Source organism: Mchenga conophoros, linkage group LG8, assembly GCF_057382185.1.
Source record: "Mchenga conophoros isolate Kocher_MC1m ecotype Shallow Benthic linkage group LG8, M_conophoros_male_GT1.1, whole genome shotgun sequence".
NCBI classification, from domain to species: Eukaryota; Metazoa; Chordata; class Actinopteri; order Cichliformes; family Cichlidae; genus Mchenga; species Mchenga conophoros.
Genome location: NC_140533.1, coordinates 21,422,360 through 21,701,423, shown reverse-complemented (window position 1 = coordinate 21,701,423; position 279,064 = coordinate 21,422,360). Strand labels below are relative to the sequence as shown.

Genomic DNA, 279,064 nt, shown 5'->3' with positions numbered 1-279,064 from the left:
CACGTTATTGTTAATGGGAGACAGACACATCTGTAGAATGAAGACAGCTGTCGTTTCCTATGAGTAAAAAACAAGCAGAGCTTTCAGTGACAATAGCTAACTGTGGCCACAAGATGACAGTAATACAAAGGATGACTCTTTATGAGATGAAAGAAGCTTTACTTTGTTATGGTTCATCTATTTTTAGACTTGCCAAGGAAAGCACTACCTTTCTTGCTTCATGTTAGTGTTTTAGAAAACCAGAAGTATTAGTAAGTATCTATTAACACCTAAAAGCTTTACACTTTATTCTTTGAAAGTAAAAACACAGATAATTGTTTTAATCAATGTGTTGGCAAGGTTTTGAAAGCACAGCTGCACTTATATGCTTAAAAAGCAAACCATAAATACATTTAATTAGCATGCTCCATTTTAATGAGTGAAAAGGGAAATCTGCAATTTCATTGTAGTCTGGAGCAGCATAAAGGAAATCATTCCCCTCTTATAATTATACCAAACAAGCTGCAGCACTATAAAAATGCAAAGCAAAATGTGAGGCTAAAAGAAAAACCAAGAGCAATTTGAGAAATATGAATAATGAGGAAAAACTCTTCAGGGCACTGTGTAGGAGTACGCCGATTACTTGATGCATTTAAAAAAAAAAAAAAAAAAAAAAAAAATTAATGAGCTCACTATGTACAGAATTTCCTACTGTTGACATTGTAGCTTAAGAAGGCACACACAAAATTAAATCATTCCAGTTTGGATAATACTAGAGTGAAGAAAAACTTGCGCCACTGTGAAAGCGATCTTTGCTCAAGTAGTCAATGCCCAGAGAAGTTTTTGCTTGCTGCACTAAAACAGATTAAACTATAAAAAGAACCCGTGTGAAGATAAATGCAAAAAGGGCAGTAGATCATCCACAAGGAAATTGAATCTTTTAATGTGAGAGCAGTCTTCTGTCTGTACGATAGAGTTTAAAGTCTAGTTATCAAAATCCAAATTTCAGGCAATAAATAAAATTGAAACACTACAAATGAGTAAAAGTCTTTTATTTTGTTGCAGTCTCAACAATAGTCAGAGTAATATATTATGGTCAATTTGTTGCATTTGTTTGTCTCATTCTATAAATCCGCAGCCTGCACGTGTAATGGCTAGTAACATTTGAGCATATTGCCTCAAGCAAAGAATACATTTTAAGATCAAGACATTACATGGACCCACTCCATTGTCAGACCCCAGCCTTGGTCTGACTGTTGGCTGGCAGTGGCTTGCCCATGTGGATCCCCACTGTGAGGCCAGACTCTTTGCTGGCATATTTCTCTTTGACCTCAGGCTTCAGCAGGAAACCCTTCTCCTTGTCAAAGTAGTCCATGGGAGCAAAGTACACACTGGCTTCCCCACAGAGGTTTTGCAGTCGTGTGCGCCAGCCCTCCAGCATGGAGCTGCGAGATTCAGGAGAACCAGTAGCAGGATCCCAGAAGATCTGAGGGGCAAAAACCTGGAAGCCACAGTAGTTCAGGATCCCGTTCTGCACACAGGGAGGAGCAGCTGTTACCACATGACAGATCATTTCATGCTTGGCTCTGTTTATAGTGAGACCTCACCTGCAGTGGCCACAGTGTGACATTGATGTCACCATTGATGCCAGTGTCACTGTACACAGATTCAGGACAGTCAGTGGTGAAGGACAGCATGGCTTTCTTGTCCTGTACAGAGGAAGGAGTGAGCAAAGAGGGAGAGGACACAGCCTGAACACAGACACGTTGGTGGAGCTCTCACCTTGAAGATCCCCTCACTGTACCGCTTCTCCTGTGCGTAGGCACAGCCCAACACACGATCCATCCACCCCTTCATGATGGCAGGAACAGATGACCAGTACATGGGGAACTGGGAACACAGGTTTAATGGTCATTTTGATGTGGACACCTAGCTGACCACAAAGACACTTCCAGTCAGACACTACCTGAAAGATGACAAGGTCTGCCTCCTTGAGCTTCTCCTGCTCTTTTTTTGATGTCATCTGCAAGTCTGCCCTCCTCTGATGCCAATTTGATCTCCTTTGCGTAGCAGAAGTTCTCAGCATCCTTCAATCCACCTGTGACAAAAATCCAGTGTTTGTATCTGAAAAGCAATCAGAGCTAAAGCATTGCTATACCTGCAGAATATTTGTATACCAGTGATGTCCTCAGTAGTAGCAGCAGCTTTGAACTTCATGGCGTACAGGTCAGACACCTCTACAGTGCAGCCTTGAGCAGTCAGAGCTGCCACAGCAGCATCTTTGGCAGCAGCATTGAAGGACTCTCAGGGCTCTCATGGGCATACACAATCAGCACTTTCTTGGCTGCAAAACCAAAGAATAAAAAAACAATACATAAAGTTCCATTCAACACACAAAGCTTTCCAGAAGCTTTACCAGGAAGAAAAAGTCTTACCCATTCTCAAAACACACCTGCTGCTTTTATACACACTTCAAGCACTACTTCACACAGGTGCTGTCAATCAGCAATAAACCTCAAGAGTCAGCCAGCTGGTACTGCGGCATTTTCTCTCGGACCAGTTGGTGGCGGTAATGCTCTATTTTGCTGTTTGCCAACTGCCAATAAACCGTATAAAGAAGTAGAAGAAGAATTTCTCTCAGGTTTCCCATTTTGTATGGAAACTGGTGGAAGTAACCCTGAGATTAACTTAAACCTTCAGCCCAGTTTAAACACAAGATGAATATATACTTCATATAATCATAATCATCTTAGTTTCACACACATCATTTTCTCATGGTGATTGTTGCCCAACTTGGCGAACCAATGATTTGCCTTACGCCCTGCGGTCTGAGGACAAAAAAGGTACACACACACACACACACACACACACACACACATACAGCCAGAAATCTGACTTTGAAGGAAAAGCTATATCTCGATGGTTAATAGCTTGCATTGGTCGACAAAAAAGAAGCAGAACAAACACAGAGAGGTATAATTCTGGGTTTGTTAATCTCTATTTTGAATGCTGCTCGTTTTTAAAGATGCGATGAAGTCTGTTGGCATTTTCAGCGTGCTCAGCATTTATCCCTGACATTAGCTCAAAGTTTGTGCTCCAGGTGAGGCTTGAACTCATAACCTTGGCATAGCTGAGCCTAATACTGCCATATAAGTACCGCGCGCTAACTGATTGCACCACTGGAGCACATGCGCAAAGGTTTTATTCCTTTCTCCCTTCATTCAACTGGTCTAAGGGAAAAAGCAGGGGGACAGAAACAGCTTAGTCAGTAACTCATAGGACAAACGCTTTACACTACACTATATTGCCACAAATTTCACGCTCGTAGTCTATGTACTATATATAAGATTAATCGATAGATGCATTGTAACAGCAGTCTGGCGAGGGAGGAGCGGCTAGCAGGTCCAGCGGGCATGTGGTGTGGAGGTTAGCCGGATAACTCAGAGCCAGTTAGTTAAACAGACCTTTATTTGATGTTAGCAACATAAGACCATACAAGCCAGGTCCCACGGCTCTACCCTGTCCGTACATACATGTGCGGGGATCGGTAGTCGCCGGCGCCAGCCAAGTTACAGCGATAAGGTTTCTCTGAACAGCGACGCGATCAGCATGTAACGGCCACCACTATACTCCCACACCCACTAGGGGACTCCCCCAACTACAATAATAGTAGAGCAGTGGTGCTATAATACAATAAGGGTTGTCACAGCATGCATTAATATATGTGGGGAATCAGGTTTGTTTTTTCTATACATCTATGTTACAAATGTTTTTTTTTTCAGTCTGTGCACATTTGTTTCAGATCATTTCTGTTTCACTTTTTTCATATTTCACTTTTATTCTTTAATTTTCGTAGGTTTTAGTGTAGTTTACTAAGAGATATTGAACTAATTGATAAAGAATTCAAGCATGTGGCAACCAAGTCTTTGTATCCCTGTATTCTACCACTATACCATAAACTTCCATTTAGCAAAACTAAAATGAACGAAAGTGTAAGTCTGTGTCGATTTCTTTTCATATAAATGAGCTTTGCCTCAAATAAAATTTGCCTCTCTGTTATACTATTTCCCAGTAATGTTTTAGAAGCAGTTAACTGTACTATTTGATTGACTTTCACGCATTTAAATAAGCTATTCTGACATCCTTGGCTCTTACTTTTTAAAAAGCAGCTAAGTGAACTACATATAAATGTTGATTAGTCTTCAGTACAGTTTGCTTGCTGCCACTGCAGCAAGAGGTGATTGGCTTCTACAGTTCTTGGTAGTGGAGGAGCACATGACTGGCTAAATCTTGGTTGAATTTGGTACAAAAAAAACTATAGCCGCTCACATGGATTTGCTTGACCAACCGGTGGCAGGTGAATAGAAATGCTTAAAAGCCTTCAGTACAAATATTAGGAAAAGGATTTAACACAATCTTTAAATATTAAACATGCTTTACTCTTCCTGTGCACTCACACCACAGTCAGCGGATTTCAGTTCATGTGTGGGAGGAGCAAAATTGTGGAAAAGCCCACAGTGGCAATAGACATTTTTACCTCACAAAAATGTCAAGAGTGCAATGGTAAAGTGTAAAGTGCATCTAGGACAGCAAGAACACATACTGCTGAAAGTGGGATATTAAAGCTGCTTTCATGCCAAGTCCAGCCAAAGCCTGTAGTATAGATATTGAGGCGCAATAGGGCTTGCAGTCACCTGATCTAAAGCAGCGATCAGGTGTCATTCTTGCTTTCAACCTTGGTGTACGGTCACCCCCCCCCCCACCTGTGTGTTCTTATTAGAACAGGGATTTGCATGAGCATGTGGAACCATAGCCAGCCCCCCCAAACTCAGTTCCCCATCACATTTAAAGCCATACATGACTGGATCCTATACGGACTTAGAACAATCATTACATTGTGGTAGTATACATCATGTTCTAGAGGGATAACATGTATGAAACCCAAGTGGTGCATTTATAACTCATTGCTCAAAGTTTGAATAAAGCAGGCTTTATTTTAAGATCAAGACATTACATGGACCCACTCCATCATCAGACCCTGGCCTTGGTCTGGCTGTTGGCTGGCAGTGGCTTGCCCATGTGGATCCCCACTGCGAGGCCACATTCTTTGCTGGCATATTTCTCTTTGACCTCAGGCTTCAGCAGGAAACCCTTCTCCTTGTCAAAGTAGTCCAAGGGAGCAAAGTACACACTGGCTTCCCCACAGAGGTTTTGCAGTCGTGTGCGCCAGCCCTCCAGCATGGAGCTGCGAGATTCAGGAGAACCAGTAGCAGGATCCCAGAAGATCTGAGGGGCAAAAACCTGGAAGCCACAGTAGTTCAGGATCCCGTTCTGCACACAGGGAGGAGCAGCTGTTACCACATGACAGATCATTTCATGCTTGGCTCTGTTTATAGTGAGACCTCACCTGCAGTGGCCACAGTGTGACATTGATGTCTCCATTGATGCCAGTGTCACTGTACACAGATTCAGGACAGTCAGTGGTAAAGGACAGCATGGCTTTCTTGTCCTGTACAGAGAGCAAGGAGTGAGCAGAGAGGGAGAGGACACAGCCTGAACACAGACATGTTGGTGGAGTTCTCACCTTGAAGATCCCCTCACTGTACCGCTTCTCCTGTGCGTAGGCACAGCCCAACACACGATCCATCCACCCCTTCATGATTGCAGGAACAGATGACCAGTACATGGGGAACTGGGAACACAGGTTTAATGGTCATTTTGATGTCAACACCTGTTAGCTGACCACAAAGACACTCCCAGTCAGACGCTACCTGAAAGATGACAAGGTCTGCCTCCTTGAGCTTCTCCTGCTCTTTTTTGATGTCTTCTGCAAGTCTGCCCTCCTCTGATGCCAATTTGATCTCCTTTGCGTAGCAGAAGTTCTCAGCATCCTTCACTCCACCTGCAAATAAAGCTAATATTTACAACTGAAGCACAAAGCATTGCTATACCTGCAGAATATTTGTATACCAGTGATGTCCTCAGTAGTAGCAGCAGCTTTGAACTTCATGGCGTACAGGTCAGACACCTCTACAGTGCAGCCTTGAGCAGTCAAAGATGCCACAGCAGCATCTTTGGCAGCAGCATTGAAAGAGGTAGGGCTTTCATGGGCATACACAATCAGCACTTTCTTTGCTACACCCCCCAAAAAAAGAAGTTGTGATAAAATTCCAGTCAGATCACAAACCTTTCACTGTTCTTGTCAAAGATTATCAGCTTTGGCCAAACAGATTTCAGCAATTACCAGGAAGAACAAGGCTTACCCATTCTCAAAACTGGCACACAACCGTAAGCGATGAGTTTTCTGACTAGCTGCTGTCGTAACAGAAAAACCACTCATATTGAAGCAACACACACCTGCTGCTTTTATACACACTTTGAGCACTACTTCACACAGGTGCTGTCAATCAGCATTCAGCCTCATGAGTCAGCCAGCTGCTACTGCTGGATTTTTTCTCAGGTTTCCCATTTTGTCTGGCAACTGGTGGGAGTAACTCTGAGATTAACTTAAACCTTCAGCCCAGTTTAAACACAACATGAATATTTACATCACATAATCGTAATCATCTTAGTTTCACACACATCATTTTCTCATGGTGATTGTTGCCCAACTTGGCGAACCAATGATTTGCCTTACGCCCTGCGGTTTGAGAGCCTTTGGTATAAACTATACATAAGAACATAAAAGGCACACACACACACACAGCCAAAATTCTTTAACTTTGGAAGAACGTCTATATCTCGATGTTTAATAGCTCGCATTGAAAATAAACGGAAACAAAAATAACAGAACAAACATACAGAGAGTTTCTTAATCTTTATTTTCAATGTTGTTCATTTTAAAAGATGATATAAAGTCTGTTGGCATTTTCAGTGTGCTCAGCATTTATCTGTTCTCATCAGATAAGTATTAGCTCAAAGTTGATGCTCCAGGTGAGGCTTGAACTCACAACCTCGGCATAGCTCAGCCCAATACTGTCATATAAGTACCGCGCGCTAACCGATTGCACCACTGGAGCACATGCACAATGACTTTATTCCTTTCTCCCTTCATTCAACTGGTCTAATGGAAAAAAGGGACAGTAACCGCTCGCTCAGTCATTCATAGAAAGAATACTTTACACTATACTATATTGCCACAAATCTCACGCTTGTAGTCTATGTACTATATATAGGATTCATGGATAGATCCATGCATTAATATATGTGGGAAATCAGTCTTTTTTTCTATACATCTTACAAATGTTTTTTCAGTATGTACACGTTTGTTTCAGATCATTTGTTTCCTTTTTTCATATTTCCCTTTTATTCTTTAATTTTTGTAGTTTTTAGTGTATTTTACCTAATAGATATGGAACTAATGGATAAAGAATTTAACCATGTGACAATAAAGGCTTTGTATCCCTGTATTTTACCACTGTATCCTGAACTCTTATTTTACAAAACAAATAGATTAAAGAAAACTGAAGTCTGTGTGTACTTCTTTTCATGTAAATGAAATGTGCTTCTCTGTTATACTGTTTTCTAATAACGTGGTAGCAGCAATTAACTATACTAATGGACCTAACTGTACGCATGTCATTGCTATTCTCACTTCCTTGGCTCTAACTTTTTAAACAGTAGCTAAGTGAACGACACAAATGTTGATTAGCTCGCTACCACGGCAAGAAAAGACCATCATATCAATACTTGTTTTCAACACTAACCTTTGACAGATTTAATTGCAGTATTGATGCAAGTCAAGCAGAACCTTGGTAGCCATAACAATGAATGATCAAATCCTGGTAGGCTTCTGTAGTTCTTGGTAGTGGAAAAGCGTATGATTACCCATTTACCAAGAATTAGCCAAAGATACTGATATAATTCATTTCCCACCACAATTCCAGCAGTGGTGCTGCTGGAATAGAGAGACAGTACAGGAAAGCAGCAGTCAAGTGTTCCCAAGTAAACCATTAAGCGGAGAACACAATCACGTTATAGATGGTGTAGTGAGCTGGATGGATCAAGCTGTTACTCAGCAGGATAATGTAGAGAAGCTAACCAAATGCACCATGCATTGCATCAGTTTGTGTGCAGTTCCAAGTTACCATTGCCAGCTCACATTTCTAGCGGGCAACAAAGCCCCAAGCAGCAATTTGGTCAGTGTTGGATAATGACACCAGTCTTGAAAGCCTACAGAGACAGCTTTGTGTATCCTGTTATGTATATGTACCATTTTCTAGATGGCTGAACTGTATGAAACCAAGTGGTGCATTTGAAACTCATTGCTCAAACTGAAGATCCAATAAAGCAGCCTTTTTTATTGCAGCACACATTTTAAGACACTACATGGACCCACTCCATTGTCAGACCCCGGCCTTGGTCTGGCTGTTGGCTGGCAGTGGCTTGCCCATGTGGATCCCCACTGTGAGGCCAGACTCGTTGCTGGCATATTTCTCTTTGACCTCAGGCTTCAGCAGGAAACCCTTCTCCTTGTCAAAGTAGTCCAAGGGAGCAAAGTACACACTGGCTTCCCCACAGAGGTTTTGCAGTCGTATGCGCCAGCCCTCCAGCATGGAGCTGCGAGATTCAGGAGAACCAGTAGCAGGATCCCAGAAGATCTGAGGGGCAAAAACCTGGAAGCCACAGTAGTTCAGGATCCCGTTCTGCACACAGGGAGGAGCAGCTGTTACCACATGACAGATCATTTCATGCTTGGCTCTGTTTATAGTGAGACCTCACCTGCAGTGGCCACAGTGTGACATTGATGTCACCATTGATGCCAGTGTCACTGTACACAGATTCAGGACAGTCAGTGGTGAAGGACAGCATGGCTTTCTTGTCCTGTACAAAGAGCAAGGAGTGAGCAAAGAGGGAGAGGACACAGCCTGAACACAGACACGTTGGTGGAGCTCTCACCTTGAAGATCCCCTCACTGTACCGCTTCTCCTGTGCGTAGGCACAGCCCAACACACGATCCATCCACCCCTTCATGATTGCAGGAACATATGACCAGTACATGGGGAACTGGGAACACAGGTTTAATGGTCATTTTGATGTGGATACCTGTCAGCCGACCATACACATTTCCAGTCAGGCACTACCTGAAAGATGACAAGGTCTGCCTCCTTGAGCTTCTCCTGCTCTTTTTTGATGTCTTCTGCAAGTCTGCCCTCCTCTGATGCCAATTTGATCTCCTTTGCGTAGCAGAAGTTCTCAGCATCCTTCACTCCATCTGTGACAAAAATCCAGTGTTTGCATCTGAAGAGCAATCAAAGCATTGCTATACCTGCAGAATATTTGTATACCAGTGATGTCCTCAGTAGTAGCAGCAGCTTTGAACTTCATGGCGTACAGGTCAGACACCTCTACAGTGCAGCCTTGAGCAGTCAAGGCTGCCACAGCAGCATCTTTGGCAGCAGCATTGAAGGAGGCAGGGCTCTCATGGGCATACACAATCAGCACTTTCTTGGCTACAAAGCCAAAGAATAAAACAAAACAAAACAAAGCTCCATTCAGCACAGAAACCTTACACTCCTTTGACCAAACAAGTTGCAGCAATTACCAGGAAGAAAAAGTCTTACCCATTCTCGAAACTGGTGCACAACCGTAAATGATGAGTTTTCTGTCTAACTGGTATAACAACAGAAAATGTGTCCATACTGGAGCAAAATACACCTGCTGCTTTTATACACACTTCGAGCACTACTTCACACAGGTGCTGTCAATCAGCAATAAACCTCAAGAGTCAGCCAGCTGGTACTGCAGCATTTTCTCTCAGACCAGTTGGTGGCGGTAATGCTCTATTTTGCTGTTTGCCAACTGCCAATAAACCGTATAAAGAAGTAGAAGAAGAATTTCTCTCAGGTTTCCCATTTTGTATGGAAACTGGTGGAAGTAACTCTGAGATTAACCTAAACCTTCAGCCCAGTTTAAACACAACATGAATATATACTTCATATAATCATAATCATCTTAGTTTCACACACATTTTCTCATGGTGATTGGTGCCCAACTTGGCGAACCAATGATATGCCTTACGCCCTGCGGTCTGAGGACAAAAAAGGTACACACACACACACATACAGCCAAAAATCTGACTTTGAAGGAAAAACTATATCTTGATGGTTAATAGCTCACATTGGTCAACAAAAAAGAAGCAGAACAAACAAAGGTACAATTCTGGGTTTCTTAATCTCTATTTTGAATGTTGCTTGTTTTTAAAGATGCGATGAAGTCTGTTGGCATTTTCAGTGTGCTCAGCATTTATCTGTTCTCATCAGATAAGTATTAGCTCAAAGTTTATGCTCCAGGTGAGGCTTGAACTCACAACCTCAGCATAGCTTAGCCCAATACTTTCATATAAGTACCGCTTGCTAACCGATTGCGCCACTGGAACACATACATAAAGATTTTATTCCTTTCTCCCTTCATTCAACTGGTCTAATGGAAAAAACGAGGGGACAGTAACCACTTGCTCAGTCATTCATAGAAAGAATACTTTACACTATACTATATTGCCACAAATCTCACGCTTGTAGTCTATGTACTATATATAGGATTAATCGATAGATTCATTGTAATAGCAGTCTGGAGCGGAAGGAGCAGCTAGCAGGTCCAGCGGGCATGTGGTGTGGAGGTTAGCCGGTGTTCTGACAAACCATCCTACTTTGGCAAAACATCCTACCGTAAGTAGTTTATGCACATTTCTGCTGTCACAGAGTAATTCCAGCACAAAATTAAGTAGGTATGACAGTTTGCCACTTATGTTTGCCCATCACAGTATGCTTTTAGCTCATATTGATAAAGCCAGGATGGTTTGTCACTTCATTTTACCAGTTAAAGTATGCTTGTAGGTAACATTCACAAAGGTAGCATGGTTTGGCACTTTATTTTACCCGTCAGAGTATGTTTCTAGCTCTTATTAACAAAGGTAGAATGGTTCGCCACTGAATTTTAGCTATTAAAGTATGCTTCTAACTCAGATTAACAAAGATAGGACGATTTGTATGGGCTCAAATTGTGGTCATAAATATTTTGTACTTGTAAATCAGTTTTGTATTTGTAAACTGGGATTTGTATGTGTAAAAAGAATTTGTGTGTGCGTAAAAAAGATTTGTGTTTGGACTTAGCCAAAAAATGCCTGTGAAACTCTCGCACTCAAGTTTCAACTTACAAGTACGAATTTTGACCCTATTTTTCTTCCTTTCATCTGATTGGTCAATGTCATGTCAATCACAAATTTAACTATCCAATCAGAGAACACATGGGTTTGGCTGTCAGAGGGGCGCTTTTTTCAACTGCAGGTCCTTAAAGGGTAATACAGTTTGAAGCTGAAGGATCTCTATATAAATATCCGATAGAAGCTAGGTCCCGTAACGTTCAGCAGTGGTTGAAAGGATAAATCTGTGGTATATCAGTGGTTAGAAATACCATTATTACTTTAGGATTAGTTTAACACAAAGTAAGGGCTGACCCGGGACCATTGCTGTGAGTCACAGTGCTCAGCATAAAGGTCCTTTCACATCGGACGCAGGATGTGCTGTTAATGCTAACTAAAAGCCAAGGATCCAGAATTTGTTGGACTGGCTGCTGAGCTCTGTGGGTTTTTGCAGCAGCTCTACCTGTACTAGAGGCACCTGCTCCTTGTCGTTTCTATCTCAGACTTTATGTGCTCTGCAAGAGTTTCAGATTTTTTTTTTGCTAGCTCTTCAAATGTTCAATAAAAACATGCATGCTAATTCGTAACGAAGAAAGCTTTGTAACTATCCCCACCAGTGAAGACTGTCATTTCCAGAACTGTCATTCCCCCCCATGGTCCGCAGCGCTGTTGAAAAGGTTGTGGAAGTCCCTGTATTAAGCACGTAAACCTGTGACACAAAAATCACCAAACTCGGACCACCACAGACTGTTTTCCTTCATGGTGATGAAGGAAAAAGGGCATGTAAAAGGGCATTTATTCCCTTCAAGGACCTGAAGCTCCATAAAGCACCCCTCCAATAGCCAAACCCATCTGTTCTCTGATTGGATAGTTAAATTTGTGATTGACATGACGTTGGCCAATCAGATGAAAGGAAGAAAAGTAGGGTCAAAATTCATACTTGTAACTTGCAGAGTTTCACACGTATTTTTTGGCTAAGTTCAAACGATTGCGCCACTGGAGCACATGCTCAAAGGTTTTATTCCTTTCTCCCTTCATTCAACTGGTCGATTGGAAAAAACAGGGACAGAAGCAGCTTAGTCAGTCACTCAAAGGACAAACGCTTTACACTACACTATATTGCCACAAATCTCACGCTCGTAGTCTATGTACTATATATAAGATTAATCGATAGATGCATTGTAACAGCAGTCTGGCAAGGGAGGAGCGGTTAGCAGGTTCAGCGGGCACCTGTGGTGTGGAGGTTAGCCGGATAACTCAGAGCCAGTCAGTTAAACAGACCTTTATTTGACGTTAGCAACATAAGACCATACAAGCCAGGTCCCACGGCTCTACCCTGTCCATACATACATGTGCGGGGATCGGTAGTCGCCGGCGCCAGCCAAGCTACAACGGTAAGGTTTCTTTGAACAGCGACACGATCAGCATGTAACGGCCACCACTATACTCCCACACCCACTAGGGGACTCCCCCAACTACAATAATAGTAGGGCAACACCCCCCCCTCCCCCCAGTGGTGCTATAATACAATAAGGGTTGTCACAGCATGCATTAATATATGTGGGGAATCAATTTTTTTTCCTATACATCTATGTTACAAATGCTTTTTTTTTCCAGTCTGTGCACATTTGTTTCAGATCATTTCTGTACCCTTTTTTCATATTTCACTTTTATTCTTTAATTTTCGTAGGTTTTAGTGTAGTTTACTAAGAGATATTGAACTAATTGATAAAGAATTCAAGCATGTGGCAACCAGTGTTGGTCAAGTTACTTGAAAAAAGTAATCAGTAACTAATTACTGATTACTTCCCCAAAAAAGTAATCCCGTTACTTTACTGATTACTTATTTTCAAAAGTAATTAATTACTTAGTTACTTAGTTACTTTTTAAAAACACGATTTACAACCTGAATAGGTGATAAAGAAATAGATCTTTCAGCCCAATTCTACTTTTTCTGCATAATCCATCATACAAAATGTAATCAAATGGAAAAGTCCCTTTTTAAAACTTGTTTTATTAGTTTTAATCTTTTAACTTTATGCATCAAGGAAAAATTTAATTATATGCAACATTCTCTGACTGGAAGAATTTTGTTTAATATTTAAACCTATTTTCTGCATATTCCAGCTCATAAAATATATATTTTTTTGTGTGTTTACACTCAGTCTTTCAAATAGATGCAAGTAAAACACAGCAGAAAATAAATAAAGTCAAAGACAGGCAGTCCTTTTGCTCTATTTTTACCTGTAAAGCAGGAGTAGGGTAGGCGGAGGTTTACCCTGGTGCAGGTGTGCCGCAGCGGTCAGTGGAAGAATCCGAGAGTTTCTCTATGAATTTCCCATTACATCGTAGCGCACTCGGTGCTTGCTTGGAAGTTTAGGGGTTTTTTTCGCTGTAAAAAGAAGTTTTCTTCCCACGCACGATGGACACTAATGTTTTTGTCACTTTTTATGGAATCAAACTCAAAGTAAGGTCAGTACGTCCACGCTTTAAACGCTGCACGCTCATACTCTCTCCCGTACTCGATATATGATGCACTGTTGATCTGCACACAGCTGTTGTCACGAACGTTGCACTCGCTTACGTCACTGTCATGAGACACTCTCGCAAGAAAATCACGGTTTTAGTAACGCAGCGTTCCTACGGGAAAGTAACAGTAATCTAATTACCATTTTTGCAATAGTAATCCCTTACTTTGCTCGTTACTTGAATCAAGTAATCGGATTACAGTAACGTGTTACAAGTAACGCGTTACTGCCCATCTCTGGTGGCAACAAAGTCTTTGTATCCCTGTATTCTACCACTATACCATGAACTTCCATTTAGCAAAACTAAATTAAATGAAAGGAAGTTGAAGTCTGTGTCTACTTTTCATATGAGCTTTGCCTCAAATAAAATTTCCCTCTCTGTTATACTATTTCCCAGTAATGTTTTAGAAGCAGTTAACTGTACTATTTGATTGACTTTCACGCATTTAAATGAGCTATTCTGACATCCTTGGCTCTTACTTTTTAAAAAGCAGCTAAGTGAACTACATATAAATGTTATTTAGCCTTCAGTACAGTTAGTGTGCTTCCACTGCAGCAAGAGGTGATTGGCTTCTACAGTTCTTGGTAGTGGAGGAGCACATGACTGGCTAAATCTTGGTTGAATTTGGTACAAAAAAACTATAGCCGCTCACATGGATTTGCTTGACCAACCGGTGGCAGGGGAATAGAAATGCTTAAAAGCCACCAGTACAAATATTAGAAAAAGGACAAACACAATCTTTAAATATTAAACATGCTTTACTCTTCCTGTGCACTGGCATCACAGTCAGCTGATTTCAGTATATGTGTGGGAGGAGGGAAATGGTGGAAGATCCCACAGTGGCAATAGACATTTTTACCTCACAGAAATTGCAAGAGTGCAACTGCATGTAGGACAGAAGGAACACATACTGCTGAAAGTGTGATCCATGAAGCACCTTTAGATGACTTTTGTGATTTGGCGCTATATAAATAAAATTGAATTAAAGCTGCGTTCATGCTAAACCCAGCCAAAGCCTGTAGTATAGGCAGTGAGGCGCAATAGGGCTTGCAGTCACCTGATCTACAGCAGCGGTCAGGTGTCAGTCTTGCTTTCAACCTTGGTGTACGGTCACCCCCCAAAAAAAGAAAAACCCTAAACACCTGTGTTCCTATTAGAACAGGGATTTTCATTAGCATGTGGAACGATAACCAGCCCCCCCCATCACATTTAAAGCCATACATGACTTGATCCTATATGGACTAAGAACCATCATTACATTGTGGTAGTATACATCATGTTCTAGAGGGATAACATGTATGAAACCCAAGTGGTGCATTTATAACTCATTGCTCAAAGTTTGAATAAAGCAGGCTTTATTTTAAGATCAAGACATTACATGGACCCACTCCATTGTCAGACCCCGGCCTTGGTCTGGCTGTTGGCTGGCAGTGGCTTGCCCATGTGGATCCCCACTGTGAGGCCAGACTCTTTGCTGGCATATTTCTCTTTGACCTCAGGCTTCAGCAGGAAACCCTTCTCCTTGTCAAAGTATTCCAAGGGAGCAAAGTACACAGTGGCTTCCCCACAGAGGTTTTGCAGCCGTGTGCGCCAGCCCTCCAGCATGGAGCTGCGAGATTCAGGAGAACCAGTAGCAGGATCCCAGAAGATCTGAGGGGCAAAAACCTGGAAGCCACAGTAGTTCAGGATCCCGTTCTGCACACAGGGAGGAGCAGCTGTTACCACATGACAGATCATTTCATGCTTGGCTCTGTTTATAGTGAGACCTCACCTGCAGTGGCCACAGTGTGACATTGATGTCACCATTGATGCCAGTGTCACTGCACACAGATTCAGGACAGTCAGTGGTGAAGGACAGCATGGCTTTCTTGTCCTGTACAGAGAGCAAGGAGTGAGCAAAGAGGGAGAGGACACAGCCTGAACACAGACACGTTGGTGGAGTTCTCACCTTGAAGAGGCCCTCACTGTACCGCTTCTCCTGTGCGTAGGCACAGCCCAACACGCGATCCATCCACCCCTTCATGATGGCAGGAACAGATGACCAGTACATGGGGAACTGGGAACACAGGTTTAATGGTCATTTTGATGTGGACACCTGTTAGTTGACCACAAAGACACTTCCAGTCAGACACTACCTGAAAGATGACAAGGTCTGCCTCCTTGAGCTTCTCCTGCTCTTTTTTTATGTTATCTGCAATTCTGCCCTCCTCCCATGCCAATTTAATCTGATCTGCATAGCGGTCTGCTGCATTCTTCACACCACCTGCAACAAAAATTTAGTGTTTGCATCTGAAGAGCAATCAAAGCATTGCTATACCTGCAGAATATTTGTATACCAGTGATGTCCTCAGTAGTAGCAGCAGCTTTGAACTTCATGGCGTACAGGTCAGACACGTCTACAGTGCAGCCTTGAGCAGTCAAAGCTGCCACAGCAGCATCTTTGGCAGCAGCATTGAAAGAGGCAGGGCTCTCATGGGCATACACAATCAGCACTTTCTTGGCTGCAAAGCCAAAAAAATAAAAAGAGAGTTCCAGTCAGATCACAAACATACAAATATTTCACATTGTTCAAAATAAGAGACCAAACAAGTTTCAGCAGTTACCAGGAAGAAAAAGTCTTACCCATTCTCAAAACAACAGTAAATGATGAGTGTTCTCTCTAGCTGGTATAATAAGAGGAAAAAGGTGCCCATACTGAAGAAAAACACACCTGTTGCTTTTATACACACTTCGAGCACTACTTCACACAGATGCTGTCAATCAGCAATCAGCCTCATGGGTCAGCCAGCTGCTACTGCGGGATTTTCTCTCAGGTTTCCCATTTTGTACAGAAACTTGGGCATAACTCTGAGATTAACCTAAACCTTCAGCCCAGTTCACACAAGATTCATTTATAAGTCATAGTCATCTTAGCTTCACTCGTTCTACAGTGCCGTCATGTGGTCAAAGTGTCCTTTCAGTGTAGGAGCTATGGTACATGGTTTAAGTCACCATAACGTACCTTCTTCTAGAAAGTTGGTTCTGTTCATCTGGATGGTTTGTTTATAGTGGAAGGAACCTTTTGTCAGTCGTCCATGTGAGCTTATTGGTCAGAATCGGCTGATTTGAGGTTTTTCCAACATTAGAAACGCACCTTTGCACAATGTCTGAACGTTCCATCACTTACTTGCAATGGCCATGAGGTCAGTCAGTACGTATGAATATGCAAATTGTCATGACCATAGACCAAGAGCATATTCGCAGCGAGATAGTATCTGCAACCACAGCACCATTACTCGGTTCCCATTTCAGATCAGTTCAATTCAATTCAATTCAATTCAATTCAATTCAATTCAATTCAATTCAATTTTATTTATACAGTGCAGTTTTAAATATTCTGGGAGACACAAGTCAGCCTGCAGTCTCAGAGAAAATAGCTCTAATAGGGTGATATGGTACTAGAAAGTCACTGAGTTAAGATGGGGCCTGATTATTGAAGACCTTGTATATAAGGAGCCAGATTTTGAATTTGGTTCTGGATTTAACAGGTAGCCAGTTAAGGGAAGCCAATATAGGAGAAATATGCTCTCTCTGTCTACTCCCTGTCAGTGCTCTTGCTGCAGCATTTTGGATCAGCTGAAGGCTTTTCAGGGCGTTTTTAGGACAACTTTTCAAACTCTTCAAACTCTTCTTTTATCTCAAGAATTCTTGAGATAAAAGAAAGGTTGGAGATTGACCTGTAACTAGCTAAGTAAGAGAGTAAGAGATTACTTTTTAGGTAATAGTTTAACTACCGCTAGCTTGAAGGCCTGCGGTATAGAGCCGATTATGAGAGATGGGTTGATCATATTTAAGATTGAAGCATAAATTAATGGCAGGATTCTTGGAGCAGTCTTGTAGGAATGGGGTCTAAAAGACACATTGATGGTTTGGAGGAATTAATTACTGAAGTTAACTCAGAAAGATTAATTGGAGAAAAAGACTAAATGAATACAAATTGCACTGAAATTCGATGGATATAATATTACGTCTGTGAGATGATTAAAGTTTTGTTTGTAAAGAAATTCATGAAATCATTTCTAGTTATCATTAAAGGAATGGTTGGCTTAACAGAGCTCTGAATTTTTGTCAGTCTGGCTACAGTGCTGAAGAGAAACCTTGACTCCGTGCTCAAACCAGCGTTCCTCCCTGTCCAGGATGTGTACATCCTCATCACTGAAAGAGTGTCCACTGGCCTGTAGGTGTAAATAGACTGCAGAGTCCTGGCTTGACGAGGTAGCCTTCTGTGTTGTGCCATCTGCTTCGTCGGAGGTTGTTTGGTTTCTCTGATGTATAAATCCTGGCAATCCTCCTTGCACTTAACAGCGTACAGTATATTACTCTGTTTGTGTCGAGGGACCCGATCCTTGGGGTGGACCAATTTTTGGTGCAGCGTGTTTTGGGGATAAAAAGTAACCGAGACGCGGCGTTTAAGAGGAAATGTGTCTCAACTGTTCTGATACTCCTGACACATACGAGATCACTAAGGGTTTTTGCTTAGGCAACAGTTGTCCTTCTCTCCTGGATTGGTTGGAGCTTTCTTTAGCCCCCTGGTTTGAGCGGGGAGTCAAGGAGGCCATTTACGTGAAAAGGGAAAGACCATCTCTGAATCGAGGAGGGGGCCTAAGGGTACATCTTTTGCCATCTTACAATGCTGTGATTGCAGCCATTCCCCAACTGTCTGTGAATGATACTCATGGCCATTGATCAGTGGGCTTTGATCAGTAAGCTTTTATCAGTGGTTACTGATCAATCGTCATGACAATTTGCATATTAATGATCAAGGAACTGACCTCTGTGCAAATGTACTGTTTATAAGCTGGGGAAACCTGCAGTCAGCTGAGACTGAAGAAGTCACTTGGAAGAGTGACGAAATGTTTCTCCCATTGAAAACACTACGTTCAGATGAACAGAATCAACCTTTTGGGATTTACTTACCTGGATCATTGAGCGTGCATCAAGAGATTTCTAGTTTGTTGTTTAGGAGCTGACACAGTCTCTAAGGGGATGGGGTTTGGAGGATAACAGGAAAAGAGAAGCTGCAGAGAGGCATGTAAGACTGCAACTCTGCTTCCTGGTCCCAGTGCTGGATAGTCACATTTTGGGGGTTTAATCAACTTGGCCAGATTTCTAGAAATGAGAGCTGCTCCATCCAAAGTGGGATGGATGCTGTCTTTCCAAACAAGACCAGGTTTCCTCCAGAAAGTTTCCCAGTTATCTATAAAGCCCACATCATTTTTTGGACACCACTCAGACAGCCAGCAATTTAAGGAGAACATGTGGCTAAACATGTCACTGCTGGTTGGGGAGGGGAATAGAGAAAACTACATAATCCAACATCGTTTTGGCAAAGTTACACACCGATTCAGTATTGATTTTAGTGACTTCCTATTGATGTAACCGAGTATATCATTATGGGATATGGCATATATCTATAAGTTTTTAATTAAATTTTCTGACAAGCTACACAAAAACTCCACCGTATGTTGCAACAAGAACAGGAAGCTCTGCCACAAAGAGAGCACCACCCTTTCAACCTGGCACCAGCTTTTCCCTTCAATGGCCCCTCAACTCCTCTTGAAGCTGAGTCAAGCGGTTCTCTTTTTGAAGAAAGCAGACAGTAGTGCTGTCAGTAGCATTTGCCTACATGAGATTTGTTATTTTCTCAAGAAACAAGGACACATTTTTTTTCCTTGAGCATTTATCTATTGGCATTGGGTAAAAAAATTAGCTTGAACACTCTGCTCCAGGTGAGGCTTGAACTCACAACCTCGGCATTGCTCTGCCCAATACTGTCATATAAGTACCGCGCGCTAACCAATTGCGCCACTGGAGCGCTGAAAAAAAAAAAGCCATTCATGGACCTATAATAAATCAAAGAAAAATTAATGAACAAATGAGTACTAGGCTTGAGATAGGCTGGCAGCCTGTCTAGGGTGTGTACCGCCTCTTCTTCTTTGTTGTGTATTTTTGTCATTCAAGGACCATGGACATAGAGCCACAACATTGGCTCTGATACTATCATACATGCACTGATTGGAGCACCACAAGAAAGGGTGTACCCCGCCTCATCTTAACGCTTAAAGTACAAGATACTTGGTTATAACTCAGCATACAAATAGGCTGAATTATTCAACAGTCTGTTCATTTGGTATATATTGCATATTTTCCTATTTCATATATGGGTGTTAGCCAACACAACCTTTGTAGCAGTAACCTACAAGAGTTTTTCTATCATAAATGTGGAGAAGCATGAAGCCACTGCTCCAGGTGAGGCTTCAACTCAGCATTGCTCAGCCAAATACTGTCATATAAGTACCGCGCGCTAACCGATTGTGCCACTGGAGCTGCATTCAAATCTGGAGCATTCATGTACCTCTTTACAAAATTAAGGAGAAATAAGAAATTTCACACTATAGGATATAAAATGGACTGTACAACAGGCCAGTTTCGTATTTAGGATGTACCCTACCTCTTGCCCAATGGGAGTTGGGATAGGTTCCAGCCCTGAATCGGTATCAGTTGGTGGATGGAACAAAACCAGAAAATGTATTGCAGAAAAATGAAATTTTGGATGTAATTGGACCCAGTGTTTTTAGGCTGCCAGCTTCAGGACAACTATTTCTAATTCTCTCAAAGAAATCTTATGTTGGAATTTTGTACATACGAAAGTTAAAATGTTTTTAGATGTGTCATTTTTGGCCTTCTTTCGACCACTACTGAAAGGTAATGGTGGTACTGGCTGACCACACCTTCATATTTTAAAGTGCCACATTTCCCCTCTGCTCACATGCTGAAAATTACTTGGTAATCTGAGCTCCTCCCTCCCCTTGATGAAAAGCACCAACATTCCCCACAATTCCAGCAGTGGTGCTACTGGTAGAGAGACAGTACCTGTACAGGAAAGTAGTGCCAAGTGAACCATGAAGGTGACGACACCATCACATTCTAGATGGTGTAGTGAGCTGGATGGATCAAGCCATCACTCAGCATGCTAATGCCACACATTGCATCAGTTCTTTGTGTACCATTGCCAGCTCACATTTCTGGTATACAGGCCCAAGTGTCAATTTGGTCAGTGTTGGAAAATGACACCAGTCTTGAAAGCCTACAGAGACAGCTTTGTGTATCCTGTTATGTATATGTACCATTTTCTAGATGGCTGAACTGTATGAAACCAAGTGGTGCATTTGAAACTCATTGCTCAAACTGAAGTTCCAATAAAGCAGCCTTTTTATTGCAGCACACATTTTAAGACCAAGACATTACATGGACCCACTCCATTGTCAGACCCCGGCCTTGGTCTGGCTGTTGGCTGGCAGTGGCTTGCCCATGTGGATCCCCACTGTGAGGCCAGACTCGTTGCTGGCATATTTCTCTTTGACCTCAGGCTTCAGCAGGAAACCCTTCTCCTTGTCAAAGTAGTCCAGGGGAGCAAAGTACACAGTGGCTTCCCCACAGAGGTTTTGCAGTCGTGTGCGCCAGCCCTCCAGCATGGAGCTGCGAGATTCAGGAGAACCAGTAGCAGGATCCCAGAAGATCTGAGGGGCAAAAACCTGGAAGCCACAGTAGTTCAGGATCCCGTTCTGCACACAGGGAGGAGCAGCTGTTACCACATGACAGATCATTTCATGCTTGGCTCTGTTTATAGTGAGACCTCACCTGCAGTGGCCACAGTGTGACATTGATGTCTCCATTGATGCCAGTGTCACTGTACACAGATTCAGGACAGTCAGTGGTGAAGGACAGCATGGCTTTCTTGTCCTGTACAGAGAGTAAGGAGTGAGCAAAGAGGGAGAGGACACAGCCTGAACACAGACATGTTGGTGGAGCTCTCACCTTGAAGATCCCCTCACTGTACCGCTTCTCCTGTGCGTAGGCACAGCCCAACACCCGATCCATCCACCCCTTCATGATGGCAGGAACAGATGACCAGTACATGGGGAACTGGGAACACAGGTTTAATGGTCATTTTGATGTGGATACCTGTCAGCCGACCATACACATTTCCAGTCAGGCACTACCTGAAAGATGACAAGGTCTGCCTCCTTGAGCTTCTCCTGCTCTTTTTTTATGTCTTCTGCAAGTCTGCCCTCCTCCCATGCCAATTTAATCTGACCTACATAGCAGTCCTCTGCAGTCTTCACACCACCTGCAACAAAAATTTAGTGTTTGCATCTGAAGAGCAATCAAAGCATTGCTATACCTGCAGAATATTTGTATACCAGTGATGTCCTCAGTAGTAGCAGCAGCTTTGAACTTCATGGCGTACAGGTCAGACACGTCTACAGTGCAGCCTTGAGCAGTCAAAGCTGCCACAGCAGCATCTTTGGCAGCAGCATTGAAAGAGGCAGGGCTTTCATGGGCATACACAATCAGCACTTTCTTGGCTGCAAAGCCAAAAAAATAAAAAGAGAGTTCCAGTCAGATCACAAACATACAAATATTTCACATTGTTCAAAATAAGAGACCAAACAAGTTTCAGCAGTTACCAGGAAGAAAAAGTCTTACCCATTCTCAAAACAACAGTAAATGATGAGCGTTCTCGCTAGCTGGTATAATAAGAGGAAAAAGGTGCCCATACTGAAGAAAAACACACCTGCTGCTTTTATACACACTTCGAGCACTACTTCACACAGATGCTGTCAATCAGCAATCAGCCTCATGGGTCAGCCAGCTGCTACTGCGGGATTTTCTCTCAGGTTTCCCATTTTGTACAGAAACTTGGGCATAACTCTGAGATTAACCTAAACCTTCAGCCCAGTTCAAACACAAGATTCATTTATAAGTCATAGTCATCTTAGCTTCACTCATTCTACAGTGCCGTCATGTGGTCAAAGTGTCCTTTCAGTGTAGGAGCTATGGTACATGGTTTAAGTCACCATAACGTACCTTCTTCTAGAAAGTTGGTTCTGTTCATCTGGATGGTTTGTTTATAGTGGAAGGAACCTTTTGTCAGTCGTCCATGTGAGCTTATTGGTGAGAATCGGCTGATTTGAGGTTTTTCCAACATTAGAAACGCACCTTTGCACAATGTCTGAACGTTCCATCACTTACTTGCAACTGGCCATGAGGTCAGTCAGTACGTATGAATATGCAAATTGTCATGACCATAGACCAAGAGCATATTCGCAGCGAGATAGTATCTGCAACCACAACACCATTCCTCGGTTCCCATTTCAGATCAGTTCAATTCAATTCAATTCAATTCAATTCAATTCAATTCAATTCAATTCAATTCAATTCAATTCAATTTTATTTATACAGTGCAGTTTTAAATATTCTGGGAGACACAAGTCAGCCTGCAGTCTCAGAGAAAATAGCTCTAATAGGGTGATATGGTACTAGAAAGTCACTGAGTTAAGATGGGGCCTGATTATTGAAGACCTTGTATATAAGGAGCCAGATTTTGAATTTGGTTCTGGATTTAACAGGTAGCCAGTTAAGGGAAGCCAATATAGGAGAAATATGCTCTCTCTGTCTACTCCCTGTCAGTGCTCTTGCTGCAGCATTTTGGATCAGCTGAAGGCTTTTCAGGGCGTTTTTAGGACAACTTTTCAAACTCTTCAAACTCTTCTTTTATCTCAAGAATTCTTGAGATAAAAGAAAGGTTGGAGATTGACCTGTAACTAGCTAAGTAAGAGAGTAAGAGATTACTTTTTAGGTAATAGTTTAACTACCGCTAGCTTGAAGGCCTGCGGTATAGAGCCGATTATGAGAGATGGGTTGATCATATTTAAGATTGAAGCATAAATTAATGGCAGGATTCTTGGAGCAGTCTTGTAGGAATGGGGTCAAAAAGACACATTGATGGTTTGGAGGAATTAATTACTGAAGTTAACTCAGAAAGATTAATTGGAGAAAAAGACTAAATGAATACAAATTGCACTGAAATTCGATGGATATAATATTACGTCTGTGAGATGATTAAAGTTTTGTTTGTAAAGAAATTCATGAAATCATTTCTAGTTATCATTAAAGGAATGGTTGGCTTAACAGAGCTCTGAATTTTTGTCAGTCTGGCTACAGTGCTGAAGAGAAACCTTGACTCCGTGCTCAAACCAGCGTTCCTCCCTGTCCAGGATGTGTACATCCTCATCACTGAAAGAGTGTCCACTGGCCTGTAGGTGTAAATAGACTGCAGAGTCCTGGCTTGACGAGGTAGCCTTCTGTGTTGTGCCATCTGCTTCGTCGGAGGTTGTTTGGTTTCTCTGATGTATAAATCCTGGCAATCCTCCTTGCACTTAACAGCGTACAGTATATTACTCTGTTTGTGTCGAGGGACCCGATCCTTGGGGTGGACCAATTTTTGGTGCAGCGTGTTTTGGGGATAAAAAGTAACCGAGACGCGGCGTTTAAGAGGAAATGTGTCTCAACTGTTCTGATACTCCTGACACATACGAGATCACTAAGGGTTTTTGCTTAGGCAACAGTTGTCCTTCTCTCCTGGATTGGTTGGAGCTTTCTTTAGGCCCCTGGTTTGAGCGGGGAGTCAAGGAGGCCATTTACGTGAAAAGGGAAAGACCATCTCTGAATCGAGGAGGGGGCCTAAGGGTACATCTTTTGCCATCTTACAATGCTGTGATTGCAGCCATTCCCCAACTCGCTGTGAATGGTACTCATGGCCACTGATCAGTGGGCTTTGATCAATAGGCTTTAATCAATAAGCTTTGATCAGTGGTTGCTGATCAATTGCTGATCAATCGTCATGACAATTTGCATATTTCTGCCAGAAACTGCTCAGGATTTTCTATGAGTCTGTTGTGGCCAGTGCGATCCTCTATGCTGTTGCATGCTGGGGGAGCAGGCTGAGGGTAGCAGATGCCAACAGACTCAATAAACTAATCCGTAAGGCCAGTAATGTTGTGGGGATGGAGCTGGACTCCCTCAAGGTGGTGTCGGAGAGGCGGATGCTGTCCAAGATAAAGACAATGTTGGATAACACCTCCCACCCACTCCATGACATGCTGGTCAGTCACAGGAGCACGTTCAGTGAGAGACTGAGATTACCGAAAAGCACCACTGAACGACACAGGAAATCTTTCCTGCCTGTCGCCATCTCCCTGTACAACGCATCCACTTAACACACTGGTTACTGCTACAACTACACATGTTTCTTTTCCAGCTATTTATTAATGAGTGACTTATGTATATATATATATATAAACACCCAGCACGCCCCTGCGGGCGGTTTATCCTTCAAGCTCGGGTCCTCTACCAGAGGCCTGGGAGCTTGAGGGTCCTGCGCAGTATCTTAGCTGTTCCCAGGACTGCGCTCTTCTGGACAGAGATCTCCGATGTTGTTCCCGGGATCTGCTGGAGCCACTCGCCTAGCTTGGGAGTCACCGCACCTAGTGCTCCGATTACCACGGGGACCACCATTACCTTCACCCTCCACATCCTCTCGAGCTCTTCTCTGAGCCCTTGGTATTTCTCCAGCTTCTCGTGTTCCTTCTTCCTGATATTGCTGTCATTCGGAACCGCTACATCGATCACTACGGCCGTCTTCTTCTGTTTGTCTACCACCACTATGTCCGGTTGGTTAGCCACCACCATTTTGTCCGTCTGTATCTGGAAGTCCCACAGGATCTTAGCTCGGTCATTCTCCACCACCCTTGGGGGCATCTCCCATTTTGACCTCGGGACTTCCAGGTTATACTCGGCACAGATGTTCCTGTACACTATGCCGGCCACTTGGTTATGGCGTTCCATGTATGCCTTGCCTGCTAGCATCTTGCACCCTGCTGTTATGTGCTGGATTGTCTCTGGGGCATCTTTACACAGCCTGCACCTGGGGTCTTGCCTGGTGTGATAGACCCCAGCCTCTATGGATCTTGTACTCAGAGCTTGTTCTTGTGCTGCCATGATTAGTGCCTCTGTGCTGTCTTTCAGTCCAGCTTTGTCCAGCCACTGGTAGGATTTCTGGATATCAGCCACCTCCTCTATCTGCCGGTGGTACATACTGTGCAGGGGCCTGTCCTTCCATGATGGTTCCTCGTCTCCCTCCTCTTTCTTGGGTTTCTGCTGCCTGAGGTATATATATATATATATATATATATATATATATATATATATATATATATATATATATATATATATATATATATATATATATATATATATATATATATATATATATATATATATATATAAATATATACATTGTACTATTCTTAGTTAGTGAATTGTCTGTCTTGTTAATGTTGGTTTATGTTGGTTTATAATGGAGCACTGTAACAAAAAACTAATTTCCCCCAGGGATCAATAAAGTATTCTGATTCTGATTAATGATCAAGGAACTGACCTCTGTGCAAATGTACTGTTTATAAGCTGGGGAAACCTGCAGTCAGCTGAGAGTGAAGAAGTCACTTGGAAGCGTGACGAAACGTTTCTCCCTTTGAAAACACTACATTCAGATGAACAGAATCAACCTTTTGGGATTTACTTACCTGGATCATTGAGCGTGCATCAAGAGATTTTTAGTTTGTTGTTTAGGAGCTGACACAGTCTCTAAGGGGATGGGGTTTGGAGGATAACCGGAAAAGAGAAGCTGCAGAGAGGCATGTAAGACTGCAACTCTGCTTCCTGGTCCCAGTTCTGGATAGTCACATTTTGGGGGTTTAATCAACTTGGCCAGATTTCTAGAAATGAGAGCTGCTCCATCCAAAGTGGGATGGATGCTGTCTTTCTAAACAAGACCAGGTTTCCTTCAGAAAGTTTCCCAGTTATCTATAAAGCCCACATCATTTTTTGGACACCACTCAGACAGCCAGCAATTTAAGGAGAACATGTGGCTAAACATGTCACTGCTGGTTGGGGAGGGGAACAGAGAAAACTACACAATCCAACGTTGTTTTGGCAAAGTTACACACCGATTCAGTATTGATTTTAGTGACTTCCTATTGATGTAACCGAGTATATCATTATGGGATATGGCATATATCTATAAGTTTTTAATTACATTTTTTGACAAGTTACACAAAAACACCACCGTATGTTGCAACAAGAACAGGAAGCTCTGCCACAAAGAGAGCACCACCCTTTCAACCTGGCCAATGGCCCCCTCAACTCCTCTTCAAGGTGAGTAAAGCAGTTCTCTTTTTAGTTAGTTAGTTTTACTGGATCTCAGTGCTGCATTTGACACAGTTGACCACAACATATTACTCAAACGACTGGAGAACTGGGCAGGTCTTTCAGGAACTGTACTAAACTGGTTCAAAACATACTTAGAAAACAGGAAATACTTTGTATCAATAGGTAACTTCACATCTGAGCAGACAAGTATCACATGTGGAGTTCCCCAAGGTTCCATCTTGGAACCCCCTCTGTTTAACATTTACATGCTCCCACTGGCACAGATTATAAAGAACAACAAAATAAACTACCACAGCTATGCAGATGACACACAAATATATATCACAATGTCACCAGGAGCCCGAGGCCCTGTACAGGCTCTTGGTAAATGCATTGAGGAAATTAATGACTGGTTGTGCCACAATTTTCTCCAGCTAAACAAAAACAAAACTGAAGTAATAGTCTTTGGTGCCAAAGAAAAACGATTACAGGTCACCAGAGAACTTCAATCTATACACCTAAAAACCACAAACCAGGCGAGAAATTTGGGTGTAGTGATGGATGCAGACCTAAACTTAGAAAAACATATTAAGACAATAACAAAGTCAGCTTACTATCACCTCAAGAATATTTCAAGGATAAAAGATCTGATGTCTCAACAGGACCTGGAAAAACTAGTCTATGCATTCATCTTTAGTAGGCTTGATTACTGTAACAGCATCTTTACAGGTCTACCTAAAAAATCAGTCAGACAACTACAGCTCATTCAGAACTCTGCTGCTCGAGTCCTCACTAAGACCAAAAAAGTGGACCACATCAGTCCAGCTCTGAGGTCTTTAAACTGGCTGCCTGTCCGTCAGAGGATAGACTTTAAAGTTCTGATGCTGGTCTATAAAGCTCTGAATGGTTTAGGACCAAAATACATCAGTGACCTCCTGACCCAGTATGAACCTTCCAGATCCCTCAGGTCATCTGGATCCGGTCTTTTATCAGTTCCCAGAGTCAGAACCAGACACGGAGAAGCTGCATTCAGCTTTTATGCTCCTTATATCTGGAACAAACTCCCAGAAAGCCTCAGATCAGCTGAAACACTCAGTTTATTTAAATCCAGGTTGAAGACTCACCTGTTCTCAGCTGCATTTGAATAAAGCACCAAATCCACACTTTAAGCTTAAATTTCAAAACTAACATTTTAACTACTGATTTTATCTACTGTTCTGATTTTATCTGTTTTGATTTTATATACTGTTTTGTTTGTTTGTTTGTTTGTTAATTAGTTTGTTTGTTTGTTTGTTTTAATCAATTTTAAATCATGCTTTTTTTATTTGTTTTTGTTTCTAATGTCTCTGTAAAGCACTTTGAATCACCTTGTTGTTGAATTGTGCTATACAAATAAACTTGCCTTGCCTTGCCTTGAAGAAAGCAGACAGTAGTGCTGTCAGTAGCATTTGCCTACATGAGATTTGTTATTTTCTCAAGAAACAAGGACACGTTTTTTTTTTTCCTTGAGCATTTATCTATTGGCATTAGGTAAAACAATAGCCTGAACACTCTGCTCCAGGTGAGGCTTGAACTCACAACCTCAGCATTGCTCTGCCCAATACTGTCATATAAGTACCGCGCGCTAACCAATTGCGCCACTGGAGCTCTGAAATAAAACACAATTCATGGACCTATAATAAATCAAAGAAAAATTAATGAACAAATGAGTACTAGGCTTGAGATAGGCTGGCAGCCTGTCTAGGGTGTGTACCGCCTCTTTTTGTTTGTTGTGTATTTTTGTCATTCAAGGACCATGGACATAGAGCCACAACATTGGCTCTGATACTATCATACATGCACTGATTGGAGCACCACAAGAAAGGGTGTACCCCGCCTCATCTTAACGCTTAAAGTACAAGATACTTGTTTATAACTCAGCATACAAATAGGCTGAATTATTCAACAGTCTGTTCATTTGGTATATATTGCATATTTTCCTATTTCATATATGGGTGTTAGCCAACACAACCTTTGTAGCAGTAGCCTACAAGAGGTTTTCTATCATAAATGTGGAGAAGCATGAAGCCACTGCTCCAGGTGAGGCTTCAACTCTCACCCTCAGCATTGCTCAGCCAAATACTGTCATATAAGTACCGCGCGCTAACCGATTGTGCCACTGGAGCCTCATTCAAATCTGGAGCATTCATGTACCTATTTACAAAATTAAGGAGAAATGAGAAATTTCACACTACTGGATATAAAATGGACTGTACAACAGGCCAGTTTCGTATTTAGGATGTACCCTACCTCTTGCCCAATGGGAGTTGGGATAGGTTCCAGCCCTGAATCTGTATCAGTTGGTGAATGGACCAAAACCAGAAAATGTATTGCAGAAAAATGAAATTTTGGATGTAATTAGACCCAGTGTTTTTAGGCTGCCAGCTTCAGGACAACTATTTCTAATTCTCTCAAAGACATCTTATGTTGGAATTTTGTACATACGAAATTCTAAATAGCTAATGAGTTAAAATATATTTAGGTGTGTCATTTTTGGCCTTTGAGTCACCACTACTGAAAGGTAATGGCTGACCACACCTTCATATTTTAAAATGCCACATTTCCCCTCTGCTCACATGCTGAAAATTACTTGGTAATCTGAGCTCCTCCCTCCCCTTGATGAAAAGCACCAACATTCCCCACAATTCCAGCAGTGGTGCTACTGGTAGAGAGACAGTACCTGTACAGGAAAGAGGCGATGAAGTAGTGCCAAGTGAACCATGAAGGTGATGACACCATCATGTTCTAGATGGTGTAGTGAGCTGGATGGATCAAGCCGTCACTCGGCATGCTAATGCCACACGTTGCATCAGTTCTTTGTGTACCATTGCCAGCTCACATTTCTGGTATACAACAAAGCCCCAAGTGTCAATTTGGTCAGTGTTGGATAATGACACCAGTCTTGAAAGCCTACAGAGACAGCTTTGTGTATCCTGTTATGTATATGTACCATTTTCTAGATGGCTGAACTGTATGAAACCAAGTGGTGCATTTGAAACTCATTGCTCAAACTGAAGTTCCAATAAAGCAGCCTTTTTTATTGCAGCACACAGTTTAAGACCAAGACATTACATGGACCCACTCCATCATCAGACCCCGGCCTTGGTCTGGCTGTTGGCTGGCAGTGGCTTGCCCATGTGGATCCCCACTGTGAGGCCAGACTCTTTGCTGGCATATTTCTCTTTGACCTCAGGCTTCAGCAGGAAACCCTTCTCCTTGTCAAAGTAGTCCAAAGGAGCAAAGTACACAGTGGCTTCCCCACAGAGGTTTTGCAGTCGTGTGCGCCAGCCCTCCAGCATGGAGCTGCGAGATTCAGGAGAACCAGTAGCAGGATCCCAGAAGATCTGAGGGGCAAAAACCTGGAAGCCACAGTAGTTCAGGATCCCGTTCTGCACACAGGGAGGAGCAGCTGTTACCACATGACAGATCATTTCATGCTTGGCTCTGTTTATAGTGAGACCTCACCTGCAGTGGCCACAGTGTGACATTGATGTCACCATTGATGCCAGTGTCACTGTACACAGATTCAGGACAGTCAGTGGTGAAGGACAGCATGGCTTTCTTGTCCTGTACAGAGGAAGGAGTGAGCAAAGAGGGAGAGGACACAGCCTGAACACAGACATGTTGGTGGAGCTCTCACCTTGAAGATCCCCTCACTGTACCGCTTCTCCTGTGCGTAGGCAAAGCCCAACACACGATCCATCCACCCCTTCATGATTGCAGGAACAGATGACCAGTACATGGGGAACTGGGAACACAGGTTTAATGGTCATTTTGATGAGGACACCTGACCGCAACGACATTCCCAGTCAAACACTACCTGAAAGATGACAAGGTCTGCCTCCTTTAGCTTCTCCTGCTCTTTTTTGATGTCTTCTGCAAGTCTGCCCTCCTCTGATGCCAATTTGATCTCCTTTGCGTAGCAGAAGCTCTCAGCATCCTTCACACCACCTGCAAATAAAGCTAATATTTACAACTGAAGAACAATCAAAGCATTGCTATACCCGCAGAATATTTGTATACCAGTGATGTCCTCAGTAGTAGCAGCAGCTTTGAACTTCATGGCGTACAGGTCAGACACCTCTACAGTGCAGCCTTGAGCAGTCAGAGCTGCCACAGCAGCATCTTTGGCAGCAGCATTGAAAGAGGTAGGGCTCTCATGGGCATACACAATCAGCACTTTCTTGGCTGCAAAGACAAGGAGAATAGATTAATTTCCTACTCTGTCAAGAATATTTTAATCACACACTATGAAAAAAAAAAAAAAATTTACAACCTCCAATGTTTAATTTAAGTAACAATAACAGCAATCATGACCACAGAGAAGAATGGGGAGGGATAAAAGAGATACTTACCCATTTCACAGCAAGCACCTGACTATGCCTGATCAGCCTTGCAAGTGGCAAGTAGGTTGTTGAGAAAGCTGCTACTAGTGGAAGGCTTGGCATGGTAGTTTTATATACCTTCTAGCTCTCGTTACTTCAGGTGCTGTCCATCAGCAATCAGGGTCATCAATCAGACAGTTGGCTGATTGATGTCTGGCTCTGAGTATCACTGAATTGGCTCGATAACAGCTAATAGTATTATTAGTATAGTATTAGTATTAGTATTTCAAGAGGTGTCTTACCTTGAGAAATGCAAATATATAAATTAAAATACTATTTCGGTATCTAAGGCAGATAACCTAAGCAAGAAGTATGCTTACATGATGTACATACTGTGAATGCCTGCTTTTGAAACCTTAATAAAAATAAATAAATAAATTAAAAATAAAAAAAAAGAGAAATGCAAATATACAATTACCTAGCAGAACACAGGAACTGGACTGTACTTCATAGTTGGCAAAAGGTGCAATTAAAAAAAAAATCATGTTAAATGCAAAGTAAAATGATCAAAGTCAGAAGTGAAAAGTATTGTATAGAAACAGATAAAAACACAGTGACAACTTAATTGGGAAAACAGTACAAGGGGAAGGCATTTGTATTCATTACTAAATAAAACTGGCACCCTACTCTATCAAAGGACCAGTAGAAGGAAGCATAGTCTTAAACAGAAGCCCCAGTTACACCACCAACCTGTTCATGTGTCTAACCGTTTTTCCCCACTCGGCGACACACCCGCCGGGGGTCAAACTCTGGTAATTGGTGATTCTGTTCTCAGACATGTGAAGCTAGAGACAACCATAGTCTATTGTCTTCCAGAGGCAAGAGCAGGCGACATTGAAGGAAATTTAAAACTGCTGGCTAAGGGTAAACGTAAATTCAGTAAAATCATAATTCACGTCGGCAGTAATGACACCCGGTTACGCCAATCGGAGGTCACTAAAATCAATATTGAATCGGTGTGTAACTTTGGCAAAACAATGTGGGACTCTGTAGTTTTCTCTGGTCCCCTCCCCAATCAGACCAGGAGTGACATGTTTAGCCACATGTTCTCCTTAAATTGCTGGCTGTCTGAGTGGTGTCCCAGAAACAATGTGGGCTTCATAGATAATTGGCAAACCTTCTGGAGGAAACCTGGTCTTGTTAGGAGAGACGGCATCCATCCCACTTTGGATGGAGCAGCTCTCACTTCTAGAAATATGGACAAATTTATTAAACCCCCCAAAATATGACTATCCAGAGTTGGGACCAGGAAGCAGAGTTGCAGTCTTACACGCATCTCTGCAGCTTCTCTCCTCCTGCTACCCCCCCCCCCCCCCCCCCCAAAAAAGCCCATCTCCATAGAGACTGTGTCAGCTTCTAAAAAGACAAAAAAACAAACTAAAAACCAGCAACAAACCACTTAAACATAAACAATCATAAAGAAAGAACAATACAGTATCCACATCTGAACCAAAAAGTAAAACAGTAAAATGTGGATTATTATATATTAGGTCTCTCTCCTCCAAGTCTCTGTTAGTACATGACTTAATAATTGAGCGAAATCGATTTACTTTGCCTTACAGAAACCTGGTTGCAGCAGGATGATTATGTTAGTTTAAATGAATCAACACCCCCGAGTCATTCTAACTACCAGAAATCTCGAAGCACAGGCCGAGGGGGCGGTGTGGCAGCAATTTTTCCCACCAGCCTATTAATTAATGAAAGACAAAGACAGACTTTTAATTCATTTGAAAGCCTGATGCTTAGCTTTGTCCACCCCAGCTGTAAAACTCAGAAACCAGTCTTACTTGTTATCATCTGTCGTCCACCTGGGCCTTACACAGAGTTTCTCTCTGATTTCTCAGACTTTTTATCTGATTTAGTGCTCAGCTCAGATAAAATAATTATTGTGGGTGATTTTAACATCCATGTAGATGTTAAAATGACAGCCTCAACACAGCATTTAATCTGTTATTAGACTCAATTTGGCTTCTCTCAAACTTTAAAAGAACCCACCCACCACTTTAATCACACTCTAGATCTTGTTTTAACATATGGCATAGAAACTGAATATTTAACAGTGTTTCCTGAAAACCCTCTCCTGTCTGATCATTTCCTGATAACATTTACATTTACAATAATTGATTACACAGCGGTGGAGAGTAGACTTTATCACAGTAGATGTCTTTCTGAAAGCCTTGTAACTAAGTTTAAGAATATAATCCACCCACTGTTATCATCTTCAATGCCCTGTACCAACACAGAGCAGAGCAGCTATCTGAACGCTACTCCAACAGAGGTCGGTTATCTTGTTAATAATTTTACCTCCTCACTGCGTACGACTCTGGATATAGCGCCGATGAAAACTAAGGCCTCAAATCAGAAGTACCTGACTCCGTGGTATAATTCTCAAACACGTACCCTAAAGCAGATGACTCGTAATCTGGAGAGGAAATGGCGTGTCACAAATTTAAAAGATCATCATTTAGCCTGGAGAAATAGTTTGCTGCTTTATAAGAAAGCCCTCCGCAAAGCCAGAACATCTTACTATTCATCACTGATTGAAGAAAATAAGAACAACCCCAGGTTTCTCCTCAGCACTGTAGCCAGGCTGACAAAAAGTCAGAGCTCTTTTGAGCCAACCATCCCTTTAAAGTTAACTAGTAATGACTTCATGAACTTCTTCACAAATAAAATTTTTATCATTAGAGAAAAAATTACCAATAATTATCCCACAGATGTAATATTATCTACAGCTAATTTTAGTACCATTGATATTCATTTAGACTCTTTTTCTCCAATTAATCTTTCTGAGTTAACTTCAATAATTAATTCCTCCAAACCATCAACGTGTCTTTTAGACCCCATTCCTACAAAACTGCTCAAAGAAGTCCTGACATTAATTTATGCTTCAATCTTAAATATGATCAACCTATCTCTAATAATCGGCTATGTACCACAGGCCTTCAAGCTAGCGGTAGTTAAACTATTACCTAAAAAGTAATCTCTTGGCCCAGCTGTCTTAGCTAGTTACAGGTCAATCTCCAACCTTTCTTTTATCTCAAGAATTCTTGAAAGTTGTCAAACAGCTAACAGATCATCTGCAGAGGAAAGGCTTATTTGAAGAGTTTCAGTCAGGTTCCAGAGCTCAGCACAGCACAGAAACAGCTTTAGTGAAGGTTACAAATGATCTTCTTATGGCCTCTGACAGTGGACTCATCTCTGTGCTTGTCCTGCTAGACCTTAGTGCAGCGTTCGATACTGTCAGTAGAACATGCTGTAGGTATTACATGTACTGCGCTGCAGTGGTTTGTATCATATCTATCTACTAGACTCCAATTTGTACAAGTAAATGGAGAGTCCTCTTCACCCACTTAGGTCAATTATGGAGTTCCACAGGGTTCAGTGCTAGGACCAATTCTGTTTACATTATACATGCTTCCTCTCTGCAGCATCATTAGAAGACATAGCATACATTTTCACTGCTATGCAGATGACACCCAGCTCTATCTATCCATGAAGCCAGGTAACACACACCAATTAGTTAAACTGCAGGAATGTCTTAAAGACATAAAGACCTGGATGGCTGCTAACTTTCTGCTTCTTAATTCAGATAAAACTGAGGTTATTGTACTCGGCCCTGAAAAGCTTAGAAATATGGTATCTAACCAGATTCTTACTCTGGATGGCATTACCTTGGCCTCCAGTAATGCTGTGAGGAACCTTGGAGTCATTTTTGACCAGGACATGTCCTTCAACGCACACATTAAACAAATATGTAAGACTGCTTTCTTCCATTTGCGCAACATCTCTAAAGTTAGAAATATCCTGTCTCAGAGTGACGCTGAAAAACTAGTTCATGCATTCATTACTTCCAGGCTGGACTACTGCAATATTATCAGGATGTCCAAAAAACTCTCTGAAAAGTCTACAGTTAATCCAAAATGCTGCAACAAGAGTACTGACAGGGACTAGAAAGAGAGAGTAGATTTCTCCTGTTTTGGCTTCCCTTCATTGGCTTCTTGTTAAATCCAGAATTGAATTCAAAATCCTGCTCCTCACATACAAGGTCTTAAATAATCAGGCCCCATCTTATCTTAATGACCTTGTAGTACCATATCACCCTATTAGAGCACTTCGCTCTCACACTGCAGGCCTACTTGTTGTTCCTAGAGGCCTAAACGCCATACACGTCGACCAAGCCGGTTTGAGGACTTTGATGTTAACTATACAGGCCACCTCTTTAGGGAAATGCTGCAGTAGGGTACCCCACAGCCTCACACAAGAAGCGACAGAGTTCAGCCTCGGTATAGTCATACGCCACCCCTCTACAGCGACAGGGATGGGGCCTATTACAATACACCCCCTCCACTGGGAAGAAGTGAACAAGATGTGGACCTTAATAGGAGCCTCTCACCTGAATTTGCACCTTCTAATTTGCTAGGGTCTTCAATACACACATTTCAAACAGAATTCAGAGCCTTGCAGGCCGAAAGAGAGCAGCTACTCCAATCACAGCAAGTTTTACAGGAGGGCCTCAAAGAACTGAAGGAAGCAAAGAGTGACCTCAGAGAGCTGATTGAAGTGGCTCACCTGCTGAGGAAGGATATGGCTCACCTGACTGCCTCACAGCCTAGCACCAATCATCCCCCCAAACGCGGTTCAGGAGAGGTATACACCACCCCTGAGACAATGCCACAGGAGGAGGATGAGGACGTGTGGCCCGACCCACCGCCATGGCCTGAACCGATGGAAGAGTTGCACATGGGATTCTCCCAAATGAAGGTTGACGAGCAATACTCCGATGATGGTGTACAGTACCACCCTCTACCCCGCACACCATATTTCGCTGGTGAGCCTTCGCTGCCTAGTCATCGCTGCACCCTATATCAGGACCCTGTGGTTAAGGATGGAAACACGTTTCATGCCCCTCCACAACACTCTGTGCCACCCCCCTGCTGGGCACCAAGTAAGACAGGTTTGCTCCCAACCAAGCCTGTTCCAGCCAGTTCCCCCTCTCTTGTCACTGGAGTAACCAGTGGGCACGGCAGCAACCCATCTGCTCCTCTTTCGGCTGAGCTAGTGTACAGGGGGCCCAAACCAACCATTCCAAGGTTCATTCATTCTGATCCCTCTGAGTTTGCTAGGCTCCGCATGGCTTTAGAGAACCTACTCCCTCCTAATGCTACTGAGCTCTTCAAGTATCAGATACTTGTGGACCACCTCAAACTAGATGAAGCTCGACTTATTGCCGATGCTTACCTGAACTCACCCAAGCCTTATACTGACACCATGGCAGCCCTCCACGACAAATTTGGACAACCTCATCAGCTCGCCTTGAGAAAGATAGCAAGTGTCCTGGATGGTCCTGAAATAAGGCGAGGTGACACAGTAGCCTTCCAAAGGTTCTCCCTTCAGGTGCAGTCACTAGTTGGGCTGTTACAAACATTAGGACTGGAAGGAGAAGCGGAGTTGAACTGTGGGTCCCACGTTGCCCGACTAATAAGTAAGCTTCCTGCCGAACAGAGAGCTGATTTTCGTCAACACCAGTTTAAACAGCCCGGGAGCACCTACACTCTGTACGACCTATCTGCATGGCTTCGTCAGGAGTCCTGGTGTCAAGGATTTGACGGCCAAGCAGGTGTAAGAAGCAGTAGAGAAAGGACCAGTGTAAAGGCTGAGGCCCGTCCAGGCCGACAAACCGTGACAGTCCTACATAACCTAAAGGGGCCATCAGAACACACTTTTTCACCAGTGAAGGAGAGTCGAGCTAGAGGGAAGGTTAAGAACAAAGCCTACTGTGCCTACTGTGAGAGCACAGAACACTATTTCAGCCAATGTGATGATGTAGCCAAGCTCTCCAAAGAGGAAATAAAGGACTGGATACAGGTCAACAAACGATGCTGGCGCTGTGCCCGAACTCATTTAGCTGCTCAGTGCACACTAAAGAAACCCTGCAGCCGCTGCCAGGGTAAACATCTGCTGGCTCTTCACGAGGTAAATGCCAGGACAGAAGGAAACAACGCTGGCATGGCTGCAAAGGAGGAAAGCTGCCTAACCAGTTCGGCTTCGGGCTCACTCTACCTTGATCGCAATGGGGCTGGCAATCGTGTCATGCTGAAGATTGTACCTGTGCTTTTGAGCCATGGAGAGCGGACTCTAGACACCTATGCTATACTTGATGACGGTTCAGAGAGGACCATGCTGCTCCCTGCTGCTGCAAAGACTCTTGGTCTGGCAGGCATCCCGGAGGACCTGCCATTACGAACCGTCCGCCAAGATATTCAGATGCTTCATGGACATACCGTATCCTTCAGCGTCTCTGCTGCTACCAACCCCGGATCCTACTACAAGGTTGATGGAGCGTTTACAGCTGATCGTCTCAACTTAGCTCACCATACTTATCCTATCGACCAGCTGAGAAGGAAGTACAAATACCTGCATGGGATCCCGGTCCCTGCCCTGAAGGAAGCCAAGCCTCTGCTTTTCATTGGTTCAGACCAGCCACACCTGATCACCCCCATAGAACCAGTCCGCCTCGGCCCACCTGGAGGCCCAGCAGCAGTCCACACCCGGCTTGGCTGGACCCTTCAAGGGCCAAGTCTTTTCATGGGGCGGCAGACCCAGCCTGTCCTATCCCTGTATACATCCGCCCAATCAGACGAGTTGCTCAAACATGTGGAGCGGCTCTGGCAGGTGGACGTGGTGCCTTACCGATCCGAGAAAGAGGTCACTCGGTCGAAACAGGATCAGCAGGCTGTGGCCCTGCTCGAGGCAAGAAGAACTCGCAGGATGGTCGATGGAGTCTTCAGGTATGCTACACCTCTACTCCGTCACCCACAGATGCCGCCACTGAATGCACCAAAGGAATCAGTCATGCCCATGCTTCGAAGCACAGAAAGGCGCCTGTTAAAGGATCCCAGTCAGGCTGATGCCTACAGGGCAGAAATGCAGAAGCTGATCCAATCAGGAGCCGTGAAGGAAGTTACGCATGAGACTTCGCCCAAGGAGAACTGGTACATACCGCATCATCTTGTCAATCATAACGGGAAGAATCGCCTGGTGTTTAACTGTTCCCATAAATACCTTGGACAGTCCCTGAACCAGTTCCTGTTGCCTGGCCCTACTCTTGGAGCTTCCCTGCTGGGGGTGCTGGTCAGGTTTCGTGAACACCCCATAGCTGTGAGTGGAGACATCAAGGGGATGTTCCATCAGGTACTGCTCCTCCCTGAAGACCGGCCCCTGTTGAAGTTCCTTTGGCGGGACTTAAAGGTGAATGAACCCCCTAAAATCTTCGAGTGGCAGGTCCTGCCATTTGGGACAACTTCAAGCCCCTGCTGCGCCACCTTCGCCCTGCAGCATCACGTGATGGAGCACACACAGCCTGACGACAGCCTGAGATTCTCCATCGAGAGGTGTTTCTACGTAGACAACTGCCTACAGAGTGTTGGCTCACCGGAAGAAGCGAGAGATCTGGTGGATCGGCTAAGAGAGTTGCTGAAATCAGCTGGCTTCGAGCTACGTCAGTGGGCTTGTAATGATCCAAGTGTCCTGAGCCATTTGCCTCCAGAAGCTAGATCACAGAGTCTGGATCTGTGGCTAGCCGAGGACAAATCCAACCCGCTAGAGACCACGCTCGGGCTCAGCTGGGACTGGAATACCGACTCCTTGGGTTATAAGCACAGGCCCGTGTCCTATGAGGTGCCAACCCTCAGAAACATCTATAGAGTCCTAGCCTCACAGTACGACCCTTTGGGCTATCTGTTACCCTTCACCACTCGGGCCAAGCTCCTTCTCAGGCAGTTATGGGATAAGAAGCATGGTTGGGACGACTCGAATCTTCCCTCCACCCTCCTGCAAGCTTGGTCTGACTGGGAGGTGGAGCTTCAGTTTTTACCTCACCTTACCTTCCCACGTGCCTATGTTCCTGCCAGTGCTAACTTAAAGGGGGCCATTCGTGAGGTGCACATTTTTGGGAATGCTTCTGAGAAAGCTTATGGAGCGGTGTCCTATATGAGGACTGTAGAACAGGATGGGCAAGTTCACCTCACCTTCATCCTAGCTCACTCCCGGGTAGCCCCCAAACGAGCTCTCTCTATTCCCCGCCTCGAGCTCTGTGGAGCTTTGCTGGCAGCGCAGCTGGCCAGTACCCTGAATAAGGAACTCACCTCAGCGATTGAAAGAACAGTCCTGTGGTCTGATTCGACCACTGTTCTTACCTGGTTGAGCTCACAGTCCTGCCGCTACAAGGTTTTTGTAGGAGCCAGGGTAGCTGAGATACAGGAGTTGACGGAACACTGTACCTGGCGCTACATAGACTCAGAGAGTAATCCAGCGGATGACCTGACGAGAGGGAAGGCTCTGGCCGAGCTCAAAGTGCCTAATCAGTGGTTGAATGGACCCCCCTTTCTGCTCAACAGTCCTGACACATGGCCAGAGAACCCGAGCTCCGAGCCCAGTAATGACGAACTTGAGCTCCGGAAAACAGTCTTCTGTGGAACCTCTATCACCTCCACACCTACCTGTCAGGATGGAATGGCATGCAAGACTTGGCAGGAGCTCTTGGATGTTACTGTTAAAGAGCTTTGTGGTCAGGGACTCTCGACTGCGCCATTTAGTGCCGAGGACTATCAGAATGCTGAACAGGCCATCCTCTGGCAGGCTCAACAGGAGTCATTTCCTGAGGAGTGCAGATTGCTTTCAGAAAGGAAACCTGTCTCATCCAGAAGCCGCTTGCTTACCCTGGCACCTGAACTGGATACCTCAGTGGGCCTCATCAGAGTAGGGGGTCGGTTGCGACGCCTAGAAGGTCTTGACGGACCTATATTGCATCCGATTGTCTTGGATCCTTCACACCCTTTCACACGCCTGCTTATCCAGAAATATGATGTTGATCTGCATCATCCAGGCCCCGAACGGGTCTTCGCAGAGCTGCGGAGGTCTTACTGGATACTGCATGGAAGAGAGGCAATTCGCAAGCACCAGCGAACCTGTCCTGAGTGTCAGCGTTGGAGGGCACAACCCTCTGTTCCCAAGATGGCTGACCTTCCAGCTGCTCGGCTTAGACTGTACAAACCAGCCTTTTACTCAACCGGTGTTGACTGTTTCGGGCCTATGTTTGTGAAGGTAGGAAGACGTCATGAGAAACGCTGGGGAATCATTTTCAAGTGTATGACGACGAGGGCGGTACATCTTGATCTCCTAAGTAGCTTAGACGCGGATGCGTTCCTCATGGCCCTGAGGCGATTCATAGCCAGAAGAGGGACACCGGCAGAGTTATGGTCTGACTGTGGGACCAATTTCAAAGGGGGAGAACGAGAACTCAGAGAAGCCTTTGCCAACATGTCAGAGACATTGCAAAGGAGGCTCGCCCGTCAGAAGATCAGATTCCAGTTCAACCCCCCGGCAGCCCCACATTTCGGAGGTGTATGGGAGAGGGAAATCCGTTCAGTGAAGACAGCTCTGCGCACCTGTGTGGGTTCCCAACCTCTTCACGAGGAGGTACTCCGTACAGTTCTGCTGGAGGTTGAATTGATCCTTAACGCAAAGCCCTTAGGCTACGTTTCCACCGACGTAGCCGATGTGGACCCTGTGACACCCAATAGTCTCCTCATGGGGCAGCCTGATGGATCACTACCCCAGGTGGTCTACTCTGAGACAGAGAACCTCAGTCGGCGACGTTGGAGGCACTCACAGATGCTTGCTGATCAGTTCTGGGCAAGATTCATCAGGGAATACTTGCCTGGCTTACAGGCAAGGCAGAAGTGGCAGTCAACTCCTCCTGAACTTCTGGAAAAGGCAGTTATTATGGTTGCAGATCCACAGCTGCCTCGAGCCTTGTGGCCAATAGGCCATGTGATTAAGGTTCATCGTAGTGATGATGGACTTGTCCGATCTGCTGATGTGAACGTTAATGGACGTGTTTACACCAGACCAGTTGCTCGGTTGGTAGTTTTACCTGCCGTGCCATCGGAAGACAGCGATACTAAGCAGAATAGCAAGTCGCCTCCCTCAACTGATTAGGGAGCCTTTTTTCGGGGAGCAAATGTGTAACCACATTTGGGGGCGGCTGTATAAAAGGCTCTGGGATTTTATGTCTATGTTCTGCAATATTGTGTGGGGTGGAGTCGTAGGAAATGACGTAGGCAGAAGTTGGGGGTATCGCGATGCTACTCGAGAAGAGGAGATTTTTCTGTGTTAGTTCTGTTACCTCGTAAGCTGTGTTCCTGGTTGCCATCCTTCACGTGATGCTCCGAGTGTTAAGTTCATGACTGGAAACTGCTGGCAACACTGAGCATCTAGGTGGCAATAGAATTCTATTCTATTCTAATAAAACAGCTGGCGGTGACAATCCAGCAAAGTGGAAGCCTGTTGTCCTCCTTCCTGTATCCTGACCGATACACCATCTTGTTAGCTGCTGAACCTAAAAGAACTAGCCCTCACCAAGTACTCCTCAACATTGTGTCTACACATAATGGACAACTTGGCAAAGAAACAACATTAAATTGTATATTTAGGCACTTTGTTACTAGCAGCCAGTTGCCCAAACACATAATTGGTTCCATTTTCTTCATCTGCATCTATTAAAAATGCCAAAGATAACAGAGTTTGACAGCTAAAAATTTTACTTTTTACCAAAAAGGTGATTCTCAAATAGCTTCTAGCCAAGAACGTATCTTAGTCATATCTTAGTAAGTGTCCTTAAAAATGAGGGAAACTGGAAAAGTGGAGAACAAAAGAAGAAGTGGAGGAAGTAGTGAAAAGCAGATGGAAAGTATCTGAAATCCCTAAGAAATAGGGGGGAAAGCAAAGACCTGATACAGAACCTGAGAGATGCATCAGGCCCTTTAGCTGAACCATCTACTGTTCACTGAAGGCTCATCAGAAATGTTCTCAGTGGATGGTTGGCTGTCAAGAAGCCATTCTTACGGAAGGGAAATGGGGAGAAAAGGCTGAGGTATGCCAAATTACACAGAAACTGAAGTGAAACATCAGTGGTATTGGGTCTCATGGAGTGATGAATCCAAATGTGAACATTTTATTCACGTTATTGTCAATATAAGGTCAGGAGAATGATGAACAGTGAGTATCCATGGCCACCTGTAAAACGTGGTGGATGCCACATCAGCGTCATGGTCTGGGGCTGCTTTTCTGACAGTGATGTTTGGATCCACAATGATATAACATCTGGAAACTTCAGACTGGCAACATTTTTCACCATAACAATCATGCCAAACACATTGCCAATGAAGCAACGCAGACCTGGATAGAAAAACACACACTGGGACACTATCAGTCACTGATTGGCATCCCCAGAGCCCAAAACTCAATATTACTGAAGCAGTGTGGGATCATCATCAAAGAGAAAAGAAAAAAAGGCAGAAAACATGAAAAGAAAAGCTTTGGTGTGACCTCCAAGAGACCTGGAGAATTATTCCCAAAACTATTATGGAAATCACAAGAAAGCTTTCCAAAGAGAGTTCAGAATAAAGGTGTCATACAAATATTGCCAAGTTTGTTAAAATTGTACATGTACTGTATTTCCATGTAAGTTTGCACACATTTCAGTAAGTAGCTCCACCGATTTCCTATTTTCCTAACCACCCCTTATATAAATAAAAAAGGGTGGTTCAATATGTTCCAAACTCTTTCAAATATCTGCTCTAGCTACCATAAATAAAGCCATTTACAAAAGTATTCCTGCATAAAATTGCACACTTTGAATGTTATCAGCCCCAACCACCACTCGGTTGTTTTAGTCACTAAATTAGGTTGAGAGTCAGTGGAGTCAATGCTCTGAAAAGAAAGAAGAAGAAAAAACCCCACTTTGGAGGATTATGTATAAGACATAAGAGAAAATATACTGTATGCCAATGTTTAAGGTCTGGTTTCCTAGACATGTAATTAAAACTTTAAACTTTACTGTTGATGCTGGGAGTGACTCAGCTAAGGAGAATATTAGCATGGCCATGTTAGCTGCTAGCAGTGACAGAGCTAGAAATATCTCAACGTTGGTTTTAGTTGAAAAGAAAAGTCATGTGCTAAATTACTGGCACAGGTGGCAGGACTTAAGAGTCCTGTGAGGCCGCTGGCAGCTCTCATTTCTTGACCTCAGCATGGTGATTAGCTCGCCAACTATAACCCGGTATTCAGATTGTGCTGCAAATAGCATATTGTAGAAAATTAATGAAGTCCGTTTGACAAAGCCAGAAAAAGTCACTTGACTGCACTTTTAAACACTTGGGTGGTTGCACTGTACAATTGCACCAACCTGCTCAGTTGCGTAGATTGGTCAGCACAATTACACGCGTTTGGTGGTAACTTGTGTCAAGTGATTACTATAAATCAATGACGCATCAGACTAATCAGGCCAGCCTGAATAAGAACAGGCATCTCCATATAGAAGTAGTCGCTATACAAACTTGCTATGCAGGGTTGTCAGTGAGTACTTGTAGGTGGCAAGTTTCTTTAAGTCATTGTGCAGTAGTAGTGTCCAAATTACTGAACTCACAACCACTTTACACACATTATCCAGTTACAACTTGAGAGCTTTGATTCATTAATAGACTCGATGCTCAAAAATCAGAATAAAGCAGCCTTTTTATTGCAGCACATATTTTAAGACATTACATGGACCCACTCCATCATCAGACCCCGGCCTTGGTCTGGCTGTTGGCTGGCAGTGGCTTGCCCATGTGGATCCCCACTGTGAGGCCACATTCTTTGCCGGCATATTTCTCTTTGACCTCGGGCTTCAGCAGGAAACCCTTCTCCTTGTCAAAGTAGTCCAAGGGAGCAAAGTACACAGTGGCTTCCCCACAGAGGTTTTGCAGTCGTGTGCGCCAGCCCTCCAGCATGGAGCTGCGAGATTCAGGAGAACCAGTAGCAGGATCCCAGAAGATCTGAGGGGCAAAAACCTGGAAGCCACAGTAGTTCAGGATCCCGTTCTGCACACAGGGGGGAGCAGCTGTTACCACATGACAGATCATTTCATGCTTGGCTCGGTTTATAGTGAGACCTCACCTGCAGTGGCCACAGTGTGACATTGATGTCTCCATTGATGCCAGTGTCACTGTACACAGATTCAGGACAGTCAGTGGTGAAGGACAGCATGGCTTTCTTGTCCTGTACAGAGGAAGGAGTGAGCAAAGAGGGAGAGGACACAGCCTGAACACAGACACGTTGGTGGAGCTCTCACCTTGAAGATCCCCTCACTGTACCGCTTCTCCTGTGCGTAGGCAAAGCCCAACACCCGATCCATCCACCCCTTCATGATTGCAGGAACAGATGACCAGTACATGGGGAACTGGGAACACAGGTTTAATGGTCATTTTGATGAGGACACCTGATCACAGAGACATTCCCAGTCAAACACTACCTGAAAGATGACAAGGTCTGCCTCCTTGAGCTTCTCCTGCTCTTTTTTGAGGTCTTCTGCAAGTCTGCCCTCCTCTGATGCCAGTTTGATCTCCTTTGCGTAGCAGAAGTTCTCAGCATCCTTCACTCCACCTGCAACAAAAATCTAGTGTTTGTATCTGATGAACAGAGCAAAGATGTTTTAATACCTGTAGGATACTGGTATACCAGTGATGTCCTCAGTTGTAGCAGCAGCTTTGAACTTCATGGCGTACAGGTCAGACACCTCTACAGTGCAGCCTTGAGCAGTCAGAGCTGCCACAGCAGCATCTTTGGCAGCAGCATTGAAAGAGGTAGGGCTCTCATGGGCATACACAATCAGCACTTTCTTGACTGCAAAGTCAAAGAGAATAGATAAAACAAAGTGCCCATTAGAGCAGAACCAGTTCATTAAAGCACTGAAAATAAAAACAACCATCAAAAATACTTACACATTCTGACACAAGTGCTCCGTGGTGACTGCTGATGCTCACAAGTCACTAGTACTCCAATGGGGGGAAAACTGCTACTGGTGTAAAGCTCAGTATCCAGGATTTATACACCCAATGGGCTCTGCTTCAACCAGGTGCAGTCAATCAGCAATCAGAGTCATCACTCTGCCAGCTGGAAGTGGGGGATTTTCTCTAAGGCCTCTCATCTTCAGATCTTTTTGTCTTTTAACTGCATGGACACCAAGCATGCGTCACTCCTACAAGATGATTAAAATTAGTTTTTCAATGTCTGTCATTTAAAAGACATGAAAATGAATCATCTTTCAGAGAAACTGATGTCGTCACCATGACATGAATGTTATCTAAGGGTTAATTAATTCTATTAGATGTTGAAACGAGGAGCTAAGCAATTAAACAGGGGAATGATCTTCATTAATCTATATACTTATGCAAAATTAGCGCCAAGATAAAAGTTTGTAGCTATTACAGATATTATGAAAGCAGCCGTGAAATATTATTACTAAATCCTTCATGCCTGTAGCTGGAAAAGCAAATTATAACATGTCAAGTTCAATCTGCTACAGATCGCATAGAAACCATCGGTTGAGAAAGCATCAAAACAATCGCAACAGTTAACTGTGGTCATTCTTCTCTAGCTGCAGGCTGTGGGGGGGAGCATAAGCTGCAGGTTAAAAACCTTTTTAAACAGAACAACGGGGGTGCAACAAAGCGTGCACATGTACACACAGTGAAGTCACTCAAAGAAAGCTGCGTGCTCCCACTAACATGATTTATATTCTGAAAACACTCCTCATTCTTCACCTCTGTGTCAAATTGCCATATTTTGTGGGGGTATATTATGGCAACCTCACGCAGGCCACAGTGCGTATGAGGCCCCATCTATCATATACAACCCACCCTCTCGAGAACAACACAAACAGACACACAGAGGCAGAGAGATGGAGTAGGCGGCTGGTAGATAAGGCAGAATGTGAGTGTATAACACCACCAAATGACTCTCTCTGACAATGGACACCATTATCTAGCACTGCGTTGTTTTTCTCTTTTATTGGTCTCAGCATATTCATAATTCAACACATGACATACAGGAAACACTAACATAAACATTCTGACTGAAAGAAGAAATCAAGTGACCCATCGGTCAGCTGAGGCTCTCACCTCAAAGACATGCGGCGGCAATGCCAGTTCTAAAACTCAGAATAAACACACCCGGATGCGCTGGCAGGCAGCTTTTTGAGGCAATTTGGCGGTACAGCAGGGGGAGAGAGGTTTGAAATCAGTAAAAATGCAAGCGTCAGCTTTAAAGAACAAAAAGCAGAGGATGTTAGCTCATAGCAAACAGCTGCTGGCAAAGCCGCATGTATTTTTATGCCTCAAAAAGTTGCCGGGACATCACAGCCTTGAGGGAAATGTGACGGATCCATGCCCTTTTCTGCTGCAAAGGAAGTGCTTTAGTACCCATGTTTGGGATAGGTAGGTAGAACTGGCCATAGAAAGAAGATGAGTTCAATTTACAGTGATGTAATGACATATACAATATATTATACAGCGGTTTATGTGGGGGGTTTATGTTGTTTGATGTAAGCTGGCTCTTAATTTCTCTGCCTCGTTATACTTCAAGCAGATTCATCATGAGTAACATAGTTTCTTAGGTAGAATTATACACGTTTTGTTGTTTTTGTTGTTGTTTTTAAGAGGGCCTGTTATGCATTTTCTTATGTTATGACATATATATTTATATATAGAGAGAGAGAGAGAGAGAAATTACAAGTTTCATGTCCATATTAAAGAGGATCTGTTCTATTCATTTATAGTCCATATTTCTATTCCTGGGCACTACTAAAGTACCTTTTAATAAAAGCAGCTCAAAATAATCCTTATTTATATTTATTTGATCCTTTTTGCAGCCCTTGCTCCGTCCTCTGAGTGAAACAAGTTGTTCAACTGTGTCGCCGCTCCATGTAAGCTATCTTATTCTAATTGGATATCCCTCGTAAACAAAAGGTTTGAACAACAGGTGGGCGGGACTTCTGTTGTCACAGTAAGAGAAGGAAAAACTGTGTGAAACTGAGCATTTGGCTCACAGGCGTTACTTATTAAACTTTTAATATCAGCAACACTGATAATACAACCCCTTTAAACATGCCAAAAGTGTGTGTGTATGAAACAAAAGCTTATGCTTGAGACAGTTTTTTCCATTCTTAACTCTGAATTCCTTTTAGGATGTTCTGTTTGCAAGAAGCTGCCAATCAGTTAACAGTTGGCTTGAACAGGAGAGGAGATAAAAATGCTTTACTTTGCTTGTGAGAATCTGCACCAAAGCCCAGCATAAGATATACAAGGCTCATTTTGAGCCTGAGTGAATGATGCAAAACCACTTCAGTATAGTCCAAGAATAGAAATATGGAGCCAGAAACAGACCCCACTTAAATATCTCATCTCTCTTCAACACTGATTCCAGCTCATTTATTTAGATTTCAAGAGGTGTGTGAATGACTGAAACTAAAACACAGTTTATAGCATTCGTGTCTTAAATGGCCAATCTCAGTATAGTGCATTTTCTTTTTTAATGTTAGCAGTGGACTCGTGTCTTGATACCCATATTAAAAGAACCCCATTCCCCCTTAAATGCAGCGCTACCCCTTCCCCACACTAATTCAAGCCCCCATGCCCCCACCCAATATAACTTTATACAAACTGATAAAACTTCACGAAAATTCACCATCAACACAAAGGTCACACAAAGTCCTGTGGTTACATCCATCCTGTAAAAACTAAAAACAGCGGACATCAACATCCGCTCGGACCGCTCCCTCATGTGTTGGTTGATAGGGTCACATATATATAAGCACGCTCTCTACGTGCACCCAGATACAGTATATACATATACAAATGTAATCCCCAGGGGAGTAAAGACAGGCAGCACTTGCAGTCAGGTCAGGCTTATGTTTCTATTGCATTGCAGCTCATTGCATCCTTCTGTTGCCAAACAGTTAGACAGGTTGTTTAAGTGTTGTCAGGGGATACAATGGTATTTTTAGGACTAAAAGTAAAGGGGGAGTTTGAGGATTTAATGGCAGAACAGGTGGTGAGAATTCATTAGTGTGTACGCAGAAGTGCAGGTGGAGTGGAGGTCGGAGAGTCCATATCCGATCAATCGTGGATAACAATGGGGCCTCGCATTCTCAGGCTGGGGTGAGGGTGTGGAGGGGCGAGGACAAGCCCCTGCGGTGGACCCTGGGAGACCCTGCGCAGGGTGATTTGCTCACAAGGTTGCCGGCAAGCGTGCCTCAGCTGGGAGCGAGACAACATCCGTCGAGCCCGCCTAGATGGATGGAGACAACATGGGACAAGATGAGTGAAGAAAAAAAACAGGGATGCAGAGATAAACAGCATTAATAAAACTAAAAGGATGTTCCTGATCTTAGGCGTTTGGTACTTGTTTTATGCTTCCTCTCTGCCATATTTCAGGGGCTTATATTATGTTTTTCATTCAACTCCAGGTCTGAAGCAAACTTCTAAGTGCCTCAGTTCTACAAAAGACTACCAGAGACTGGCTTCATAGTTGGTTAGTCTGGTTGCCATAAACTCATGTGTTAAAATGCACAACTTTGCAGCTGAAATTAACATGTTTACACCTGGGCAGTAGTTCAACTACCGGTATGCTTGTAAGATTTTGAAATTTTTTTAATGCAGTAATCTGAAAAAATGGCATACTGTGTGGTGCAGTTTGTGCATCAGACTGGCTATGTCCATACTATATATTCATCTTTTATTTTTCCAACCTTTTCTAACAATCGACACTACTGACTTTGCAAATTCAGATTAATAATACAAAGATTTGGTAAATTTTATAGGTAAGACTTTATCGATCCCCTAGGAAATTCCCTAGCAAGCCAAGCTGCAATGTCAGCAGTTATAACCCATTAGACTACATTTTACAGAAATGGTATTATAAGTAAATTTACCTTTGGTACTTTAACTGTATTTCACTGCTTAAAAATGCAAATATCAGCAGCTAATCCAACTATTGCCTCGAGGGTCAGGGAAACAATAATCACTCAACATGAGTCGAAAATCCTTAAATAAATAAAACAAAACAACAACAAAAAATGTTTTTACTAATACTTTAGCACTGAATTGCTGTCATGTGACTGACTGATTGTACAGTAACAAGCAGATGAGTAGGTGTACTTAATAAAGTGGCTTCTGAATGTATTTCTTAGCCTGCAAATAATGCTTGTCTGAGACGATTACTCATGTTGACTGCATCAACACATAGAGCCCAAATATACAAATTATGAAACTGACTTCATGAGACAGGTGATTTATCACCGTGGGCTTGCCATACTGCGCTACTGGTTGTTAATCATCTGGTTGTTTGGTTGGAAAAAATGTAATCATCAGTCAACATCTGATTCTGGTTTTAGAATCAGTGTCTCTTAAATATGAGCAAGAAAATGGCTTCTGATTTCTCTGATCAGTGCAATTTAAGCAGAAAAGTGCAAACAGCCAGAGAACGGCGAGTTCAAGACACGAAGATGAAAAATCTCATAAAGAGAGAAAGCTGTGAAGTTTAGGGTAGTTTGAATGATTTAATATGAGCACAGTTCAGCTGGAGGGCAATACATTGCGGATCCAGGCTGTTGAGAAGGTAATTAGATACAACTAGATTCTTCTCATCTCGAGAGATTTACTATAGGAGAGTGCAGCGCGTTCCGAGCACCAGAACAAATACACGTGTCTGTTATGAAGTAATAGAGGAGAACATTTTTGCAGGATTTTCTGGCTCGTTGAGGGTTTTGTAGGTAATTTCCAGACTGCAGTGGGCTTTGCGGCGTGACAGGAAAGCACTTTTTACAACCCACAGGCACTAAAGAATCCCAGATTCTTGGGACACACTCACAAGTCTTGGACAGAGCGCTAATTGAATCCAAATGGAGACAAATGCAAGGTGCATAACCACAATGTATAGGTGATTATTCATGGTTCCCTTAGAGCAGTCTGAGACTTAATGCACAGCAAAGCTCTTTGTGCAATCTCATTTTCTTCCCCTTTCCTATTGCTGTAAATGTTGTCTCGTATTGTGAATGCAAAACACACCGGCTGCCTCCAAATCCCCGCTGCACTGCACAACTATAATGTGCCGAACCACGGGGATCTCCTACCGAGCAGATTACAGTACATTATGTGCCAGTACATCCAACACCACCACATGTGTCTGAATGTGCATGTAAGAGTCTCCACACAAATCTCTCAAGTACAGTATACCCTGACACTGAGCACCGCATGCGTGTGCTATGGCTCAAAGTTAGAGGACACGCAGTTATAACACGGAGGGAAAACAGAACGGATTTATCTCTGCTGGTTGTCTGTTCATCTGGTTGTTGGGAGGAAGAAAGCAAACATGTAAATCTATCCTCAAACATATCAGCCTGTCTCATTTATATTCTGCTTTGCTCTGCTTCTGTATCCTAATGTTCCCCATTTCTGACGCTTTGCTATAGACAATCATTCGATATATGATATTATAACACTGTTAATACTGAGGCATTGTTAAGCACTTTAAGCACCATTTCGCTGTTTTAGCTGTGAAGCTTGTGTATCCATTTTATTTGCAGTTTGATTGCTTAGTTCAGAAGTTCGGAGCCTCTCCAAATGCAAATCCATAAAATCTGAAGGATAATGTGACAAATTTGGGGAAGAAATGAGACGTGCTCATTTTCCAGCTCCATATTTAGCGCTTTGAGTGCTCCGGAAGAGTAGAAAAGCGCAATATAAGAATCAGTCCATTTACCATTTGCCATTTATTTTTAATCGTGGATTCTACTATAGTAGCTTATCATGATTCATAGTTTAAAGTAAGCTCCTTAGTTTTAGCTTTTCTATCCTTAATCTAGTTTTCTTCTGACTGGCTGCAAAAGATTTAATCACCAGCTGGGTGGAGCTTCCTTGCCTCGGATGACCAATCTAGGGATAACCAATTTGTCTAAGACATCATGAAGACCAAAGCCCTAGCCTTTGGTTCACAAGGATTACCTTTACATACACTTATTATTTAAAACATTAGCCGTGTTAATGTAGAGCTCATTTTAGTATAACTTGGTTGTTGAGTGTTTATCCAAGTTACATTCTATGTAAATCCTAGATATGGTTGTGTGTGAAAATCTCTGTGAAACTGAAGTTTTGGAAAAATCCAGATCAGCCAATCTGGCACAAGAGCCCGACCACATTCAAAGTCACTTGAATCCCATTTCTTCCTAATTCTCATGCTCGATTTGAACTTCAGAAAGTTGTGCTGCGAGTTACTGTCATGCGACTGGCTGATTAGAGATTTACAAGCGATTAAACAGGTGTATCTACAAAAGTATTTGGTAAGGATATATGAGAGAAAATAAGGAAAACATGTCAGGTCCAATTTATAGCAATTTCTCTTTGCAAACATCTGATTTTTGTGATATCTTGGGAGTATTCGATTTCAGGAATTAAACAAGCTGCCATTCATTTACTCACCAAAATGCAATGGGGGGTTTTCCAATTAAATAAGGGGGAAAAAGTCACTGGAGTGCTATTTTTTATCAGCAATGAAAGAAATGAGGAACAGTGGTGTAATAGTTTTGTATTTACTGGTTATTTATGGACTGCTGTCACCTCAAGGGAGGAAAACATTAAAAGGTAGGAAAAGTGGGCTCTTTATACCTGGTTTATACTTTGAGTGTAAAATGCAATTTACATGCGAACAAAATATTTTAACATAGTCTTTACATGAAAGCCATGAAAGATTGCTAAAGATTATTATAGTTCCCAGAGGATGTTCTCGCTTACTTTCTTGTACTTTCTTTAAGTAGTCTTCAGGAATAGTTCTCCGGGCTACATGAAAGACATGCTTTGGATGTTGGCTGCCTTTTGTTCCATTTACAGTTGAGTTCATCCACCTCTGCCTCAACAATGTTGAGGTCCAGGCCCTGGGGGTGCCAGTCTTTGACTGATGGTGTTCCATTCTCTGTTTTTCTATCCAGGTATGTTTTTATTGCACTGGCAGTGATTTTGGATTCATTGTCCTGCTGAAAAATTAAGTAATGCCAAGTAGATCCTTTCCAGATGGCATTGCACGGTGGATGAAAATCTGACGGTACTTTCTGCATCTACAATGCCATCAAGTTTGACAAGATGCCCAACACCACTGGCTGAAATGCAGCCCTAAACCATGACATAGCCTCCAGCATGTTTTACAAATAGCTGTAGACACTCCATGTTTTGCTTTTTTCCTGACCTCCTCTAGACACAATGATGGCAATTCAAATAAAAAGTCTTTCATTTGGATTGATCTCTCTGTAACACCTGCTGCCGCTGATTTTAAGTCCAGTTCTTGTGTGATTATTGTACAATATTTTAAAAAGTTTAAATTTTCCTGTCCATAGTTTCAAATTTTTTATTGCCTAACTAGTAGAATTGTTTTAATGACGCTCCACTGCGTCACCTAAAATGAAACACATTTTGTCATCTCTACTTTCATTTCTATTTATCTCTCTCCCATCTCCGAATTAGTGGGAGACATCTCCAACCCCTTGTCTATACTCTGTGTTTTCATCATACTCAGAGAAAAGGAGAAGCAAAGAAAGGGAGTTGATGAAACCTCTGATCATTTCTCATTAGCACCAACTTTTCAGGGCACATCTATTAATGCATTTTGTTCAGAAAGGCATTAATTGTCTCTACTAGGAGAGAATTAAACAAAGGGTGCAGAATTCAGATCGATGCTGTCCCACTCACACGGCCATGTTGCCTTGGTGGTAACTGAGTGATTCATGCAAGTGCAGCCATGGTTAATGTGGTAATGATATTTCCACTCAGGGCACAACGGTGCCAGGCTCCATCTGCACCAGTTAGCCTCCTCTAATTTTAGCCCCAGCGGTCCGAGGGCGGCTGTGAGAGCCGAGCGCTATGGCTCATTTAGACACAGGCTTAATGGAGGAACATCTTTCTCTTGCACATGGGAACACATACGTACGTGTATGAGTCCATGCGGGAAAGTGCATGTGTACATTTAAAGAAAAAGTAAATGGATGTAAATTCAGTCACATAGAAAAAAGTATATTAATGGCTAAAGCAACGCAAAAAGAAACAGACCATGAAGGTGAATACACTTGAATGAAGAGGTTTTTTATTAAAAATGTATACGCGTATTTGTTTATAATGCAGAAAAAAAACCAACAGCAACAAAATCAATGGCAGGCTGTTTCAGCTGAAAAGCTGGAGGATGATGAAACAGCATGTTTTGAACAGCTGTTTATGGCACAGTTAATCGCATTTATTAAATGTTTTATTAAATTACCTGAATGCACCATGAAATCTTACATTTCAGCTGGACTTTGGTTAAATCTTCAGAAAGTATACCATCTTTCACCCGTGCCTTCAAAGACATGCTTGTGCTTATGAGAGGATTCATCATAAGTGGGATATGATATTCACATTCACCCCTTGGGAACCTGAATGTCTGCACCACCTAACCCTCAGACCCACAGGGCTAATGTAGCTAAAAGGTAACTGAACTGAATCAGACAGCAATAAATAAATAACTAGAAATCTGACCAAGACAAATCCTTAAGCGCCTTGAGGCAACTATTGTTGTGACTTGGCTCTATATAAATAAAACTGAATTGAATTCACAGTGAAGCACAAGATTAATGTCTATATGGGAAAAAATGCATCCACATCCTTGACTGAATCCAAGTGTGGGACTAGTCTCAAAGGTTTGAACTGGACTTGTTCTCTGCTTGTTTCTTTGCTCTCTTTACTGTTAGTTTTGATTTTCTGTGAGTCTTCAGTTCTGGATACATGTTAGCTCTAGTTTGTTTGTGTGTCTGCGTTTCACTGTTTCCAGTTAAAAACTATGTCATTTTTTAGTTATCAGGCTCTTATGTCTTCCATCTTTGCTCTTTAGCTCTACTTCCCTTCCTCATTGTCAGTGATTGTCCTCACCTTCACTTGTGTTTCATTACCACACTGTGTTCATGGGGTAATCCCCTGATTATCCCATGTGTACATAAAATAGTCCAATTCTTCTCCTTAGTCTCTGTTTGCTTACCTGCATGTTCTCTTGTGGTGTCTGAATAACATCTGTTTAATATTTGGGCTTTTATCAGTGAATATACAGCTTGTTAATTGGTCTGTTGCACTTTGGCTCTTATGCACTGCACACTCCCCACAGTCTGCAAACTTTAACAAACTGTGACAGGGGGCCAAATTTAGATATAGTGAGCCTAAAAACACAAATCAATCATGAAATTTGTACTATTTATAGATCCATTAATTTTCTTCCATGTATCTAATTCGAAGGAGGGGTTTTGAGTCTATCTCAGTGGCCATAGGGCAAGAAGCGGGGTACAGCGGGGACTTTGGACTGTGGGAGGAAGCCATAGTACCCCAAGAGAAACCACGCAGACACAGGGAGAACATCTGCACAGAAAGGACCTTCAAATCCAGGACCTTCTTGCTGTGAGGCAACAGTGCTAACTATCACACCACTGTGCTGCCCAAGCTTCTTACTGATTTAAAATCCTTTAAAGTTGTCAAAACCCCTTAAACCCCCCCCCAAAAAAAATAGTACAATATGACATGAGTGTGTTAATCAGTTTCCAAATTTTCCATCCAGTTGGTCAAAACAGTGTTGAATGATGCGCTGATGTGTTTGCACTCTTAGGGCATTGTGTTGTATCCTTTTGAGCTGATGTGCATTGTGCATCTGTCTCAAGGTCACCATGAGACAAAAATAACTCGCTGTCCATTTCTGTCCCAGACTATTTCCTGTCATCTGCTTTCGCTCAGCTGTCAGCATCTTCCTTCAGACACACACACACACACAACAAGCCTATCAGAATTCAAGAAAGGGTCACCTTTGCTTACCTGGTCTCCCGTGTGACAAGGAAGAAGCTGTCATCGGGAGCATCAATCCAATTAGGGCGCCTCTTGCGAATCATCACTCCTCCTCTGGTATTTCCACTGCTGCTGCTGCGGCCGTTATGCTGCAAGACATACATCCGAACGTTAGAGAGCAGTCGATGCAGCTGTAGAGGAAGTGTAAAGCAAATAGAAAATAAGCCTACCATGAGAGGTCCACCTGTTGTACCTGGGTTCTCTGCAAAAACAAACCCACAGCAGTGAGAGAAAGAGGCAAAGTACACATGAGGGAATCTGCCAGTTGCGAGTAGTATTGATTGGTTTTATTTCTTGTCCTAGTTACAAGTTGTGCAACAAATAACTGTGTTTCAATTTCAGTAAAAAAAAGTGAAGTTACCAATAAAAAACAAAGTGTCAAACTGAAGTTGAACCATCCAAATTATCCAAATGACCCCCATCTGCTGATTCGTTTTCATTAGAATTAGTTGTCATTCTCTCCAACGAGCTAGTTTAGATAAGAAATGGCAGAAAAGGTTATCAACTCCAGATGTATTCCTACTAATTGGATTTTTTATTAAGCATAAGGATAACAAAACATTGGATATCAACACTATTTATTCCCCAGACTTAATTCACATTACGAGTAACTTAAAAAAAAGAAAGAAGGGATGCATTTTCTTTTTTCTTTTGAATGTGGGGGGCTTTAAACAGAATGGACTTTCTGCTTTTGAGCAGGATTAAATTAAGCAAATCTGAAAATAATTACCTTTGTGGGATTAAATCAGATCTTTTTCTTTTTACTGATTAATAAGAGTCTGTGATGTACCTGTGCGCCTGTCTGGGTCAGCCCTGCTGTGGTGATGATAGCTGCGTTTTCCCAGCATGCCGTGAGGCCCATGTGGTAGAGAGGAGAGTAGGCGTCTAGGGGGAGGCGTCTGAAGGCCCGGGGTGCGGTGGGAGCGAGGGGCGTGGGTTGCTGGACGGGACTCTGGAAAAGACACACCGGAGGTGCATGAAGTGGCTCCTATAGACCATCTGAGTTATTTCTGCTCATGTTTTATTGGCTTAATGGGTTAGACTCCTACTGCTCAAACACTGACTGTGTGTTCATTTACCTAGAAACTGCAGGACACTAGTCAGAGTGCTCCTTTGGGCGGCTCTGGTTTTAGGTAGGCGAGTCCCCTGCCCTTCCGACACCCTTAACATGTCTAAACCAAACACACATACACAGAAATTTTTGTTAATCCCCTCTTCTCCCCGTATTTAAATTTAAAAAGAATTTAAAAAAAAACCTATTTATCCGTTTATCAACATGAACATCTCATGCAGATGAAAATGGCCTCTTCTCAGGTACATGATTATGGATAAAGACCACAAGATGCAGGATTTGATGCAAAGGAGCAAATGACTGAGGTATTTTGCAGCGACTTGCTCTAAGGGAGGAGAAATCTCCCCCCCTCTCACATGCGCATACAGATGTCAGCACATGCTTACATGCATGAAAACATATCGTAGACACATACATTCAATTATGAAGACGGCATGACAGCAGGCACTGGAGGTTGAGTCCATGCTGAGGAGCGGGGGAGGCGGGGGTGCCGCTGTGCTTCCTCTGAGTGTGGTGGAGTTGATGGACAGAGAACACAGACACATGAAGCACAAGGACTCGGAAAAGATGCTTTCAGGTGTGACTTTATTGCAGGTCTACTCCACATTCACACAGCAATGAAAGAAAAGAGCAAAAAAAAAAAAGTAGAGGTAGAAGATGAGATGAGAATATTGCAACAGTCGTTAGAGAATGAAAGATGAGGGAGGGGAAATCGAAGGCGAGGAATGAGTCTGAGTGGCAAATCCTGTCCACAGGATATACGAGACAGGGTGGATTCATATGAATATTGCATGATTTGAAACACAGGAAATTAGCTGAGTGAATAATATGGCAAAAGGTCCATCCCCAAATGGGATCTGGACTCCTTATGATTGGGCCTGATCTACTAGGGGCGATGCAGCCAGCAGCTATACCCAAGTCTTCTCTTCACCTTCCTTCCTTCAGGGTTCCAAATCTGTCTGAAGCTCACAATCAATCCAAACAGTTCACTTTGTCTTGTACACAGATACACACATGATCAATAGGAGGGAAAAACGCATGTGGAAAAAAAAAAAAAAAAAAAAAGAAGTTTAAATTAAAAAAATATTTAAAAATGGTGATGGCAAAGACAGTGAAGCTGAGGTTCAGTATTTACAATGAACATATGTGGCTGAGACAACTCACTCAGTCATAACAGCACAGACTGGACGCACCTTTACCAGGAGCGCCGTGCAAAATAGAGCTTTTCTTAATAAAATACATTTCCTCTACCAGCAACTTCAGCAAATATATACGGCTCAGACTAGACTTCTACTGGATGCTGTTACAATCTATTCATTATGACAGGAGCGACTTCAGTCACAGTGTGTGTGTGTGTGTGTGTGTGTGTGTGTGTGTGTGTGTGTGTGTGTGTGTGTGTGTATCCCTGTTTAACCACTCGAACAATGGCTTTTGGTTCAAAGTGACTCAGAAACATAACAACAACAGGCAAAAGAATAAAAAAAATAATAAAGAAAAAAAAACACGAATGAAAAGATGATCAAAACTCAGTTATGAGGACAGGCAGTCTTTATTGGAAACGGGGGGGAGAATACAAAAAACAAAATAACAATAATTATAATAAAACAGAAAGAGACAGACGGAGGGGGTGGGTGGGGCAGAGGCGAGCAGAGATGTCGGGGGCTGATGGTGGGGCAGTCGGGGTGAGGGGAGGTGTGTGTTGGTGTGTGTCTCTGTATGTTGTGTTCTGTCTGGAGATGTGTATGTGTATCCATGTGGCAGAAGTTAGGAGGAATTGAAAGAGCTCTTACACTCTGCCTTTATGGCCCCACAGTTAATGGGGACAAAGGGCCGGCGCGCAGCACGGCGCAGCCTGATGATGTCACGGCACATGTGCCGGGCCAGCTTGGTGAGGCGGGTGGCCTGCAGCAGGAAAGCCTGCTTGGTCTTCATGGAGGATTTGGGGCTGTTGCTGTTTCGCATCGGCACCATGTGGTTGGACTGGCGGGGAGCGTGACCCCTTGAGCGAGACTCCTGAGATCGAGGGAGGGACAGAAAGGAAGGAAAAAACAAACAAACAAAACACAAAAGAAAATTTAATCAGTTTGACATCCGGCAGAAAATGTAAAAGTCAGAGATGGGTCAACAAATCCAATGGTTTTTAAACTCTTGGGCTGGGAATGGGAACTTCAGTTGAATGGTTATATTTTTGCAGGGGGGAAAACTCATCTTCATTTAAATGCAGCCTTAGTGCATATGTGCACATCAAAGAGCTGCACTGAGCATAAAAACTCAAAAATAGACAATTTTGTTCAAAAAAACCCCAAAAGTGTATCATGTTAAAATTTCCAATAAAAAGGGATTAAAAAGGTTGAGTATATATATCATGCTGACCTTTATGTCACCAAAATTTAACTTGGATTTGGTTTTATTAACAAAGGCTATTAGTTTAAAATGTAGAATGGTGGCTTTCTTGGAGAGGGGGGGGGGGGGGGTCATGCCAGAAAAGGTTTGATAACCACTACACTAGCTTCTGTATTATTGGATTTTATTTTGAAAAACCATGATCAAAAGATTCACATTGGCTGGTTTGAAGGCTTTAACAAAAAATCTGAAAAACAAATTAGATTTTACTGTTATTTATTATTAAAAACATGCATGTTTAACACAAAACTGTTTTGTGGTTCAAACTGTTGTAGAGGGGAGTCTAATTCACTCTGTCGTCACTGTGGAGGCTACTGTTCGTGGTGCTGTTGAACTGTATTGTGTAATACAGTGAGGAGAATCTAATCATTTGCCCGCCCCGTTTATCCCAGCGCATAATTACAGCCTCTAAAACGGCCATAAAGTTGAATCAGCACCCTTCTGAAAACAGTTTAGATAAAAATCAAGCATTACAACCTTCCTGAGGGAAGGATTTATTGCAGGGCCGCTGCATTAGATAACTGGCAATCGAGCTTGTTTTGTGAAACAGAAGCAAAGCCACTGTTTTCAGATGAAGACTGATATTAGTAAAAGCTTCTATTATGGTTTCCATCAGCCACTTTCTTGGACTACTATTATTTTTATGTCTGGATATTTTGATATTTTGTCACTGCATCCATAAAATTTACATCAAGATGGTAAACGGGTTAAACTACTGAGTGCCTGATGGTCCCTTAAAAATATTTTTACCGCAGCACAATCAGCAACCTCTCCGGTGAGTCATCATGCAGCTAAACTCCAACTCCTTCGTCTTAGACTGCAGCTAGTAATGGTAACCCTTGTTCTGCTCTGCACCAACGAGGGGCTTAGCATAGAGCACGGCTGGGTAATTAATCTTCCCAAGAGGCCACGAGAAACTGGGATTGCTATGAAGGGCTGCACCAATAGCTTATAAAGAGATAAAAATGAATACTGAGCAGAATGGAGATCAGCTCATCGCTACAGCCCTCCACAACAGATCAAGATTCTTGTGTTCTCAGTTTCTCCTTGAGAAAACCGATTGCCCACCTCTGATACAGAGGCACATGAACCAGTTCTCCATCTGCTCCAAGCTTCTGGTTATGATAACCTTCAGCTAGCAGAGGATCACCAAAATAACCCACACTTCCATCACCAGCTGTATTCCAGTTGAAGAACATTTTTACCACAGCTTAAGATTATCTTTTTGGGATTGCCTCATCAGTGATGTGAAAGGGCCAGGAGCTAGCTGGTTTCTAGTGTCTGAACTTAAAATAAAGGCAAATTGTGGCCAAAAGAACAGCTTAAAATGTGTCACCAAATTTAAAGTGTCAGGAACGCTGCATCACACAGGAGGTACAGATTTTTACAAGTTTGTTTCAAAGGCTTTGTTTTTGTCTAACTCTAATATGAACATGTTTTAAGGACCTGCAGAAACCCTTCTCTGTACCCTCCACTGAGCTTACATTGCTTGCTGGAGTGGGTGAGGTCCTCTCCTCTGGACCCTCAGCTCTGCTTGGCATCTTCAGACCACCGTACTTCTTCCAGTACATCCAGCAGGAGACGCACAGACGACACTGCATGTTTGGAGGCCCCCATGAATACCACTGGGCTGACTGCATGGCTGTTAATGTATGGAATCCATTAACACTTGTTAGAGAGATGGCAGAAAAGACTGGTCTCAAGACACTAAGAATATTGATCTCCATCTTTTCCTGTGTGATTTTATCAATATTCATACTACACAAGACGTCACTATATGCTTGCTACTGACTTTAAGTGCTTACAAACATGAAACAGTGCACGAGGCCGTTGTACTGCAAAGTGAGCAGATATTAGGCATTTAGATTTATCATTTCCATCAAATAATTTTAGTTGTCAGCTTTTTTAAATATTCTACATTTTACAGTAGATTTTAAGGGGAATGTTAGGATGTGTTCAAGAACTAATAAGCAGAACTCAGGTTATAATTTTTACAATTCTCCCAGTTCTCAGTGCAATTGAGTCCCACCAAGGGACACAAAAATGAATATCATCATAATAAAACGTGACATCAGCAGAAGTCTGCCGCAGACAGATTTTTATGTCCAGCAGAATTATTATTACTGAAAAGTCAAATATCCAGAGAATCTTGCAACTTGTGTTATAGTGGATTGTTAAAATTCAGAAACAGTTATGTTGAAGGCATTTTATGCTACTTAGATTTTTGTTGACAAGGGGCAAAAAATGTGTATCCTCCAACAGGTTGATTTAAGGTGAAACTGGTCACAAAGAGTTAAACACTGCTGCACCAAAAGCCTTGGGGCAATGGGTTTGTTTTGGTTGCTAGCAGACTGCCACAGTTGCCTGCAGTTTGCACGCAAGATTTAGATTTACCTACAAATATATGCCAGCCCTTCCCTGAGCAGCAGCAAAACTGCATGGCACTACACAACCAGAAGCAGAGTCTGTACACCTTCACTCTGTTTGGGAAATACTTTTTTTTCCCCCTTCTTTGTGATCGGTGGTTGCAGTGGGTCATCAAAAGCTCTCTGGGCCTTTGTTCCAGGTTATTTATCAAAATCATTGCACCCATGCTTAAAAATGGCTCTCCTCGTAAGGGTGAAAGTAAAAGTAATAATAGAAGAGATAAGAAAGAAAGCAAAGTAGTTAAAATTATCTTGGTTTTGTTCTAGGAATGTGTGACTTGGGCTGTAGCTAACCACCCTGCTTGCTAATCCTCTCACAAAGTGAAATCTAATATTTTTAGGCAGCTAGAGGCACTCTGTTAACACTCTGGGTTGCATACTGTGGGACAACGATTTCCCCTTTCAGTCTGTGAAGCTGTTAATAATAAGCAAAGACTGAAAATAAAAGGAAAGCATTTCTTCTTTAAGTAAGAGAAGCGACAGCTGTCTAAGGCTTCATTTGTTTCCATTAGATTTCTAATTGACTTTTGTTCACTGCCCTCACCACTTAATTTCACACTTGCCATGGCTAATCACACACTCACTCTCACACGCACACACTAACTCACTGTAGCAGCTTTCGCAGGCTCTGCCCCCCCCTGCTGCGTGGTAGGCCCCGGGGCCCGCTCCGTTCACCGTCGCCATCTTGCCATTGGTCATCGAGATCTGGTTGGGGTTGGGTTTGTTACTGTCAGAGGACAGACAAAGTGATTTAGGAAGCAGAATGACAGCAGCTATACTGCATAAAATCATCATCTGTCCACCACAAGCAGAGTAACAGACAAAAGACATCCAATGTCATCTGCAAACACTGAAATATGAAATAAAGAAACTTACTATGTGGGGATATAAACCTGCTTCAGCTTGCTTTCTGCCTCTGCTGCCTTCAGTCTCTTCTGTTCAAAGAGGGAAAAAAATGGATTCTTCATTAATCCCAAAATAAAAAAAAACTGTTGCCTTTAACAAGCATTGCTTCAAATAAAACTCAGCCCTGCATCCTGAAAGTTGGAGTGTGGAATTACAGTGGTAATAATTAAATCTGTCGATGTAATTCAAAGGAGTTGTTTTCTCCCTCTATGCTTTTTAGGGGCACATAAACACAATTTATATCTGAGCACATGAAATCCTTGGAGAGCAAAGGCTATCCCTTTGTGCATGCTATACAGTTGGTTGCTCTTCTCAAACACAAGGACCTTTTTAACCAGATTTTTTGCTTCTTTGGTTGTAAACATGTTCTGCACCACCACGCCTATCTTAAGGGGAACTACCCTGTTTCTACACAGAGGGCAGTTTTATCATAAGACGTAACACTTAGTCTGTGAATAGCTATATAAAGTTTTCGATAGCTCTAGAAAAAGAAAAAGTTTAGTAGGCCGTGCAGCAAGCATTTTTCAAATTTATTAAGCAATGGAGGTCCAAGGAATGGTGCAACTGAATTAGACGTAAAAGTATCCTACAGTTTTTAAGCTGCACTCGTACAGACTGCCACTTCAGAATTAATCACTGCAAATACATTTATATCGGTATAATAAAAACATAACGAGGACCATTTTACTATGTGTGGCAGCTCAGAAAAAATTAAATAAAGTAAAAAGAATAAAAAAAGACATTTCAAAAGTGGTCAGAGCTGTGGGTGAGAACTTTATTTCAATAGAAAGCCTGATTCTAGCCACTTCTACTTATTTTGTATCCCTAGGGATACGGTTATAATTTTAAAAACTGAACAAGCATGAAAACGTCACTTTTTGTGGGGACTAATTTTGAACTGTGTGAAACCTTTTGATTTTACAGAAAGACAGTTGGAATAGTTGTTGTGAACTGCTTTGGTTTTGTTGTGCCTTTCTAATGAATCAATGAGTTTTTGCACATTTTTAAAAGGAAACAAAATCTTGAGCTTAAGCTATTCAGCTCCTTTGAGAAGTCTTTTTTGAAGATGTTGACTGCCTGATACGCTTTTCCTTTTCTTTTCTTTTTTTTTTTAATTCTTGCAGCTTCAAATAAACATAAAAACTGGAGTATCCTTTTCAGATTAAAGTCCCATGTAGTAGTCAATAAAAAAAACAAAAATAAACAAAGCTAGGACAAAGTTGCTTTATTTATTTATGCAGGAGGAGTTTTTGCCCACTAGAAGCGCGATGCAGTTGTTAGGGATGGCATCGTTTAGTTTAATCTTGTGTAAATGTAAGAAAAACACACACTAATTACAAAAAAAGATGCATGTAGCATAGCAGCTACATGGTTTTCTCACCTGTTGCACATATCTGTCTGTAGTCTTCCACATGTAGTAATACTCTATGATACTGGTCAGAGACTTCCACGGCAGCTTCACAAGAAGAACGGTCGAGCACGGGGAGAGAAAGAAAGACAGACACAGAGCAAATTAATGATATTAATATCTCATGTTCTTGCCATCTGGGTGCGAAGCCTTCATGTATATTCATGAGCAAGAGGCATCGTGACCACAGAGGCTCAGAGTTACTGGCTTTACTTGGTTCTGGGCCTCAGACGGAAACACAGAGAAATTCACACATTTAATAAGTATTCATGAGCACCTGGTGCCACCGCATACACCCATACCCTGGCTTTATTGTACAGTAGAGGTAGATGGTGGGAAGGAGAGTTCAAAAGAACCAAACAGTCATCCCTCACCCCCACAGGCTTGAAAGGCGAGTGCTAAAATTGGTAATTTTGTGCTTCACAGAACAGCAGCTTCAATTTATGCAGATTACAATGGATTTCCATTGTGACAGATTTTCACTGATGAGGGAGGACGACTCTTTGGAAACTTCTCAAAGCCTCAAAGTCGAACCTCTCAACTGTCCATCGGCATGCTGTGAATACATTTCACCACATGAAGACTTTAACTGCACAGTGAGCAGTCTCTCACAGTAACGGGTAACAACCAATCAAATGCTACATAAAAACAAAATATCTTAAAAGCACCATAAATAATGTAATATTCTTTTGAATAACTTCTACGTCAACAGGATTACCAGGCAGAATGATAACAAAACACTTACAAAGTCTTGTCGGATGTCATTGAAGTCTTTTCCATATTTCTCTAATGCCTCTTCAAACATGGCAGCTTCCGAGGCGCTCCACTCCTCCATCTCATCCCTGCAAAGCACCGGGCCCCCCGCTGGGACCAGTACGCTCAGCGCACTGGACAAATCGTAATTATGGCGGTGCAATGTGTCCATCGCATGGAACTGTAATCAATGCACGCAGAAAAAAAGCTTACAAAACCATCAATTAAATCCCAGCAAGGTGCTGCAGGGTTCGACTGTGTGTGTCCCACTGACCAGTGTGATATCTCGTGAGGCTGCAGCTGCACTCATGTGTAAGCTTGGCTGTCTAACAGAGCTGCTGCAGTCCAGCGCTCGGGCAAAGGTCCCGACCGCCCTGAAAATTACCCACAGTCAGTCAATACATGATACATATATGCACAGCTTACTGCATGGTCTGACATATTAATGTGCAGGGCATGTCTGCAAAGAAAACACTAACAGCCTCACAGCTCAAAATATGCACTGGGTGGTATGGAGCAAAAATATATGGCAAACACAGATGAGTCGTTCATCAGAAACAGTAAACAGTCGTTTGTTAACCAAAAAGCGATTTAAATCTCTGCGTGATTCATTTTTAATTCATTTTCATCCTCCCTTATAAATAAAAACCCATGACAAATTCACATATTGAATGAATAAAAATGAAAATAATGAGCCAAACTTATGAGCCATGGCTCATAACAGTGTGCATTTATATTATCTCACACACTAAATATTTCAGCCAATCCTTCACAGCACCACGGGCTATTAAAGTGCTAAAACTCAGAATTATTACATCTGTGAAACTGCCTATCCAGTGCATGCGATCGAGAAGTTGTTGCTGTAGATGTGAGGGCGACCTACCGTGCCACCACTAAGAATTGGTCTATCTGTTTGTTGGTGAGTGGGCACTCTGGATCCCACAGTTTCTCTTCTAGTTTGGCCTGATCTCTCTCATCTGCCTCACCTGCAAAGCCCAGAGACAACAGCTCACACACACAGTAGGATAACAATGGATTTGCCTTCCACGCTTATTTGCTTATTAGTGATGGTTTTAATTATAAACTAATTACATTTTGTTTATGCTTTAGAAAAAGGGTTAGGAAAGAAATAAAGGTGAAATCTGCGATTCACCTTCTTGTAGCATTTCAGGTACATCTGCCTGAAAACGCGGTCCCACTCTGATCTCTCCTTTGTCAGCCAACAGGGTTTTCTGTGTTGGGTCATAAACCAGCGAATAGAAGAAGGTATCCTAAGGAAAACATCACATCCATTAATGTGGAGCTTCCCAGATTTTGGCAGGGCTGGGATTCCTGTGATCTCCAGGTGTTATAACAGATATAATTATACTTATGTGACAGACAACATGCAAAATATAATAAAGAGTTTTAGTAAAAATCTAATATAATCAGTCAACTGAGAAGAAAATATTACTCAACTGTTTACTGATTATTTGTTTAGGTCATTTTTAAGCCATACATGTTTTGACCGTTTAAATAAACAATAAAAAAAACTGTTAAAAAAAGAAAGTAAAAGGAACGTAGCATCAGCCACACGGACCTAGCGACGTCCACCACCCCCAGGCACCCTGTGGTTGCAGGGGGAAAATATTTATTTCCCCAACTGGTTGTTGCTAGGTGAAATTGTTGCAAACAGTGTGACGTTTTTTTTTGGTACAGCACCGTATAGCTGTGTTACTAATTTCACCTACCAACTGCCGGCAACCTCCAGCAATCACTCAGCCAGAAAGTGGGAGAATACAAACTTCCTAGCAACAAGTTGCCGACAGGTCCAGGCTTGCATTACCTCAGCTTTTTGATAATATTGTCAAGATTCTTCCCACAAATGGCAAACTTTTTTTGTGCATTCCCCAATTTTTATTCATCATTACCAATATAAATGCATCACAAGTCACTAGTTCACCTGGCCGTTCACTCCCCACCAGTCAGGCCTTACTCTAAGACAATAAAAAATTCCCGCTTTCTGTGCTAATCAAGCCTAATTCTTTGCAATGGTATTTCTGTCGTGTAACAGCTAGCTTCTAGGCCTTATCCAGTGAGCTACAGACACTGTGGATTCTTTATGTATTCCACTTTATGTCTACCCCAACAGCACCCTGTATTTTCCTGATGAACGAAATGAATCACTACGTTTTTCTCTATTGGTTAACAAACCCATTTTATATCAATGTGAACCAGCGCTGCGTCTGCCTCCATGTACCAGAGGAACTTGTGCGCATGATGTCTTGATGCATACTCAATCATCCAGGTAAGTAAATCCCCAAAAGTTGATTCTGTTCATCTGGAAGATTCTGTTCATCTGGATGAACAGAATCATCCAGATGAACAGAATCAACTTTTGGGGAGTTGTGCACATGATGTTACAAATGAAGAAGAGTGGGCCAAGGTGCAGGCACTAATTTGGATCTTCATAGATTTGCTCATGGTAAATGAAGCAACGGTGTACGCAGCTGCATCTAAACCCTTTAAGACACAAATTGATTATTTGTATTGAAACAGATTTCTAATGTGAGAGTCTTTTTTTAGGAGTTTAATAACTGGCAGGGACATATCTGAAAAGCCTGAATACTTCCTGAAGCAACAGAATTTAACAACAACAACAACAACAAAAAGAAGAAAAGGAAAGAAAAAGCATGTAAATTATGACCGGACTTTCTATGATGCAGCTTGAGGTAACAAAAACCAGAAAGAGACATCAATTTGTTCCCCCCTCTCAGGCTTACCTCTTTGTCAAGGTATGAAAGAACGGCTTCAGTCTCATTCAATAATGCGACACTGCACTTCCCCCTAATGGAGAGAGAGAGGGGAGGAAGCACACACCATATAAAAACACAAACAAAGGAAGTGCGCACTGTGTGATGGATGGATTCATGGCTGAATGAGTGACTATCCATGGGCACTGCCTTTAGTTGGCGAGCTGTACAGTCCATTTTCTGTATGTATTTGTATGCCTCTGTGCACTGTACCTGATGTGTGTCGCAGGTAGACTCTCATACTGCCGGGAGAGGAAGAGCTCTCTGTGGCGGAGCTGGTGTTTCTGTTTTTCTGTTAGCTCTGTCTCTGTTGGGTTCTCCTTCTCCTCCTCGAGCTCCTCTGCAAAGGAAAAGACAAAACAAATGAATCCATTTCATGAGACACTTTTGTCATCAATATATCCCAGAGACAAAAAAAAAAAAAAAACAGTGACTGATAAATGTGAAAAAAAATAAATAAATAACATCAAAACTCACAGATTCTTCAATTTATCCCTCAGACTGTAATTTCACATTTGTTAGCAGTGCTTTCTCAAATGAGGAGGCCCATGCTTTTATGACTCTGGATTTGCTGGTTGGCACATAATACTAGGCAGTATATAAACATATTAAATCACTGGTAAACAGTGCAGGCACTGCATACACTTTGAATAAATATAATTCTATAAGTGGATTTTCAATATACTAGAACTTATATAGTGTCACATTTATATGAGGGAAATGCATGCATTTGTCAGTTTCAGAGAGAAATAGAATTATTTTGTACAGTCAGTGAGGTAAGACAAAGATCTTAATTAATAGGTTTGACATTTACAGGGGAATTACTTCAGCAGCTTTCACACCATATACAGTGAAAGATCCCAAGTGATGCTGAAAGAGGAAGCAGCGAAAAGCAGCCTTCATTTGAAAGTGAAATTTTTCAACTGCCATGAACATTATTTTATTCATCTGCAATGTGCTGGGGAAACAGCAAAAATTGCTTTGCTCAATTGATTAAAACCCAGTCTGCCAATCATGCGTCAATGGCTAAACTCTGAAAACATGACAGTATTGTTTGCTGAAGACAACATGTGGGTGGAACAGCAGCAGCAGCGAAAAATACACCAACATTAGAGTCTGGAAAATGTTGGCATTTCAGTTAATGTTACATTAAGAAGTGAAACAAATGTAATATCCTGAAAAGAGTTACTGTTAAAAATGTATAAACTGCAACAGATAGCATTTGTTGCAGAAAATACTCTGCACATCATCTGCAAAGGCTCATGTTTTTGTAAAATACTATTATATATAATCCCCCTCTCACCCTGTGGGCAGTCTTTATTTGTTCTTCCAGCTCAGGTCCTCTACCAGGGGCCTGGGAGCTTGAGGGTCCTGTGCAGTATCTTAGCTGTTCCTAGGACTGCGCTCTTCTGAGCAGAGATCTCAGATGTCGTTGCTGGAATTTGCTGGAGCCACTCTCCCAGATTGGGGGGTCGTCACTGCTCCGAGTGTTACCATGGGGACCAAAGTTGACTTTACTCTCCATCTTGTCTAGCTGCTCTCTCAGCCCTTGGTTTTTCTCCAGCTTTGTGTTTCTCCTTACTGATGTTGCCATCATTTGGTATAGCTACATCCATCACTATGGCCTTTTTCCTCTGCTTGTCCACCACTGGTTAACCATCTGTATCCCACAGGATTTTAGCACGGTCATCTTTGGAGACGTGTCCCATTGCGACCTCAAAGCCATACCTGCGTTCCTGTATACTATGCTAGGCACATTGTTATGGCGTTGCCTGTATGCCCTGCCTGTTAGCATCTTGCACACTGCTGTTATGCGCTGGATTTATTCAGGGCCTTAACCCTTATTGATCTTGTGCTACCATGATTAGTGTCTCTGTACTGTCTTTCATTCCAGCCAATGGTAGGATTTTTTTTTTTAATTTAACACAGAAACATCTCATTACTAAAGTTAAGTGATGTCATAAGCTTAGTTAATGTTAAAACAGATGTGCCTGATTGCACCATATCCAGTACAGAAGAGTAGGAATGCAGTCTGCTGAGATTTTAAAGCATCTAAATGCTGTGTGTTTACAGTGGTCCACAGGCTTAATAAAATATAAAGTTTGATACACGCAGACTGTACAGTGCCTGCTGAATTGAGGCAAAAATGTACAGCTGTTATTTCTCTTTCGCTTCTTTCAATGCAACATCCCCCTTGGCTCAGTCTTAACAGCTGGAGGACACTTCATACAAACCATTACTCAACTAGACTAAACACAAAGTTTTTCTTCTATTTTGTTTGAGTTTGTTTTTGTCCTCCCACATGTTCTGCTGTCATGTTGATCAGAAGATCATTTCTACCTGCGCTCCTGACTCCTGGCTGGTTAGTAGACAGTTATACCGGCAGTTACTGAGAAATGGACATCTTAAGTTTATAAGAATCTTAGGTTGGAAGAGCATTCGAGATACTTCTAACCATCTCTTACTGTGTGATCACCGCTCTGGAGACTCAGTTCCTTCCTTTGTTGGTTATCTTTTATCTGGGGCTGCCCAAAATTGCACAGCATACCCGGCTTCACACAAAAAGACAGAGCCACACATCTGTATCTTTCTACCTTCAACTAAAAAGTTTTCAGCTATGACTCTTACATAAACTTTCGTCCTGTAAAAATCAAATTTAGTTGCTGTTCTTTTGTTTTCCCTCTGAAATAATGTCAAACATAAATTAACTGGGTTTTTTTACGCTGCACTAGGCTGCCATAAATTTTATTGTTGTTTCTCGATTTTCTTCTGACCAGCTGGCAGACGAAGGACACCAAACACCTTGCAGAACTGGCACAGCACTTTGATCAATGCTCTGTCTCTGCATACTGCAAGTTTTATCTTTTTGTTCTTGCTTTATGTCTATAAAGTCTACCTCAATCAGGATAACTGGTTTTTACCAGCAGTTCTATGACACATACACAGGGAACAGTATTTTTCCAGTCAGTGCTGAATGACGTGAATGCAGTAAACATGTTGTTCACTGGGTCTCCTGCTGCTCTTCATTGCAATCACCCACATCTAAACTGGAAATCTGCTTTGGTGGAAAGCATGTTTTTTACTTCGAGAAACTAACTATTAATGTGTTTTATTCTGGCCATTAGCCTTCTGGAATCAGGTAGTCTGCTTCCCACACTGAATAGGTGTTGCTGTGATGACACTTTCTTTTCCTTTTCACTTCACACATCCACACTCAAATTCTGTAAAATGCAGTAACAAGCAATTGAGAAATTGCTGTGAAATACAAACATGAATCCCCCAAGTTGGAGTACAAATTTAAGTTTCAACGTCTCCATCTCTGGCATTAAAAACCTCTTATTTCTAGTTAAATGTGCAATTTACAAAGTTGCCAAGAGAAATCACTATTGGAAATGTCATTCTGATTGACAGAAAGCTTAATTACATTTTTTTCTGAAAAAAAAAAATCCAAAGTGTCATGTCTCAAGTTTAAAGTCTTTAAAAATTTTCGATAATTAAGTCATCCTGATATCATCTGTCTGTTGAAATTTAGCCATCACATTACATCCTCAAAACAAGAAGGTTCTGGGTTCAAATCAAGACTTGGGCCCTTTTCTGTGGTGCTTGCTTGTTCTTTCCCATAGGGGTGGGCGATATAAACGATATACGATAGAAACAATATAAATTTGGCCAACGATAGAGATTTTGACTATACCGCTCTATCGCGATAGCGCATGTTGATGTCATCAAGCTGCGCCTGTTTTGGTCGTCTGGTCATCTGCAAATTATGCCGAGAGTCATAGCAAAGAGATGAAGCACTTTTGAAATATGGGGAAAGCCAAAAACGGTGCTTCCTCCACTTCCGTAACATTGATTCATTAATGTTGAATTCTCTCGCAGCTGTTGTATTCCCATGTTGTTGCAGTATATTAATAACTAACCTCGTATTGTGGATGAATAATCTCAGTTGTTCTCCTGACTGAAGTTTGGCCCGTGTATAGCATCCTGCTATGCGATTGCATTTGTCCCTAACCACCAGAATCCCTCACGTTAACTTTTATCAAGTGGAAAAAAAGTTGGCGTTCATCCTCCAGCTTCACTGTGCTAATGTTATGCTAACATAGCTGTGTTGCTAGCAATCACGTAGCACAACATTATATACCAGGTAGTCCAACTTCAGTAACCCTGCAAACGCCACTGCTGTTTAGTTTTCTGTCTTCATTTATGTTGGAAGTGGTAGCAGAGCTGTATGTTTTAAATAGTTTCAATAATCTCTCAGAACATGGTATGCCATGTTTAGGTGGAAACTAGCGAGCTAACTTCCTGTTAATTTCTAACTCCATTAAATTTAATAACTTCTGTTTTCATGGATGCCTGGATGTTAAACTTAATTGTTACACCTGGTAAAGCAGCAACGCTGATGATTTTATTAAAGATGAAAGAATTTAGACCGTTTTAACTCTCAGTGTTCGTTTGACTTTGGGACCTGAGGGGACGGAGTTTTGGACCCAGATTACTCAGGACCCAGAAGCTCCTCACTACGGCAGCCGTAATGCTCTGACAATCCATCAAGCAGTGCGGCTTACCAAAGTTGTACTAAAACATTTAACAGATTTCTGCACGCCAAAATCAGTTCAAGGTCAGTAAGCACAACCAGAATTCATACATAAGGCGCACTCTCGATTTTTGAGAAAATTAAAGGATTTTAAGTGTGCCTTATAGTGTGGAAAATACATTATACAGAAGAAAAGAATATATCGCGATATATATCGTTACCGCACATGCTTCAAATTATATCACAATATGAATTTTAGGCCATATCGCCCAGCCCTACTTTCCCAGTACTCCAGCCTCCTCCCACCATCTAAACCATGCGTGGGCTGCGTTGATTGGTAATACTAAACTGGCCCCAAGTGTGAATGGTTTCCTGTCTCTCTGTGTCAGCCCTGTGACAGACTGATGACCAGTTCAGTCCAGGGTGTACCCTGCCTCTCAGCCTATGACAGCTGGAATCAGCTCCAGCCACTTGTGATCCTAAACTGCATAAGTGAAAGAAAATGGATGGATGGCTTAATCTTCACCACTGGTTACACTTCTGTCACATAATTGACTAGTCTAAAATATCACAACTCTCCTTAAAGGAAAAAATACAATTTAGAATACAATATTTCATAGAGTCCAAGGTGACACTGCTTGATTTGTCCAACCAACAAAGACAAGTCACTCTAAAGTTTAGCAAAACAGAAAGAACCCATCCACCCAGTTTCTTCTGCTTATCTAAATCAGGGTCACAGTTGAGCTGGAGCACATCCCCACTGCCATAAAGCAAAAGGTGAGGTCGCCAGTCACCGGGCCAACACAGAAAAACAGAAACCATTCACACTTACCCAAAAAGTTTATTCTGTTCATCTGAACATAGCGTTTTCAGTGGGAGAAACATTTCGTCACTCATCCAAGTGACTTCTTCAGTCTCCAACTTTTTGGGTTTTCCTTACCTGGATGATTGAGCATGCATCAAGACATTTACACTTACATTCCGACATAGAAGCAGTTTAGTCTCACCAATTAACCTAACCCCACTAACTGCATGTCTTTGGGCTGTGGAAGGAAGCCGGAGTACCCACATAGAACCACATGGTGAATTAGAGCACAGAACCCTCTAATGTAAATACAACAGTTTAATGTGTATTAATGCAAACACAATCTAAAGAAACTGTACTGTTTTACACAGATGATGCGTCACAACTGCTACTCACTTGCATGTTTATCTGCAAGCTGGATGAGGCTGTGGGAGATGTCTCTCCTTCTGTAGAAACAAACTACCTTGGCCTCCACGTTCCCACTGGCAGTCTAAAAGAGAGGAGAGACATCCAGGTTGACTCAAATAAGTGGCAACACCTACCTGTGCAACCCTGTAATTTCCCAAGAGACCTGGCTCCTTTGTGTACCTATCAAGCTGTGCTCAAACTCAGCCAGTATTAAATGTCGTGACTGATGACTAGATGTGGGGGTAAAAGGTTTGAAAAAGGTTTGAAGAAGAAGAAGAAAAAAAAAGAAACAACTTATACTCCCCACCTACCTGCTTCCAAGTTTGTGTACAAAAGCAAATGTATCTATATAAAAAGGGATCTGGAGTAAATAACAGGAACAACGATGTGCATATCGATGCACTAGCTAAAGCCACAAAAATGTCCATCGTGCTTGATCAAGCACTCCATTTCACCTTTACCAACACGATAAGCTTCATACAGCTTGTATTTGCAACAGCAGAGGTTTATTAAATCGTATCATGCTGCAGGGACTTCCTGTTACTTCATCATTTATGATAATTACGATGTCTCCTGTCTTTAGATTATAACATTGAGCCTCAGTACACTCTTTCAGGATGATAATGTGATCTAGCATTATTCCACCCACACAATCCGATAATGACCTGCATTTATCTGAACATCTCAGTGCAAGCATGACACAGGAAAAGCTTTTACACACCTATTAACAATGCTTGTGAAGGATTTCGAACAAAATAAAACAGGAATTACGGTAAAATGCCGAGAGAAAAAAGAGAGAGCAACAACACTGCTGTTCAAGGTTGGTATCAGCTTATAATTAAAATAAATCTGCATCTTTAGCCCAAAGCTACATGAGCTTGTGAAATGTTGATAATAGTCACCCCGCCTACACACACACAGGTGTGTCAAGTCATACTAATGACAGTTGGTAGATCAGGGAACACCTGTCTTTTCAAGCCATATTACAAACAAGGTCACAAAATCCACACAAACAATGGGAAAGTGATAGGGTGGGGACAGGAGCACAGAGGAATTCAAGGAATTCTCTAACATATTCTCACACTCATGAAAATGAAAAACGCACACATCAGTACCTTATTGAGTTCTTCTATCCGACGGATCAGGTAAGGGTTACTGGAGGAGTTCTCAAAGAATACATAGTCTGCAACAGGAAACACGCATATCATATATTTAAATATATAGACCACATGAACTTTAAAAAAAAAAAAGGGGGGGGGGGGGGGCAGGGATAGCTCAGTAGGTAGAGTGGTGGCCCCATGATCGGAAGGTCAGGGGTTCGATTCCCCTGAACAGCTACCCTGAGGTACCCCTGAGCAAGGTACCGTCCCTACACACTGCTCCCCGGGCGCCCAGTGGCTGCCCACTGCTTCACTGAGTGAATGGGTTAAATGCAGAGAGGGATTTTCCCCACGGGGACCAATAAAGTACACTTTCTTCTTCTAATACATTGGCGCTACAGTAGGTCAAATCAAAGAATATGCATGTCCTTTAATCAATAAATATGTGCAAAGTTGTGACTTTCAGAAAGTGTTGCACCAGAAAAGTTAAAAGGAAAAATCTCTAGTCAACAACCACCAAGTTATGGGTGAATAAAAGTGCAAAATTATCAGTCTTTCAACCTGTTGCCATATGTTACCACACTGTTTCAGTTTGTATGAAAAAATAAATTAAAGACAATAAAAACTTCAATATGCCATTAAAAAAAAAAAAAAAAAGATTGCCCATGCATATAAATAACATCACCAGATGCCAGTATAGCTCTCTGGGTTTGAGTAGATGACCCATATGCCGTAAGCCTAATGCAGAAGCACTGGTTTGAATCCCCATCTTTCTTCCAGCTTATGTGTCTTCTAGACACTGCCAGTTCCCAACAAATGGGACAAATAAAATAAATGTAACAATATCTCTTTTTTTTTTTTTTTTTTATTAAACTTTACACAACTTTAGGTTGTGGCAAAGGCAGCATTGACACAAAGTCTGATATATTTCATTCCACATGTTCCAGACTTTTAAACGGTGAAGCGGCATATTTGTCAGAGTTGTGCATGTCATTAAAGTCTATGTATCATCATGCTAATGTGTATGATAACCCTCAGCCTCTGGGATGGGAATGTACTGCACATCAGTGTTGGAATGCTGTAAAAAGTCAAAACCAAAACAAACCTTAAATAAATGAATAAACTACAGATCCCATCTTTTTTTTTGTTTGCAATGTAGCAGCAAAATATTGACTACATTTGTTAAGACTTGTTCCATACAGGGAGAAAAACTGTACCTGAATGTACCTGGAAGTTTGTGTGTCCTATCGACAAGTTCACGGAGTTTACAATGAGCACCTAAAAGCAGCAGAAGTTAGCCTAAAGGTGACGTGAGGGGACAATAAGCTGATGCACCTCGAAAATACCGGTTATAAAGTGCTGCAAGATATGTCTATAGTTTGCGTGGCATGTCGAGCATTAATGCAATTAGGCTACGTGGCCGTCTGTGTATGGATTTAAAGCTCAAGTATTCCTGAATAAATGTGTAAAAGCAGACGCAGCGACGCCATGCGCGGAGACAATAATTTGATGTTGAATTCCAGTAGACTGCTAAGGAGCTAGCTAGCAAATCAGCCAGCCTGCATCCCTGTTTGATAATTAATTGCCCTTGTGGTTACTGTAGGTGGTCACTTTGGCAAAACAGTTTGGCACCTGATGTTACCGAGATGGTTAAATACGATCATTAAATGCAGCAAACGAGCGCTGAGACGTCATTAATGGTAATCAGTGAAGCCATCGCTGGTGCTAACGTTAGCTAAATAAGGTCTCGTACTAATGGCTGCATGCCAGGAGTGGCAAATACAAAGGCAGCTTCAGACTGTCCGTGGTAGCATGTTAACAACCTTTGAAACACACGTCTAGTCGTGAGGTCTATCCGTGTAGAAGCCCCCTGTATCCCCTGGTCTAAGAATTCAGAAACCCGGGGAGCAGCAAACAAGTGAAAAATGTTTACATTGCCAGCTAACCATTTAGCAAGCTGGCGGCTAGCTGCTGTGGCCACGACAGACGCGAGGCCTGACCCATTTTGAATCTCAAATATACACCAACTCTCACCTTCCTGCTTCAACTTAACGCGTCCACGTTGCTGTAGCACATCCGCATCTCCACCATTAAATGCAAACAGCTCAAAATAACGCCCAGAAGGTGCAAAACTGTAACGGTTTCTCTTTGATAAAAAGATCCACATTGACATACATACCTCCGACCCGGTACATGTTGGCCGCCATTTCTGCCCTCCCAGTGTGCAAACCATAAACTAAGAGAAATGGAATAAATTAATAAAAACAATAAAAGTTACTCTCTTTGAAGGGAAAAGGAGCGACAAATTAAGATGGTCGGGACTCCGGATGTGTAACCTATCGGGAGAATTATGGCAATTCAACCCCCCCTCCTCCTTCGAGTCACAGCACCCTTTATGATACAGTTAACTCACGGCAGCCAAAAGAAGTCGGATCAACCCGAAAAACCACTGCTGACGCTGGAGGGGGCCCGCGCACGCGCAGCACAACCACACGCGGCCCACACGCGCAGACACCAGCCCACCTCAGAAAACATAAGAAAGCAGTATGTACATTATTTTTTAGGACATTTTTATATCTGTAAAGCCAGAAGTTTAAACTCGAATCTAATCATTGAAACTGAGTCTCTCTAAAATTCCTAACAAATCAGAAAGGGCTCTAAAACTTAAAAGGAACTGTTTACAGTCTCTGTGTTGTTGTTGTTGTTGTTGTTGTTGTTGTTGTTGTCTTTTACGCATCGTTACATGATCCACCTTGACCAGAGTGGACAGAATTAGAAATGAGTATGTAATTTATAATTCTAATAACTTTAGAGAAGCGAGGTTTAGATAGCTTGGAGGGATATACTGTGATATATTAGAAAAAGGATGTTAAAGATTTACCTTCCAGGCAGTAGTAAAAGTAGAAGACTTCGGAGAAGATTTATGGCTGTATTGAAGAAAGATATGCAGATGGTTGATGTAACAGTGACATAGTGAGATGAAGGCAGATGATGCTGTGGCAAAGAAGAAGAAGATTCAATATATGATTATGTTTTGTATACTTGGTGTAGACATCCATCCATCCATTCCCTTATCAGGCAGGCAGAGGCAGGGTACACCCTGGACAGGTCGCCAGTTTGTCGCACGGCTAAAACATTGATGTAGATATTATTATTATTATTTTATTTTTCTATCAAATGAGCTGGTATAGAATATTTGCATTGCTAAGTTAAAACAATTACTATTTTCTTTATGTTTGTTCAAAACAAATACATAAATAAATAAAGCTGCACATATCTGCATAAATCAAAATAATAGTAAAAAAAAACATTATTTGTATAATAATAATACTAGCAATAATAACAATAATAAATTATTCATGTGTGCATATATTTCTCTTGCTATTTTTTTCTATTATACTTACCTCAACATAATGTATCTTTTGTTTCACAAGTCATATATAAGTATCTCTATCTATCTTAATCAAATGATATAAAATGGTCAAAATTTTAATAATGGTGCAAGCATATCAAATACAAGCTTCACATCTATTTTTTTGTCAGTGTAACAGGGAATATTACAGTGAGACATAACTAAGCTTTCTTAAACAAGAATTTTCCTCCCGGTTTTCATCATGTTTGACGATAATTTCTCATCTGCTTCCAGGAGAATCTAAACAGTATTTTATAGGAAGCAGCAGTCTCCACTGTGGACTTAAATCACATATTACGCTCTATACTCCTGTTGCTTATGGATTTTTCTCTGCGTGTGTCCGCGCGCGCGCTTGTGACATCACTGATGGGATTGGCTGGAGCTGACTGGGGGGATGAGTCTCTTCTTCAGGCTACAGAGGGAGACGGAGAATAGAGTCAATGACAGAGGGAAGAGTTAACAGTTAGCAGCCACGGACCTCAGCGCAGGGCCACCTTCACTCAAAGCGAACCACGCCCCGGGGCAGGGGAGACGAGTTCCCCAAGTGCCCAAACTCCTGCGATGGAAGGAAGAATGGACTGTGAAGAGTTCTTTTAGGCTTTCATGATTTAAGTTGTCAAAATGAAGTTCGGGAAGAGCATCTGCGTGCTTAACGTCGGGGGAACCCGGTACGCCTTCACCCGTGAGGTGATCAGGGATTTCCCTCTTCGACGCGTCAGCCGCCTGATTGCCTGCGCAACCGAGAAAGAGGTCCTCGAACTCTGCGATGACTACGATCGGGACCGGAATGAGTTTTTCTTCGACCGCCACGCTCAGGCTTTCGTGTTTATTATGTTGTACGTGCGCTCCGGCAAACTCCGATTTGTTCCCGGAGTGTGTGAGCTGTCTTTCTACACAGAGATGCTCTACTGGGGACTGGAGAGCGCGCACTTGGACTCCTGCTGCCAGAAACGCCTGGACGATAGGATGTCCGACATCGGACTGGACACACTCTCTGAGGGGGACATCGAGGATGAGCCCCAGAGCACAGGGGAGTCAGTGCAAGAGGCTGAGCTCACATGTCGCGCTAGGTGGCTCGAGAAAATGCGCAAGGCTTTTGAGGAGCCCAACTCTTCCCTTGTAGCGCAGCTTTTGGCTTCAGTGTCCGTGATCTTTGTTATCGTTTCTATGATCATGCTGTGCGCTAGCACCCTGCCGGATTGGGATACAGCCAAGAGAACTACTGTGGAGGAACACAGGTAGGCGATTGTCAAGGGTCAGTTAACTTGAAGGAATAGAAGCCCCCTCATGAAAATGCTGCCAAATGTTTCGGCGCAATGTGTGCGGATATCCTACAACTGAGACAGTCTTGTGTAAAAGTGAGCTGAACAGATGAAATCGTGTCAAATATTTGATTTTGTCATTACAAGTAGCATAAATAAATAAATATACCTCTTAACATTTGATCATGCATGAGTTCAAGGCAACGGCCAAAGTCATTGCGCACTAATATTAACCACGAGGTGGATGCATTGAGATGTTTTCTACCTCAGCTTTTTGAGTGTTTTCTAGGATGTTTGGTATAATAACATAAAAATAAGAATGACAGCAAAGCAAGATATTTAAAACATCCATGTATTACGTTGCCTGCAGGGGATTTGTTCTTGTGCTTTAGTGAATTGATGCCCCTGAACTCAATATGCCCGCTGACAAGTTTCAGGCAGCACATTACACCTTAGGCTCCTCCAGCCGGACAGGCCCCCGAGGAAGCAAATCAATAGCCAATCCATAGCTTTCCCCTCTTATTTCTCCCACCCTCTTCACAGTTAGTCTGAATATGTTTACTGTCCTGCTTAGTTTACACTGCATTGCGCACATGAAGGGCAAACATCAGGTAATCATAGATTCATAATATTTGAGTGGGCAATGAGATAAAAGTAGAATGTGTACTGAGGGGATTATATAATAGTGCAAGCAAACAAAGAAATTAGGCCACTTACAGGAATCATCATAAGTCAGAGTTTTGTTTCTCTAACTTAAGCATGTAGGCGCGAAAACGTGTATCTCCATGTCTGCGTGATTTTGGCCTGTACTTTCCTGGAAGCCTGAGCTGCCCATTCTCTATATAAGGTTAGGTTATGCTCCCTCAGGCTGGACATAGTTTTGAGTTTTGGATCAGCTACAGTGGTTAAGTAGCCAATACAAGTGGCTTGTATACTTTGAGGGCAAAAGGATTCCAATTTAGTTTCATGTCATTAGATGATGCAGTTCTCTCAGTTGCTACATAATTTGGGTTGGTGCAACTATTCTGATAGTTGCTTTGCAGGTATTTTTGTCATTTCTGGGCTTCACTGCATTTATATCTAATGCAAGAATCATCATTCTCTAATTCATTTTGACTGGCCTTGCTCTGCTTGTCAATGGGGTAATTATGTGACCGTCTTTGACACAGTCTTTCTTTGAAGGGTTTAAACCCTCCCTCTGTGCAGTTTGCCGGAAATTTACTAGCCCATGTATCTGTCCTGCTGTCTTTGTTTACTTGTGCCAGGCCTGAACTGTGACAGCTTTGTTCCTTATTTCCCATCATTTAACTCCCCTTGCTTTGCTTCCTCCTTCCTCACATTTACTGACTGCCAGGCAGTATTTCATATTTCATGCCATCCATATCTCACTGTACCTCCTCTGTCATTTCCTGTTTACAGTGTGTGCAACTAATTTTTCTTCTATCTTCTCTGTAGGATAGTGGAGGCAGTGTGTATTGGCTGGTTCACGGCAGAGTGCATAGTGCGCTTTCTGGTGGCTAAAGACAAGTGGGACTTCCTCCGCAGGCCACTCAACATCATCGACGTGATTGCCATTACCCCTTACTATGTCACTATGGGGATGCCGGGTGCTGGGCTCGGGGTTGCTGGAGTCATACTCCGAGTCCTGAGGATGATGAGAGTGTTCTGGCTCATGAAGCTGGCCAGACACTTCCTGGGACTGCAGACTCTAGGGTTGACTCTCAGGCGCTGCTACCGAGAGATGGTCATGTTGATGGTGTTTGTCTGCGTTGCCATGGCTATATACAGTGCCCTGGCCCAGCTACTGGAACACGGCTTGGATCTCGAGACCCAGAACAGTGATTATGCCAGCATCCCTGCTGCTGCCTGGTGGGTTATTATTTCAATGACAACAGTGGGTTACGGGGATGTGTACCCGGTAACAATCGGAGGACGGGTGCTTGGGGGAATGTGTGTAGTGAGCGGCATTGTGCTCCTGGCGCTGCCCATCACATTCATCTACCACAGTTTTGTTCAGTGCTACCATGAACTCAAACTGCGCTCTGCCAGATATGCACGCAACCTGTCGGCAGAAATGCTGCGATGAACATGTCCTATCCTGCCTACCATCCTGCCGACAAAAAAAAGAAACTCTAATGACCAGAAGACCATCAAATGTTCGATGTGCCCTTTTTTCCTTCCAGATTTTATTTTGTCCAGTCTACATCCAGGTACAATAAATTTCCTAGAAAAACCCTTTAAACATTCATATATCAAACAGAAAAAAGAAGACTAAGAAAACATAACATTTAACAATTGTGAAATTCTGCAATATCTTCATGTGTTTCAGTTTATTTTGTTTTTGAAGTTATTTTTTATTTCCCCTAAGCATCAGGAAAACAAATTGTCATTATAAAAACAACTATCTGTGAACATTTAGTCAGTGCAAAATATATAAATGTCAGTGAAGGACATTGGTAAATGGCATCTTGTTTACCAGTAGAACAACATCAGTCAACAAGGCTGATACAGACAGCAAGGCAGATATGTTGGAGTATACCTACCAAAAAAAAAAAGGACAGAAAATAACATAAACCAGACATACAAAGATGGACTATACAAATATATTAACTTAATAGTAAAACAATAAATTAATGTTTGCTTATGTTTTCAATAATTTATTCTACTCTGAGTTGACAAAACAAGATATTTTCAAGTCAGTGAAAAAATAACACAGAGCTCATATTTAAAGGTACTAAGCTTATTTTAGTCAAACACAAAATGAAACATAAATGCTGTTGTTTTAATTCCTTAACACTATTAGAATAGCTTTGCATGAATTATTGTTCAATAGGGCCTTGTGCAACCCCTCAGTTCACCCACTGTCTGAAATAAGCTGTTATAGCTTTCTCCCTTTAAAGGCACCCTCCCTTTAATCCAACTTTCTTCTGATTCGCTGTCCCTTGCAGACAGAAGCTCTGAAAGGCTGATGGCTGGGGCTTTTGCACTCATAGACAAAGCTGTGTGCTTGAGATGATCATGTTAAGTATATCTGCTGTTTTTGGTATCTCACAGATTTAAGTGTGAGCATCAGAGCAGACTAAAGGCTACTTGTACATATACACATACATATCACTATTTTTTAAACTTTGTTTAATATGAGATTTCACCAGTGCAACATTATATATGACAGAACATAAGTAAAAGAATAAAATCTATTTTAAAACGGGTTTAGATCAAAGCTTCTAATACATGATGTAGAAGTTTAAAAAAGTGTGACTATAATCAAAATAATGCATTAAAAACACTACAAATAAAAATTATATCATGTATTTACTAAGTCACATTATGTTAGAAAAAGAAAGCGCAGCCAATTGTAAATCATAGTATGTACCATTGAGATGAAGAAGATCAGGGTTAAAGCACTTCAATAGGCTGTAAAAAGAAAAAAAAAGTGTGGAACAATGCAGAGCACCAGCACCAAAGCTTACCTTCACGAAATGATCGATGTGTGGTTGGAAGGTAAGTTCAGAGTCAACCCACACACATAAATATTTCATTTTTCCCCCCGTTTTCTGAAGAGCTCCAGCATCATTATGGGTTAAATGCAGCAAATTAGATTTAAGTTGATGTTCTGTCTCAGGCCAAAGAGCATAAAGCAGGTTTTTATTGAGCAGTAATTTGTTATCTGACAGCCAAGTTTGTAGGTTATTAAAGTCTGATCGCAGAGCCTTTTGTATGTGTAGAATAGAAGCTTTTGTTTTCATTGTCTTGAACCAACATGTTGTGCGACTCTCTTCTTAACTGCACCATACGTAACAATAGGAATACACAGATATTTATTAATTAAACGCAGACAGGTGCAGTCAATCCAGATCTGACAGCGGCTGCTGTTTACTCATATTCCCCTGGTTACAACACTGGCAGAGACGGCTGCGTCAAGTGCAACGTGTGTGTATGTTTGTGTTTGTTTGTCTGGCCATCAGCCTTTCACTTTGTCTAAGCTTTGCACACAGATGGTACAAGTTACACAAGATTGATGTGTGACCTAGATGCATCCTGTTAAACCTGTGAAATAAAGAGAAGGAGTGAACAGGGGACTGCAAAGTGGGGATGGAGGAGTTAAACAGAGGGCTTAGTTTGGGGGTCTGTGGGGGGGAGTTAAGCCGATGATAATGAAATATGGAGACAGGTCACCGAGGACTGCAAGGTGGCAGACAATAACACTGAGATAGATATGACAGAGCAGATGGAGTGTGAAAGTGAGCATAAAAGATTCTGGGCAAAAATGTTGGAATGTGGTTCAAACCCGAGCACGAAGAATTCGCTTCTCTGTTTGCCAGTGAATGTAAGGCATTTTGTATTTCTGTGTCTCCAAGGCAACATCATCCTCCAGCATGTCAATCATAATTGTGGTTTGATTTGTGTGCACGCAAATAGGCTACATCCACGCACACCTCCTGGCTGGCACGCAGCTTTTTTGTCCTAGGATTATCTGGAATATCACAGCATCAGAGCGATTATTTAAAATTACCAAAAACAAACGTACAGGGGGAAAAAAATCAAGTGTAGAGGGAAAAAAAAAAAAAGAACAATGGAGGCTGTCAATGTCATGGTTCTGACATTCATGATTCAGACATGTTTGCACGGTTTGCCAAGATGATACAATTTGTTGAAGAGACACATGATCCAAACAAACAAGTCAACACCTCTCCCACACAACAGTCTTTCTCTGCATCTCCTCTCCTCTTCCTCCTGTTGCCATCAACAATCCTCTTTTTACACACACGCATCAAAATCCTGCTCTTCTTCTTCTTGCAAAGGAAATTTAAACAATGTTCACTGTGTCTTTGTACTGATAGTAGTCTACATATGTTAAATCCTCATAATCTGTGCAGCCCTGTATGTATTTAATGTGTACTGTAGACACCTCCGTATCCTCGTAGCTGCTATTGATGTGCTTTTTAAGTAGTTGCACAATTGAATTAAACACAATCAATATTTTATTACCTACCTTCCAATGCATTATTCATGTAGCATAGCTTTTTACCAGTGAAGTTTGGCCAGGCCTGATTGAAACCATCAATCAAAACATTTTCATCAGTACACTCTGGAGTTGTAATTAATGTGATCAATGTACGAGCTTTTGTAATAAAATTACTCTTTGCAAAATGCCTCTGACTGTCTAATAGTGTATTAGAAATCAGATTGAGCCAGAAAAATAGTCTGATCTCAGTGTCATGTTCTGAAAATTATCAGTCTCAATCATCAGCTCTCACAATATTCAAACTCATGATATTCTTAATTAAATTAGCAGAACTAAAAATTGACCTCAGGACGTGATCAGTGAAGGTGCGATTTTGAAATATTCATGCAATGATCGCAATACCATTTAAACCCTTCTCCCATTACTTTGTGGAGGCAGTGGGAATGTAACATTTAACCCGAGGAACATCTGAGCCTGTTGGCAAGGTCATTTAGTGCACTCATTGGATTCACACTGGAGCGATCATTGCACTGCAGTCTGGTTCACAAAGTACTGCCATGAGGGTAAAAATATCTAATCAGCCAATCACTTGGCAGCAACCCAGTGCATTTAGGCATGTAGATATGGTCAAGATGACCTGCTGAGGTTTAAACCGAGCATCAGAATTTAGAGGAAAGGTGTTTTAAGAGAGTTTGAATGTGGCACAGTTGTTGATGCCAGATAGGCTGGTCTGAGCATTGCAGAAGACTGTTGATCTACTGGGATTTACAGCCATCTCTAGGATTTACAGAGAATTGTCTAAAACAAAAAGGGGGGGGGGGGGGGATATCCAGTGAGCAGCGGTTCTCTGAGTGTAAATTTCTTGTTGATGCCAGAGGTCAGAAGAGAATGGTTAGACTTCTTTGAGTTGACTGGAAGGCAACAGCAGTTCAGATAACTGCTTATTATTACCTGATAAATCTGTAGGAACTGTGCGATGCTATCATGTCAATATGGACCAAAATGTCTAAAGAATGTTTCCAACACTGTATTGAATCTATGCCACAAAAAATTAAGATAGTTGTGAAGGCAAAAGGTGGACTTCCAATTATAAGTCACAACTGGTGCTAACAGGGTTAAAGGTCAACAGAGAATAAGACCCACATACAGACACCTGAGGCAGAGCGAATATAGCAGAAGTAAAGGTTGAAGCAGGCTAGGGTCCAAAACCAGAAAGGGCAATCCAACCAGACAAACTAAAATGGGAATTCACAGGCAGGCATCCAATGTCCAATAAACAGACAAAAGGTCAAAATGCAAGCAGGCAGAACCTGGGAACCAAGCTGCACTTGGCAGCGGTTGGCTGCTGACACTGAGAAAAAAAAGAAACTTTGAAGTGTAAAAAGACAAATTCTGCTTTCAGCCAAAGTAAGACGACAAACTCAGGAATCTTCTTCAGGGACGATTTTAATTGCAATCTCAGCAGAAACTAGCACAAATCATGAAAGGCTCGTGTTTCTTTTATTACTAATGTCGACTTGCAAACAAAAACCATAATGTTATGTGACCTTCATGCATGCAGGTGCTCTATACACCTCTGGAAACCGTTAAAGAGGGTCCGTGTGTCACTTTGTTATAATGGGCCACTTTGTTATAATGGGCCTTTCTATGTTCTAAGCTACAAAAACAGCTCCTGGAAGGACGAATTAAAAAACATGACACAGAAGACAAAGCACACACATATGAAGCCGGTGGGGTGAACATATTATGTAACTGCAAGGCTTTTAGGGAGTTACATACACATATAGCTAATGTTACAACTAGTACCACTTTTCTATAATAGTTTTGTCCTGAACAATTGCACAACCACTGATAAGAACTGCAATTCTCTTAAAAGAATGATCAACAATTAAAAAATATTCAAGACATTTTTTTAACAATTACGTAAGAAGGCTTGTTATAAATGCATCCTTATGGTGTACTTCTTTATAGCACTCCATTTGAATAATGTGTGAGCAGAAAATGTTCTATTTTAGAGTTATTTCCAACAACACTTTATGCCTTTAGACCTTGATGACACCAGAGGAAAGATTCTCAAATCGCCAAAGTTACTGAACTTCATTATGATGGCAGTGTGAGTGCTTAATAAATATAAAATGATCAGACATTTTTGAGTTAATTCACTCAAAACCACAAAAATCTTGACCTGCTGGTGGCACAGAAGAAATATTTTGCGACTCATAGATTTCATTCTCTGGGGACTATGCATGTCACTTAACATTTTCAATTTGTTTGTTGGTTTTAACACATTTTTGCTACTTGAACATTCAGAAATTGTAGATTTGTAGAAAATGTAGGGTCTTATTTTTTATTTTTTAGGAGATCAGGGATTCTCAGCTATTTCAAACTCAAATTAATTGAAAACTTGAATTAATCACGTGTGTAACTATCCAAAGTATATTGCCAAGGTTACCCTAACTGTGTGACTGAAAGAGCCTTTTGATACAAGGGAGAATCCAGCTGATAGTTAGAGATTTTAAAATACATCACATATCGAGCTGCCAGTTAAAAAGTCCAAAGATCAGAGACGCCCTGCCAACAGAAATTAAAAACAAAAACATTATGACTTTAAAACTTTTAATGGCAAAGAAGAATTATCACTAAATAAAGGCACCACTATGGTGGTTGGTTGTATTTTTGTGCCTGTTAATTCCTATTTTATTTTGTAAATTCCCAGGCTCTTTACAATTTTGACTTCCTTTCCTTATTAGTTTTCCGTGTTTGTAATTATTTACCCGCCCTCATTACATTTGTTTAATCAGTCACGTGTTCAGTCAGTTAATCTCAAACCCGTCCTGTTTTTTACTTTCCACACTGAATAATTTGAACCTAAATATGAGGTATATAACCAAATCCGTGACGCTAGCAGTGTTTATGTATTGCCATTCCCATTTAACACTTTTCACTGTATTATTGTGACATTTGTCTCTATTAAATAAGATCTCTCACAAAACAAATGAACTTCAAAGAAGTTCAGTGTTTGAGTTAATACTTGACTCAGTTTAGCTTTTCACCAAACTCTTTAAATGTACGTTTATTTATGTATGTGTCTGTGTAAAGCTGTTTCGGCTGATTTTTATTCTGTCATATTATTTTAGTTTCTTTTGAAAAGCATGACAGAAGTTTAAAAAGTTTATTATCAGAAAAGGTACTTAATAATTTTATTATTCTATCTGAAGTTTGAATCAGTAAGTCGAAATAGAAATAGAAATTGAGATTGGCTTCCACCCCCCTTTCGTGTACTATTTTCATTTTTTTTTTCCGTTGTTTGAACTCCTGGTGACATTTTGTTGTCCACACTTTGCATTTAACTGTACGCGTACGCTTCCGGTCGCCCTCCGTTTTGGTTCGACTTTTAAACAGGCAGTGTTGGGTCAGCTAACTGTTGCGTCACTTTCCCTCGAAGGTCCCAACAGGACGGTCCTTACCGGTGGATTTCTTTAGTACATAACACCTCGTCCCGGTCCTCCTTCAGAAGAAAAATGTACTACAAGTTCAGTGGTTTCACCCAGAAACTAACGGGCTCTGCTCCTGCAACCGCCTACAACCCTCAGGTGAGTGCCGGAAGCGGGATGGCTGTAAGAGAGCGTGTGGATAACCGCCGGGGTTGACCTTGATGTAGCACTCGACTGTAGTAACGAGGGCTTAAAGCTCAGCTGGAGAGCTTTAGAGTCGGTGAAGCCAAACATATGCCCGCTTTAAAGCCTAAACACCAGTTTCCTGTTTGATCACACGATAGTTAGACGCGTAGTCTTGATCTGGATTTCATTTTAAAGGTCTTGGAAGCTCTTTAGACAAATATCAAAAAGGTTGTGGCCTTTCTTTTCCATTTCTTTGCACAATGTAATTCGCTTCCCCCGCCTCATCACGTCCTTATTAACCTTTAGCCTGAACGGTCAATTCCAATCGGTGGATCTGGCCTTGGTGTGACTCTACAGGCAATTTCGAAATTGAATGGCCTCGGTGGCAGGTGTGCTTGATGTGACCTTTATTATGGCTCCCCCGTGGGTCCCTTACACGGTGGTGGTGCTCTGATAGGGGGTTAAATTACCTCGAAGCTCCTTTGTCTCTGTTTAAAAGTCATGTCGTCGTTTGCTAGGAGAAAATTGAGCTTTAATTTAAATATGTACTTACTGAAAAGCTTGTTTACCTCCAGTCCACCGGTGTGTTATTATCCCTCTCACCGTCACATGTGCTTGTAAAACTTGGTGTAGTTTTTAATGTTCAGAAAGGAGCTTAAAATCTTAATTTACCTCCTTCACTATATCCATGAATCCTTTGTGGTCTTCCCCTCTGATAGCTTGACAGCTCCACCTTCAACATCCTTGGTCCAATACATTGTCTCTACACATCTCCAAACCACTTCAGCCTTGCCTCTCCAACTTTCTTCAGATCTGAGCATTTCTAATCCCGTCTATGATGGTCACAACTGTGGAACGCCAGGACTGCCATAATGAATTAATTAAATACACCATTAAATAATTAATTAAATGTGGCAATAATTAATTAAAATTGGAATTAATTAATTAAATAAATAGTTATGACACATGTAATTAATTAATTATTGACACATTTAATTAATTATTTATGTATTTCACATTTTAATTAATTATTGACACATTTAATTAATTAATTATTGACACATTTAATTAATTATTTATGTATTTCACATTTTAATTAATTATTGACACATTTAATTAATTATTTAATGATATATTTATTTATTTCATTTTGGCAGTCCTGACGCCTGGCTCTCATCATGAAATAATTTTATCTGTCAGCCTCACCCATCAAACTCAGGGGGCGGGGTTAACGCTGATCGAGTCAAAACCATTGCTTTGGCCTGGTGGCCATTGTTTCTAGCACACAACAACCGGCATGTGGAAGCTAACAGAACTGAGCTTTGAAAAACCCTGTTTGTGTGTTACCAAATACCGTTTTAATATTTTTTTAGCCGAGAATGTAGTGGTTTAATCTTCATGTGTCTGGTCGGTTTGTCAAGATACAGCCTCTTTGCAAAAGTGTTTCGATGATTTCAGAGATGTCTGCCCAGTCTCACGGCAAAGCGTGGGATAGACCCGCTCGCCTCGCAAGCAATCCCACCGACAAAGCGCAGGCCCCGGTACACAGCTGTAGTAACCCCCGCTGACTTCTTTTACTGAGGTTATATTTATCGATGTTTTATTTCCTGATGTTCTTATGTGTCCTACGTGTTTCAGTCGCCAATTCTGAATTATAACTAACATTAAAAACATGTTTAAGGAGGAGAGAGAGCAAATAAATCTGTTTAACATCTGATCTTTGGGTTTTTGTTCAGTAATCAGCGTGACCTGTGTATAAACACATAAAAGAGATAACGTTGGTGTTTCCGTCATGTAGTAACTGCTGGCTTTAACTGTACAAAGGTTGTTCGACACTATGAAACACATACAGACTTCATGATGTTCGGCTAATATTTTTATTGTGAATATTAATCATGCTGACCTCGCTCTGTACACCACGCAGCGAGGTCAGCATATCCACGATATCCTCAGCTCCATGAGTTAACACAAAGTTTCCCAGCTGACTATCTAACTGCCAACTATTCCAGAGACGTGAAAATATACAGCATAAAGAAAAGTGTAAGAGACTCAGCAGCAGATTAGAATAACAGTTATACATTTAATAAATCACCAAATGAATCCAAGAAACGAGCAAACCTGTTCCGACAATTTGAATTTGTATTCCCTCAGCTGCAGACTCGCTGCTGTTTAAATGTTTGAAAAGGAAGATTAGATATAAAAAACGTCAAACATAGACTCAGTCTGCCTTCACATTTGATATGAGGCCAGCACGTATAGTGGCCTCAGCAGGCTATTACTGAAATACACGTGCTATATCATGAACTATGATATAAACAGGGAGGTCCTATTAACATGTTTAGTTTTAAAGGACACCTTCCTGCCTTTAGTCTCATTCATGAGCAGTATTCGTTTTCTTCTAACATCCAGAAGTCTGCACAATGTGTTTCATAGTTTGTAACAAGCCTTTGACAGGTAAACATAACATGACCGAAAAAGCAAAAAAAAAAAAAAAAAAAAAAAAAGAGAGAGAGTGTTGACATAAGAAGAGAAAATTCTCTCAATTATGAAGACAGGCAAATGGTTCATTTATGTTTGATGTGTGTTTATTCCTCCCTAAATATCGTCGGTGAAGTTCGCCATGCATGTCAGATTTTCCTGCGCATTTTTATACCTCTGCCAACAGAGAGAGAAAAAAAATCACATTCTAACAGACAGCTGGTGCTTAGAATACAGTTGAATAACTATTAAAAAACAGATGATATTTAGATGATAGTTCAGTCTAACACATGTGCCAGTGAACCATTAAACGTCTGTGAAACTATGCAGTTATGAAACGTAACTTTAACCTCAGCCAAACCGATTTGCTCAGTTGTAAATAAAACAGCGAAGTAAACGTGACCCGACAGACAGAACCTGAGTGAATGAAGTCCAGCGTTTAACCACTGAGAGCTAAAACTCAGCTGAGGTTTGAAAGCTGTGTGCCGGTGATTGGACATCAGCCGCTGATAAAGCTGTTCGCCTATAAAGTGCTCTGTAAGGAAACGAGCTCCAGCAGCTCTGCGCTCGGGGAAAACACTATATTTACTTATCTTGTGCAGAAAAATGCGCTGACATTGCGTTATATCGAGCACCGGCTGCCCAGTTAAACTGTGACTATCACCAGGTAACTAGGCGTGTTTCTTGAATTAGCAGCAGGTGTTAAACAGCTGACAGATGAGGAGGAGGATGCATGCAGGTAAACTGAGGGTCTGCTGAGCTGATCGCTGGTTTCGTGAGAAAAATGTCAGCTCGTTCTTTATGTTACAGAAGCACAGAGACACAAGACCAGGCGGAAAGAGACGATCGTTCGGTGAAAATGAGAATCTGCGAATGCAACATGTGGAACACGGAGAGTGGAATATGTAAACAAACCGGTTAACGTAACCCCCTCGGTGCACTCTGCATGCTAACTGTTAGCAGAGCTAGTGAAATCTCTGAAAACATCTGAGCACTTTTGCACACATGTTCTATGTTGACAACCTGACCAGACATACGTCGCGACATTCGCGGCTAAAACACTGTTAAAAGTGTAGCTGGTGACAGAAAAACGGGGTATTTTAAAACTACACCACCACCATTGCTGCTTGTGATTTGATCTGCATTCTGGGATAACTGGCTGCCCCAAGTCTACACAAGCAATCGATTTTCTAGGATCGACCTGTTTTGACTTACTTTGCACGGCAACCAATCAAATGTTAGAGAAGCTGCATGGGCAGCGTTAACCCCGCCCCCTGAGTTTGATGGGTGAGGCTGACAGATAAAATTATTTCATGACGAGAGCCAGGCGTCAGGACTGCCAAAATGAAATAAATAAATATATCATTAAATAATTAATTAAATGTGTCAATAATTAATTAAATGTGTCAATAATTAATTAAAATGTGAAATACATAAATAATTAATTAAATGTGTCAATAATTAATTAATTACATGTGTCATAACTATTTATTTAATTAATTAATTCCAATTTTAATTAATTATTGCCACATTTAATTAATTATTTAATGGTGTATTTAATTAATTCATTATGGCAGTCCTGGCGTTCCATACACAACCAGTGAATATCTTAGTATTTCCAGCACTGCCCCGTCTTTTTGTCAGTGCCACAGTCTCCAACCCCTACATCACAGAAGGTCTCACTACAATCTCGTAGACCTTCCCTTTTCACTCTTGCTGCCTGTCTTTCTGTCCCGATACTCCTCTCCACCCACTCTTCCCTGCCTGCAACCTCTTCTTTAGTTCTCTTATGCACTGTCTGTTTCTTTGAATGGTTGACCCCATGTGTTTAAACTCATCTGCCACCACCTCCTCTGCTTACATGTTTACTGTTACTGGGGATTTATGCTTTAGTGGGAAGTTTACGCCCTAACCTACGTCATACTCCGACGTGCACGTCTGCTACTTTTTTCTCTTCGGGTTTTTAATTTATCAAGATAATAACAATCATTATCTCACTATAGGGAGTAATAATTATAAGAGGCTGGGATCTGATATAAAACACTGGTACAGGATCACTTGGTAATTAACACATAATTAACCGGCACAAGCTTAAAGGCTGGCAGTGACACTGACCACTCGTGTGGGCTATGTTTTACAAAGCAGAAGTCTAAATTGGGGTTACACTTGCCTCCCTCTTATCACGCACACACGTCCCCCCTATAAATTCAGCTTTTGCATCCCAGTGACCATTCAAATGAATTTTAATTTAGATGATGCTTAAAAATAACCCAGCAATATAGGAAATAGTTTCAAAACAAATACCACACAGAGTTTGCTAAATTACATCAAGAAAGTACATTCACGCAAAGCTCCATTTGGCCATCCCAGCATGCCACCTATTATGTGCCAGCAAGGGCACCGAACCCTGCAGAGCGCAGGCAGCATACGAGGCGTCAGATACAACACTCGCTTTCTATGAGCTGATAATCAACAGCAGCAGGTGGTAGAGATTTTCTGATGAACTTTAATTTCATCTTTTTACAGCATAATTGTATTTGCAGACACCAAATATTACAGTGGCTTTTCCATTTTCATACAGCCAAATGTGATATTAAAAAAATATGTTTGCCAGTGTTGTTTTTACACCCAGTATTCACACGCAGGCACAGTTGTGCTGGTGATGGGTGTTTCTATTATGTCCCACCGATTTGTGAGGCTAAATAATAAAAACACATCTGTTAAATAATGCACATCGTATGCTACGTCCAAAAATGACATTACAGCTGAATCAACACCTTTCAAGCACAGAGTATTACAGCCTTCAGTCTGGAGTGTGCTCATAAAAGTGCTTTCACTTTTTATTGCATCAGTATTAATAAGCCTGTACACTTCTTGAGTTTACTTTAAATTACTTCTGTAATAAATTACTTCTGCTTTGTTCATATGGATCAAATGCACACTTACAGCTAACAGTGAAGGAGTGTCTGGGGTGCACCTGAAACGCAATTTATGGTTCAGTGTGGGTGGCACGTTCGCAGTCTGTCTGCCTGCAGCAGATTCTGTTGTCAGATGGTGTGTGTGTGTGTGTGTGTGTGTGCCACTGTTGTTATCAGTCAACCAGCCGCAGAGAGGAGCAAAGTTAAAACATAAAAAAAGAGCTGAAGTGAAACGCTGTTAAAAACAATCAAGTGTCCACAGCAGCCACTGTCTTTGCTCTTTATTATGTATAAGTTAAGTCAGAACTTTTCTTTTTAGTAGTTCTCCTAGTGGCAAATAAGCAGGTCTGTGGTGCCCCTCCCCTGTGTGTACACACACTGATACAAATCAAATCAAAAGCCACATACAGCAGTATACACTGGCTTATTCTTCAAATCTGGACCAAAAGTAAATTGCCTTCACTTCTAGCAAAAGCTTAACTTCCTCTTTCACTGTTAAAATCAAATCAAAATGTTTTTTATTTAGCTAATTTGAGCCAAATTGATTTCTGTTTTCAATTACAAATGAAAGAGGTGGTTAAAACAATAAACAATCAAACAGTTCTTCGCAGAAAAACAAAAATCCATCTCATATTCTCTAGATCTGTTTTTCTTGGCTAACCTGGGAACACTTCAATAACTCCGGGATGTGCTTCGAATTAGTTCAGCAGTGATGATTAAAATTTTAAAAGGCGACGAGTCAGTTTCGCTTTCAGTCTCGTCCATTTTGTTTCTCTCAAACGACTGCAAACCGTAGTGAGCATAGGGTAAGATTATCGTTTTATCAGATAGAAAGCCTTCCTAATCCCTTATCAAACCTTTGTCAGTGTGTTGTTCAACCCGATGAAGCGAATCCACACATTTAATTGAAGGTGTTCATTCTGTTTGTCTCATTAATGGTGTTTCTAGCACCATCGTCATTTTTTTCTTCTTCTTCTTTATCCAGATACCTGTAGTGTCAGAAGATTGGTGAATACAAAATAGTTGGAGATTACTTAAAGATTTCTAAGGAGCTTATTGGTTGTTTCTTACTAAATCCAGGCGTTTTATATACTTTAATTGTACACTGGAGAAGTCACTTGTTACAGCAGCACAAGACACAGGAAGCAAAAGTAAACTCGAGATCTATTAGGGAAAAAATAAGAAAAACGGTGTTTAAAAAAACAAAAAGATGCCAAAAATGTCCTTTTTCTAGTCAAATCTTAGCCTTTACTAATGAGAAAACTCTAAACTAGAACAACTCAAACAGAAAAAGGTTTAGACTACTTAATGTTGTAATAAACAAGCCCGAAAATGTCATATAACATTTAAAGTCTTTCAGCATAGCAGTGTAAAGATTGATCGACAGCATAAAAACGTGAATTGTGGAGTACAGATCCCTCTGTTAGAGATGTGTTGACAGCAGTAAAAGTTTCCCTCCACACAAATCATAAATAAACTAAATCATGTTTAAACACAGCAACAAGTGTTCAAGAACATTTGGCCCTACTGCGTTTCCCTGCTTTTTATGTTTACGGAGTCTTAATTTCCCAGCCTCTTATGTTGGTTAGCAAATGTTAACATTTAAAATTTGAAATTCATGTGGCTTGCACAAATGCTTAGTGATATGTACTATTACTAAAACAAAACTGATGACCGTTGTACTAAGGCATTGTGATATAACCGGTATATGAAGTATATGTATTTCTGGTATAATCCATAAACATGACTTCCTGCTGTGAACACATTTAGTAATGACCTCTGTTTAAAAGTTAAAGTAAAAATAATCATCTTTCACTGCCTCTGCATTTTTATATGTCAGATTTAATTTACCCACTCCTACACCATCTGCCTCCACACACTCTTAACAAGCTAATGGGTGTCCCACTAACTTTGAACAACCAAGAGAAGCTTCTTCCAAATGAGAGGATACTGAGGTGTATTTTTTAAAATGTATATGTGCACAGCAATGTTCCTGTGGTTTATTTATTTACAGTGTGTACTGTCGGGGAAAAATAGGACAGCTTGAGGTTTGAGTCTAAGAATTTTGAGATTAGTTTTGAAAACACTCGACCTTTACACTGGTCTAAACATGCTGTTTATAGCTGGGTATCTTCTTTTTCCTGCTCTAGGTCGATGCGATGTTATTGACAGTTGATAATATAATATGGTCATGAGGTAAACGGCTCTGATTGTTTTCAGAGGGCAGCTGATTTAAAGATAAGGAGAAAAGAGTCAAACAGATTATTTTAGTTCAGGGCAGATAAACATGTGGGCTGGGGGTCAGAGCTGGACCACCAAAGTCCAAAGTGTCCCCTTTGACCCCCAGAATAGCTGGAAATTGATGACATGCACAGTATTTCTAGGTTTTGTTTTCTTTCCACTGTGATCTGTAAATTATAGCAAACATGAAAGGATAATTGAGTGACATCTCAGGTTATTCATATTCTTTTTTTGCATATTGATTGTGCTTTAAATAAGAAAGATAATTGAATAGTTACACTTTGTTTATAAAAAATGAGGTAAAAGGTGTGTTTCATCTGAGCTTCCAGGTTCAGCGTTTTTAAAATCTTGGCTAATCAGAAGTTTTTATGCATCTCGGGGTTTAGATCGAGGATGGTTTTGAAGCTACTCTCTTTTATGAGACAGTTTAGAATCTCTAGGTTCAAAATATCCATAAATGATAAGGCTGTTGTTATTTGAAGATATAACAATGAACTGTTTTATACAGAAATAAGCTTAAATGCCTTTTGTTTATAAAGCTGAACCGCTGCTGGAAATGATCTGTATTAATCTAAAGGGGCACTTAAAGCGTCTCACATGAGGAGATACAATTTGCAGAATGAAATCGATCATGCACTCATTTAATCTGCTGTATTTATGTAGGAGCACTCTGCTCAGTCAAGTGTCTACAAAAGACTGTGGACTATTTTTACTTAATATACAGAAGATCGATATGAAGAGGTGTCCTGGTTTATTGTTGTTAATATTAAAAGACATCCCAGTGTGTCATTAGTCTTGTAGCTAGCCAGTCCCCTAATATTTGAACAGTTCAGAAAACCTTCTGATTTATACTAAGTTAGTTTCTTCTACATTAAGCTGTGTTCAAATGCCATTTAACATTCATGCTAGCTGGGCCAAACCTGTAAAATAAATAACAATAAATAAGCTTTTGCAGGATGCAAAGACGCTAATGTCTTGAGACTGTAGGTTCAGAGATTTGATCGAAGAGTGCTGGACTGCATCAAACTGGAGGAAACAAGATTGTTCTCTCACATAAAAAATAAAATTGCCTCTGGTGCCTGATGATGCTGAGGTTGGCTGATTGCCTCTCATCCCTTTCTCTCCCTGGTGATTTCCTTTTAATTGATTTATTTGTCTATTTTTATTTTTATTTTACATTCTGTTCTTGGTTTTTGTTTTTTGTTTTTTTTTTAAGTCTGTCAAGGTCTTGTACCCTCAGGATTGGATTGGGTGGCGGGGAAGTAGAGATGGTTATGCAAGGGGTAAATGTTAAAAATGAAGTTTCTGTTTAAAATCTTAGTTGATAGATAGATAGGCAGGAGAGAGGATGTTACATTCACTCTGACACTTTCATTAGATTTTTATTTCGTGCATTATTGTGACCAGCATGTTGTTTCTCTTCATCTTTTCAGGGACTGAGATCCGGTTTGCCAGCTGAGTCTCCAACCATGATCTTTGCTACACCCACAAAGGTGGTGTCAGAAGCAGGGGCCACAGCGGAGTACATGGGAGCAAACAAGGTTCCCGACCTCCAGAAATTTTTCCAGGTAACGCAGAGCTCAGACTGAATAAGGCGCCAGTTTGACCAAGAAGCAGCGAGGGTTCACGACCTGCTAGCTTCATCAGTCGAAGCAGTGAAGGCTGATTAGTAGAAGTTAATAAGTGATATTTATTTCACAATTCTTAATGGCCCTTTGCCACTTCCAACCCCACCACCACCAGTAGCAACCACACAAGTTGCATTAATAGGAATAAGAGAGGCGAACTCTGAACAGAGCAATCACTCAAATAAGTGGAAATCACAGTATTGGCTGCTGAACGTGTTTTCTCTTTTAGATTAATTAACGAAATTGTTTAAGAGCGACACTAGTACAAAAGAGAAGAATAAAAAAATAAATCACCTTTCAAAGGAAGCTGATTAAATATTGATTGGAACTAAAACAACCATTTTAATTACAGCTTTAAATACATTATTTTTGCAGTCAAGTCTTCAGTGGTGAATTTTCAAAGTTTATACAAAAATACATTCAGTTAACTTGATATTTTAAGCTAGTATCAGACTACACAGTGTGTATATATAATATATATTAGTTTGTGTCATATTAGAGTCTCAAAAGAACACGTTTCACAACAATCAAACATGAAAAATGTAATTGGGATGTAAACTCTCATTGTCTTCAGGAAAAGGATGTAAATGGCTAATGGCAAAGGAAGCAACGGATCACAGTGGCGGTCTTGTTACTTAGTTTATAAGCTCCACCTAACTACACCATCAGCATCAGGCCTTCTTTATATTTGTACATGGCTAAAATAGCTGTGCGCATTTTGATCAAATTCAGAGGCAATAAATCCAAGTCTAACAGGCTTGTCTTTCAGATGCAGCTCCATTTTTCATCAGTGGCACGCATGATAAAATCAAATGTCAGGCTGCGATGGTGGCTGTAGCTCAGGAGGAAGAGCAGGTCGATTGATATTTGATTTACATCTCCTCTGTCCAAAGTGTCCTCAAATCCCAGATTGCAACTGTGTTACAGTAATGCATAGAATAAAGTGCTGTATGGATGATTGGTTTAAAGGGGCTTATAGTGTAAAGCACTTTGAGTGCTCAACAAGCATAGAAAGTGCTATTTAAATACCAGTCCATTTGCAGTTCACCATCCATTTCTGTTCCCAACCTAAAGCACCCAAACCCGATGCACTGCATTGTCCGGGCTGAACCGTCATTGAGGTCATGTGTTTGCAGTTACATGCAATCTGTTTGCGATACTGCAGTGATGAACTGCAATCAATTTCCAATCTTCTGCTGTTTGCATGCACAGACATTCACATTAAGTATTTATATTCGGAGTCCAGACCGAATCTTATAGACTTGAAACAGAAATTCCTTCACAAATGGTGTCAAGAGTCAAGTCCTCTATCGCTAATAGATGCATTAGACAAGCTGCGTTCATCAGAGCAGGCTGATTCTGACTCGTTGGCAGTCTTTATAAATTAGCAGTGTTTTTTGCAAACCTTTGCCAATCTGTCTGTGAGTAATTGCAGTCAGACTGCAACTATTTGGAGACAGGCTGCCTGTAACCAGGTGACCTGTACCTTGCAGTGGAGAGTTTCTCTGAACTACCTGAGTCATAGGGAGGTTATGTACTACTTTTACTCTGATGTAATTGAGTCATGTGACTGTAAAGATGATGACGACGCTCTGTATTTGCTGCGATTAACATCATAAATTAATTCTGATTTTCTTTTTTTCTTGCCCCTCCCTGTTTCCTCTTATTTCAGACGTCAGACGGTATCCCCGTTCATTTGAAGCGCGGTTATCCCGACAGGCTACTGTACCGCACCACTATGGCTCTCACTATAGGAGGCGTTGCCTACTGTCTGGTGGCGCTCTACATCGCAGCCCAGCCCAACAGAAAGTGACCAACACAACTGCCATCTTCCTTTCGCTGCTCCCGTTAACTACCATTCACAGCATTCATTTATCGGCCCTCGCTATACCAACTCTTGGGACTCTTCTTAGATGATCTTCATCAAGCCACTGAAAACTATTTTAATGTCTTTCTTCTTTGAAAGAAAAAAAAAGATGTCTGATTTAATAAAATTTCAGGAAGAAAGAAGTTAAAAGATGCCATACTTGAAGTCTTTTTTTTTCCATTAATCCTGTATCAGCTGGTGTCTCACTGGAACGTAAAGCCATCTATAGGCTAACAGGTCCGTCTTCTCTTTCAGAGAAAAAGCAAAGCTCTTTCTCACAGCTTTCAAATGGCTTGCCGTAGTGCGGCGATGTATGTGCGAGAGCGAGTGAGCACGATGGAGACACCCTGTGTGGAGCATAGCTGCTGCTCACTTGGCTTAAGTTCTGTCTCATACAGAATTTGTATGTGTGGGCCCTGGTGTGATGTCAGATGCTCCTCGCCAGCTCATCTGACAATCATCTCAGTGTCTGCCTTTTCTCTCTTGTCTTGATGTGTAGCGTATGTCTGGTTTTCTTTTACAGATACTTTTATTCAAGTTTTCAGAATCAAAGAGAGGAAAAGGTCTGATTTTTGACAGTAATGTGACATGCCATCTTATGCACCACCTCTGTTTTATCGCAGTTTCTTTCTTTACTCTGGTTATCATATGTTGATCTGACAAAAAAAACGATTTGCTGCTTGGGTACTGAAGTTATTTCCTTAGTATATCTCACATTATCAGCCTAAACAATGACCTAAGAATCTTAAAAAGAAAGGCCCCCTAACTCAAGGAATGAAACATTGTTTTGTTATAACTTGGCAAATACCCAATTTTAAATTGTCCTTAGATACTTTATTAGCAGCCTGTTGCAAAAACACATTTATTCCCATGTCTTTAGTTGAATCCAGCATAAAATGGTGTGCTTGCATCAATGAGTTAAAAGGGCTGTGAGCTGAAAAGAAATATCCGATTATATCTCAGCCTCGTGTGCAATGTGTCATTTAAAAAAAAAAAAAAAAAAAACAGAAGAAGCTGAACAAGTGGAGGTCAAGACCCTTGAAAATAGAAGGAAAAAAAAATCCTGCAAAGATGTGACACAGGACCTGAGAAATGTACCTGGTCCATCTACTGTTCACTGAATCCTTGTCTGAAATGGTGTTAAGGATGAGAAATGGGGAGAAAAGGCTGAAACATGCCAAATTACACAAGAACTGAACTGAAACTCAGTGGTAGCAGCTCTTATGGAGTGATAAATCCATTTGACATTTTTGGTTCAAATTATCAGTATGAATAGAGGAGGCCAGGAAAGGGTTAAAACGGCAACTATTTCCCATTTTACTAGCAAAAACTTGAATAAAACAATGGGTGGCTCAGGACTTTTGCACGGTACTGTATTTTAAAAATATTGGTGATTTTAAAAAAAATGTGGGGGGGGGAAGCAGAACTAGCATGATCATCTCTGGATGCCACCATAGAAGCCCCACCCATCTGTTATTCAAACCTTGTGTTTACAAAGGACGGCCAATCAGAAGAAAGCTGCCTTAAACAGAGAGAGAGGGTTTGTTTCAGACAGGATGAACTGAAGGGCTGCATCAAGTATAAGAAAAATGAGGATTATTTTGTATTGTAACTCACGAAAAGCTATTCTACCAAAGCAGCATATTTGTTTCCTTTTAAACAATCAAACTGTGTCTACTACAGTGCTTCAGTAAATGTATTGGATTTCTGTACAGGTGTGCACACACAAGCTGGTTAATTATCCCAAACACCAGAACGAGAGGAAATGAGTTGTCACTGACGGTGCTGGTAGTGCCAGATGGTTTGAGTTTCTCTGAAACTACCAATCTCCCAGGATTTGCTGGCATGGGTTTTACTTCTTTTTTTTTTTTTTTTCTTCTTTTTTTTTTTGTTAAATGCTGTCCCTTGATGACCAATTGGAGCTGACAGAAAGTAGACGCTAACTTTGGTGAGCAGAAAAGTATCTCAAAATGAAAATTGTGTTCAGCGGCAGAAGGCCGTGCTGGGCTCCCCTCCTGTCGGCCGCAAAGACAAATGTGAGGCTGCAGTGGGCACAGGCTCACCAAAAGTGGCCAGCTGAAGACTGGGAAAATGTAGTCTGGTCCGATGAAGCTCAACTTCTGCTGAGGAACACAGATGGTGAGGCCAGAATTTTGCACTGGCTGTATGAATCCACAGACCCAACCTGCCTCATGTCAAAAGTTTAAACTAGCTGTGGTGTGGGGATAGTTTTCTTGGCACGGATTAAGCCTCTTAATATGAATCGAACTGACTATTCCTCCTTACCGTCTGCACCCCTTTTATGGCTAAAATGTTTCTAATGGCTGCTTGAAGCGTGGTAACCAAAGCATTAGACATCTCAGAGAAATGATGTGGTAGAGTGAAGCAATATCTCCTCTTAATCCATGCCACCAAGAAGTGAAGCAGCTCGAATTGCAATGGAAGGCACGGTGTGTTCCTAATAAGGTGCTCAGTTACTGTGCATATAAGATTTTATATACAGATCCTATTTTGCTCTTGAGATGAATACAGTTTTTCCATTATATTTTTTTATAATTGAAGTTGCAGTTCAGTAGTTTTTAGGAGTGTTTGTCTGCAGCCATATCTATGTGATGGCTTTTCCCACTGGCAGGCAAAAGCAATTTAAAGTTTATCGAAACTTATTTCTCTAGCAGTCTTTGTCATTGTGAATAAAATCAAGAAATAAAATCAAGCCAAAAATCTGGGAAAAAATCCTCCATCCTTTTGGATTCCAGCAGACTTTTGCTTCTTGTTTCCGAAAACCAATATCATTTGGCATTATTAGCCTGTCTGTTTTTATATATTTTATACCAAATAAAAATTTCCATCAGAATTATATTCCTTTCCAGTCTCAATGATGTAATCCCTGATCTTGAGACATCAGAGGAAGTCTTTCTCTTCCAAGAATGTAAGTGCAGTGAAAGTGTTTAAAAACCGCAAGCCATTATCATCCGCTATAGTGCAGTAAGCTGTTATGACTTGATGTGCCTTTTCCCTCTGATTGTGTAGCAAGAGTTGGGGTTCACATTATGCTTGTGAGGCTGCACTCCCACAGCTTGTAGCCTCCTCCAGATTTTTTTTCCTCTGCTTTTAAAGAAAACGTGGCTATTTCAGCCCAGAGTGATCAAGGCCACCTGACCTCAATCTGTTCAGTTTTTGTGGTTTGTCACTGCCGAAGAGAAAAGCAGAATCAGATTGAAGTGAATATATCTGATATCCAGACCATCGCCGAAGATAACGGGATACCAAGTGTAAGCTAATGTCTGATTGCAACTAGTGATTAAAGTAGACTTAATTGGCTCATTTCCAGCTTCAAATTTTTAATTTTTGGACCCAGCAGCTTTGCATAATTTACAGCATTAAATGTGCTTTAGTGAAGGTCCTCAGTTCATGCTCTGCTCTTTTCCTTTTAACGCCACCTTCACTTTAAGCCAAATTTCTTCTGGCAGGCAGCTCCTCACAACTCACAAACAGGTTTTAACAGTTCTCGCTGACCTCATCAAGAGCCAAGGACTTAAAAAAAATATTCTGAAACAGCATTTATAACCATTGAAAGTTTGATGTTTTAGCTCCCATGCACTTGTACATGAGCTCTTTTTGTTTTTCTTTATACCTCTCCCATGTTTGATATGAGCACCCAGTATTGTAACAGTATATATATACAGGGCTTGACAAATTTATTAGACCAGCACTCAATGTAGGGTTGTGTAGTGGTCTAATATTGTGTAAATACATCATCATCATGTTCACAGGAGCATTAATTTAGTAGTAAATTTTAAAAAAAAATTATGTTTCTTTGAGGTTTAAGTTACCAGAATGCACAAGCTCTTTAATCAGAATGCAGAATGTCAGATATAGTTATTGTTGTTTTTCATGAGTTTTAAAATTCACTGTTTGGCAAAAAAGTAGAAATAAAATAGTGAAGCATGTTATTATTTTAGTGATTAAGATGCGAAATTACAGTTATTTACTTGCAATCCTGGACAGAAAAAATTGTTATAGTGGTTGAATGTTATGCTTGATTAATTTCTGGCTTTTTGTGGAAGTCAAGTGCGCTGGCTCTAATTTGTGTATAAAAATGTGAATTCAATTTAAAAATCCCTCCCTCCTGTTCAAAAAGGAACTCGCTAAAAAGGAAAGAATCTCTAAGACACAAAATGTTCTCACAGTGTGATCAAGTATGCCTTGTAGTCATCCACCGACACGGGTAATTACAAAATGTGCCGAAGAAGAGGCAAAAAATAAAAGCTGATCGTAACAGATGTGAGGAATCTCAAGATTTTAGGTACTAGAAACAGAAAGAAGGCCGCTGGGGATTGTCATGCAGAGATAACATGCTTCTAGATCTGTCTGAGAAGTTATCCAGAATGAAAACAAGGAGACGATCGAACGAGCAAGACTTAAAGGAAAAAAAGCTGCTAAAAAGCCCTTATTGAGGACTGCAGAAATCCTGGGAGTGCAAACACTGAACTGGAAAAAGTTCAAATGAGTCCAAGATTGAACTCTTCACTCAGCATTGTTGCGCTTATGTCAGCAGAACAGCTGGAGACCGATTTGATGCTACATCCATTACACCCACAATGCAACAAAGTGGAGATCCCATTATGGCATGGAGTTCCATTTGTGGAGATGGTGTGGGCAAGTGAAAATCAACAGTATGATGAACAGGAAGGTGTACCAGAACAATCAGGACTGACACTGACTGGTTATGTGCTCATATAACAAGTAAGTAAAATGTATTTATAGAGCATTTTTCATAGATAAAAATCACCAAGTGCTTAACAATAAAACCAGAAATATAAATAAACTAAAATTATAAAACAATGAAAAAAATAATTAAAAGCTCATTTTTATAGAAATGTCTTCAGCTGCTTTTTAAAAGAGTCAGTGTAGTCTACACAACGTAAACACAACGGAAGAGAAATCCACAGCCTTGGTGCCAGTGCCTGAAAAGCCTGATCCCCACGTGTTTTGAACATAGTACATGGGACCAACAATAACTTCTGACCTGAAGACCTAAGTGCTCGGGAAGAAGCCTGAGGTTTCAACAGGTCAGAGATATACTGGGGAGCTTTACCATGTAGAGCTCTAAAAGTTAAAACTAAAATGTTAAAATGAAACCAATGAAGAGAAGCCAAAACTGGAGTAATAAGTGACGTCTTGTTAGTGCCAGTTAAAAGTCTTGCCCCAGCATCCTGTACAGTATGAAGGCGATCCAAAGCTGATTTGTTGAAACAAGTAAAAAGACCATTACAATAATCCAAACCAGGAGAAATAAAAGCATGAATAATCATCTCAAGTTCTGCCTTTGACACCAGTAGTCTGAGTTTAGAAATGTTTCTTAGATGATAAAACCAGTTGGTAATGATGCCGAACATCCTTCAAAATGTGCAGAGACTCTGACCAAGAAAGAGGATTCTGGAGTACTAATGGAGTGGCCAAGTCAAAGTCCAGACTTGAATCCTATTGAACAAATTTGGCATTTAGTGGGTTTAAAGATAGATCGCACAAAAGTTTCATCCAAAGCTATTTCAAGAACTTTAACAAACAACATTTAACATTGAAAAGCAAGAATTTAAAGTCTCACAAATAACAATAAGAATATAATTTTATTCTCCTGGGTGAGATGTTCAGGGCATGCCCCACCGGCACCAAGGGCACGCCCTATAGTTATAATTTTTAGTTTTAAAGTAGTTTTTGGCAGATTTCTAAAATATTTCTGTTAACAGGTGGTCAGATAAATTTGTTAAGCACCCTGCATGTTAGAAAATAAGGAAAAGGATGATTTATCCCCCATTTAATTATACTATGCAATCTTCTGGATGGCTGGCTTCAGACTGGGTGATGTTTAACAGGAAGGCTCTCCAAAAACAGCGCTGCCTATTTTTTTGGCTTGCCACCATTTAAAGCAATTAGAGACCTGAAGTGGGTGTATGAGTAAGACTCTCAATAAAAACAAATGAGAAAAAAAGTTTTTCACTGGTTATAAATGCCAAATTTAAACAGCGAAATTAGATGAGGTCATTAGGATACATCCTCGGGGTACCAAAAAGTATCTCAAACTAAATTTCATGGAAATGCATCGAATAGCTGTTGAGATCAAATCTAAACCAAAACAGTGGACTAACCATTAAGTCAGCAGAGAGCCTAACATGGCTAACAAATCTAATAAAAAATAAATCTCCTGCTCAGGCATCCTCTTTCCGGCCACTTTCTTTTAGTCACTATCATCCCCTTGTTCCTCTAAAAGCATATTTATCATGCGGAGCTCTTTTTAAGAGAGTCATCTCACGTCTTGTTTTGATTTGTACCTGCTTTTTATCAAGGAATCCTTCAGCATCCCCTCTTGCATCATGATAGCCCACTTGAACTCTCCTCAGTAACAACAGACCCTTTGTTGTCACCCTTGGAGTAGATAGAAGAGACACAAGAGCTCTGCAATAACATATGTGCGACACACCGCTCTAACTGTTAATGAAGAGCACACCGGAGTGTGAATAGAAGAAATTGGGGGAAAACGAGAAACAAAACGCAGGAAGAAAGTGGGACGTGAGGAGCAAGAGACTGAGTGTAAGAAGAAGGGTGTTAAATGACGCGTGGGTGTGACTCATCGGGAGAAAATTGAAATCTGAATCCCTCTTTGAAGGAGCTGTTTACATGTGGAACTTGACTATCATGTCATGCTATCTTTTTATTTTATCAGGAGTTAAGTAGGCATAAAATTCTCTGTGATTAATAAGCCCTTTTTTTCTTCTGACGGGGTATATTTCAAAACATCAATCCGCCAGCCTACTTTAAACCAAGCCATCAATCACAGCAGAGCATCCCTGCGGCTGATCCAGTCTAGAACTGATCCATTATTACCTCTCAAGAGCTGCATCGCCAGGATGGATAAAATCAATTTTCTTTTAAATAAAGGTAAATAATTTCTACTGCATGAGAAAGAAAACACTAGCCTTTTTATTATTTAATTGCATTAGAAAGAAGAAAGAAAGTGTGTTCATTATTGTACTTTATTGAGCCCCGTGGGGAAATCCCTCTCTGCATTTAACCCATTCACTCAGTGAAGCAGTGGGCAGCCATTGGGCGCCCGGGGAGCAGTGTGTAGGGACGGTACCTTGCTCAGGGGTACCTCAGGGTAGCTGTTAAGGGGAATCGAACCCCCGACCTTCCGATCATGGGGCAACCACTCTACCTACTGAGCTATCCCTGCCCCTTACTTGTCTTACTACCGTGTTTGTAAATTCCCGGCACATCAGGCAGTAACACTCAGCTGGTACACTTTGCCAGTACTGGGTTTGTACCCCCTTTGCCTTCAGATCTACCTTAACTCTTTGTGACACTGATTCAACAAGGTGCTGAAAACATTCCTTGGAGGTTTTGGTCCATATTGGGATGATACTATCAAACAGACCAGGCAATATTTTTAGTCTTCTGTTGTCTAATTTTGGTGAGCCAGCGTGAATTGTTGCGTCAGTTTCCTGTTCTTAGCTAACAGAAGTGGCACCTGCCGTGGTCTCCTGCTTCTAGTTTCAATGTGTTATGCATTCAGAGATGCTTTTCTGTGTACCTTGTTTGCAACAAGTGGTTGTTATTTGAGTTACTGTGGCCTTCCTGTCAGGTTGAAGTAGTCTGGGCATTCTCCTCTGATCTCTCAATATGGCATTTTTACCCAGATACCTGTCACTCGCTGGATATTTGCTCTTTTTGGAATATTTGTGTAAAATCGTGAGATGGTTGTGTGGGAAAATCCCAGTAAACAGCCACTAACATGGCAATAACAACCATACCACATTCAAACGCTTAAATCACGTCTTGTCTAGATGCCTAAATGCAGTGAGTTTCTGCCATGCGACTAGTTTATTAAATATTTATAATAATGAGAAGTTAATACACATTCTTAAATTTGGTATAATTTATGAATCCAATATTCACTCGGCTGTGAATACTGGTGTTTGAGTGGTATCCACCATCTCCTGAGAAAGATCTCCCTTTCATTAATAAGATGTTTGACTTTCTTGCTGAAGCAGGTGAAAAAGAGACAAATTGAGGGGCACTTTAAGAGCAATCTCCTCTTTAAAGGCCAGTGGCTTACTTCACAATTTTAAACACAGTGATCCAGATCAGCACCCAAATTTAATGTATTCTTCCTTAGCCTGTTCAAGAGTCATCTCAGCTCCTAGCTTGGCAGAGAGTTATGAGACACAGCCTTACATTTAATGTGCAGGCTGTCAAACCAAGATGATCTAAAAAAAAAAAATGTTCAAAGGCTGCACAGAACGGCATGTAGAGATGTGTTTTAATTCGGTGTGCTGTCAGCAGCATGAGGAATCTTAAAAATACTACTCTTAAAAATACTCATTCTGGCAGGCTGGATTTGGGGTAACACCAGAGAGAGAGAGCAGAGGACCCGGCTGGTTTCAGTCTGCTACTCTCTTTCAACAAAGCAGAAACATAACAGTTCTGCAAATACATGCATACCACAGCCGCCCTGGAGAAAAAGGCTGAGGAGAGAGGACGGGCAGAGAGGACAAATTACCTCTCCTCACAATGCCCCGCTACAATAGAGCTGCCTGAGAACAAATAATGAATAAATAAAGTTCTCTGAGATTGAATGTGGGGAACAATTTGTGAAGCAGCAGCTTTTGTGTGTGTGTGTGTGTGTGCGTGAATGAAGGGCCTTGTGTGACTGAGCACACGAACAAAGCAACTTCAACCAGATTTCAGTCCTCAGAGTAAATAGACTACACCTGCAAAATAACCCTCAAAGGACTCAAAAACATATCTAATCGTAGCTTTTTTTAAAGACTTAGCGTTTTAATACAATGCACAAGGTCAGCGTGATACCTGTTTGATCATACCTTATGCTCTTCCAAAGCCCTCCTCTCCAACTCCCCTGCTCTCCACATGTAATGACGCATCAGAAGTGAAGTGTAAAATTTAAAAAAACAGAAAAGAAAAGAAAAGCATGGAGCACAAAGGGTAATAGAGTTAACAGCATGAGGTCAGATTGAGTTTCATCAAAGAGAGAAAGGGAAAGATTGATGCTGTAAGCATATGTAGACTTTCAAAGACTTTCCTCTGCTCCATCTTTCATCTGTTTCCTTCAGGCTGTTTTTTCCCTGGCAACAAGGAAGGAGTTCAAGCACAGGGCTATTGGGCAGCTTTGCTTCTGATTTTTTTACTGAAACTTTCCAGCACAAAATGCTCAAACAGCAAAGATAACCGACAATTTCTTCCGCTTTTTTTATTTTAAATCTTGGCCATAATTACTTGTGTATACCAATCGTTCGGACAATTTGCAAGGAACATCACTCATTTACCTTTCAGTTTCACATTCCGTTCTGGAAAATGTACATTTCATTGCGGTGACTGGGTGCAAGGGAGGACTAAGAGATGTGGTGCGGCGTGAAAGGAGGGAAATTAATGTCCTCGAAATGAAAGTGAATCAATATGGTTGCCCAAGGATGTGAAAAAGGTGGAATGGGAGCTGGGGAGGCGGAGAGGGTGTTGAAATAGAGTTGGAGCGAGATTAATGGTCGTTTAAAAAGGAACAGTATTCATCAGCAGTTGGCTTCAGGTGCAGAATAGCGTCTGTGTGTGTGTGTGTGTGTGTGTGTGTGAGAGAGAGAATGGAAGCCAACTCTGCAGCAGGTTTACATTTTCTCTTTAATTTTCTAACTTCCTCTCATGACTCTCTCAACAAATGGCCATCCAACCATAATACTGATTACTTTGCATTTCACTGCAAATGAGCCTCAGTCTGTTGCTTTCATTAAAACTCTCCTCACCTTCACATAAACACACGCACACAGGTGGCGAACCAACAGCACCACCTGCAGGTTTTTCAGAAACACACATACTGACGTCAAGGAGCTTTAATCGCCCAATTTCACAAGTAAATACACATTGTTAACGAAGAAAATATTTTATTACGTTTAAAAATGTTCCGTTTCAGCCATCACATGTACAAAATAATACCTCTGAGCTTTTACAAAACTGCCTCACAACCCTACAGGCTGCAAAGGGGGTGAATGCTCCCAAATAAATAATAAAAAGTGAGAGAAATTCAGCAGGATCAGGAGTCACGCCATCGTGGATACATTCGCACAAGCACAGGCATATAAAACTATCACTTGCACTTGTATGTGAGCTGTTTGCGGTGATAATGGATCCACGCTGGAGCTGCAACCAGCCCGGTCAGGTAGCCAAACAAAGAGCCCAAACTGCAGGAAACAGGCCAGACCTACAAAAAAAGAAGTAGTAGAGAAGTGAGCATGATTGTTGACTAAAAGCTTGACACTGGTCCGATACATCAAAGAGAAGCTGAACTATTAGTCTGTCAATTTGAGTTACACCCCAATTACCTCTGCATTTTCCCTCAGTCATTTTACACAGAATTCCCTGTGCAATTATAACTTTAATGTGTTCCATTTTCCATTAAACAAAACAAAACAATCTAATTCATTATTCATTGGCTGATTACTCTGTCCAGTGCTTAGAAAAATCATCGTGGAGAATTTGGAAGTTAAGAACTTAAATCAGCTACAAAAAAAATGTGTAATTTACACCAGTTTTTTTTTCACTCTGACAGCTACCACACCAGCTTCATGCAGGTTAGTGCCCAGTATCATCCTGTGGCACACTTGTGTTATATCACCATAGCAACCTATCACTTCATTCATGCTTTTGAAAGACAATCTTCACTTCTGTCGCTACAGAGCATCAGCCTGATGTTGCTGCTATTAATACATGTGTATTCCAATTTTTTCCTGTTGTTTTCTCTTCCTTGTTTCCCTTCTACAACACTTTTGCTACTCACCAACTAACAAAGCAGAAAAGTACCCATTTAAGGTCATTTTAAAGGTACTTTTAATGGAATAATGAAATCACAAGGACATCCACCTCCTCCATTCATCAAAATGAAACCAGTAATTTACTTTAATTTAAGTCCGTGCAGTTAAGAGGCCTTTGTGAATCCAATAGTAATTTGAGAAAACCTCAAAAAAAAAAAATCTAAGAGAGGCTTCGCGGGTAATATGGTTTAAATGGTCGTGTTAGTTCCCTGGTCTTAAGAGCAAAAACTGCACTGTGGATAGAGAATATTTCCACATACAGTAGATTAGAGGTTTAGTCAGACTCTCTCTTCCAAAGTAAGGAACATAAAAAAGTCACATGCTACAGGTCATATTTAATTGATATGGGTGCTGACTGAGGCTCCCAAGCAATGATGTCTGATTATGGCAAAATGCCTTGACTCCTTTCTCTTAGTGCCTCTTCTTTGTTTCCTACACTGATATCTCTGGTTGGAGAGACAAGAACATACAAACTGACAAAGGACCAGTGAGATATAAAATACTCTTCGGAGTAAAGGTAACAATTAAAGTCTCTCTTTTGGTATCTTTCATAAAAGTTATAAAAGCACACAAACGTGCATTTGCTATAAAATCGAAGCAGTGTTCAAGAACTACACGTCCATCAGAAGGCAATGTCAGCACAACTTTTAATTGCTGAAAAATTTTTGAACCAGGTTTAAACGTGGACTATAAGCCGACCGAGTACTCAAAGTCAAAATGTTTGCTGGGTTAGGTCACAGACTGTATAAGACCTAATGTGAGGATACAAATCCATGAGTATACGCTTTGTCCATGCATAGAATTACCTGCCAGGGCCTATCCCAGTCCAGAGGTATGGGGAATGCTCCAACCCAGGCTCCAACAAGTGTGCAGGCCACAGTGATCTGCAGGCAGGTGTCCCACACAGACATAGCTCTGGAGCCGGAGACAAAGAAAAAGCAAGAACAGTTACTATCTTCGACACAGAGACATGTGAAAAGCCAGGAGGAAAGAAAGAGAAGGAAAATGATTTCAGCCTTACCCATGGCGACTGAAGACTCGTATCCAGGCCTGGACGTTGGGGCCGAGGACACAAAGACACCTCAGCGTGGTTAACGAAGTCAGCAACACAGCAAGGGAGAATGTTTCTAAGGCAGATCTGTAAGAAATGATAGGTTCACGGTATCAACGACAACTGCAATAAGAGAGTTATTGACAGTTTTGTAGAAAAAGAATTTTTAAAACGCACATAAAAAGCAAGCAGAGACAAAGTAAAACACTTGACTTTGTATAAGTGACAGAATCCTTTCAGGGTTTGAAGATTTCTGTAGTTGCCAGCTGTTTTCATTCATTTATGTGTGATCCTTCCATGGATCCTCAGTTTATTGTGTATTACTGTCGTGATCGCTACTCTCTGCGTCTCGCTTTATCAACCTCTGTTTCACAAAACAATAACTCACTCGATCAGTGGAGCTCCGTATAAAACGACAACAGTGTGGAAGAACAGGCACGACAGGAAGAAGTACAGGCAGGAGCGAAGCAACCTCGACAGCTGCAGAAAAAAAAAACAGCGAGAAAACAGTCAAACTTTTAAGATCCAGATATAAAAAGATCACTTCCTGGGGAAAAAATATATATTGGTTTGATGAACATGCAAGAGTCAAGTATTCACATTAATTTATATACAAATAAGTCAAGATGTTTTTCTTTTTTTTGGAAAGGCAACTTCAATTTTACTTGCCATACCCTGTCCTGATTACTGCCAGACCTGTTGAATTAAAACATCACTTGAACAGAGCCTGTTGACAAAGTGAAGTAGTCTAAGAGGAACACATTACACCACAATCCACAAACAAAGACTGGGCAATAATAGCATCCATGGAAGAGATCCGAGGACAAAACCACTGCTGGTCTCATATTTGCCAAACAGCATCTTATTCATCCCCTAAGAATTTTGGGGAAATATTCTGTGGGCTAGCAAGACAAAATTTGAATGGGGCAATTAGTGTTTCACACAGTGCCAGGTCGGTTTGGAAAGCTTTTCCCCCTTAACAAATGAAACCCTCATTTAAAAACTGCATTTATTGTACTTTTAAAAAAAATAATAAAACAGCCCATGTGGCACTGCGGGCATTAATCCATCGTTATTAAAGCGTTATCAGCACCTTGTATCCCAGCGTGTGCTTCTTGGCGGGCGGTGTGATCCCGAGCAGCCAGAACACGGCCACGCTGACCGCGGTGACCGCAGCGGACACCGAGTAGAGCCACAGCAGGTGTGTGCCGTACACCGAGAAGCCCGGTAGGAGCACAGCAGGTAGCACCGTCGCCATGAACACCGAAGCGGCGATGATAGCGTGAGTGGACGCCATGGCTCTGATTTCATGGTCCCACATTGTGAAGGCTGTACCGAACTACAGCAGGACACCGACAAATTGAACACAAAACACTTTAAACCTCAACGTAACGCTGGAATTGTAGCACAGGTAACATCCATAGATGAACCGCTTGACCTTGTTTCCGTAAACATGGAACCAAGCTCACTTCCGCTTTCACTTCAAAATAAAAGTGCAATACTTCTTCCTTGTAGATGAGCCAAGACAAAGTTCAATAAATGTAAATTATAGTTTTAACAACTTTAAATATATTACAGACAGTCATGCATTTAGTATACATTTATTGCTGCCACAGTGAAACTAGAAAGCTTTCATCCAATACCATGGCACTACATATAACAGTAAATCAACACAAGACTAATTAAAGTACAAGTGTGCAAAAATGGCAAAAAACAGTGCAACACCAGATAGAGCAGAACCATACAGAAACGAGATGGTGCAATAATGACATTGTGTTGTGCAAAAAGACTTTAGCATTGTGCAATAAGTACTTGAGGTAATGGAATGTATAAAGGTGTGTGTCTGCCAGTCTAGTCTCTGAGTTTTCAGGAGTCTGACAGCTTGGAGGAAGAAACTGTTTCGCAGTTTGGCAGTGAGGGCGTGAATGCTCCGGTGTCTCTTGCCAGAAAGTAGGTTGGTGAAGAGTGTGTGTGAGAGGTGTGTGGGGTCCTCCACAATGCTGGTAGGTTTGTGGATGCAGTAGGTTCAATAAGTGTCTGTGATGGAGGAAAGAGAGGCTCCAATGATCTTTTCTCACTTTGTGCTGTATGGTCTTGCGATCTAACACGGTGCTGTTTCCATACCAGACAGTGATGCAGCTGCTCAGGATGCTCTCGACACTCCCTCTGTAGTAGGTGGTGAGAATGGCTGGTGGGAGATGGGCTTTTCTCATCTTTCACATGTGAGACCTGGGCCAATGCAATCAGTCCAGTGTAATTCAATTCAAAGTGACAAAGTAGTCATTGAGACTTTTGTGTTTTTATATTTGTGTAGAACATTTTCAGATCTCTCAGCTGCTCCCTTTATGGGTCTGTGGATCATCTGCCTCCATCTCATCCTACCACTACCCTGCTCATCTGTCACACCAACCCTCTCCATATCCTCCTTTACTACATCCATAAATCACCGTTCATTTTATTATTATTGTGGATTTTGTTTTAAGCCCCTTTTACCTCAGATTTATTTTGGTTGAAAACAAATTGTATGTTTGTGGTATACTTGTTTGAACACAATCCTTTATTTAATCAGTTTCCCCATTTAATCAGAACATGTGAACACTGTCACATGTAGCTAGATGTGAACTATTATTTATCAGTGAGAGCCATTCTTTTTCTACTTTCACTGCTATAACGTTATTCTGACAGCAAATAGAAAAACGAGATTCTTCAGTGTTCTTTAAACTGTCTCTGCCTGACTGCTACAGTCGCCTACTGTTTGTAAGCTTTAAAAGTTATTTTTATTATTATTTATTGGATTTAATTATTTCACACGTATTTCACGTTATATTTCACACGTTATATTCACACGTGTGAAATAATGCAGCAGCAAACTTTTAATTTTTAAAGAAAACTTAGAGGTTTTCGTCCACTTTACAGATGAACAAGGGAAACTGCAACCAATTACAAAACGGGTTACTTGGACCCTCGCCGAAGGGCAGTACAACTAACCAATGGCATCTGAGATTTGAAATCTAGGCTTTGACCAATCAATCGCTTGCGAGCTGCACGGAAACGGAAGTAACGACCGGAAGTTTACATTAACAGAGAAAGCTAAACGCAGCTAACGCTTCAGCTTCTATTTTAACAAACAAAAAAGGACAATGGTTTGTGAAAAGTGTAGGTATCTCGCCATTCTTCTATCATTTAATTTATTTTAGATCTTCAATTCTAATGTCTTTTTTCCCGTTAAGAGAAGCTCGATGATCCTTAGAAAGCTGGCTAACGCTATGTGATGCTAACTGTTGTTATTACTGTCCTCACTGTTGCTTTGGTTGAGGAAAACATACCTTCACCTTCTAGGCTTATTTCCTTTAAATCCACTGCGCTGTTTTTGTTACATATGCTGGGTTGCTTTTTATCTCCAGGTGAGAAGAAGCTCGGTAAGGTCATCACTCCTGACACCTGGAAGGATGGAGCCCGGAATACAACAGGTGAACAGAGTAAAATCTGGATTTGTTTCAGTTCAATGGCATAATGTCACCAGTGTGCAAGGGCTGCTGGAAGTTTTGGAAGATTAAATAGAAAGATCACAATTAAAAACAACAGAAAATATATAGATAATACAACGGGGAGGGGGAAATTAAGCTTTTAAACCAAAATCTGAAATAGCGTTCAGTTAGTGTGTGATTTCTCTTGGTTTTTTGTACATTCTTAGGAGCATTGACTTAAAATATTAAAAATAAATCATTATATACTAAGTGACTCAAGGAAAGTAGTTTAAATACGTTCATGAACATGAATTTGGGGCTTTTAATGATTTCTTTAACCTTGTTGCTTTTATAGGGTGGAATAATTGTACAGCACAAATCTTGAATGACTTAAAACAAACAAAAGAAAAACAACAATAAGGTTTGTGGCGTAATTCTGGCTGCTTATTTGATTCCATCCACTTTATGCAATCTACCAGTATCACTGGCAGCATGATGCTACCACCAGTCCTTTGCAGTATAAAAGTCACTTCACCGTGGAAATGAACAGTGGTGTTCGAAAAATTTCTAGTTCATGACCAATCTTGTGCCTTGGTGATTCCTTGTTTCCATCCTCATTCAAACCTTGGCAAAGTGCTAGCATATGTAAGTAGTTTGTATTTACATAGAGTTGTTTGAACTGACGATTTTGGAGTCCACAGTGGTTTAAAATTGCTCCAAGAAAAGTACCTAATTTGTGTAAATCTACAGTTCTGTTTCTTAGATCTTCACAGAGTTCCTTTGACTTTCCCATTGTTCTGAGTATTGATGACTCCAATGAGTGCTGTAAAACAAATTATTTTTGTGTTAGCAAAGCGAAACTACCAGTTGTAGTCAATCATGATCACTAAGGAGAAGTTAAGAGGTTTTGGCCTTGTCAGGTTAAAATACACCGTAGAACATTCAGCACCATTTATTGAAAAACTTCTGCGTGTATATTTTTGATCCTGTATGTATACTTTTGACCCGGTGTGGATTAGAGAAAATCCAAACCTGTTTTTTTGTTTTTTAAAGTCATTCAAGATGTGTTCTGTACAATTATACCCTTGGAAAAGGAACAGTTGAAAGAAATAATTTGAAGTCCAAACTTACTATTACTATTATTCAGAATGTACATACATTTACTTTGGGGATGATCTGATATTCTCTTTTCTTTTCTTTTAAACCAGTGATATTAACTCAAGATTATAAACCTACAATCATCTCTGACTTGCATATCTACAGGGCTTTTATCTGCAGTTTATGGAGGACATGGAGTGTAACATAACATACCAGCAGACCAAATCACAAACGTCCATACAAGATTGCCGAACAACCAAGGCATTTATTTACAATCAATTTACAGTAATAAAGTAAACAGAAAACCCCCCACTTATTTTTATTGCTAAAAAAGAAAAGAAGCACTAAGTTACATGTCAAAGCCTACGCAAAGACAAAGCCTACACTCCCTGTCTGGCCACAAAAGCTTCTGCTAACATACAGGTGAATTTAACCAAACACAACAGAACAGTGCAGGTCCCACAGGTTTGCCACAGTTCAACTCCCAAGATCACTATAAGTAATCCTGAATCAACATGCATGTCTCAGCTCGGTAACTAAATGGAAAGGGGCACTTACTGCTGGAGCTAATTACATGGAATTTTGCAAACAAGCATAATCCCGTTCAGCTCTGGCGTGAGGTGTGAGAGAACTGCAACAAAGACAGGCAAGAGCAGCTTTCTTTCATGAAGTGGCCAAACGACCGGAGGGCATAGCAGACACATAGAGAACTCCACTGATGTATCATGAGATTAGAAAGTAAATTTCTTTTAAATGGTTGAATATGTTTTAAACATTTATACACGTTATAACGTGACTTTGTGAACTTTAAAGGTTCTCATTTTGGTCCAATTTTTAGAATTTTACTTTTAAAGTTAACCTTTACTAAATTCTTACCACTAGATGACACTCTTTAACCATTAATTGTTTATGTAAGTGCTGAAGTGAGAAACAAGGAAATACCAGGTTTGCCCTGAGATTAGTGTGGTACAATGGTTAGCAGTGTCACCGTACTACAAGAAGGTTCTGGGTTCAAACTTCTTCTGGGAGCTGATGTGTCTTCCACAGAATGATAACATGCTTGTTAGGTTGACTATAAATCAGTTGTAGATGTGGAATTGAGAGTGAAAAACTGTCTCTCTCTGGTGGCTGTGTCTGCTGTACCGTGTCTGCCATGCTATGACAGTTGGATAAGTGGTTAGGAAAACACTGATAGATGGCCTGAGATCTGCCAGTTATGACGGGCTAATCACACAGAGCAAATGTGTTGTTATTCTAAGGTGAACTGAGCCTAAGCACTGAGGACTCGATGAAGGCTATAACTATAAGGCTATAACCTTTTGTTTTGTTTTTTTTGTAAATATTTTTATTGAAAAAAGAAAACAACACAGTATTTGCAGTTACGGAAATACAATTAACCGATACTTATATATATCTGCGAGAGGTTTGCTTAGCATAGGGGATCTAGCCTTAGGACCCTTAGGGCCCAGGCAGGAATCGAACTTGTGATCCTCTGCTCCAAAGGCGTGTAGTCTAACCACTATGCTGTCCAGCTGCTCGCTCGCTCTCTCTCTCTCTCTCTCTCTCTCTCTCTCTATATATATATATATATTTTATATATATATATATATATATATATATATATATATATATACACATCCATCCATCCATCCATCCATCCATCTTCATCCGCTTTATCCGGGGCCGGGTCGCGGGGGCAGCAGCCTAAGCAAAGAGGCCCAGACCTCCCTCTCCCCAGCCACCTCCTCCAGCTTATCCGGGGAATACCAAGGCGTTCCCAGGCCAGCCGAGAGATATAATCTCTCCAGCGTGTCCTGGGTCTGCCCCGGGGCCTCCTCCCGGTGGGACATGCCTGGAACACCTCACCCAGGAGGCGCCCAGGGGGCATCCTTGTCAGATGCCCAAACCACCTCAGCTGGCTCCTTTCGATGTGGAGCAGCAGCTGCTCTACTCTGAGCCCCTCCCGGATGGCCGAACTTCTCACCCTATCTCTAAGGGAGAGGCCAGCCACCCTTCGGAGGAAGCTCATTTCTGCCGCTTGTATCCGCGATCTCGTTCTTTCGGTCACTACCCACAGCTCGTCGCCATAGGTGAGGGTAGGGACGTAGATCGACCGGTAAATTGAGAGCTTAACTTTTACACTCAGCTCCCTCTTCACCATGACGGACCGGTGCAGCGTCTGCATTACTGCAGCTGCAGCCCCAATCCATCTGTCGATCTCCGGCTCCCTTCTCCCATCACTCGCGAACAAGACCCCGAGATACTTGAACTCCTCCACTTGGGGCAGGAACTCATCCCCATATATATATATATATATATATATATTAGTTTTTACAGGAGTTTAACAGTATAATAAAGGGTTGCCACTTGTGGAAAAATTTGGCTGTGCAACCTCTCGACGTATATTTAATTTTTTAAATATACGTTAGTTAGTTGAATATAAATATTCAACTAACTTCTTAGTTGAATAGCCATGCATTATAAGAATACATAACTGATTTGACCTCACTTTCATGTTAAAGTTTCCAAAACCATCCAAGCCTCAAGCAGGCTGTTGTAACCCTGTTGTTGAATTCGTATTTGCCGAACCACGCGGGAATGAGGAAGACCGTACCCTCGCTATAGCCTGTTCACAAGACTCCTCATGTATTTGAATTCCAAGTCTCCTTCCCATGTACACTTAAGCTTAACGTTAGAGTGGTTACTAAAAGACAGGATAGTATCATAGAGTTTCGAAATGGTTCCTCTGTGATGAGGAATAAATGATAACGTAGTTTCCCACTGCTGTTCTGGAGGTAAAGAGGGGAAATTTGGGAAACTCTTGGCAACAAAATTTCAAATTTGAAAATGGCAAAACAAATGGGTAATAGGGAGATCGTAACGAGAAGACAAATTGGGAAAACCATCGATAACACCATCCACATATAAATGTTTGAACTGTTTTATACCCTTGTCACACCACACTGAGAATGTTGAGTCCAAGAGTGAAGGGGGAAACAAATAGTTGTCGCTTAGAGGACCCGAGGAAGATAGCATTACAAAATTAAAGTGCCGTCTAAACTGAAACCAGATTTTGAGTGTGTTAAGAACCACCTGATTATCAGTATACAGAGAGGGTTTTACGGATAAAGAGGAATAGAGCAAGGCTGGTATAGAAGAGCCCTTACATGATGATAGCTCCAATTTACACCACGAGGAACCAGAAGATTTTAGCCAGTAGCAAAGTTTATGGATGTAAGCTGCCCAGTAGTAGGCTAGAAAATTAGGTAATGCAAATCCTCCACTAAATCTGCATCGCTGCAGTAAAGTTTTAGAAACCCTAGGTGGCTTCCCTCCCCAAATGAAAGAACCAATAATCTTGTCCAGTGAAACAAAGGCTATAACTTTTAATGTAAAGCTACTCTCAAGAACACATCTTATTAGCATCTGTTACTGGTAATTACAGAAAAAACATGAAAGGAAAGAATAAAGATTTTTACCCACTTAGCTGATATCAATCATTGGTCTATGAGAACAGTTAACTGAGATCCAGTGCTTTCTGGTTTGTATAACCTTTCTCTTCATATTTGAAGTGGGCAATAAACTGTACATTAATCAATCAGTGTCCCTGTTGCACGGGCTAGACATTTTTTTTTTTTTGGCCAGACACCATGCACTATAAGTAACATTAGGCAGTTAGCACATGGCAGACATTACCAATGACCTAGCTCATCTTTCCAGTGCAAAAGCACAGAAGCACAAAGAAAAATGTCAGTTCAGCATAATTTATCCCTTTACTATAACCCTGCAGTCCTGTAAAAACTAACACCCTTACTGTAGGAATTAAGAGGGTAGGTAGCATTCAGGGACTGATAATCAAATCCATTTAGTTTTGGTTTGATCATCAGCAAGTGTGAGCATCTCTATAAAAGCATAGGTTTTAGCAGTTTGCTTGTCTGGAGCATTCAGGTGTATTTTAACATGATGCCAAGGAAGAAAGATGTCAGCAATGATCTTAGAGAAGCATTTGTTGCTGTTCATCAGTCTGTTTATAGTTTGCTCATTCTACAGTGATTAAAAATGATTATAAAGTGGAAAACTTTCAATCTTCCCAGGAATGAATGTGCCTGCAAATTCACACAAGACCAGAAGAAAGCCTCTTTTCTCTAACACAAACATGGCAGCACAGCTTAGGTTTGCCAAGTTGCATCTGAACAAACCAAAAGACTTTTGGAGCAAGGTTCTTTGCACAGAAGAGATCAGAATAGCCATAATGCGTAACACTGTGCATGGAGAAAATCAAACACAACTTGTCAGCACAAACACGATGGGGAAGGAGTTATGATCTGGGGTTGTTTTGCAGCCACAGGACCTGGTCACCTTGCAGTCATTGAGTTGATCATAGACTTATCTGTGAGGCCCTCTGTCCAACAGCTAAAATCTGGCTGATGCAACAGGACAATGATCCCAAGAGCAGCAGCGAATCTACAGCTGAATGTCTGAAAAGTAAAACAATCAAGGTTTTGCAATGGCCCAGTCAAAGTCCAGACCTCTACCTAATGGAAATGCCACTATGCATAAACACATGCCTGAATCATGTTGTTCACTTAGGTTTTTATACACAATTTATCCATTTCTGCTTAGTTTTTGTTCAAGGAAAAAAATCACACAGTGTAAGATGTGTTGTTGTTCATCTGATGTTGTTTTTGAAGTTTTTATTTATGTCCTGATCTGCAAAAGCTTAGAACTGATAGATGGGGCACTTTCTTTTCACAAGTGTAGGCTGAGTGGTGATACAGGACTACCGGCCTGCACAGAAGCTTTTTTTGTGGTTTTAATGTGATGTTACTTTAATGATGATGTTTGATTGGATCCTTTCTGCTTTTTCCAATCAGAGAGTGGTGGGCGCAAACTAAATGAGAATAAGATGTTGACTTCTAAGAAAGCCAGGTGAGCGCCATCAGCATCTCTATTTTCACATAGAAGACCTACATACTTTCTCGCATGAAAATCACCATTTTAACTTGCTAATTCATTACAGCCATGGCGCTAACTTTACTGCATCTGTAGTTATGTGTCTATAATTCTTTCCCATGGCAGGTTCGACCCTTACAGCAAGTCCGGCTTTGCTATCTGCAGGATCTGCAAGAGCTCAGTTCATCAGGCTGGATCACACTACTGCCAGGGCTGTGCATACAAGAAAGGTACAAAGTCGCACTGCTTACCATGCAGGAATGCTACTGTGGGTCCAAAACTTGAATGCATTTATTGCTTTCAGCAGATTCTAACAAAACTGCCTCTCTGCATGATACACAGATCAATACACAGATGTTCTTTGTAAACATTATACTTGTAGTCTTGCTTTTCTTCACAGCTTTAAGCTCTGAAAACCGTTAAGCAACTGCTTCTGACACATCTACTTATTTTTCTTTTTTTGTCTTTAAATTGAGGCAAAAATGCTCAGATTAGGATGTGGCAATAGCTGGGAATGTGAGAGGACTCTGACCTGCGGTGGGCTTTTCCCCCTCTTTAATCTATTTTATATCTACTAAAGGTCTTGGACTAGATCTTTGTTCTTGAGTCAGTCAGATCAATGAACAGTCCCTCTTCCGTAGTTCTGAAGTCAGCATTTGCCTGAGTGGTCTAAGATTTAATCTTTCAAGAAGATTAGTTTAACAGTTCAAAGGTAGCATGGCTGACAGTGCTAGCTGTTTACATTAGATAATACAAATGACATTACGTCTCAAAAGGTATAGATATGTTGATCTTCATGTTACTTACATGGTCCAGTGTGGCTACAGGTTATCAGGCCAGATAAAGAAGCAAGGGGCAAATATAATAACAAATACAAAGGATGAGTAGGGCAAAGTACAGTGCATGACAGCTTCATTCCCACGTGGTTCGGCAAATACGAATTCAACAACAGGGTTACAAAAGAACAGCCTGCTTGAGGCTTGGATGTTTTTGGAAACTTTAACATGAAAGTGAGGTCAAAACAGTTATGTATTCCTATAATGCATGGCTATTCAACTAAGAAGTTAGTTGGGCCAGATTTTCAAACCGAGGAATTTATCTGGGGCAGATACTTTTTAGCAGCCAGTAAGCAGCAGATCATGATCAATTTCAAAACCACACAACTGTATTGAAAAACATGTAATTTTTTATTCCTTTTTCCCCTGTAAATCTGGTGACCTCTCACAAATGCACACCAAAAGGTCCATTAAAAAAAAAAAAAGGGAGCTATAACTAAACTATTTTTTTGCACATTTGAAATACTAATAATAAAAAAAAACCATTTTGATAATTCCCTTTCAAATTAAAATAAATATTTTGCTGACCACTCACTTTTCCTGCCATGGATGGAGCCCCATCTGTCACAAGTAGGGCTGGGCGATCTGACCCAAAATTCATATCTCGATATTTTTTAGCTGGATGGCGATATAAGATATATATCTCGATTTTTTTTTTTTTTTTTTTAAAGCCACAAGTTAAGAACAAAAAGAGAGTTCTTAGTCACACTGTGTGCCAGATGTCACACGGGCACTTTTATTTACATACAGCGTAGATGTACATGAAGAAATTACTCAAAAATAAATTATCAGCATTTATTAAATAATCATGGTCCATAAATAAAAGAAAACAATGTTGTTTTTGTGCATAACAAAAAGCTCACAATTGTGCAGTCAAAATGTAAACTAATAGACGCTGAGCATAATAACAAAGAGACAGATTTCACAGCTGCACCACGTCTCTGAACAGGTGCCATTTGTGGTCCTTATACACACACAGTACGTATCACTCCGCGAGGCTCCTCCTCGGTAGCCGTAATCCTCCGACAATCCATCAAGCGGTGCAGCTCCGTAGTTTAGCAAAGTCATATTAAAACATTTTTTGACAGATTGCTGAGCGCTGTGTACCACATAAAATCGGTTCGCGGTCAGTAAGCACAACCAGAATTCATACATAAGGTGCACTGTCGATTTTTGAGAAAATGAAAGGATTTTAGGCCGTGCAGCCCCTCTGGGCTGCATGTCTTTAGCGCGGTTAGCTCGTTAGCGCTGTTAGCTCGCTAACACGTTGACGCCGCCCAGCCCCACGCACGGTAACTCGCTAACGGAGATTTTCCGCTGTGTTCAGTGAAGGAGAGGCGAGTCCGAGTAACGTTGCGTAGAGACAAAAGTGGACGAAAGAGAGGCAAACCTGCGGCTCCACAAGTATAATTATAACGTAACATAGACTATATCGATATAAACGATATTGTCACATCTTATATCTCGTATGAAAATATATCGATATTTTTAAAAAACTCGATATATCGCCCAGCCCTAGTCACAAGTATACAGACACGCTTCATTTCCAGACCATTTTCCTCAAAAAGAGCTGAAATCTTCTCAAACATTATTTCGCCAGCTGTGTGTCCCTCTAACGGTAATAGCTGAGCAATTTTGCATCCAAAAACCAGACATATATGCACAACTGTGCAATATCAGTTCTGTCTGTGAACCCATATCCTGCTATAGACATTACATCAGTTTTCTTCAGGTCATCTAACAGCATTTCAAACTTGTCTGACGCCAGAACTTAAACTCTACGAATATTTGAACTGTCTGACAGGGGTACGCTTTTAATAGCAGATGTCACACTTTAGTTTTTTCGTCACTTATCACCGCATCCACCACAGCCAGCATGCAGTATTTCACTGTTTCAGAATCTGTGAAAGGCCTTTTCTTCTTCGCCAAGAACCAAACACGAAGGGAAGCTGCTGCAGCTCTCTCTTGGGCTGTACAGGACCCTCACCATGGTAGTACAACTCCGGTTGTAAGATTATTAAACTCGCAATTAAACTTTGCAGCCCTCTCCTGAGATTGCTCTGGAAAGTTTGTGTAGAAAGTCTGGTGTTTGTCATTGTGGTGCCTTCGTACGTACCGCAACACACTCACTGCAAATTAAACAAATAGGTTTGGCATTTGGATTTGGCGGTAAAATGAATAAGTATTTGTCAGTCCAGGCAGGGTTAAACCGACAGTTTTCATTGTCAATTTTACACTTTTGGACTGAGAAAGACATGCTGTTGTCACATCATACGATGATAGTTTAATATGTTTACATCACGGTGTATTGTGGGTTAAATATTGCTAGGCTACTAGGAGTGTTGCATTCACAGTCTACACTACACTGTAGGAATTTTTAATTTTTTAAAATTAATTAATTAATTAATTTTTTGCGTTTTCTCTGTGTTTCTGCCAGGACCACAGGCAGGGCCACTCGCTGGTTGATTCTGGGCCGCCATTTGAATAGGCTTGTTATAATGCCTTGGAGAAGTTGTGCTTTTGACCTTCTGTTTTGGCTATCGGTCATTTCATCAGATGCCTCACATTTTCCTGGGGAAAAAAACTTTGAGGAAATATGCACTTCTTCATCAGAATTATGCAAAATTTTAGGTCTCTACTGTCATTTCTTATTTGCCTGCCCTTTGTGCTTTTTCTGTCATTGAACAGGGAAAATTGGAGAAAAACATGCTTTCGGCAGGACATTAAGAACTCGCTAGAGAAACAATAATGCTCCCAGATTTTCCACCAGATGCCTTTTGGAGTCTGGAACCCTGAGCTGGGGCATATTGCAGATAAAAGGACCTCTGGTCTTCCTCAGGAATTGATGTGATCAAAAAGCATAGTTACAGGAGAGTTAATATTTAACTTAAACTCATCAGTTTGATAGACGGAGCTGATGCTGCTGTTTTCTGTTCACAGTTCAGTTCTGCTGCCCCAAAGAGGCCAAAAACCTCTGATAAAATAATGATGCTTGCTTAAACCATTTTTGCATTGTTCTTTTCTCTCTCTGTTGTGTCCAGGAATCTGTGCAATGTGTGGAAAGAAGGTTTTGGACACCAAGAACTACAAACAGACGTCTGTGTAACTGCATGCTGATCAGGGAGAGGCTCCACACGTGAATAACGGACTGAAAGAGAGGTGGCTTTGTTTGCTGGAGCTGTTACAGTGGCCATACGCAGGCCATCTCTAAATACACCACCCGTTATCGCTTGTTTCTGCAGTCAGCACTCTCAGACTTTTCCTGTATTTTAAATTCAGTTCTTTCCTTTTCAAGATGTTAATTTCTGTATGTAATATATGCCGTGTTGCTTTTGTTATGTGAAATAAAGCTTCCACTACGAGGACATCTGACCGGGTCGTTTTGTCTCCTTGCCTTCAGACATAAAGTGTTTAAATTTAGCCCGTGACGCACATTTGTCTCATATGCCTGAAATAATCAGTTTATTCTGACATAATCATATTTGGAAACGGTCAGGTGTGACCCCTCTGCCCCCCCCCATCCCCTCAACTGCTTTCAGAAAAAGAGGTTAGAGTTCATAAGCTCATAAGTTGATATTTAAAGGGCTTGCTCTCCCCCAGGCCTTTAGCAACATGTGCACATTTTTTTAACGTGTCCTTATTAATTTATACTGCCGGTCAACAAGATACAAACGGCCTTAGTTTCTGGGTAATCTACAGCAGGTAACTCTCAGATATGACTGATGTAAATGAGTCAGCTGTTCATAGCTATGTTTAGCAGAGCTTTAAAATACAAAAAACATTATCAAGAGACAGTTATATCATTCTGGACAGGGGAAATGTTTTAACAAATCCATGTTATTCGTTTAACTAAACCCAGGCTAAATGTATATATTCATAAGATTAAGTTAAATAAGTCGCATACTCGTACCTGGGTGATTTGGTGTGCCACTTTGTGTCTCAGTATGGAGACACAAAGTGGCTCTAGCTTTTAAAAAGTCTGGATGCATTCGTATTTTAACCCAGAGGTGATTACCAGACAAAACAACCGCTAAAAAGGAGAATATGTGAATGAGCAAGTTTGCTGCTCCTCCTGGCACAACGTTCCCATTTATCTGGGCTTGTGACGCCCTGAGGGTGGATTTGTATCCAATCCTACTCTCAAACCAGGGAGCTTTCATGTGTAAGATGAATCCATTAACCACTACACAAAGGACCCACATACAGTACATGCTATTTACTACTGCAAAATGAAAAAACAGTGTCCTGTCCATTCCCATATTTTTTAAATATATGAACAAACTGGAACTGCCAATTACACTTTAAAAAGAGAAGATTTCCCTCGTTTTATTGTGTTCGAGGCCTTGCTGGATGTGGCTCGTTATCATTTATCATATGTTGACATTCAAAGAGAAAACAAGAGAGAATATGGAAACATACCAACTGTTGGGGACTTTAGCAGCATGGCTGTAGTGGCAGAGCATCAGTCATTGGGTCACCGTCAGAGCAGAACCGAGGACATCTGGTTCACCTCACTTTACTGTCTCAGGGAGAGTAGCACAATCACAAAGTCACTTATGTGCACCGATTCGCTTACACTAGTACATACGGTGTCCACAAAACAGAGATTATGAACTAGGATCCGCAGTCAACCTGTTAAACTCCTATTTAAAACTATACTTTAATATAATATATATCAGTCATACACCTATAAACAGGCCCAAGTTTAGAGTCTATACAATACAATCAAAGCCAAAAAGCCTGCTTTAAACTACATCAGGAACCGGCCTGGGGAATGACAATGATCACAGACAAGCCTATTCATGAGTTTGAGGCAGACTGTAAGACCATATAGGTAATGAACTCTCTTCCACAGGTGCTACTGTGTATTTAAGAAAGGGACAAAGCTTCATAACACAGTAATAACTGAAGAGCGTTTATAAGTCCAAATCAGCTGAGTTGCTCACAAATATCTCTCATTCATATATTAATAAGAAAATAGGTTTATACTAGATAAGAATTTATTTAACTTTGGCAACTTATAGCACAACTAAAAATATTTTCAGTGTTTCTAGGCTACTTATTGCCATTACTTTACTTGGGAACATGCAAATAAATATGGTATATGCTGCAAATACTGCATTTAATATACACCAACCTTAAGGCCGCCTATGTTATCCTGGCAATATTCTTTCATGCTAATAAAAAACTGACTTTAACTACTAATGATGACATAGGCCATGATAATTAACACCCATCTATAATAATATTGATAAAAAATACAATAAATGTGCCGACTTTATATTCAGCTTTAGCTTAGCTTTAGCTTAGCAACAGGGTCAAATTCTGACAAGCCACCTATCTAAGGTTAAAAAACCCCCCCAAAAAACCGATATAAGCCCTGATCAATCCTCTCTACATATTAATGAAGCAGCCAATGTTCTACCTTGTGCATAATTACGCACCCCTTTCCTATTGGTGACGCAGGCACTATCGATCCTGAAGCTGCCTATTTAACATGGGCGAGCAGCTGGAAGCATCGGACACGACCTGGGCTCCTGAAGGCTGCAGTCACCGGTGAGTCTTGCTTACTTCTTCTTATAGACAGATTTCTGGGCACTAAAAACTTTACTTTTCTTTCTCTAGTGTTTAGACCTGTGTTGGTGCAGAAACAGGGTCAAGGCTATTGTTAAGACTAAATAAGCAGTGGCGTGTCCAGCGGGGTGGCCTGGGAGGGCAGACTGGCCACCCCAGGTGCCACCACAAAGGCAAAACAATAAAATTCAATCAAATATCAAATGTACGATTATGTTTTAACGGTGAAGCTCAGATATCCGAGTGTAAGTGAATGCAGCATCGGCTTCTGCGCTATGTGCATCACGTTAGCAAAGGTAGGAGAGCCAAGCACGAAAGTAAGGAAGCGTAGAGCTGCCACCCAGGCGTTATAACGTGATACACACAAAGCTGGATTTATTCTGTCGTTACGCTGCACAGCTGCCTCTTCTTCTCTCATTCTCTCCCCCTGCCTCTCCTGTTGCTACTTCAATCATGAAACTGATCAGTGATCAGCTGATCGGCTTTTCTCTCTTGTTTGTTTATCGCCCACTTTGCGCCAGAAAGAGGAAACCAGCAGATGTCGCGCTAAACAACAGCTGCACGTTTAAGCTTGATCAGCTGTTGTTAGAATTTATTTAATATAAATTTCTAGTATCAGCTGATGTTTGCTGGAGCCACAGCTGCAAAAAAGCTGCTGGTCATGATATGGTTTGGTTATCTGGTGAGAGGGAAACATGAAGATGAAACCAGGAGATGTCCTTACTGAATCATCAGAGCTGAACAGGTGATGGAGAAACAGGTTTACCTTTTAGTTCACATGAATGAGTTGAAGGGAAGTTATGAACTGTTTCTGAGAGACAAATAACACCAGGATCCTTTTCTAAGCAGCTGACAGCTGGTAACTGTGCAGGGGCGAGTCTAGCAAAGTGTTGCCAGGGGGGCAGGTAGGGCATTAACAGGGAGAGGGGGGCACAAAGAAATACTTTTCTTTCTTATTCTCATTTAAAAGATCTCGCTTTTATTAAATAATTATCTAAATCTTACAACCAAAGTTTTTATCTGACGTAAAATGTATAGAAATCATACATATACCAACAAGACTGTACATCACTGTCACAACAGGGTTTGTTTTCAGTCAAAGTCTTTATGGCTTTAATACCTGGTGGGCCGGTCTCTAGTCAAAATGCCCGATTTTCTGTCCCAGTCCAGTCCTGCAGGTTAATACTGGCAGTGTCACCATGCCAGCTGACTGTATTTCATCATCAGCCAGTGTTGTTCTTTATACATCAATATTACCAAAGTTTACCATAAGGCAGCATATAAAGTATTTACTTGCTTTCAGGTTTTATTCAAATGTTAGTCTTTTCAGTTGTTTCCCCACTTTTTTCCTGTTTCCAAATCAAACACCAGTTTGTGAGAAGATTATCTTCTTTTTTTAACAGGCAGATAAAGTTTTACATTGGCATTGGCTAATTTGTCAATTGTTTGTTACAAATGTTCATATTTTAATATTCAAAAATGTTTTTGCCCAAAACATATGTGCACAACATGTCAGTAAAAATACTATGCAAATATTGATGTCCTTGACTGCTGAATAAACACTGACTGATTGTATCTCTTGTACTTTATCAACGCAGTATCTAAAAACTTTGCACCGTAGTGGTTAAAATCTCATTCTAATAAGAGTTAAAAGTGCATTCGGTTGTTAGGTTTATAGGGTTATTGAATTATGGTTAACGGTTGGTAGAATTTTTTTTAAACATTATCTGCCAATTACATCTGCCACCCTTCTCCAAATCTGTGCCCCTACCTGGCCCCCCCAACAAAAATTTTCTAGACGCGCCACTGTAAATAAGTACTAGCTTCTATTTTGTCCCTGAGATTTATTTCCCCAGCATAAAGTAGTGTTGGTGTTAGCAGTGGTAGCTTAGAGATGGCAAACCTACAATAAAAAGTAACATGGATTAACAACTCTGTGCACTGGGATGGTGTAGATTGTGAGCACAGAATCTCCTCACCAGGTTTCGTTTTGTTTCTGTAGTTTTCCGAGTGAGAGCCTGTGCTAAAGCTAGCTGTGCACCACTTCTTAGTTACCTCTTTTAGTTCTACAGAAATGTTTTTGTTTGTCCCATCTGCTCCAAGTAGCCCCGTTAGAGGTGCGCTTTGCCCCCTGTGGTCCGAGTCTTCCCGGTCAGCCGTTAGACTCTGTTCCTGCTACTCTTAGCGAACCTTTAGCTTCCGCTTGGTTGCTACTGCAAAGACTTACTGCTGATGTAGAAATTTAAATCTTTCATTACTAAATCACTTGACTTAGTTTTACTTCTAACTATGAAAGAATGTGAGGAGAATCCAGCTAAGGTGACACAGTGACCATTACAGATGTGTCTGAAGCCACAAGGCCCGCCCATAATGCCTAGGCTGCCGCCAATGCTGAAAATTCCCACCACAGTACCCAAATGTGCAATGAGAACAGAGACAGGGACAGTGCAGGGAAGTGCTCACATGCATTTAGCGTGTGAACGATAAATTAATTTTTTTATAATCTGACATTCTTAGCTCTCTCCCTAAACAAAAACAGTGAGTGCAACGTTAAAACTCAGTCCTATAAGTTATTATTTTATCCACAGTAACTTTAAGAATATTTGAGTATACATCTGTTAGCTGGTGCAACTCCTTCTGATTCACAGGTTTCTTATATGACTTATAAAACTGTCTTCCAAAAGTTTTACCCATTTAGTAGGAGTTTCTCTATCTGTACTACACTGCTATTTTCTTTTAGGTCTTTTAGTTTTCCTTACAATCCACAAGCCTGTTGCATAGCTTGTAGCTTTTTGGGTGAATATGACTGTATATAAAAATATCTGCAGGAAAACTAGACCCTTGAAAATAATTAAAATAACTGAAACAGTTTTGTGAACTTGGAAAAATTAAATATAGTAAAAAAAAAAATGTAGAGGAAGTTTTAGTATTTGTTAGTTTGGTAAAATTTTACCACAATTTCCCTGATGAAGTTTTGAGGGATATGTTTATTGACAATCTGGATATCTACAAGACTGTGAGACAACTGCTTTAAAAAAAGGCGTGTTTTTATTTTTATTTTTTTTAAAAAGCAATATTTTAATAAATTCTATTTCTGACATGCACCCTCCAAACTAAAAGTTAACATTTTCAAACAATAAAAACTAAATTGAAACAAAAAACCTGCTCTGCACTTAAAAAAAGCAAGACTAAATCAAAATAAAGTTATTAGTCCAATCAGTGTCAAACAATGGTCTGAGTTTTACATGAGTTCACAGTTGTGTGCACAGAGAAAAGGGCTCAACAGAGAGCTTTAGAGGACTTGAGTACTTAGAGTGAGAGTGGAGGATGTCTGCTTGCCTGGCCTGACAGGCTGTTGTTAGGCAGTTGTTAACAAAATCTAATATCCAGTGACATATGTAGTTTGACCACCACCTTATTTGGAATGATAGCGTTGTTGCTGAGCTGTAGTCAACAAAGAGCAGAGAGATATAACTCATTTGGCTTCATTTTTCCCATTTGTCTAGTGTGTTGGGTGTTTGCTTCTGAAGATTCTTGAAAGGTCTTGTGAATTGTGGGTCTTATTTCATATCATATCTTATTTGTTCCACAGTATGAACGCTCTACATACTTATAATCTTATATAATGTAAATAGAATAGTTCAAACACACAACAGTAGTTGCCCTTGAGGTTTTATTTATTTTCAACATGAACAAAATTGGACTGAAAACTTTCAGAATGCTGCTTTTGACTTGTCACAGTGGCCACTGATCAAACAAACATCTACTCAGTACTTCTATCAGCTCTACTCATTTGAATCATTTTACAGCCATAACCGTTGAATATGCATCCTAAAATACCACATAATGCATAAAAGACTTTATAAATGTATTTATAAAGGACACAAGTTTTGTTAAATTAGCAAAACCAGTGAATAACAAATGCAATAACTTTGCAAGAGCACCTGTGAATGTCCCATCAGAAAAACAATTTAAATCGTAAGTACAATATTGCACTGAAGTTGTATACTTGGCAATAATAATATACTATACTGCCAATGAAGACTGTACAATATCTTCTAAAGGCACCATCAAAATAAGTATGTTGTGTTCACAGTGATTCCAACAATAGATGATCAGCAGTAAGACTGAAATCTTCACGGTTTCAGTGTATTGAGGTTAGATTGATAGGTGAAGGTCTTGGATCTGCAGCAGTCAGGTGCAGATCCCCTGGAACTCTAGAGCTTTCCACGTGCAACTGTAGACAGTGGCTCAGGAGTGGATGGCACGTAATGTCTGTTAAGTGCGCCTTGAAAGATACAGGAACTCCTCACGGGTTTTGGGGTCCTCGAGGTAGACTCCCAGCATGGCGCTTGTCACTGTGCGGCTGTTCATCTTCTGGACACCACGCATCACCATACACATGTGCCTGCAAAACACAAGTGCGCTTATCAAACCTCTGCAGCTCCTGAGCTTACTGGCTCCTAAGCTCTGCTTAAGGCCAGTATTTTGTGTCATATAATGCTATATGAGCATCTGTGCAATATAACAGCAGCTTTAAGCTGTACAGATAATAATGTTGAAGGTAGGTAGTGTGTGTATGTTTGTACTTACGCCGCTTCAATAACCACAGCTACACCTTTTGGCTGCAGAGCCTCAGATATCCCAACGGCGATCTGCTTAGTCAGTCGCTCTTGAACTGAAACCAAAACAAAACAAAGAAATTCAGCTTATACGGTACACTAGACGATGCCAGTTGTCTAGTGCACACATTTGCCGGTTGCTTACCTTGAAGCCTACGGCTGAAGATCTCCACAATCCTGCAGAAATCAGAACACAAGCAAAGCCAAGGAGATTCATTAATAATGATTCAGTTTTTAATAAACACAGTCTGGCATCAGTCCCTGACTACCGGCCTCTTCTCCAGCCAGCAGACTGTATAACTTGTCATTTGTGAATCAGTCACATTCTGTGAATTTGTCATTCACAGTTCAACGTTAGTGAGACTGTCTCAAGTTCATCTGCAGCTACTGTAACTCTGCATCACTATATTCAGATTTAAAGAGATATTTTAGGACAGGAGGAGAAGGAGACAGGCAGAGAGGCTGTGATAATAGTCTGGGATTCCCACAGGTCCAAAAGGATTTTCTCATGGCTCGAGAGCGAGCAGAGTTTAGACTTGTGTCTGATGAGAGGCCTAGATGATAGCCAGTGTGTTTAGGCTCTAAGCCTCCAGGTCAATGCACTGGAATAACAGAAGAACACAGTCAGCTGACACTAACACGAGAAACATACAGACACAGTGGCAGCTGGAGGGTACAGTGCATGTGTGTGTGTGGGTGCGTACTCTGTTACCTTGCCAGCTTGCTCAGTCCCACCACTTTTTTGTTGGGAATATACCCGATGTGAACCTGGAGAGGGACAACAGCCAGTGAGAGCACATAATCAGAGAAATACAGGAGGTCAATATTAGCGGTTGAATGCTGAAATTAATTCACTGAACAATGCTTAATGAGTAAGAAAGCTTTTTTTCTTGTCTCACTCTTTCTTTCTTTTTAAATGTAACATTTCTTTCAATCACATAGACCTACCTTGCCAAAAAAGGGCACCATGTGGTGTTCACATAGTGAAAACATGTCTATGTCTTTCACAATCACCATCTCATCGTGGTCTTCATCAAATATGGCATTGTTTAAGATGTCTGGTGATACAAAAGCAAACATATGCATTTTTTACATTACATTTACATTTACATTTCTTTACATATGCATTATCTTTACTTCAGTTAAGGAAACATTCATCTGAAATCTTTTCAACATCCTGGAATCATAATAATAATGCTTAATACTAATAATACTTGATCTACCCGTTATTTTGTGCCTTGATCTTTTAGTTTTAACGTCTGTGAAGATTTAAAATATCATGATTTGACCAACCAAACGTTCATAAGTAAAAAGATGCTGAATACTGAGGTAAGTCATTTTGCTAACTCACTCTCTCATCCTCTCTCAACTTGTTCCCAGGTGACTCACCATCGATGGTCTCATGGTAGCCCTTGGTGAGGAACTGGATGGCTTTGGCTGCGCGCAACGGGGTGCGCAACAGTCCCTCCCGGTCGGTGTCCTCCCCAAGATGCCTGAGGATGTCGGTGTAGGCGGTCTCCAGCGCCGGTAACCGAGACGCGTCCTCCAACTCTTTGCGGGATGTCTCGTGGTGGTTGTTGACGGTTGACATCTTGTTGTCTGTGTGGAACTCCTCCACGATGTCGCCGACTTTTGTGCTCATGGTTAAGGCGCGCTTGGACTCTGCTTAGGACCGAGAAATAAACAAGGATGAAGTTCCGTTGCCCTGCGGGTCTGGCTGGCCTATTCGGTAGTTATCCTGTTTATGGGGCCTGCCTGGGATGCGCATCAGGCTCCTATTGGTCGGAGTCGTGCGTACGTCAAAAAAGGAAGCATCGTCAGAGGGGTTAAACAGACCAACCCCGCCCCCTGCAAAGAAGAAAAAAAAGGGGAAAGAAACCTTATCTTATGTCACTTGAGACCTTGTTAACCTCGTTTTAAATCATCTGAGTTGATTTGTTCCAGTTATGTTGCTCTGATACAAAAAATCTTAGTAAGCTCGTGAGGCTCATGACTTCACATGCTTTTTTTTTTTAAGTTTATGGAAATCAAATTGTCGTGTAATCACGAACTGTCTTGTTAAGCCACAATCAAAAGCACATTATGTTTTTTTCTGCTGGGAATACACAGCCCAAAATGTCAGAGGGCTTCAAAGGTACATATCTGCATTAAAGATACTTACAACCAGTCTGTTTAACTCTATGTCTTAATTATGAAAAATGTGGATGGTTTGACATTAATTTTGTAATATTATTTTCATGAATAAAATGATTTAATACAAACAAGCCTTGTGGGATCTGATATCTGATAAGTAATAAATGTTGTTTGCATGGTGATATAGTATTTTAATCATAATAAGAATAATAATAACTTTATTTATAAAGCGCTTTCAACCAAAGTGCTGTACAGCTATTTGAACTAAAAAAAAAGAATAAATAAAAGCGATAAATAAAAACAGTAAGAATTTAAAAACTAAAAGGCATAAAATTAAGACATGTAAGATAATCATCAGAAAACAGTTATTACATTTATTTACTTTTTCTTGCTGTAGGTCAGCTGAAAGAAGCATCAGATACTCTAAATCAATAGGACAAACTACGATAAGTTTAAATGAAAGGATTGCTTCATATTCTTGGAAGAAATCCTTTGCATTAAATGACTGCCTGAAGTATAGAACCCATGGATGTGGTCATGAAGCGGTTTCTCCCCTGAGAAGCTCAGCTAAGCCTTCACTGCAGCCACTTTTGGCTGCTTCTTATTTGTGGGTCCCTCTGAAATTTGTTTCCAGTAACTGAAAAGCATCTACTGATCTATTAACTTCATGTTGAGTTTGTTTGATGAAATTCTGGCAACTCTGATCCATAAGAGGTTAATTATAATTATATGAGTATATATATTATGTTAATTGGTGTTTCTAAATTGCACATAGGTGTGCATGTGTTAGCCCAGTGATAGATTGGCGACCTGTCCAGGGTGTGCCTTTCCTCTTGCTCTATGCTAGCTGGGTTAGGCCCAGCACCACCCAGGCGACCCTGATAAGGATAAGCGGAAGAGAATGGATGGATGGATGGAAGTCGAAAATTTGGGTTATCATTTCAAAATTTCGACGTAATAACTTTTAGTTTTAATACATTTAAACGATTTCATTAGTTTTGAGTTATTTACTGAGAAATGTGAGTTAGAAAGTCGATATTATTTATGTTCCGGTGATTACTGAAGTTTTAAGTCAGGTTCGAAAATGTTTACATAACATTAGTGTTCCGAGCTACTGAAGACGTAAAAGAAGAAACGAGCGGCGTTCTTGTCATTTACATGTTTCAGCGACTTACTCGAGAGTTTAAGATCATTCAAACATCTGTTTATACGTGGTTTAGCTTTGAAATGTCTGCATTTGTGAATAAAAATGTTCCCAGTAAGCGGCCCCGGTTGCGTTCTTGTTTCTATGGGAACATCTCGTCAACGCAACTTCCTGTTTGGTTCTGCTCGGTGGCGGGAGATTCCAGGATGGCGGTGCAGCCGAAACAGAACCTGTCCATGGACAGCGCAGCCGAGCACGGCTTTCTTAACTTCATTTTCTCCATGCCGGAGAAGCCGGACACCACATTCCGGATATTTGACCGTAACGAATATTATACGGTTCACGGGAAGGACGCCATATTCGCGGCGAAGGAGGTTTTCAAAACGAACGGGGTCATCAAATATTTGGGTTCAGGTACTAGCTTAGCTGTGCACTAAGCTAACTTCAGTTGGCGCTTTTAAACAAGTAAGGGGACGAGGGGTGCCTCGGTGCCTTTACTATTAAGCTAACCTAGTTGGTGTGACCGTGTAGCCAAAGAAAGGGTTTCACAGGTTGTAGCTAAGGTGGCTGCTATTAGCTGCAGCCCTAGCAGGTCCTGTACGTTCAGAAGCATTGCCATGGCTAATTAAATGTTGGACAGAGTGTTTTTGTGGGAAATGATGAGGGGTCCTCTTACAGTTAAGTGTTTTCATTTATTGTCTCAGGGACATTTCATTTGTTTAAATGGCGATATATCATTGAGCTACAAATTTCCTGTGAGGTCACTGACAGAAAAACATGGAGAACAAAAACTGCTTCACCCAGATATTAGATGTTTTAGTCTTTATAGCTAGCTGCAGCTCCTTTCTTCTGTGGTAGTTTTCAGCATACAACACAAAAACCTGCATGACTTGTACCTTTGTGCTGACTCTAAATTTTACACTAGGACAAATGATGGAGTTTAAATACCTTGAGTCAACCATGGAGAGCACTGGATAGTGCACAACAGAAGTGAAGAAGAGAGTACCAAGAGGGTAGTGCAGGTGGAGATGGTTTTCGGGGGTGATTTTTGACAGGAGGGTAGCAGCAAGAGTGAAAGGGAAGGTGAAACCTGTTTTGATGTATGGTTTAGAGACAGTGGCATTGAGAAAAAGACAAGAGGGAGAACTGATGATGTTAAGATTTTAATTAATTGGGAGGATGGACAGGATTAGAAACGGTTATGTTAGAGGGACAGCTCAGGTTGCGCATTTTGGATACAAAGTTGGAGGGGCAAGGATTTGGACATGTACAGAGGAGGGATAGTGGATGTATTAGACAGAAGATCCTTAATTAGAACTGCCAGGCAGAAGGGAAAGAGGAAGCCCACACAGGAGGTTTTTGGACATACTGAAGGAGGACATACAAAGCAGGATGCTGGGGACAGGCTGAGATGGAGGCAGATGATCTGCTAAATAAAAAATGCCACCTGGTCACATGAGATACTTGTGTACTGAAACCACCAGCACTCTGTGCCATGAGAAGGACGCATTACAAAGATTTTGACATGTTTTTGTTGGTCAACAGGGAGTCGAAAGCTGGAGAGTGTGGTTCTGAGCAAGCTGAACTTTGAGGCCTTTGTGAAAGATTTGCTGTTGGTGAGGCAGTACAGAGTGGAGGTGTACAGGAACCACAGCAAGAGCAGCAAGGAGCACGACTGGAAGATTGAGTACAAGGTACTGTGCTGGCTATTGAGACATATCAGGGTGGTTTCTGCTTGTTTAAAAAAACAACTCTGGATCTTACCTCCTGTGTCCAAATGCAGGCCTCTCCAGGAAACTTGACTCAGCTTGAGGAGATCCTTTTTGGTGGGGAAAGCGGCTCAGAGGGCTGTGCAGGTGTCGTAGCTGTGCGGCTTGCAACTGGAGCTGATGGGCAGCGTGTTGTTGGGGTCGGGTATGTGGATGCAGCCCAGTGGACGATGGGAGTGTGCGAGTTTCCAGACAATGAGATATTCTCCAACTTGGAATCCCTGCTTGTCCAAATCAGTCCCAAAGAGTGTCTCCTAGCCCAGGGGGAAGCTAACACTGATGGGAGTAAACTGCGTGAGGTATGTGGGCACGGTAATTACTAAACTTATGTTAAAAAAATCAGTATGAACATCAGTCTTGCAAAATGGGAAGTCTTTAAACGAGTGTTCTTTTCTTTAAACCAGGCCTGACTTAAAAAAAATTAATATTAATACTCTGGCTGCATAAGCAGAGATTGTGATGCGAGTATATTGTTGTTTTTGTATGTCTGTGTAGGTGGTGCAGCGTGGCGGCATGCTAGTCTCTGATAGGAAGAGAGCTGAGTTCAACAGCAAGGACATGGTCCAGGATCTCAACAGGCTGCTGAGAGCAAAGAGAGGGGAGACTGTGGCGAGCAACACCTTACCTGAGCTGGACAAACAGGTGAACGACAGGAAAAAACAAACATTTTGACAAAAGGTGGTGGTTTGAAAAAACTTTTCTTTATTTTACAACAACATTTAGAACTAAGCATTATTGATAAAATCCCAGTCATAACAGCTCCTGCCGACTAAATGACACTCAGGCTGAAGACCGTGCATATGAACAGGTCACTATGTGGGAAGTTTGACCATAGGGTCCCTTGTGTGGTGTCATTCTCAGGTGGCAATGTCATGTTTGGCTGCAGTGGTGCGTTTCCTTGAACTGCTCTCTGATGAGTCCAACTTCAACTCCTTCAACCTGACCACTCTGGACCTGGGTCAGTACATGAGGCTGGACAACGCTGCCGTCAGGGCTCTTAATCTCTTCCAGGTAAGTGACCGGTGTCAACGCCTCAAAGTTTTCACCTTGATAAAATCACCAGAATAACAGAAGTGTTCTTTTCTTGGCTTGTCTTGGCTTATTAATGCAGTTATAATGATGCAGATTATATGGCAGCAATAAAATAATTTCTGTATCTCCACAGGCTCTTTGTGGTTGCAGGCTCTGTAGGAACTGGTTGTTGTTGTGCTAGAAAAACAAAAAGATGTGATTTAGAGAATTCAAAAACACAAATTTGGAAATGACCAGCAAGAAATTTAGAAAACCAGCAACCCGTTCAAGTTCTAGTAGCTGTGACATATTGATTTTATTGACTGAGCCTGTTTTTTTTTTTTTCTTTTTTCTGTTATGTAGCAAATACGTACGACTGTGATAAAAATATTCCCAATTTGTCCGTGCATCACTGTAATTCATCTGTTAAATTCACGACTAACATGCAAATTGTATACTTCAGGGTTCACCTGACGACACCACCGGAGCTCACTCGTTGGCCGGTTTGTTGAATAAGTGCCGTACGCCGCAGGGTCAGCGGTTGGTCAACCAGTGGATCAAACAGCCCCTCATGGACAAAACTAAAATAGAGGAGAGGTAATACAGTGATGAGGGATGGAGGGTTTCTGTACCTTTATCAAATCCAACTTAGCAATATGCCAGGTCTGTAGGCGATAAGACCTCCTAGTCAAACATCTTTAGCTTAACAAACATTATACATTTCAAGGAGGCATTTAAGGGAATAGAAGTATGGTATTATGAATCAGCCCTCATGTTTTTATAATTTGACAGGAAAAGTCGAAATAGATGCAGAAATTTACCGATATGTCCGCATACATGGAAATTCTGAACTGAACTTTTTTAGACAAGTTTTCTTGTGATTTCTTTGAGTAGTCTTCAGGAGTATTTCTCCAGGCTTCCTCGAGGACATTCAGAGGTCTTCTTTGGATGTTGGCTGCCTTTTGTTTAGTTCTCAGTCAAAGATGATTTCGTACTGCTTCGATAACGCTGAGGTCCGGGCTCTGGGGGAGGCCATTCTACAGGACTTACAATTACTGAGGATATTTTTGTGCAGGCTTGACCTGGTGGAAAGCTTTGTGTGCGACTCTGTGCTGAGGCAGACCTGTCAGGACGATTTGCTGAGGCGGTTTCCCGATCTTCATCGACTGGCCAAGAAGTTTCACCGTCACACGGCAACGCTGCAGGACTGTTATCGTGTCTACCAGGCTGTGAGCCAAATACCGACTCTTATCACTGCTCTGGAGGGATACACGGGTAAGCTGCAGCTTATACACTGTTTACCTCACTCTACAATCTGTTTTGCAGGCTGCAGGGATGCTGTCTTGTTTGCTTCATACAGCTGATTTGACAGTTTCTTAATTGTTGTTATTTGGAGTCCAAAGATTGTTGTTGCTTCATCGTGCTGACTGTGTGTAAACAAAGGATGCTGTTTTTCATGGAACTATTTATGTATTGAATCAGATGAATTCAAAACTGAGATCTGGTCTGCTTCAAATCACTTTTAACTAAAATTTAGGCTAATACTTTGTTTGTGTTGCAGGTAGCAACAAGGTTCTGCTAAATGCAGTATTCCTCTCGCCTCTCAGAGACCTGCAGACTGACTGCACCAAGTACCAAGAGATGATTGAAACCACACTGGACATGAACCAGGTCTTTTCATTTGCTTCAAAGTATTTTGCCCTCCGTTTGCACACAGCCTGTTGTGCATTTGACTTATTTCTTGTTTCGTGTAGATCGACCACCACGAGTACCTGGTGAAGGCATCATTTGATCCGGTGCTGAGTGAGCTGAGAGAAAAGATGGATGTGCTGGAAAAACGCATGCAGACAGTGCTGAACAGTGCAGCCAGAGAACTAGGTAATTACAGTATATACATAATATAAAACAATAACCTTATTAATTGGTATATACAAAGAATCTGTTCTTAGAGGAATAACTTGTAAAGTACGACATGAATATAGTGATAAATAACCTAATACTAATTCTTTTCTTTTAATTGAAATTTAAACGTGTGTGTGTGTGTGTGTGTGTGTGTGTGTGTGTCTACAAGAAAACAAAAACAGGTAGTTTCCTAAATAGGTTCTCTGGATATTTATGTTAATGAGGTGTTGAACAGGTGTACCTAATATAGTGGCTAATGACTGTGTGTCCTAACTAACCTGGTGCCGCAGCAATCCTTGTGCAAGGCAGGTGACGGCCGTCTAAAGGAAGGTTTCCACTTTGGCTTTTATGCTTAAACAGATTGGCGTAACTTTGTGTTTCAGGTCTGGAGGCGGGTAAAACCGTGAAGCTGGAGTCAAACGCCGTGCTGGGATTTTACCTGAGAGTCACATGCAAGGAGGAAAAGAGTCTGAGGAACAACAAGAAATTCACCACGCTGGATGTGCAGAAGAACGGTGTGCGCTTTACCAACAGGTGTGCCTCACCGCGCCTCTAATGTCAGCATCACAAAACGCTGCTCGTTTTTTTGCGGGTTTTTTTTTTTGCCATCTGATGATTCACGCCGATGTATGTTCGCTTGCAGTAAGCTGAGCTCTCTGAACGAGGAGTACACCAAAAGCAGGGAGGAGTATGAGGAAGCCCAGAACGCCATCGTTAAAGAGATCATCAACATTGCCTCAGGTGAGGAATCTCATCACATGCTCCTCACTGTGTTCTCAGCAAGGCATCGATTTGAACAGCATAGGAAACGATTGTATCTGGGTTGCGTGAAAACTGGAAATGTCATAATTGCATGAAAGTTGCTTTGTGAGACCGTTTAATTGATTTCGTTCACATTTTCTGTAAAGGTCAGTAAAATTTACAGCACGTGGAATTTTTGCATAGACGTCAAAGAACTGGTGATGTTGCGGTCTTTCTTTTATCAAATACAAAATCGTTTTGGAGCCTGCACATGATGCGGTCTTCCGCCTGCGATGGTTCATTTAAGGCTCTAAATGTTTTAAACCGTCAGGTTACGTGGATCCCCTCCAGACGCTCAGCGACGTGATAGCGCAGCTGGACGCCGTGGCGAGTTTTGCCGTCACATCGGTGTCTGCTCCTGTGCCGTTCGTTCGGCCTCAATTCCAGCTCTTAGACCATGGCTGCAGGCGCGTGGAGCTGCTGCAGGCTAGACATCCCTGCATGGAGATGGATGCAGACACTGCATTCATACCTAATGACATCAGCTTTGTCCAGGAAGACAAGAGCTTCTATATCATAACAGGTGAAAAATAAGCACAGATTAAGTCAAGGGTGGATTTAAAGGCAAATTCTCCCATGTGGGCTGTCATTGATGAGGCCCATCACTGTAAAAATCAACCCTATGTTGTAATAAGCGCAGCTTTTATTAAGTCTTGGAAGTACCTCGAAAATCATTATGCTTTCCAAACCTTTGCAGGACCAAATATGGGTGGCAAGTCCACCTTTATCCGGCAGGTGGGTGTGATCGCATTGATGGCTCAGATTGGTTGCTTTGTGCCATGCGAGAAGGCGGAGCTTAGCGTGATGGACAGCATCCTGGCAAGGGTGGGTGCAGGAGACAGCCAGGTGAAAGGAGTCTCCAGCTTTATGTCCGAGATGCTAGAGACAGCCGCCATTCTGCGGTAAGAACAGACGAGCTTTATTAATAGTTATACAAATAACCGATGAGCAGATACGGGAAGGTTTTCTCATCGTCTGTGTTGTTGTTGTTACAGTTCGGCCACAGAGAAGTCGCTCATCATAATCGACGAGCTCGGCAGAGGCACGTCCACCTACGACGGCTTCGGTCTGGCCTGGGCCATCAGCGAGCACATCGCCTCCAAAATCGGCTGCTTCTGCCTGTTCGCCACCCACTTCCACGAGCTGACGGCGCTGGCAGCTCAGCAGCCCACGGTCCACAACCTGCACGTCACAGCCCTGACGTCGCACAACACACTCACAATGCTGTACAGAGTCAAGCCAGGTCAGCACGTGGTTTCGCTCGGGGTTAACGCAGCTTTGTGCTTTTAAAAATGTTAATCTCAACAAACGATTATAATCAGCCCAGAGCGCCTTTAGAGTGATCCGTCTCTGTCTTCAGGCGTGTGTGACCAGAGTTTTGGAATCCACGTGGCCGAGTTGGCTTGCTTCCCGCCGTCAGTGCTGGCCGCTGCGAAGGAGAAGGCGGAGGAGCTGGAGGAATTCCAAGAACCTGCAGGAGATGAGTCGGAACAGGAGGAGGAGCCCAAGGCTAAGAGGCGAAAGACAGACAAGCAGGTAAGGCTCAGATTTCCACTATTATACCAACACCATAATCTAGACACAGCGGTGTCCATAGTGACATTTATTTATCATTTAATAAACACTAGATTGTTGGTACAAGAGGCATAAATGTGCGTTTGTGCTGCAAACGGAGACTACTAGTCTTGCTAATAATAGCAGATTTTTATTAAAAGAAGTGTAGAGACCAAAAGTCAGGGCAGGGGGCAAAAATAAGAATACACTTGAAGCTGTCAAAGGAATGGGAGCCTGTTAGAGGGCTAATACAGAGAGTCAGACAACCATTCGCACTCACACCATGTTGGGGGAAAACTCTGTAAAAGACCCAGGAGAAATAAAGACACAATGAGACAAAGTTACTTTCTTTATCAAACGTGTACACGGGTGAGCTGCTAAGAACAACTCACACCATGCACAGTGGCTTGGTAATTTTTATAGGAAAGACAGTGAGAACAGGATAAGAAAATACAAAACAAATAAAATAAACAACTCCATATGTGGCGCTAGTCTCGTCAGCAGAGAGCTGGGAGAAGGCTGTGAGAGATAAAACAATCTAAAACAATATGTCCCAAAACAGTATGTCTTTGCTGAGAAAGTCTAAAAAGATAATTCTAAACTAATCTAACCATAGACAAAAGGGCATGCTTGCACATTTAAAAGAAGGTAAAGAAACATAGAAACATTTTTCCTGTAACATTCCCTCCTGTTTTAACTTATTTTAAATGTATACAACAATTGTCTGTGAAGGTTATTTATTAAGTATCTTAAGCAATTTTTAAATTCTCAAAATGTCAGCATAGCAGAAATGGAAGTCATTTGGTCTAAAGAATAAAACAAAAGAAAATAATACAAAGAAAAACATAGTAAATGAAAATCATAGTAAATGAAATAACAAGTGGAATAAACAAGAAAAAATAATAAAACTAAAACTACAAAAAATAAAAGGATGAAAACTAAAATGAAAACTTTGTATTTAAAAATGATGAAAACCTAATATGTAAAATGAAAACTTCAAAAAATACAAGGATGAAAACCTTATATTTTAAAATGAAAACTTCAAAAAATACAAGCATGAAACCGTATACTTAAAATGATGCAAACCTTAAATTGAAAACTTTATATGTAAAATAATGAAAACTTCATATTTAAAATGGAAACTTTATGTTTAAAACTGAAGACTTCAAAAAAAATAAAAGCATGAAAACTTGCATAACCTACTAATGTTTTAATCAGTGCATGATCACTTGACAAGTCATTTTTAATCACCACGTCATTCATTAGCAGCTAGTACAAGTTGTCCTCTAACAGAATTGCAACGGGATGTTGTTCTTCTTCAGGCACGGCAACATAAGCAGTCATTGTAGTTGTTATCATCTGTGAAATCATTTGGCAACACACACAACACTAATATGAGCAGTGCTATCATGATGAGACCTAGAAGGAAAAATGGCTTTGCTACAGCAGCTAGCCATGAACCGCTGAACAGCCAGTCCAGCCAGCTTTGTGCTGTAGCTGCTCCAGGTGTGTGGTCAGTGACATATTTTTGCAGAGCGGTCAAATTCTGCAAAGCTTCATAAATGTCTCCTCCAGTTTCGTATCCATCAGGGATAAAAGTGCAACATGTTTCCCCGATCAGCTTGCAAACTCCTCCTTGTGATGCTGTTAGCAGGTCTAGTGTCAGTCTGTTCTGCAGCACCATCGTTCTGATGGCCTGCTGTTCTCCTGCTAAGGCGGTTCCCAGGGTCTTAGTCAAGTTGATGTGTCGTAGCAGAGCATATCGGTTGATTTCCACGTGATCCCGCACCTCGGCAACTCCAATGCCGGGGATCAAGCTCTGTAAGAATTTCACTCCTCCTCAGATGCGAAACTCTGGTTCCTTTACTGCTTGGTGCCGTCCGTGCACATCCTGTCTGGTAATGAGTCTTTGTTTGTAGTATCATTCGGTAGCTGTAGTTGGAGCGACAGTTGAGGCTCATCAGTGTCGCGTTACTGGCACAGGTTTCGTTGAGTGAACAGTCCATACACTTCCTCTCGTTCCTCGGTGGGCAGAAAGTGTATATGTATTTGCATAGCAGTCAGTTTTATTATTCAAGTAAGCTGTAGTGTTCATAAACTGCCACCAGAAATTAGTGGCATAGCCATGGGGAAACTTGGTGTACTTTCCTTTGTCATACAGTGTCTGCCTTTTCTCCATATAACGTGACTTGTTGTCCCTCACGGAAGCAAAGGTGAGGAGCCCGGCCATGGTCAGGGCCGCTGCAGTTGTCATGACGACGGGACACACCCTCCTGTCGCGAGTAGACCCCCCGGCCAGGAAAGCTGACCCCTCCACCGGGCGAGATCACAACAAGTGGGCAAGCCTGCCGTCAGCTGTGTTTAGATGGCTTCACTGACTCGCCTGCAGTGACTCTGATGGATCCAGGATGGTCGTTCCGCAATTTTGCAAGCGGTCGGTGTAGTGAGGAGGACTTGGTATGGTCCCTCCCACCTGGGTGTGCTCCAGTTTTTCCTTTGGAGCACTTTGATCAGAACCCAGTCACCGGGCTTTGATCTGCAAGACACTTGATAGACATCATTACATTCTTCGTCATTTACAATCATCTCTTTATTTTCCTACAACTTAGACATACATTTTGCTACTGAAATTATATCTGCCTTTTTCACTGGGTAGATTTCTGGCCACTTTGAGAATACATCTATAACCACTAGGGTGTATTTTTACCCTTGGCATTCATTTAGCTCAATAAAGTCCATATGGATTGTGTGGTCTCAGGTTTCCCTGAGCATTATATTTTTGACACGTCATGCACGTTCTGACAAATTGTTTTGCTGAGGTTTCAAAATTTACAGTGTAGAATTTACAGTGTAGAAATGAGAGTTGACAATACTGGTCAGTCCCCCCGTTGACAAATGCGTACAGCCATGAGTCACTAATGCCGCCATTTTGTGGAGGAATTTTTTGGCAACACTGGCTTGCCATAACACATCATTAAGTCGTTTGTCAGAACTGCACCGTGTTTTAGCCATTTTGCCTGCTCTGCTGTGCTTGCTGCTTTTTGTTCATTTTTCAACACATCCAGTGGAATCTGATGTGTGTTTACTGCCATCAATGTGATGTTTGCCTGTTGTGCCGCCTATTTTGCTGCTCTGTCAGCAAAATTGTTGCCTGTAGTAATGAAAGAGTCAGTAGGCGTTGTAAGAGGTTGGCATGCTGGTTTGCCAGTTGGTGTAATCATTCCTCTGTTATGCCAAATTTTTTGCAAAATGATGCACAGCAGAGAAAACATACTGGCTGTCTGTATGTATGTTTATTAGTTTGTCTTTGTGTATTTAGCTTTCGCGTATCACAGCTATCAGCTCAGCGCTCTGTGCAGGACATGAAGAAGAAAGTGGTTTTGCTTCTATTATTTTACTATCTGTGGTTACTGCATAACCTACACAATTTCGGCCTGTGCTGTAAGGTCAAATGCTGTTCTCCTAGCTTCCACACTTGCTGATCATAAGGTGGATCTGGGCCTGGAGTTTGTTTAAATCTCAGAATGTTGTGATACTCGGTCGGTTTCTGGCACTCAGGTGTAATACCAGAAAAGAATGGCATGACTGCTATCTTAAGTTTTGTCAGAGCGTCTCTACCTAGCAAATTTACTGGACACGACGGGTCATATATGCATTTAATAAAGCACCTGCGGCCACTTGCTGTGTGTACTAGTTCTAAAAGGGCAGTTAATTGTTGTACAGTTGTGTGGCCTGAAGCTGACTTTACAACTAATTTGTCCTTTACTCCTACAATCTCGTGGGAAGTGACCTTCCTCTCCACGGTTCTAGCAGGCGTTGTCTCTATGTTATCTGCTGTTTCTGCGTGGCTGTCTGCAGCCTTGGTGTTTGTGACTTTGCTCGCCTCTCTGTTCCTGATAGCCACCTGCGGATTAGTGTTTTAGTCTATTGTCAACAGTCAGCCTTATTTTGAAGTTACAGAAAGCTTCTTCTTTTTTGTTTGTCTTGGTTTGGGAGAATAGATGCAACACTACATTTTCACTTAAGGCAGTTTTGAATAATTTCTAGTTTTTCAAACAATTCATGGATCTCACACATTTCAAACGTTCAAGTTAGGGTTGTTTCCCATTTATACATATATATATATATATGTGTATATATATATTTAACTTTGCATAGCTCACAGCTCTAAACCTAGGCATTTTTCAATCATATGCCTAATCACTATGTGTCACTGTGACTCTCAAGTATGGTCACAAGTTCGTTTAAATTCATTTCCAAAACCAACAAAATAATCAAACAAAAACAAAAAACATAAACGTGTCAGGACACAAAAGAAAAAAGAAAAATGCTGCCACCCGAACAAGGCAGAAGTCTGCATATGTTGGCTTTTAATAGCATGCAGCTTGTAACATGGTAGACTAATGTGCCTGTGTTAATTCAGCTCCATATTATTGTGTGAAGTTGCACTGGGTTGGGAGTGGTTTTGTGGTTGTCACATTTTTGGTGAGCCAATGGCTGGACTAATTAGAGGCAGGTGTACTTGATTGCACTGATACACCGGTCTTCTTATAGCCCACACTACAAACACTGCTGTGTTGTTTTGTCTCTCTGTGCAGGTATGTAATGTGATGAAATCAGATATGTTTGGGATGGACGGGTTTTGCCCTATGAATTTTATATTAGGTGTGTCGTTTTGTCTCTCTGTGCAGTCCAGGGCCTATTATATGCCACAGCCTAAAGGCAGCAGGGTTGCAGAGGCTTGAGTGACCACTGACTATATGCTTGCAGGGTGGTGGGTCTCCAAGGACAACTTCTAACCCTGTTAAAGGCAACATGTGGAGTGCAACTTGGCTGTGTGGCATAGCTGGCTCTGGCCTTGGGACTGTGTGTTTTTATACAATTCTTAAGTGGGACACTGGACTGTTTTATCTTTTATCTCTTGATATATTTTTTGTCAATAAATTATCTTTTAGAATTTTATTGACTGACATCTTTTTGCCCATGACTGAGACGGTTGGTCAGACCTAGAGTCTTTCTTTGGGTGTGTTACAGCAGCTTCTGCTCTAAAAGAAACAAATAAATAAAAAGAAAAGAAAATGTGGAACATGCTCATCAGCTTAGCAGTGTCTACATATTTAATTCAGCTTCTCAATCCTGTAGTTGTAGCTGTTGTCTACAGGGTTTTGCTTATTGGTTGTTATTATAGGTGTGCTCTATCTCAGCAATGTGTCATTCTAGAATGATAAGTTTCAAGCTGGTCAAGTGCCTCTATGCACTTCATTAGTTTAGTTATTCTCCGTATTGTCTTCATCTCACATGTCATTACACTGAGTTTCAGCAAACCTTAAGCTTGATGCAGACTACTGCTTAACAATTATTCACCTCACATCATAACCGATTAAGGTGCCTCTTCATATTAATATTATGTCATTGTTAATATTATCCTCTTTGTCTTATATAACAGCAATAGCATATTATAATATTTTATCAGTGTGTACCACTATACTACTACTGAGCCAATTTGATAGTTAGGATCATCTTATTCAGCAAACAGATAATTTTGAATTCATCCAATCTGCGGTCACATTTGTTCTCTCTGTTACATGGCGGACCAGGCAGTTCTATTATAATATATTATTTATATTTTATTTTGTATCCATCAAGGGCTTCAGATGACCTGCAGAATCATCCTTTTCCCAGGGTGGAGACAGTTACCTTTTCACACACTGTCCTTGGCTGAACAATGACACAGCCTTAATATACCTTATTTATTTTATTAAAATATTTTCGTGTGAATTATTTGCTTTATATTCATTTTATACATGCTGGGCATGGTCATCATGCCAACTGTGTTTCATTGTTAATATCACTTTACAGGTTGTTATCCTTGCTATTATTAATTTCAAATACTCTAAAGATAATTTCTACTGTAATTTTCCCTTTGTTCATCTTTATTTCGTACTTTTTATATTTATATCTACTCAGTGGGGTCTGTTTTCAACCCTTTTAAACTACTTCAAACTACTGTGATCTCTAGTTTTCACTTAATAAGGGATTATTAAGTTCTTCCTGATATGGGTGGTGCTGCAGATGCGGCTGCAGGAGTGAGTGATGGTTTACTAAAAGGATTGTGGGGACTGCAGTGTCTCGTCTTCTGGTTTTACTAAACTGGCAGTTGAGTTCTGGTCTTCTGACTGTTTATATTTTGTTTTCTTAAATCTCTCAGTTTACAGACACTGTTTTTGTCCGGCGTCTGGACCTTTTTTTTTTCTCACCACTGCTCGTCAGCAGGAGTGAGTTTTAATTTCACTTGCTTGATTACCCATCTTATTTATGTATTTACTTATTTTTGTTTAAGTAATATATACACGATACAGCTGCTATCACCTTCGCTGGTATTAGAGACGAGAGTGGTTGCTCACACGCCCTTCTACTTTCGGACTATTTCCAAAAGCGGTGTGAACTTTACGAGACGGAACTCGACCGTTCTCTCAACTCACCAGCACGTCAGTGAACAGCAGTAAAAGAAAAACACAGTAGGAGCAGCTCAGTCTCTTATTGGACCGTGAAAATTCAGCTTGCTCCATTAATTACAACAATACACACACATACATTCACATTCACACTTATTCGCGCGATCGGAACCCTTATCATAAGGGGAGCTGCCAGTCTTTCTGTAGACGAGCTACTTATTCCCTAGACCCTGTCTAGACCCAGCTGGGGGAGCTACCCAGAGCTCCAAACCTAACCCACAGAAGTGGGGAGCTTCCAGTCGACGAGCTCCAAGCTACCAGCCGACGAGCTACTTTAAACCCACAGAGGTGGGGAGCTTCCAGTCGCGACGAGCTACTTTCGCTATTTTAAATTCCCTGAATTTAAAATACGCTTTTACGCAAGATTGTGTCAGTGTGTCTGTATCTACCTGGTCGGTGTCGCCGGGTCTGGTCCACCTCGATCGGGCCCCACCACCGTGGGTCGCTTTCTAAGACGTTGGCCAAGACCCGAATTTAACGCTCTTGGTCTTTTTCCACACACCTGGTGTGTGGGCTGTCGACAGGCGAACAACGTGGACTGGTCACGGAGATGGGACACGATGGAGGTGCTCCGGCTGTCGAAGGACCAAGAAATGTTGGGGGAAAACTCTGTAAAAGACCCAGGAGAAATAAAGACACAATGAGACAAAGTTACTTTCTTTATCAAACGTGTACACGGGTGAGCTGCTAAGAACAACTCACACCATGCACAGTGGCTTGGTAATTTTTATAGGAAAGACAGTGAGAACAGGATAAGAAAATACAAAACAAATAAAATAAACAACTCCATATGTGGCGCTAGTCTCGTCAGCAGAGAGCTGGGAGAAGGCTGTGAGAGATAAAACAATCTAAAACAATATGTCCCAAAACAGTATGTCTTTGCTGAGAAAGTCTAAAAAGATAATTCTAAACTAATCTAACCATAGACAAAAGGGCATGCTTGCACATTTAAAAGAAGGTAAAGAAACATAGAAACATTTTTCCTGTAACACACCACTAACTGCATGTCTTTGGACTGTGGGAGGAAGCCGGAGACCCCAGAGAGAACCCCTGAGGACAAGGGGAGAACATGTAAACTCCACAATGAAAGGCCCTGGCCAGATGGTGGAGTTGAACCCATGACCTTCTTGCTGTGAGACTAATCATCGTACCACCATTTTGCCTCATTTCTGTTGAGCTTATTCTCTGGATGCATTAAAGAAGTCTTGACCTGGATATCTACTGGCTCTGAAAGTCTGAAATACTGGCCTTCGCCCTTGAGGACAAGTCATCAGACTTCAGCCTATTGATTCCTACATAGATTAACATTATCTTTTGCACTAGTTTGCCTGACTGCAAGAAAAATGATTGCTCAGTGGCACTGAAACAATGGTAATTTCTGACAATTTAGTTACTCACAAGACTTCATGTGCAGTTCCGTTTAATCTCAGCCGTTTCACTGCAGAGCCAGATGTGATAAGAAATTTTCCTAAGCAAGATCGAGTAGCACAAACTTGAATTCCCCCGTAACAGGGGAAATATTAGTCGGATTTTAGAGTGGCAGAAGCTCGGGATCTTTTAAAAAGCTGAAGACGAAAACAGGATGGTGTCCACAGCAGGATAATGAACAACACAAGTCAAGATCCACATCAGACTTCCTCAGAAGGTGCAAGCTTAGGTGCTCAGTCCTTGCGCTGGCAAAGGTCGGCAGCCTTAACCCAACAATATTCCCACGTGTGGGATTAATAAAGGTTATCTTATCATAGTAAATAAAACCTCTATTGAAAATCTGCAGTTAGACATAAAAGTAAACTTGAGGCAAGAATCTCAGTACTAGAAATCCCTTTCTAGGAAAGTCATCACCTCAAAAGATTCCTGGCTGCTACAAACAGCTCTGATTGTTCCCAGTGTTACTAATTACTGCCAGTGAAGGATAACAGAACTGTCGCTTTGAGCCCTTTTCCTCCTTTGATATTTTCACACTGTAAAAAGATGGGTATTTTATTCTCCACGGTGAAGGAATGTCACAAGCATAGCAGTATAAAGAAGGGGAAAAAAATACACTTGTTGCTGTGTTCTTACAGATAGAGGCAGCCAATCAGAAGAAAGTTGACTTAAAGGCAGCAAAAGCGCCTCGTTTCAGAGAGTAGAGCTGAGGTCCATTCAGAAACCAGAAGAGAGAGTTTGAATTTCTTGTAACACCCATGCCCTGCTTATTTTTCAGGTGGGGGAAAACCTGATCCACTACTTTCTGCAGAAGGTGAAGTCACTTCCACTTGCCACCATGACTGAGGAGGAAGTGAAGGCAAAGCTCAGGAAAATGAAGCAGAAGCTGGTTGCCAAAAATAACACGTACATCAGCGAGGTCCTCGCACGCTGCGTTCCTGTTAAAACTGCTTGATTTTTAAACCCCTACCCGCTGTCTGCTCTGCAAAGTTAAAGTTCATCACTGTAGCGGAGAACACTAGAGTGCTTATACTGTAGTTTTCCAATAAAGGATTTATTGCCACTCTGCAGACACGTTTGTTTGTCTTTTTTGTCCCAGTTATTTCGTGAGATTGCTCTGTCGCTTAACCTCCTAGGACCTGGCGTCCACATATGTGGACATCACATTTTGGGTTATTTAGACCAGGGGTGTCAAACTCAAATACACAGTGGGCCAAAATTCAAAACTGTAACAAAGTCGCGGGCTAACATTAATATTTATTGAAATATATTTATTCCTCCAGATATAAGAATGAATCTTTTCTTATGGACTCAAACACATTTTGCTGAAAAACTGAATATGAAACACGCAAAGCTTAATACTAAACAATATATATATTAGCTGTATAATACCAGTAGGCCAGCTCTAATAATAATTTGGTATGGCTTCGCAGGCCAAATGTAATTAGGCTGCGGGCCAAATTTGGCCCGCGGGCCAGAGTTTGACACCTATGATTTAGACCAGGGGTGCCCAATCCCAGTCCTCGAGAGCTACCGTCCTGCAGCTTTTAGATGCATCCTTGTTCCCACACACCTGAATCAAATGAATGGCTTGTTATCAGGCCTTTGCCAAACATGATGGCATGCTGAAGAGATCAAACCATTTGATTCAGCTGTGTTGGAGTAGGGATGCATCTAAAAGCTGCAGGATAGTAGCTCTCGAGGACCGGGATTGGGCACCCCTGATTTAGACCAATACGTAATTTTACTCTACAAGCGCCTGATATCCACTTACGAGGACATTATACTGCTGCTGTTCTATCGAAATTTTAAACGAATATTCTCATGTGTGGCTCTCATTTTTCTTAGAAACAAAAATTAAAAAAATCTGGTAATTATTTGTTTTTACATTCATCGGGTCCCAATATGCCCAAATATCAAAGAGAAATAAAAATGCATGCCGTGGAAGAGTTCGGGTTTTAGGAGGTTAATGCAGATCCGTGACACCAGTAACTTGTGTGTCTACTGTTGGTCAGGAGGTTAGATGGCTCAGCTCGGGTAATACTGTATATAATTGAGACTAATTGCTTAAAGAGCTCTGATCACTCGATGCAGTATGGATAATGAATAATGGATTGGATTTATACAACGCTTTTCAAGGCACCCAAAGCGCTTTACAATGCCACTATTCATTCACTCTCACATTCACACACTGGTGGAGGCAAGCTACGGTTGTAGCCACAGCTGCCCTGGGGCAGACTGACAGAAGCGAGGCTGCCATATCGCGCCATCGGCCCCTCTGGCCAACACCAGTAGGCGGTAGGGTAAAGTGTCTTGCCCAAGGACACAACGACCAGGACAGAGAGCCCGGGGATCGAACCGGCGACCTTCCGGTTACAGATACGCTTCCCAACCCCCTGAGCCACGGTCGCCCTACTGAAGTTAGTTCTGGTGGTAAATCACACTGAGAACCCATCTCATTGCAGAAATGTTCACATCTAAATACATACCATATGATAGCTGACTAACAGTACTCGTCTTGTTGGAATAATTTAAAACTGCTGAATTTGCTGGATGCACAACTTCGGGAGTCCTAGTGGTGCTAAGATCTTTTTCAATTATCCGGGCACTGAATAAAAAATAGAGATTTCATTTACTATTAACTTAGCAAGTGAAAGGTCACTGGTCAGGAAGGGCATCTGGCATAAAACTGCCAAATGTAGCACTAATGCTGTGGCAAGGAAGTAGCTGAAAAGTAGTCCTCACCTTATTTAACAACCTTATTGTGGACAGTGGACTCCTTTGCACTTCATAACTTATCCCGACTGACAGTGTACACTCTTCCATATGTGGGACAGTCCCTTAAGTTCAGGTACACAGGTCTTATACACCTCTGTTCCTTCAAAATAATCCTGGTGTAATTCCAGATCCAACTTTACAGTGGTGCAAAAAGTACTCATTACTGTGGCTCAGTCACACTAGGAGGAGGCAGCCTCCTTGCGACAAGGACAAATCTGTCTACATTACATTAACTGATTGCAAGTAGCTGCAGTGACTGGGCAACCAAAGGTGGTCACCATCCACCTCTGGGTGACCAGTTTCAGGTCACCTGGTGGGAGGCGACCTGTTTCCAAATAAACCGTCTAAATTGGACTGATTGCAGTCGGTCTCAAATAGACCGCTAAAGGTTTGGAAATAATTGTTCTTCGCCAAATACTGTAAACAGTGCGAGTCAGGCTGCTAAAGAGTACCACTCACCTATGACACATCTGTGTGCCAAAGAGAATTGGTCTCAGCTGGTAGCAAACTGGCTGTGGTCTTGTTATATTCCTACATAAAAGCATTGTTACCAAGTAGCTCATATATCTTGGTTAAATTGTCTATTCTGCAGCAAATACATCACTATTTGTGGAGTTTCAGATCTGAGGCTATGACTGGACTCTAATTGTAAGTAAATATGTATTTGTATGTAAGCAGTAGCAGCAGTTTTCACTGATTTATCACGTTGAATAATCACATCGCAAACAGATATCATGCAGTTGACTACTTAACCCCATTCAGTCCCAACTGATTGCAGACTTTCTCAGTCTAGTGGTTTGCACGTTTTCCAAACAAGTGACAGCTCCCTGGTTTGATCCCAGGAGGATCCCTTTGGGGTTGTGATAGGAAGTGAATCTGGTGCAAAAAAATCTAACAAATTAAACATGTGGAACTACCTGCTGTGGTGCCACCTCGTGAAAAAGGACTTTATCTCCATCGCTGATGTGTCAGTAGAAAAGGAGTAATACATAAGTAAAGCCAGAACTGAATATTACTCATACGTATTTTTATCATCTTTCTCATGCGGCCACAGTGAGTCTCCTTTGAAATGTTCTGCTAGATGTTTATCATCTTATATATTTCACCAGAATTCAGTCATGCTCATTAAATTTGGAGGCTTGTATGCTAAAGTAAGTAATCCTTCTCTGCTCCAATTACATTTATAGTAAAGGCTGAAAATGCTGTTAAATTGTCAGAAACCCCAAATTCTTTAAATATCTTAATCTCGTAACGTGAATACCAATGCGCACACAATGCAAAAGCATCATAGAACAAGTACCACCTCAGCCCAGAGGGAACCCACAGCTCTTTTGTTGTGCGTTTTGTACACCAAATGATTAATGTAGCTATAATTTCGATAGCAAAATTGTTAGTTGCAAGCCTACCTGAAACGGTGAAACTGACTATATCACACTTTTGAACCGCAATCCTCAATCTTTGAACGCACGCAGCTTTTAGAGAAAACCTGATTCAGGCGTTCAGCAAAGCTCGTCTCTTTCTTCCTTCTGGCTTTGATCTGTGTACAGCTGCAATATTAAGTCCATCAGTCATTGTAGGCAAGTTCAACACGTCTCCAAACGGCCACTGGAAACAATCCAGCCATAAATCTTCCATTTACATGAATTAGACATAGCAAACAGCAATCTGAAATATCAGCAGCCAGTTCTGATGATTGACGCCGTTGCTCCATGACAATCCAAAACCCCTGACAGGCAACAGAAGACTCGGAGCGGCTGCGAGCAGTCAAATTATATCAGGGCAGTTTTTCACCATCATAACACATCTCCTCGGGTTCTCAAGTTGCATTTTGTTTTTATAAAAACTGACATTTATTGCAAGTGAATTTAAAGACAGACACCTCTGATCTAATAAAGTTTTATTTTCTTAGAAATGGCCAGTTTCCTGTTTTCTTTTTTTGTCTTTCTAAGAAAGTATACCCTTTTTGGATTCCAACTAGCATCTACATAATGGTTATTGAATACTTCACAATATATTAAGTCTAGATGTTATGGTACATGCATACGATTCAGGCTGCATGAGGAGCCACAGTCACCACGATACACAGGGCTGGGGGTGAGACAGGGGAGGATATTTTTTTGGGGGGGGGGTGGGGTGGGGTGGGACGTGACTGCAGATTGTCTCTTTAGTTCCAGTTTTAGAGGAGTCTTGACACCTCCTATTGAAACCCTCTCCACAAAAAACACTGACTGCATCAATTTATAAACATATAATCACGCACACACAACTTTCACTGTACACGACACACATTTACACTCGTACTTTTTGTACAACTGTGGAGTTGCTCCACATGCCATTGAGTCTAATATACTAGAGGGTTTTCTTTTTTTCCTTTTTTTTTTTTTTTTTTTAGTGTTTAAACGAGTTTCTCTTTCACAGAAAGAACTTCACAACTGGAACGTCTGAGTTTCTGCAGCCTGACAGGCTGTTTGGGCAGGAGAGGGGACGCTAACCAAAGAAATAATAATTATAATAATATATAATAAAATAAAAGACATTCAAATACAGTCAGCTTTTTGCTCAAAAATACAAAACTACATGAGAAAGCATTGAAATAAAATCCACTGATCTGAACATATATTAAAAAAAACAAAAACAAAACAAAAAACAGAAAAAAAGAAAAGCTTAAGTGCTCCATCACACGCGCGCACACACCATCTTGCTTTTACCCACACACACGCACACACAACAGAGCAACATCCACCCATCCGTTGCCTAGGTACAACTGCCTGGGCAGCCAATAGAGATGGCAGCTACGAGGAAGCAGGAAGTCTTTGACAGCAGTTCTTATGATGACGACGATGGTGATGATGGTGTTGGTGAAGAGGGGTAGGAGCTGAGGTTAAAGAACTGTGAGATCGTCAATACTCGAACCTCTCTGCATAACTTTTCTCTTCCTCCCGCGTTTGTTTATAGACTGCAATAAGAAGCGCTCCAATAAGGAATCTCTTGTGGCCTTTCCGAGTCTTCCCTCAGCTCCACGGCTCCCTCTAGTGAAGTCTGCCTCCACTGCAGGCATACGAGCTGCAGGCAGCAGGAAGCCGCTTCCTCTGCAGCCTCTTTTACCTCGATCCCGTCCGAGAGCGCCGCAATCAGAGTCTCTCTGGGTCCTTATGGCTGCGAGTGGATGCGTGTGTGTAACTGTGTGCGTTTATGTGTGTATGGCCGTGTGTAATGTCATGTGTCTGTACGCTTATGGGAGAAAATAACTCCACCAGAGGCTTTCAGTTATGTTGCAGCGTGTTGGACTCGATGGGCGGCGCCGAGTCATACAGAGTGTCCGTGTCGTGTGTGGGCTCTCCCGCCAGCGTGCACGGGTTGGACAACGTCCCCGCTCCACAGTCACAGAAAAACCTGAAGACAACAGACAAGCAGGGATTTAAGCATAAACCTCAGAGACATTCAGGTACAAGAACTACTCGCTTTGCTTGAAACTGAGATGCATTTTTGTCAATATTTAATAAAAGTTATTAAATATTAAAACAGTGAAAAAAGAAAAAACTAAATCCTCACCGATCGTGCCGTATAAACTCTACATCATGTCCTTGGTGGCATTTTTTGATACAGTTAACACAGATGGCATTCCTATCTGTCGTATTACAGGTGTGACATCTGGAGAGACAAAGGGGAAAATCTCAAATCAGATTAATTTTCATAACAGTAAGGTCAAATAAAGTAATCTAAAACCCCTGCACTAATTATTATTATTGTTGTTGTTTAGCGACCTGCTTATTATAAATTTCTAGCTCAACCATTTGATCTTTAAATTCAAGACAATCCTCACAGCTGGAGGATCATTTCTGCCTCAGTTTCACTGTACAATTCAATCTTTGCACCAGGCATAAAAATAAGTCAGTAACAAAATCAGCAAACATCAGTCAAATACAGGAGCACACTTTAAAGAGAAATCTGGGGACTAGAACAGCAGCTCGGGAGGAAGCCGTCTATAGTCAAACTAATCAGCTTTTAATCAACTGCCCAATCATTTCAGCTCTAAATAAAGAAGGCCTATTATACTCATTTATTCTTTGCATGATTTACATGTTCAAAGTAATCCCTCTCTCTGCTTAAAACAAGGCCCTTTACAACTTTCTTCTAATTGGCTGTCCCTACCACAGGGCTAGTGTGCTCACAGCTAAATCTCTATGCCTCAAAATAATGACACTTTATTTGCATCATAAAGATCCAAGAGTAGAAAAAAATGGAGTAGTTCTTTCTAAAGCCTAAGATTTTGGCTTAGTAGATTACTCGCAAATGTGCCGAGTTAAATTTTGTGCATTTCAGTAACTACAGAAAATGACGAGGGTAGTGAGAGGGTCAATGAAAGGTCTGAGGAGGAATTAAAGGTATCCACACAGGCAAAGACCATCAGCGACCAGAGAGCATGAAATTACAAAGTGCCTTCAAATGGGCATGACAGGATGCCAAACACAGTACTGTCCAAAAGCCTTGAGCCACTCCTTATTTCTTTCCACTGTTATGAAAATGGGTGCAGTGATTTATTAAAGCATTGACAGAGCTAAGAAAGGTGGACAAATGTATTTTTGTGAATAAAATATAATTTAAGAGGTTCTTTGCCAACTTATCTGTTACATTTAGAGAACACTGGCTCATCCCTTTAGCTAAGTGCCCTTTTATGATTGAATGAGTCATAAGTCAGCGTTAAGTGTCTTAGCAAAAAAGACAGTAGATGGACAAGTACACATAAGGTAAACATTAACAGAAAGCTTGGCTACTTGGAAGAAAAATAAATGAGAAGCAGCTCAAAACCTCCGCAGAGTATTACACATTAGAGGGTTGCCCAAGTAACCAGGGTCTGGAATGTCAACTAGCATTCAGCCATCAGCTACAAAGCCATTTTCTTGGAGTCAGTTGTTTTGTGTGTGGATGGTTCTTAAGCCTTAAGTTAAGGATGCATAAGTTGTTGGGTCCCATTATTTGGGCATCCTCATTGTATGGGTTTGTGTATATACATGACAGAAAACATACTGGCGTTTCTCTGACGAGCTTTACCTGTAGAAGTCGTGCATGGGGTAACTGGTATAGCTGGAAATCTTATAGAGACACTGTCCTCTGCTTACCGCCTTCTCAATAGCATCCTGATTATTCAGAATTTTATTATCTGGAGGAGGAAAGGCAGGTTACTGACCAGGTCATGACCCGACTGAGCTACTCTTTAATGCACATATAGCAGCACGTTACCTTTCATGGTGACGTTGACCCCTGAGGCCAGAAAGAGGCCTCCAAAGCGATTGTTGAAAATCTGGTTGCCCTCCAGTGTCGCGGTGGCATGGTTGGTGATTTCAATACCTGGAAATGAGAAATCGGCCATGAGTAAAGGAAGGGTACAAATAAAGAGGATATCTGCGCCCATAAATCTAACCTGCTGCGAAGCCATCAAAAATGCGGTTCTTGCGTAGTACTGGATGACTGTTTGTGCTGATCAACACACCAGCCTGAGCGTTCCTGAAGATGTCGTTTTCTTCCAGCAGACCTAAAGAAGGTTAGATTTCAAAATAAGCTAAATATACACACGAGCAAAAAAAATAAATAAATGAATCACATAGTAACAGAGGCGATGGTTTGTTCATCAAACATAAATAGCAGCTACATAAGAAAACTGAAAAAAAAAAAAAAAACATGTCAGAAGCTCCCCATGGCCACCCGCATCATGCTGTGTTACCTCTGCCTCCGTTAAAGATGCAGATGCCTCCATCTCTGCCATCGTGGATCTTATTTCTTCTCAGTGTGGGGTTGCTGTCTGTCTTGATCCACACTCCTGCCATGGCATTATCAAAGATCTCGTTGTCCTCAATGAAGCCCAGACCTGTTGAATTTAACAGCACGATTAGAGTAAAAAGTATTTGCACATTATTTGGCAGACCCAGTGTAATGAATGAGTGACATCCAGACCTGAGTTGTAGACTAAAATCCCTCCATTCTGGCCTCCCCAGATTTTGTTGCGCCTGATCTTTGGGTTGCTCCCCGTCCTTTAAAGATGTAATAATGATTGTAATTCATTTACCATATCAATGCAGTGGAGTGTACGGATATAAACATTAATGCCTAGTTATCCCTCCCTAGTATGAGCTATGTAACTTCCGTTTTAAGTAACAAATTTAACAGTGAGACAGATTTGCTCCCTTTCACCAAAAATGTCTTAACCTGCCAAAATTACACTGGAACCTCCATCTACAATTTCACAAATGTAACAAAAATGTGGTGTTACTGTATATTTGAATGCAAAAGTACTTAGTACTAAGAATACTATGCAACACCCACTGCAGTGAAGTTGAATCTTAATGCCTCAAATACATTTTTCGGCTTCATATAGATATGTTTGGTCAAACATTGCTCCTTTATTGGGAAATGTTGTTATAATGTTGGTCAAAGATAAGTATTAATGAGTATTTCTGCTCCTGATTAGAAAACTTTTCACTCTCAAAGTCAAATAAAAATAATTATTTAAAAAAAAAAGAAGATAAAAGGGAATATGCTTTACCGTATTTGGACACCAGAGTACATGTGATTGTAGATGTCGTTATCTTCCAACACACCGTGCCCGTTGTCGTAGAAATATACACCAACCTGAAGTAAAAGGATGAAATAAATAAAAAATAAAAAAAGAATAGTTACAGGTAAAAATTAACTAGATTATAAATTGGAAACAGGAGCAGAACACATCAAAAAGTGTAGTTTCGGATTACTGGCAACAACACTGCAGTCATTTGAAAACAAAGGTGAAACACAAACACCCTAGAAACTAAGGAGCAGTGGCCTTATCCCGGTAGCTTTAGGGTTAAACTTTACTTTTCTGTAATACGAAGGCAGTTCCCTTCCTAGCAGAGGTCATGTTTGAGATTAGGACTGAAAGAATAAAAACTAAAACTATGCACATCAATTATATTCCATCAAATCCTCCCATGTCATAATGACCGAGCTTTGATACTGATAAAGCTACAGCTTCGTCAGATTTTTCCCTCACTCGTACCTTTATGGTTGGTTCTTTTATAAAATTATCTCCTCTGCTGCCTGTACACTTTTTCATGCCTGTGATTGGTCAGATGGTAACAGTGGCACCCCTTCCATTTAACATGCTTGGGGCTAAATTTGGGAAACTGAGTTGACTTATCTAGCAATAACCACCTCTGTGTGCCCACTTAGCTTGATTGCTGATGTTAGGGTAAGAGAGGGCAATTAAAGAAAAGATATCCTGGGTAAGCTGAACTTGATTCATAGTACAAGGCCTAGAAGTTAATGATAATCACCATCTAGTCTCAGTTTCCATAAATAAGCCCCTTAACAAGAATATTCGTGTTCACACAAAACTCCTAAAAAGAATTTCTTCAAAATATCATCCATCAAATCATTGATAATAAAACAAAGAACAAAAATACGTTGTTTTATCTTCTCCGTTGTGATGCCTTTCTTTGTTTTACATGTTTACAAACAAATTTTTATATTCTCAATTGAGAAGGATAAGGCATCTTTGCTTTGGACGTATACAGATTGGTAGGAAAGCAGAAAATGTCAACGACTTTTCCCTGAACAGTTTAATACAAAAATGAAATGTACAGACTGACAAATACTCAGATGCTGCAAGCTTAAACAAGATCCACTTTAGTTGAGCTTTTACAATGCAGGGTTTTAATATTAAATGCACTGCTAACATTTAAATTAACACGTTTGTTGTTTTACATGCTGATATTGGCTAATATTAAAACAAATAAGCCGAGAGAGAATCAGATTATTAATGTCAGCTCTTGTTTTTACCTGTTTGCCACTGTGAATGCGGTTCTTGCGGAGGACGGGAGTGCTGCCTGTCGTCACCCACACTCCTGCAAGCGTGTTGCTATAGACCTCGTTCTCCTCAATCACCCCTTGGCCTTTCTCATGCTAAAACAAAAACAGGTTGTTACAAACTTGTGGGTGTGGATTTTAAACACTGGGGAAATAATCTCAATCAACCAGATATCACATCTACCACGTAAATGCCTCCATGCTGTCCATCATGGATCTTGTTATGCCGTACAATGGGGCAGCTGTTGGTTCGAATCTGGATCCCTGCTAAGGCGTTACCGTGGATGTCGTTACTTTCTATCAAACCCCGCCCATCTCCAAATATGTACACCCCTCCTTGGTTACCATTGAATATAGCATTTCCCCTGAAATGAATAAATCAAATTCTATTAAACAATCTTGAATTCAACAGATTCAGTATCTTCCACTGCCTTTTTCCCCAGTTTATTATCTTACCGTATCGTTGGGTCACTGTTGGACGTGATCCACACACCGGCAAAATTATTCGCATAGATTTTGTTCTCTATAAACTGGCCCCGCCCCTTCTCGTGGACATAGATGCCTCCTGTTTGGCCGTGGTGGATCTCACAACGGACCACTGTGGGGTTGGCGTAAGCTTTCACCTCAAAGCCTGCTATGCGATTTCTATGGATGTTACAGTTCTCAAAGTAGCCCTGAAAGCCAGAAAAGACAACAAGTGAGTTCATCTGTGATGTTTACACAGAAAAATGTAAGAAAACAATTTACAGTAGTTACCATGCCATGGTCAAAAGTGAACACCCCAACATCTCTTCCGTGATGGATGTGGTTACGTCTAATGATGGGATTACCGTGGTTTTTCACCCAAATTCCTGCTAGCGCATTGTTACTGATTTCATTGTCTTCATAAATGCCCTGTAACAAAAAACAGTACGTGTAAATCAGAAGCATAATCTTGCCAAACATTTGTACGTGTGTGTGTATTCATGGAGATTTATTTTCGTTTTACCTGTGCATGGTCTGTAATGTACAGTCCTACATTCTCACAGTCACTGATGTTGCAGTGTTTGATGGTTGGACACGCTCCCTGTCCACTCACACACACAGCTGAACCCACTAAACACAAAAAGAGGGAAAGAGAATTGTGACATGATCTTTAAAGACTGATCAGTTTTATAATCGACTGACAGTAATCAATTCAATTTTATTCATTAGAAATGCAGGAAAAGACTTGATCTTTGGAACTACACAAGTGTTTACAGCACACCAGTGCCCTGATCAGCAATAACACATGCAACTAAAATACAACTATGCAGAACCATTTCATATTGAGTTCATATGCACAACTAGTGTCCATGAACCAGTAAATAGAACAAATGCAATTTTAACCAGGATTTAAATGCTGTAGTATTACTGTTAAATTCATGACTGCTTCTTGCAGTTTGTGCAATAAAAAAAAAAAAAAAGTCTTTGCATTCAATCAACACAGACTGAAGTATCATGTTACTCTCACAAATACAGTAGCTGTAGTGCCTTTGGAAACCCACAAATATTTGCCCCAATAGTCAACTAGAGAAATAGAAGTACAACAGAAACTGGAACCAAGTAAGAAAAACATTTTCACAGATTTCTGAGAAGCCTGATAATTTTACTCTTATATCTCCAAGCCCTCCAATGCTAAATCTAGGCTAACCTGGAGACTGATCAGTTAAGTGAAATAAAAAAAAAAAAATTAAGAAAAAAAAAAAATTAGGGATACAGCTGTGATTTCAAATCAAAGAAAACCTTGGCTCAGACCAGAACATACACAAAAACAAAAGGTTCCACAACATCATGTAAAAATAGTTCAGTCCTGCAGCAAACACCACATTTGTGAAGCTGAATATTCACATGCCAACAAGGCACACGCCGAGTCCTGCTTCACAAGGTTGTCCAGGGTCAGGAGTACGCCCCTATAACCTGTAACAAGGAGGTATAATTGCGTGAAATACCTGTACACGTGGAGCGGATAACGCAGTGGTCGATGTTGGGGCTGCAGTTCACCGTGATCTCCAGACAGTGGTGGGCGTTATGGTGCTGCGCTGACTTGTCATCAGGATTAAACTGAGGAGAGAAAAGCAGCAGAATTTAGAACGAGCCACGATTACTGACAACACATTGAGCTTCTGTCCTCCCACAACATCCACACTGGACTCCTCCTACTGGAGGCAATTAGTGCAAGTAATACTTGAAGCTCATAACAGGATATTTCAAGGCACCTTAAAACATCCTGTTATGATACAATACTTGCGTTTTTTTTTTTTAACGCAGAAAGGACAAAATATGTCTGCCATATTTTTCTCAAGATTTACAATTTCTTGTAGCCAATTTAGCCTTTAATACTAAATCACCAAATACACAAAGATGCTGTGCCTCAAATGACACACTTCCACTATCTCAGGTGCATAAGTCAGGGTTATAGAAACTAGAGAAGTAGAGAGGGCCTCAGGAAATCATATTGCTCTCCCACCTTTAATTAGCAGCTAATCAATGAAAAGACATCAGTCACACACACACAAGGCCATAACTTTCCACAATGTAAAGCATTTCTCATGATCTCTTTCCACATTCACCAAGCTGTAGATGACTGTGAGGCCCTCATAATTATCATTACAGGGTCCATGTTGTTTGTTATTAAACCAATGTGATTTTTGCTCAAGTACATGTTCTATTTGAGCCACAGAGACTCCCATGAGTTTCAATTAAGGACGCAATTTTGTCCTTAAGTATGAATGAACAGATCAGAGACTAAGCTGTACTCTCAAACACAGAGACTACATAACCTAACAACAGAGCATTGTGATGGCACTAAAGGACAATCTTTGATACCCAATCACTCTTTAAGTGTAAAAGCTGAGACATACAGTTACCTTGATGGTCATGTATCCCACATACGCATCCTCTGAGCCCTCCATGAAGACGAACGTTGAGTCTCTTGTGTTCTCTATTATCACCTTGTCTGCTACTTTATTAGGCGCTGAGGGGAAAGCATAGAACAATGATTAACACCCTCATTCAGCCAGATCCAGTTCATGCACAGCAATGAAGTCTTTTACAGTTGCAGCATAGATTTTGAAGTTCATTTAAGCAATTACATTTTGTTTTTCTCCCCACAGCCTCAAAAGCAACTCTAACTACTACAAATAGTTGCATTATTTTTAATACTTGGAAGTGAAATCGATGGCTGCCTGAAGTCTGTAAACCAAACGTCACCAAATGTTGAAATATTTTGCCACTCCTTTCCTGCAGCCACCTTTAAATGATAGCACTGTCATTAACAGGTGAACAGGAAAGAAATTAATTAACAGGGAGGGAAGAAAGAAAGACCCCCATGGGGAAATTCCTCTCTGCATTTAACCCATTCACTCGGTGATTGGGTGCCATTGGGCATCCGGGAGCAGTGTGTAGGGATGGTGCCTTGTTCAGGGGTACCTCAGGGTAGCAGTTCAGTGGATTCGAACCACCGACCTTCCGATTATGGGGCCACCACTCTACCTACTAAGCTATCCCTGCCCCCTGAAAAGCATGCTCAGTTGAGCTGAGGTCATGTGACTGCCTGACATTTAAAAACATTACATTTCTTTGCTTTACGCTGATCACGGATTCCTTTCACAGTATTGTTGGCTCACCTTATCAGTTTTACAGCACTGAGTGAACAGAAAATACTACTCTGCACACATCAGCATGCATTCTTCTATTTCTGTCAGCAGTAACATAATAAACACCAGTGACCTGGTTCTATAGGAAGTCACACAGATCAGTGCTGTAACATTGCCTTCTTAATGTTTAAAAGAAAAAATGAAATTTGCTTTGGATCATTAGCATTTCCTTTCCTTCTCCATACTTTCTCAAATTTTTGGCAAGTAAATTTTGGTTCAAAGAGTGATTTGATTCAACGACTCTTCCATAGAAACGGAACAAATAAAAAGAAAACAAAGAGATGGGTTAGGGAAGATTGAGTGAAAACATAGCACATATAGGTTCTGAAAATATCTCACTTTTGCTTGAGTTAACGGCTGTACTCCTCTGACTAGCACTCCAAGCAGCCGTATTCACACAGGTAACAAGGCAAAACTTTGCTCTGGCATTTTAGTTGGGAAAACTCCCTTTTAACAAGAAAAAAACCTCCAGCAGAACCAGCTTCAGAGAAGGGCAACCATCTGCTACACTCAGTTGGAGGTTTGAGGATAAGAGAAGAGAAATAAGATGGGACAAAACAGACTGTGATGTGTGTCTTCTGGCTTTATGGATAGACAAGGCTGTGTGTTGTTTGCACAGCAATGAAAATGTATGCTTTGCCTTCTAATATTACTGCATAAGGGTTCTGAGAACCAGGAACTCCATATTTAACTGTAATGTGTGAGAAACACTCCCCATCTATACAACCCCACCCTCCCCAAAAAAGAAACAAAAACCAAAACTCAGATGGATGCGATTCAAATCACTCTATTTCTTTAATAACAATATAATGTTTGAGTATTTGTAGCAAAATATACTGGTCAGTGGTATCTGAGGTCTAACAAGACATGCACGGAGACTCATCCGCTGTCAGAGACCACGACATCATACTTAGCTTTCACTAGCACAGTTTCTTTACTATAATGAATTCTGAAACCTGACAGAGACTGTTGTATTGCTGAGTTCAGCAGTGTAATTCTTATTTCTTTGGAGGTAATTAAAAAACAAATCAAAACAAAAAACCCAACAAGTCAGCAGTTACCAGATAACCAAATGAGTTATTAGCCATCTATATCTTTGCAATTGGACTAATGTACTTTCATCTTTATGTGAGAGCTTTCTAATCTTTGTTTAATGTCACATGGTTTCTTTGTGTTATCACTCAGATGCATCTGGCTATGATGAGTGCACAAGATGCATGTGTTTGTTTTTTTTAATTCAGTCTATAGAAATGAAACTGCTAGGAATTGCAGGTTTAAAAACAAAAATAGAAAAAAAAAAAGCACCTATAAGGCAAAGTCTGGCACATTTCACATGGTGCATCTGAGTGCTAATGTTAATTGATGTACATTGTTTCTTTTTAACTAAAAACCACCCCTTCTCGTGTTGTACAAACAGTGATGTCACCAGAGCCTGTCGCCATTTATACTGAGCCCTCAGACAAAACCTCCCCATCAGTGCTGGGATACAAGTAGAAGAAGTCCAAATAAAAACCAAAGTGATTGGGGAAGGGTTTTTCTTCAGAAAGTCTCATCCTTTCAAGCTGTTGCAACATCTCTCCCTGTATAATCTGAAAATCTGAGTTTCTGTGCAGATATTGAAATGGCGGAAAAAACTGACATGATAGTACATTCGTGTCTTCGACTGGCCAGCTAAGCCCAGATACAAAAATAGAAAGATAACCCGACCAGCCGAAACAACACCAAAGAGTGGCTCGCACCAGTGGATGTAATGTCACTTTTGGTGTGAGATGCTGTTTCAGAGGGTGACAGCAGTGGGTATAATGAGCTCTGTAGTCTTCTTTCTCCCCCTCACAGCAGCCTAATGATGGCTTGCTTTACTTTTACTGACACCACTTTGAAATGCACACTGCTACAAAAATGCATCAAGCAACATAATAAAAAAAAAAGAAACAGGCTAAATCTTCCCACAAAAGTATCACTCAAATCAGTCCATTGTCTAATTTTTTTTTTCAGGAAGCGAAAAAAAAAATTAGGTACTGTGTAAAAATGAAAAATGTTGTAAATCCTAAGTGCTTCTTTCACCCTTTGCCTCCTCTTGCAAATGCAAAATTACACAAGCAATGTATACAATGTACACAACTGAAGTGTATCTTCTGCAGAGAGATGCTGAGTGCATGCAGCAGAGGCATCAAGATAATGTTTTAACTATCTTTCAGTGAAGGCAACTTGCTCACCTGCACCAATCATGGTGATCGGGGATTCGATGTAAATCCACTCATCGGTATAGATTCCAGAGTGAACAAAGATGAGACCATCGAAATGGGCCTCTTGTACCCCACCCAGTGCATCCTCAATGGTGTCATAATACTGCAGGAGAAAGACAAAGAATTCATTCATTCCAGTTCAGTTTGGAACCTAACCTTAAATTAGCTGTGCAACTCAGAAATATTTGTGCTGTACACTCCATCTACAGTTTTAACTTACCAGCATATTCTCTCTGCCTTTGTATCTGCCAGGGTTACTGTAGAAATGTTCAGCAAAGCCTGGTTTTACATGTGCGCCTTTGTACTGTAGCACAGAATAAGAACAAGGTCAGTACATATTGCTCTTGATCCTTGGACCTCAACATCAAACGGCAGAGCAAAAAATCATAAATTTTCTAGGTGTCAAACAATAATGGCGCTACTCAGTGTTTTCCTGACCTCTTTGGTTAGCAATCCTTGTTTAATTGTAAGAGGCATAATCATTTTATTAATAACGAGGAAAAGTGAGAGGGGATGTTTTTTTTCCTCCTTCTTGATCCCTGTTCTGTAAATCATCATGTAGTAAAATTAACCTGAACACCCCATGCAACCAAAAAACCAACCACAAGAGAATGACAACATAGGCAGTGTCAAAACAAAGAGTTACTTGCAATAGATGCAACAACAAGATACTGCAGTGGTTAATGTTATAACAAGCAGCTCACTCCAAGGACTAAGACATCTGCAAAAACCTTAGCAACTATAAAAAGCAAAATAACTAAAGTCAATGTGACTTGAAAACCAAATCATACATTTGACAGGCATTTCTTCCAACAGGTAAGAATTCACTGCACAGAAGTTCTGACAGGCCGTGTATAAGCAGCGAAAAAGCTATCCGTCATTGAGTTTGACCAGTTTCCTGTTGATAAAAGGCACTAGGCAACCACTTCTCTGAAATTCTGACACTCCAGCTTGTTTCCAGAAAGTAATGACACCAGATTAAAACCTTTAACTACTCAATTTTACTTGACTTTAAAAGTAAAGACACTGCACAAAAGGCATTCAGTAGTCACAGGGCAGAGGTACATATGACAAAAATCTGATTAATTACCTTTGACCCATTTCTGTGCTTGCAAGGAACATTCGTCACAGGCTCATTATTGTTATGAGTCAAATGATATTTACGCTTCTATAGCTCCATATAAAAATGATAAAACTTCTAAAATTCAGAGATATTGATTTGATTCTTAAATTCGTTTTGCTGTGTGTGCAACATGAAGCTGCACTATTCCCACAGAGTGACACTTTTTTTTTTTAAACTACACAAGTAGCAAAATTGTACTGCAAACCCATACACAATGTTCAAAACTCTACAGTGTTTACTTTGATGTGTAGAAAGAAAAACAAAGAAGGACAACATTCACTACTAATACTACTACTGATCACAGTGATGATGATGAATAACTCACCAGCTGCTGGAAGCTCTCCTTCCAGGGGTTTGGGTGTTCATGCTCTTCTGGGCTAACTTGATAGAACCTGCCTGGCTCAGGATGCATCATTGGACGTGTGTACTCAAACACCTCCATGTACAGGCGCTTCCTAGATAATTAAACACCACATTCAAAACATACCTTGGATGTCTCTTTGTTTAATGACTACAATATGCAAAATGGGAACAATGCACTGACCATAAGATTGGATCGTTTGCTAGCTGGCTGAATCGTTTGCAGACACAAGCTGCCTGACAAAGGTCCTGTTCCAGTAAGTAGGAGAAAATCTTCAAAACGACCTCATCTGGAAGCTTCTGCTGCAGATATTGCTCTGCTGGTGCTGCTAAAAATATACAGAAAACACACACACACACAATCAAAAGGTAAGATTTATGAGAATCACTTCACTACAAGAACATTAAGTCATGCTATTTAATAGATTGGGGGGAAAAAATGAATCACTGTCCTTGCCCAGCTGCAGACATTTAACACACACCTGGCAGGTCGTGGCTCTTACCGGACACACGTGCCCGCTTGGCTCGATGGCCAAAGACCTCTGTTGATGAAGTTGAAGCTCCCTGTAAAAGGTGATGAGTAGGATATAAACTTCAAAGCCAAGAAAGTACTGAGCAATCAACGGGAAATTTACTGCTGTGTCACAAAGTTATTGCTCCTTTAGTGGAGGACAACTAATCAGCCATTCTCTCCCACTCACAGTCATACACAACATTGCAGTAAATTACTCAAAAAGTGCTTCTGTCTAACCTCCATTGGGCCCTTGCTAGGGCAGGCTGAGGCGGTGGCGGCAGCGGCGGTTCTCTTGGGAAGCAGGGTCTTGCGTCGAAGCTGGTAGGGACTGTTCTGGGCACCTGGACCGGACTCCTCAATAGCCATTTCAGCTGCAGCTGCTGCAGGCGCCTCCTCATCTAAGTAGAAAAGCAGAAACATATTCTACATATACACACCACTTTCAAGAAAGGCACCTCTGTGAACAAATCTGGTTTATAAAGCAGGGTGAGTCATGTATTTTAAAAAAAAAAAAAAACTACATTAAAAAAAAAAAGATAAAAATCAACATTTTCTTATGAAGTCTCATCTTTTTCTTTTTTTAAAACCAATTTTTCACACCTATAATGTTTCCAGAAATGGCAACACTTTTATTATCCAGATCATTATCGACACAGTGGTGCACATTTAAATCCCATACTGTATGCCAACTGCGCAGGCTAACAGCCTGGGTAATAGCTGGCAAGGCAGACAAAGGTTGGTGATTGATAATGACAGATGCACCCGCTGCAGCCACATTACCAGTCTTATATGTTTAGTTATTCCCAACAGATATCAGTCGGCGTGCATTTGTCTGTAAGGCGGTCCTGTGTGTGCAGAATCAGACACATCTTTTATGGTGCTGTCAAATTAAGGGCCGCCTATGATGTCGATCAGACGTGCGGCTAATGGCTAAAAACTGAACTGCGTAGCTGGTAAATCCGCCGTGTAAACAAATCATACCACGGCTAGCAGTCACCGAGAGTAAGGAAGAGGGATAGTGCTAAAATCTGCTGCCTGCATTAGCTTCAAACTGCAGCGCAACGAGCACAAAATGGACTCGGTGAATTTATCCAATTTCCACCGTATCATCTATCACAGCTGATCTGTGTGGCCTCTTCAAGCTGCAGGGGAGGGGAGGGGGGCAGCTAGTTAGCTTTGCCCTCATTCGCTGCTAATGTTTTTGTTAACGTTACACCCCAAAAATGGCAGTCCAAAGACGCCGCAGATTTACACCCTCAGAAACTGTAGTGACAGCTGGGAATGCACCGCTCGAGCAGACGCGGAGATTGTGGTGTGAGCGACTGGAGTCGATCCCTTTGCCTCCCGCTGAGGTTACCTGAATCTGAGCTATTAATGTTGTAGCTACATACGCATTACGTTAAGCGAAGACAACCCCCCCCCCCCAACCACCATCTAACCTGGTGAGCTAGCTAGCGACGTTAGCTAGCCCCAATCACTCAAGCCAAACAAAGCGAGGCCTGGCCTGAGCCATAGAACGAGAAGCCTCGGTGTTTCCTGCCGAATCCGACGCCTGTAGGAGCGTTAAACGTACCATTAGCTAAAAGGGAGGGGTTATGTAAAGGCTGTTACGCCTGACATTACTTCGTGTGAAACCTTTAGCTTGACCGTGGAGTAGCGTACCTCTGTCCCCGTTGTTCCGCTCGGGCTGCACCGGGCGCGGCCTCGACACTCGCCTGGGTCTCCTGTTGGTGGCTCTGACGGAGTTCATCTGGGGAGTTGGTTGTTGGAAAAAATACACTGCTATCCTCGACCTCCCGCTACCAAATTTAGCCCGCAACCCAAACAGCCACCCGGACAGCAGTTATTCCCGGTTACACCCAAACAATTGCGATCAAAAACCCGCTACTATTTGGGGTGTAATCGCGTTTTTTTTCCCTTCCTCCGTCGGTGTCACAGCTTCCCCCGTTTCACCGCTCGGTGCCAGCTCCGTCTCAGTCTGTAGCAGGAGGAGCCATTAACCCACACGGGAAACAATCGCGAGAAAAAAAAGAACACAAGGTCCGATGGACCAATAATATTTACCATCTCATAATCTCACCCTGCAGCGACCAATCAGAAGCGCCATATCAAACGACTTGCCAAAACCTTTCTGTTGGGGTTCGGAGTCGGTCAAGCGGCGATTTGATCATTGCAGGACACATCAAGGGGCTGTACAAGCGTCACGTAAGTGTATTTTACGGGTTAATTGTAAACCAAACACACAAAACTGGACTTAACTGCAAAAAGAAAAGCTATTAAAAAGGAATTTGTGTAAAAATAACTGATATGGGCTGATGTTCTGGTGGAAAATATGAGTCAGTTGAGAGATGTGTTTGTATTTAAATGGTAATTATGTTCAATTAGGAATTTTTCTAAATAAAAGTCAACTTTTGGAATTCAATATTTTTTTGATTTCACCACACACACAAAAAAAACATTTGTAAATTAGCTTTTTGGAAAAATTGGTTATTAATTAAAAGTTTTAAACCAATGCGCAGTTAGTTTTATTTATTTATTTATTTATTTATTGTTGCGTTTCTTTGGTGTAAATTGAAAGGCAGACTGATTGACTACACTTTTTTCTTTTGCATCCATAAATTCAAGTACAATTACAGTCACTTTACATTGCAGCCACATTTCTAAGCCCACTGGAATTGAGTGAATGGACACTGACAAAATTACAGATTTTGATTGGAATACAACTTTAACGCTTTAACTTGTATATTTATTATGCACGACGACCACCAGAGGGCATTGTTTATCTGCCAACGATTAGTCTTGAACTTGAAGGCTTTATACCGAGGGTGTTTTGTTATACCGTCTCCAGTGCTGTCTAGAGAAGATGTCAGAGAGCATAATGGCATGTCTTTCGGTATTGCAACACTCACTTTTTTTTAGTGCACATAAATTTGAGTGCAAATGCATTAAAATTATTTATCTTTTACTTACTAAAAATTATATGATATGATATAAAAATGAAGAAGACATACAGTGTATGTAGGGGACAGGTAACTGTCTGATGAGCATTAATCTTCATGCAGGACTTGATATAATCTTTTATGAAAATTATGTAGAAATAAAAAGTTATTTTAAAAAAAAAGCAAATTAGGAAATAATGATTGATTATTTATTTTTGTCGTAAGACAACATCGAGCAAAATTTGTAGGATCTATTGAGACTGGTGATTTTATTTGGACTTTTGTGCACACAGATGGAGGTAAACTCACCAGAAATCTAGCCCCAGTAGCATCACCTGGTGGTGAAAGTGTATAATTGCACCCTAACTTTGAATGTTGGCATGTAGGAGGCAGTGTATCCATATCAATGAGATGGTCTTGGATTCCTTCTTGCAGCTGCAGCCTTGAGAGTGTGGGTTGCTAGTGTGTGTGTGTGTGTGTGTAGTGCGTGCGCGCACAGCTTATCTAGCTGCTATATCCATCCCCCCGTAATAAGCAGAAAGAGCAGCTGCGTACCTCTCCTCCTACGCCCACCCACCCACTTTGCTGCACAGAGCAGAGGTTGGGAGGGTCACTTTGTCCTTGAAAGCTTTGGATGCTCTGAAGGACAGCATTGCTAGATAAAGACAGCTCAATTATTGCACGCATATGTGTGTGTGTCTGAGAGAGAGCTTTTCTGTTTGTCACGCCTCTTCGAACGCTCACATTCATCATACAAATTCTATTCCAGCAGAGAGGATATAATAAAACACTTTATAAAATAGTGTAAAAAACAGCACATTGAAATATTCTTCAGAAAAACAGATTCAAAAGTGACACTTAATGGGATGTTTGTTTGAAAACGTAAACACAATTACATTTCAAAGATAATTACAGGTCTGTGGCTTACAAAATAGACAGAGTTGGTGGCAAATTGTAGACATTGAGAGGTTCAGTAGACTGGGTGTATGAGGAGATTGTTAATCAGCAGGTCCCTGCAGTGTTCTTCTTAATGAATATCATTCAATCACAGCACTGAATGTTGAATGAATATGTTTTTTTGCAGTGTGCATATGCTGAAATCTCAAGCATCCAACCTGCTTAAAAACCATTCTGGAGCATTTTAGTTTGTTAGATTATCTCGGGATGCCAGACGGATGGTGTTTGTTACATAGTAGATGAAGTCATTAGTTTTCTCCCCCCTCCATTCTTTTCTTCTTTTACTGCCACCCATCTGGCACGTCACTTGAGTTAAAAGGAACCCATGGGTGTCTAGAAGAGCTGTTTGACCCAGATTTAGTCCAACTACATTCACTAACTACTTTATTAGGTACATTTTGCTAGGTTGAACACCCCTTTGTCTTCACACTGTCTTAATTTTTAAAAGAAATTCAACTGGAATTGAGTGGAGGAAACATTCCTCAGAGATTGTGGTCCATATTGATGTGATAGAATCACACAGGTGCTGCAAGTTTATCAGCTGCACATCTGTGATGATCAGTGTTGGGACTAACGCGTTATTAAGTAACGCGTTACAGTAACTACGTTATTATTGTGGTAACGAGCACGGTAACTAGTTATTATGCCAAAACCGGGAACGCGTTACTTGTTACTGGGATTTAGATAGGCTCGTTATTCGTTACTTCGTGTGGTGGCTATCGCGGAGCTTCCACAGATTCAATAACATTAGCAAGTGGATGAAGAAAGCCAGCAAGTGGATGAAGAAAAAGGGAGGCAGGAGGAGAGACCCGAAGCGGCCGCTGGTCCGAGAGTGTCAGGTGAACTGAACTTCAGGTAAGAAGTTATAACCTGCAGTCCATCTGGGTCAGATATGAACCAAGTTTAGGTGGAGTTTATTTTCGTTATGCTGACTTTTTCGTACTGCGTGCTAGCTAGCATGACGGAGTTTCTATACAGCTGGGTGGGTGCTATGAAGTTAATGATGTTGAACTTTATTTTGTTCATAAGGTTAATTATTAGAGTTGCCAACCGTCCCGTAAAAAACGGAATCATCTCGTATTCAGAGAAAATATTACGCGTTTCGTATTGAGGTGAAAAGGAACAGTTTCTCCCAGACTTCAGCTACAATGAAAAAGACACAAAGCTGGAGTTATTCTGTGTTTACGCCGCACAGCTGCCTCTTCTTCTCTCATCCTCTCACCCTCCCTCTCCTGTTTATACTTCAATGAAACTGATCAATGATCAGCTGATCGGCATGTAGGGCATTAAAAGGGAGAGGGGGGCACAAAGAAATACTTTCTTATTCTCATTTAAAATGTCTCACTTTTAAAAAAAATAATTATCTGAGTCTTGCAACAAACAATTGATAGATTGATACATATATACCATCAGAACAGTGTACATCACTGTCACAACAGTGTTTATTTTCATTCAAAGGCTTTATGATTTTTCCTATAATGGTGGGCCGGTCTCTAGTCAAAATGCCCGGGACAATTTTTTTGTCCCAGTCCAGCCCTGTATGCAGCTCATCTGCAGTCTGGTGTTACCTACATCTTCCTATTCAGAAGGCAGAATTTCCGAGTTCTGAGTACAATCGAAACTGCAGTTTTCGTGTTGGATGTGAAAAGCAGGCTAGGATAGAATCAGGCGTGGGATTTCTCTTGTGGAAATGTGCACATTATTTTTTCCTTTCTATTGGTAGGTGGCACAGTGCACTTGTGGCAAGTAAGCAAGCTAGAAGACTGGCAATCTTGCTGGGTATCCAGTTACGGAAGCAACACATTAACAAGAGAATTCTGAGTAAAACCAAAGTTACTTTCCCTAGTAACTAGTTACTCTGAAAGTAACGAGTAACTTGAAGTAATTGAGTTACTTTTGATAGAAGTAACTAGTAATGTAACTAAGTTACTAATTTAAAGTAACTTACCCAACACTGGTGATGATGATCTCCCATTTGACTACATCCCAAAGGTGCTCTGCTGGAGTGAAATGTGGTGACTGTGGTGAACTCCTTTTCATTTTCAAAAAATCAGTTTTAGATGATCTGAGCTTTGTGACTCAGTTTGCTCCGTTACATCAAACTCTGAACCTACTATAAGAACGTCAGAATAGAAATCAAGAGTTATCAGACTAAGCAATGCCCAGTTTTCTTACATAACTTGCACACCTTGATTGTACAGAAGTTATTTAAGTTAATGTTGCTATCCTATCAGTTTGCAGTCCGGCCAGCAGATTGTGGCGACATGTGGGACCATCTGACTCCATAAACAATGACACTATCAAATTAACTCCAATCACCTTTTTCCCATTCTGGTGCTCATTTTGGACTTTAGCAGGTTGTCTTGATTACGTTTACATAGAGGCATGTTTAGAGGGGGAGGAGCTTGGAGTGGCATCCCCCCCCTTTAGTAATCTTGCAATGGTCAACACCATTGGATGAAAGCTTGGTATCAACAATTAGAAATGTAAGTGAGTATATTTACTCCAGTAATTTACTGAAGCAGAGATTTATTGTACTTGTACTTTATTTAAATGCTTCCTTGTTATGTTACTTTCCGCTTTTGATTCCATTTTATTTTGGATACAATTGTTATAATTTCATACTACATAATACTCATTTTAAAGCTTAGCTTCTTTTTATTTTGTACATTAATTGTATTTGTTTTATAAATGAACCTATTGAACAATATATCAGGAATCAAACTCATCAACAGCTGCCTCGTTAAAGAGACGAGAAAAAAATAGCCATTCTATATAAAGAGTGTGTTTACTTTAGGCACTTTGAATACATTTTGATTATATAACTTGTGAACTATTAAGCTGTTTAAGTGTAATTACAACTTTTACTTAGGTTAAGTCTAAATACTTTTTTTCCACCACTTTTCACACAATAAACTTGTAATAAAAAACACAGGGTTGCACACCAAAAATCATACCCAATAATTTCTGTCAGTTTTCTGATCTTTTTGCAAATCAAATATTTAAATTCCCCCCTCTACTGTATTCTTGGTCTCTGCCATGCCACCACATTTAAAAAATCTTGAAAATGCCCCAGTTTATGTGTCTGAATGCACTGAGCTGCTGCCATGCGATTGGCTCATTAAGTATTTGCATTACCAAGCAGCCAAACAAGTACACCTAATAAAGTGGCCAGTGAGTGTATAATTAGTTCTTTTGTGGTCATGTTTGCATGGATTGCTGCAGTGCATAGCTCAGGTAACCAAGTTTAGACACGCCACTGAACACTGTGTCTACTTTGTGCTGAATAGTCAGCTGATACTATTATGATTGAAACATGGTGATTTATGTGTAACCTTAAAGGAGAGGTGAAAACATGGTAGGTATGCATGCTTTCTCTTGGGTCTGAACTGCTCAGATTGTGGCGACATATAAATATAATTTTATAAAAAGCTTTTTGTGACTTGTACACCTCTGGTCTCATGGCCTGGAAGTCTAATCTTGACCACTTGTACATGTACATCCCTAACAGAGATCTCAGACTTGCACAGAGACAAGCATCAACTTCTTTGTTGAACTGACCCAGATCTTTATATGGAGGATCATCACTTCTGTTGAGAGCTGGGTCTCTGGATGCTATTTATTAACCGAAGCGCAGTCTTCAGTGGAAGCCTTCACTGGCTCAAGCCCAATAAACACAGAATCAGATTAGGAGCACAAACAGAAGCAAGAGCAAGAGCATTGTTTATTTTAACAATCACTGTGTTTTGCAGACTCCTGGGTCAAATTGTCAAAAATGAGTTCTCAGCTCTTTTGCCTTTCACTTGGTTGAATTTTGTGTTTTTTCTTAGATCTTTCTGGTCTAAGAAGACAGAAAAAATTTCCCAGGTAGTAATCGAAATTCATGATCTGAGGCATCATTTTAAGGAATTAGCAGCCTGTTTGTATCGATATAATATGCAATCAAGGCAAAAAGTCCATACCTGTAAATGTGGGTAAAAGTCAGCACTCTTGTTTTCCATCTAGACTTAGCGTATTGGCCAAGGAATACAAGATAACACGGCTATTCTTTGGAGAGGTCCACGCTGGCTGCTGACACGAGGAACTCTCTGTCCGGTAAATCTGCGCTCGAGTCTTAAACAGCCCGAAGCGAGCTGCGAGGAGAAAGAAATCCCTTCTGAAGTTACGGGTGAAAAAGGCATATAAGAAGGGGTTGGAGCATGAGTTGATGGGGTAGAATAGCACCAACAGTAGCTTGGAGTCTGAGACGGTGATGAGAGGCAGCTTGAGGGCAGCTGAGATGGCGAAGAAAGAGATCGGAGCCATGCAGATGAAGTCTGTGAAGATGAGGACGGCCATGCGTTGAGCCACACGGGTGTCGGCGTGGGCTGGCGCTGATGAAGGCTTGCGAAAGGTGAGGTAGATGCTGAGGTAGCAGCCGCACACACAGAAGAACGCCAAGATGTTGAGGAGGAGAAGACAGACCACGTAGAACTGGGAGACCAGGGACTCAACATCCATGGGGAGGCAGATGCTCACCTGCATGAAGAAATAAAAACAATAAACAGTATTCGGGGGTCTTGACATAATTCAACAATATAAACTATGGACTGGCAGGCTAAATTAGCAGACACCTACAGTATTAGGAGTACCGGTAGTAGTAAAAGTAGTAGAGCAATAAAAGTAGAGTGATGGTTGGTTTAAGAAAGGAGTGAAGTACCACCTTGTAGTAATTGTATCAGCATGTAGTGGTGAAATTTAACACTCACTTTGCCATAGCTGCTGATCCCAACTGTGGGCAGCAGTGCAGCCAGCAAGGAGAAGATCCAGCCTATTGTCATGATGATGCAAGCGTGTCTCAGGCGAAGTTTGCGGTCAAGTCGCAGAGCATGCGTGATGGTGTGCCAGCGCTCCACGGTGATTGCTGTTAAGGTAAACACTGACAGCTCACTGGCGAACACCTGTAAATGACACACAGACACACTACTTTACAATTCAAACACATGCTTGAATGAGCGTTGTCACTATGTGATGTGATGTGATGAATACACACCGTGAAGAAGCCTGCAGCATTGCAGCCCAAGCCCATCTGCCAGTCTATAGCATAGTTGTAGTACCGTCCACGTGTGAGCATATCCACGGTTGCAATGACTACCAGGTAGATGCCCATGCAGAGGTCAGCAAAGGCCAGGTGGCACATGAGGAATCGAGGAACAGTCAGCTTATAGCGGCTGCCTGATCACAGATAAAGAAGACAAATAAATAAATATCAGCAATAAAATCCACTTAGCAGATCCAAAGTACCAATGAGCCATAACATTAAATATTAAATGGGTGAATAACATGGTAGCAATGGCATTAGCACCTTTAATGGGGTTGTAGGATATGTTAAGCAGAAAATGGGCAGTCACTTCTTTATTTCGCTGCTTTGGAAACGTGAAATGTGGGCAAGTAAAAGGAAGTTTCCAGACAATTTGGAGTAAACTGTCATGGCTAAACAGCTGGGTTAGAGCATTTCTGAAACTGCGTGTCCTGTGAGGTGCGCCTGAGGCTTTTCGAGGCCCATGGCAAAGGATGGCTAGTCCATGTGTCTAATCCCTCAGAATGGCTACAGTTTCCCCAAAACCTATGCTGCACATGAAAGGAAAGGTTTCAGAACCCACAGGGCATCCGAGCGTATTTCACACAGATATGTGTAACTGCAGACTGATCAGAGCAGCAGAGCCACAGCTTGGGTTCCTCCTGCCTTCGCTGCTAACAACACCCAAATTCAAAATATCTCAAAATTTAAGGCTATTGTCTCAAATATTTAAATTACGCATCTCAAGGTTTTGACTTACTAACTAAAACTTCTGAGTAAGTCAAACGTTTGAGATACCTAATTCAGAAAATGGAGTTAATAGCCAAAAATGTTAAATTATAGCCAAATAAAGTGGCAGAAACACGCTTTCATACATTTTGGTTAAGTTTCGGGGAAAAAGTCTTTGGTCAGGTTTCAGGAAATGGTCTCTGATAAAATAGATTAACTGAGAAGGTAAACAATGTATTAAAAAGTTTTCCTGGGTTTACTTTAAACCAGAAAGGCCTGAAGATCTGTCAGTTCCAGTGATGGAGCTGGAGAAATATTTATTTAGGTGTTCTAGACATAAATATCCAAATACCTTTTAATTACATAACATACCTAATAATACAAGGAGAACTACTGTGTTGCCCAGCAGGGCAAGGACAGAGATGATCCAGATGAGGATGCGTAAGGGGGCAGCAGACATTATATCTTCACAGGGGTTGAAGTCATCAGGGGCTGGGCTGCAGGTGATGGAGGTGGAGTTGGAGCAGTGTTCCCTGAAGAAGTGCAGGTTATTTTTAGCCTCGGGGTTGTCGCACAGTGAGTGCCATCCCGATCTAGTACACAACAATACACACAAAGTGGACAACACAGGAACAAAGTAAATGAGTTTTGTTTCAGCAACTGCTTGAGCTGTTGACTCAGTGGCATATAACCAGAAATGGACAAATAGGATTTTGAAAAGACCATAAAACAAACCAACCCACACATTTGTGTACGTCCATGTAAGGGCTCATCCCAGTGTCTCCCAACATTTTCCTGGCATGCCTCACTTCAAAAGGCAAAAATGCTTCACGCCTAACAGCCCACATTATTATTTATGATCCAAAACAGCATCAAAAATCTTGTTTGTTATATTTTCGCTTACAAAAGAAAATCCAATTAAATTTAGTTTCACTTCATAGCTTTTTTCCCAGCCTTTTTGTAGTCTTTATACCCCACAGTGAGAGAGCCACTGGATTGAAGCGACTGAATATAAGCTTCACAGACAGTTCACACTGTAGTGCCACATTTAATAAACAGTAAGAGTGGTTTCAATCCTACCAGGTAACTCTTTGCAACAAAGTGAAGAAGCAACTTCCCCCAAATCTCATACAATTTCCAAAAAAACATCTTCAGGTGTCTTTTGACTGGCAGAGCACGCGTACCTGTTTCGGTGCATGTTCAGGAAGGCGCAGCAGTGTGATGGGTATGTCAGCTTTGCCTGGCGCAGTTTGGTAAAGAGCTGAAGAGGAGGAAGTTCTTTCAGGTTGAAGGCTGACTCGGCGATCAGCCTCTTGAGGCCTCCAAGGATCGAGTCTGGCAAAGAGGCAAGGGCTGTTTCAGAGATGTCTCTGCAGAAGCAAGCGGAGAAAAAAAGTGAGTTAAAATTTTATTTCCGGAATCAATAGCATGCTTAAATGGACAGTTCACCCCCAAGAAGCAAACAGACATACTTTTCCTCTGGGCTCTAGTGGTATTTATTGAAGTAATTCTTTTGGTGTGAGCTGCTTGGTTTTGAAGACATTTCTGGTCAAAATTTCTGTCATTTCTCGAACGTAATAGAGTCTTTCTTTGAGGTAGTTAAATTGTCTACAAACAAACTTTTAAAAACTCAACAAACCTTGTTTTCTTTCTACTCTACTCAAAGACCACATCTCAAAAACCAGAGCTCAACTGATGAACATAGAAAATAGTGACTGCCCCCCAAGAGTTCAAAGGTTGGTGGTGGAGGAGATGGATAAAATGCCCTAGATAACCTACGCAAGGTTGACATGGCCTGAAAGGGAAATTAACATATCACAAGGACTTTAAAGAGTAGGTCCTGGCAGAGATAACCAAGAAGAAATAAGACATAACATAAGAGAGTGGACCTTCTTTGGGGAACTTACATAAAGGCCTTATCACCTGGTGGAAGATGGGATTTCCCTGTAATGAGGGGCATGTTCACATTATAAGACATAATGATAAACCTTAATGGCCTCCATTCACGATTGAGCTGTAATGGAAGCAGCAGAAAGCAAACAGTTCCTCCTGCTCACAGGAAGCTTTGTCAATATGTTTTTGTTGTTGAGTAACCTGGCCATGTTTTGGGAAAGAGACATTTTTTCTTGGTATTTTTAAGCCTTTTTCTGCCTTTATTGGACACCAAAGCTAGGAGAGAGAGTAGGAGAAAACATGCGACAAAGGGCCTTGAGTTGAATTTTAACTCGTGCCACTGCATTTACGATTTCGTCTCCTGGTGTCTTAAAATTTTTACAGAGTGGTCTTCAGCAACAAGTTTCCAGGCTTTCAGAAGGACTTTCAGTCTTTCTTTGGACATTGGCTGCTTTTTCACTCAGTTTCAGTCCGATCCTCGAAACTTACCATTTTCACAAGGAAACTTGGGTTGTTTTGTTCAACTACTGAACACTCAGCTATGAATCATTCAAGCATAAAAATAGCACCTCACTCAAGTGATTAACTAGTGCCGTGTCTATACATAACAAAAATCTCAGCGAAGAACCAGTTCTAAATTGTATCTTTAGGCACTTTGTTACAAGCAGCCTGTCACAGAAACACATCATTTGTTCCAATTTCTTCAACTGAATATACCAGAAATACTAAAATAATACCGCAGTTTGACAGGCATAAAATACATTTTTTTAAGCCAAGGTGATTCCCTAAGAGCTGTTAGCCAAAAGCTTGGCAAATCATGTTATTGTGTTCAATGTGTTGAAAAATGAGGGAAACTGGACAAGTGGAGGAGAAAAGAAGAAGTAGCAGCCCCTAAAACTATCGACAGCAGATGAACAACAACATTTGAACTTCCTGTCCATAAGAAATGGGAGGAAAAAAATCCAGCAAAGACGTGACACAGGGCCTGAGAGACGCATCAGGCCCTTCAGCTTATCCATCTGCTGTTCACTGAAGGCTCATGAGAAATGCTCTCAGTGAAAGGATGGCTGTCAAGAAGCCCTTCTTAAGGAAGCAAAACAGGAAGAAAAGGCTGAGGCATGCCAGATTACACAAGAACTGGACTGAAAATCAGTGTGGATGGGTCTTATGGAGTGATGAATCTGAAGGTGAAATTTCTGGTGCAAATCGTTATCACAGTGTGCGGGTTAGGTCAGGACAAACTCTCTCTCACTTGCGTTCTACACTGTTTTAAAGAATCGCTGCATCCATTTACAATTTTCACTCTAAAATATAAGATTTCTGCACAGTACTATAATATTTTTTATGGTTTAAGCACCGCAAGGCAAGTGTCTTTCAGTTCTGTCACATGTAAGTGAAGGCAAACAGTTCTACAGCTAATATCTCCAAAGCTGGGAAACCCACACCAAAACAATCTAGATGGATAAATGTCACCACAGCCCAGAGGAAAAATGCATTAATTTAATTTAGGGGTGAACTGCCTTTTTAACAGATTCTTCTCTTCCCCTTAGTGTGCTGTCTGTAATAGAGATTTGATCAGTTCATAAAATATAAATTTTCATGAAATGCACTTGGATTTAAGAGAAGTGCCAGCTGAATAAAAAAAAAAGAAAAGAAAGAAGCTGAAGAGAAGCTACTGTTTGATTGCCAAGTGACTGCCAGGGAGTGAAGGAAAAAAAACATCACAGTGATGATAGTCCAAAAGAATAATACTTCAGTAGACATGTCTCTTTGTTAGGGGAATAAACAGAAATCTCCATTTCCAGGTAGAGTCCATCATGTTCACCTGACCCTAAACTATTTTTAATCTTAGATCTGTAAAGATTTTCCAAGTCTGTGCAGATATCATCTCCCACCCCCTGCTTTCTCCAACATTCTGACTTTAATAAGGTATGATGAGCAGGGTGAATCATTTAGGCATGAGTTACTGTTGAATGTCATGCTTACAGTACCACCAACTCACTGGAACCCACAAAGGCACTGGGACTGATGTGAGTAAGCTGTCGGTTGCCTCTTAGGAACCTGAGAGCAAGGGAGAAAGAGAGAGTGGAGTTAAATGTGTATGTTTTTTTTTTTAAATCTTCTGTTTGTAATTGTGTCTCTGCCTGTGACTCACAATCTGTGCATCTTTGTTCCGTTGAAGGCGTCACTTGCCACCTCCTTGATGCCATTTCTGGTGAGCCGTCTGTCATTAGAAAGGGAAGCCAAATTACAGTCATGTGGCTCCAACACAGAACATTTCCAACTGTAAACTTACTTAGCTATCAATGCCAATTTTAGTGTTTGCACTTCTTTTGTTCTCAGTGAGTAAAGCTGTACAAATACAAAGAGTTTTAGTGCAACACTGAGTAAAGCGTTGATATGATTGTGTCGCCTTCTACTGCCTCTTTTGCTTCCTACTTTTCTTCTGTATTTAACAGTATGGATCTCAGACGCTGCCATCAAAATGTTTTGTTGGAAGGATCCTGCATTTATGGAAAAAAAATCCAGCTCCTTCTTGCTGAGTGCTGATTGCATCCTTTTATCCATCTCTATTAATTTACAGCCAGCAGCCTTCTGGATTACTATAGCACAAAGTCTGGTAGGAAAAAAAGATAATAATAACAACTAGCCCGGCACTGCTGACTGAATTGGAGAACATCGAGTTCTGTAGATAAAAGCTGCACAAACAAAGATGGTTTTGTTCGCTTTTTTACCGCGCAGTCACAGAATAATAAACTTGCTTTGAAGTCTGGGTGCAGAGAGTCACAGCCTACCAATGATGGCCCTGAAGCTTTGAATTTGAACGAATATTTATTTATCAGACACAGAATTTAAAGTAGACTTTTTGCTCTTCATAAGCTGAAGACTATGCAGTTTGATTCCCAGTTATCAGAGTTCATAAGAGGTAACTGGGACTGCAGAGTGCATTTATTCCTGTAGGAATGATGAGTGAGTGGCATTTAGTGATACATACTTACATATTTTACATGTAAAAGCAAATTTGACATTTATTTCCTTCAACTGGTACCACCCTTTCTGAATTAGCTTAGTACAAAGCCTGGAAGGAAATAATAATAATGATAAGCCTGGCACAATTCAAAGGTTTAAAAAATCCACCTACTCCCTCCTGTAAGACTCATTAGTTAACACATTATATTGTTTTTTTGAAAGTGTAAAAAAAAAAAAACCCCAAATCAAAACAGTTTTACACGAGGTTATGTGCCAGACTATTTGTTGGATAGGTAGAGTAACTTCCTGACTGCCCGATAAGCTACTTAAAGCCAAGAAATAGTCAGACATATCATCCCTGTAAAACCACAAGAGCTGAACAAATACAATTTTTATTAGTAGATAAATTATAAATTAAGTTATACAGTAAATTATACAGAAATGTGGCTCCACTGCTGTCTCCTGTGTTAAGCTAACTTTTAAGCTAACCTATTGCTGGCTAAAGCTCCTGGTGATTTAGGCACATTAAACAAACAGCTAAACTACTGCTACAAGTAAAAGTAGTGCTGTCAGCAAAGGTTTTTAAAATCAAAAAGGTCACACTGGCTTCAGTAATACGGGATTGATATCAATAATTCATTAGCAATTAAGCTGCATCTTCACTACTGGAACCTGTCATGGTTGAACTAATGCTAACTCAAATTTTCGATCTGTACCTACCAAATGACTGCTAACAAAGTTTTCGTAGGACTCTCTGAAGTCCTGTTAAAAATTAAACACTAAAACTAAACTCCCCAGAATTTGGTGGCTTGTAGAATCACCTTGAGTAGCATAACTTTGGTAAGTTGTTTCTGTATGACTTTATCGGTCTCTTACATCATTGTGGAGAACCTTTGGCTCACTCTTCTGTACAACATTGCTCTATTAGTATGTGGGTTGATTTAAAATCTTAATTTTTAAACTAGCAGCAGTTTTTTTTACAGATGAAAATGATTGAGTGAAAGCATCAAGAAGCCTTAAATAGAGGTAATTAATTACTGCTATCTCAAAATTACACTAATGCTTTCATTTTTTTTTTCAAAGAAAACAATCTGTGACATATGCAAAAAGCAAAAAAATGTAATTTTATGTTAGATTAATGATCTGCAGCTGAAAAGGAAAGCACAAAAATTTATAAAAGGCAATAAAAGTATGAGTATGAAACATAGAAAAAAGGAGAAACTCAGTGAAGAGGGCAAAGAGCATTTCGTGGAACATTCATCACTGTGCATGTAATGCCCACTCGGATCTGTAAGGGTGATGTGTTTCTAAAAAAGAAAGATGAATCGCTTACATCTCTGCAATGGTTTGAGTGCAGAGGCCTCTGAAGGCATTGGCAGGGACTCTCTTTATGTGGCTGTTGTCCTGAAGATCCCTAAGCAGTACAAAGAACAAAAACTTTAAGATAAATGACCACTATTGCTAAGTAAGTGGTAGAAATACATTTTTTAGTGGAAAACCCCCCCAAAACAGCAGAAGGTGTAAAACATTAGGAAGCCTTCAGCAGTGCCTGTCTAATCCACTGTCTTTTTGAAGATGACAGATGTCAGTTGGGAGACAGTTTGAATATGGATTTTTAAAGGATGACGGCTAGGGACAGATGGTGCGTGTTCCTGATAGTCTGTTTGGTAAGAACTGCTGAATTCTTACTGCAGTAATATATGATTAGTGGTGTGATTTCTTATGGGAGTATTTAATTCTGTATGCATATAATAGCCTATAAATTCACATGTGGAGGCGTGTATATGAGATCGTTTTTTGTAATTGTACTGAGACCTACAGCAGAAAGCAGGCGGTGGAATGGATCTTGGAGAAGTCTGGAAAAATCCTGAGCCCGGTGTTGGAGATAGTCCTGTGATGTAAAAGTAAAGGTTTAACCAGAACATGTTACTAAATTGTAACCTCTGAAAAGCAGACACTAAGCAGGGAGTAGCAGTGATAAAATCACATACACTGTCTCATCTATTGTAATAAATTAGATTAAAAAATAACAAAGACATACTGATGTCTGATGTGTCTGCCATCCTAACATAACTTAAAGACGATTCTCGGGAATCTCATTGTTGGTGCAAAAATGCCATTTTATGTTCGTTGCTCTGTGTGCTATCATTGGCATTTTTAAAAAATTCAGTAATAAAAATGGGGACAAATTATGTGTTTTTGTGGCAGCTAGTAACAAATTGCCTAAAAATACAACTCTAGTTTCTCCCCCAAGTTAGGTGAATTTTTCATGCTTATGATTCATATTTTAGCATTACGTGACTTACAAAACAAGCAAACAAAAAAAACAAAACAAAAACCCATTCCTCTGAAAATGGTCAGGTGGAATAAAAATGACTAAAAAAAGCAAACAGTGTCTAAAGAAAAACTTCAGAAAGCCTGGAGAACTTTTGCTCAAGATAACTTTAAAGAATTACAATAAAGTCTTGCTCCTTGAAAGAGACATGTATACTAATGGAGAAACTTTCTACTAATAACAAAAGTGTAACGTATCCATTGCTTCCTCCCACATTTTCACTGCAGAACCTCTGATATAATTGTGACACTTCACATCAGTCTGTCATGAAAACATTTGCTCCTCTCAGGGGGCGCTGAGCTACAACTGCTGAGTAGCCTGGCTTATTAACCAGCCAGGTAGCTAATTATACTAAATATATCTCTGAGTCACTCCATGTTGATAAGTGATTTTAAGTCTGAACCAGCTAATTGGATGTCAACATTATGAAGACCCTTTAAAGTTTGAGAACTCCTGGATTAAAGGTTAGGGTTCGGGCTACGATGAATCACAGATTTGTGCATGAAATATTCATATTCATGGTTTATGCACAGATTGGTGCATAGGCACCGTTTACCAATGAGGTCCAACGTGTTTTTGTAATGTAGGCCATTTGTTGTGTTTCGGTCCCTGCTATATTTGTGGGTTATATTATGTTTCTTTGTGCATGTAGTTTCTCCTGCTTTCTGTGTTCTCCTGTTGCTCCTATCACGTTTAGTCGTAGCCCTCATGTCTAATTGTCTCTTGTTTACATCCTGTTTTATGTTTGGTTTTACTTCCTACGTTTACCTCTTTTTGTGATTGTTTGCCATTCGGCCATCAGACTGTCTGATTGTTTTCATCTGTTTAATAACCAACTGGAAACCAGCTGTTACCCCTATCTGTGTGTGTGTATGTATATGTAGTGTTTCCTTGGTCTTTGTCTTTGATTGTCAGTCAGTGACTTCTGATTTGATTTCTCGTGTTTCCTTTAGTGGATCAGGAAACAGGATCAGCCATTTAAAATATTCTAAATCAGGTGTAGGCGCCTATACAGCCAATTTAAAATCTTTTAAAATCACCCATTAACCGGTGTACAATTTCAATCCCAGGACGTTCTTGCTGTGAGGCAAGAATTACTTTCATATAGTCAAGTAATACCTGTGAGCCAAAAGCTCAGGCTTCAGGCTGCTCCGACAGTTTTTTTTCTACTTTTGGCTCTGTGTGATGTTAAAGAGGGCCAGAATTCCTATTATGATCCTCTTACACAGGTCTGGCTCTAAGTCTAAAGAAGGGGTCCCCAATCCCAGTCCATGAGGGCCAGTGTCCCTGCAGGTTTTAGATCTCACCCTGGGTCAACACACCTGAATCACATGATTAGTTCATTACCAGGCCTCTGAAGAACTTCAAGACATGCTGAGGAGGTAATTTATCCATTTAAATCAGCTGTGATGGATCAAGGACACATCTAAAACCTGCAGGGACACCGGCCCTCGTGGACTGGGATTGGGGACCCCTGGTCTAGAGCCTCACCCACCTGCTCATAGAAGATGAAATGGATTATTTCCATGGGCTGCATAAAGGCCCAGCATAAGATGAATAAGGAGTATTTTGAACTGCAAATTTTGCAAAGCTATATTAACAATATGGAGCCGTAAACAAGCATAATAACACCCCCACGACCCCCAAGGAAAATATTTGAAAACAAACTAAACTTGCACTAAGGTGGCCCTCTTTAAAAAAGCAATCGCTTTATTTTTTTCCATCGCAGATTTCTGTTTATGTGTCCCAGTTTTCACAAATTGGGACAAACAGTAACAGTTAAGAATGTCTGTAAGGGATTTGAGCGCTGCAGTGTTCGTTATAAACTGCTACTTTGAGATTGTTTCAAAAGACATAAAATAATACTTTTTTTTTGTTTGCAACAAATTAAAGTAGCAGTCATGAAATGGCCTTTAAGTCATTTTGTGGAAAAAAAGACTTTCCCCCCCCATGTTGGGGATGAAGGGTGACACTGGGGAGCCAAGCTCATTAAAAAATAATGTCTTTGATCATTTGCGGGCCATCAGAAGTAGGGCTGTCACCCGTGACCTATTTTGGACTCACAATCAGTTTTGAGAGACAAACTGTGGTAGAAATGTGAACTCTCACTGAGTACTCACAAGAACCGTAGTCTTGCCATGTTCCTGAATGCATCGGGGTGGATGGAACTCAGGTGTTTTGACTTTGTTATGATTCTGAAAGAAACATATTTCAGTCAGATTCTCATTAATATAAATGACTGGTTTGCAATTACGGGGTTTCACAGGTGCTATTATCCTGCCAGTTATACTTACATCTCACTGAGTTCAGGGAGGTCGGAGAAAGCAAAAGCCCCGATATTCCTCAGAGCAGCATTTTTAGATATTAAACTGAGGGAAACACACGAATATGAAATATATTTAAAAAAATCATGTGGTCTATTATTCATTCACACTCATTCTTTGGAGTCTTTTTTTGTCTCCGCCACCCCTCGGATGCTTAACTTCTCAATTATTTGGGTGATCTTCCTCAGAGGCCGGAGCTCTTCATGTTCCATTACAAAGACTAAACACAAACATGTAGGATAAAATCTGTTTTATGCAGTCAGCGGCTTTTAGTAATCAGTATACTCACATTTTGGTGAGCTGAGGGAGGCCAGAAAAGGCAAAAGCACCGATACTCTCCAGCATGTCGTTCTCGGATATGGTCCTGTAGTTGGCAGTAATGATGAGTAAAAGAAGAAGTAAAGAATTTAAAAGTTATTATAGGAGGGGTTTTTGTAATCGATGTCTCAAATCAGACAGAATCCTTGGATTTTTCCTGTAAAGTTATTAAAAAATAAAAACAAACTTTGGGTGTAGGACACACCCTGGTTAAATATATGTGCAAAACACAGTTTCTATTTGCAATTCCTATGGTTTTAAAATCAATAAGTCCCTTAAATAAACTCTGCAGATGAATCATGAAAATCACAACAGAGGCAACTAAAAAGTTTAATCTATTATCAAACATTTGCCCATTTTTTAGCTTGTGATTGCTTTCTTTTACACTTTAACATGTAAGAGTCAGCACCTGCAACTATTTTCACTTTTGAAGCTGAACAACTGATCCTTGCTTGATCAATATTTTAATCACTACTAATTAAAATGATTCATAGCAGCAGAAAAAAAGAACAATTTAATTTGAAATCACTGTTTGCTAATTATAAAAGTTTATTGTAGAAATATATTTATGTAGAAAGCAAAGTGATAACGTAATTGGCACCGTGTACAAATTGTCACATGAGTACAAAATCAATATCTATAACTCCAGCTCTTGTTAAATATGAATGTGGACCAAAGTGATTTTATTCATTCAATAAAAAAAAATTGATCCCCAATATGGAGATCAATTGTTTTATTGAATGAATACAGTGGCATTCCTGGAATGCCACTGAATTATTCCCCGTCTGTTTGGATGATCCATATCTCGTGTGTTTTGACCTCCTCAGCACATTATGCTCCGCATCGAAGAACAAACATAATCGACAGGCGCACACTTACAGTTCCATTAGGTGCTGGAGGCTGGAGAAGGCGCCCTGCTGAATCTCTCTGATCTGCGTCTGCTTAACTTCCCTGTTGATGCAGAAACAGCCACTCACATCAGGTTTCAGCACTTCACACTGATCACAAGGCTCGCAGGGGCTTTGTGTGCACACTGACCACTGAAGAAGGTCAGTTACTCAGTCACGATGAGATTTTTTTTCTTTTCATGTGTGAAACAAAATATACGTGAAGAAAGTCTACACGAGTTCCCAAGCTCTTTGCATGTGGTCTTGCATACTTGCAGCATACTTACTGCATACTTGCAAATATCCCCACTGTTCCCGAGCCTTGACCTTCGAGCAAAATATAGAGCAGAAGAGAACACACGCATGGCCTCCTGGGAGATCGCAGCGCATCTCTAGGGATGTTTGCTTCTTCTGCCACAAGTGTGTCCTTGTCTTGAGTGTGTGTCAGCTGTATTTACTCATAGGCTATGTTTTTTTGTTCTGTTTTTTTGGAAAGATAGATTGTGTAAGGAGAAACTGCTCGTGTGTACGTTTCGATAGAAGTTTGAATAAATGCTTAGGGTGATTCTAATCTTCACCTCACCCTGTCTCTTTCTCTGGAAGGCCTTGAGATTCTTTGCAAATGTTTAAGCAGCCAAAGCAAAAGGTCACTGTTTACTATGAGTGGCATCACCCTCAGATCTGCATGAGACACCTAAATCAATCATGTCACCTTTAATCAAGCACTACAGGTTAAAGTGACACTATGAAAGTAGAAATAACTTTACCTAGGGCTGTTTGATATAACGATATATATCGGATGACAATATAAAAACGTCTAAGTTTCATTTTACGCTATCGTTTGTTTCGTGGTGTTGTAAAATAAACTGTTTACGGCAATATTTTTTCATCGTTTTGATGGTCACTGTAGTGGCTATATTAATTTCTTAAAGTTCTCTCTTTCTCTTATATTTTATATAACCACAGGGACGGACAAGCGCCTGTTTTTATTTGTTGTGGTTAGCAACAACGACTGTAACAGCATCGCGTGTCCGCTTGTTTATGTTCCACATAAACCTTTCACAATAAAGCTCAAGATCCTGTTGAGACTTTTCAAAATAAACTGAATCACGTGAAAGAGCAGATTATTTACAGATGAGAATTAAAAAAGAGCTGCCAGGTCCTAAAAAATAAACCTTAGACTCAAACATTAGAACAGGCTTTTCCCCGCAATACTCACAAAGAAAACTGTGGCCTTTACAACTTATGTCTAAAAATGTATAGTTTCATGCATCGGTTAAAACACTCGACTCCAGCTACATGACGCACAGCTGGAACACTTCCCGCAAGTCGAGCTGCCCGAGATTCACAGAATTTACAGAAAATGTTACATTTTTGTGATTTATATCGTTATCGGACGATAGAATTCTTATATCGGGATATGAGATTTTGGTCATATCGCACAGCCCTAACTTTACCTGAGGCTTGGATTTCTCTACACTAAAGATGGGAACTTTGCTCATTTTCCTGGTACCAAAATCATGAATGAATGTCTTGATTGCTTAATCTGTATTAAAAAAAATGTACAAACAGGACTTTATCATAACTGGGCAACAGCTAAGGCAATCATCGTGTTATAGTGCAGACAACACAATGCGCAATCCTTCGACAGTTTCATCCTGTATTCTGCTGATTGATAACAGTAACACACAAAGTAGCATAAGAAAAAGAAAAAGACTGCAAGCTCATAACCCAGACTGTCCTGGTGGGAAGCTCTGACTTTTAAACCCTTCATTTTGTTTGTTTACAAGAAAACTCAGCGGGGGGTCTTTAACCTGTGGCTACCTGCTCAGTGGCCAACAATAGTAAGTAGCTGCTGCTGCGCTACAAGGTGCCGAGGATGAGCAGAAAAACTTTGCATGCATTTCCCCGAATCACTAAATGTTTAATGAAACCAACCGAGTCAAGTTGAGAGCAAAACTGAACCACTCGTCCAGGCAGATGAGCGAGGATTAGACAGGAACGTCCGGATGATTATGCACGTTAACGGATGAGATTCAAATTTGTAAACATTTCATAGCTACTGTATAGCTTTAATATGGTGAATGGGTGGTGGGATTTATAGACACATTTGCTGCTCCACTCGCATGTCAGTTTGAGGGATGTCGCCAATTATACAAATTAAAGTTGCTCCACATAAGGAAATCAGCTCAGACTACAAAACAGCAGAAGCTATAATTTATGTACTTTGTGGTTGTTCAGGTTTAAAGTTTCAGGCTTTCTTGAAAGCAAACTTTCAAGCTACAGAAAAAAAAAAAAACTCGAATTACATCACTGGGTCTATTTTAAACTTAATGTGTGGAGCGTGAGAGATGCGGGTACTCAAAAAGGAATGAAAAACTTTTAAGCTGCATTATTGAATATCTGGGATCATGTATTTAGTAAAGCTTGGTAAAGACAGAAAGGTATCTTTTTGGCTCTGCTGGTTTGGACTTGACTATTCCTTAGTTTTTCTAGCTCTTGTGAGTCTCAAAGAAAGAAAAGTGTAAGCATGCTATCAAATACTGCCTGCAAACAATTACCAGAAAAGAATGGTGATCAGGTGATAGGTAGACTTCATTTAGAGGGGAGGGGGAATAATGTAATCCGAGGAAAACTGGTACATACATCTCCTTAAAAACAGTAAACAGAATGGGGAATAAAATCTATTAACATGTGTGACACTCCATTGAAGGCTTTCTATGGGCTTTTCTAATTTTCAGGGGATTTATATGAATTTTTCACCACTCTAGCAGTGTTACACTTTAAATATTACATCACATTAATTTAATTCATTTAAATGAATAGTGTGCTTCTTTAAAATCAGGATGAAACACAAAGAAAAATAACAAACAGCTGACAGTATCATACAGTAAAGTTTCATTCCGCACAGCGCTGTATTATAATGTTACATTGATGATGATTAGGCATGGTAGCTTAATATAATCTAACAATGATGGCAAAAAAAGTAAACATCTGGATCCACAACCAGTGGATCCTTTTGTGTGTGAGTCTCTGTGTGCTTGTGTGTTTGTGTGTACTCACAGGCACTGGGCGCTGGAGATGTTGGAGGGAAACGCCGTGACTCCAAACATGACCTGGCAAGACGGGCACGAGGTTTGTTTGGCCAAACTGGGATGAAATCCAGGTCTAATGTCCATTTCAGAGCCGCGCGCCGAGGCTGCTGCCGTCTTTATCGTAACGATCAGCAGCATCATTAGTGTCATTACCAACATCACTTCAGTCTGCCAGGGTCCACAGAGTGGTTTCACTTTTCTAGTTTGTCTTCTTTTTGTGTCTTTTACTCTGATATTGTCTCTGGTCCACGCTCCACATTTGATATGAAGGCTTTTACCTGTCTGTCCGCTCGGGGGTTCAGCGCCAGGTCAGTTAGAGAGAAATGTGAGGTGTTTTGGTGTTTTCTGTCATGCAGTAGTGAATGCTGGGGGCGTGTGAAAAGCTCATGGGAGTATGAGGATGTAGGAGGTCTCAGCTGGGTGGAGTTATGTGTGTTTTTCTACTGTGTAACAACTTCCAGAACAGAGCATACGTCTTGATAAGATATAAATGACTGGTGTTCTATGAGCTGAGACTGCAAGAGAAGAATAAGTGTAGTGATGCGCTGTGAAAAACTGTGCAGTCCTCTTCCTTCTGTGAATGTGTATTTTCTTTTTCCTGTCCTATTATGTCAAATGTAGGTAAAGATCCCTTTAATAAGATCAAAAAAATAATATTTAACCTCATTGTTGGCTGTCGTGCATCTGCAAGCTTCTGTGCAACCCAACTCCACACCACTTCATTGTATATTTTCTGCATCTGACTTATCATCCCTGTTTCCCTGAGTGCCTGCGCTCATCTGTGTTGAGGTTTTGTTGCTCCTCTTGCCACCCCTGGCTTTTCATGTATACGCATGGAAAAGCGTTCAGGTTCCTGAACAGAAGAGTGCCACAAATATTAATGACTGCAGATGGAAATTTCAGTTTTCCTTTGAGTCATCTGGTCCTGCCTAAAAAGCTTCAGTGCACGTTACGACAGCTTTTCTTAAAAACACTCTTGCTGCCAAATATGCAGTACCTTATACACTCGTCAGACACTCACTTGTTATTATATAGTGCAGTAAAGAGGCGACAGTAAAGTAGGGAGAAATAGAAAGAGTGGCAAAAGACATGTAGCAAAGAGCCTTCGGTCGGAGTCTAATCTCAGGTTACTCGATTTTGCCTTTCGGCATTTGGTCATAAGTGGCCACTTTATTATGTATACCTGCTTGAGAGTTTGTGTAAAGCAGATATGTAATCATGCAATCACATAGAAGTTACTCCAGTACCTTGATGAATCTATGCAACAAAGAATTGAGGCAGTACCAGCCAGTTGTATCTAATAAAGTGTCTGTTAGTGTATAGATGAATATCCTTACATCATTACTGGTTACAAGTAGGCTTACAAAAAGCTTCTTTAGTTTAGTTTCAGCTGCACAGTCCTCTTGGTTGTTCTTCTTCTTCTTATTTCAGCTGCCCCCTTTAGGGGTTGCCACAACAGGTCATCTGCCTCCATCTCATCCTATTCCTAGCATCCTCCTCTGTCACACCAACTCTCTGCATTTCTTCCTTCACTACATGAATGAATCTTCTCCATGGTCTTCTTCATCTCCTCCGTACTGGCAGGTGCCAACACCAAAAAACAAAGCAGGACAGTCAGCTGATATGAAAGGCAAAGCTTGTAGCTGATGCTTGGAGTTTAACTTAAAACCAGAATATTCAGTTAATTAGTTTAACGACTCTGTTATATTAGAATGTTCCAGGTCTCTGTGGTATCTAGATATCTACATATGCCTTTATATTTTGTTTTTGCCTTTAGTTTCACATCCAAGTAAGGAACTGTTTCAGACCTACATGTACTTATCTTTTGTTTTTGTTTTTTTAAAGCATTTAAGCATTAAGTCGTGCCAGAAACAGTAAAAATTAGAACAGGCACCAGGTGTGAATCTGTTTTGTCTCTTGTCTCATATTTGTTGTAAATGATGAGCACATTTCGATAATAGTGGACATAATATTCTTTTCTACCACACTCTCCTCACACGTCAGCAGGACATGCAGCCAGCTTGCAAGGACATTCAGGATTCAGGTACACACACACACACACACACACACACACACACACACACACACACACACACACACACACACAGTAATTAAAAAAGAAATACCATATACAGTTTCTTTTCCCTTTGACATTTTCTTCTTTTTAATGTTCGGCTTTTGCTCTCCATTCATGTTGTCATCTTTTGTATTTATACATTTTTTGTGTGTGTGTGTGTGTGTGTGCATACAGGCGCGCGCGCGTGTGTGCTTGTGTGGACTGTGGGAATTTGATGTGGTTGAGGAAAAGAGCTCCTTGTAATTTATTCCAAAGCAGGAAGAAAAATGCAGCCTTGAGCTCCTGACACGACCACGCACACTCTGTCACACACAAGGATACACTCTCCCACAGTGGCTTGCTTATACACAAGGCAAAAAAAGGAAAGAGAAGGAATGTCATGGTCCTGGGTCGTGCGACCCAGTGTTTTGTGTTTTAGCCTATTTTGATGTTTATTCTTTGTTTAGGGTCACTAAGGCAGTCCAGCCATTTGTACATATTACCCGTGTATTAAGTCTCCCTTGCCCTTCGTGTGTTTATGTCTGCGTGTCTTATATTGTCAAGTCCATGCTGTCGGTTATGTCATCTCCCCTGTACTACGTCTCCCCGGTTCATGTGTCTTGTCTAATCTCCATGTTTCCTGTTTTACTTTGAAAGTCTGTATTCACGGTCAGTGTATTCAGTTTCACTCCTTCTGTCCTGTCGTTAAGTTCATGTGTGTCAGCTGTGTTCCCATGTGTGGCCACTTCCCCTGATCATCCCTCATGTGTATTTAGTCTCTGTGTTTCATACAGTCTGTCTCGCGTCGTCTGTGTTACCACCTCCTGTGTTCTGTACCTCCAGCCATAGTCTTTCCTTAGTTTTGTCCAGTTTAGGTTTTCTGTTGAGTACTACACGTATGCTGCCCTCATTCTGTTTTTGTTCTTTTCATCAGCCATAATAAAAGGCTCGTTTTGGTTGGAATCCACTCCTGCATCCTCGTTTGTGTTCGCACCTGGGTCCACCACACACCTTTCCGCACGGTCTGCCTCCGCAGACCTTGACAAGGAAAAAGAAAGGATAGGCAGAGTCTAACAAGCACAGCTGGAGGGAGTAGAGATGAAGGACTAAGCAGGGAGAAGCTGTACAGCACCTGTGTGCATGTGTGCGCTCCAGCTGAATTTGTGGATCAATCTGCTGCTGATTGCTCGACACCTTTGTGAGGGAGGTGGAAAATATTAGGGAGTTCCTGCTCTTTTTCTTGTGTGTGTTTTCAATTAAAAATTCTTTTTTTGAGACACATATTTTGCACTCCATTTAGGCAATCTCATTTCTGCGGTCTGCTACAGATTCAGTGGGACAGCAAGCCACTGTAATTGTGTCCATGTCCTCTTTTGATTGTGACTGTGAGAAGCCAAAATGAAAAGGTAGACTAATGATGATGCTGAACAAACAGCTTTAGAAAAGAGCCTTTCTTAACAGTGTATGTGTCTGAAAAATCAATCAGTGCCTCCCACCAGACACCCTCAGAATCAGATGGTTTTCTTTGTACAACTGTAACTGTGAAAGGTTTCTTTAAAAATATATATTTTTTCTTTTTTTCCCTTCTTACATTTTCATACCAGGCCAATCTTCTAACTGGGATTCTTTCTCTGTCAAAATCATTTTGTAATATAGTCATATTGATGAAACACTTTTATATCCTGAAGATTTTTTTCAACATCCTTGCAATTCCAGTGTATTGCACACCGTGCATCTCTAAGGGTTCCCTTTCATATGCTGTCGCTAGTTTTTGTCCTACATGGTTACATGAACCATGAAATCTAACACAAATTGCACTTTTTAAGCATTTTTTACACATGTATAGATTGGTGAAGATGACCTCCTGTAGTTCAAACAGAGCACCAGAATTGCAAAGAAAGTTTGTTTTTGAACGTAACGTGGTTGTTGGTGCCAAACAAGCTGGTCTGAGTATTTCTGATCTACTTGGATTTTCCCCACACAACCTCTGTAGAGTTTACAGAGAATGGTTCAAAAGAGAAAATATCCAGTGAGCAGCAGTTTTCTGAGTTAAAGGCCTCAGGAAAATGGTCTTAGCTGATAGGAGGACAGCAGTATCTCAAACAACCACTTGTTAAATCCAAGGTATGCAGAAGAGCACCTCTGAATGCACAGAATGTCAAAACTAGAACTAAAAACTGAGGCTAAAATTTTTACAGGGTCATCAGGGTCACCCTCTCCTCCTCCTCCTCTCCCTTAGCTTCCCTGCTTAGCCTCTTATGTCCTTGTCTAGTCTTGTGTTTTTTGTATTACTTTTCCCTGGAACACTCTCTCACAGTCTGTTCTCTAAAACCTAGGGTTGGCTGGAAGACTGTTTACTTAGACTAGCAGGGCGAAGGACACTGTCTCAGCTGAACTCTGGACACGCACACATACATATACACTGATATGCGCACACTCATCCACCTTCCCTTTCCAAACGCCTTCGATGCTTATTCCCTTCCGATGCTGACGGTGGATCAAGGAGACCAGCGCACAGGCTGCAGGCCCGGATGTACTGTCTAAATCTGCTGTCCCTCACCCTTTACCCTCCCCTGTTGCTTGTCATGTGTTTCTTTGGTGTATTAAGAGTTTTTTCATGTGCTATGTGCAGAGGTTTTTTTTTTTCTGTTCTCAAACTGATCTCCTTGTTGGAGCTCAGTCTGGGGGGAGTTATTTGTTTCTCCTTATCTTTCCTCATGTGGTGCATTTTCCATTGTTATACCTCTCTGACCTGTCTTCCCCATGTGATGTTTTGTGTAATGTATGTATGGTCGGAGGGTAAGATGGCGCCGCCATTGCGTGCAATAGGTCGGCAGCCTTATGAAATGAAATTTCCCCTTGTGGGACTAATAAAGGTATATCAAATCAAATCAAAATTCAACTATATAAGACTGAAAAACTGATTAATCTCAATCTCTTCAGCAATATTCAGACACTAGGGTCAGAATTTGGTGTAAATAACATAAAAGCCTAGATTTATGCTCCCTTGATGGCGGTGATGTAATGCTGTGGGGGTTTTCTTTGCACTTTGGAGCCCTTAGTATCAACTGAGCATCATTTAAGTGCCACAGTCTGTCTAAGTATCGTTGCTATCATATCTACGCTACAGTGAACTTTTTGATGACTTCTTCCAGGAGGATGAAAGACCAAGTCACAAAGCTTAAATCATCTTAAGCCAGTTTCTTGGACATGACAATGGCCTCCACAGTAACCAATCTCAATTCGGAAGAGCATCTTTGGGATGTCACGGATATCATGGATGTGCAGCCGACAAATGTACAGTCATCATGTCAATGTTTCCAACACTTTTTTAGAAGAATGAAGTTCCTGAAGGGGTCCAACACAGTACCGTAGTAGTGTGTACAAGTTCAAGTGAATACTAATGAAAAGTGTCCAGATTGCTGCAGCTTTGTTATTAAAACTGTCATCATATTCCATCATACTGATGCTCAAAGATTGTTACTCAAAAAAATAATGTGCTTAACAAAAACAGGATTCTGGGTTTTTGGCAGTTGGAGTGTGTAAAATGGATTTGGTTGCAGCTAAAATGAATTTGGCTCTAAAAATTTCATGCGTCCATCTCTTGTAGATATGAGGGCTCAAATGTGCTTTGAAATGATAAATTAAAAAGCACACCTTAGGTACTTTGATTGCCTGTAACTTGTATAATTCCACAGAATGAGTGCAAAAGTCATACTAAGGATAACTCTGAGGGTATCTGAATTGGATTATCTTTGGGTTTTGTTAACCTAATAGAGAATGTATATATCAGTGTTGCAGCAAATAAAATCCCCTGTTGTCCCACAAAGAATTTTCCCCATAGACCACAATCATAAACCGGACAGCTCTGATGTTGTTACCTCTGTCTGCAAACAAGGCCTTACCACTGTTTTTGTAATGACATGTGTCATGGTCTGGCTCCAAGGCCACAACAAAAGTAGAAGGGACACATCAGTGGGCGGTGAATTTGAACAGTTATTATGATGAAGCAAACAAGAAGAGAATTTTAAATCTGCAATATGTTTATCAGATAAGTCAGTCATATAAATGTGGGTGTATGAGGATGGTGAGGTGGAGGATGTTGTGGAGCACGAGCTGAACAATACCAACACAGGTGTATGCAGACATTGATGAGGATGAGCTAGGATGAAAGCAAGAGAAAAAAACTAAGCTGGAATGGCATTTTCCCTTCTGATTCCACAGACTACATGTGACATTGCCTAACATTATCCTGTTATATTCAGGGGCATCTAGGAAAACAGAGATATTAGCTACATTTCATCACAAACTCTATGCTTTAAGTACTGTGCAAAAAGTCTGTGACCACCTTTGTTCTTCAACAGAGTCCGAAATCCCTTAGGTATTTCTTTAAGTAAAATAAAGTGTTGGTGTGTCTGTTTTCCTCCCTTCATGTCAGGTTTTCAGGTATCTTATGTTCATGTCTCATAGTTTTGTTTTTCCCAGTTTAGGTTATAGTTTTCGCCCCGGTTCACTGTGCCTTTTTTCGTATTCTTGTTCTTGTTTCTTGTTCAGCCAAATAAATGGCTCGCCTAGTTTTAGTCTCTTCCATATCAGCTTTTGGGTCGGCACCACAAACACACCAGCCCGCCTTTTTGTGACAAATGGTTCTTTTCGGCACTCATAATTCTATCAATTTTAACAAGACCTCCAACCCCACTGGGTGAAATGCAGCCCCAAACAGTGGCAGAGCCTTCACAATGTTTTACAGATGACTGTAGACATTAAATGCTGTATGTCTCTCTTGACCTCCTCCATACATACTGATAACAAGTTGATTCATCACTCCATGATCCCTGTTACCACTGATTTTTAGTCCATTTCTTGTGTAGTTAAGCAACCACCTTTCCACTGAGACCATTTCTGATGAGGTTTTGATGCCATAGATGGATCAGCTGAAGCGCCAGATGCATCTCTCTCAGGTCTGTCATATTTCTTAATGACATGAATGTTCGTCTGCTGTAGATAGTTTTATAGGCCTGCAACTACTTCTTTAGTCCTCCACTTGTCCAGCTCCTTCACATTTTTAAGGACCCACTTGCACAACTGAGATATACTGAGACAAACTGCTGAGATATAAGTTTTCAAGTTTTCAACCAGTAGATCTTTGGGAATCACGTTAGATAATCACTTTCTTGGTGCAAAAATCCTGTTTTATGCCTGTCAAACTGTACGCTATCTTTGGCATTTTTCACAGATTCAGCTAAAAACTGGGAACATGTGTTTGTGACAGGCTGCTAGTAGCAAAGTGCTTAAAATTTATTTTTTTTGCTAAGTTGTCTGTTATGTGTAGACACAACACTGGTTCATACCTTGAATCAAGTGTCCTTTTCTATGCTTGAATGATTCATAGGTCAGTGTGAAGTGGCTTAACAAACACAAAACATTCCTCTGAAAATAGCCAGGTGCAAGGACTGGACTGAAAATGAATGAAAACACTGTCAATGTCCCCCCAAAATTATTTGAAATACCCACGGAAAACCTGAAGAACTTGAACAGACCACTTCAAAATACAAGAATGTCTGGCTCTTGGAAAAAATATAAAGAAATGAGAGGTGAAAATACTTAAATACACAATACTGTATAGGTACAACTTACTTCAAACATACAAACACAGACATTTTATTAAAAAAATGTGTTAAGGAAGCAAACTTCTGATCCTTTTTTGCAAATAAGACTTAAATGGCACATAATTATATACTTGAGTATATACAATCATATACTCATTTCTCATGTTTTTATTTTTTCCATATAACACGTCCCTAGATTCGCACATTTAGAAAAATATTCAGCAAAAACAATAAACATCAAAAATATTTAGCTGGAGTCACATAAATAAAATGTAACCTTAAATAAATAAATGCAAATTTTTCCTAGTGAAGTAGTGAGTATTTTTTTTACACTGTATTGTTTTTACTTTTATTTACAGGGTTGCACTACTGCAAGATTGCCTGTTTTTTTTAATTTATTTATTTTTTATTTGCTTAAATGTAAAACTTGTCATTAACTGTGCTTCTTATTCACACTGAAGCTGGAAAAAAAAACTTGGATTCTAACATTGTCATAATAATAAACTACAAACAATGCAAAGCTACATTTTCCTGTTTCACTGCAACATTTGTTAAAAGGTTATATTTATGAATCTCCAATCACTCTGCACATGCTTTTTTGCATTTCTGAACATGTACAATCTATCTGTGTGTCATCTTACTTGAAAAACAGATCTCAATCTCAGTGACACAACCTGTTTAAAGAATTCAGATTATCTGCTGCTAATACTAATAATCTGATTGTGTGTTGTACAATCAGATTATTGTACACTGTCGAGAAACAGCGTTATTTTGTATTCACTCCATAAATATTGCAGGGCTCTGTCTTTATCTTTGTCCTAGCTGTCTGTGGCCAAGGACAGCAAAGCAGCAGATGGCTACAACCTAACACAAGCCTTTTGTTGAGCACAGACTGTTCTGCAAAGACAAAAAGAAAGCAAGACAAACAGCGAGAGAACAAGATAATGCAACTGGGGAGGTGTTTATTGAAATAGCAGCTCTTTGTATGTTTCACCTGAGGATGCAAGTTCAGCTCTGCAGTCTCAGGGATCTTTCATCCGGCAAACAGCAACTCTGCAGAGACTTTGCGTTTACAGCACAGAGTTGTGCTTCAAAGCCCTGTTTAGTATGTGCAGTGGGGTATATTTGTGCATTTGCCATCCCAGTAAAATGGTGTGGGACCTAGAAAGGAAGAGCTGCTTTCTTTTCTTAATTTGATGAAACAAAAGTTGAAAGGATAAAACAGAATGTGGATAGATGTGCAATTTATGGTCTCTGAATTTACAGAAATGCCCTTAATTTCTGTACTTGTTACATGAGAGACTGATGACAGTCTCTTATGTCCATTAAATAAGGTTTGCTGGAACTAAAAGACATGCCTGACATCAATCTTCTTTTTATTGGGAACTATTCCTCTAAGATCTGCCCTCTGATTCCCTGCTACCTTTTGACTTGTGTTAATTAGACAGTCATCCGATATCATCATAGCTGAGGGGGGTGCGATAATAGGCGCTTTAATGATGTCCGCAGGCAGATGGGAAGTGAAAAACAAACACGCAAAAAGCTCACTTGGGTAATATTTTATTTACTCATTAATCTTCAAAACTATTTTTCATAATAAATTTCCACTTTATGTTCATCAAAGAACCGTAACAATAAAAATAAAAGTAAATACTGTAGAAAAATTGTACATATAGAAAATAAACATGGTTAATGAACACCTAGATGTAGAATAATCCCACTTGTTGAGACGCCTCCTATGTTTTCAGATGGCAACACAACAGAGATAGAGGTAAAGGAAAGCAACAGACATGGAGGAGAGGGAGACGTAGTAAACGAGAGGGAAACACGAAAGAGGCAGGTCAAAAAGGCCAGTTAAGGATGGCGAGAATAAGGGGAGATGTTAAGTTAATTTTGACATTTATACTTTGAAATCTCACACACAGTCTGTTTCATGTCCTTCCTTGCCCTGGTCTGTTTTGCATGCATCCGACTGGTTAGTTACATTGCTTGGAAGAACTGTAGGGGCTTGTTCATGTCATGGCACTGTTTGTATCTTGTGGGGCTACACTTATTGAGCTGCAGAGGGCTCAGACACTGCAAAAAGTCCATAAACAGATAATTCGCCATTGCCCATGGGAAACCCATCCGTCTGTCCCGTATTGGGACATGTCACGAGTATTGATTCATCTGTCAACCAACAGCAATGAATACATGAGGACGCAAAGAGAAAGAGAGAAAAGGGAGAGCCAATGAAATCAAAGCAACTCAAGTTGTCGTATAGCCAATGGCATCAAGAACTGGACTTTTCTATCTATTAGCAACACATGGTAACATTTACTTTGTTATGTTTTTCTTTTCCTCAGCTGGTTTTTGCTATAAAAGGTGGTTGGTTAGCGTAGGTATAGTGGGCGTGACCTGTAAGACATCAGGCTAGGAAACAGGATGTGGCCTGTCGTGGGGCGCACGTGTCCGACGGCAACCCACAACATCCCCCTCCTCCTTTCCCACCTGCAGACAAACCTACCACCTTTGGACTTAGTGGGACACGCCACCACTCCACAGCACAGCTCGGGCATGCAGCACACTCGAGATGGTCACGCTTTGCCGATGAAGATTTGATCTGAGAGTCGATTTGGCGACTGAAATCATTGTTGTATCCCACAGACTGAAAAACCATTTGAAGTGCGTACTCAGAAATACTTCAAGCCGAGGTGGTGAGTTTATGATGGTGGTGCGTCACGATGTAACCTCTGGAGTTTCAACGCGGTATAAATCACACGGAGTAAGATAATTCACGTGCAATAAGATCCCCCCCCTCCCTTCCCCAGAGTCTATACTGCCCAAATGTTCCTCATATTCATCATTATCGTTGCCATAACAGTTATCATTATGAGCGTTGTCTTTTTCACCAATGTCTTCTTGTATAGTCTTCAGTGTCAGTTATGAAGATATGCTGCGCTTTTAGCATTGCAGGTAAGTGTATGTCTGCATGTGTAGATCCTTTTTAATTTTACCATGTGTGTGTTTGTATGTAGTCTATGTACGTATGTGTGTGTGTGCAAGACACCACAGTGCAAGACTGGTGCCTGTAGGTAGCATCTGAAGTCTCCTGTCCAGGAAAACATCTTTCAGTTTTTCACTGATTACACTGTTTTGTGATTTTCAGGGTGCCATAAAACAGCAGCGCTGCAGCGTAACAACCACAGCCCATCCGTTATATTAATGGTGCACCAGCCCTGCCGCTGCCTATCCACTCGCAACTCACTGTCTCTCTTTGGCTACACCCTGAATTCCTGCCGTGCTGTCTGGGGGTAGACTTGGACCATTGGTGTGCTTGTTTCCTCAGCATCCTCATTGCTTCTTCTAGCCCCATCTGCTAACAGGGAGAAAGGCCAAGAAGCTTGGAAGAGAGACACTTGGTGCTTGTCTTGGTGCTTTTACATCTTTGTTCTGGTGCTCTGCCTCTCACGCAAACACTCTGTCTGCCATGTGCTTCACTTAAAGTCTTCCTTGACCTCTCTTAGTCCAACTGAAGAGGTCCAACTGTGGCAGGGGAGTCTCTTTTTTTTTTCTTATCAGGCTGACCCAAAATGGTTCTTAACTGGGAGTTGAACTGGTGCTTTCTAAATCATTTGGAATGGTGTTAATGTTCATAAAAGAAGCCTCTCACAGAGGCTCTGCTCATTGGTAAATACTGTACAGTAAGGGCTCATGCCCTCAGGCCAGTCTGTGTGTGTATGTTTGTGCTTGAGTGTGTGTGTGCCTGGGCTCGTTTGTGTGCATGTTTGTGCTTGCCAGCATGTGTGCAGGTGTGATTATTGGGGAGTAAACATTAAGATCAGCATGTCTATGTCATGTGTGTTTGTGTGTATTTTTTTCTTTTTGAGAATATATCTATTTATGTACATATACCGTTATATATATAAAGGTGTATGCGTATATGTCTGTGTTTAAGAAGTCATCCGCCTCAGACATAGTACTCCTTGTCTTTGTTCTTCTTGTTTTTAGAGATCTTGGCGATGCCCAGCGGCTTGTCCTTAGCGCTGCCATTGGGCTGTGTGGCTGAGTTGCTGATGTAGTTGCGGCTCTCGTCCACGTGGTAGGAGCCTTCGTCGCGGTTGCGATACTTGTACATGGCGTAGAGAAGGATGAGGATGCAGAGGGCAGCAGCTGCTACAATGCCCACCACCATGCCCGTAGTGCTGCTGCTCTCCCGCACCACCTCAGACGGACCCGGGAACATCTTCACCTCTGGCAGGGGAGGGCGGGCTGTGAGGGGAGAGAGGAGGAAATTGATGTTATATGATGGTTTAGTTTATACATTATTAATTTGGATTGCCTGCGATGATGGTGGGAGGAGAACTGGAAGACACAATGCATCATGGTGATGAATTATTTGACAAGCGTTTTGCATAATGCTACACGCTGGTAAGGGAAAGCTACAGCTTAGAGCCAAAGCTGTTTACATATCATCACATAATGCGTAATTAGATTACAGTACACATCGCTTAGAGGAGGATCCAGAGCACAGGTGCACGTTATATCAGGTTTTATTACATACTTCTGACACTTTACAACAGCCAGAGAGAGCTGCAGTACGGTGAGACTTCACACCATATTAAATGATTTATAAGGAAGAATTTAAATATCAAATTTTATGGCTGTCCAGAGATAAGGGGATGGAAAAGAAAAAGGTGAAGGAGGGAGGAGGTAAATAAAATGGGATATATAAAAATGAAATTTTAATGACAAAGAGCAGGATACAGATGGGAAGATAGGAAGAGATGGAGAGTGTTAGGTAATGCCCGAGGGTGGAAACCTGAGCGCAAATAAAAAATTAACTGGAGAGCATAAAAATGGGTAGCAGTGCGAGTGGAGGATGTAAAACAGGTAGGAAGCATTGTTTTTTTCTCTCCAAGGGCCACATACTGAGCATGTATATTGATAACTAATCTCTTTTTTTAACTTATTGGATGTTGGCGGCCAGACTTAGAGGGCCCGGGGGATGTATTTTGCCCATGAGTGACATAAAAGCTGCGTAAAGGCAGTTTCACATGTATATTAGTTAATGTTTCTCACCTGAACTGGGGTCACATGGGTCAATGTCTTCATCATCGCTTGGGCACTCAGCTGATGCCACCAGCAGGTCGTCTGTCGACTGAGAAGAGAAGATGGAGAAAAATTGGCAAACGTGTCACACACACACACACACACACACACACACACACACACACACACACACACACACACACACACACACACACACACACACACACACACATTCATATACATACAAACTCATGATCGTCATCATTTCTAAGACAGAAACCATCAGTTCCCCACACCCCTTCTGTTTATTTCCTGTATGTGTGAGCACACAGCACCAATCTTTCGCCCACCCGTTTTCAGTTGACCATAAACACTTCTGCCTGTTACAGCCCCCAGCAATAGCAGGCGGCCAAAACCTGAGTGCCAAGGAGAGAAGAAGAAAGAAGAAGGAGAAGAGAAACACTGAATCCCTTTAAAACCACAAGGAGACTGCTTAGTTATTATCTAGTACTGTCTCAACCCTCCCCATCCTTTGTTCTCTTCTGGCCTTTCTATCTGCATTCTGCCATCTCCATCTGATACTGGCAAATGCTCATACGTGAGGCTGAGGACAAAAATAAAACCAGCCTTCATTAGATATCTGGTAAGCGTTTGATAGTTTATTTAAATCTCTTTTATTCAAAACCTCTCCACGAGCACCATGTTGATTTTCTACTTATAGCCCACCTCTAACCTACACCAATCCACTAATACACTCAACGACCGATCCTTTTCCATGCTTTGCTCCCTCTCAATGGAAAAGGCGCCCTTTTTCCTCTCAGTCCCTGCTCCTCTTGTTGCCATGGCAACTCTAAGTTCAGGCTGTTAGAAATGATGGGGAATAAAAAAAGAGGAAAAAAAAGGGAGTGTGCACCCTCAGCGGGGACCTGTGCGTTGATTTGCAGTTCCAGCCAGAGTGCGAGGAGAAAGGAGAGAAAAGAGGGAGGGAGTTAAAGATAGATGGATGGATAAAAGGAATTTCAGGTGGAGGCTATTGGGGAGAAAGAAAGAGAAAAGAAGACAGGAGAGGAGGAGGAGCACTTCAAAGTGCTGCGGTCTTTACTTAACACGGTGCTAATGTGCTCCGCATATTCATGAACTACTGTTAAACATCGCCCGCCTTGACGCTTCGGCATGAGAGATATTAAATGTGTGAGCGTGTGTGTGCATGCGTGTGTGTGCTTTAACCACACTGGGTGCTCAGTGCCAGCATTAAATTAAAATTGGATTGTGATGCATTGCAGTGGATGTTAGTAACCCACGGAATAAAAGAGAGGCGAGAGAGCAGCGGAGCTAAAAAAGAGAGAAGAGCAACAGAGGTGGAAACTAAAGTGGAGGAGAAATCTAAACCAAATCAAAGCGCTGAGATGTCTAAGTTAGGACAAGAATAGCAAACGGAAACTCATTAAACTGCCATTAAACCTCGCAGTCTCTTCTTCCTGTAGGAGCACAGTTGGTGTGAGTAGCGGAGATGTGAAACCTCTGAAAAAGCCTGCACTGGCCTTACAAGTCTGCTGTAGTCCAGTTTGGCCTAAAAGTTACATTCGGTTACTGATGCTTGACTCGTACTCTTTCCTCAGCTGCCTTTCCAATCAGTTCTGCCCACTGGACTGTCAAATGCTGCTAGGGCGAGCTTAGCCTCTGGAATTCAGCCAGTCAATAAACCCTCTGTGCCTTTGCCAAGAAATAGCACATGAACCAATCAGGCCGCAGGAAACACACCACCCCTGACACCTGTCGGCGATCAATTTTGAGCCACGGTGCTTGATGATTGATTCAAAGACACCTATGTGCCCTCCGCAGACACCTGATTTGAATCCTGACTTCAGCTAAAACAAAAGCCGAGGAGCACATTTTTACAATGTCCCTCCTCTGATCTGTGACATCACCTTGTCAGCTGACCACCCCATCCAAAGGGAGGGTGTCAATTGGAGTATTGATCCACTTATCGCAAGGGAGGCAGTGAACACAAGAGAAAAATGGGGACATGCCAAACACAACTTAAATCGCATTGATTACCCACAGAAGTTCAGAGAAAATCTGCCAAAGCAAGTGTATGCCCGAGGATCCTCCGCCCCTCTGCCTCACCCTCCTTCTTTGTTCCCATCTTTTCACGGTCTATCAATAGAGCATGCTGACATAATAATGGACACAGATGAACACTGATAGGGAGGAAAAAATAGATACAGGTGGACAAAGCGAGCGTGACAAGAAGAATATCTGCATGCTTAAAGAGTAAAATCTCTACCTGAGCCGCCGAACAGTGCCAACGACCATCCATGCCTCCCTGACTGCCTAGTTCACACATAGTAGCTGCACTCAGTCCTCACACTCTCTTGCAGAAGATTCAACAGATTGTCTGCTACTTTCACAACTGGAAATCACACACACATGTACTCACACAAACTCTATGACAGCCAAACATGCTCCATTGGTCTAGTTCTATTTAAACACATCTACACAGACACGCGAGCATACACCAGATCAGGCTGAAGTTGGCAGGCTGATGAAGAGATCCTGACGAGAGAGGAGAGGAGCTAGCTCCACTACTGCAGATGGTGAGATAGACTCATACACCGCCTGCATTAACAGCCTATCACTGGAGCTCAACCACAGACAGGGAGGGAGGGGGAGGGAGAAGAGGAGGGGGGGGGGGGGTGACGAGTAAATATGGAAAGATATGAAGGGAGAGAAAGAGCAAAGGGAAAGCGAAAATAACCGAGGGAAGAGGGAGAAAGTATCACCAGAAGATCGATAACAAGTAGAAGAAAGGCAAGATGGAGACGAAGATGTGAAAGATGTATAGATAGCGATGCAGGCAGAGAGAAAAAAAAAACAGACGGAGAAAGAGGAGAGGAGAGGAGCGAGCGAGGCATGAGACGTGGAAGTGCCTGGGTCAGCTGATTCCTGTAGCCAATTGGGCAGAGCTCCGAGCCTCGAGTTTCTTCCATCAGTCTTCCCATCAAACACAGGTACACACAAACACATGAATGCGCGCAAACACACATCCACCGACAGACAGGGAACATCAAAACCAAACTCGAGCTCTGTGACTCAGCGCAGCCTCTAGCATAAACACTCACACAAACTCTCCCTCTCTTCTCCTCGCTGGTGCTCAGCTGTCATGCATTATTAATCCCTTCCACTTTTCAACACGCAAAAAAACCCCACGAAAAAAGCCTCGACACAGTGTGGACGTCAGGAGGAAGCACATAACATATTCTTACTGCACAAAGCACTGACGGCAGGAGCAAACCCATGGGGTAACTTAGGCAGATCCACTGAGAGACACACGCAAACTTGAGGCGTGTGCGAGAAACCGGCAAAGTGCCCGGACCCATTGCACCTTTGTAAGACATCTCTCACTGCCCCTCCTCTGATGCAACGTGCTGCAATACAACTTATTGTTCCCGATCCACCTGAGTGTATGCGCGCGCGCGTGTGTGGATTCAATGTTTTATGTGTGTCTTGATTAAGGCCAGATTGGTTGCCAGGCAACACTAGGCAGCCTCAATAGGGAAGCTGTAGATTCTTCTTAAACAAGACAAACACACATACTCACAAAAATAGAGTTTGGGGGGCAACTGGAGTGATTTGACTTGCACAGACGAGCAAACGCCCGTGCTGCGGTATATCGAGCATATAGTGGGTCTGACCCACTTCTCATGCTGACTGCACTGCATAGCTCCACATCCCAGATTCAGCATTCACATCAGTAAATCACAGGCGCAGGAACAGTTCGCTTAAATCGCATACACATTGAGAAATTGAGCAGTGAAGAGTGTGAAAAGAAAGGCCCTGTGACAGCACTGTCACTCTGCAGCACTATCCCTCCAGCTCTCATATCCATTATTGATGCCTGAGGCTTAGCTCACAGCTCTCTGCGTTCTATTATTTATGTCTGAAACAGCTGGCGGTTTATACACAGAGGAGCTAGTCTCTGTGGGAGACTGGCTGGGAGAGAAAGAAAGCAAGCAGCGGGTAGTGGGGCTCACTATCTCCATGGCAACTTGTATCACTTAGAAAAAAAAAATAAATCTTTTTTTTCAGTGCTGCTGGCGCACAGTTTTATAACACAGGAGAACTGCAGCACACAGACGCCCACTAAGAGCCTGATAACATCTCTGTAGTGATCTGAACAATAGAGGCGTCTGCGGTGTACCTGCTCACAATGTATCCTCTGACATTAGCATCGACTCTTCAGCTGCTGCCGCTATAAAAATGCCACAATAACAATTTTGTGTTTCTATTGTACCATTTGCATCAGTTTACATATTATGGGAAAGCTATTACATCCTCCACTGGCACAAACAATTCTCCTGCAGTAATTTAGAAGGGAGGGACCACTTAGCGGTAAATTTGCCATCTAGTCTATTTCTGTGATTGTGCTGGAGCAAAAAGTGAGCCTTCTGTCCATTAAAGACAAAAAAACAGTGCTGCAGGGCAAATAAAAACCTATTAATCACCCAATATAATTAGGAAAAGTGCCTATGGTATTTCCTGGAGCAAAATCTATGTTTTTTTTAAAGATATTGGACTTTTTAGTTTTGTGGCATTATTTCCTCTATTTGCGGATATATAACTCTAAATAAATCTTGTATATATCCCATGAGCCGCAATCATAGACCCCATACAAAGATGAATTTGCAGTTTACAACATAAATTTGATGAATTTATGTTATTTATGAATTTATTTATGAATTTATATTCAAATTGTTTCTGCATGAGGTCTCTCCCTGTTGAAAGGGAGTTCTTCCTTCCTGCTATTGCCAAGTGCTGCTCATAGGGTTCGACTGGGTTTTGGCGTTTTATGTCTAATCTACCTTGCAATTGTTGCTGTTAAATAGCACTACAGAATACCATATCTTGCAGTGCCAAGGATAGCCAACACGCTCAAATCAAAGTTTAAAAATGGGAAACTCCAGGGTGATATCACAGTGGCTATGTCCAACTTTTATATACAGTCTGTGGCTGCAGCAGACTTATAGATGATAAGACTTGTTCAGACTTTGATTCCCTTTAAAGTCAGGTGAAAGACTTTGATGCTGGAGTATCCTAATGCCCAAGGGGCCTAAGGAGCTGACGCTGTAATTATTATATTTACCATCTGAGTTTTATCTGGAAACTTTTTTGTGCTATACACCCTGTCAGATTACTGCTATGCATGAGAAAAAAACTATTTTTTTCAGTTCTCATCTGCCTTTGAGTAGCCCCTGAGGAGTCATCATTGTCCACCTTGTGCTTCTAGTTAATTTTAATTTTAATCTACGATGGGTAATGCACGCCCTAACAGGACAATATATAGCAGGCAGAAGGGAAGTAATGAAGCACAAATACTTTAATATTTTCAGGTATTTATACTTTACTAGTCTATTTTTTTTAAAATAGGCTCATTACTTTTTATTTAACACATTTGAAAGAAGATATCACCTCACATCAGAGCACACCTTCAAACACCAAAATGATATGAGTCACAATGGAGGGAATAACTCAAAAAAGATAACCCTATGGGTGTATCCATCATCAGGGCTTATTGCATACAAATAGATGAAATTTATAGTAATTTATGCATCATTTATAGTCTATACTCAGGGATTTAAATAGCTAGAATGATCTGAAACAGCATTCTTGGTGAGACTAATCTGGTAAGACTAGTCTGTAAGTTGTGATTGCAGTACTTCTAGCTAGCACTACGGAAACAGAGGATAAAGGAAGTAAATTTATTTTATTTTTTTTTAAGTGGCAATTTATTTCAAACGCAACATTTCTATCAGCTCAACAAATATCAGCCAACGCACAAAATGTTTGTGTGCAGTTTGTCACACAGCGTGTCTGCTAGCTAACAGTACAGCTACTGTATTTCACTCAGAGATGGAGAAAGATGTGAGAAAGACAGGATGGGAGAGAAAGAAAAGAGGTTATATTTGAAGGTAAGGACAGATCAGTGATATCTGACAACCTGAAAGGCTTCAAGCTCCAACATTCTGCAAAACAAACTGACGTATTTCTAACTTTGTATTATTCAAAGTTATATGAAAATACTCAGCTGTTTAGTGTAGGATAAAAAGTTTAGCTTACTGTAATGTGGTGAATGTAAAGCACTGTGCTGGACTGGAGCACAGTGGCTTGGTGTTCTTGGTCAGTGTTAGCTTACATAAAGGGTAGCAGAGATTAATTTGAATTTTAGCTGATGATGCTTAGAATTATTCACTTAAGTTCAATCTCCATCTAACTGTATATTGTCTTGTATAAAGACAGCACAAACAGTATGCTGTCAGTGTAGGGGATGGAAATCAGTCAAGATAGCTTGTTGAATATATCTGCTTACATCACGTTGAATTCATTTGTGAAAACCCACAAAGAGCAGTCAACCTCAGCAGCAGCACAGGTCAGCTGATGACAGCTTGTACATTAAGAAAGACTCCTGGAGCTCCAGTTTAAACCCTGACGGCACACATTTTTCTGTTTGGGTATGGAGGCAAAGTGAAAAAAGTCTGCATTCCCATGTACTAATATAATTTTATTATTATATTAATATAGCACTTAGCTTTGCACAAAAATAGCTTGTAGAAACGTTGTCCAAAGAGCTACTTTTCAGAGGCTCTACCTTTTACAGACATTAAAGAACGTCTGTATTTTTGCCATCTCTGATAATAGCATGCTAAATATGGAACTGAAAGGCAGGAGGAAAAGAAGATGACCACAGAGAAGATTAATAGATGTAGTGAGGAGGAGGACATACTGAGGGTTGGTGTGAAAGGGGATGATGCTAGGGATAGGGTGAAATGAACTGAGCAGTCAAAAGTAGAAGAAATCTGACGTATTATCCAGTGCTTCTTATTATTATGTGAAACACTGCATATGAAACGTGGTCCATGAGTAAAGTGAGCGGAGCTCTGAGCGGAGTATAAAACAATTCCACTTTTCCTGTTATATCTTTCCATCCTTGATTAGTGGGCTGCGGCATGCTAATCCTCTTACTGAGTGCTAAAAGAAAGTTATCAAAGCAAATTACCACTTTTTAATTACCTATTGCCACACGAAAGGAAGATATCTGAGGAATTACATTGGAACAGCAGGTCTTTATGTGACCACACAGATTGGATTTAATAGGTTTTCCTCACATGAGATGACAAAGAAAAGCTTGATGGTGCTCTGACCTGCGGTGTTCCACCCTGCTTCCTGTTAGTGGCTGTGGTGGTTGTGATGTCACTGATGGACGGGGCGGAGTCTGAACGGTTGCCTCCGGCCGAAGCGCTGGACTGCGGGGTGATCGAGGAGGATGGCATATCGCCGACAAGACGCGCGCTCCCCTCCACTTTGATGTGGGGGTGCCCCTCAGCGGCCATGTTGAGGATGCGGAGGCCGTTATAGTAAAGGCCAGCCAGCTGTCCCTGGAACATGGCTGCACCTCGCTCGCCTCCACCAACGCGCACTGTTGTCTGGCTGTTGAAGATGGTCAACTGGCGGCCTACGCAGACACACACAAACACCCGCAACCAAACACACATAGAAAAAAGGTGGACAGGCGCACGCAAATACAGCCACACGCACACACACACACATTCCAGTGGTCACATACGTGCGTACATACACACAAAGTAAGTGTTACACAATCCACCACCCCAAAGCCATGGTGAGAGGATGGGATAGATTATGCATGGCAGAGCAAAATCGAAGCCGTGGAGAACCGTGGAGAAGGCTGAGGCTGAGAGAGATAAGAGTGAGAACGGAGAACCAGAGAAGGAGAAGGGGGTGAAGAGACTGAGAAGTTGACGAGGAGGATGAAGAGGCAAAGAACAGGAGGAGGAGGAAGAGTGAGCAGATGAGAGGAGTCAGAGGGCCCCGAGAAGACGGGGCTGACAGATGGTTGCTATGGTGATGGCTGTGCGGCACGACATTGTATTTGAAGGAGCGACAGACAGGCAGACAGAGAGACAGAGATCTAGAGAACTGTTGTCACAGCCCTATGAAGCATGCACAGGTTATAAGCTCTAGCACTGCTCACTGTTAAAGGGACTAGAGTCTAATTTAAGGAGCTCTGCTGAAGTTTAGGAGGAAAACTTTTACATTTTTTCAAAAAGAATTGCTCTATTAGTCATTTCAAATTTACATAATTCTTACATGGCACAATACTTTGCATGTACTTTAATTTGATTACAAATTTTTTTTCAACATATAGTCTTTAGTAAAATGCTTTATCGTTTACAATTTGATAGGAAACAAAATTATTTAATAAAGCATCTTTTATCAGTACTTCTTTTCTATTTTCTGATTTATTCACATTTAAATCTCTCCATCGTCCCTTTAACCTGATATTATCAGATACACACTAACAAGATACGTTCACAGGCACTACAGTTTACACAGTATTACACACTACAGCTGCCCAACTTTTAAATACTTAGTTATGGATTTAGATTTTTAGATGTTAGTTGATGGTGCACAATAAGTCAACTGTCTTCAAATTGTATTTTTTAAGCTGAAAGTTTTAAGGAATTTTAATCAGGGTTTTTACCTTTGTCGAGTAGCCAATCGTCAACTACTCGACCGAGCCGATAGGGGATTCGCTGTCTGGCGATGGCCAGGCGCTCGTTATCAATGTTGCCTTTAATTTAGAGATGAAAACACAGTAGTAATTACGCACATCCAAACTTGGTACAGGAGCTGGATACAAAAAGAACAGCAATGAAAAGAAAGTAATGGTCTGCTCATTGTTGGCATGTCACTGTGTTAAGGTCAGCTTGAAGAGAAGAAGAGCTGAATTCACTACGTTTCCACTGAGCGGACTCTTACTCTCTGTTCATTGGGTTTAATTTAAAGAGACATTTCAGGGGTTAACATCTGCAAGAGCACAGGGAAATAATGTTACAGCTGTCACATACTGCCTATATGACTGACTGAGTTTAGTGTTACATACTCACACACACCTCACAACAACTAGCATTTAGCATTTTGGCTATGAGCTACCTAAAGCCTCATTGTGTTAAAGACTACTAACTAAGATTACCACTTTAAATATAAAACCCAACAAATATAAAAACAAATACTATACTCAACAAAATACACTTTTTTCTTTTTCTTATTTTTTACTCTAGTTAAACATTTATCTCCAAATATGACATGTTTTTAAATTATTATTTGACCAAAAATGCACCAGCTGTTATTATTTTCTTTTATGGTGAGAAAAAACAACTGTATTGAATATTTTCATAAATTACCTTTAACACTATTTAACAGGCCTAACATAACATAGCTGGCTAGTATACAAGCTATTGTAAAAACGACCTCATTTTATGGTTTAAAAAGTCATGTTTCATGTCAGATCACACATATTTCATTTCAAACACAATAACATAAAACAAAGCTGCAATTATATGTCTCAACCTCAGTGTTTGAATATAAACATTGAAAGAAAACACTGATTAGAAAGTGAGTTGAATTGGAATAAAGTATAGCTGGCGCTGCCCCCAGGACAGGCAGTGGTGTGATGAGTCAGAGGGTTGGGCCTATACGTGCGGGGCAGGGCCTACCTGAGGGATAACGCTCTATGACCGGCAGGTCGTCCAGCTGGAGGGTCGCATTGCCACCACTGCGGGTGAACCGAATTACGTGGTACTTCCCGTCGTTGACAAACTTGGAGCTCTCCTCGATGTTGATATCGTCAGTGCCGACATTAAACACTACTCTAATGTTGCCTTTGTCCTGAGGAGGAGGAGAGGTATGACAACATTTTATCAGATGTGTAAAGGTCAGGATATTACCAGTTTCATGTCTTTTGGGTATGCACAGCAGAGTGTGTGTGACCACGTATTTGTGTATTAAATGGTGTAAAAGGACCTGATAAGTTTCACCAAAAACCAAAAGTTGAAAGCAGACAAACAAAGGGGTGGACAATGAAAACCAACGCTGTCTTAAGTATGGTGAATTTAAGTACTTGGCCCATGCCTGCTTAACCAGCAGCTGCAACTGATTCAAATAACTTCAATTGTTTACTCAGAATGATAAAACTATTTAATCAATGCTGAGATAGAGCTGGGCTTTGGGTAGATGACCTTTGAACCTGGATCAAAATCTGCTCAGGTTAGTGACAAGTTATGCTGTTTTCCAACTTCATCTTGGATCAGTAAAGGAATCAGTCTTTCGCATTCCAGTCATAGTCTAGACAGAATTGTCACACATAATGGCCAGGGAAAAACTCCAATCCGGCCCAGTGAACAGTTTTGGAGGAGGATATACATTTTGGACTTTTAACTGTATTTTCATAAGTTTCACACTTTTTCCTAATGATTAAGACCACGGACATTTATACTATAGTAACAGATTGACAATTAAATGACAGAAAATTTCCTGTTTTTTTAACTATTGACTACAATAATTTATGTTTTGTTTTTTTGTTTGTTTTTACAATGAGTCAGGAGTTAAAAAGATAACTTTTTTGTAAATTAACGAAACCTTTCCAACTTTCCACATCCTTCCATTTACTACAGCTGAATTTCTTTATCCTGTAGAAAGATTGAGACATACTGTTGCACCTCTTTTTTTTTATATTAAGATACCTCAGGGCTTAAATGTGTAATTAAAGTTATTTACACTAACATAAAGCCTAGTTAAAATCGACATGAGCCATATGTGGTCCTCAATGTTAAAATAACTTTGAGATCCTTGGTCTCGAGGATGACATCAGTTTCCTGCCAAAATAAGGTTGTTTTATATTGTAAACTATACCAATGATGACATAAAATAACAGCTATAGCAATCGTTGATGGCTTATTTTAATGATCGTAACAGTGCTATTTTCATAGTCCTATTTGAGCAAACAAATGCTTCAAACTGAAACTGCTCTGTGATATTTCACGATTTTCTGATATTTTACCGTGCAACAAATAAAAGCTCGATTATGAGGATGTGAAATCTTGTGAAGGTGTTATCAACCATTGTAGAGATAAATGTGAGAATTTATTTTAGGAGGTATTGCTCACCACTTGTCAAGTACCCAATGCTGGGATGTTTAATAATGTCCATGTGTCTGTTATGACTGTACAAGTGAAAGTTTATGAGAGCTTGCTGGGACAAGGTTGATCACTGAGGGCACCAAGACCCTCAGTAAAATACACAGCTGAATGCAGTTTTGTTGGCCTTAATTTATACTTAATTATCATTTTAAGAGAACATGTTGTGCTTTGTCTTATTTTCTGTCCTATACATACTGCTACAATAGTTCACGGTCATAAACATGGCTTAAGTTTCAAATAATGAAGTCAGGCTATGAACAAGGAATCCTCATGATCCCAAAGCTAAAGCTTCATACTGCTCAGCTAAAGACAGTTGTTTCTACTTTTATGGGGGATATCCCTGATATAGTCATCTCGGACAGGTGGCTCTCCAAACCTTCTGTTTGTGAGAGAGCCAATCAGAAGAAAGTTAACTTAAAGAGAGAACATTACCAGATTGTTGGCTGAACTGAGGTACTTCATAGAAACCTTCTATAATATAAATAAGGAGCTGGAAATTAGTATATTAGGTCCATTTTATGCATGATCACTAATTTTTACACTAAAAATCAATTAATGTAATTATGCAGCCCGGAATCAATAAACAAATAGCTTCTGTTACTGGAAGGGAGGAATAAACGTGTTCAACTCTTTCATAGTGCGATATAATTTCCTTATGAGAATTCATAACAAGTCTTTTTGGTTTAAACAAGGAAAATACACAATCTGTAAAGGTTTTGCCATAATTACATGTGTCATTTGGAGTGGTGGACCATCGTATTATGATGAAGAGTGAATACTGTTAATAGATATTGAATGCACACAGTTCTAATTACAAGTGTTGTTACTGTAGCAATAGCTGACTAAATGAATACAAACAAGAAATACTACATGAGAATGATAAATCACATAAACCTTGACAAATTGTTGTACTTACTATCTGCAGCTGAAGGTAGTCTCCCAGGCCGGATGCGCTGTCCACCCGAAGCAGAATGGCATGTTTCTGTTGAGTGCTGAACCCGAGGGCAAGCCGGTCAGCCCTGGTGCTGGGACGCTCATTAGGGGGCCATGTGTAAATCACCAAGCCTCCATCACGGGCAAAGATATAAGTGGTTCCAGCTGGTCGACACAGATAAAAAAAAATGTAATTACAGGTAAATCTGTGTGTTGTGATGGTGTTATCTGCCATCACAGTTCGACCACTCCAGCTGGTAAATCTATGTTTTGGTAAATCTTTTAAACACAAGGAGCATATTGGAAAATAATAACAAAAAACTTAAAATGTCACAGCTGACTGGCCTTTTCTATTCTGACAAGTCCTTCTCCAGGCTGTTTCCCAAATTACTTATCACCATTACTGCAGGAGGCTGACTGTATAAGTGACTCAACCAAATAACAAATCATATAATTGTTTGACTCATAGGGTGACTTAAAACCAACATATATCTCTCTTCTAAGGTTCTGGAGGATGAATTAATGTTTAAAGCTAGAGAGCATGGAGACATTTTTAATCTAATGTTACACATAGACACGCTATAGAACAGCCAGTTGAGGGATTGGTATTTTTTTACAATATCAAAATCAACAGTTGACAGTGCCCTCCTGTGGAGGCTGAGAAAAAAGGCACAAGATGATGCTGTGATTTGGTGTTTCAAAGCAAATCATTCGACTGCAGCATTTTCACATCTGCAGTTCTGCACCACAGTGAAGATTTGATTAGGTTTATTTCTTGCAGTTTAGAGAGTCAGCCGCTGTGATTCACCTAACTCGGTTAAATCAGATAACAAACCTGCTAACAAAAGGCAAATGCATGATGAAACCAGCATGATCCAAATGCTGGTAGATAACGTTTTTCAAGTTGGTATCTACTTTGAATACAGCAGATAACAACCTCTACACTTGAGCTGTCTGCACCACAAAAAAAACTGTAATCCCCCCTGGGCCTGGGAAAGACCATAAAAGCAAAGACTCACCATCGTTGCACAGTGGCCCGGCGTATGAAGTCATGCTGCAGTCACAGGTGAAGCCCTCCCACTGCTGCAAACAAACTCCCTGATTTGAGCAGGAGTCTTCTTGGCAGGTAGTGCTGGGTCCTGCAGTGACAGATGTGGTTGGGTGGAAGGGTGCAAAAGTTAGGGAAATAGAAAAAGACACATGGATTTGGTTTTGTGTGGAGCCCAATGTGTTTACAACATTATTAGAGTACAGTGTGGTTATTTTTAAACTGCATTTCCTTGAAAAACTTTGCAGTTTCAAATGGTTGAATAGGCTTTTTGTGCTGTAATGACGTTATTATTAGTAGTATTAGTCAGACTAGGATGTTGTGGAAAGGCTCCCATTCTTTAGCTTTACACTAACAGGATCCAGTATAAACACGAATGAACCTAAAGTGTGTTATTCAGTGAAAAGAGCCAAATGTGGAGAGCATGCAGGTGGTGAGGTTAAATGAATGGGGCGAGGACAGGAGGGGAAATTAAACATAAGAGAGCAGAGTTATGTTTAAAGGCCTTCATCTCAATACTCTTCCTTGAGCAGTCGGTCACCATTCTCTCCCTGCTTCATGCTAAACGACTCAGGAGGAGGAGAATGTCAAAGTGCTAAACTTAGCTCTCCTTCGTTGCCCTCAACACAAGGCAAGGAGGAAAGAGTGTGAAATGATTCACAAATGGAGTATTGAAGTTGAGGTTAGGAGTCAGTAGGAGAGAGGTTAGAGAGCATGCTGCAAGGTGGTGGAGCTGTGGTCAACTCAAGTCAAGCAGTGGTAATGTTGCTACTGTGATGAAATCACTACGGTGGCTAGGAGAGGATAGGTCTCCTCTGACCTTTGACTCTGGATCACTGGGATCCACACAACACTGGACACCACTGGGTAGTTTTAAACACACGCACACACACACGCGCGCACGCACACACACACACACACACACACACTCACACGCGCACACACATTTCCTCAGCATCACACACACACAAGTGTCTCTTACATGCTCGCACAAAGCGATATACCTTGCAAGTCAGCTTTCATCAATGTAACTTTTGTCAGCCAAACAAAAAAGCAAACAAGCAAATTAAGTTAGATGGTTAGTCAATGCACACAGATGCCTGTGAACTACTGAAAGAGTGGATCAGAGAGAGAAAACACAATGTGCAGAAAGACTGAGGAGGAGATGAAAAGAAAGAGAGTAAAGTTTACATCTAACAGGCCAGGAGCTGGGTTAGTGGGTTATGCTAATAACAGAGAGCATGATTTAAATGAAAACTGAAAGAAAAAGCAGTTGGGACACGGGGCAGGAGCAGATCTGCCGTTTTGTCTGCACCTCACCTTCACAGCCCCTCTCCACTTGTCCCATGGTTGCCAAGGCATCAGCCAAAAGGTCCGGGAGCCGTCCGTTTAGATCGACTGTTGCTAAGCAACCCTGAAATCCCTCACGGGAGTGGACAAGCTTAGGCAGGTCTCGGTACATCTCTTTGGAAACGCCCCCGATGTACAGATCACCTGTCGAGGAGCAATATAGTGAATGGCAGCTTCACAAAGCAAACATGAACTGTCTAGTTTTGCATGACTGTATCAATAATTTAATTGCAATAAATTATAAATTACTTTATCAACTAATTGATCTAATCACATAGCAGTGTTGTCACAAGTTCAGTGAGCTCAGCCAAATATCTTCAGTTAGTCAGTTAGTTATATATAGTACCAATTTAATTTAGCTTGATAAATTACACTAGGTTAATTGTTTTTGCATGTTTTTACCCTTTAATTTTTTTTTTATAAAACTGTTTAATTGCTTTCTTAATTAGAGTTAGAATAATAAAAGACACTACTCTCATATCTGTATGGTAATAAGTAGCTACCTCCAGAAGCTGGTTCGGGCAGACTACTGGATCTGCGCTGCCTCATGTACACGAAACATAACTCTCCTCACATCATATACCAAACACACCCTCCCAATTTGGTAGTCTATTTAAGCTACAAAATTTCTTACCTTTCCCTCTGACATGTCAGTGCCACTACTGCCCTACATCACTGTCTGCTGTTTGCAATCCCTTCACCATCCCAGCATCCACCTGTAGACTCCGGGGGGATGTTTACTCATCACTTCCCAATTTTATATTTAACATATTCAATGGAGTGATGAGCTCAGAGAGTGTCTGCCAAGCTGCATGCTGCTGCTGTAACAAATCAGTTTAAACGTGAGCTGTCTGACTGAACTTTGTTTACTACAAAGGCTGGAAACAGGGAGATACGGCTAGTCTCGTTCTGCTCAAGGTAACAACACCTCCAACTTCATTGACTCAGAAGTAGTCTGGCACACAACCTCCACAAAAAACAGCTAGTTTGTGTTTAAAACAAAAAGAGGTGCGCATATTACAGTATACGGTCTCATTAATAATGCAGATAATTAAGATTTATCTCGTGTCAGCTTCTGTATCTAACTTTGAATGCCTTTATTTTTGCGTACCCTTTAGGTCAAGGTTCTTGGCACCCATGGTTGTCTGTGTGGTGACTTTGGTGTCAATCTTGACTGTGTGGAGATTGTTAGTGTCTCTGGATATGTGCACGTTGTGCCAGTGGTTGTCATTAAGAGGACTGTTAGAGTTGCCCTTAATGAGGTGTGCTCCGTTTCCCAAGTCAGAGATGTAGTGAAGGTAGCTAGAGAAGGAAAAAGAAAAAGAGAGGGGAGGGGATTAAATAACTGAGAAGTGAAAAGGGAAATTAATCGTACTTGTGATGAAGAACAACACAGGGTCATCTGCTCCGGGGCATTATTATCTGTCTTTTAGAAGCTTAATTACAAGAATAAAAAAAGAGCTGCGTGACTTGTGCATTTTTCATATCGTACACTTAACAGCCCATTTCAACCTTAAAGTCAAGAAATTTTTATTTTTTTGTTCATCGAGGATGATCTTAATAGTAAATTATAAATTTCTGCAGGACAAACATTAACATGAACAAGTAAAACTGCCTTTTATGAGTAATATTTTATATTTTATTTGACGATGACTGACTTAAGGTAAATCACACACAACTTATTGTCCAGCTCACCCTTTAACCAGCTCTACCACTATGAAGTCATTGCCGTCTCCTCTGTTGAAGAGGATAAGACCGTCTGGGGACGTCGTCTTGAACTGCATGAAGAGATGCATGGAGTAATAGGCCTGCAGCGTGGGCAGGGTGACAAAACTGGAGCGGGATCGGAAGGTGACGGGGTCGGCCACAATGCTCTTATAACCGATAACAGCATTGAGCTCGCAGTAGTCAATGTCGCCGTTCTTGCACAGGTCAATGTAGGGCATGCCGTTCAGCGTCAGGCCCTGAAGGTGGCCGATGAAATTGGAGGGCACGGCAGGCATGAAGCGTTTCTCGGTCACAATGCCCGTCTCCACATTATGGAACTCCAGCTGGGTGTGGTCACCCGCCATCTGACCTGGTGGCGGGGTAAACTTAAGAGGTGAGGGCTTTGGAAAGGTGGGTTTCAGGTGGAACTGTTCAACACTAAAACTAAAAATATTATTTATTCAACATCCTCACTATGAATAAAAGACAGACTAATACTAAAGTAGACACTATCATGACCACAATCACAATTCAGTATGATTGCTTTCAGGCACAGATGCTCTCTAAAAAAGAAATAAACCGCTTAATGTTCAACACAGAATTCAAGTGGATGTCTACACTCCAACTTAAGACCTGGAAAAAGTGTCATTTTATGGGGAGAAAACAAAAAATAAGTCAGGCTGCTGTGGTTACCTTCAGCAGGCTGCAGGTCGTCCACGGTGAGTTTGAGGCTCTTGCCACGCCGGACTACCCTCACCGTGTGCCACTCATTATCATTGAGGTTTGACCCAGCAAAGATGGTCTCTGGGCCTTTACCTACACATAGCCCAGAGCACCATTAACATATTGCATAAAGATGAGGAGAGAGACAGAAAGAGAAACAGATACAGAGAAAGAACCAGAAGAAGGAGAAGAAGAGAGCCAGATAGTTTGAGTAAAAAATTAAGGACAGAAACTGAGAAAATGGAAGCTAATAGTAGCAGGGGAAGGAGCCATTCATACCCTGGGGAGACAAACACCTCAGTGTTAACGCACTCTTTCCAGACAAACAGACATATAGACAGACAGGCTTCTTTGCAGATTTACAAGAGAGACAGATGACGTGACACAGACAGACAGAAGGATTAACATAAATGGATGTTGGGGGTGTCTAAGACTGGAGACTGTGAGTCACAACAGGCCCACGCTGAGACAATCCATCTGTGGACAGATCGCACCGCCATGACGTTCTCCTACAACCCACACATGCACAGACAGCAAATTCAGACCCCCTTGAGCACCCAACAGCCCTCTCGCCTCCACACTTATACTTGTTCAGGTGCCTGAATGTAGGAGATTTGCTTATGCAATGCTGCAGTCAGCCTCATGGTGGCACTAGACACACAGTGGAACATCAGCGTGCTCTCCAAGGTGCTGATGTGCTGCAGAATGAAAGAAGCTGAGCTGTCCTCTCGTGATGTCTCTCTCTCTCTTTGCTCATCTACCAGCTCATATCTTCACATAGTTGACTGCACACATTTGACAGGCTGACTGTTCCCCAATCCTCAGTGTCCCCTTGCTTCTACTCTTTACAAGCACCCCACCAACCTTGAGCGCAACTCCCACTACCTCCCAACACACACAGGCATACACTTACACATACTCCCCTTCCCTCTACTTGCTTTGAGAGTCTGCTTACAGTGACCTATAGGCGGTAATGACGGGGGAGGTGAGAAGCAAACTGACCCGAACGAATTCTGCTGCAGAAAATGTCAAGCATGCCGACATCAATCACGGAGGCACACACATACGGTCCCACACAGTCACACACACATATGAACACAGGTAGAGAGGTAAAGAAATGTAGATGTACAGGCTGCTGACACGTAATCATAATTAAGTCAATCAAAATGGATGTGGTGTGAAATGTGTGTGTGTGCAATTGTGAAGCTAAAAGAGTGTGTTGGTGGACTCGGAGAGCACAGAGGGTTCCCCTGAGGAGACTCAGCTGTGCTCTGGGCATGAGCATCTCATCCTGTTACCATGGATCATTGCCTTGCACTGAGTGAGGGAAAGAGTATGTGCATGTATGTGCGAGTTTATCATGTGTGTATGCGTGGACTTTTTTGAGTAGTAACTGAATACTCAGTGAAGCAGTGATCTGTGTTAACCTGGGAGGGAGAGACAAATGCACCCACACCCACACACACACACACTAGTGATGGGTCGTTCGCGAACGAAATGGCTCTTAGAGCCGGCTCTTTGACGTGAACGACGCGAGCCGGCTCCTTATCGCGAGCCGTCACGTGGGTTTTTTTTTTTTTTTTCTTTCTCTCAGCCTCTCTCTCGCACTTTTTTTCCGCTTCACTCTGCACGCGAGCCTTGTGCTTTACGCTGGGCAGAGGGGGGAGGGGCGGTAGTTACACTCAGTAGCACAGGAACAGAGCCAGGGAGAGAGAAAGAGAGGCAGGGACAACAACATTAGAAAGGTATAGTAATCATCCACAACTATTTTCGGTTGCAGATGATAAAGGATTGAGAAAGTTTATTCATGCAGGTCCATATATCAGAGAATATGCATGTTCTTTTAGTTTTCATATTATAATTTATATTTAATTGTGTTGTGGTTTGCAGTGTTTTGTGTTCTTTTCACTTTAAATTTGTGAAAGGAAAAAGCTGAAAATTTAAATAGTTAAAAGTTGAAATGTGAATAGTTGATTTTTGTATTATATGATTTATTTATTACATTTTATGTGGAGTGAATAAATAAAAGTATATTTACGGTGGCCCCTAGAGACAAAGCACATACAAACTTCAAATCACGTACGAACTCTGAAGCATGTACAAACTCCAAAACACGTAAAAACACGTACAAACTCCAAAACACGTAAAAACACGTAAAAACTCCGAAGCACGTAAAAACTCAGAAGCATATAAAAACTCCGAAGCACATAAAAACTCAAAACACGTACAAAAGACAACAGAAGTGCTCCAGGATGCCGGGCGCAGTGTTGAGCCTTTGTTATCTTGTGGCTACACAAGCCAGCAAGTACCAACAACCGGATTTGGTGTGTGGTAATAACAGGTAAATGAACTTTTTTTTAAATTATTTGAATATATATATGAGTGCCTGTGTATAAATACACAAACAATACACACATGCTTTCAATTGTGTAATTTAAGTGATCTAGTAGCTCTGCTTTGGAAGTTCAGTTCATGCTAGAAATGTGTTTTGGAGTTTGTACGTGTTTTGTCTCTAGGGGCCACCGCATATATTTATATATAAACATATATAAATAAAACCACTTGTTTTTACGTTAGTAATTCCTTTTGTGCATAATTTTATATTATTGTTAATAATAAATTAATTAAAGCAACAAAACAACCTGAAGAGCCGGTTCGGAGCCGAAAGAGCCGGCTCTTTTTAGTGAGCCGAACCGAAAGAGCCGGGTCTCTAAAAAGAGCCGGAAATCCCATCACTAACACACACACACCTATTCTGGGTCAGCGTTAAAAAGCCATTCAGTGAGTTACTAGTGAAGGCTGTGGCGGTCAGCAAACAGCCTGTGAGGTTAAAGCAAAAGATGAGAAATGACTCAAACAAAAAAAACACAAGGGAGGCTGATTGTTGCTTGGAAAACATAATTCAAGCCAAATGACATGCGAGACATTATAAAAGCAGGACAATGAAAACAAAACAAAAAAAAGTGTTTCATATTTCAATAGCTCCAAATAACAAATGGCTTTTCTGAAGGATACGCCTCAAATCTCTCCCATGCCGAGGCTTTTATTTGACTGCTGAGTGGACTATTTCACTGGCGCCTGCCTGTTAAATACATTTCCCCCCTTCCCCCTTGAATATCATATGTATAATTTATTGTATGCACACGGTGTGCCAGAAAAGTGGCTGCCTACTGAAATGTTCATTGAGACAACTGGTCTAAAATTGGCCAGCAGACATGCGGAATAGCAACAGTGCTGTGTGGCTAGTAGGGTTTCTATGGCAACAGCAGTCGTCCATTTCACCACCTCTTTGCCGTCACAGAGCATCCGCTTCTTTCGCTCTCTCTCACTCTCCTGCTTTCTCTGTGGTCGTGACAGAGAGAAACTCCACGTGAGGGAATTAAACTTCATCAGGGATTCAGCTCCACTCACAGCAGCATGAACAGGAACACACACTAAAGAAAACACACACACACACACAGACACACAGATGGGCAATGAAAAGACTACAGAATGCAAAGGCACTCACACAAGCACACACGCCAAAACCCACTAAATGAAACACTACCCAAAAATCCCTCATGTACAGTTTAGAAAGAAACAACAAGCAAACAAAGAAAACAACCCGACAGACGTCGGGATGAAGGTGCGACAGAGAGAAACAGAGGGATAACACGTCTTTTGTCTCCGGCATGAAGGAGAAGTAATTACCCTGAAGCTCTAAGTTGTATTCATCCACCAGCTTCCACTCTCTACTTCCGTACCTCTTATTTATCAGCACACCTAATTTTACTTAAACACCTCATGCCCGGGTTTCTTCTTCTCCTTTTTCTTTTATTTTCTCCTTCCTTCAACCCCCACCATCCTCTCTCATTCTCTCTCTCTGCCATCGATCCCTCTTTGCTAAAATGGCCGACCTGGAAAACCCTGGCCCTCAGCAAAAATCGCACCTCTCCTGCAGTGTAGCTGAACATCGCACGCATATGTGCACCTCCCCCGTCAAACACATACACACATGCACACACACACACACATACATATCTGCACATAGACAAATGGTACAAAAATATGTTGAAAGAAGATTAAATGAACTGACATGATACACAGAGTGAAACACAGCCACACACATTTATAAAAGCACATACACACAACGGCGCACACACGTTCTGAGGAGGTAGAGGAAAGGGGGGGGGGAGTTAGGTGAGATGGAGGATCACTTACTGGCTGTACAGTTTATCCTGATACAGTCTGGAGGGAGAGCAGAGCAGAGGGTTAATGCTGCACACATACACATACTCTCCACGCCCTGGGGATGCACACATCGACACACCCTGCATACATATACAAACACGCACACAATGCTGAGAAAACACACGCCCCTCGTTTGTCACAGGACCACAAGCTGGACCTGGACAATGTGCAGCAAATGCAGTTTCTTCGATTTTTATTTTGTAGCCAATAAAAGGAAAAATCTGAATAAAGACTGATGGATTTTTACCTTGAGCACAATAAAGAGAGCGGTGTGTCACAGCATGACTGGTGTGGTCATTGGCTGCTCTGGCCTGAGCGACAGCTTCAGTCACCAATAAAAAGCGTGGGTAGACTGTGATGGGTTATGTGTGTCAGTTTTGTCTAACGACTCTGAACACATCCCATAATTTTTGTCGCCTATCCAGAGCGCGAATCTCCGTAAATGGTTGGAAGATTCAGCCCCTGTACCTTTTTTTAAAAAAAAACCCCATGATGCCTTGGTGTGTCGAGTGGCGTCAACCACAGAAAAGACGTGGCTGCAGACAACCAGAGACCAACACATGCACCCCTCTGTAAGGATGTGTGTGTTAGCATGTAAATGAATTCACGTGAAAGTGTGTGGCTGTGGAAAAAATGAGGCTGAAAAAGTGCTTAGCAGTTATCTCAGGCTGCGAAATGTGCAAAGTATTCATGTGTGTGTGCGTTTGTGTTGTTTGTTGAAGGTGTTGGGGATGCACAGGTCTGCTGGGAGTGAGCAGAGAATGCAGCTTGAGGCTTGACCCTCTGTTCAACACAAAACCAATAACCTTTAGCTGTTTATATTTGCATGTGTGCATGTAATCTGTGCAACATATCTGCTGAAGCAGTGAAATCCATCTCTTGTGCATACTTGCAGCAAAATTAGCTGAAATATTTATTGGAATTACTGAGAATTCTAATTTAAAAGGGACATCTCATGCTCATTTCCAGCTATATATTTTTAGCCTCGGACTCTGGTGCTCTACTTTTCCATTACTCTAGGTAGTGAATGAGTTCTGCATGATTCATATTTCAAATTTGTGTTCCTTTATCTAATACTCAACTTTTGCACAGTCCCCGGTTTACCCATTTCCCAAAACAATTCATTTTAACTCTCTTCTCCTTCTCTTCAAAAAAACTTTCTTTTGATTGGCTGCCCCTCACAAACAAAAGCAGTCAGGTAGGGCTTCTGTGCTCACACTAGAGTAACGGTGAGCACTAAATTTTGGCCATTGCAACAGTATATATGTATATATGACAGAAAATAAGAAAAGCATAATAGGGCTCCTTTGAGTTTACCAGGACAAAAAGTTATTAATCAACAGTTAATGACATTTCTATGCAAGAAATTACCAAGAGGCCAGTATCAGCTGCATTCCCATGACAGGTAATTAAAGTAATGCTTGAGATTCTATGTGTTTGTGAGCATCTGTGTACCTAGGTTGACAGTAAGTCGGACACGGGCCCCATCCAGCTCCAAACGAAGGGTATCTGCGGAATTACGGGAAGTGGTTGCCATGAGAACGCCATAGGCCCGCTGGGAGCGAAAGCGCAGCGAGACGTCCTCCGCCTCGGTGTGCATCACCACAGGCAACTGCACCTTCATAAACTTACTGCCGTCGTACGACAGGATAGTTGCATCTGCACATGATCCACAGAGAGAGAAAGAAAAAGAGATATGGAGAAGGAAGAGAGAGATGACGACAGAGGAGGGTGAGGTGGGTAGAAAGAGAAAAAAGGAGGATGATTGACAAGAAAAAAACACATAAGGTGGGTGGAGGGAAAGGCAATCTGATGCTGAATGAATCAGATTTAAACATGACAAAGTATGTTACTGCGTGGTTATACTTTTGCTGGTTCCCCCGCCAATACATGTTGAAAACCTTTCTACAAAATGATCCCATCGCTTTCCACTCTTAATTCATCATCACTCCCTCCGCCTTTGAGAGGAGTATGTAAAAATAGCCGCAGCTGGTTGGCTGGCCCTATTATCCGGTTCAATCACAATGCATGGTGTTGAATGTGTTAGCCATCGTCACTGACATCTCAGACCCTGGAGTCATAATGTAACAAGCTCAGGTGAACCTGCTTTAATGTCTTTTGCATACTCATTTGCATATTCATAATCTTCTCTCCCTGCTTCCTGCTGGGGCCAATCCCCGACTGCTAAACTGTTTACCTCTGAGGACCCTATTTTTTATTGGCCAATTACATACACAGCTAAACACACTCTCCATGCCTCTGTGTCTTTATCTCTCCTCCTTCTTCCCTTCTTCTTATATCTCTCCACTCCATTCCTCCTTTGCCTTCTCTCCCCTTTTCACTCTCCCTGTTTCTGTGGGAGACGGTTTGAGCCAAGGCAAAAACAAGAGAACAGGAAGAGAGGAAGGCGTCATGAATACTGATGAGCCGAGAAGGAGGGAAAGAGAGAGACAGTGTGCGTGTGTGTGCGTGCATGTCAGAATAAGTGAGTGAATTTAAGTGTGAACAGAGAGGGGTTTAGTAAAGTGAGAGTGGGGCTGGGGGGGGGGGGGGGGGGGGGGGGGGGGCAAGAAAGAGGGAAAGGAGGATGGGGAAAGGGAGAGAAGCTCCTGGCTAAAATGCAAATGAACCCTCATTAACTTGAGGAAAAAAAGAAGGTGGTTGGCCTGTTATATCACACATAACATAACTAACAGCCACACATACACCCGCCCCTGCGCATGCACACACATGAACACGTTTCTGATAAGGGAGACAGCTGACTAAATTTTCCTCATCACAGCACCTGACTCACTACCAGGCAAACAGGGGATAGAGGGTTGGTGAGAAGAAAAGTATGGAAGCCCGTTCATGCTGGGGAAAGAAAAAGACTGACGATACAATGCACGCTGGCTGTGTCACATACTGTTGCATCATTTGACGCCTGTAGCACACACCAGATGGACCATACAAACAGAATAAGTAAAGGATAAGACCAGTCACATTCTGCATTTTTTCTTCTCATGTCATCGATCCCCCGAAAATCCCAAAATCAGATCCCGGCTCATCTCTCAATGCCTTCTAACTTTCTTAACCTCATTTCCAAATTGATTTGTTCTTGCAAAGTTGTTAAGTAAAAAACATGTCAGGCTACTTTAAGTCACTTTGTCGACACATCCAACACAAGGTATTGGGATCAGGATATCTACATCACTGGGATTCAAGCACTTGTACTCTAATACTAATATGAACTAAACTATCTGCAACTGACCCCCCCCCCCCAAAAACATTTCAATAAATAAAAACCAGGCTAAACATCTGCTAACATTTGCACAGTGGTCACAATGTAACAATAAAAATATAATAGCCACTATTTGACACAGGGTTCACACACACTCACGCACACCGCCCTAGCAGCAGGGTGATGTGAGTATCAACCCCTGTTGACATTTAAAAAAGCACAATTTATCCTAGAAAATCTTGACATGTCATCTTTTTGACTGAAAAGTAATAATTCTTAGCCATAAATTCAAATTCGTCATTTTACTACTCCCATTATACTCGCCATTAAAATGTGTCATTAAAAAATAAAAGCAATCTCGGAGCCAGAGCGTGGCGAGCATCTTTGTTCATTAATGAAGAGAGAGGGGGAACAAAGGAGTGAGAGAGAGAGAGAACGAGGGAGGGGAAAAAAGGGAGGGAGACACCGCAGGTAGAAGGCATAAACATGGCCAATCACTCTCTCCATCTGCTTCTCCATCTGGGCTTCCTTTAATCCACTGAACCACCAGTTAGTGACCCCTCAGTGCACACAGAGTGGGATGAAGTAAGATATACACAGAGCTAAGGAAAAGAGAGCGATAGATGCTGCATTGCTATGATAAACATACACACTGTGGATGTTTGTCCTATGAAATAAAACATTTTCATATCAACTCCTTTCAGAAAGCCTGTGTGTGAGTCTGCATGGGCATATCTCCTGCTAGATGATAGTACAATCATCACTTGAGACGCATCAGCGGTTATGGCGCAAACAACATTTCTTCTCTTCTTCTTGTCTGACGCCCATCTCGCTTCTTCAAACAGGCCTGTATCAGTCCCTCTGCCAATCTTTCCTGCTTTCCATTTCTCCCCCGCCCTGGTCTCATACCATTTCTCATAACTCTCTCTCTCTCTGTCAGATTTTCTTCTCCCATCTCCCATTCCTCCTCATCTCCTCACCCGCTGTCATATGGCGGTTCCAGCCCGGTGAGTCCACCTTCCTCTGTCACAGCTCCTGCTCCCTGCTTTCTGCACACTTCCTCTCCCATCGATTCCCAGTCACTGCATCCATAGCACTCCAATAGTCCTGTCTGCAGCCCTGCTTCTTCCCACCTCTTCTCCTCGACCTCTGTTCCCTCTCTCCTTTCCCACTATTCTTTCTTTGGTACAGAAAATACAGCCAAAGATAGAAAACCTGCACCGTTATTATTTTTGTTGGTGAGCTAGTAGACTAATTTTTTTCATTTTTTATCTTCACCCATCCATACAGTATCTACTCCTCTTTTTATTTTCAGCTTCCTACACTCCATCACCAGGGATTTAGTGCAAAGTAAACACATCAGGACATCTGATTTCAGCATTAAAAAAATGAAATAATGCTTTAGTCACATTTTTATTTACCGTTTTATTTTACAAGTGCACCTTTTTTAATGCACCTATCACGCTAATTCAACCTGCTATGAGTGAAAAAGCATAATTCAAAGTCACAAATAACCAAAATTTTTTACAACCAAGTGATCACAACATATTTTCAGCAGCTGATTTATTTTTGATCTTAAGACTTCTGTGCTTCCACCCCACATCATCTGTCACTCATGCCTTTGGCATTACTCAGTGTTCTCAGGCAAAAAAGCAAATGACAAAGCTGTCATGATGACTACAATTTGCATCATGACATATTATTAAATTTTCACCCAATGTGGCTGTGCATTGACTTTAATTAACTCTCTTACTCATCTCCATTGTGAAAAGGAGACATTAGCATTTCTCTTGCTCTTCGTCCCCAGTCTCCTACCCTGTTATTCTCACCTCTCTCACAGGAGCGTCCCAGGTAGCCCGTCCCAGAGCAGTCACACACATAGCGATTCCAGCCCTCCCTGCAGATACCGTTGTGCTGGCAGGGGTTGGACAGGCACTGTTTGGGCGGCTCTCTGGAGCATGAGGGCTTCACTCCCACCGCCCTCTGGGCCTCAGCCAGCCGCCGGATGTCTTTGCTCTGCCCGTCCACAAATAGATCTCTGATGCAGCCTACGTACCCGTAGTTCAACAGCGCCGTCCACACCTGAAGAAGAGGATGCCAGTGTTGAGTCATGACTACTGGATATTTGTCCAAACTCTTGCAGTGTGTGTTGCAAAACTAAATACAAACAAATAATGTTTGTATCATCACTGTACAGCTTTTATTTATTTCATCATGATGTATTTTTATTTCTTACACACTTTGCATAAAACAGGTATTGGGGTAATCTTTTTTTTTATTAATCTAAAAACAAAAAATTAGTTTAAACTTGGTTGTTTCATCTATAATTACTAAAACCTTTTGCTGAAAATCATTCTCTAAACACTGGTTGCACATCTGTGCTCCAAGACTGCAAAATGCATAAGCTGCATTTTTTTAAAAGTTAGTTTAATAATTTTTTATATACCTATTAATATTGTTAACATAAAAAGTTCCCCAAATATAATTTTTTAAAATCAATTTCAATTATAGGCCCGCCAGTTATTTTCTCAATTAACTGATAAAACATCAGGAAAAACAAATGAAAATTCCATGTCCATGCCAAAAGGAGAAAGAAGTATAAACAACAAAAACAAGAACATAATAATAAAATAATCTGTATATTTGGGAATATGTTTTAAATGGTAATTTTACCAGCCCAATTCACCCATTCATGCAGCTCTTTAGTCTATGCCTTACGTTTTTCTAACTTTCACATATACTCTGGTGGGTGCAATTTGGAGTTCAGTGTCTTTGGTAAATACTCTACGGCATGTGGGCAGGAAGAGCTAGGGACTGCCGACCTTTCGATTAGCAGACACAAGTGCTCAGTAAGTTGTTGCTCAGTAAATTCACTCAGTAAGTTGTGGTCAGTAAATTAAATCACTATTGATTAAGTACTGGAGACTTACGGTCAGTTTTACCCTGGAGGTAAAATACTACCAAATTACTAACAATAAGAGGTGAAAGACAGCAAAAGAAATAAAAAAGGATATGTTAAGTCACTCTGTGCTTGACAAGGCTAGATGTTGCCAAGAACAGAGAGCACATGCTGCAAGCTAAAGAAATTTCTCCAATTGTGTTAATATATTTGAATGCCAGGAGAATTGAAGACATGCTGATTGCCATGGCAAATTATTCCGTAATCTGCTGGAGGAAATCAAAAACGACCTGAAACCTTGAACTATAAGAAAGCATTCAATGCAGGTGGAACCAAAATGTTTCTTTCAAACTTTTATTTTTCGCCCTCTGGTTCTTGATTTAAAATTCCAAAGATTTATTTTTCATAAATCCTTTTAAGGCTATGTGGCACCCAAAAATCAGCTTCATGACATTCAAACTCCCTGCTGTTTTTTCACAGTTCAGGACCATGGACAGCACACAGTTTTCTCCCCCAGATCACTGCCAACCATACAAGCACTATAAACAATGACTTCTTTTTAGTGTACCTCTTTAGGTCATAGCATCTATTTTAAACTTCCTCTCTGTATGGCACTTTTTTACTGTGCCCACAATGGTGTTAAAGTTGCTTCTTTGTAAGAAGTGGGACCTTGCTGTTTTGATGTATTTTAATGAACTTGTGAAACACCTCCTCCAACGCCTCCCATTCTACCGCAGAAAACTTCCACTGCTTCTTGTTGGTCTGTGATGTCATGCTGTTTCCTGGGAGAAACACGCGTAAAACCTACACGTTTGTCAGATTACAAGTAACAGGCTGCACACGAGTTGTTAACAGCTCTCTCGCACATTCTCCTCCAGCTTTGGAATGCTGGACTTTATTGAAATTAACTTGGTCAATGTTACAAAAAAGAAGAAAAAAATCTGTATATTGTAAGTAGATTGCCGGCAGAATCAGACATTCTGTTAATGTAGGTAAAAAATTTTAATATGGAGAGTTTAGGTTATTCATTATTGTCTGCAACTGCCACACTTTACTAGAGCTGAAGTTGACATCATCTGCCAGTCCTAAACACCCACACTGACTATATTAAAACACAGGAAAAAGTGAGGAATGTTTGATGTTTGCTGGAAATTTTCTTTTAATTATTTGAGCTAGAATGCTTATCATAGCACATGATATCTACACACAAACCTCTGTTGGGAAGATGAGTCCAGCACGATCCTCAGGTAAACCTCCGAGGTACAAGGTGTCATCCAGGTCCAGGATTTCACTGTCTCCCGGGGCCGTGTATGCTGTTCTCACACTGTTCACCGAAATAGTTCCTGAACACGTCGCCAGACATCAAAACAATATCAGTAATTGTTATGACCTTCAGCGTGAACATCCTCATCACAATCACCACTGTCATCACCAGCACCATCACCACCAGCACCACTATTATGAGTGCCATCATTATCATCTTTATCATCATCATCCTTGCGCCTCTCTTTGTACTCCTCCTCCTCATCACCACCACCACCACCACAAATCACAGCTACAATCAGAAGTAATTGAAATTCTACACAGTCCTCAGGTAGTCCCTGTGAGTTAAAAAATGCCACATTTAACATTTTTTTTGCTAATAATATATTTCCTTTTGGAACAGTAACGCGCGGTTGGAGCAAACAAATAGGATTCCCACTGAGAGGAAAGGCAGCTTCTACAGACCTCTGTAATTAACACAGAGTTTCAAGCAATAACTATATGCTCATAACAGGCTGACATGTGTAAAACATCCCCATCTGTAATAGAACTGTACAGTACTGTGCAAAAGTATAAAGTCACCCCTCATTTCTTTATATTTTGCTAGGAAAATGTAAAAATAGGAGCACCAGTTCATTGAAACACCTGCAAAAATGCATGGAAATAGAGTATGTGTAAGGCAAAAACAGAACTTGTACAATTCTAATGAGTTTAAAAGTAAATGTTTGACATGACAACCTTTATTCTTCAACACAGCCTTAACTCAATGGCAAGCTTTCTTTTAATTTCTTTAAGCAGTCTTCAGGAATAGTTCTCCGGGCTTCTTAAAGGCCACTTCAAACCTCTTCCTTGGATGTCTGCTGCCTTTTGCAATGTTCTCAGTCAAGATGATCCCACACTGCTTCAATAAAGTTGAGGTACAGGCACTGGGGAGTGCAATCAATGACTGATGGTGTTTCATTGTGTGTTTTTAATCCAGGTATGCTTTCACTGCATTGGTAGTTTGTTTTTGTGATCATTGTCATGCTGAAAAATGAAGCCATTGGCAATCAGGTGCTTTCCAGATGGTATTGCATGGTAGATCAAAATCTGATGGTACTTTTCAGTGTTTTAATAATTCCATAATTCCATCAATTTTAACAAAATTCCCAACATCACTGGATGAAATGCAGTCACTAACCATGACAGAGCCTGCATCAATTACAGACACTCACTAGTGTAACTCTCTCTTGTCAGATTACAAGTAAGAAGAGTAGGAAAGTAGATGGATCTGGCAGAAAGGCCAGATCTCACAGGTCCTGTATCTGGATTTGTTTCCTTTTCTTATGACATAACTGTCAGATGCTGTTCAGATGCTATAGATAGTTTTTTTCCACCTCTTCTTTTGTCCTCACTCGTCCAATTTGTCCCTACACTTTTTACAACACAGTACGCACCATACGGAAAGTTTTTGGCTCTTTTGGGAATCACCTTGTTGGTGCAAAAATACTATTTTATGCCTCCCAAATTGTATTATCTTTGGTATTTTGAGTTGATTAAATTTAAAAACATTTGGAACAAATTATGTATTTTTGCAACAGGCAGCTAATAACCCTAAAGATCCCTAAAGATACAATTTAAAATGGGTTCTTTGCTAATTTTTCTGTTATGCATAGACACAACAAATCTAGTGATTCATAGGCCAGTCTTAAATTGCTTAACAAAAAAAACAATTCATCTGACAGTGGTCAAGTACAAGTACAAGTACAAGAACTGGACTAAAAATAAATTAACAAGCAATGAATGTCCAATGATAAACTTAAGAAAGCCTGGGGAAGTGTTGTTCAAGACTTTGCACAGCACTCGATAGACTTACCAGAGAATCTGGGTCCTTAGCAGCAAAGTATAAAGAAATGATGGGCGGCTCAAGACTTTTGCACATAACTGTAACTGCAAAATGATTTTAAGACATTGTGCAAGTATGTTTTACATACCGACTGACAGTAATTGTGACAGAAAGGAAAGGTTTAGAGCAAATGTGATTATGATGTCAAGTAGCATTAATGGGTCTACCAGTTGGATACGAAACAGGCCACCAAAAGCTTTAATTTTAGTCTGAGTGTTATTATACCAGCACATGAACAATAAACTTGACAGACCTGCTGTATATGAATTGGGTTAAAATAGTCAAAATAAAACCCCTTAAAGTCAAATTCAATAGAAACAGGTGAATTAAATACATACAGAATGCAGATGGTTGCAAAAATGGTCATGTTAATCTGCTGCTTGCTTCAAAATGTGCACAGCTACTGTCAGTTCAACTTTTGCTATTAGCTTCAGAATTAAAAGAGCTGCGATTGTACCTGAGCGTCCGTCTCTCTGGAAGTCAACATGGTACCATTCTCCATCATTGACCTTTCTGTCGATGGCCTTGGTCTTGGTGGTTCCTGAGCCCATGTCCAGCAGTAAGTACAGGTGTCCATCAAGCATCTCAATAGCAAAAAAGTCCACCTGTAGATGAACCGGAGACAGGTGTAAAAAAAACCAAACAGGAACATTTGTGCAAGCTGTGAAAATGCAAATTATAGTTGCAGGTGTGACATGAGTGCAATTTGTTCAATTTACTTCTTTTTGAATTCTCATTAATGAACTATTCATCTTGAATTTGTAGAAGTGGGGACTTTCGTTTGTTTAAAATCTCAATTCTGCAGCTAAAGCTCAGAATATCAGTCACGATTATAAAGTCACTGCCCTGTTAGAGAGGATGATTAAAGGTAGCCGTTTTAATGAACTGAATTTTCAGATGCAAAATCTTTGTACACATTAATAAGCGACAGGTGCGTTGGAGGAATAAACTTCATTAAAACAGCTCAATTGAACTCCCGCACGCTGTTCCACTTACTGTTCGTATACTTACTAGTGGACCATTCCACCTTCTTCATAAGTAACATCCCTTCATATCTATCTAGATAATCATTCCAACATCCAGCAGACTAAAAAGATTAATGAGATGAATTTAGCCACCTTGCAGTATGTGAGTGGTCAGCCAATAATATTCTACAAAAAATATTCTAAATGAATTTCTGTTCTTCATAAATGGATTTTGTACTATTTCATCAGAATTTTGAAAAATGTATACTTTGATAATACCTAATACTTTGTTTATTTGGCTACACCCCTTCAAAACTAAAGTAACTCATATGAACTTCTGCACTTTGTACTATAGTGACCCAAAATATAGCTGCTAAACATCAACACTGTCATTAAAATTTATTTCAACATTATACATTATACATTATACAGTTAGCCTAGAATGTTTTTTTACCTTGACGGTTGGAGGTGTGCGCGGATCCTTGCGCTGCTGCTGCCGGGGTTTGCCGTGGCTGAAAAGCATCAGCCCATTGGGCTCTGTCGTCCTGAAGTCAAATGAGATGGATCCCGCCTTCTTCGCTGTCCACTTGCTCAGTGCCACGTAAGACTCTGGGGTGTCAAAGGTCACGGGGTCTAGCGTTGCTACACTCTCACACTTAAAGGACACCACCCCACTTACCTGGTACAGAAAACAGTTGAGTTGTTAAATTGCTGTAGTGACTATCTGGACCAGTATGGTTCCTTTGTAGTCTGAGACCGAAATAAAGCCAGATTCCAGCTGTGAAGTGGCTAAAAGATAAAAGCTTGTGGCTACCTCTCAAATATATAATCCCATTTACATCGCTACAGTGTGAGTCTCACAGGGCGAGACATGAGGTGTTTGAGGGGATCCAGCATTGTCTGGCTTGTTGGGACGTGTTGATTAAAGCACATACCTTCATCTTGGGGTCTCCCTGTTTAGCCAGTCTAGACAGCTCCAACCGTACATCGTTGTTCTTGTACACCACCTTGAGGGGAGGGGATTGAAAGAAAATAATGATATCTGAATGCTGCTTCACTTTTAACCAACACATAACATTTCTGATAGAGAAATTATTAAAGTAATGCTAAATTCTTATTAGTAAGCTGGAGGAATGTATCTCTCTCGCTGCGTCTCTGTCTCACTATCCCTCTATCTGCTTTCTGCTATCCAAACATTATGTACTAGCACACACTATGATGCTAGACTGTTTCCCTGTAAGGGAACACACACGTGACAGTTCCCAGGATAACGTTGGGGGAAAATGTATGAAAAGGTTCAGCAACAGTAAGATTGATTGACTTTTGAGCGCACATCGATTAATGTTTAACCTATTCAAACACATTTTCTATTCAAATGTTCTGATGGGTTTTTTATATGAAAGCAAGAACCTAAAGACCAGCATCCACTCCGGCTTCATCTTTTCAAACTCCCATTTGTCCCTGCCACCTGCATGATTGCTTTTACATCTTCTATTTTCTTTGCTTTACTGTTTCTCTCTTTGCTTTCCCTGACACAGTCCGCTCTCTGACTCAGTGTATAGAGTGTGCTTGTGCTGAGCATTCTGATGTTGAGAGATGAGCACACAGGCTCTGCTTTATTAATCCAGACCTCCTTCTATAACCTGTGAGCAACCAAATACTCCTCTGCATTGGCTCTGCGTTTTAATTTTCTGCATGTCAGGTGCTATTGTGTGTGTGTGTTTAAGGCAAGGGGGTGGCTCTTGAACACAATAAGTGCTTCAAACGGTCTTACGGTGTGGGTGTTTATGGGGAGGATTGTGCCTGTGCTGCATCCAATGCACAAAACTGTTACAGCCGTGATTGCTCATGCATATGATGATTCGCAGCATACATCTTAATTTGCTCACATGGATTATCATATCATCGTATTAAATATGTAAATGTGCCAGTGGAGGGTTCACTTTGACAGCGGCAGCCTCATTTAAACATCATCACTCTTAATGAAGCAACACAGAGTGCATTCACTACTGATACAGATAGCTCTCTGTTTGGCACATCATCTGTTGGCTTGTTTGGTTGTTTGTTTATGCCTCTGTGTGAATCTGCGTGAATGAAAGGGAGACTCAGGCAGGGTGTGTATCCGATGGGCGTGAGGATGTCTTTGGGAGTTTCGTTGTATCAAGCTCTGGGTATCCATACGTATGTTTATTTGCGTGCAGCAACTGTTTCAGCGGAAATATTTGGGCATATAATATTACACTACGACTGTGTTTTCTGTGCATGCATGCATGTGTGCATTGTGAGTTTTTGTTTCTGTGGTGCTGTGGCCCATTTCAAGCACAGTGGATGGATGGAGCATCTCTGTGGCGTACCTAATTAGCATGTTAGTGCTTAGTTCTGTATCTACTCTCTCAACTACACTCATCACTGATTCTCTCTGATGCTGGGGAGGGTGTGTGCGTGTGCGTCTGGGACTACTTGTGTGAGTCTGCCAAATGGAAGCATGTCGGTGTATGTGTGCTTTATAAGATATTGTGTGTAAAAATGTTTGTGTGATGCGTGGCAGAAGAAAGAAAAGAAGATTTATTTTAGTTTAAATGAATATTTCTTAAACCTTAGGTCAAAGCGGACAGCATTAAGCACTTGGAAAGACATTTTACACATGCAAAGTTTTATCCTATGCCAATAATTAGGTTTTTTTTTTTTTTTACCTATCAAGCATGTGCCCCACCTCTTTCAGACATCCCATGAAATTATTGCTGACTGGAGAACCAGGCAGGTCAGCGGTGCTGGGGCTTCCTCCCACGTAGAAGAAGTCATCAGAGCCTAGCATGGTGTAGTCCTCCTGTGTGTAGCCCGTGGTGGTCAGGATGCCGTCCACAGAGATGGTCACCTACACAACAAAGCACAGGGAAAGGACACGCTATATACTCACACCAAAGGCAGCGCTAAGCGCTAGCTAGGCGCTGACCAGCCAAATTAGCCCCCGTTGCTCTGGTAACCAATCTATATGCATTCTGGCAGGGAGAAGGCCTGATTGGTTTTGGGAATTGGCCACTTTGATTCGCAGCAGTTGGATCAGTGCTGGCTGTGTGGTGTAACTGAGTAGTGTCGCCTCTTGGCTTTGCTGATGTAACCGGCTTCAGAAATATGTAACTATGCACTGCTAAATACCGCTCACTCCTGCAGGTAGTGGTAAACTCTCATTTTTCTTTTGTGCGCTCTGAGAATTAAAACGGCATAATCTTCTATCTTCGGCCTATCAAGAGCAAAAAGTCTATTGTAAATTCTCTATGCGATTAATAAAGTTTTGCTGAAACCCAAAGCTTCAGGGCCACAATTCTCTCGGTACCCAGACTTCAAAGGCAGTTTATTATTCTGTGACTGCATGGTAAAAAATAGACTAAACCATAGTGATTTTGCTAAAAGGTTAGCCTTGTTTATTAAAGGAAAAGCCAACTTAACCCATATCAGTGAAATTTTCCAACTTATGTTTATGGTTCGTACGCTTAAGCTGCTTTACGGTCTAGGCAGAAGACGCAATTTGATTTATTTCCTAATATGCTAACAAGATTTTTCCTAAATGCTTTGCCTAAAGTGACACTGGTGCTCTTATAATTTAATCAGCTCATTTTGGAGTGTAATAGCCTGTACAGAGGCTTTTAGGTGTCACTGATATCCAATCTTGTCACACTCAAGTCACCGTTAGTGGTACATTATCACTCTCTGATATTCTACAGTACATTACTGACCATGTCTGGCTGCCCATAAAGGTTGTGAGCTCTTTATTTCCCCACTACAATAAGTTCCCTCTGACTGCTGGTGCTCATCATTGCCAGGCAAACTTGCCCAGCCAGTCAGGTGTTAGTAAGTCTCCGCAGGCATCTTCGTGCTATGCAGTAAGGTGTTAGTACTATTTACTTGTTAGTAGTTGTTAGTTGTTGCACTGTTGGCAGCCACAGAAGTGTTACTTGTGTCAGGCCAAGCTGTGTTGGGTTACTGAGGTCAGGGTTCATGATTTCAATGCTGTTAGTCATTGTGATGATGTTATGTTATTGTGTTGTTAGGGTGAATTGTGATGATGGTGTTAGTTGGTTAGTTAGTGGTCTGGGGGGGGTTTGTTAGATCAGCGAATCAGGATGACAAACACACAGATTTAATGCACACACGCACAGGTGTTAGATGGGTTACGCCTCATTCCACACACATAAATATACAAACATGCAGTCTGTTCCTCTCTCTGCATGCAAGCACTGGCAAAGAGGACACAATAGATAATAAAATACAAAAAAACCCCAACAACATACGACAGGATGAGTTAGAGGCACCATGGAGAACATGCAGTGGAGGATTGGTGAAAAATAAAAGAAAAAAGAATTTAAAAAAAGAAGGGAAGGAACCTCTCTATCCACTTTACGGACCAATTAGAGAGGGGAAGGGTTTTTGAGTCACGCCATGCAGGATGGGGGAAGGGGAGGGCTCGTCATTTGCGTGCAGGTGAGGGATGAGCCAATCAGCGTGGGCCTACATGTCAGTCACAAAGTGATGGGGTGAAAATAAAAACAGTAGAAGTAAGGGAGGGAAAGGATTTATAGAAAAAAAGTGGTTGGCAAGGAAGGTGGATGTGGGCTTTTTAAGCGTAAAAGATTACCAACCGCATTTATCCTGTTATTGGTTTAGTTTTGATGTCTATGGTTCAAAAGGAAATAGACACGGGGCAAACCCAAACTAAGAAACAATTAGAATGATATCTACCGAACAATGGAGTTTGTTTACCATAGCGTGTCCAATGCCTGAGTGCTTTGTAGGAGAGGGGGAGAAAGGAAAGCAAAAAACTGTGAACAGAACAACCTCGGGAACAAAAAAAGGAAAGCTAGAAGGCCTCTGGTGAGGTTAGTAGGTTGGTTGGAGTGGTTTCGCTAGGAGAAGGGCACAGGTTAGGTTAGTAGAATGAATCATTCCATGGATGGTGGTTAGTTTCACTAGCAGGTTAGTAAAGTTAGTAGTCAAGTTAGTAGTACAGACAGGCAAACGGTAGAGGCAGGGCACAGGTAGGTTACAAGCACCTGGGTGCTAGTGACCCTGTATGTTCTCTAGTCCACTCCCTCGCTCTTTCACTCTCTCAGTCATTCACTCACTCAAACACACAATTGAAAATGCACTCACCTAGAGCTGAGAGCAGTGCAGGTCTGCTGGTAAAGCCACTGTAAACTAAGACCAAAACCTCAGGTATTTTCTTACTACCATAGCATCACTGCAATTGGACAACAGACCACTGACCATGGTTTCTACACTGTTTAGCTTCCCTCTGCTGACTACAGTCTTTTCAGCCCCGTGTGGCCCTGGAACACCTGCACTGTGGTTCATCAAAGTCAAATACAGAGCGAATCTATTTAACAAGGAGTCAGAATTAATTCTGCAACTAATAAACATCTTCATTTGGTTAATGAGTCAATTATTTCTCAGGCAAACGAAATTATTGTTTTGGCGTAGCCTTTTAGTATGCACGTTTTTTTTGTTTTTTTTTAATCATTGCTTCTTCTGGCTTCCCTGCATCTCGTCAGAGAATCAGTGCCACGAGATATGAGGAGTGCTGGGTTGCCCGCACCTATAGCCTGAATACAATCCTGTACAATAAGAGACATTAAATGCAAAGTTTCTGAAAACCCCAGCTGAGGTCTAAACTTCACAAACAAGCTAATGAAGTAAAAAAACAAAAAAAATCACAATGTTGTCACATTTGAGAAGCTGGAACAAGTATTTTTTTTATCTTGACATCTTAAAATATTTTCAAATTGTGCTTTACTTCACTCTGCCATTTACCAAGCATTTTATCAGTAAAACTTCCATTCATCCTTGTTATCTTTATGTCCCTCTCTACATGACTGAAAATGTTTCTTCCCAAAAGCCTTATCAGTAACATAAATTGTCTCCTCTCCTCTCTGTTTCGCTTACTCCTCCATCTCCTGTTGTTTGGTTACCTGTCTCAGGTTGCGGGTGACCTTGACGTCATGCCAAGCGTTGTCGTTGAACTTTCCGTTGACGGGCTCCACCAAAGCCTCAAAGGCCCCAGAGCCGAGGTTGATGACAAGTGACACTGCCCCATTCTTGAGTGCCAGGTTGACGTAGTCAGCTGACTTGCCGGTGTGCAGCATGAGGCCATTGCGCTGCAGTGTCTTGAAGGAGAGCGTTATTTCATCACTGCTAGACTGGATGGGGTTGGGCGACAAGTCGTAGCAAAAGTACTCTGAGCCCTTGAAGGTGGCGACGTACTCCTCGCGAGCTGAGAGGCAAAGGGAGAGGAGGAAGAGGGAGAAGAGGAGGAAACAGAAGCATGGAACCATTACGTTGTTGCCAAAGCATTATCATAATGAGTGGTACATTTTCCAAGCTATGTTGCTTCTTCCCACACTGCTCTTCACAAAATGCTCAAAGATGATAAAATGGTAGGTGTTCATCAGAGCCAGCTGAGTAAAACAAAGCTCAGCTGGGCCTGGTTAAATTTGATTCAGATATGCAGTACAAAACATATTGTTTAAGATGCTGAAAATGCTGTTATTGTCAAGCAAAGCCTCACTGATGCCAGCACTTGGAAGAAACACTTCCTTCCATACCTCTAATTGTACCACAGAGTGGTGTGTAAACAAGCTTTGATCATTCATGTGGGTTAGAGATTAAACAGTGTGGATGTGCGGGAGACAGTCGTGAGTCTGTAGCATTCCAAACTCATTACGAAACCTGTCTCTCTTTTGAGAGAACAGCTGTGTTGGCTGTCTAAAGTGAGGTGCTCTTGTTTGACAACATGGCTCCTTTCATGATGTTTGTTAAATGCCAGAAATGTGTAAGTGTCTGCGTATGTGTGTGTGGCGGCAGCAAAGGTTAGGGAAGTTTTAAAAGTGAATGGCAAAAACCGACGATGAAGATGGAGAAGAGCAGCCTGCAAGCATAATGGCAGCCAAAGCAGGTAGGAGTGGCCAATTAGAATTCAGTAACAGGCAGACAGCCAGTAGCAACTTACCTTGCACACCCTTAGTGACCCACAAGGACACTAGACCAAGGTTTTACAATCCATCATACTTAAGCTCGCATTCACTTATCTGCTCTCACACCTACACACACTACTCTATACGCAAGCCAGCAGCAGAACAAATATGCACACCTACGCACACATCCGCAAAAATGATCATACTATCGTGCTGCCATAGACAAGTAGAGGCGACATTATCTGTCTCTTCACCTCCCCCCACCTTCAAAAACATCACCCTTCCTCTGCATCTGCTCCAGCGTTCTCCTCACCACCATCCCTATAGCTCTCACACCTCCCTCCTGGCCTCATGCCACCATTCCTCTCCTCACATCTCACTGGCCTCTTTTTCTTTGCTCTGTGGAGCCTCTGGCATAACCACCATCTTGTAGTTCACAATGACGAGGGGAACAGAGGAGGATTTAGCACACGCTAGGTGAAGCTGGAGCAGGAGAGACACTTGGTGAGGAACCGCTGGAGAGGAGAAGAGGGGGGGAAAGATGCCATATAATGAATAGACTGAAGTGTAATAGGTTATTAAGGTAGTGAGAGGCAGAGAGAGGGATGTTGAAATGGAATCGGCCGCACTTGAGTGAATATAACACAGAGAGAATAATGAGAAGGAAAAAGTGAGAATATATCACAATTCAAAGGCCAATTGTGGCAAATTGTCTTTCTTTGCTTTAGTTGCATGAAAAAAAAATCCAAAGTGTGAATGCCAATATATGAGTGAGAAACAACACATTGTGTTGTGTGATTCCTTCCCTCCCAGCATGTTAATTAAGAGTATGTGTCTGCATGCCTCAAACAGAAAAAGAAAAACTGCGTGCGAGTTCGCGTTCAAGCGTTTGAAAGTGTAGACAACTATATGCTTTTTATGTGTGCATGAAATGTGCGGGGGTGTGGGTGGGTGCTGGTCTCTGTAAATATTGGTGTATTGCTGTCAGAAAAGCTATTACCAACTCAGGGCCTCGGGCTAGTCTTTACTGAGAGGAGTGAAGAAAAAGGAGACCCCCACACACAAACGTACACAGAAAGACCAGCCACAAATGTTAACACAATCACACATACTCACTCACTCTCTCACACACACACGCAAACGGAGCCAAATGTAGATGAGGTGGCAGAGCGAGAAGGGGTGGGTGCGTGTTGTTCACAATGGGAACACACGCAGCCGTCCAGCAGCATTGTAGCGGTAATTTACAGAGGTGCCATTAGGTTTCAGTGTAGTGCTCCACCATTCTGTTGCTAATTTACAGACACATCATTAGAGCAGACAGGAGCACATAAAGCATCTCTGCATCGATCTGGAAGCTCTGGCCCGCAAACGCTCACTCCTCGTTCTATTACATCACATGCACAACAGACGTGCACGCACACATTCAGACAGGAAAATGCATATTGGGTGACACAAACACAAGGAAGACGTGCGTGCATGTGTTCACTGTGAAGACACACCTAAAACACACAGAGACGCACACGCTCTCAAGTGGGCAGGTTGGAGTGGATCTTCTGTAGCTCAGATTAATGGAGTGAGTCAGTATTAGCTCAGAGTAAACAGTGAGACAGACACTGACATACACACCACATGTCACACTTCATCCTGTGGAAAGCACTGTCGATCAAAACAAGCGAGTCGGAGAACGGAGGAATACAGTGAACGAGGGAGAAATGAAGGGGAAAGAAAAGGAGAGCCTAAGAATGAGAATTATAAAAATGTTCCTGTGGAGAATTTTTAGTACTCTATAGCAACATAACACAAACTAGCCCAGGCACATCAGAGCACAACAGCACCATGTCATAATTTAGCATCTAAAAGAGTAGCTGTTTTAATAACCTTCGATCATGAGCAGTGCTTTGCAGAATATGCAAGAAAATGTTTCCCCCAAAAGGTGAAAACGACTCGTTTCACCCCTGGATGCAAAAACAAACTGTTGAGTATAACCAGGCTACAAGTAGGAGATTCCAGCATTTGGTGATTGGACGTCAACCCAGATATAGGCGCATGACTCCACTTGTGTTGTTGGTGCGCTGACTAGTTGTGCTGGGTATTTGCACTCGCTAGTTCATAGCTAGCTGCACTCCACATGACAGGAAGGTCACATGGAGTGGATGGAAATTTTAAGCAGCTGGTTTAAAAGCTTGACCCAAGACACAACCCATCAAAGGTAGAAAATATTTTCCAGTTTTATTATCTGATAATATTTGTGCGGCTTTTGAAAAGTTACAAGGTCAAGTTACTTTAGTTACCATTCAATAAAAGTGTTAAGATACCTGCTTAACATAAAATTACTTAAATTTCCAGGGAAAACACTAGCAAAGCAGCTTGATTTATGTGGTGTCACTTAATGTACTGCTGGGTCACCACTGTTGCACTATGGCTGCTGCTACTGCTGGCTCTTTGGTTCAGTAGACTCAATTGAAAAAAGGATGGAAAAATACTCGTCATTAACTTGCACTTAAATGCAGGCTGCTAGCATCAGTAAAATGTTCAGGAGTTTTTTCTATTTTGTCAAAAATACTAGAAGTTTTCTTGAAATGTTGTGATATCATTTTGTGTCTATATCACCCACCCCTACTGTGGGAATTGTTTCTCATGGGCTGCGTGTTTGGACAGCTAAGCTAAGCTTTACTTTATCTCTGAGGTCACTTTTTGCAATAACGGTCCTAAATTATACCTGATTAAAGCGAGTGAATAGAAGAAGGGAAAAGAAAACTCTTTAAAGTTAATTAGCTTTGGGTAACTTTAAAGCTAATTAAAGGATATTTCTGAAGAAAACTGTAAAAATTGTTTTTATATCCATTCTTCTTGTGTTTTTTTAGTCGAAAAAAATTAATTGGCCGTTCATTGTCACCAAATACCAAACATTTGCTGGCCTAAACTTCTAAAATGTTCTATTCTTTGGGTCATATAAATACGTTGGGATTTTACACCACTGAATTTACAAAGTTATTAATAAGGAGATTTCTTTTCTTGGATACTGGGAAGCTGTTAAATGTATTTATTTACTATTTTATTTACCACTTTATAAAATAAGTGGTTGTATCAACAATTTTTTTTAGCTAAAAACAAAGCAGGCTCTCTTTTGAATTCCTCCAGCTGTGAGCACTGGAGAGACACAGAGCTGTGAAACTTCTCGTGTGTAAGTAATTCACACAAGCCGACTGTTGGTAGACAGATCCAACAATTATTTTTAATTTCATCTTTTAACCCTCAATGATCAATAAAATAAAAAACACCAAGGATGCGGCACTGCTGGGGTTTGTAACGTGTTGAAATATGCAGCAACTGAACAGCAAACTATTGAAAAAATATGCTCTAATGAAGGTCAGTAGGGTAAAACACTTACTGAAATGTCTTTTTACCAGGAAAAATACAACTAAATCAAAAACAGCTTCCTCCACTGCACCTCGGTGACTAATCAAATCTTCTCTTGGCTGCTCCCTTTAGGGGTCACTATAGCAAACGATCTATTTCCCTTCCTTCACACCCTATCTGTTACATTGTCTCCTGTCACACTAAAGCTTCAGATATTGTAGTACCTACATTTTAAGTCCGTAGTCTCACCTCTACACTCCCAGTTTTCCTTCTGTCTCCAAACACACCTTCTCACTATCTTCCTCCTCAGTAGCAAAGTTTTCATTGGTAACCTAGTAACTAGTGGTTGTTGTTAGCCTGGCCCTCGTCTGCTCTGGTTTGGAAATCTTATTTTTCATTCACTTGTTTAATTTGAACAAAGATTATACACTGGGTGCCCTTCCTGATGCAATCCTCCCTGTTAATCCAGACTTGGACAGGACGCTAGGAATAATCTGGTTTATGGGCCCTGTGGTTGGCTCAAATACTTTGAAAAAAATAAACAAAGAAAATGTTCTGCAGCTTACCAAAATATGCTTTTCTCAATTCTTGTTCTAACTAATGGTGTAATGAGACCACTGCAATTACATAAAGACTCTATGCACCTTAAAACAAATTTACACAAGGCATAAAGCTTCACTAAAAAAATCACCATACAATTGCCACTGTTATGCAAAAGCCTATCAGCTGAGATTCTCCCATCATCTGTCAGCACTGACAATTAGAAGAGGAAGACAGGCTTTTGTATTGCATTTTCAATTACTTCACTTTCATACACAGAGAAAGAAAGAACAAAAAACGAGTGACGGTTTGGAAAAAACCGAGCGACTTCCTGGTAAGCTGTGAAAATATGTCACTATTAATTGATTCCAGCTATCAGTTGAACCTTTAAAGTAAGCCTTTCTACAGCTGGCTGTCAGGGGTGAATATATGTGGGTTGCAAAATGGTCCAAAACACACTCCAGCGACTGCATTTGCAGAAGGAGAGGTCTGTCTAGGAACAGGATAATATGAAAGGAACTTGTACAAAATTAATGAAGTGAACTTTGAAGGCTATGCAAGGATTGAGAATAAGCATAAATGTAAAGATGGAAGGTGACTGGCATTAGTTCTTGAAGACTATCGTTAAGCTACTGCTGTAATGAATAAAGCAGTCCGTGGGGAGGCGAGGGGGGAGAGAGGGAGCGAGAATAACTGATCTGATGGTTGCTGCTTCAGAGACCAGCTGCAGCTGTACCACCCTTCCAATGATCAAACACACATCAGTTGGATGTTTCTGTCTGTTTGCGCTCTCATGGCGAGTGTGTGTTGCATTTTTCTGCTCATGTGCGTCCTCAGCGTTTCGCACACTAATTTGTCATTTCCATGGCAACCCACTGTTACAGGGGCTACACCAAATATGAATGTGTTTGTGCATGCATGTGTTTCAGAGACAGAAACAGAGAGAGGGGGGAGAGACAGGAAGAGAGATGGAGAAGGAGGTCGAGAGAGAGAAAGAGTGATTGAGTGAACAGTACATTATCATGGACAGCTGTACTGAATCAAAATGGCGGATGGAGGCTGGGAGCACGTCGGGGGAGCCTACATTATACAGCACCTGATAGAGGGAGCAGGATGGAAAGAAGCAGGGAAAGAGGAAGATGCATTGGAGAATTTGAAAGGAGAAGGAATAAAAAAAGAGGGAGCAGGAGACTCACTGAGATGGGCAATGCAGAATGGAAGAGAAGAGAGAATAAGGTAGAAGGAAAGAAAGACGAGACAAGGAAAGGGAGTGGCAGAGAAGGAGGGATGGATGGCTAGAGAGAGGTAAAGACAGAAAAATGCTGGTGTATCTAAATCCTAGTGTAGCAAGCCTCAATCATGGCAGCCCTGTCATTCTGAAGATAGCACGCTGCAGTTCCCTTGCACCTCGTTTTTAGCCCACCATGCAGTTCTGCTATCAGCTCCTCTCAGACTGTCCACACATGCAAATACACATGCACACACACACGCAGCATAAACTCAAGCATCCTGCACGAAGGCATCCCTTCTTAATAACAGACAGGTGGATTAACTATACACTCGTACACTATACAGATAGATGACCAGCATTGGAAATGTATGTAAATGTATGCTAACATATGCATAGTTTCCATATTAAGTTAAAGTGTGAGAATTCATACAGTCGAGTTCACTAAAGGCTGCAAATGCCGTTTCCATCTCTATTCGGTGATATACAGCATCTGGCTTTGAAAGCGATTGGGCTATCACATCACAGCCAAGGGAGCAATACTGTAGAGGAGGATATTACTGTCAGGACACAAGTGACAGATTGCTCGTCTGCAATGTTGATGTCTTATTTCTTTTTTGTTGTTGTTGTTCAATTGAAAGCATTTATTCCCAGTATGAAATATGCACTTTAAAAAATGCTACACCAGCACAGAAAAATACAATACTGACCTAAAAGTGAAGAATAGTGCAGAAACTGTGATTGAGTTGAAAAATCACCAACAATATAGACACCTGTCTGAATGGTTTCTTCTAAATGTTTGTCATTTTTTGCAAATCGTTGATGATAGGAAGGTTTTATATAATTTCTGCAATAGCAGGAATGTAAAACTCACAGGACTGCTAATTAATCTAGTAATGTTGTGATCATTTTTTATGTTATGTCATGTTTACACTTTTTGTTCTTCTGGATATGCAGGGTGGTTTCAAGTGCTTATGTAGCAATAGACCACCATAGCAGAGACTCCCAGTCAATGTGATGTCAGTAAAACAAGTCTTTCTGGAAACATTGTGGTATATGGTACACAAACTGAAACTTGCCGCTTAACAAATAATGGTCATATATTTTCATGCAAGTGCTCTGGGTGCATGATATAACTAAAGATTAAAAATATCTCCTTTACCTTCGTACACTATATTAAGTTGGAAGTGGCTCCATAGTGTAGTGGTTTACACTTTTGCCTAACAAGTGATTGGCATTAGACCATTTCATTAAGATCCTGCTCCAATGAATAAAACAGGCTGTGGCCTGTTGTGAATAAGGGAGTTAATACTGCATTAAGTTGGCTTTTTAAAAAAAAAAAAAACCTTACAAGATGGCACAATTCACTTGTTTCAGGTTGAATTTTCACACTACTTTAAGTAAAGCCAACTTTTTGTTTTTGCAGTGATTCATTGACTTGAAAGAATCAGATGCAACTGAAACCAGGTGTTATCTACATAATCATGATCATCAGTCATAAGAATTTTTATATACGTTCTAACAGTGAACAGCAGCATTTTATAACTTTTGAAAAGAAAGAAACTTTTGCATTCTTTCGTTGCTGGCGTGGATTGAAGACACAAATGTGTGATAATGTTGGTGCTACAATTTCAATGACAGGTCAATGCAGAAGCCTGGAGATTTATAGATTATACGGATGTGGATGTTGCAAAAACTTAAAAAGACTTTTTGGAGAACGCTTTGAAAGAAATGCCACAATTCCTTTACTGAGAATTTTGACTTCTTGTCCTATAGCAGCACTGATCAGTGGTTTTGAGTGGCGGCACCAATCTTTCAGAATACTCCAGCAAGTCCGGCACACCTTTACTGTTAATCATAATCAGTGACAGGGCTGTAGGGACGAACTTGCCTTTGGTTGATGTTGTTTTATGTTCTAGTTTCTGTGAAGCACTTTGTGATTTCATCTTGAAAGGTGCAATATAAATACATTTTTACTTTACTTTACTAGTTAGCTCACAACACAACTATTGAGGTCAAAGGTCAAAATTTAAGGTTTAGCCAATCCTGTTAATCGGTCATTGGATACTAGTGCAAAGCTAATAAAAAGTCAAAATGTCTTCATAAAATAAATTATGGTTTTGAGAATGGATTATAATAAATCCAATAACTCTTGGACTTATCTCTAAGCTACCAAAGCCTGCTTAACTATGATTGGTTAAGAAAACCCAAGCTTAATCTGGACCTTAATCTAACAAATCCCAAAATCTTCCCCACCATCAGTTTATGTAAATTCGCATTCAGGTGTATGTCTATAGAGATTATCGTTTACGATACTGGATTATTCATTAATTGATTCCCTGGATGAATGATGGCTTTCTGTTGATTAAGCACTCCATTAATTAGCTCTGATCGAATAATTGAAAAGAAGAGCAGCACATTAAACAGCACTGAAAAGAATCATTATGAGCAGTCCTTTTGTTAACAAAGAATTATATCTGTAAGAAGATATGAGTCTCCTTGAGTCCCATGTAGTGTATGTAAAACTTATTTAGAATATTAAAAACAAAGGACTGCTTGATTGCCTTTGCTTAATAAACAGCAAATCATCCACGCACCATCCATTAGCGATGAATGGATGGTTTGCTGTTTATCAAACAGAACCGTTATACTAGCGTTTTCATCAGTCAATGTGGTGGAGTGAGCCTATTAAAAGGTCTGAACCCACGGCTGGCGCCACTGAGGAGCCAGACATTTTTTATAGGGGTGGCCAGTGTCAAACCAAACGCCGGGGTGGCACAGAAATGGATGACTCGGTTTTATTGCTATGTGTTAAATTAATGTAGCCTAAATAGTCTTTTTTTTTTTCTTTTCTTTTTCAGGCATCACTTCAATGAAGAAATGCACTATAGGAGCTTGTGTAAGATATTTATCTTGTTGATAAAGATAAGGCTCATAAGATAATTGCCATTTAAATGTGTCAGAGAAACACGTAGATGGTCAGTAGGTATTAAATGTATTAACAGTTCTACATGTAGCCCCCTCCCCCCCATCAGGCTTTGTCATTAGTTGTGCAAGGTGGTCCGAGGGCTAGCCATGGCTTCTCCAGACAACCTCTTGGACAAACAACAACAAGGTCCATCTCAGGACTATTGCAAATCATATTAAATTTAGCAATGTTTTTGAGAAGATACAATCATTTAAGTGAATTTCTTTGAGATAGAAATAGAAGAAGTAGAGCATAACAAAAATAATACCGTACATCAGAAATCCTTTTCAATTTCCATGTTAAGAAAAAAACTATGAACAGCACACTTTTTGCCATTGTGTTCAATCCTTTATATCTTGTCCCTTTTTGTTCCTTTTATCTGTGTTCATATCTCTCTGTCTCTCTCTCTCTCTCTCTCTGTCTTGCTCAAATTTGGCCTTCTCTCTGGTACCCAGGGAAACTGGCTTGTTTCCATGACAATGTCTTCAGGCAGAACAGTGTATTTGTCTTAAGCTGGATAAGATCAGAGTCAGTTTCATCCCTTTTAGACACACTCACACCGGCATGCAGACAAACACATACAGTACATACAACATGGCACATATGCACAGTAAAGTAGAAGAGCACCAGAATTAGAAAAATGTGTAAAAAGCAGACAATTGGCAGCATTTAGATCCACACACATGCTTTAACATCTCTCACACACACGCACCTAATGAAACCCTCTTGTGGCATGTTGTTAACAAATAACAAGCACATAAAGAGCTCTTTTCATAAAGGTAATGTGATGGGTTTTTAATGAACACTTTGGCTATTTTAATTGTCATAGTTACGCCAGACAAGTGCCACAAGTAAATGAGTGTTTGTGTATGCATGCACGATTCCTTTGAGTGTGCGTATGCTCGTTCATGTGTCGTTTTGGCAAAAAGCGAAGAAATGAACTTCAAATGCCAGATGGGGTAGTGAAGTGAATCGCCAATTGGGCCGCTACTCTCGGTTCCCACCCAGGCACAATGGAAATTGCTAAGACAAGTAAGAAACAATTGGAGCACCAAGTACCCTGTTTCTTTCTCTTTCTTTCTAAAAATGGAGTGTGTGTGTCTGAGTGTGCGTGTTCGATGAGGTACGTGCATCACTGATGAATACCATGCCGGCTGATGCGAGGCTCTGTCAAGTCGGGGAGCCCAAGGAGAGATGCAGCACTCCTGCTGAGAAACGCTGCAGTCTTATCTCCCTTCCTGTCTCCCCGTGCGTCGCCGACCTTCTCTTTCCACCTTTCTTTTCCCACTTTCTGAATTCGCTCCTATCTTTCGTCACCATCACTTTTCTGCACTCTTTTACCCTATCCCATCCACCCGTCCTCCCACCCTCCCTTACATACTCATTGCCAGCCTCCGCTCTATCTTTCCCCTTCATCCTCTGCAAATGGAGAGTCCGTTTGATGTCTTTATTTTTAGGCCATTATAGGGTGCTTCGGCTTTGGGTGTTCCCTATTAGCGTTGCAGTGAATGCTAAAAAATGTAAATGTGTACGCTTGCTAATGAGCTGGTAATTGCATATAATTACCAGTAAAAGTATACATTTAGTAGTGGGATTGCAGCACATTTCCCATGTTGAATTCAGTAACTGCATCTCCCTGATAATGTGGGGGCTGAGCACTGTATGTGGTGCTGTGACTTTCATTACAAGAACTGCATGGGTGTTAAGCATTAATGAGTGTTGTAGTACAGTGGCGTAATGGGTGTTAGTAGTGGAGAGTAGAGGCAGAATTAGTCCCATTAGTGGAGAGTTTATATCTGGGATAATTGTCAATTTTCCAATAAAAACTTTGCTGCAATTGCTTTACCATTGCTGATTGCTAGAGGGCGCACAGTTTCTTTTTTCACAGCTCAAGATGAGGCCATCAGGAAACAAAATCATGCCAGTCAGTAAGGCAGGCAGCCAATCATCAGATTCTTGCCTTCTAACACTAAGCATCTCTCTCTCTCACCTCGAGTTGGAGGCTGCTCACTTGCCCGTCTTGTTAATTATGTAAGCTTTACAACATCAGCGGCTAATGTGCGTCTGATGAGTATCTTTCATTCATTGTACTTTGCTAGGATTAGCCGGAGGAACAGAAATCAGGCCAACGCAAACAATAACTGAGTGAATTTACATTTTTGAGTTGATACTTGTTCACTGTACCTAAAAGCATAAACGCAGGGCCTGTTCTTTCACTGCTTCCTGACAGCGCTGACACTAACTAAAATTTTTGGAGATGATTAATTTGCTGATTAATCATTTTAAAATGTCATAATATGGTGGAAAATACTCACCATGGGAGTAAAATGTCAACAATGGATCAACCAGCCTAAACCAAAACATATTGTGTTTAACTAGGCTAATTAATCTGAAATTAATGCCCAATCTTGGTAATGTTTTTGTTTGATTATACTACTAGTAATGCCATGGAGTTTGTATCTACTTCGCTTTGTCATACATGTGAGTAAACTTAATATTTTGAAGTTTTTCACTGTTGGTCAGACAAATCCAAGACATCAACTTGGGCTGTAAAACATTTCTATTTATTTCATTTAATGTAACGGGTAAAAAAAGAAAATAGATAAAAATAGAAGCCCCACCAATTGGTCGAGGTAAATGGCTACACTACACATTCTTTCTATAATATTGCCCTTAGGTGGCTTTTGCTGAGATTTGGCAAAAAGATTTGGCATGATATAAATAAAAGTGCACTGCACCAGAATCTGTTGATCAAAAAACTAACTTGCCAATTAATCAATAAGTAATCATTATCTGTAGACCTAAATTATTTAAAACTAAAAAGGAAGGCATTTTGCTAAGAGCAACACATCATTTATCAATAATTTACACTGCTGCTGATTAATCTTCTGATGAGGGGCGAAGCATTTCAACAGTACCACCTAAAATAACAGAGTAAGATGAGAGTGTGCTGAGAAATTATACAAGTGTAATTAGACTAACAAAAATATGTATTTAAATTTTGTTTCAGCAGGCCTGTAGTTTATTAAAAAATAAACAGCTCTTGTATGATTTATTATTAGGGCTGTTGGTGGTGATGAGTAAGAGGTAGGAGACATGCTGTACTTTGCTGGTACCGACTGGTTCCTCTTGTCTTGGCGTCTGCTACCACTCCCAACCCCACATATGGTGGAGTCAGCACGGAGCTCGTCCACTGCGTATGTGTATGTGTGTGTACATGTGTGCTTTTTTTTCGTTCTTCCGAAAAAGCGCATTTATCCATGAAAGAACAAAAGGGGGTGGAGAGGCGGGGGGGGGGGAAACGCACAAAAGAGACAATTCAAAAAGAAATCCAAAGACTGTGATATTGGGCATGTGTGTGCACAGCCAGGAGTGTGCGTCCATCTGCGTGTTTTTACCATAAGACAATGTGTTAAAATGAGCCGCTTTGATTGCCGACGCTTTATGAGTCACAACTGATGACTCACAATCCACCTCCCCTGAACATGCACCCATGCACTCACACAAGACACACACTGACATACAGGCAAACACACCTCGCTCTCCACTGCCTTCATCCACTGACCGTGAAGAATATGTGCAGGCAGCCTTACTCATGCATATTTACACTGAACACATACTCACTCACCTACTCAGCGGGCACTCTCTAAAGGTTATTGTGTGTGAGTTTGCGTCTGTTTGTCCGTCCGTTCACGTACACGCATTTTTAAAGGTCACTTCAAGCGAGGCTGACCACTTGTCTGTGTAGCGTATAGATTGTTGGATTGATATCGAGAACACTTGGACATGCAGACAAACAACCATTATTAACTAGGCAGCCCGCTTCAGAGCTCGAAGAACATACAAATATCATAAACAAGCATAGCTGCCAATTATGACCAAGAGCCACTCGTCAATCCTATTCAGAATCTACAATCATTCATTCACCCAGAACCCTTCACGGTCTATTCTTGGAGAGACAGAGAGAAAAGAAAAGGGCAAAATCTGCTACTTGGCTTTAAGCACATTTTCCATCCAGATTATTGCTGCTCAATACTTTTCATGAAAAAATCCATTTCCCCCCTCTTCCTTTGGCTGCTCGATACTTATGAAAATCCAATTTGGCTCCCTCCTTTCTTTCTTCCCTCCACAATTCGTGCATTTTCACCCACTCAAAGTGATTAGTGATCTGTGGGTATCATTTCCAGGGAGAATGATAACTGTGTTTTATGGAGGAGGGGAAAGGTCCAGCGCTCCCCATCAGGGCTGATCTCCCTTGGTGAATGACTGGGCTGGGAGGGCAGACAGGAGCACCGCTGTCCCTTTGCAGATACAGGCAGTTGCTCTACATCACAGGAGAAAAGACGACTCACTTTATCTCTCCCTCGCTTCCTATTTCCCTCTCTGCTCCCTCTATCATTCATTCCTTTAGCTGTTCTCTCACAGGCACGGTCTCTTTTTCTCAATTTCTCCTGCCCACACACACAAACGCACACGCACACACACACATATGCTATATATCTTTCTAAGACACCCCTCCCCACACCAATCCACCCCCTCAAAGAAACTCATTTCAGCTTTGCAGGCTCCTCAAAAAGCCTCTTTACGCTGAGCTAACCTAAGCTAGGCTTCGTCTGCACCATTTGACAGCCTTTACATCTCAGTATGCAGAGCAAAAACACACTCGCGCAAACACACACGCAGCCTTTTCATGTGTACAGTGTCTGAAAGAGGCTTCAAAGGTTTAAAAAATAAATAAGAGAAACAGTTTTACTTTTTAGCCTATCACAATCCAAACATCCGTAATAGCGAGGGCATCCACTATACACAAATACACTGAATACATTGTGTAATAATGCTGGAAACATATGTTAATACATGTCTGTCCTTAAGTAGGTGATTTAAAATGCTGAGCATAAGCCAGATGAAGCCATTAAATTTTCACTGCCACCTGGATGATTCACGGCAGACATTTTAAGGCAGAAACTTCAGCAATGTGAGTTTACTTAGCAATCAAAACACAGAAAAAAAAGCCCAGATAGAAATATACTTGTCATAATAGAGATGTCTTACATGGTAGATGTTTAGAGACATCATTTGTTCTCTTCAAGATATTTCTATCTGCTAGCTAGGATGAACATTTCATTAAATGGCACATTTCAGCGAATGCACGGCAGCCCTGTCACAATGGGAGACAGCCGTCATCACATCGTCTCTCTCATCCAATCAAAGAGCACAATAGACGCAGATCAGCCTGTCACGATCAAGCCTGTCTTCATGTGGGCCAATCAGTGTATTCATCAGCGTCATGCAGAGCCGACCGATCGAGCAGCACCTACCTTCCCGATTTTCAAAAGCACGGTAGGCTCGAGCTTCTATTCAGTCGCACGCATGCAGGCAAAAGTAACAGCACGCTCACGCACGCATATGCACACACACTCATACGTCAACACCTTACCTTACCAAAAATGAAACATTCCAATTTAACAGCAATTGCACATAAGAATTTGAAGCTGAACAGCTCTAAGTCTGAAATTACCATACATTCAAGAGCCTGTCAATACATTCAACTTCAAAACCATCCAGAATAGCTCATTAGCCATAGATACATAAAAAAGTATGGGAGGTACCTCTGAGCTTTCCTAAAATCACAAAGGGTGGTGTCCCACACAGAGTGTAAGAGGGCAGGAACAAAGAAGGAGAAGGAGAAGGGGGTGGGGCAAGAAGAAAAGAGGTGTGGCAGTGTGAGTTTTTTGGCCATCAGTGAACAGTTTTCAAGCAGACCAGTGGCACTTGTTTTTGGGGATGTCTTCAAAAACACTGGGCAACTTGTGTTTTGAGGTGTAGCAGCAATGCTTTCATATGCTGCAGGAACATCTGTTCAGAATCACATGCGCTCGCCAACGTATTAACGGGAGCCCATGTGAGCACCGGCAACGGCAGAGCGAGACATGCTGGAAGCAGATGAAAAGCCATGGAGGAGTGCGGATGTGCGTTTCTCTGAAAGCTTCCAGTCACTGATTCAAACCCTGTTGTAAGAGCACACATGCACATGTATGGCTACATCGTACACACACACACTCAGCACTCACATCCCTCTCAGTCAAACTCTTACACACAGATGAGAGAAAATGAAATGAGGTGAATAGTAAAGACCAAATCAAACCATCCATGTTGTCAGTCGGTCAGTCGGCCCATAGATCCATCTCCATGACCTGGAGCCCTGCCAAGTCTAATCCAACCAAGCGCTGAAGCAGCAGCCATCTACACCCTCCCGTTACTCCAGCCTTGACTACTGAATATATATCTTAGAAGAAGTTTCTCTCAGATTCATCACTTAACACCTAAAATAATCTTCAAAGGCATGGTTCAGGTCTAACTGTTTCAGCAAATTGCATTCGTTTCAGCTTAAATTAAAACTCTGGACTGTTTAACGTCTTAATCACGGAGAAAAAACTGACCTTCGTTCAGTGCCTAGAGAGACAACTTTCTTCGGCTCCAGGTGGCGATGAGGTGGGGGAGGGATACAAGGAGTGTTGGAGGAGTGTAGGGGGAGTTAAGAGGTAAGGGGGAGGGAAGGGTGATGGTATAGCAGAGGACAACAGGAAGTGAGGTAAGAGGAGGCCATACCTTGGTCGCCAATCATCAGGTGTGCCAGACCTTAAAGGAAGACAAGAGCACAGTCAGCACAGTAAAGGATCATGGGGTCTGTGTGTGCGCATGTATGTGATTTTGTGATACAGGAGTTTGTCAATGGCATGCTGATGAAGGCTAAATTTCTCTGTGCCGGTGTGTGTATCTGTGAGTGCATGAGTCATCTAAATTATACAAAATCTCTAAAAAAAAACCAAAACAACCCTCGCTTTGAAGACACTTACTTATCCTAGGCACCGATCCTACGCACAAACAGGTATGAACACAGACGTTTGCACATAGCCATAAACTAGGTCGTACACTTTACAGTATTTGCGCGTCTACATAACCTCGAGGCAAGAGCCACTTCAGATGATTGCGCATGAGATGTAGTACTTACCAGATATCAGCATCCAACCCCTACATACCCACACAGACCAACATACATCTAGGCTGGTTACCTTTTTTTAACCTGGCTATCTATTACTAATGTATTTCCATAACAGAAAATGTGCTGAGTGAGAGATGAAGGTAATACTGACATGGAAAAGATGTGAAAGCGAGAAGAGGAATGATGAAAAAGAAAAGATGATCATGATTACGAGTTAACTGAAGAGCAAGAAAGGTGTCGATTAGAAAAAAGAAGCGAGAAGAATGAGGAAAAGTTTGAACTAAGAGCAGGATATTGAGATAGATAGATAGATAGATAGATAGATAGATAGATAGATAGATAGATAGATAGATAGATAGATAGATAGATAGATAGATAGATAGATAGATAGATAGATAGATAGATAGATAGATAGATAGATAGATAGATAGTACAACCTACCTGGAGTGTAGCTGTGCTCTGGAAAGGTGTTGCGGCCGGCCGAGGAGAGAGAGAGACAGACATTCATTAACATGCATGCTCAGCCCTTGGGTTACCATGGCTACTTACTGTACATGCACACCTGTCCGGGGTTACCGCGGCAACACACATGCAAAAGTCCACGCACGGACACAATGGATACCATGCTGCACTGGTAGCCAAAACTGAGATTTATCTATACATACAGATGAACAGTCTCTCTACGACTCCACGCGGGTACAAAAACACATATCTAAGAGCGTAAACAAACACACGCCCACCCACACTTGTAGGGTACACAGGGGTGGAGGTAGGGGTATTCAGGTAGAGGGGTGGGGAGGGGGTGTTGGTGTAAATATACAGTCCTACCTGTAGGTTTGGATTCAAGAGCCATTTACCCCATAACTTACCTTGTAGCCGCTTCCTCTCCCCGGAGCCCCCCGACATATAGCATGCAACACACACTTTCAATCTCGCAATCTCTCCCACATCCTCTTTACCTCTCTCCCCTCCTTCTCTCTCTCTCGCTTTCTCTCTCTCTCTCTCTCTCTCTCTCTCTCTCTCTCTCTCTCTCACACACACACACACACACACACACGCACACACACTCACACCAACGTCGACTATGGCAGTAATAATGATGTGAAATAGCAGGGTAAACATGTAGGGATGGATTAGCAGTGCAGGAAGACAAGGGGCATGCATGGTCCAATACTGGGACAGAGTGTGTGTGTCTGTGTGCTTGTGTGTACATGAAACTTTGGGCGCCTGTGTGTGGATGTGTGAGTCTTGAGCTTTGTGTTCATGTGAGTGTTTCCTTCCCTCTGCCCTTGTGCCGGTGGCATGGCAGAAACAGGTGGAATCATTAGCATGCTAACAGTGATTTGCCCTCAAGGACAATGCAAGCCAGGCCAGGCCTAACAAGCCAGGTTCACTCTGCCTTCACTGGAGGGCAAAATAACTTAGACAGTAATTACATTTATGCACGGGCTCTGCTCAAACTGTCTTCACTTACTACATCTATATTCTGAGTATCTCAAATCATTTTATTTCACCAAAGTGACATATTGATGTGCTCCGGAACAAAACCCTCATAAATAGTTCCTTCATTGCACTGGTATTAAATATGTAATATACTGCAGTTTTTTCAGGGCTGAGAATGCCTACAGTAAATAACAACATTACGCTTTGCAAATACTTCTAGGCTTGACACAAATCTGCAAAAATATGAGCAGGAATAAAAGTGGATCATTTGGGAGCCTTGAAGATACTGTGTAATTGTAAACGTGTACGGAAACTAAGACTGCCACAGCTAAATTGCTTATTTCTAGCATAGTCCTAAGGATTCATATTTTCCTCTAGCAGAGCATGTTCATTCTGTATTAAAGATTCATAACTGAATTTTTTTCTAATTTTTAGAGGGTTATAATTTTATCTCAAAGCTTTATTGTGCAGCTACACCGAGGCTGCTGGGTTCAAAATAACACAGTAATTTCAAGGTACCATATAAAAGATAAACCTTTATGCCCGGCTTTGCCTGACTCTACACAAAACAACTACACAGTGTCGGCTCATATACTCGCAAATAATGATCATCCCAGTTTTGAAAGCGACAACTCTTTCACAACCTACAATCAACATATTTGCAACCTTAGATGCTATTAACATGTTTTTGCTTCAGTCAAAGAGACCTGGGCCTCTAGTCCCCTTCTTTTTTAGCCATCCACTTAATTTTAAACACAAACTGAGAATTATCTCCTCTAAAGTGTGTCAGTGCATCTAGAATGAGAATTTCCTTTGAAAAACTATAAATCCGTAAGAGTAACTCACTGCTAGTGTTGCTGATGCATATATATTGGTTCAGCCTGCGGTTCCTGGGGTTTGAGATATCCCACAGTGCCGGTATCTTGTCACACCAAAATGAACAACCGCGCATGAGGCCAGCTTTTTTAAAAATAAATATTATAGATCCAGAACACACAAAATAGCCCTCCAGAAAATGTGGGCTATCCAAAGAAAACACATCATCTGCTCAGTTTTTCCTCACCAACTTCTTTATATCTCTGAACCAAGAATGATTCTGAGAATTTAAAGATGGCGTTGCACTCTTCTGTCCAAGGTCTGTGTGTTGGTTAGCTGGCTAAGAAAGACTGCACTTTCAGTAGAAAAGCTCAGTCCATTAAATCTGTTTCCAGAACTAATGTCTGTGAGTTTTTTTAATACTACTACCAGTAAGTAACTAAAAAAGATTTCAATTAACCTTCAAGAGCTGACTGTTAAGCTTCTTTAGGCTTTTTAAAAAAAAATTATTGTGCCTAATGTGCACTGATGAAATTGACAGATGAAAAAACTGCTGCTGATATGCTTGACACAGCTGAACCCACCTTCTCATTTTTCTTTAATTGCTGAGTTGCCCTTTTGGTTAACTGCAGTTTCCTCCACATAACAAACTGATGCATTTTCCTCCCTCACAGAATTTGTTATTGTCCTTCCTATCAATCAAGGCATTTGATTCCCCCCCTTCTAGCAACTGCACAAATCAACTAGTTTTCCTTTGACTGATTGCTTTAGAATTTAGGGTATAGAATTTGCCTCTTCTTTTCTTTTTTTTTGCCCATAAAGAATTTAATATATTAAATCCAAAAGCAATTAATAATTATGACGCTATACGTGAAAAGCTGGCCAAATATAGAAACCAAAAATGCAGCTGCACACAAAAACAGCTATGCTATTTCCAGTGTTTGTTATCTGAAATTCACTGTCTGCAAATGCCTCTCAAAACTATGTCCCCAAAACGTAGCATATCAACCCATTTCTGATGCATAAACTGCAAATAAAAGGCATGCTATTTTGCACTATATCCTTATCTGCCAAACCTCATGGCTATGAGGGGAAAGCCTGGCTCAGCTAAGCTACAAATGCCTTGGGGTGCAACCCGGTCAGACAGCCAGTGAAATTTTTAACTCTTTTTGGGGGGGCCATTTTAACCCAGAAGTTTTGCAATTTTATGCAAATTAATAATTAAAATAATGAAAACATTGAAAAATGTTGTGTTACAATTGCACATCATTTTCATTCAACATTTATGCCTAAACTCTGAAATCTTAATCTACAAAAATAAAAAGAGAAGAGTCTGAACTGATTTGCTTACACCAAAACTTAATGCTAAGCTACAATACCAAGTCTCAGAGCAAATTTCAGCTCTAAAGTAAAACACAATAATATGTTTTCTCTGAAGCTGCAATTTAGTTTGAAAAGAGAATTTCCACATTATTTTAACCATGTAATGCTACAAAGCTTCTTACTTAAGACATTGAAGCACATCCGTCTAAGCAGACCTCCAAACTCGAGACTACAATTTATGTGACTACAATTACTAACAGCAGCCACTGGTGCCAAGAGAAAAAACATGACTCTGGCGCATGTTTTCCAAAACAATTGGCTTCACTCACAAATGAAATGTGAGTCCAACACTAGGAATATAAAACACCCCCTTAAAAGGAATAAGTGGCCTCTTGTTGAGCGACGAGTGCCAGAGAAAAGTAGATATTGTATCTGGTGTGAGCTTTTCCATAAAATGTCTTCACCTCTTATTTAGCCTGTAAAGCTACACCGCTGTTAGGAACCTCAGTGGTATTGTGACTAATGCTGGTGCTGGAGCCAGTGCACTGTGTGAATGTGTTTCTCTGTGTGATTGTATATTTTGTGTTGCACGTGTTTGTGCAGGTATGCGTGTGCCACTGCTGTCTGTCTCCCACTGTGCCCTAAGCAGCAGCAGCAGAACAGCAGACTGGATTAGACTGGCTTGGATCATACCTAATTCTCAGTGCAGCACTGAGTTTCTGCACAGAGCTGATCATAGCTTCACCTTTCACTTCCTGAACACACGTGCAGCACAAAAGCCCAACAACTGCTATTTATTTTAGCACTAATGATTTAGTCTGCAAAATGCCAAAACTACTAAATAATACTAAAAATTGTCTGGCGTTAAGTACCGGGGCACAAGATGATGCTTTTAAACTCTTATTTTTTCTGACCAGCAGCCCAAAACATAAATATATTAAATGTAAAATGATACAAATGACAAAAAAGACAGCATCTCTCACTTTTTAGAAACTAGATCAAGGGAATATTTGGCATTTCTACTTTAGAAGTGGCTTAAACGCATTTTCATGATTACTTAATCAGCAGATGACTCACCCAATTAATTGCTTTTTGCTCATAAAATATTGGAAAATAGTTAAATAATAGTCAAGGTAAGATACTCTGCTTGTTTTATTAGTCGGTACAAAACCCAATAAATATTCAGTTTACTTTCATATATGACAAAGAAAAACATCAAATGCTTACATTTGGGGACATTCTTTGTATTTTCTTCCTAATTAATTCATTTTTAATCATCAAAACAGCTGCTAATTAATTTTCTTCTTATTTCTCTCTCATATAGACTAATTATTTCCTCACAAATGAACATAAACGTACCTACTTTAATACCGTTTTTATCTCCGTGGCATGTTAGGAGTGGTGGTCAAGACTTTCATTATTGCCTTTGACGACCCTCTCCGTGCTGCGTCTGATTTTTAATTGCACTAACTTTTGCTTCCTCGCATCCCCTCTCCTCCGATGACCCGGAAAACTCCACATGTAGCAGTTTATTTTTACAGTGCTTGCTTTGTAGTGTCATTTACAGGATTGACAGAAAGCACATACTGAGGCGCAATGCACTGTTGTGCTGTGCCGTCAAGCAAAGCCCCAATTTGTTTTTTCATTTACAATCGAAAACATTTTTATGAAGCCGCGTGGCGCATTTTAGTGCAAATAATAATGTAACAATTCAGAACAAACAGCACTGTTCTATACATGAATTAGAGGATTTAAAATGTTCATTTAATTACTATTATAGCTGCAGCTAATTCAATGTATTAAACAACTTTCATATTTCATGAATTTATAAACAAGAGATTTTCATATCCATCTGTCTTTAAAAGGTAAAATTTTAAATTGTTCCTTATAGAAGATTCTAGGAAATCTTTATGAATGAGTTAGACAGGGCGTCCAACTGTGAAGCCTGTTATAAGTAACCAGCAGCTCTTAAGGCTGGCACTATGGATCCATGGATTTGTATAATGGAAGCTTCGGCACCGCTGTCCTTGCATCTCGTCCTTGCATCTTCACCTTATATCCTCACTGGGAGGAGCTAAGATGCGAGAAAGAGATGTGAGGGGAGGAAGCAAAAAAGTATATTGAAAAGAAGCCCATATGTTGCCTTTTGTAGTGGTTAATAAGGTCATTTCAAAGTCATTAAATTCTAAATCAATAAATAGACTATGTCACTGATTCTTGTCTTAAAACATTTAGATATCACCTTGTTTTTACCAGTGGCTGGTAGGAGGTAACACAGCCTTTCTGTGTGGAGTCTGCATATTCTGCCTGTGCCGATACTGTGCAAAAATATGCATGTTAAGGTATTAACTGATTCTAATTTGGACATTGGTGTGACTGTAAGTGTGAATGGTTGTCTGTCTCCCTGTTGTTAGCCTAGTGATGAACTGGTGCCTGTCCAGTGTGACCTATGATAGCTGGGATAGTCTCCAGCCCTCCAACATGACTCTCATTTGAATAAGCAATTAAGAAAATAGATGGACAGATGTTAATGACCATCGCCAGACCACTACACCATGTGAGACATGGGGAAATCAAATGTTTCTGTGAGTCCACAAAATGCAACAGCTGTTAAAGTTCTGAAGAAAAACAACTGAAAACAAGGTCCAATGCAAAATCTGTAAAGACACCATTGAAACTGATAAGTACTGAATAATATTTTTGCTTAAAATGCCCATCTGCACCTGCTATGGAATGTGTGTGGCTATTTTCTTTCCAGGTACTAGAGGTGGACAACACAGGCAACCCTGGCAACACCTGAAGCCAGTGTGTTGACTTTACAACTAAACCTGTCATTGTTAGTTTAGGTTCACTTCTTATGCTTCCTATTTTTTTTAATTAACTGTTTGTTAATTGCCTCGTTTGTGTGCATCTCCCTTGTTTGTTGTAGGACAGGTGGCCCGATTTGTGAACATGCCTCCTAGATTAAACACGCAGTAATCTCCACTCACTGCCACATGCGTGTAAACAGAGTGGAAAGACTGCGTGGCAGATATGATGCCTGAAGTCATTTGGAGCTGCAGGTACAAACGAGTGCAGAAGGGGGGAGGCTGGAGCTGAGGCGTGGAAGCAGGAGGGTTAGGAACGCATCTTTCATCGTGTCTTCTTATTAGTCCTGTTTCCATGGTAACCTAAGCCAGCCTACTGTCCACTAAATGCTAGGGTGTGATATGACGGGTGGCTAAAGGGGATGTGTGATGTTGAAATTGGTGCTGGGTGGGGTTTAAGGTTAGCCATGATGGAAGGCCACTCGGCTGTTTTTTGGCTGATACATTTGTGTCATTTAAAAAAAAGAAGAGGAAAAAGAAGAAAAATCAATTGCTGGGGGGGGGGGGGGGGGGGGGGGGCCTGATTGGTATCGCTGGTGCTGAAAACAAAAAAGCACAGACTCGTTTTAGAGAGCTATCGATTAAGAATGCAAATTATCTCTGAATGAACTGAAGCAAATCTGAAGACACACACAACTTAGAAGGGGGAAATTAACGAATTTGCAATGATAACCATAACCTGGTAGCTGAGTTCATTAAGCAGCTGTTTCATTTTTGTAACAGCCATCAGTACGCTGCCCAATGTATTGGCACTTGTAGTGACCAAAGGCACTACTGGAAGTATTAAGAGAAGGTCTTCTAGCAGTTATAAAACGATCTGCGGCATACTTACAAGCGTTTATAGTCTGACTTTTTCATCTTTATAAACACAACACTGTCTCCTTTTTTATTATGCATAAAAGCACTGACACAAAATCATTACACACAATCACACAGACGCAAACAGAGCATCTTAACAGGCTGCAAGCTGTTCAAATTAATGGCAGGCGATAGATTGTACACACATCATTCAGCACCCTATGTATGGTACCTCTGAAGGCCATTTAGAATCAATGCAAATCCATTAACACAGGCAGGCAGGTGTCGGCCATATAACAACCACTGATTTCCAGCATCTAAGCCCTGCTCCAATTAGAGTTTCTCAACATGAGCCAACAGCCATGTCCACAACTGATCTATATAGTTATTGTGTTTTGCCAAATGCACCTACTGAGCTCCTCAAAACCTGCAGCCAGCCATTTTAGTGACTTTCAAGAATTTGTTTCAAATTGTTTTCAAGCTCTCTTCTCCAGCTTCACTACACTGACTTCTCTTCCTGGGAGTGGGCTTAATTTTGGGTTCTGGAGGAGCTCACTTAAACTGGGAGCCACCGGCAGGTGTAAGAAATCAATCTCAAACATAATCAGTATGCATGTCTTGCACTGTTTGTGAAGGCTCCTGGTCCATACACACAAATTGAAGGTAAATGTGAAGGTGTGAATGAGAAATAGATATCTTTGTTGAAGGACTTGGTGTTTGTAAAGAGAGGTATACATATATGTCCACATATGTAAGCGTATGTGCATGTGTCTTTTGAGGTGTACATGTGTATGTGTAAAGGATGGGATGTATATGATGGGTCAGCATGATTTTGGGCCTTACCTTCGCTGCAGTCATTGCCTTGGTAGCCGGTGTCGGAGCAGTCGCAGACAGCCTGGTCGTTGACCACATTGCACACCCCTCCGTTCTGGCACTGATGGTCTGGGCCACAGCCAGCTGTTACTGTGACGCCCTCTGAGCCGTCTAGTGTCACCAGTGAGCCATTGATGCTCACTGCCGTGATCCAGCCACGGAAGGCAGGGTGTTCCCGCACTGAAGGAGAGGTGAGGCGGAGGGGCGAAGAATGTAGCTCTGGGCTCACCCCGCCCATGTAGGTATGACTGAATACTGTCATGTCTCTTCTCTTACTCTTCACTTCTGCCCATCCTTCCAATCGCCCATCCACCTCCAACGAGGTGTTCCTCCAATCCCGCTTGACACGCACTGCGTGCCACCGCCCATCACTCACCGCCACACCTGACTGCAGCTCAGCCGGCTCAGCACAGAAGATGGAGAAACGCAGCCGAAGGTGACCGTGGAGAAGCAGCAGCTCCAGAAAGTCGCAGAATCCCTCGTCATCCAGGTAGAGCAGCAGGCCCTCCTGGCTGTGAGTCCGCAGGCTGAAGCTCAGCACACTCTCGCAGCAAGCGTTCCATACTGGGAACCGCCCCCACTGGCTGGAAACGCCTCCAAACTCCAGGACCTCACCTTGGGCCTGGCCCCCCACGCTGCACAGGCAGAGCCCCAGGAAGAGCAGTGGGGCTGCCGCCCAAACACAAACCGCCATTACACTCATACACACACTCACGCTCACACTCACACACACACACGGGAGGAGATAGTGGCTAGAGCTGGGGTGTTCCCTCTAGCCTACAGCTCATGGTGACAACTGTAGGGGCTTGTGAAGAACTCTTTATGGGTTTCTCAGGTGACCCTTCTATCTTGCAAGTGCTCCTTTCAAAGGTTGGCTCCTATAGGATTCAGCTCCAGGAAAGGGAGGGGGTCAAACAGCGGCTCCCGCCATCCTTTCAGTATGCTTTGGACATCTTTTTTTCCCTTGGCCTCTTGTTTGTGTCGTCTCTGAGATGCTCAGTGTCTCCTCTCCATTCAGTCTTTATTCTTATCTTCTGACATATGAGATTCCAGGTGTGTGTGTTTGTGTGAACGTCTGTGTGAGTGTTAGATATGTGACAAATTGTATGTGAACTCCATCTTTGTGCCCTAGATAGGGCCTTATCCCCCATGCAGGCAATTCCCCACGGAGTACAAGTGCAAGTGTGTGTGTGTGTGTGTGTCTCACACACTGGTAATGGAGAGAAATGACACCGTCATAGCAGTATTTTCTCCCCCTCCTCCCTTTCTTAGTAGGGCAAGACTTAAAGTGTGTGTGGGCAAAAAAAAATATGTGTGTGTTTGTGTGTGTTCGAATGTATGTGTGTGTGCAAGTGAGGTATGTGTGTCTCTCACTGCCGCGTCATCACTCTCTCCAGCGACCTACAGAGAGAACAGAGACGGCACAATCAACCAGGGTCACACACACACTCACGCATACATATATACAATACACAAACTCTCGCGCACACATACACAACCTGATCCCGCTGTTGTTCTCAGATTACTCTTTCTCGTGCATTTCTGCGCGCATACACACAAAGACATCATATTGTCACACTACACAAGGAGCAGGCCCACATAAGTCTTTATAAACATACAGATTAACACGTAGAATTTTTACTTCCACGCAGCCCACACGGCAGTGGTTTAAGCCAAGCACATACAGTATATAGGCACATACATACATACACAAACAGCACCTCCTTCAGCAGAGCTCCCATCATGCCGCAGGAGATTTTTATAAAGTGGCATACCTGCGGTGGCCTTAATGTCCAAAAAGAACAGCTGGACCCACTCTGACACTGGCGGTATTCTTACAGATTTTAATCAACAGCTTTCGTGTTTCAGTTTATTTTGTAAATGGGTTTAACGAGGCTACCTCGCGGCACCGTCAAACACCGTGTTAGGTTCATCACAAAGAGCGGGAGCAGCACCGCGCGCTGCGGCGGATGACTCAAACCGCCTCGCTTTTATCGAATTAACGGCTTCAGAGCCCATTTCAAACAGTTGAACACATTCACACGCGCACACACGGCACAACCCCACAGTGGCAGCAAATGCACACGCACAGTGGACTACACGTAGCGTCTTCTCGGAGTCTTTGAGAGGCGAAAAGCGGCGACATCACAGTTATTGATAGACGGGGTGAATGAATGCGGTTGAAATATCGATTCTCGATTTGCGGCTATATTTTCTCTCCATTTTTTTCTCCCTCTCGACTACACCGGGGGTTCGGTCTCATCACCTGAGCCCTTAGCGCCTGACGTTAACTACAGCTTAGCTCACCGGTTACATGTTAATTACTTATTTTTTTTCTTTATACGGTTAACCTGCTGTTTTAATTGGAATTACACCTGTAATAGTGTCGTGGCAGCCTCGCCCCGGTAAATAAAAGGCAAACCGACCGCGTTGTTCCCTCAGCTCAGGCACATATTACACTAGAAAACCGACCTACCTCACGCGCATCCTGTGGTTCCGTGGCAACAGTGCCGCGCGCGGCTCATCGATTTCCCTTCCATTTGAGGAGAATCTCCCCCGAATTCGCGAGAGAGGAGAGAGCAGGCGCGCGCCTGGTGGCAGACTGAGTCGGTCTACCGGACAGGGACGAAACTATCATAGGATCGCCTCCAGGCGACAAGGTGCTATTGCTCTCTCTCTCATACACACTCTCTCTAGCTTCCCTTTCCTCTCTCGCGCTCAATCTCTCTCTCTCTCTCTCGCTCGCTCTCTCTCTCTCTGTGACTCAATGCCGCTCTCCCCCTCTCCTTCTCTCCGTTCTCCTGAGGAGGAAAAGGTGCAGTCTGATGCTCTCCGCGAGACTCGACAGAGGGAACGTCACGTGGTCGCAGGAGAACGATGGAGTGTGAATGTGTATTTGTGTGTATGTGTGTGTGTGTGTGTGTGTGTAAGAGAGAGAGAGAGAACGAGAGGAGAGGATGGGCGGGGCCGCGCGCCGCTGCAGCACCTTGGACAGGGCGCACTCACCGCCCGTACGAAGCTGAAACGCTATTACCGGAGGCAGAAAATGAGGCGAGAGCCTGGGTAGATCCGAATGATTAAATCCGTGAGTGACAGTGAGGATGGCCTTTACTTCACTGGCGCCACAGGAGCGAGAGTAAAGACAGCGATTCAGTGAACTGTGGGGGAAAGGACGGATTGAAGAGGCCGTGTCAGTTTACAGATCTCTCTCAATCTGTTTCTCTTCTCACACAGAGAAAACATAATCCATCTGAAAATAGATTACATACGGTGTTCAGACACCACACGGACATATTACTGTTCACACCCTCCTTAGTTCCAGTTAAGAGAAACCTTCAGGGTGGATAAGGCCCTTGAACACTCTGACCTCAGCCCCTTCCAACACCTTTGGGATGAGCTAGTGCCATTTCTGTGTCAGGCCTTAAAGCCCACCAGTGTCTTACTAACTGTGCCAGGAGTGTTAATCTCACGCTCTAGTGACTGAACTGGAACAAATCCACAACCATATAGTGTCAGCACATTAGACTGAGATGTTCAACAATAATTTATGGCTGCCATATCTTAGATAAGAATCTGAGCATTATTATTATTTTTATTTTATTTTCAGTTTCTGATTTTAATTGATTTTAGTTATTGTTCCCACAGTGGAATTTATTGTTTCAATTGTCTTTTTAAGTGTTTTAAAACACTTTGTTTTTGCTGTCTTTTCATTAGCTTCAGTTTTAGTTTTAGTCTTTTTATTTGTCATAATGAGGGTATTTGTCAGGGTCAAGATTTAAGAACCTTACAAAAGGTATTCCAAACAAACACAGTTGAATCACACTCATCTTGAAATCCTGGGTCTAGGTAAAGAGATGCACCCACACCTCAATGGGCAGGTTGTTGTCAAATGCAACAAGCTGAAAAAGAAATACATTTCCTTTCCAGTTTTATGAGCACAATGTTTTGTTTTAGTGGATTTTAGTATTTCTTTCTTAGTTTTTGCATATTTGTCTGACTTGCATGTTTCAGATCATCAGACAATTTTTAATATTAGACAAAGATAACCCTAGCAAACACAAAATGCAGTTTTAAAAAGATTATTGAATTTATTAAGAGAATAAAGCTCTCCAGACCTACTTGGCCCTATATGTGACAGATTAACTGCCTCCCGGTTTTAAATTATTAATTAACTTTATTGTTAATTATCCAATTTTTGGGGGAAAGTTGAGTTCACTTTCACTAGCCTCACCGAGGCCTGATTGCCGCCAGATCCGTTGACTCAAGAAATTGCTTAAATAGAAACTGTCTGACGAAGTGAAGATCTCAAAAGCAACACATCATGCCACGATCTAAAGGAACAAGAACAGATGAGATACAAAGTCATTTATCAATCTGGAAAGGGTTGCAAAGCCACTTTTAGCTTTGGGACCCCAGTAAACCACTGTAAGAACCATTATCTACAAATGGAGTAAATTTGGAACAGCGGTGAACTTTCCCCGAAGCGGCCAGGCTATTAAAATATCTCAAAGAGCACATCAACGACCCATCCAGGAGAGTTCCAAGTAGAAAACCACTGGTGACCAAAGGGAACACAAAGGCTTGTCTCACATTTGCCAAATAACATCTTGATGATCCCTGGGAATTTTGGGAAAAATATTCTGTGGCCTGACGAGACAAAGGCATAATGTTTTCAGGGAAGTTTTGAGTCCTGCTACATCTAGCATAAAATTAACACAGCATTTCATAAGAAGAACATCATGCCAACAGTCAAACATGGTGGTGGTTGTGTGATGGTCTGGGGTTACTTTACTACTTCAGCACCTGTAGAATTTGTTGTAATTGATGGAAACATAGATTCTGCTCTATATAAGAAAGAGAATGTCCAGCCTGAAGCTCAAGTTCACTTAGTTTATGTGGCAGGACAATGGTCCAAAACACACCAGCAAGTCCACCTCTGAATGTTAAACAAGTGAAAATGAACAAAAAGAGGTTTTGGAGTGGCCTATTTAAACTTCTGACTTAAATCAGGTTGAAATGCTTTGGCATTATCTTAAACAGGTTGTTCATGCTAGACAAAAAAAAAATCTTCATTTAAAAGCTGCACCATGTATTTCCTCAGGTCTAATATTAAAATTAGTTTGATGCTCTGAAACAAGGGTGACAAACATGCAAAAAATGAATAAATCAGGAGGAGAGCAAATACGTTTTTACAGCATTGTCACGGTCCTGGGTCGGTTCGACCCAGCATTTTGAGTTTCTTATGTTTTAGTTTATTTTTGCATTATGGATCATTTCTTATTCTCTGGTGATACTGTTTTGATTATAATTATGTTCTGTTCCTTTAGCTATCCGATGATGATGATGATTATTTCTGGTTTAGGTCTTGCTATCTTGCCCTCATTTTTAGTTTAGGTTGCCTGTGCTTAGTCTTCTCTGCCCGTATGTCCCTCTGTCTGTCCAGGGTGTCTTGTCTGGTCCTCTGTGTCTGTTAGTTTCCTGTTTTATTCTGAAGGTCCTTGTCTTATGTGAGTGTTTTCAGGTTACGTTTCCCCTGCCTCGTCAGTTGTGATTTTCCCCAGGTGTGTTCCCCAGGTGTGTAATCGCTTGATTACTGCCTCAGTGTATTTAAACCCAGTGTGTCTTTGTGTCAGTGTCGCGTCGTTAACGTCTGTTCATCCTCTTACCCCGCCCCCCCGTGTGTTCTGTTTGCCGTCCTGCTAGTTTATTTGCATTCCAGTCTAGCGAGTTCTTTGTTCAGTCTGCTTTTCCTCAATAAAGCTGAGGGTTTTGAGTTCACCTATGTCTCCGTGAGTCCTGCTCTTGGGTCCACCTTTTTGCCTGCCTTCACACAGCCGAAACATGACAAGCACTCTGTGTAACTTTTTTTTCCACAACTAGTTTTAGTTTCAACTTTTGTTTCAGTTAGCAACCTCGGTGTGCATATATTTCAGAACAGTGTTTGAAATCCCCCTGACTCATGATTTGTGTGTGTTATGCAGTGGGTCTCAAATGGTATGCCCATGCACGCCAGTGTGCCGTGAGGTAAGTTCAGGTGCGCCAACCATACATTATTAAAGCACTAAAGTTATGATGGAATTGGTAATTTACTGTGCCAGGACTTTGTATGCATTCATTTCTTATACAGAGGAAAATTCCTACAAATGACTTTTGCTAAAATCCATTCGCACCATTGTCAGATTGTGGGGAATATTGCAGCCAGACACAGAGAAGCATGCGGTGTTAAGTCCCTGATCTGTTGGGAAAAGTTGGACAATGCTAATACAATTTCAAGTATTCATAGATAGTATAAAAGATGGATTGGGTTCCTGCTCTGAAGAATGAAGTTTGAACCTGCATTCTTTCTAACAGCCATAATGGAGGTCTTCTTAGGTTGCAAAAAGGCTACAAGGTTTTAAAACAAAGGCGATGGGAAAGATTCCTCAGCACCCTTTCTCTATGACCTGGGTAAAGGAGGAAGATCCAGGGGATGTGGCATGCACTGTCCTTGTTTTTTTTTAGTCAGAACCATTTCTCTGATGTCATGTCAGGTTTAAAAAAAACACCAATATGTAGATGATCAAAAAGCTCAGCACAAGGCTTTCTAACAGGACTTCTCTAAACATTGTGTGAGCTCACAGGGGCTATGTCCATACATTTCATGCAAGGAAGGTAAAATGGGTCTAATCCAGTGTCAGCAAGGCTGTTCACTGGTCTGAGTAAAAGCACTGAATCACAGAAACCTTAGACGAAAGTGGCAAAACTCACAAAAGTTGCACTTCCAGATGCCAAAACAGGCAACAAAAAGTGCTTTTGCTTTACATTTCCACCAAAAAATGGAAATATTTTTATGTTTGTAAGATAACTGAGGCTTAATAAAACCCTGAAATATAAAAATGAGTGTAATTTGTAGTTTTAATTCATCACTATGTATAACTGTGTAATGCACAGACATGCACTAGCATCCACTTTTGAAATTCGCAAAAGTTGAGGCTTCCACATACTTGGGGCATGTGGTGTAAACTAGATGTACAGATTGGGATCCCATCCAAGCTCCTCAGCAAACACACATGCAGAGCAAACACTTTTTTCCAGCCCATCCCCGGGAGGGAGGGGATTCCAGCTGTGTTGAGCCCAGCTCAAAGGTGCTCTCTCTGGGCTCCCTGGGCCAGCTGCTGCTGCTGCTCTTCTTCTCTCTCTTCTACTGGATCTATATACAAGCCCAGCTCAAGAACAAAATGACTAAAATGAAAACATCTGAAATTGACTTCCATACACCTATAGGTAATTATTGTCATTCACAATGTGCAAATAGTTCAAACTTCATGTATGTCAACAACAAATGCATGTCTTTGTGTGAAGTGTTAGTGTTTATTGTAAGCAAATATCCAAAGCCAAAGATGATTTTCTTTGTTCTAATCAGGCATGATGGTGATGTGAATGCTGTTTGTTTTTGAGGTTCATATCTCATATCTATGTTATGACTCTATTTGAAAACCACACTCATATTAACATGGAACAAAGAATCCTCAATAGAAATTTATGGTACAGTTCTGGATGGCGGTTGTCCTCGCTCTGCCCCCAAGGAGCCAATCAACAGCTGAACTGGAAAACATATGAGCCAATCATCTAGTTGTGCACTATTAAGGGATTAGAGCCCTTTCAACTGTGCAGTAGCATGCACATCTTCTTGTTATATACTAAACATGAAGTCCAGTGTATTTTTAAAAAAATCTTGGCCTACTGTATCTGCCTGCTGTTAATATGGGTATAGTATAATTTTGATAGAAGCCTCAAAATAAAGGGAGTTAATAAGATGACTGCTGTGTCACTAAATGTCCTCTAGAAGGACTTTGGTTACATATAACTTGACATAGGCATTATTAAATTTCAACTGAGAGTACAAGCCATACTTTGGCCATACTACTACTTTGTCATACCGACACCTTCATCAGGTGCTGGAAGGAGAATGAGTTATAGAACTAGGAAACTGGCAGCTGAAGGTTGGCGCCTCCTGTAAAAAGAACAGCCCTGACCTTACTGGAGGAGCTGATTCAAGATGCACTTTAAAGAAACACTGAATGGAGTCCTTACACTGATGTTCAGCTGTTAAATGCACTCCATCTTTAATCCTGTCTTTGTACGCTAGCTACCATCTTTAGCTGTGTTTGTTTGGAGAAGATTGCACAATCTGACTGCTGTTTGAGATATTTGCTTATGTACACATTTGCTCCACCAAGGCAGATGACTGTTAAGAAGGCAGCTTTATGGTAAATAAATATGACCACACAAAGGCTCAAATTGATTTGAGCAACAGATATCAAAGCAAAACCGCAGAAAGCCCACGATGAGGTAAAGATGGGAGGTCTGAGCGAGCAGTTGTGCACTTGTTTCAGTGGGTGTTCTTATGTGTGACGGGAGTGTTGGCGAGAGAAGAGGAGCGAACCAGACAGGGAGGAGGAGGAGTTACTATGGAAACTATCCCAACATCAGCACCTGGTTTCCCATTGGACTGACCACCAACACCACTCCACCATAACTGCCTCATACTACTCGTTTTTCCTCCTCCTTCTTCTCGCTCTCTCCTCCCATCCTCGTGACCTTTTGGACCAAATGGCATTATCAAATAATAACGTTCCTCGCTGTGTTCCCCTGTGAAATAAAGAAACACCACAGAAGATGTGGTAAGCGTTTCTAGTGCAGAGTGTGACATGCATAAACAAATTCATTCACATGCAGTCACTGAATGAAGTATTGATGAAGCAGTTTCTGTTTACAGTGTGTTCCTGACTGCTTTTTTTCTCACTAGAATTAATAAAAATTGTTCCTGATTCTAGAAGATGCTTGAAATTAGAAACACTTTCAGACTTTTTTTTGGATGGATATATGGATATTTTTTCCAGCAAAGATTTCGGATTCAAAGTTTAATGATGGGTACCCTCATATAATTACATGCGATAATTCTAAAAGGCTGGGCAGCAAACTTCACGCGACTTCTGTTTTATTTAATGGATGAACCCGGGATGAAACTCCTTCTCAGCTGATTAAGATAGAAATGAGCAAAATGGAAAGGCACAGAGGAGGCTCAATTCAGCATGCTGCAGAGCAGGTTATCTGTTTCTACAAGAGCCATCAAGACGCGATGTGATGCATCATCAGTCTGTAAGAGGCACAGGGAAATGCATTATACCATGAGCATTTTAAATTGCTGCGACTCTATCAGCCGGCATTAAGCGTGACAGATATGGGCCGCCTCTGATTGCATTAGTCTTTATTGAATGATGAGGTTCTGTACATATCTCCATCCACATCCCTTCTTCCTCTCTTTCCTCCTTCTAACTTCCCCTCTCTCTTCCTCCCTCTGACAGGCTGACAGCAGGCAGTGACCCCTGACTCTTTGCCTACTCAGCAAAGAGAAGGTCACTGTATATGTGTGTGGGTGTGTATACATATTTCCTTTATGTATGTGTGCGTGTGTGCGGCAGCACTTGTGCGCGGGTAATATGTGTCTGGGCTGCCAGCAGAGAAAATATACAGCCAAAAATAAAAACTCATCTGTCAGCATCCAGCGTGAGTGCGTGTGTTTGTGTGCCCATATTTTTGTGCTTGCATTTATGTCAGTTTGCGCCGCTGTGTTTGGAGCTCTGAGCTTCAGATGACGAGGTTTACCTAGCTGATGCCATGAATGGTGACAAACAGCGTGTTGAAATCGCAGGTTTTTAGCGGTGATGCGATATAAAAGTGGGATTATACGCATGCAGGGGAGTTTTCCCCGTCATTTAAAACACTTAATTCCACAGTGGTGTGAGAATATGATTATTATGGTAAGATTTTCTGAGTCAGGCCCACTGCTGTCATGTGTATGTGAAAGTGTGTATCTGTGCGTGCGCATAAGTGAGTTAGTGTGTGTATGTGTGAGTGTGTTTGACAGGCAACCACCCTTTTCTAAATGAGATTAAATGGGAGGTTTGTCTCTAATCGTGTTGTAATGAGTTTCTGTGTAGCTCATACATTTACTAATTCCACTTGCCAATAGTGCAAACAGCCACGTGTGTGCATGGGCGTATATGTGTGTGTATGGGTGTGTCTCTGCGTGGGAGGTAGCAGAGGTCACCTCCCTGCAATCTTACTCTCATTTATAACAATAGCGCTGACCTGTCCTCATCAAAGGATTGCAATTTCGAAACACAAATAACATTAGCTCGTGTGCACAAACATGCACACATGGATGCCCCTGGTGGACACGCACACAAACACACACGCACTCACACACATCGAGCACAAGTCCATCTGTGTATGGATCTGTGTGTCATTAGAACTCTCAGCAGGCATTAGCATTGATCATCTGACCAGCAGATGGAGAGTGACCGACAAGTACCAAACAAAGCCTGTCTGATTGTGTGTCTGTGTGTCTGTGTGTGCGCTTGCAGAGAAGTGGGTGAAGAGGTTGAAAGACAGGAGAGAGTGAGTGTCTGTGAGGCTATGTATTGCATGGCCAAAAAAAAAAGGAGAAAAGAAGAAAAATCAAGATCCACTGTAAATTTGGTTTGCATCACCGATTTCACATTTGTAAATGTGGATATGCGCAGAGCTTTTTGTGTGTCTGCAAAAATCAAAATGACCATAACTCTTGACCTCAGAGCAGCGACTGGTTGTCATGCAGCTCAGCACAGCCTGCGGCACTCCATGGCCTACAGTTAGAGGTCAAGGCTCAGAGCAGTTCTGAGCAGTGGACTGGATTTTCAGAGTTAATAATAAAAGAGAAAACCAGTAACGAGGAACACACCGCCACCTTGTACATCTGAACTTTTACCTTTTGCTCTGTGGCCTCTGAAATACCACGCACTGAGAACACTGCAGCACCCAAGTACCTGAACATGCATGCACTTTACATGTAAATTACACCTTCAGCACACACACACACACACACACACACACATACACACACACACACACACACACACACACACACACCACAATGGGATCTCATACACTGTATAAGCAGTTGCCGAGCTTTTTCATCTTACACACCACCACAACCCAGTCAACTCAAGAACCTCTTCATCAGCAACACCGCTCATGTTCAAATATGTTAATTTGAACCCATTTCAAACTGAATGTGGAATAATTTCAGTTTAGCATCTACAGTTAATGACTGCATCAGCTTAATCACCGTTTAGGCAGCTTTCATAATGTTTAGCAGCCAGTTTTAACTGTTTATCCATTAAGTTTATCTTATTGTTTCTCCAGTCTTATTTGTTAGCATTTCTTTCAGATTGTTTAAGCTAATATTTCCATGGACCCCTAGTTATCATGAGATACAGGAATCATTGCACAAAATGACAAATAAACTATACAGACACCCCCAAACCATTTCTCTCATTTAAAAAGACCAGTAGGACTAGGGCACATTTTAAAAATAATAACTGCCTTAGTTTGTGGATTCAGGTTTCTTTCTTTCTTTCTTTCTTTCTTTCTTTCTTTCTTTCTTTCTTTCTTTCTTTCTTTCTTTCTTTCTTTCTTTCTTTCTTTTTTACTGTCACACTTTCTTGAGTTAGGTAGGCTACTGGGACACTTAATGAGGAAGAAGCATCATTAATAGGTCCAGAAAAAGCTGTGTAGCATGGGTAATTCCTGAGGATTTTATAACAGCCAAAGCCAAATGTACCTTGATTTAGGTTATAGTGGCAGGCACGTTTGGCTTTGTACAAAAAAAGTACAAAAATCTAGAGTCTTTCTTCCAAAGAGCCAGATGTTCTTGTAAACCTTTGAGCAATATTGCTTTAGCCTTAGGTCTTTCAAACGTTTTCTTCGGACACTTTTTCTTTAGAGTCCTTGTACTTGACAATTTTCAGAAAAATATTTTATTCTTGTTAGTTTGTTAGTTTGTTGAACTACTTAGCACTCACCTATGAATCAATCAAGCATACGATGGCCCTCAACTCAAAAGAGGACCAGTGTTGTGTCTGCACATAATAGTAACTCAGCAAGTTCAAATTGTTTCTTTAGATACTTCGTAACTGTTGCATAAACATAAAATTTGTTCCCATTTATTTAGTTCTACAATTTCAACGATGCCACAGTTTGACATGTTTTGTGTTTTAAGTGCTCAATAAACTTTACAACGAGAATCCTAAAGAGCCCTTAGTCAAAAAATTTTCATATCTTGTGTCTTTAAAATATTTGAAGAAACTGGACAAATGGAGGAAAAAAGAAAAAGTGGCAGACCTAAAAAACTATCTACAGCAAAGGAACAGTGGCAGAGAATAATATTTGTTAAGAAATGGGGGGCAAAATCCAGCAACAATCTGACAGAGGACCTGAGAGATGGATCTGGTCCTTCAGCTGGTCCAGCTACTGTTCACTGAAGCGTCATCAGAAATTGTCTCAGAGGAAAGGTGGCTGTCAAGAAGCCTTTATTAAGAAAGGGAAACAGGGAGAAAAGGCTAATATATGACAAATTATACAAGAACTGGTCTGCTGGAGTGATGAATCCAAATTTGAAATGTCTGCTTTAAATCATCATCAATATGTACAGGGGAGAAGCAGAATAATTAATGTCTACCGGCATCTGTACAGCACGGTGGAGTGGTCATGGTTTGTGGTTGCATTTAAGCCAGTGCTGTTGGAAGTCTCACCAAAATGATGAAATTATGACCTCATAAAAATACAGTCAGATTTTCATCTATCATGCAATTCTGTATTGAAGGATCTGACTAGACCCAGCTTCATTTTCCAGCAAGACAGTGATCCCCAAATCCCAGCCAATGCAGTAAAAACAGATAGATAGAAAAACACAGAATTGAACACTCTCAGTCATGCACTGGCATCCCCAGAGCCCAGAACTCAGGAGTATTGAAGCAGTGTGAGATCGTCTTGACATAGAATGAAACAAAAGGCAGCCAACATCCAAGGAAGAGCTTTGAATGTCCTCCAAGAATCCTGGAGAACTGGTCCTGAAGTCTATTTAAAGAAATGGCATGAAAACTTGCCTAAGAGAAATTGGGCTGTGCTGAAGAATAAAGGTGGGCTTAGCAGATATTGACTTTTAAGTTAGTTAGAATTGAAGAAACTCTGTTTTTGCCTTATATACTGTATTCACATATGTGTTTTTTGCACATTTCAATAAAATGCTGTGCCTGTTTCCCCCTTTTTCTTGCAAATATAAACGTGAATGGTGGCTCAAGACTTTTGAATAGTACTGTAAGAAGAATTTGCGCACGATTTTAAGAACTGGTTGATGGGATTTGCCCTGATTCAGCCAAAGGAGGGGAATCAGGGTCGAGTATGGATGTTGGTTGACGTGGTCTGACTCACTGTTTGTTGCAAAGGTTACAGATGGGGTTGAGGTGAAGGCTTTGTGCAGGCCAGTCACGTTGACCAGACCGTGCTTTGTATATGATTGCTTGAGAGGAACTTTGCAATTGTCTCATCATTCAAGATCATCGTGTGGTGTAGCATTAACATTTCCTGTAATGAAAAACCACCCCAGACCAGAAGCACACAAAATGTAGTTTGTATTGATTACACACATGAAGTGCCCCATTTATGTTCTCTGTATGTGTGTGTGTGTGTGTGTGTGTGTGTGTGTGTGTGCAAGCATGCAGGTGCAAGTGTGAACACTCAGGCCATGTTAGAGAGGGGCATGAATTAGGAAGTGTGAGCAGAGAGAGGAGGGTTACTATGACAACAGGGGAGAAGTTCCAGGTGACACGGAGATCGTTGAGATGCTAATTGTCCATTTTCAATCCTCCATAAACTTTAACAGCCACTCTGCCTCCACATGTTATTCTAACTCATTCACAGAGTATACCTCTGGGATGTACAGCTATTCCACTCTCCCTCTCTCTTTTCATTTATAATGACACCCCCATCCTCCCTTCACACTCTTTCATCTCCTTCCTGCTTTCTTCTGCCATCACAGGCAGAGAGAGGGAGACTATGTAAATATCACAGAGGATCTGGAGCATATGTGTGCATCTCTCATGAGGCCAACCAACACCTGATCATCAGACTCTCGTTTCATTCGCCTCGTCCTTGCTCTCTTCCCCCCTCTCCTCAATTTCCTCCTGTCCAAATTCATCTCCTTCCAAGTTCCCCACTCCATTTTTTCTCCCTCCTCCCTCTCACCGCTCCTGCTGTTTATCTCCACCACCGCTCCCTCCCCATGCACTGCGTTTAACCACTTTGTTCCCCTTTAAGATAAA

At 41.3% G+C, this 279,064-nt stretch overlaps 16 protein-coding genes, 1 long non-coding RNA gene, 3 other non-coding genes and 1 pseudogene across 37 annotated transcripts; 5 read left to right on the top strand and 16 right to left on the bottom strand.

The window, feature by feature from the left end:
• Positions 1-1,012: 1,012 nt before the first annotated feature.
• On the bottom strand, positions 1,013-4,701 carry LOC146568714 (NAD(P)H dehydrogenase [quinone] 1-like; annotated as a pseudogene). Its single transcript, XR_014893546.1, has 6 exons — positions 4,674-4,701; positions 2,157-2,389; positions 1,946-2,077; positions 1,762-1,869; positions 1,587-1,688; positions 1,013-1,510 (listed from the first exon to the last, which is right to left on the bottom strand). The product of XR_014893546.1 is annotated as an NAD(P)H dehydrogenase [quinone] 1-like (transcript).
• Positions 4,702-4,947: 246 nt separating this feature from the next.
• On the bottom strand, positions 4,948-6,351 carry LOC146568713 (NAD(P)H dehydrogenase [quinone] 1-like). Its single transcript, XM_085283416.1, has 6 exons — positions 6,243-6,351; positions 5,950-6,114; positions 5,751-5,881; positions 5,564-5,671; positions 5,387-5,488; positions 4,948-5,310 (listed from the first exon to the last, which is right to left on the bottom strand). Exons 1-6 carry the CDS (start codon positions 6,244-6,246, stop codon positions 5,011-5,013), a joined length of 810 nt encoding a protein of 269 aa, XP_085139542.1. The 5' UTR covers positions 6,247-6,351; the 3' UTR covers positions 4,948-5,010.
• A 553-nt stretch (positions 6,352-6,904) lies between these two features.
• trnai-uau (transfer RNA isoleucine (anticodon UAU)) lies at positions 6,905-6,998 on the bottom strand. Its single transcript has 2 exons — positions 6,961-6,998; positions 6,905-6,940 (listed from the first exon to the last, which is right to left on the bottom strand). It is a non-coding gene; the product is annotated as a tRNA-Ile (tRNA).
• A 1,261-nt stretch (positions 6,999-8,259) lies between these two features.
• LOC146568711 (NAD(P)H dehydrogenase [quinone] 1-like) lies at positions 8,260-9,645 on the bottom strand. The gene is made up of 6 exons (XM_085283415.1): positions 9,543-9,645; positions 9,267-9,431; positions 9,063-9,193; positions 8,878-8,985; positions 8,701-8,802; positions 8,260-8,624 (listed from the first exon to the last, which is right to left on the bottom strand). The coding sequence occupies exons 1-6, from the start codon at positions 9,544-9,546 to the stop codon at positions 8,325-8,327; spliced, it is 810 nt and encodes a 269-aa protein (XP_085139541.1). The 5' UTR covers positions 9,547-9,645; the 3' UTR covers positions 8,260-8,324.
• Positions 9,646-14,980: 5,335 nt separating this feature from the next.
• On the bottom strand, positions 14,981-16,353 carry LOC146568710 (NAD(P)H dehydrogenase [quinone] 1-like). The gene is made up of 6 exons (XM_085283414.1): positions 16,271-16,353; positions 15,985-16,149; positions 15,784-15,911; positions 15,597-15,704; positions 15,420-15,521; positions 14,981-15,343 (listed from the first exon to the last, which is right to left on the bottom strand). Exons 1-6 carry the CDS (start codon positions 16,272-16,274, stop codon positions 15,044-15,046), a joined length of 807 nt encoding a protein of 268 aa, XP_085139540.1. The 5' UTR covers positions 16,275-16,353; the 3' UTR covers positions 14,981-15,043.
• A 3,055-nt stretch (positions 16,354-19,408) lies between these two features.
• trnai-uau (transfer RNA isoleucine (anticodon UAU)) lies at positions 19,409-19,502 on the bottom strand. The gene is made up of 2 exons: positions 19,465-19,502; positions 19,409-19,444 (listed from the first exon to the last, which is right to left on the bottom strand). It is a non-coding gene; the product is annotated as a tRNA-Ile (tRNA).
• Positions 19,503-20,881: 1,379 nt separating this feature from the next.
• Positions 20,882-22,261, bottom strand: LOC146568708 (NAD(P)H dehydrogenase [quinone] 1-like). Its single transcript, XM_085283413.1, has 6 exons — positions 22,178-22,261; positions 21,892-22,056; positions 21,691-21,818; positions 21,506-21,613; positions 21,329-21,430; positions 20,882-21,252 (listed from the first exon to the last, which is right to left on the bottom strand). Exons 1-6 carry the CDS (start codon positions 22,179-22,181, stop codon positions 20,953-20,955), a joined length of 807 nt encoding a protein of 268 aa, XP_085139539.1. The 5' UTR covers positions 22,182-22,261; the 3' UTR covers positions 20,882-20,952.
• Positions 22,262-28,293: 6,032 nt separating this feature from the next.
• On the bottom strand, positions 28,294-28,387 carry trnai-uau (transfer RNA isoleucine (anticodon UAU)). Its single transcript has 2 exons — positions 28,350-28,387; positions 28,294-28,329 (listed from the first exon to the last, which is right to left on the bottom strand). It is a non-coding gene; the product is annotated as a tRNA-Ile (tRNA).
• Positions 28,388-29,796: 1,409 nt separating this feature from the next.
• Positions 29,797-31,243, bottom strand: LOC146568706 (NAD(P)H dehydrogenase [quinone] 1-like). The gene is made up of 6 exons (XM_085283412.1): positions 31,135-31,243; positions 30,803-30,967; positions 30,600-30,730; positions 30,420-30,527; positions 30,245-30,346; positions 29,797-30,168 (listed from the first exon to the last, which is right to left on the bottom strand). The coding sequence occupies exons 1-6, from the start codon at positions 31,136-31,138 to the stop codon at positions 29,869-29,871; spliced, it is 810 nt and encodes a 269-aa protein (XP_085139538.1). The 5' UTR covers positions 31,139-31,243; the 3' UTR covers positions 29,797-29,868.
• Positions 31,244-43,717: 12,474 nt separating this feature from the next.
• On the bottom strand, positions 43,718-45,148 carry LOC146568705 (NAD(P)H dehydrogenase [quinone] 1-like). The gene is made up of 6 exons (XM_085284939.1): positions 44,991-45,148; positions 44,728-44,892; positions 44,522-44,652; positions 44,342-44,449; positions 44,167-44,268; positions 43,718-44,090 (listed from the first exon to the last, which is right to left on the bottom strand). Exons 1-6 carry the CDS (start codon positions 44,992-44,994, stop codon positions 43,791-43,793), a joined length of 810 nt encoding a protein of 269 aa, XP_085141065.1. The 5' UTR covers positions 44,995-45,148; the 3' UTR covers positions 43,718-43,790.
• Positions 45,149-47,687: 2,539 nt separating this feature from the next.
• mta3 (metastasis associated 1 family, member 3) lies at positions 47,688-76,006 on the bottom strand. 3 transcript variants are annotated; one of them, XR_014893637.1, is made up of 20 exons: positions 75,589-75,726; positions 73,570-73,637; positions 72,443-72,536; positions 66,921-67,047; positions 66,678-66,741; positions 65,069-65,186; positions 64,799-64,901; positions 64,190-64,289; positions 63,908-64,096; positions 63,136-63,210; positions 61,725-61,783; positions 61,457-61,575; positions 59,907-60,064; positions 57,810-58,032; positions 56,027-56,119; positions 55,738-55,899; positions 55,309-55,416; positions 55,118-55,149; positions 54,908-55,036; positions 48,211-48,336 (listed from the first exon to the last, which is right to left on the bottom strand). XR_014893637.1 is itself a non-coding variant. In XM_085284938.1 (19 exons), exons 1-19 carry the CDS (start codon positions 75,759-75,761, stop codon positions 48,165-48,167), a joined length of 2,103 nt encoding a protein of 700 aa, XP_085141064.1. In that variant the 5' UTR covers positions 75,762-76,006; the 3' UTR covers positions 47,688-48,164. The 3 variants fall into 3 exon arrangements, 2 of the variants coding, with proteins under 2 accessions (XP_085141064.1, XP_085141063.1); XM_085284938.1 differs by lacking the exons at positions 55,309-55,416; positions 75,589-75,726 and adding an exon at positions 75,734-76,006 and having other exon boundaries at positions 47,688-48,336; positions 54,918-55,036; XM_085284937.1 differs by lacking the exon at positions 55,309-55,416 and having other exon boundaries at positions 47,688-48,336; positions 54,918-55,036.
• A 1,392-nt stretch (positions 76,007-77,398) lies between these two features.
• Positions 77,399-80,497, top strand: kcng3 (potassium voltage-gated channel, subfamily G, member 3). Its single transcript, XM_085284936.1, has 2 exons — positions 77,399-78,204; positions 79,684-80,497. The coding sequence occupies exons 1-2, from the start codon at positions 77,588-77,590 to the stop codon at positions 80,312-80,314; spliced, it is 1,248 nt and encodes a 415-aa protein (XP_085141062.1). The 5' UTR covers positions 77,399-77,587; the 3' UTR covers positions 80,315-80,497.
• Positions 80,498-86,618: 6,121 nt separating this feature from the next.
• cox7a2l (cytochrome c oxidase subunit 7A2 like) lies at positions 86,619-98,096 on the top strand. Its single transcript, XM_085284935.1, has 3 exons — positions 86,619-86,787; positions 95,885-96,019; positions 97,752-98,096. Exons 1-3 carry the CDS (start codon positions 86,716-86,718, stop codon positions 97,890-97,892), a joined length of 348 nt encoding a protein of 115 aa, XP_085141061.1. The 5' UTR covers positions 86,619-86,715; the 3' UTR covers positions 97,893-98,096.
• A 9,534-nt stretch (positions 98,097-107,630) lies between these two features.
• On the bottom strand, positions 107,631-111,663 carry pigf (phosphatidylinositol glycan anchor biosynthesis, class F). The gene is made up of 5 exons (XM_085284931.1): positions 110,968-111,663; positions 110,263-110,354; positions 109,845-109,961; positions 109,630-109,738; positions 107,631-108,213 (listed from the first exon to the last, which is right to left on the bottom strand). Exons 1-5 carry the CDS (start codon positions 111,193-111,195, stop codon positions 108,100-108,102), a joined length of 660 nt encoding a protein of 219 aa, XP_085141057.1. The 5' UTR covers positions 111,196-111,663; the 3' UTR covers positions 107,631-108,099.
• A 1,214-nt stretch (positions 111,664-112,877) lies between these two features.
• cript (cysteine-rich PDZ-binding protein) lies at positions 112,878-123,595 on the top strand. Of its 2 annotated transcripts, none has more exons than XM_085284934.1 (5): positions 112,878-113,030; positions 113,279-113,344; positions 119,314-119,368; positions 119,519-119,622; positions 122,666-123,263. In XM_085284934.1, the coding sequence occupies exons 1-5, from the start codon at positions 113,015-113,017 to the stop codon at positions 122,692-122,694; spliced, it is 270 nt and encodes an 89-aa protein (XP_085141060.1). In that variant the 5' UTR covers positions 112,878-113,014; the 3' UTR covers positions 122,695-123,263. The 2 variants fall into 2 exon arrangements, with proteins under 2 accessions (XP_085141060.1, XP_085141058.1); XM_085284932.1 differs by lacking the exon at positions 122,666-123,263 and adding an exon at positions 123,270-123,595 and having other exon boundaries at positions 112,879-113,030.
• A 2,132-nt stretch (positions 123,596-125,727) lies between these two features.
• Positions 125,728-132,688, top strand: LOC146568698 (uncharacterized). The gene is made up of 2 exons (XR_014893636.1): positions 125,728-125,784; positions 131,805-132,688. It is a non-coding gene; the product is annotated as an uncharacterized LOC146568698 (long non-coding RNA).
• Positions 129,470-132,066, bottom strand: gch2 (GTP cyclohydrolase 2). Its single transcript, XM_085284930.1, has 6 exons — positions 131,814-132,066; positions 131,373-131,482; positions 131,137-131,192; positions 130,570-130,601; positions 130,396-130,480; positions 129,470-130,210 (listed from the first exon to the last, which is right to left on the bottom strand). The coding sequence occupies exons 1-6, from the start codon at positions 132,064-132,066 to the stop codon at positions 130,081-130,083; spliced, it is 666 nt and encodes a 221-aa protein (XP_085141056.1). The 3' UTR covers positions 129,470-130,080.
• Positions 132,689-133,865: 1,177 nt separating the features above from the next.
• msh2 (mutS homolog 2 (E. coli)) lies at positions 133,866-149,748 on the top strand. Its single transcript, XM_085284929.1, has 16 exons — positions 133,866-134,115; positions 135,247-135,395; positions 135,485-135,769; positions 135,966-136,112; positions 136,332-136,481; positions 136,945-137,078; positions 137,557-137,756; positions 138,043-138,152; positions 138,236-138,359; positions 138,767-138,917; positions 139,027-139,124; positions 139,456-139,707; positions 139,882-140,086; positions 140,180-140,427; positions 140,545-140,720; positions 149,457-149,748. Exons 1-16 carry the CDS (start codon positions 133,908-133,910, stop codon positions 149,631-149,633), a joined length of 2,814 nt encoding a protein of 937 aa, XP_085141055.1. The 5' UTR covers positions 133,866-133,907; the 3' UTR covers positions 149,634-149,748.
• Positions 149,749-153,338: 3,590 nt separating this feature from the next.
• fbxo11b (F-box protein 11b) lies at positions 153,339-169,234 on the bottom strand. 4 transcript variants are annotated; one of them, XM_085284925.1, is made up of 22 exons: positions 168,878-169,234; positions 167,453-167,613; positions 167,184-167,265; positions 166,886-167,030; positions 166,667-166,796; positions 165,439-165,522; positions 165,189-165,321; positions 162,184-162,290; positions 161,266-161,377; positions 160,284-160,390; positions 160,052-160,189; positions 159,752-159,969; positions 159,480-159,660; positions 159,269-159,391; positions 157,998-158,083; positions 157,409-157,485; positions 157,179-157,322; positions 156,879-156,989; positions 156,698-156,805; positions 156,509-156,617; positions 155,009-155,107; positions 153,339-154,849 (listed from the first exon to the last, which is right to left on the bottom strand). In XM_085284925.1, exons 1-22 carry the CDS (start codon positions 168,963-168,965, stop codon positions 154,720-154,722), a joined length of 2,673 nt encoding a protein of 890 aa, XP_085141051.1. In that variant the 5' UTR covers positions 168,966-169,234; the 3' UTR covers positions 153,339-154,719. The 4 variants fall into 4 exon arrangements, with proteins under 4 accessions (XP_085141051.1, XP_085141052.1, XP_085141053.1 ...); XM_085284926.1 differs by having other exon boundaries at positions 166,886-167,027; XM_085284927.1 differs by having other exon boundaries at positions 167,205-167,265.
• A 5,583-nt stretch (positions 169,235-174,817) lies between these two features.
• On the bottom strand, positions 174,818-191,063 carry fshr (follicle stimulating hormone receptor). Of its 2 annotated transcripts, XM_085284923.1 has the most exons (15): positions 190,690-191,063; positions 187,619-187,690; positions 186,711-186,785; positions 186,392-186,466; positions 186,218-186,292; positions 183,582-183,653; positions 183,096-183,176; positions 180,948-181,016; positions 180,779-180,853; positions 178,084-178,269; positions 177,272-177,492; positions 176,144-176,325; positions 175,860-176,051; positions 175,340-175,629; positions 175,100-175,244 (listed from the first exon to the last, which is right to left on the bottom strand). In XM_085284923.1, the coding sequence occupies exons 1-15, from the start codon at positions 190,878-190,880 to the stop codon at positions 175,226-175,228; spliced, it is 1,875 nt and encodes a 624-aa protein (XP_085141049.1). In that variant the 5' UTR covers positions 190,881-191,063; the 3' UTR covers positions 175,100-175,225. The 2 variants fall into 2 exon arrangements, with proteins under 2 accessions (XP_085141048.1, XP_085141049.1); XM_085284922.1 differs by having other exon boundaries at positions 174,818-175,629.
• An 8,867-nt stretch (positions 191,064-199,930) lies between these two features.
• On the bottom strand, positions 199,931-267,739 carry nrxn1a (neurexin 1a). Of its 10 annotated transcripts, XM_085284911.1 has the most exons (26): positions 267,355-267,738; positions 264,849-266,279; positions 257,200-257,217; positions 256,365-256,394; positions 240,658-240,959; positions 239,453-239,476; positions 237,408-237,569; positions 235,630-235,701; positions 235,149-235,373; positions 234,187-234,334; positions 231,794-231,924; positions 229,512-229,764; positions 225,918-226,121; positions 224,433-224,459; positions 220,203-220,325; positions 219,498-219,879; positions 218,914-219,104; positions 217,773-217,946; positions 217,457-217,483; positions 216,424-216,543; positions 215,388-215,569; positions 212,990-213,161; positions 211,975-212,064; positions 210,617-210,927; positions 203,448-203,526; positions 199,931-202,637 (listed from the first exon to the last, which is right to left on the bottom strand). In XM_085284911.1, exons 2-26 carry the CDS (start codon positions 265,579-265,581, stop codon positions 202,336-202,338), a joined length of 4,482 nt encoding a protein of 1,493 aa, XP_085141037.1. In that variant the 5' UTR covers positions 265,582-266,279; positions 267,355-267,738; the 3' UTR covers positions 199,931-202,335. The 10 variants fall into 10 exon arrangements, with proteins under 10 accessions (XP_085141037.1, XP_085141047.1, XP_085141042.1 ...); XM_085284921.1 differs by lacking the exon at positions 211,975-212,064 and having other exon boundaries at positions 267,355-267,739; XM_085284916.1 differs by lacking the exon at positions 224,433-224,459.
• Positions 267,740-279,064: the final 11,325 nt, after the last annotated feature.

Bases quoted from the DNA above. Each gene is read 5' to 3' on its own strand.
- kcng3 (XM_085284936.1), top strand. From the start codon at position 77,588: ATGAAGTTCGGGAAGAGCATCTGCGTGCTTAACGTCGGGGGAACCCGG. The intron at 78,205-79,683 runs GTAGGCGATTGT...TCTTCTCTGTAG, and splicing joins ACTACTGTGGAGGAACACAG to GATAGTGGAGGCAGTGTGTA.
- fshr (XM_085284922.1), bottom strand. From the start codon at position 190,880: ATGTTGGTAATGACACTAATGATGCTGCTGATCGTTACGATAAAGACG. The intron at 176,326-177,271 runs GTATGTTATGTA...ATCTGTGATCAG, and splicing joins AGTTCTCCTTGTATTATTAG to GCAGCCGCTATAAGCTGACT. The intron at 175,630-175,859 runs GTGAGTGTTAAA...TTCTTCATGCAG, and splicing joins GGATCAGCAGCTATGGCAAA to GTGAGCATCTGCCTCCCCAT.
- cript (XM_085284932.1), top strand. The intron at 119,369-119,518 runs GTGAGCGCCATC...TTCCCATGGCAG, and splicing joins TTGACTTCTAAGAAAGCCAG to GTTCGACCCTTACAGCAAGT. The intron at 119,623-123,269 runs GTACAAAGTCGC...TGTTGTGTCCAG, and splicing joins GGGCTGTGCATACAAGAAAG to GAATCTGTGCAATGTGTGGA.
- LOC146568713 (XM_085283416.1), bottom strand. The intron at 5,882-5,949 runs GTATACAAATAT...CTTTATTTGCAG, and splicing joins TACTACTGAGGACATCACTG to GTGGAGTGAAGGATGCTGAG. The intron at 5,489-5,563 runs GTGAGAACTCCA...CTCTCTGTACAG, and splicing joins ACAGTGAGGGGATCTTCAAG to GACAAGAAAGCCATGCTGTC.
- pigf (XM_085284931.1), bottom strand. From the start codon at position 111,195: ATGTGGGACCATGAAATCAGAGCCATGGCGTCCACTCACGCTATCATC. The intron at 110,355-110,967 runs GTGCTGATAACG...TTTTTTCTGCAG, and splicing joins AGCACACGCTGGGATACAAG to CTGTCGAGGTTGCTTCGCTC. The intron at 109,962-110,262 runs GTGAGTTATTGT...CATTTCTTACAG, and splicing joins TACGGAGCTCCACTGATCGA to ATCTGCCTTAGAAACATTCT.
- msh2 (XM_085284929.1), top strand. From the start codon at position 133,908: ATGGCGGTGCAGCCGAAACAGAACCTGTCCATGGACAGCGCAGCCGAG. The intron at 135,770-135,965 runs GTATGTGGGCAC...ATGTCTGTGTAG, and splicing joins ATGGGAGTAAACTGCGTGAG to GTGGTGCAGCGTGGCGGCAT. The intron at 139,125-139,455 runs GTGAGGAATCTC...TTAAACCGTCAG, and splicing joins GATCATCAACATTGCCTCAG to GTTACGTGGATCCCCTCCAG.
- cox7a2l (XM_085284935.1), top strand. From the start codon at position 86,716: ATGTACTACAAGTTCAGTGGTTTCACCCAGAAACTAACGGGCTCTGCT. The intron at 86,788-95,884 runs GTGAGTGCCGGA...TCATCTTTTCAG, and splicing joins CAACCGCCTACAACCCTCAG to GGACTGAGATCCGGTTTGCC. The intron at 96,020-97,751 runs GTAACGCAGAGC...CTCTTATTTCAG, and splicing joins ACCTCCAGAAATTTTTCCAG to ACGTCAGACGGTATCCCCGT.
- gch2 (XM_085284930.1), bottom strand. From the start codon at position 132,066: ATGAGCACAAAAGTCGGCGACATCGTGGAGGAGTTCCACACAGACAAC. The intron at 131,483-131,813 runs GTGAGTCACCTG...TTGTATCACCAG, and splicing joins CTACCATGAGACCATCGATG to ACATCTTAAACAATGCCATA. The intron at 130,211-130,395 runs GTAAGTACAAAC...TGTGTTTTGCAG, and splicing joins GCTGTGGTTATTGAAGCGGC to GCACATGTGTATGGTGATGC.
- LOC146568711 (XM_085283415.1), bottom strand. The intron at 9,194-9,266 runs GTATACAAATAT...TTTTTGTCACAG, and splicing joins TACTACTGAGGACATCACTG to ATGGAGTGAAGGATGCTGAG. The intron at 8,625-8,700 runs GTGAGGTCTCAC...CCCTGTGTGCAG, and splicing joins TCACACTGTGGCCACTGCAG to AACGGGATCCTGAACTACTG.
- LOC146568708 (XM_085283413.1), bottom strand. The intron at 21,614-21,690 runs GTAGTGCCTGAC...CTGTGTTCCCAG, and splicing joins CAGACCTTGTCATCTTTCAG to TTCCCCATGTACTGGTCATC. The intron at 21,431-21,505 runs GTGAGAGCTCCA...CTCTCTGTACAG, and splicing joins ACAGTGAGGGGATCTTCAAG to GACAAGAAAGCCATGCTGTC.
- LOC146568706 (XM_085283412.1), bottom strand. The intron at 30,528-30,599 runs GTAGTGTTTGAC...CTGTGTTCCCAG, and splicing joins CAGACCTTGTCATCTTTCAG to TTCCCCATGTACTGGTCATC. The intron at 30,169-30,244 runs GTGAGGTCTCAC...CCCTGTGTGCAG, and splicing joins TCACACTGTGGCCACTGCAG to AACGGGATCCTGAACTACTG.
- LOC146568705 (XM_085284939.1), bottom strand. The intron at 44,269-44,341 runs GTGAGAGCTCCA...TCCTCTGTACAG, and splicing joins ACAGTGAGGGGATCTTCAAG to GACAAGAAAGCCATGCTGTC. The intron at 44,091-44,166 runs GTGAGGTCTCAC...CCCTGTGTGCAG, and splicing joins TCACACTGTGGCCACTGCAG to AACGGGATCCTGAACTACTG.
- fbxo11b (XM_085284925.1), bottom strand. From the start codon at position 168,965: ATGAACTCCGTCAGAGCCACCAACAGGAGACCCAGGCGAGTGTCGAGG. The intron at 161,378-162,183 runs GTAACTGTATGT...TTCTCTCCTCAG, and splicing joins TGGGATACATGACCATCAAG to TTTAATCCTGATGACAAGTC. The intron at 159,970-160,051 runs GTAACTACTGTA...TCTGGCTTTCAG, and splicing joins TCACTTTTGACCATGGCATG to GGCTACTTTGAGAACTGTAA.
- nrxn1a (XM_085284911.1), bottom strand. From the start codon at position 265,581: ATGAGTGTAATGGCGGTTTGTGTTTGGGCGGCAGCCCCACTGCTCTTC. The intron at 240,960-256,364 runs GTATGGCCTCCT...TTTGCCTCTCAG, and splicing joins CCTGATGATTGGCGACCAAG to CTCGCGAGGAGTACGTCGCC. The intron at 224,460-225,917 runs GTACACAGATGC...CTCTCCCTCCAG, and splicing joins CCGACTTACTGTCAACCTAG to ACTGTATCAGGATAAACTGT.
- LOC146568710 (XM_085283414.1), bottom strand. The intron at 15,912-15,984 runs GTATACAAATAT...TTTTTGTTGCAG, and splicing joins TACTACTGAGGACATCACTG to GTGGTGTGAAGAATGCAGCA. The intron at 15,344-15,419 runs GTGAGGTCTCAC...CCCTGTGTGCAG, and splicing joins TCACACTGTGGCCACTGCAG to AACGGGATCCTGAACTACTG.
- mta3 (XM_085284937.1), bottom strand. From the start codon at position 75,721: ATGTGGATCTTTTTATCAAAGAGAAACCGTTACAGTTTTGCACCTTCT. The intron at 67,048-72,442 runs GTGAGTAGCAGT...TTTCCTTTGCAG, and splicing joins GCTTGCAGATAAACATGCAA to AGGAGCTCGAGGAGGAGAAG. The intron at 58,033-59,906 runs GTAAGCTCAGTG...CCTCGATCTCAG, and splicing joins CACCCACTCCAGCAAGCAAT to GAGTCTCGCTCAAGGGGTCA.